General features: G+C 46.3%; 8 protein-coding genes across 26 annotated transcripts; 5 read left to right on the top strand and 3 right to left on the bottom strand.

The window, feature by feature from the left end:
- Positions 1-15809: 15809 nt before the first annotated feature.
- On the top strand, positions 15810-41925 carry SOAT1 (sterol O-acyltransferase 1). Of its 4 annotated transcripts, XM_050307536.1 has the most exons (17): positions 15857-15891; positions 18394-18518; positions 18895-19028; positions 26224-26282; positions 30704-30852; positions 30960-31019; positions 31334-31441; positions 32978-33260; positions 34323-34401; positions 35064-35145; positions 35826-35871; positions 36997-37126; positions 37537-37634; positions 38129-38227; positions 38714-38849; positions 39599-39744; positions 40510-41925. In XM_050307536.1, exons 3-17 carry the CDS (start codon positions 18905-18907, stop codon positions 40564-40566), a joined length of 1656 nt encoding a protein of 551 aa, XP_050163493.1. In that variant the 5' UTR covers positions 15857-15891; positions 18394-18518; positions 18895-18904; the 3' UTR covers positions 40567-41925. The 4 variants fall into 4 exon arrangements, with proteins under 4 accessions (XP_050163492.1, XP_050163493.1, XP_050163491.1 ...); XM_050307535.1 differs by lacking the exon at positions 18394-18518 and having other exon boundaries at positions 15810-15891; XM_050307534.1 differs by lacking the exon at positions 15857-15891 and having other exon boundaries at positions 16076-18518.
- A 16050-nt stretch (positions 41926-57975) lies between these two features.
- Positions 57976-63748, bottom strand: NPHS2 (NPHS2 stomatin family member, podocin). The gene is made up of 8 exons (XM_050307539.1): positions 63302-63748; positions 61753-61856; positions 60790-60862; positions 60416-60498; positions 59933-60136; positions 59525-59580; positions 58638-58716; positions 57976-58254 (listed from the first exon to the last, which is right to left on the bottom strand). Exons 1-8 carry the CDS (start codon positions 63576-63578, stop codon positions 57976-57978), a joined length of 1155 nt encoding a protein of 384 aa, XP_050163496.1. The 5' UTR covers positions 63579-63748.
- Positions 63749-67210: 3462 nt separating this feature from the next.
- On the top strand, positions 67211-78045 carry TDRD5 (tudor domain containing 5). The gene is given in 11 exon segments (XM_050306328.1): positions 67211-67442; positions 68340-68789; positions 69582-69707; positions 70263-70309; positions 70467-70687; positions 71372-71578; positions 72583-72649; positions 73612-73812; positions 76184-76345; positions 76835-77051; positions 77822-78045. Coding segments are annotated over 11 exon segments (2154 nt in total).
- Positions 78046-100468: 22423 nt separating this feature from the next.
- Positions 100469-101811, top strand: FAM163A (family with sequence similarity 163 member A). The gene is made up of 2 exons (XM_050307540.1): positions 100469-100561; positions 101404-101811. The coding sequence occupies exons 1-2, from the start codon at positions 100469-100471 to the stop codon at positions 101809-101811; spliced, it is 501 nt and encodes a 166-aa protein (XP_050163497.1).
- Positions 101812-104581: 2770 nt separating this feature from the next.
- LOC126635864 (ADAMTS-like protein 2) lies at positions 104582-124512 on the bottom strand. Of its 3 annotated transcripts, none has more exons than XM_050307531.1 (18): positions 124394-124512; positions 117967-118112; positions 116211-116286; positions 115616-115718; positions 114612-114757; positions 114258-114381; positions 112970-113050; positions 112488-112663; positions 111807-112233; positions 110814-111234; positions 109939-110045; positions 109621-109750; positions 109067-109280; positions 108308-108463; positions 107751-107921; positions 105936-106112; positions 105193-105337; positions 104582-105083 (listed from the first exon to the last, which is right to left on the bottom strand). In XM_050307531.1, exons 1-18 carry the CDS (start codon positions 124460-124462, stop codon positions 104965-104967), a joined length of 2988 nt encoding a protein of 995 aa, XP_050163488.1. In that variant the 5' UTR covers positions 124463-124512; the 3' UTR covers positions 104582-104964. The 3 variants fall into 3 exon arrangements, with proteins under 3 accessions (XP_050163488.1, XP_050163490.1, XP_050163489.1); XM_050307533.1 differs by having other exon boundaries at positions 104582-105080; XM_050307532.1 differs by having other exon boundaries at positions 109621-109747.
- A 3614-nt stretch (positions 124513-128126) lies between these two features.
- Positions 128127-137570, bottom strand: TOR1AIP2 (torsin 1A interacting protein 2). Of its 3 annotated transcripts, none has more exons than XM_050307188.1 (6): positions 137340-137570; positions 136271-136471; positions 133864-134160; positions 133396-133716; positions 132823-132987; positions 128127-132079 (listed from the first exon to the last, which is right to left on the bottom strand). In XM_050307188.1, exons 2-6 carry the CDS (start codon positions 136302-136304, stop codon positions 131316-131318), a joined length of 1581 nt encoding a protein of 526 aa, XP_050163145.1. In that variant the 5' UTR covers positions 136305-136471; positions 137340-137570; the 3' UTR covers positions 128127-131315. The 3 variants fall into 3 exon arrangements, with proteins under 3 accessions (XP_050163145.1, XP_050163147.1, XP_050163146.1); XM_050307190.1 differs by having other exon boundaries at positions 132889-132987; positions 137340-137566; XM_050307189.1 differs by lacking the exon at positions 137340-137570 and adding an exon at positions 136797-137240.
- Positions 137571-140476: 2906 nt separating this feature from the next.
- LOC126635289 (torsin-1A-interacting protein 1-like) lies at positions 140477-151831 on the top strand. Its single transcript, XM_050306327.1, has 6 exons — positions 140477-140867; positions 141156-141224; positions 144748-144858; positions 145920-145979; positions 148183-148242; positions 149314-151831. The coding sequence occupies exons 1-6, from the start codon at positions 140477-140479 to the stop codon at positions 150111-150113; spliced, it is 1491 nt and encodes a 496-aa protein (XP_050162284.1). The 3' UTR covers positions 150114-151831.
- Positions 151832-156219: 4388 nt separating this feature from the next.
- CEP350 (centrosomal protein 350) lies at positions 156220-224328 on the top strand. 12 transcript variants are annotated; one of them, XM_050306627.1, is made up of 39 exons: positions 156220-156352; positions 166168-166253; positions 167876-167919; positions 168853-168967; positions 169589-169721; positions 170661-171277; positions 171812-171922; positions 174343-174456; positions 177916-178059; positions 178663-179318; positions 179647-179768; positions 181004-182055; positions 182691-182844; positions 183642-183805; positions 184355-184544; positions 185868-186085; positions 186193-186356; positions 186847-187005; positions 187207-187338; positions 188778-188914; positions 189279-189398; positions 189863-190026; positions 190546-190742; positions 191272-191456; positions 192398-192485; positions 192824-192970; positions 193737-193894; positions 197496-197618; positions 201179-201378; positions 203099-203310; positions 204503-204647; positions 206434-206594; positions 207149-207288; positions 208035-208117; positions 208789-210824; positions 211814-212215; positions 212303-212449; positions 213618-213740; positions 220277-224328. In XM_050306627.1, the coding sequence occupies exons 2-39, from the start codon at positions 166181-166183 to the stop codon at positions 220439-220441; spliced, it is 9495 nt and encodes a 3164-aa protein (XP_050162584.1). In that variant the 5' UTR covers positions 156220-156352; positions 166168-166180; the 3' UTR covers positions 220442-224328. The 12 variants fall into 12 exon arrangements, with proteins under 12 accessions (XP_050162584.1, XP_050162589.1, XP_050162585.1 ...); XM_050306632.1 differs by lacking the exon at positions 156220-156352 and adding an exon at positions 156398-156541 and having other exon boundaries at positions 178666-179318; positions 186847-186957; XM_050306628.1 differs by lacking the exon at positions 156220-156352 and adding an exon at positions 156398-156541 and having other exon boundaries at positions 178666-179318.
- Positions 224329-229741: the final 5413 nt, after the last annotated feature.

Here is a 229741-nt window from a genome sequence, read left to right as displayed (position 1 = left end):
CAGAATGCCAGAATCCCAGAACTGTAAGGGTTGGAAGGGATCTCTGGAGAGGCAAGGCAGAGTCATCTAGAACAGGTGACAAAGGGACGCGGCCAGGTGGGTTTGGAACATCTCCAGGAGAGACTCCATGCCCTCCCTGGACAGCCTGTTCCAAGGCTCTGCCACCCTCAACGGAAAGAAATTCTTCCTCGTAGAATACCCTGAGTTGGGAGAGACCCATCAGGATCGCTGAATCCAACTCTTGCCCCTGAACAGGACATCCCCAGGATCCCACCATGAGCCTGAGAGCGTTGTCTCAAAGGCTTCTTGAACTCTGTCAGGCTAAGGCAGTGCCCGAGGTTGCCCCAGCCCAAGGAACATGCTCTCCCTGTAAGATACAGCCAGGCTGGTTCACCTACAAACTCAAGCGGTATGAGGGTGAAGACAGGGCCATGTGCTCCCAGGAGGGAGCGGTGCCGGCTCTGTCCATGTGCAAGGAGGTGGCTGTGGCCAAGTGGGGGTTGGTCTCTTCTCCCAGGTAAAAGGCGACGGGCCAAGAAGACATGGAGTTAAGCTGTGCCAGGGGAGGTCTAGGTTGGACATTAGGAGGAATTTCTTCACAGGAAGGATGATTAGACATTGGAATGGGATGACCAGGGAAGTGATGGAGTCACCGTCCTGTGAGGTGTTTAAGCAAAGACTGGATGTGGCACTGAGTGCTGAGGTCTAGTTGACATGGTGGTGTTTGGCCACAGGTTGGACTTGATCTCAGAGGTCTTTTCCAACATAAGTGATCCTATGATTCTGTGATCTCCATGGGTCACCAGACTCCAGGTTGACTCCTTGAGCTTCCACAGGGACCTGCCGTCCTGGCCAACGGCATGGAGGAGGAGGAAGGCACTGCTATGTGAATAATCTGATGCGTTGGTGGCCAGGTGTGGTTGGCAACAGGGTATTGTCATTGGGTGGTTGAACAGACACTAATTTCTGTAATTAGTAAACTGTCTTCTTTCAGCTTCTGTAATATCTACATAAGGCACTCCAAAGCAGAAGGGAGGAGGTTTCATCCCAAGAGATAATGGTGCTTGTCACAGTTTAGAGGACCCAAGGTCTTGGAGATATTTCACTCTCCATGCTAGCAACCATTTTAGCAATGCCTTGACAATGTTGCTTCATCCTGGACGAGCCACAGTGCTGCTCCCCTTGGATGCCTTCACCACTGAGAACTGATGTGACAGCGACAAATTGGCTTGGTAACACTTGGAGCCATCCAGCTTCCAACCTCTGCATGGCCATCCTGGGATGGGAAGGTGAGGAGACATTCCTCTCATTGCTCTGTGAAAGTCACCTTTCAGTGATAGGAATTCTGAGGTCATGTTCTACCTTCCCAGGTAGATGCCATCCGTACTGTTGCATGTACTCAAACTGCACCCTGCTGCAATGATAATTCTGCCTAAATTAGGGGTGGCTCATCCGACTGGGCTGGTGTGTACTCTGACACAGGCTGGAATGCCTTAACTCACTGAATTAATGGACTAAGAAAGTTGGGAAGATCGGGAATTACAGACAGACTTGCTAATAACACACAACAAAACAGTTCTTAAAATAGTGCTGGGAACATCTGTGGTGTTGCCAAGTCCAGGACCTTGTACAGGCACGGATATGTGGATATGAGCAGAGGGTGTTCCTGCAGGATGGACAGTCCCGGGCAGAACCGGCCCATGGGTAAACTCTGCAGTGGAGATATTTCCTGGTCTCGTTCCAGCCAGAATTTGCAGGGTTTGGCATTTATAAATGGTTTGCCTTGTAAACAAAATATATGTTCTCTGGAGACTGTAGAGACAACAAACACAGAACTCCCTCATGCCATTTGCAGTTGCCACGTAGGATAGAACCACTCGTTAAAAATCAAGACAAATACTATTTTTCTTTCCTAATGCCTTTTACTTGCTCATGAAGAACTATCCAGGGGAAGGCCATTAGCATTTTAAAAGAAGATGCCAGTGTCAAGAGACTGTTATATGTAAGTGCACCAAGGAGAATTGGATTTAAACACTGTTCTTATTCCTCAGATCTCATGAAATCCCTCATTCTCTCTCCCAGCAGCTTGTGCACATAAAGCAGCTCACTGAGGGTTACATTAATGCCCGACTGCAGGGAACCTGTCTGACACACAGAACCATCTTTCCTGGGGATGGGGTCAGGCAGGGGCTTTCTGAGAAGGCCTGTTGCAGGGAGAAGAGGGCTGCAGCATGGGGGTTTTGTTGTTTGTAATAGTATTTTAAGACTATGCTGTACCCTGTAAAAAAAGCTTCAAAGCCAGTGCCCCGGCCATTGCTGGTTCTGTGCTAAACAAGCCAGACCCTCAGACTGGCACCCCTCGGTCTCCTGGTGTGGTACAAACCCTGGTTGGTGACTGCCCTTGTAGAACCCCTGCTAGAACAGCAGAGGGGATAGAAACAAGAAACTCCCCAATCTGAAAATGTCTCTGTGCTGCTGAGTCACCGATGACACTGAGCCACATGTTCCTTGTTGCAACAGGAGCTAGGAAGTATTTACTGCAGTATCATGATTCTTAACCATGCAAAGACAAGAGGTAAAATCTGCACCAATGCTACCTATTATTATCAGCTGTGATGTTATCAGCATCAGTAAGCATCAGGAATAGGCTGTTTCTTAAAGGTAATTTCTTCTGAAGAGGTCTGGCACTGTGAGTTAATAAGGCATCAGTAACAGTTACTGTGCTGGCGAGTTTGGGCTTCCAGTTAATCTGCCATTCATGAGCTGTGCAAGTAAGGGATAAAAAGGACCAAGGAACAAAGGCAGCACTGAGGTTACAGTCATGTGTCTGACAAGAAATGTGGTATTTCTAGAAGCAGCTCTAAACTGACTTTAAATATTAATGGTATATCCATTTCTTGAAGCTTCTTATAAGCACTGACAATGCATTTGCTCCCCATCCACAGTGTGCTCCAAAAATCACAGTCAAAAAATTGCTGGCTGAGCAGTCTTATGTTCAGCACTATGTGTCATGAGAATGCTGCTGTCATCTGCCTGAAGTATGGCTTCTGTGCCAGAGGGAGCCTTTGGATAAACTGGAGACTCCTGAGCCTGAGCGTTGAGTCAACTGGGCAGTTCCTGTTTGTCGCTTAAGAAAAAATAGCTAACAGTGTGCTGCTGGTGGCTTGAAAATGAATTCTGGGAGTAATCACTGCTCTTCTTCCAGCTCATATTCCTTCTGTGTATCAAAGCTCCACAGAAAAACAGATTTGTGTCAAACCTTTGGCTGGTATTTAGGCCAGGGATGTATTAGTTATGGTATTTGTCAGGGATACCTGTGCGTCGCATGTCAGGATTTTTATGCTTTAACTGCAGTGCCAGAACAAACTGTGGAGCTCAGGACAGCTGTAGACCCCCTGAGATGTCCGCAGAGGGAGTGAGCACTGTCCAAGACACGGCCCAGGGCATTGCTGCTCTGTGTCCCTCTAACGCCCCAGGCTGTACCTGCCTGACACCAGGCAGCCACCGGGTTTCTGGGGTGCAGCTACCCAGGGCTCTTGGGGAAAGGCTTTGAAATGAAAAAGAAAGATTTAAAAATCTGATAAAAGCTTCATGACACAAGGTTAGTTGCTCTGCAGTAAGTGCTGAAAGCTTGTAAGTGCTGAGCCGTATCAAAGGAGGATGTCATTCCTTGGTGTAACACGTACAGGAGCTCACTCTTTCATCTCTGACTGACAGCTCTTAAAATGTCCTGCCTGCTCACGTCTGTCATGGCACAATAGGTACTGTTTCAGTGTTGTCTTAAAAGTTATTTCAAATCAGTACTGTGATTTAAATTAGAATTTGTGTACAGTGCATGCAGGATAGCTTGGGGTACCCTCATGCCTGTTCAGTGGGAGTCTGTGAAGATAAAAGCGTTCTGGGGAAGTAACAGATTTTGCCCACCAGCACAGGAGGGTTCACGTGCAGCCTTGACAGATGAAATTTCCTCTGTCAATAACTGTTCTTTCTTCCACCATAGATAAAATGAAAATTCTATACACACACGCTCCCACAAATACCGCATCCCACCACCCAGCTCATCCCTCTCCTGCAGGCAGCCAGCCTTTTGTTCTGTCTTTGCTGCTGCTTCAGCACTGTCCTCACCCAAACCACTCTTCTGCCACTGCCACTGGTCTAAACATCAGTGCCAACCACAAAGGGCTCCGTGAGGAGGGAGGAAAGGGCCTGGGCACACAGTGTTGTAGTGGAAAAGATGAGGGTGCCTGTGTGTCGAGACAGCCAGCTCACTACAGCATCTGAGGCATTCCCATTCTCCTTTTATTTGGCCCTGTGTTTTGGGTTAGATATGCTGAGTAACTAAGCACCCTCACGGGTCCCAGCTGGGGGGGATGGGCCTTGTGTGTCTATCAAGTGTCAACAGCAGCACGGTGACTGTGCTGAGGTTCTGCAGGAGCTGTGCCCATCCTGGTGTAACCCATCTCCTTTCACAGCCTCCATCACAGGAAAGCCAGAGATGGAATAAGGACATTATAGGACTTCTTCAGGAATTTTTTCCCGTTCAGTATATTTCTCTAAGTACTACAGCTGCACCTGGTGGTCTAGTGGTAAAGGCGCGGCGCTATCACCGCCGAGACCCGGGTTCGATTCCCGGTCAGGGCCACTCCCGGGCAGGTGGGGCTCGTTAGCCCTTAAAGGCAACCCACCTACGTCCTAAGGACCTCGCTGCCACCGTCCAAGCTCGCTTGGCCCCGGCAGATGAACCTTAGGATTAAAGGGTGGGCTCAGTTCCGCGCACACTGTGTCTCACCTAAAAAATCCAATGCGCAGGCTGGAAGGTGTAAAGACCTTCCCCGGATGTTCGCTCGCGAAGACTGGCCATTATACAGCTGCACCAAGCATCTGTTCCAGGCTCCAAAGGCTGAAGAAGGGTATGCTAAATAAGAACATTAAGAATGTTTTTTGTTTGCCTTTTTCTGTGGAAAATGTTGCCTCTACCAAATAAAAATGATGACAAGTCTCTGCATCTGCTGGGAATTGCAAATTAGTACTAAGCTTGCACAATTATCACTGATAAAGTACATTTGCTGAGGTAATATGAGGTCCCTCGACAGTGCTGGTGATGATTCAGGCTTTTAGGCATTCAGCTGCAGGTGGGTCAATAGGACTGTTTTGCCACCAGAGTTCCAGGATTGCCTTCATTTATCTTTAGAAGCCTAATTTTTTTGATTCCTAATTTGAAATCTTAGTAACTCATTGGATTATGAGAGGGTTCTCTCAGTTTGCAGATGGAAGCTTTTCTTCCTGTGTTTTCTGTTTGGTCTCCCTGAGAGGTTTGTATCCAGAGAGCTGACATTTAGTTAAGTGAGAGCAAATGCCTCAGAGCACAAAACTGTGCTGCAGTACCTCCATCAATGCCTCTGAGAGCAGCCTTGCCCCATCTTAGAGTTCTCTGATGATGACTGTACTGTGTTTGAATTAACATCACCACCACCACAATAGTTTAAAGCTAAATAAAGGTTACATTAGTCAGAGGAAAGAAAAATATCCTTCTCTTGTTTTTCTAAGATGTGCAGCTAAAATAAGATGGAGTTAGAATCATAGAGTCATTTAGGTAGGAAAAGACCATTAAGATTCTGGAATCAGCAGTGCTTCCTCTCCATGCTCTTTGCTTCATGTGCTAGTCTCTCCTCATACCTCCTTCCCTTCTACCTTGCCCAGCACCTTCATTTCCCTTTTCTAAATCATAAACCACATCTTCTGTAGCAAGTTTCCCTTGTTACAATAATGAATCCCTCTGTGATTGCACTCCTGGTATTGTTTTGAGCTGTACACACTTCTGGATGCAGTCTTTGATCTTGTGAGGAAGCCTGAGGATACAACTTCGTGCAGGATTGGTGCTCTGTGTTGTAAGTTTAGGATGGCAGGGATCCAGCCTTGCTCTGGACCACTTGTGCCCTGGCCATGAATGGTGTCATGCTCTGTGTAATATTCCTAAATAATTAAATCACTTTAGGAGTCAGGGTTTGGTCTAAAATATTGTTATTGTTCCATTCCACAGTGTCCAGATAGATTCTTTCTTGGCAGGATTTTTTATTTGATTTTGCAAGAATTGTAAGTGCTTACTTTATCTTTCAAATGACACTGTGTTCCTTCCTCACACAGTTATTAAATAGCCATGCTCTTCAGCTTCCAACTTTAATGTTATTCCATTAAAAAATGCTCAGAAGTGTGAAACTGCTCTAAAGAAAAATGTAATTGTACAATTGAAGCAGGAGAAAGCACCAGGGTTTTGTAAGATGTTCCTGTGAATGTAAATATGTGTGTGTGCACAGAATAGACTGGTACCCAAGAGAGCAGCATATACATTTGTAATCAAATCTCACTTATATTTAAAACTTGTTCCTTCTGTTAAACATGCAAATATTTCTGTTCTCTTTGCAAATTCTGCCTCTCTGCTCATTACCAAACCTTTTAGAAAAGGCATAAGCCCAAATCTTCCTCTGATCAGGCTCTTAATGTGTTCTGTGTGGTCTTTATTTAGACTGTAAACTTGCTGAAATAGGAAATGTCTTATAAAAAAAAAACAGCTACACTGTCTCATTTCACATCCAAATTCTTCTCCCATACCAGCTGTGTGTGTTTGCCTAGCAGCAAGTCTCCTGTTAATGAATGACTTGTTCTCATTAGCTTGTCAGGCTGGATGTGTAGCTCGTAGTTCCCACTCATACAGAGCAGTGCTCCTTCCCTTGTAGCTTCTGGTAAATCAAACAATGGGATACACAAAGCCTTGCGTCTCTGAGCCTGACCTTTGTACTTGGAATCATTAACTGCCACAGAATGCCAAAATAAAGTAACTGGCTGCTGGTTAAATGTATTTAATATAAGCAGAGGCCTATGGACTGCCTAGTGTGGGGATTGTTGCAGGTTTTACCACTGGCTGCCACTTGTAAACCTTCTCTAAAAGAGGGGAAAATTAATTCCCTGATCGGCAGAGCCACACGAGCTGTGCTCTGTTTGTTTTGTGAAGCTTAGGTCCAGAGTGGATTCCTGACACCTTGGAGGTTTCAAATTGAGGCCCTGAGCAGCTTCCTCTGACTTTGAAGCTGACTGTGCTTTGAGCAGGAGACTGGACTAGATGTAATCGCTGCCAACTTAAATTCTTATTCCAATAGAAGTTGAGTTCATGTGCAGTTTTGTTCCATTCAGGGCAGTAATTAAGACTGTCCTCTGAGTAGGCTGAATTTTTCACAAAACCTGTTGGAACTGAATATTTCTTGAACCTCTCCCTCTCCATCTCACTTGCATAAAATTGGCCATCAGGTTCAAAAGTTACTTGGAGGTGAAAGACAGCTGGAGCAGACAGACAGACACTCCCTTCCACACACACATAGGACAACTGCATAAGCCTTGTTTTGTTAAGAAAACCATTCGTCCCTTCATGTTTGTGCAGAAAACGTGTCAAGTGTGCATCTAATGAGGCCTGAAGTCATGCTACATGCTCCCAGCTGCAGCCAACCTGAAATAATTCCTCCCCAGAGCCAGCAGCACATCTCACACAGCCGAGGCATGTGCTGTGCAATCCGAGCTATGCAGAGAAGTTGAGACATTTAGGAGTGAAAGCCGGGCACCGTCTTGCTGATAGCAGAGATTACATGGCTGTGCTCACACGAGCGTGTGTTTGTCTGCCTGGTGCCTCTCTGCCAGCAGACAGGGGAGCGTGTCTGGTACCTCTCCCTCGTCCTCAACTTTCCTGGAGCCAGGAGTGACAGAAAGGGGAATTTGACCTCAGCGTGCGAGAGACCGCCTGGCTGTCTGCCTTTCCCTTTTTGTCTGCTCTCTCTGAGGATGCAGTCACACTACAAAATTACCTTGAGTCATCTGTCCTGCAAGTTTTTCCCATGTGTTGCTTGTGATAAAGGGCAGACGCACAAGGAGAATTATTAATCTGTGCTGCGAGGGGAGACACTGATATGGTGTCTGTGAATCCACTGTGGGTTGCAGGGGCTTCTGAGACTTCCGTCTACCTGAGCCTTCCCTCCCCAGCATCTCTTCTGCAAGGGAGCAGTTCCACAGCTTCAGCCCACACAGCTTGCTGATCAGCCATGAGCCTCCCTTAGCAGATTATTCTACTTCCCTCTCTTCCAGATTGCAGAGAACACACCTATCTTCCTCTGCTTTTGATGGCCCTGGAAAACGTTACTTCTGTGTTTCTGGGAAAGAGCTTCAGAGCATTTCTATTTTCTGCCTCACGGGGAAGCAGAAACTGTGAAATTATCAGCATCCTCTGGCTGTATGTTCCCTGGAGCTGTTACACTGCGCAGTCTGAAATAGAGATCCGGCCTCGGGGATTTGCTAATGATGCATTCAGTCTCAGCATGGCACATGCTCATTCCTGGGGAGTTACTGAGTTAGCATTTATAGTTCTACACTTTTCCTGTAAGTAGATGAAACCCTCTGATTTTCCCTCAGCACTGAGGTCTTGGGTGTTGGATTCTCTTCTCATGACAGCTTACTTGGAATGTCACCAGGAAGCTTTCAGCCTGGATCCTTCCTCCGAAAATCATAGACTACAGTAGCATCGTGCCAGAGATTCTCCCATAACTTGGTGTCTGATCAGCAGGCAACAGGAAAATGAGGTCTTGTTAGACACCGTTTCAAAATAAGAAACCCAAGACTTCTGCACTGAAAGTGGGTGATTGGTGTTGTAGGCACTGGAAGCCTTTTGCATCTTGGGCAATAAGCTCACAACTAGGAAGCAAGGAGTCAGCAGCCACTGAGGAAAGTTCAAGTGGAAAAGCTGCAGGGAGTGAGCACTGCTGGATGTTTTGATGGTGGTCCCTAACATGGGTCACTACTGTACAGAAAGGGCAGTGGTAAAGGATGAAGTGAATTCACTCAAGGTTTGCCTTGTTCTCTGGTTGCTTTGTCAATTTATGTTTCTCCAGCCACTTTATGCAATGAGGGATTTTTTTGTGTGGCAAGGGTTGAACTAACAGGAACTATATTTCATATTAACTTGCTGGTGAAGACAAGACCTCTCTTGCATGACCTACATGCCTGAACTCAGAATCCCTCTCCTGGGCCTGCCATCTTCAGATTTAAATTCTTTAAACAAGCTCAAGTTTTCATCTCCTCATCCATATTTCCAAAGCATGTAAGCCTCAAGGCACTAGGCCAACAACGGAATAGTGCTGAGCACAAAGATGTTTTTGTAACCACATCAACTCAGCCCAAGGCAGATCAACTGCAGCAAGCCCTGCAGATTGCTTCACCTCCCAGTGTAGTTCCATCAGAACCTCCCATTTTTGCTAGTCCTCAGCTGATAGCAAAAACACCTCTTTCAGCTTTGTACCTCTGGCTTCTACTTTTTTTTTCACTTTCAGTGAAATGCTGTTGAGAGCTGCCAGAGACTCAGCTGTGACACAGACCTATCTGAATTCAGTGGTTGGGAAGTGTTCCTTCATGCCTGTCATCCATCTCTTTCAATAAGCACTGCATTGTACCAAGGCTGTACATTCTTTACTGCTCTATTTGTTGCTATGGCCAGCGGTGCCAAGTTTCAGTCCAATTCTTTTGGGAGACAAGGCAAAACTCTGGATTTTCTTTCCTTCTGCTTTGTCTGTTCTCCTGCCCCCTACAGTGTTCTCCCTTACCATCACCCAAAACTTCTTTCCAAGGCAGGAAAGCACTGCCCTCTCCAGTCCCTGCACTTGTAGGACCAGCAGCAATCCCTCCTTGGCCTGAATCATTGCAGCAGAGAAGCAAACACACGGGTGGATTCCCTCTCTAGCCAGGTGTTTCCAAAATCGGGGAGAAGCAGGAAGGAACAGATGGGAATGGCCTTGAGCAGAGAAGAGGGAAGTTTTTGTCAGGGGAGCTCCACAGGCACGGTGTTGTCAGACCATATGAAGCTTGGGAAAGGTGCTCGCAGAAGGGAAAGCAGCGGGACACGCTGCCTCATCGCCATGGAAACAGCCAAAGAGCTGGCTGGGCACATTCAGAAATGTCTCCTGCTTGGGATGACTTTTGGTACATGTCATCTATCTTTGCAGGGATTAAAACAAGGTGGAAAAGAGGAAATGTCTGACACTGAAAGTGAAAAATCTCCTTTCTTAGTTTATAGTGGAGAGTAGTCAATCTTCTATGGCTTTATGAAGATATTTGTTCTCCTTGAGACATATGTCCTGGTTTGGATGAGGATTATTTTTTTCCCCATGTTCTCATATTTTTGGGGGTCTTCTATTACAAAGATCAATCACTTTTGGCATTATGATTCCAGCTGCCATTGAGACACTCCTGGACTTCTCCATGGTGTTCCCCATGTGCCCTCTGTGATATTTCTCAGCAAGACCTCTCCTTGGTGACCCTAAGGATCCCACACCCCCTCAAAGAGGTTGGTCTGTTCTCACCATAGCACCTCAGTGGGTTTTTTACCACATCTTTCAAGTCTTTCCCACACCTTTCCCACAGGCTCATAATGTTATTTTGGAAGACAGTCTAAAAGATTACTATATATATATATACACATATATATATTGCAGCTGTGTGTCAATGCCCTGCTTCTGTTTCCAGAGCTGGGGAGCAGAGAAGGCTGTGGAAATCTCCCACATTAGAAAAGTGAAAAAACTGATTATTCCACATAGAAAGTTATCAGTCCCCAGAACACGCACTTTGCAAAGTACAGAATAGGTAGGACTGCATGATTACCTACAAACAGCTGTCTTGGGAATCATCCTGGATCTGTCATTCCATAAGCACTAATTCTCTTCCACGTCCATCAGCACTCAGCATGTTTATACTGTAAAAAATAAGTGGGAGACAAGGAATTGGTAAAAATACTGGCTTACACTGTTTTCTCCACCTTAGCAGCTGTGGGGAGAGCAATAGCAAAGTGGAAAAAGAGAAGGAATTCACATGCTTATGAAATATGGAGAGGCAGAGATTACTACTACAGAGTAGTAAGCTGTCATTAAACTAGGAGCAAAATGCCTGCTCTCCCACCTCCTGTGTCTTACCTTCCCAAGGAAGGGTCCCAGCTGTGCAGCACAGCTGGCAGCCTGTGCAGTCACAAGGAACATGTACAGGGGCTACTGTAGGAGCGGGAAGGAGACGCTGGCCAAGTTCAGTGCTGCGTTTCCACACAAATATTTAGAAAGCCATTCTATGCAGGAGAGTCAATACCAGTAACTAGACCTGTTTGCTCTGGAACTTGTCCCTCTGAAGTCACTCTTCCAGGGCTGACTGCGCATTAAATTCTATGTATCCCCACTGAAACAACTTCAGAGACCCTCTCATTGAGGCAGTTCAGTATTTTCATGTATTTCTAATAAGCAGCAGAATAAGCTGCAAAATAAATGTGAGGTTGGTTTGAGCTGGTGTCATGAGGAGAATGATGATAATCTACAATGTGGTTGGGACCCAGATGAAATTGCTTCTGAGCCCAACAGAAGGAGAAAGCTGATTTGTCAGAAAGGGTAAAGAACAGCTTCAGAAAGCACAGTTCAGCTTAGCAGGGTGAGACAGAAGTTACACAGATTCAGTGCCTATCAGGATTTGATGTTTAGCCAGATAAGAGGGATCTCCTCCTTTTTTAAATATACTGAGGAAACAACCTCCTCAGCTTAAACAAATAAAACCCCAACTATTACACCAGCCCGGCTGGCAAGATTCATTCTATTGCCTAAAATGGTAGGGAGAGGAAAAATTTATTTGCCCCTCAAAAAAAAATGCAGGTTTGCCTTTCAGCAATGGAATCACAGCAGTTAAGTTGGCCGTTGCACCTCCTGCTTGGTCATGGCAAGAAGTTCATCACTTGAATTTCTGAGCTGGGAGAGGAAGCCAGAAACTTGCTGGCTGGCAGCAGGGCTTCACTTTGGGGGTTTTTTTAAGGATGATTTCAGCTCGGTAGCAAAATGTGATGTTTGAGTAAGGATACCACTGCCCTCTGCTGAGGGACGCGAGTGTTTCTCCCCGTGTGTTTCATCTGCCAGCAAAACCAGCAGCTTCATGGCTTGGAATGCAAGTGTAATTCCCACTGCCTCTGTCTTTCCTCCAAAGTTTGCTGATCTGAATCTCTTGCACCAAATATTTTGAAAACTCCACACCTCACACAGAGTAAAGAGGAGCAAGGGCAATTACACACAAAATCTTGACATGCTGATAGCAGAAACTGTGAAACTTGAGCCGGAGTTTTTAAAAAGCAATCTTTGTAATTTATAAACACTTCAGGCATCCTCAACAATGTGATATCTGCTGGAGCTAGTTTTCGGCTTTCCTGCCAAAATTCAGTCATGCATTATCAGATCAGGCTGAAGTCCTCCACAGTTTCTTAAATTGCTTTCTTTTTTAAGTGGAGCACTTGCCTGACTGAGTTTTGGCCTCTTAAATGCACACCATTATTTCTGGTTATGAAAAAATAGAAGCTCATTCAATGCTACATTTATGACTGGTTTTACATTCTAAAACTACCATTGCTGTAATTTTGTTAATATTGTTTTAAAAGGAAAACATTTAAGTGGAACGTGTAACATTTTTAACCACTTGAGGGAGCTCCTTCATTTATCCATCAGGATGTTCCCATTCTGCTTACACATTGCGAAATTCTAAACCACACTTTTAAACAGCTTATTATAGGATTTGCTGAAATACATGAAAGCACTGAGGCTCTCAAGTGACTGACTTTAAAGCCCAGATAGAAGCTTTAAAGGAATTAATCATTTTCGTCAATAAATGAGGGCATCAGAAACAGCCACAGCTACTCACTCCCTGGGCTGTCACCAAACATTTTAAAATAGAAAATAAATTAGAATTACACAGAATTAAAAGTAGGCAGCTTTAATCACATCTATTTTGCAACAGTGCCAAAAATAACTGGAAGGAACAGGACCAGGCACGGAAATAAAGAGAAGGAAATTAAAAATCATAAAATCATAGAATAGCCTGAGTTGGAAGGAACCTACGAGGATCATTGTGAAAACTCCTGGTCATCCACAAAAATCACAGCCTCAAAAATCACACAAAGATTGTGTGAAAAAGAGCATTTTCCAAAGAAAAAGAAGGAAAGAAAGAAAGGAGGGGATAAAAGCAGCACTCTCAAAGTCACATTGTTGCCTGGCACTGGGAAGATTGAAAGCCCAGTGAAGTTGAGACAAAAACTGGGGAGTCAGATTCCCACACATTCCCACGTCAACAATGGGAACGACCACGCGGTGATTCAGCCAGGAGTGCTCAGGAACAGCTGTGGTTGGGCAATCGTTGAGCAACACAACTCATAGGATTAATGTACAACACTCCAGAAAATCAAGATTACAAGCACCCTGGTGACAAGCAGGGTAAATGATGCAGCTGATGAAACAGGGAAGACAACAGCAGATGATGGGCATGAGTGACAGGAAGCAGAAGTGGCAGTGCCTTCTTCCAATTGCTTCTGTAAATATTGGGAAGGAAGGTAAGGAGAGCGGCCGCTTTGCTTTTCAGCCTCGGTGAGCTGCAAGGTAAACAGCCTCTAAACAGAAGGGAAGGTGGGCTGTGGAACAGCTCTGCCAGGGAAAAACCCAGAGGCCAGGGAGGGAGCTCAGTGCCCCGTCACACTGCGCTACTTTGGCCTGGAAGGTTTGTCAAAAGGTGTTGGTCAAATCTGGTGGCCCCTCTCCACAGCCTCCTTATGGCAAAATGAGCAAAGCAAACCAGCTCTGAAGGTTAGCTGCACTTGTCTTTCTCCTTTTCCTGCCACCCAGAGTTAGGCTTTTACTCACTGGATAAAAGTGTCATCAATTTGTTGAACTTCAGGAAAACTTTTGCACATGGGGATTTGGGGTTTTGGTTTGTTTTTTTTTTTTACTTTTCCACTTGCTCCCCAGCTGATGCTGGAACCCAAGGCACTTCACTGTAAATAGTTGGCATAGCATTTTCGTCATAAGGGCACCAGTAGTCACGTATAGCCTGACCCAATAGTATCTCTAAGCAGCACTGTGTTAAAGTTGACTTCTTAAGAACAGGGACAGGTTTATGTGAACATTCCTGCTGCTGCTACCCATGCAGCTATTTGCATTTCAGCAATTATAGGGTTCTTTTAATTTTTACAAGTTTTCCTATTAAGCAGCATGAAAGATGGGTGATGGGATAATAACGTGAACACACATTGCAAACTAAATCAGGTTCAGACTTTTTCATTCAGTGGCTCTACTCAGAATCCCAAGAGATAGTACAAAACAGCTTCTGAAAGTTCCAGCAGTTACAGATTTAAAAGTGTGTCTTGGGTGCATGTTGATCAAAACAAATTTTAATAACAGGTCTGATAAGTGAAATGCAACAGAAATGTTTTAATACCACATTGTAGCTTTGTACCTCAGTTTGGGATGACCTTTCAAGGTGCACCTGGGAACATATTGTGCACAGCACAGCCCTGAAATCATGAGGAGGAGGAGAGACGTGTACTTGGAGTAGGAGATTAGTGGCTTAGTTCTCCTGTCTTTAGGAAAACTTTCCCATTTGCAGCGTGAAATGCAGCTCCCGGGAGGTTACTAGAGTTTGTTTGCTGGTGACGTGTTCTGTGACTCACTGCCCGTCACGAGCCTGTGTCTGACTGAGGAGACAGAGAGAAGAGAGGTACAAACCCCAACCTTTCACACAGTTTTTGACCCTCCTGAGCACATCTGAGACTGGAGGGAGAACTGTCCAGCCAGGCCCCTGCTCGGCTCCCCCAAACGCACAAGCTGCAGCTCCCACTCCCCGGGGTAACCCTTGTGAGGGGGAGCGCTCCCTTGCCACAAATTCCCACTTCTTGGGGGACTGGGGGTGCTGTTGAAGTTGGGGGGCACTCCACTTCTACTTCCCTGTAAAAATACCAACCCTGGCTCCCATTTGGAAGAACCTCCCTGGGGAGGACATTTTGAGCCCGGGTGTTGCGGGGAGCACTTGTTGAGCAACCCTCGTGTTACTGCTGAAGGACAAGCACAGATAACACAGTCGGGCCCTGCTGGCCTTGGCTGAGGTGTCCTCCCAGGGCCTTGAAATATATTCTCCTTGTGCCAGGGTGTGGGGAGCAGGGGGGCCTGAGGGCAAGGGCAGACACTGCCTGTAGGGGTGACTGAGCCCAGCCTTGGGCTGGGTGGGCACGGCTGTCCCACATCCCAGTTGGTCCCAGCGGCTGGACTGACACAGCTGGATCGACAGCTGGAACCGGGACTGACATCCCATCAATTGGATTGACTCGCTGGAACTAGGACTGACTGACATTCTCTCAGCTGGATTGACACTGGAACCAGGACTGGTGATCTCTTTTTCTTTCCTTCCTTCTTTCCCTTCCTTCCTTCCTTTCCTTCCTTTTCTCCTCTCTTTCCTTCCTTTCCTCCCTTCCTTCCTTTCCCTTCTTCCTTCCTTTCCTTCCTCTTCAATTAATCTCTTCCTCTCTCTCTTACCTTTCACCCTACCCCTTTATCCAGAACCCACTGCCGTGTGCTTGCATAGCAGCTCAGGGGCCAACTGACCGATTTCCACGCCAAGTGTATAACTCACCAGTAAAACTTTCTGACTGTTTTCTGACTCTGACTCTTGTCGCTCCTTTTGAGCATCTGCCAGCCTTGGGTGCTGCCCTCCCTTGAGGGTGGGTCTCCACATTTCTTGGCATTATCCCCCGCCTCAGATCTCGGGGAGAAGGCGGCGATCTCTGAGGGGATGGGGGGGGGGTGAGGGGGTCGCTCCCCCACGTGCACCTCACGTGCCGCGCCCCCCGCCCCGCCCCTCCCACGCGAAGCCGCCTCCTCGGCCAATGGGCGGTGCCGCCGCTCGCCCCGCCCCCTGCGCCGTGACGTGCGCGGGCCCCGGGAAGAGGCCCCGGCGGAGGAGGCGGGAAGGGGGCCGGGAAGAGCGGAGCGGAGCAGGGAAGGCACCGGCCCCGCCGTCCCTGAGGTGATGCACCGCGGGGGGAGGGCGGCCCTGGCGGCGGCCACAGCACCGGCTCCGCGCCGTCCTTCCCCGCCCCCGGCGGCTCCCGGAGCTGTGCGGGGTTGGCGCTCGGGGGAGGCGGGTGTGTGCGGGGAGTTCGCGGGGCAGGAGCTGGCTCGGGGCCCGGGCAGCGCGTCAGGCGGGTCCCATCGATATCCGCAGGTTTAGGGTGGGTTTTTTCCTGTCGAGTGTTTTGCGGGCGAGCTGGGGGTGTCCTTAACTTTGCCCCGGTCCCTGCCTGGATCGCGGGCAGCTCTGCCGCGACCGAGGGTCTGCGAGTCAATGTTATACCCCAGGGTCAAGGGCCGAAGGAAAACTTTGTGGGTCTGAATGGTCTTTGGAATAAGGTTGTTATTGAGTGTGTTCGGTGTTGGAGGCAGAGCGTTGGAACTGGGTGATCTTTCAGGCCCCTTCCAGCCCAAACCATTCCGTGATTCTTGGCTGTTCCTCACCGAGCCTTTTGAAATGCAAAGATGAACTTCCCACAGGGTGTTGCTTTTCTCCCTAGGCATCTTATAATTAATTACCGTATTTCGAAAGGCAAGAATTAGAAGCTCAAGGTTTGAGAGCCCTTTCCGAGTACAGTAACGCAGTCGTGCCTGTAAAATCAGGGCATTCCTGGTGGGAAATCTGTTAATGGGTTTGTGGTTCTGGAAACCTACAGCTATAGTTGCGGTTGTGGATGTCCTACAAGTGCTCGGAGTGGGGTGGAGTGACTGTTAACTAATTGTGAGGAGCAATTTCCTCTTATTGAGGAGATGAACATCTGGAGTTATCCTGGCATTGTGTCATGAATGATTCAGTTCTAGCAGAGATTAGAGGAAAGGTCTGATGCCCTCTTTAGGATCTGATGTGCTGATAGTTGCTTAGGTACTATAAAGTTACACCTCCATTTATATGGGAAGTAGACTGGGAAACTGTCTGTTTTCATAGATTTTTCTCTAGCAGAGTTCTTGTTTTGGTGTGAAAAAGGCTTTGTTGTCGTCACTTAGCCTATCTGAATTAATAACTTCAAGTTGCTTAACTTTTTTCTTCCCCCCACGTGATTTTTCCTTCTCCTATCCTGAAATCTGTTATTTTTTTAACTCCTTTCTGTTAACCTTTCAGTGAAATACTGTAACCACCCTGTGCTTCCTCACCTCTTGAAGAAGACGAAAAGTGTGCTGAGAAAAGAATTAAAGTTGTGGTCCCCTGTTAGAGCTGGAAAACCTGCACCTGTAAGGATCAGGAGGCAGTGAGAGGCTCCGGGTGGCCCAAGGAGTAGCTTGTTGGTGCATGAATTTGGAAGGCAGCTCGATTGGCCCATCCACTACTCTGCAGATCCTGTTCCGTGATCAGAGTGATCCGTTCTTACCCTGCGATAGGGGTTTGGGCATCTCTGTTGTGTAAGAACACACAGCTTGGCATGTTCAGCTGCCTAGTTGTAAGTCCCAGGTGGGCAGAATGATTCTTTGCTCCAACATGATGCAGCTGTGTCTGTACTTGGAACCTTGTGGGAAGCCTGGGAAGTGTGAAGAGTCAGGTATTCCTGATGGGGACTGATTCACTTTTAAAAGCAGGGGGTTTGCAGCAGTAACTTGTAAAGAGCTGGTAGGAAGTGGGTATGACCTGGCAGCTGCCTTTTGGGGCTGGTGAAGACAGTTACTGTAGGAAGATTTGCCACATTCTTGTCTGGTTCTTTCTGTTCTTTGTGTAAACTGTTTGCATTATGTAAATGATGACAAGGTGAGCTCTCAGGTGGTGTGCAGAGCCAGCTCTGCAGCTTGTGGGCAGCTTGAGACCTCTTGAGACACAGCTGACAGGGGCAGTGCTGCAAGAAATGGTGATTGAATTAGTGACTTTGATTGGTGGTGGTGTTTCTCCCCTGTGTGCTGTGAGGCCTGCAAGGAGAATGGAAAGACTGTTCTACTAGAGGGACAAACACAGGAAGCCGAGTCCTGGAAACCTCTGATCATAGTCTTATTTCCTGTTTGCAGAAGTGCCATGCTCTGTATTCTGAGGAAATCCATGCTGAAACAATTCATTTTTTCACAAGTGCATGAGTTTTCCTTGCCTGCCTGTAACAGCTCCTCTGTACTGGTGCACGTACACTGTTCACCAGCAGCCAAACACATCTGCTGCAGAGTTTGTGCCAAGGTGAAAAAATGCATTGAGTTTGGAAATGTAGTCACATACATGCCTGTGTGGTTTTCTGGAAAAAAATCTGAACATTTCCCTACATCTCCAAGAGATTCTTGAGCTGAATTTTCATGTGGAGTGTCCTGGGATGTCACTTGGTAACCAAAGTAGAATCTCTTTGTGCCCTTCTTGTTAACTGATAATTTTGTTTTCATCCTGCTTGCAGTGCTTCAGGTGTTCCCTGCTGGCAGCTCTGTCCCCAGCAGTGACCTTTGTCATCCAATCTGGTGTAGTTCAAACCTGATTCTCTTCCCGTTTCCCTGTGGTTTGCGTTGTCTGTCCAAGCAGAGCGCAAGGATCCACTGAGGAAGCTGCTCTTGCAATAACAACTGAAAACTTCACAGGAAGGTGCTTGGCTCAGGCAAAATCTTGCTGGTGATTCGGCAAAGCAAACCTGCCAGATCTCTCAGAAGGCAAGTCTTGCTGTCCAGCTGACAGTCAGAAAGGATTTGCTTTTTGGTCTTTTAAAGGTTTTGCAAGGCTTAAGTTACTGTAAACACTTCTAAGGTCTGCAGGGAGAAGGGGAAGCTGTGGGGAGACGTTTAGGTAGAGGTGGGGGAACTTGCTTGGTTACTTTGTTCCTTTACTGCTTGTAGTAAGGCAGAGGAAGTGGGATCCACAGGCACTGACTCACACGAGTGTGCTGAATTTCCTCTATCTTTGCTCTGAATTTGTAGTGGAGGGAAGAAACTCAGTGTGCAAAAGGCTATATGAATTTACTACTGAACAATGTAAAGAGTTAATGAGTTTCTTCTGTCATTAATTATCTGCTCTCCTTTTCTGGCCTAGCTGGGTAACCATGGCAGGTGACGACTGTGTGAGGAAACGCCAGTCTGGCTCCACTGCACCCTGCAAGACCCTTGAGAGTGAAGAAACACAGAGGAGACCTGAGAGCGAGAGGCTGTTTCAAAACTCAAGCAATGGTGAGATCACTGCTTTGGGACCAGCTGGACCTCTGGCACATGATCTCTAAGGTGTCCTTCCTAGCTCATGGCTCTGGCCTCTTTGCTCCTTCATTTTGTTTTTTCCCTCTCTGGTGGAGCTCCCTGTGTAGCAGCTGCACCCCTTCAGCAGGTGTGGGTTGTTTGGAGTGCTGACCTGCAGAACTTTCCCTAGGGAGCTGTGCTGCAGTGCTTACTGAAAAAGTGATTAATTGTCAGAGGAGGAGGAGATGCATTAATGCTGTAAGTGGTGCAAATGTCTCTTGGCAGCACTTTTGAGTAATCCTGGTAAATGTTTTTTCTGGGACTTCATCTCACTTCCTTTACAAGCTTTAAGTACAAGACTTCTCAGGATTAAACATCATGGTGTTTAACATACCTGACAGACAGGTGGAGGTGGGATGGCACATGGAATGATTCTCTGCTCCTCTGGGGTTCTGGTGGTGTCAGGACTGCTCCCTTCTATCCAGTCTCAACCTGGGCTGCCAGAAAACAGAACAATAAATGGTTGGGTTTATATTCATTTGTTTTGTGGTCACCTTAAGAGTTATGTGGCTTGTAGCTGGCTTTGTGGAAGGGTCAGTGCTGCCATGCCCTGTCCCTTGGGTTGAAGGGACAATTGTGTGGCACAGTGAGTGGTTTTGCCTGTGGACTCTGTGACTGTCTGTAATTCCTGGTTTATGCTGTACCACATTCTGGCCCAGTGGTCAGCAATGAAACTGCATATTGTTTCCTTTCTCTTTGGGACACAGATTAAGCAAATAGCTAAAGTAGTTTATCACAATGTGCCATGTGAGTATAAGCTCCAAAACACTGATGCCACTAACTCAAGGAGATAATTCTTACTGATATGCTTCTGAATATTGTCACTATTTCATAGTACTCTTTTCAGCTGAAACGGGAATTGGAGCAAGTTTAAGTTTAGGACAAGTTAGATTTGTTTTTGCAAAAAATACATTGGAGAGACAGTCATCCCACAAACTGCTTGGAGAACTGGGATTTTAAGCTGATGGTAGTACAGTAATTTTAACTGGGTCTGTCAAATGGGACTGTCTTGGAAAATTGCAGGGAGTTGGTGGCTACTGAAAAACAGTCATGATGGGTTTAGGAGTAGACTAGTACCTTTTTAACCTCTTTTATGTATGGGAACTCCTTAACTGTTATGAATGAATTTGAGTTCTTGCAAGGTTTTGGATGAGCAATAAATATAGCAGTGATAATTAGTGCTTAATAGGTAGGTGTGCCTGTCTTTAAAGGTCTTTCCTTTCAGCACCTCTGAGATGTGGCAAAACATCACTGAAGGTGAGATGCTGTGAGTGTGGAGCAAGTAAACATCCTGGGGTGGATCTTCTGAAAGTGTACTGAGCCTTCCTGTGTGTCCCTGTGCCTGCTGGGTTGGCTTGGAACAGTACAGTGTGCATTTTTAATCCTGTACAAATTGTAGTGAAGGACAGCAGGGAGGAATCCTGGTTAGTTAAGACCAGGTGCATCTTGCCTGCCTACGTTGCTGCCGGTTGAGCAGAGGTGTCAAAAGTGCCAGTGGTTTCTGTAGACTCTTTGCTCAGCACAGTGATGGGGACAAACACAGGGAGGTAGGAGGCATGAGTCTGATACCTTGAGGCATGGGAGGAAGATGCATCCCTCTGGTCAGGAGTTCCTCTGTACCATGGGGTTAAATCAGCATCTCTGTGACCCAAACGTTGCAGCTTTATGAAGTTGAAGTGTTCACGTGTTGCATATAGTGGCCCTTTCTGTGAAAGCACAGCTGAGGTGGGAGGAATTTCTCCAAAGCAGCAGCCATAGATGTTTTTCCTCCTTCTTTTGTCCTGGCTCTTCAGTGTGAATGGCTGTTTCTAAGGCATTAGTGCTGATATGTACAAAGGCATTGTGAGGTTAATGATCTGCGAGTCTGGCAACAGCCTTTTTGTGCTGTAGCATCTTAACGCTGGGTGTTGAGGAGAATTTTACACAAGATGCATGTTGCAGTCAAGGGATTCCAACCAGGTCAAGAATCTATGCATGTGAATATTGGAGCATCTTTGTAGCAGTTACTTCTGTAGAAAAGCTAAATCACTGCCGTGATTACCCACCCTTGATCCTCTCTGATTATAGCAAGCACAATCTGCTTTTTAACTGAGGAGTTCATGTGTCAAGGGCCCATTGACTCGTTTCCAGAAGTGTGTGAACTTTCTACAGAAACTTCTGGACCTCTAACCCTTTCTTCATTAACTCAAATGCTTTGGCTGATACTAAATTGCTTAGAGGAATAATTTTAATGCATGTATTGGCTTTAGAGCTACGTTAGGTCTGACTCTCCATTGGTATAGTTGAGGTTACTTTTTCTCTTGCCTCATCATTCTGCAGGCTGTCTCCTTGCTTGGCTTCCAGGAGTGAAGAGTTTGCACTCAGGTACACCCAATTTTATAGCAGTATTGTTTCTATTTTGTAATTAGTCAGCCTGTAATTTCACTTCGACAGAGTAGCTGAATGTCAGTCTGATATATCACTTCTTGAATTGGCTCCAGTGTTGTAATTAAACAACTAATTTGGGCCTGGCATAGAGTCAGCAGATGATCTGGGTGGCAATAATCCCCTCTCAAAAGCCAGATCTCCTTAATAAGATTAGTCTTATATGTTTTCAGCTGGAGATACATAAATACAGAACTGTTCTGCCTAATGGGATATTGGTATCAGGCAGTACTGGTTGGACGAAAACTCACCTGGAAGGAGCAGAATAGAAACTGCATGGGTAGATTTAAAAGGTTAGAGAGGACAGGGATCCTAAGTGTGCGTCTGAGTTCTCTGAAAGGCTCAGATTAGTCATTCAGAACAGTAAAATGGTGGTTTTGGGGTCTGTCCTTGTTTCCCCAGAAATCAGGAAAGGATTAGAAGCGTCTCTGGGGGCTGACCTGCAAACAAGCAATGTGGCATATCTGTTTGGTGTGAGTAAGGCTTTTGGTAGTGCTGATCTTAGAAAGGGGTTATCTGCCAGTGGAGAGGTTACTGTCGATCATTCTCGGTGCAAAAGGTCATGGTGATGCACGAGTTGCATGTGGCCACTGATGGAGGAGGAGGAGGGAGCTCTCAGAGAGCAATTTGGAAAGCTTTAGGCTTTGCTGTCTGACTCACAGTAGTAAGTGTTCAGTGTATGAACAGGCTTTTTCTTGCAGGTTAATGGATTTGGGATTAAGCTGCTTGAATTGACCGTCTTGGATGTGTTTCTGAGATGGATCAAACAGAGCTGTTTTGTCTCACTGGGTTCTGGCAATTTTGTTCTCTTGTGTTTTGGAGCCTGTGGGTTAGGTGAAGGCTCAGCAGTTTTTTCTGAAGAGCCTGTGGACATGGTAGCATGATATAGAGAATGCAGGTGTTTCTTCCTGCTAGTGAAGAGGCTATTTGTGTCCCCTGTACCTTCAGAAGTGACTTTTAAAGCTCATTATCTCATCCAGCTGCAGTGCAGTGTCCTATGGCCTGTGCATTCTTTTAAACAGGTCAGCTGAGTCTAACATTAACTTGCCTCTATCTGCTGAGTGGCCAAATAAACTACCATAATTAAGAATAAGGCTCATTAGCATCAAATTATTAATCTGTGTTGTACCAGATATGGAACTCCTCCCCTCTTCACAGTAGCCTTGCACTAGGCTGGCTTTAACACTGCCTCGCTTCGGAAAACATCTTGAGTGTTTTTGGAGAGGGAGCCTTTTAGTCCAGGTGTCAGCAATGAAATCCTTCTGCCTATGTTGCTTGAACCTCTTGAATGGTCGGTTTCCTATCAAGAAATAAGTTGTTTTTTTGTTGGATCCCAAGCTGCTGTACCAGTAAATCATAGGAATGGTTTGCTGCTCTAGTCATCTCAGCTGTCACTTAGATCTGTAACGTGCAAGAGTGGGTTGGGGACAACGAGATCCTTTAGGAAAGGTAGTTAGTCAATCTTTTGTGAAACCTGAGTTGCTCAACTTCTCAACAATTAAGAAGCTTTCTCAATCTTCAGGTGATTTTTATTAGCCTGGTTTCCTATGGAAACAAAGTTTACATTCACATTGCTCATTTGTTTTTTCTTCTGACTTTTGAACCTACTTGAAATTTGGGCCGTACAGAGGAGTCAGTCCTACAAGCACTGGTTTCTAGAAGCCCAAGACAAGTGGTCAGCTAATAATCTTGTTAATGTCCTTGCTGGTGGGAAGGCAACAAAACTGCTGTTAGAGCTTCTCCCTGTGAGCAGAGCTCTTCCAAAGCAAACTCTGTTTCAGTGTCCTGTGAAATTGGCCGCGATTCTATACGAGTCTTCAAAGACAACATTTTTATCACTTTAAACATATTTCCTGTTTTCTTAAGGCACATCTCAACTTCAAATGCAGAGATGTGCTTGCTTGTATTGTGCAGCCTTGAGTCCATTTTTATAATGCTGTTGCAATCCCAAAGTGATACAGAGGGATCCAGTCTTTGTTTTCAGGGTCAAAAGAAAGTGAAGATGTAGATTCTTTAGCAGTGCACATTTCCTTTTAGACTCAAAATCATGTGATGAATCTCTTCTCCAGTGACCTCACAGAACATGAGTGGCAGCTTGCACAACAGGATGAGTAATTAAAGATGATGAGTTTGTATGTTCTCTGGTATCTGCCTTGTGACACAGTTGAGTTTATGGGGCAGTGCAACACAGCACAGTGAGTTGGTCTGGAGTTGGTTTTCTTCTATGGGAGATCTTATTCTGGAAAAGATGTGACAAGCTCATGAGGAATTTTTCCTTTGTTATATGAGATGCTTATACTGAAGACAGATTTTGATTTCAAAACCTTTTAAAAGATGCTGTGTTTCTAGTCTATTCTGTGGTTAAAATAAAGTGTCAGCAGGGACACTGCACACAGTTTAGCTGTTACAGCATCAGTAGGTCAGAGACTGGCCTTGTTTCCTGTGCAACCATTAAAGCTGTACATTTGATATAGGTAAAACTCCATCCATCTTTAAGGCCTTGTAAGTCAAAAAGGGTGTTTTATTAGCAAATACTATGCCTGGGTAATTATAATAACTGAGGCTTCAAATGCAAGATCTGACAGGAAATACATGGCCAAAGCAGTGGTTGTTTTATTTTTAGCTTAGCTTACAAAGGAAACAGTGCAATCCCCTAAGTCTCACATGTCCTCTTTGGCCATGTTGGGTGGCTTCAAGAAAACTTGGTAAGAGTCTTGAGAATTGGCAGCTGGATAAGAGACACAAATTCTTAAATTTTTACAGGGAAAGGTTCATTAAACTCAGCAGCTCTGTCTGATCTAGCAGGTCAGCAGGAGCTGGTTCTTCACACAGGAGTAATGGGAGGAGAGGACAATTGTGGAGTGATGTGGTGAGGGAGTAGAGTCACTGAGATGATATGGAGGGGATACAGTTCTGCTGCTCGTGGAATAACTTGATTTTTTTTAATTTTCTTTTTGTTTTTAAATTTATTGGGTGTGAATCCATTTAAGACCAGCAAAGTGCAGGAACTAAGTGGGTCAAGGGTATCTTAAATTTCTCTCTGTTTGTTTTCCAAACTGCTGTTGTTCAGTAAGTGTAACAGCATGATGAGTTTAAGTGCTGAGATAATTTTTTTTCTTTTGTCTGGAAGGTAGAGATGCTTAGCAACTGGGAATTCTATTTTTGGAAAAATATATCTTTACATGCAGCCAAAATTTGTGGTGTTAAGCAGTTTCCTTGTTTGTTGTTACATTAGAGGGCTGCTAAGTAATGGGCAGTTGTTGTTCTTTAGACTATATCTTGTGTAGTACTTTTTATAGAGAAAAAACAGTTTTCTTGCCTGATTACTGGGAAGGGGAATTAATGCTAACAATTGAGCACAGCTGCATGAGGGTAAAGCCTCTTGTTTTGTTTAACTCTTCTCCAGTATTGAAATTGGGGTCGTTTCTGAAGCAGGTCTACCTAAACCACTTACAAGCAGTTGCTCAAAACAGTTGCTCAGAAGAGCACCCTGAGAAGGGTGAGCATCACAGAAACACTTGTGTCAATGAAAATGGAACTGCATTTTGTGTGCAGGGGCTGTGCCCATGCCAGGAGGTCAAGACAAGGAGGCCACGTTTAGGCACTGTGATAGTGCATGAATCTGTCTCCCTGCCACACAGCAGCACAACTTCAGCACCCCTTCAGCAAATCTGTTAGCTCGGGCTTCCCTGGACTCTTATTAGGGAATCAGTTCAGTAACTTCTTTTTCTAGAAGTGGGAATGTTGTCTTAGAAACAAGCTGTAATCCCGGCTGTGTGTCCGTGTGAGGTGTTGCTGTAGCTATAATTGCCAAAGGATATGCACAAGGCAAGCTTTGTTGCAGTCTTTGCACCCTGAGTAGTATTTTAGGGGGTTGGAAACTGCTGCTTTAGTCTTGCTTTTCCTCCACATGCAAGACTCTGTTTTTAGTAACTTTATCTTCTGTGTTGTTCTTACTGGAGAAGGGAACCCCGACTAGTCCAAAATGTCTGATCTGTGGGAGTTGCTCCTCTTGATGTAATAGAGGCATCTCAGATGGGTAGAGTTCTTTATGCCAAAGAAAAGTGATATTTGAGGCTTTACCCATATTAGTAATGATAAAAGTCAGATGACACTGATGGCACGTTTGCTTAAGGGGTGAAACACTGAGGAATACAGTCATACTAATACCTAACACTTCTCCTGGGGGATGAAGGGCGTGGGAATAGCCAGAATAATCTTCTGACTTGCCATTCAGCCTGTTTTAGAGCTGATCACAGTATTTCACTGATAGCCATGCCTTGACTGCCTTGTCTGTTGGCAACGTAGAGACCTCCAGACAAACTAACCTTAGTCTGGTGTAAGATAAAGCTCTGATAAAAGATCAGCACACTTGGATATGACCTTCTAAGGGTTGCTCTGATTGCTGCTTCAAGGCTGAATGTGTTTAGAGACCTTGGGAAGATTTGCAGTGTTGCTGATGGAAAATAAAGCTTTCAAATACCCAGCATGTTATCAGCTGTTGACTGCCTGACAGTTCTGGGATCCTAAAACACTTGGTTGTAGCTTATGAAGTTCCTGCAGCTTTGATTTGAGCTTAGTGGGACCTTATTAGAAGTCAGAAATACTGTTGAAAAGTTGGTGTCTGAGCTACTATATGTTGTGCTTTCTGTGTTTTCAGACATGCAGCTAAAATTGCAAGTGTTAAATGTTTGCTTTCCTTCTTCAGGCCGTGTTGATGTCGACCACGTGATAACAAGGAAAATGCAGCTAATAGCAGAAGCTGAGGTAAATATAATCCTTGCTTGTGGGGTGGAGCAGCATGACTGACCCTCAGTGTCTTTTGGAGAGTCACTAACCCAGGAGCACAAATATCCCTGTACAGTCCTAGTTTGGGTGCAGTGACTTTTCCACAGTCCTCTTTCTCTCACCCACTTGGCACAGGAGGGGTAGTGTTTATCAGATGTGGTTCTGTCTTCCTTGACCCCAATAGGTTGAAGTCCAGAGATAAGAATGAACTTTGAGACCTGTAAATAAAATGAAACTTCCCTTACCTCGAACTTCTGGCAATGTGATTATTAGCCAGCCTGCCTGCATATTTGGAATGCTCTGTGTCCTGCTATCCACTGAATAAAGGGTAACAACACAGAGCCTGTATCCCACAACTTCTGTTGCCCTGGCTGTGGAGATGGCCTTCCTGAGCCTTGGAAGCTCTCACTTTTTGTGAGGGAACAATATCCTTAAAGAAAATAGCACCAGGTGTTTCTGACATCATCTGCATCTGTGTGAGCTGCCATTGTCTTAGATTATATTAAGGTGATTTATGCTCAAATTAAATGAAGTTGGCCAACAATGAGCTGCACCCTCCTTGTTAACCATTGTTTTGTGGCACCCGTGTTCCTCAGGGCGAATCGTCCTGCACTCTTGCATCATTTTATTGCAGAGAATTCCGTGGTAAAGATGAAGTAATCTCATTGTTCCAGCTTTTTCTGAATAGTAGGGAGTGGATACTTATAGAGAAAAACACCTTGCACCTTTGAGATGTTCTCCTGTCTTTTTTTTTTCTACCTCTGTGGGTGGTAATTTATAACAGGTGTAACAGGTAATTTATAACAGGTGTGAAGAGTATTTAAATGTCGTCTGCAAAGGGTGCTTTTTGTGCTGAAACTGCTAAAATCCAAGCCATCAGAGGGATAATCAGCTCGGAATTTTATTTTGTATGTTGTGCTCTCCTGTTTATCCTTACTGAGGACATGGGAGATCAAGCCTTACAACTTTTCTCTGCAGACAAAACAGCCAGTGTTAATCACCGTGCTGGCAATGGGTGTTTGCAGGAGAAAGCTTGCACTGTTAAGCACACGAAGCTTTGAAAGTTCCAGGGAGCAAGGGGACAACTTGATCTTGGATTTCTTTCTTCAGGAGTGTTCCTTATTTATTTATTCTTTTTTTCCTTTTTTTTTTTTTTTCCTGGCCACAAGTTTGGAGACACACTAGTTTGCAGACAGAGTGATCTCTTATTTGCAAAGAGAATCCTAAAAAAACAGTGGGTCAGTGGTGCTTTAATTAAAATATTTGATTGCTGAAGTTTGTCCCAAAACACGGGGAGTTCAGGTTTTAAGCCCTGACTTAGGCAGCTTGTAGATTTTATTTAAGGTGCCTCAAAGCTACAGTAATAGATAGAAGGCTGAGGAAAAAACCCACCTACTGCAAAATACCTGAGAATTGCTCGAGTGCCAGGCCCTTTTGTTGTGTGACAAAAGCTGGACAAGGGCTTGGATTGCAGTTCATCTGTTCTGTGATGGGTGTCTGAGGTCTAGGCAGGTGCTTGGCTTGTGAAAAGCCTGGGCACTGACAACTCCACAGATAGAAATAGGATTTGTAGGAGCTGGAACTCGTGCCTAAGGAGGCCTTCAGGCACCTTCAGTCCTGTCTGGAAGCTGTTGTCACGTCTCAGTGACCAAAATCACTAAACCTGTCAGAATGAGTAAAATGCTGGGGAACTGTTGCAACTTTAAACCACAGGGTTACTTCCCTCAACTTTCTCTGACTTCTCATCAACTATTGGCCAGCTTCTGCTTTTTATGGCATAGCATTCTTTTCGTGCTTGTTGGTTTGTAATTACAGTTACTGTCGGGTCTCTACTCTGGTTGTATTTTATTTAATCTATGGAGAACTCACGCCCTGCTCTCCCAGTCCAAATACCTGCACGTGTTGGTATCAGCCCTGGAGGAGGCAATCCCAGAGTGCCAGCTAAGGGGAAGAGGTTCTTCAGGGAAATACCACGTTAAACTCCCATTGAGAAGAGATTAGGCTGAAAAAAAAGTGGAGACACTGTAAAGAAAAAAAAAAAGACACTGTTTTGGTGGGAATGAATAGTGCTTTGTTTGGCATAGAAATTTGAGCCCTCCAAGAGGAGCAGGAATTTCGCTTTGGCGTTTTTGGTGGGGGTATGTGTGTGCATGCTGTAAAACTAGAGAGCACAAGTGGCTTCTGTTACAGGTTGTATTCCCAAGTACTCAATATTTGGGGTTTTTCCTCCTGTTTGTAAAGGAACAAGTCCATGTCTTTTGCAGAGACAACCCTCTGCCTCCCAGAAAAGCAATATCTAAGAGTAGCCAGATTCTAAGAGCTTCTGTTTTGTTAAGCACTGGTGAAACTTATTTATTCTATACTGGAAGTTGCCAAATAGGGGAAAAATGTTTTTTGAAGTTAAATATAAATCTGCTCCTTCTCCTACTGCAGCTTTTGTTTCAAGAGATCTCTCTGGATCTGACTACAATGGAACAGGAGGAATGTAGAGTTCTGATCCACCTTGACTTCAGGGTCTCCTGGTTTGATGTGGGCTTACTTCAGATTGTCCTGGGGTTTCTGTCAGGGAGTTAAACTTGCTTTCTTGGCTGTTGCATTAGGCAGGAGGATTTTGTAAGAATACATCAACTGTTCATGTATTTTATAGAATTATGGAATGGTTTGGGTTGGAAGGGACCTTAAAGACCATCTTGTTTCAGCCCCCCTGCCCCGGGCAGGGACACCTCCCACTATCCCAGGTTGCTCCAAGCCCCATCCAGCCTGGCCTTGAACACTTCCAGGGATGGGGCAGCCATAATCATTCTGTGCCAGTGTCTCAACACCCTCCCAGGGAAGAACTTCTTCCTACTGTCTAACCTAAATTTCCCTCCTTTCAATTTGTACCCATTCCCTGCTGTCCTGTCACTACAGTTCCTGAGGAAGATTCCCTCTCTGGCTTCCCTGTAGCTGCTTCAGATCCTGGAAGGTTGCCCTGAAGTCTCCCTAGAGCTTCTCTTTTCCAGAAACTTTACTTTTCAACCTTATGAGAGAGTAGATGGGAGTGGGGAGTTCTGAAGGTGATCAGAGAAACACAAGTGTTTCTTAAGGCAGCTTGAGCAGTGAGAAAATGAGATGAAATAATAAGTAGTTATCATGTAGGAAGACTTGGCCCTTGAATCTGGAGGCAAACTGGAAAAATCCCAGGCAAAGGATGGTCAGATAAATGTGGCTATTAGACACTTGTATAAAGGAAACCCCACACAATATGCAAATTATGTTTGAAATAAGTCATAAGAATAACTCTTAAACCACTTTGCAAATCTCAGGGTCCTCTCTGCATGTCATAAGAGAATTTGTATCACAACAAAGCAATCCAGAGCTCAGTGCAGCACTTTGTGTAGAAATAAGTAACTCGGAACATTTTATCCTTAAGTTTCTCTTAAATGCGTCAAGTTTTAAAAAAACTGCATGGGGTATGGGAGGTCAGGTCTTTAAAAGTACATGTTATGAGACTGAATAGCAGATTGGCCTATATTGCAGACAGGAATTAATTACACATACTAAATTCAGGCAGGACAAAAGGGATATGAAAACATCTTGGCATTTTTCAGTCTGCCTTTTGAAGAGAAATTATAGCCCTTGTCTGTATAACTTATTATTTGGAGGGTTAAATAATGTTTTTCTTTCTAGAAATGAAACTCTTTATCAGGTGAAGCAAGCAGGCTTTGACCAGAGTGGCCTGTGCTTTATCCACAGCTGATTAGCTCCCTTTTTTTTTTCTTTTTTTTTTTTTGCACTGTATCCATGCACTTTGCCAAAAAGTTGTTAAAGGAGATGCTTATCTATGGTTTTTCATGCACCTGAAGAAGCCAAAGTCTCTGGTGAACCAGATACTTCAGAAGTTGCCTTTGCCTGTTAAAATGAGAGATGAAGAATATGAATAGGCTATAAATGGTGCAGCTGTGACATAACTGGCTTTTAATAAACCTGTATAAAGCTGCAAGAAGAAAAGGGAGCGCAGGGGACTCAACTGGGATATTTCATCCCACAAATTCTTGAACTTGTTGGTTCCCAGTTTTGGACACTAAGGATGTGCCTGTGGTTAAAATTGAGGAATGTTTTCTGGGACTCAGGTTTTAAGTTGACGCTATAAAATAGGAGAAACACCTGCCACTGTAGACATATGTATGAAGATCAACATGTTTACTTTGTTTCTCTGTGGTGCATCTGACAGAGAAACAGAGATGTTATTCCAAGTCCTGAGGTGTGTGAACAGGCCAGGATGAGCCCCTGATCTGTTGGCAGGAATGTTTTCTTGATGCCTTGCTCTGTCCTGCTCCGGGATAAGTAGGAATGTAAATATTTTAGGAAAATGTATCCAGCAAGTTAAAGAATTTCATGCTCTATTTTCACTCTGGCAGCAACTGAAGCCAGCTTTCATGAAGGAGGTGGACAGTCACTTCACAGAGTTTGTGAACAGCTTGGTGGCAAAATCGGCGCTCCTGGATTCCTCATCTCCAGCCTCCCTCTTCCCAGCTTCCTGCTCAGAGAAGGAATTGCACAAAGCCAAGTAAGCTTTAAGTTTTAACTGTTCTATAACAAGGCTATGTTTCCTGGAAGCTTTATTTCCCTTTTTGTCTCAAATGTTCTTCTCTTTTTTTTTTTTTTTTTTTGCAGGAACTCGAGGGCCCCTCCAGAACATGGGAAGATCTTTACTGCCAGGAGGTCCCTCTTGGAGTGAGTAACTTAACTTCACATTTTCCATCAAATTGACTGAAAATACCCTTGATAGCAAATTAAAGAGCCTTTGCTTTGGGGTACTTTCCTCATCACCACCCACAGCCTTCCGTTCAATCCTGTGTGGATTAATCTGCTCAAGCCTCTCTGTTTCTTTTATAAAACATCTGTACTACAGCTTGCAGGCTTCCCCAAATGTAACCCTTAATTACAGCCCTCTCAGTCCCACTGGGATAATGGCTAATTATCCTTTGTCTGAGGATATACTGAGGGCTGGCACCCAATTTGTACGTTAATTTTCATCTCTCCCTCAGTGAGCTGTTTGAAGTGAGTCACATCAGGACAATCTACCACATGTTCATCGCTCTCCTCATCGTCTTCATCCTCAGTACACTTCTAGTAGACTTCATTGATGAAGGAAGGTAGGAGTGCTTTGGAGAGTACGTGAAGCTGCAGAATGGTGCAGAAAGAAGGGGGAATCAATCCTTCCTTGATTTCAACTTGACATAGAATGTATGCTGGAATTCCTGTTGAGGGGATAGGATCATTTCAAACTGGATAGCTGGATATTAGGAAAATATTACAAATTGGTGTCCTACATGAGAATTGTGGCCAGCACAGTTTGGCCTGACGTGCTTAGTTCATCACAAGGCTGGCAAAAGAGAACGTGGACTACTTTAGTTGAACATCTCTAATGAGAAGGTGGCTTTCAGCTGCTTGTGTTGCTTGAAGAAGCAACACTGTTTAGAAAAACTTTAAATACTTCAGCAGTCCTTCCTCTGTTGAAAAATGGCAGCTCTGGAACGCTGTTCTTGTGCTTAAATAAAAATAGAACTTTGTTTTTCCTGGGGAAAAATCTCAAGGATGTTGGCACAGCCTCTGCTAAGATAGTGCTTTGCAGGTAGCCAGTTGTGGAAAAAAAATTGTGAAAGACTGCTTTCCTCACACTTGCTTGTTGCTTAAATAATGTTTTGGCAAGCTGTATCTCATGTAAACAAGGAGGATTACATGTTTATCTTGCTGATTATCTACTCTTTGGTGTCTGGGTATAAGAACAGATTCGTGTGCCATTGAATATTTAGCTGATCCTAACTTACTAGTGTATGGACACTGGGGAGAATTGGTATTTACCTCTAAAATCAACCTCTAAAAGCCCTGATTACGTAAAAAAAAATAAATTTAAAAATAATTGCTGTGGCTTTGATCTGATCATTTGGATTCAGTTTGCAGTTGATCTTCCACGTGAGAACAAATACTTTTTGTTGGTGTATTCTGTGCTATCATCTCCTCTGATCTTAGTTTAGAAGAGCTGCTTACTGCAGGAGTAAGCTCTGGTCACTGTGGTAGCCAGTTAAGTTGAACAGCCTTTTCTTTATTGTTCTTATGTATCAAACTTGATTAAAGGACTCGAGTACCTGATGCACAACTGTTGGACATATTTGGACTGACCATCTAATGACCCTGAGCCTTTTGGGTGACTTCTAAACTGACTCCATATGGAATGCCCACGGATCTCACAAAGCAGGATTAAACTAGATTTGAATGGTGCATGTTAAAATACCCCATGCCTGTAGAGGTGGGGAAAAAGCCTCTTTAGGTGTTTAAACTCCTGGGAAGAACTGATTCTCAGTGACTACGTCCTGGGAGTGTTCCTCAAAAGCTCTTTTGGACCCTGGTTCAGCACTGGATCGTTTAGTCACGTGCTTGTTCTTAGCAGGGGTGAGCTTGAGCATATTCTTAAAGCACATGCTGATCTTAGAGTTGTGCTTAATTAAGCCCTGGGGGCTTAATTAATGGGGTTAAAGTGACCATGGCTTGCTATTGCCATGGTCTCTTCCATCCCAGCTGTCAAACAATTATGGTCTGGAAGCTTTGTGTTTGTAGCCACTTAGTGGACTGGGAGTATTTCTAATGAAACAATGGACACTGAATATTGTCTCTCTCCTTGTTCCTTCTAGGCTGGTCCTTGGATTTGATCTCCTGGTCTTTGTTTTTGGAAAGTTCCCAGTTGTCTTTTGTACTTGGCTGTGCATGTTCAGTGCCACAGTTGTCATTCCATACAACCTTTTTGTGTGGTGGGCCCAAGGCTACTGCAGTTCCTCCCGTCGTGGAATCCGCTCGTTCTTCTATGGGATGTTGTTCACGCTCTTCCAAATAGCTGGGCTTGGCTTTGGGCCAACCTATGTTGCTGTAGCCTATGCCCTGCCTCCAGCTTCCCGTTTCATTGTCATACTGGAGCAGGTAAGGCCCTACCCTGCATCTTTGGACATACTGAACTTCATTTTCACAATGGAAAGGGTCCTTCTCCCTAAAGGAGTCAAGTGTTAATTTAATGAATTGTCCTACGTTTGCCAATTAAGCCAGGGCTGTGGTTTGAGTTTGCCTGTGACTTGAGAAAGACTTCATTTTGACCTGGAAACCACTTGTGGGTTTTTACCCTCTATTTAACATTTTACTGTGTTTTTTTTTTTTTACTTCAGGGCTGAAATTCCATTTCTTTCTAGTTGTCTTGAGGATGCTAAATGCTTGAAACAAATTTTAAGAACACACTGTGCCATAGTTCACAAGGAAGCTGTAACACTCCTCTTTAAAAAGCAAACTCCCAAAAAAGCAAGAACACAGTTGTCAAGTGGTTCCTGTTTCCATTTCTGTTCCCAAGAAACAAGTGTCTTTGCTCTGCAGTCAGAACTTTATTGAAAGTGGAACTTTTTTTTTTGGGGGGGGTAGGGGGCAGGGGAAGCAGGGGAAGAGTACAGAAGTGGTCTGGTTAAAACAAGGATGGTCAGAGATGAGTGTAGCTTTCAGAATTAACCTTGGACTGGCCCTCCTTTTGGCTCTTCAGTGTTAAAGCAAAACAAAAAAAACCCTGCTCTGCAGCTGTGCACAATTTACATGTGGCACAACCTTATCTCCAGGTAGGGGTAATTGCTGTGCAACACATCTTCAAGGATTTATTTTCAAGACATTGAAACATCCTGGCCTACTGAAATGGGATAGGGGTGTTTCCCTTCAATTTAAAGTTAATATTAGCTGGTGTTATTCAGGGTCCTTGTGTATGTGGTGATCCTGTGAGTGTAAATGAGATGTTTTGACTCTCCCGAGCCATGATTGTTACTGCAAGTTTCACTTTGCAGAGTTTTAAATCCATATCAGTTAAACAGGCTTGTGGTGGGGGAAGTAACTCTACTCCTTCTAGAAGGAGCAAATTGGAGAAAAAGGCAGTGAAGGTATTGCTGTAAAATGTTTGATCCAATCTCTGTTGGAAAGTGAGAGTATTAAGCTGCTGATCTCTTGGCCTTGCAGGTCCGTCTTGTTATGAAGGCTTATTCCTTCATCCGGGAGAATGTGCCCAGAGTCCTGTCCTCTGTGAAGGACAAGTCCAGTGAGTAACTTGCCCTACCTCATTTTACAGCAGGGCACAGCCAGCTCTAATTTCCCCTCCATTACTTTGAGCTGCTCTCACGAGCTGGAGAGGTGGGATTTGAAGAGGTGACTTGGGGTGGGGAGGTCAAAGGGCTCTGCATCGTAATTTCAGCCTGAACCTTTTCATTTGGTGGTAGGCAATGAGCTTGACTGTTGTTCAGGTTTAAGTCATTTCTGGATCCGAAGTCTTTGTTCTGTAGATTCCCTATTCCTGCTTTTAGGGGCAAAAAGTGTTTGGAAGCTGCCAGCCCACCTCCAGCTCAGTGTTCCAGTTGAAATGGCAGCAGTTGTAGAATAGAAGCTCTTTAAGCAAGACATGCTAGAGCTGAACTGAACCTGTGTATTGATACAGGCCTTGCAGCTTCAAAGGCCATGTGATCCCAAGGTGTTAACAGCTACTTAATTACTCTCACTTATTAACTGGGCTTCACGGTGGGGAGACTCCATCTCAAAGATCTCCTTTGTTTTATTCTCTGTAAGTCCATCTCTTCAGTTCCAGACTATGGTTTCTCAGGTGATAGGGGTTTTGTGTTGGGAAAGGGTATTGGGCAAACTGAACTGTCAGTAGGCAAAAAGATTGCAGAATGTTCTTTTTGATTTTTATTTCCCCCCTCTGCCCAGGCACAGTACCTGTTCCCAGAATCTCTCAGTACCTGTACTTCCTCTTTGCTCCCACCCTCATCTACAGAGACAACTATCCCAGGTATTGTGAGCAACAACAGAACATGAAAGTAGTCTGAAAACTGAAGCCAACATTAAGCATCCCTGGGTGTGATCAATTAATGAGTGAGAGATTTCACAAAGATGTGGTAAAGCCAGTAATCTGGCAAGGGTGGTAACCTGGAAACTCACTCTAATGCTCACAGTATTTTGACTTTACAGTTCTGTTTTTATTTCCTTGGGAAACACGCTTGAAGTGAAGCAAATAAAGATCTTGCTACAGATTATCTAGTGATGGACAGTTCCTGCAACAGGCTTGTGTGTTTTATGTGGTGCTAATAAGCAGCCCTGACTCCAGTTTGAGGGGAGAGGCTGAAGCCTTTATAAGTGGGAACTCCCAAACTTTTCTGTACACTGCTGTTGCTCTTTGGCAGTGTGAAGTCAGCGGTCCTTTACGTGACTGTTGGGCAGATCCCCCCCCCTGCCACGTAACTGCACAGCACTGCCCTCCAGATACCTTTCCATTTATGGAATTGCTGGAATTGAAAGCGAGGAACCAGCAGTTTGGGCAGATATCCTCTTAGATGTCAGGAGACTAAGACTTCTGGAATTGAAAACCTGGTTTTTTTCAGACAGTAGGTCAGTAAAATCAGCAATTGAAGGGGAGGGGTTTACTGCTTTGAGCTCCTGTTTAGCTGTGGTATCATGTGTTCTTTTTCCCAGGAATCCCACGATAAGATGGGGCTACGTAGCCACCAAGTTTGCACAGGTGAGTAGTGCAGCTTTTTGCAGAGTGCACTCTTGGACATCATCTGAGCTGTGTGGCTCAACAGCTCTCCCTTTGGCACTAAATCACTCTTTACTTGGTGTGGGCTGACCAGAAAAGAATACCTTTTGGTGACTAAAAAAGAACCTGTGACCTTGGTGCACTAATGGTTGTGTCAAAGAAAGAAAAGAACTTAAAAGTCTTTAGTTAAACAAGCCTTTAGACTCCATTCCAGACAAAAAAAGTCTGGGTGTGTGTGTAGAGCAATACCCATGCACTGGCCTTCTTTCTTTACCCTGATTGTAGTGCACTGACACAGCTGCCTCCCTGCAGATACTCAGAGCAGTTTTGAAATAATGAGGCCTGGAGTCCAAATCTCCAGTGCTTATTTGAGCTTAAGGTTGACTGGCTCTTCCCATTTGTGGCCATGAGCTTCAAAAGCTTCTTGTGGATGTGTTTCCAAGCAATGGATTTGTGTGACTGAAACCTTTCCTGTCACACAATGTGTTCATGGTTTAAAAAGCAAAACAAAGTAGAAAAAAAAAAAAGGGCAACAGAGACAGGCCTTTGGCTGCTTTGCCCTTGGACTAAGGAGGGTGACAGAGCACACACCTATCTTCCAGCAGAGCAGTTAAACCCTGACTCACATTTTGACCTCAGCATCCAGAACGTGGGTTCGTGAGCCAGAGAAACCCTGAGGTGGTTTGCCCTGTAAACATGTCCTTTAGGATGAAAGAAAAGTAAGATTTAATATTAGATTTAAGTACAGTAAGTATTTTTCAGTTATTTCTGCCCTTGTCTTGGACCTAGATCACAGGCTACTTCCCCCACTCTGGCATTGGCACATATCTGTTGTGTCATAGCTCGTAGTTGATAGGACTGGGAGGAACTGACAACTGCTGGAGTAGAAAAAACAAGTTGATTTTGCTTCTGGCTGTCAGTGAGCTACTGGGATTGCTGTGGCTTACTTTGTGCCTGGATCCTTAGGGAGGTTTATTGGCAGCAATGTAAAATAAATTATTTTGGCTTGTGTTGGCAGCTGCTGTTCTTTCCTGGAGCTGGCGAGTGGTGATGTGTTAATTGTGTATTTCTCTTCTGAAGTCAGACTTTTGGGTATTTTTGTTCCAGGTGCTTGGTTCACTTTTCTATGCCTACTACATCTTTGTGAGACTCTGCATTCCTCAGTTTCGCAACAGTAGCCAAGAAACCTTCAATCTTCGAGGGCTGGTCCTGTGCATCTTCAACTCCATTCTGCCAGGTCAGGCCTGGATCCATGAGTGACTGTTACCTTTGTGGGAGAGGTGGGAGGGAGAAGTGCTTCATATGAGCTGTATTCATGGCAGGCAGAGATCAGCAAAGGAGGTCTTGTGGACAGATTTCAGCCTTACAGTGTTAAACTTCAGAATCAGCAGCGCAAAATAAATGCTGGGGTTTGAATTTAAATGTCTCCAAAGTGAAGTTGTAGGCTCTGAGGCAGCCCTGCTTTGCTCTCTGGGTTAAACTTGGCCTAGTGTGGTGAGAAACAGGAATGCTTTCATGCTACCTGTACAAACCAGTAAATCTTATGTGTGCCAGTGCCTGTAAGAACAGCCTTGACTGTGCTATGTGCTCTTGCTTGTAGCTGAGAGAAAACACTACAGAACCAGTCTGCATCTCCCTTGTTTCCAGGTGTACTGATTCTGTTCCTGGTGTTCTTTGCGTTCCTGCACTGTTGGCTCAACGCATTTGCCGAGATGCTGCGTTTTGCAGACAGGATGTTCTACAAGGTAAGAACCAGCAGTTAGAGCTTATAAAGCCACTAAAAGTCATTGTTCATTGTCCTGATGGAAAGGAAAGAGGAGGAAACTGAAGATTGTTTTAGCAAACAAAACATCCATGGGACTTGGCTTGTGTGCTGTTAAAGCTCAAGTTTGTTGCTGTGATGTAGAAGGGATTTGACTTCTGCTTGGCAGTCTGAGTTGTTTTAAGGTGATACACCCTGTGCACAAACAGAACCAGCCACTAGACCTACCCAGCAGCTCCACTAGCACTGTTTTTGTTCTTTTATCACATCAGCCACCTGCAGTTTGTGATAAAACCTAACTTTATTATACCAAGTAGAGTGTTGAAAGTGCGATGGAAAGTGGTTTTTTGTAGCCAAATTGATATGTTAGCTTGGTATTATTCTGTTCAGTATTTTTCAATTTGATGATATCCTAGAAAAGCCCTGTAGAATGGTTTATCCTTAATTAGATTTATAGTCTTTCAACTGTGCTTTCAGGACTGGTGGAATTCCACATCCTATGCAAACTACTACCGAACCTGGAACGTGGTAGTACATGACTGGCTCTATTACTATGCCTACAGGGACTTTCTTTGGGTGAGTAACAAGCAGATGTGTTCTTTTGTTAATTAAACATTTAACTACTGGGCAAAACAGTACCTTTGTCAAACTGCAGCATCCCTGTCCGTTTAGAAGCACAAAAATGTCTCACGTCAGCTGTTGTGGGTATTCACTGTGCTTTTTAGGGAGACAGATCCAAGTCCTTAGTGTGTGCAAACTGTGGGTCTGAGATGTAGGAATGCAGGCACTGACTCAGAGCTAGAACTCACATTGCACTGTTTTGATGAGCTGTGGTAGATATTTCATGAGTGGGCTCAACCTGAGAACCTGTGCAGGAGACCAGAAATATGCCTGAAGGAAAACACCTAAACCCCAAGGTGCTCTGTAAATCACCGAGTGTGTCATGTGTGCCTCTTGGCTGGAGGAGGCCCTTCTCAACTCAGGAAAAAAACATAAATGTTGCAACAAACAGCCATAACCCACATCAGAGTAGCTCCTAATTGGTATCCTCCTCTCTTCCAGTTTTTTGGTAAGAAGTTCAGAGCAGCAGCTATGCTGTCTGTCTTCACTGTGTCAGCTGTTGTGCATGAGTACGTTCTGAGCATCTGCTTTGGCTTCTTCTATCCAGTTCTCTTTTGCCTGTTTGCATGCTTTGGAGGTAAGTGACCAAGGAACAGAGGATGGGAGGGAGCTGTGGGGGTTTTTTTTAAAGCATGTTTTGCCCTTCTGATAGTGATCCAGTCATTCTTTAGGTACTACCACACAGGACTGTTTCTTGTCCCAGGGTTGGAACTGTGAGTCCAACTCTTGTGACTCTGGCTCAGTAGATATATATCTGTATACACACAGAGGATTCTGAAGTTTGGGAGTTAAAGGAACAAGATATTGGTGAAGAGGAAGAGAGCCCTATATGATATACTGCTGGTCCTGTGGGACTGCACACAGTTTAATAGCACTGCTTCCTCTTTGCCAAGCTGCAGCTGAGTTGCTGTGTCTCAGCAGGTTGTAGGTTGTCTTCTTCAAAGTCATAGTGTAAGACAAGTATTGCTCTGCTACTACATTGAGGAAGAGCCTCCTTAGAAGTTAGAGCTCTTGCATTTCATTTTGGGTTTTGAGTTGGAGGGCTCCAATAATCTCTAGGCCACCTCTGCCATGTCTTGTCACCAGGGTAGCAGAGATACTGATCCCCAGAGGCACAAGGTGGGACACCTTTTTTGGCAAACAATAGTAGTTGCTCTATTACCAAGCATAATCAGATTTTCTTGCACTACACTGACCTCATGGAGTGGCCTTGTTGCTCCAGAGGTGAAGTGAGAAGATGAAGGGAGAGGAAGGTGCAGTGAAATCGGTTGATCTTTGGTTTTGAGTTTGCCTCTAAACGATGTTTCTGGTTTCACCTCTTTCCAGTGGTCTTCAACTTCACCCTCAACGACCGTCGGAAAGGGCCCATCTGGAATGTGATCATGTGGACTTCCCTCTTCCTGGGCCAAGGTGTCATCATCTGCCTCTACAGCCAGGAGTGGTATGCGCGCCAGTACTGCCCCACGGAAAACGTGAGTGACTCCCCTTCCCTGGGGGATAACCAGGGGGCTGGCCCTGCCTTGCTGTGGGGAATGGCAGAAGTTCTATGGCACAAGGCTTTTTGGCAGTAGGAGCTATTCAGTCTGCAGGCTCCCTCACAGAAGTGCTTTCGGTATTGCTCCTTCTGTGCTGGTTGTATTTCACTGCTTGAAACTAAGGGTGGTTTTCCCACATTTCTGTGGATAGAAACCACTGTGCTAAACCTCATTTAGGCTGTGGGGATGGAGGTCGAAGAAACTTTCATGGAAGGCCCACAGAATCTGTGCCTGTTGTACCTCTGCCAGGCTGGAGTGGGTGGCAGTGAGAAATGGTTGCCTGTAAATGGTCAGTTTGGGGTTTTGTTGGGGTGTTTTCTCCGACTTCTAACTCCTTTTCTTGGGTACCAGACTCTGTTCTACATAAAACTTCCTGCTGTACTAGCTGATTTTCAGTTTTAACCAAAGGGATCCTCAGGCAACCGCTATTTTAAGTTTGATTCTCCTCATTTAAGAGTTTGCCATTGTAAATGACTTGGCTTCCTGATACAACGTGCTGCTGGGCACAGCATTTATCTGATGCACGAGGACTTCTGGCTGTGGCTGCACTTCCAGGCACTGCTTAGCGAGGGTTAGAACAGGGTTGCAGGGTGTTGAAATGGGGTTTGATCTTTCCTGCTAGGCAAGTTTGACTTCAGGGGCTCACACCACAGCTGGTGCTGTGGGCCTGTGACTAACTCACTGCCTCTCCATGTTTTGCAGCCCACATTCCTGGACTATTTAAAGCCACGCTCGTGGTCGTGTCACACGAAGATGTGAAGATGGTGTCCTCTGGCTGTGTCGTCACAGAAAAACAGAGTTGTCCTCCAAGTATTTGGACCAATGATTTAACTCACTACAGACTTTTTCTAAGGGAAGTTGTGCCTCCTGATTATTGGGGAGAAACTGTAATTTTTTTTAAGCGTTGCTGGAGCAAACCAGTTGACCTGGATTTGCAACAGACTTCATAGGCAGCATCTATTATGTGCTGTCCCACTTTGAGCCATTTCCATGCCAGTAAAACATTGAGCTGAAGGTGGAGACTACTGGAATCCTACTCATCCAGGGGTCCCCCCAAGTTGCTGCTTTTCTGGACAAGAGGCAAGCTAGTCAGATTTGCTGGTAGCTCATTGTTGGCATCCGTCCACCTTCCTTAGCCGTCCCTCTGCAGGTTTTTTTTTCTCCCTTTTGGTAACGGGATGTCTACAAACCTTCTGTTTTCTGTGTTCCTGCCTGGCACTGTGACCCAGGCAAGTGGCAGAGCAACAGGGTGTTTGCCTTCTTGCTCTGAAGATAGCCAAAGTATTCCTGGCTGGCTTTGAATTGTGTTCCATGTGCGTTGGCTGCCAACAGATATAAAATGGGCAGAGGGAGAGGGGATTGTCATTGTGCTTGTGGCTGCTTTGCAGAGTCAGGTTTGGAAGCAGGGCATGGTGTGTGCAGTCTTTATATGACTTTCTACACTGAAAATTTGTGTTTTATCTGCATTCATTTAGTTCCCAACTGTCTTACAGCATTTTTGTTCTCTGAAGGCCCTTGTGACTCAAGGAATAGTTTTTCTTCTTGCTCTTCCTTTCTCCTGCTCTAGATAATCAATTCTTTTAACATAATTAACTTGTAAAAGAGATTTTACTTCAATTTGGCAGGTGCTTTAAGGTATACACAGTTGTTAAGGGTATCTTTATTAAGAAAGACTTGAAATACTACAAGCCAACTGTAAGAAAATAGGATCAACATTACAGATACCTGGCACAATCTCGTTTACCACGTGCAGCTCAGCACCTTGGTGCCACTTGCCCACATGTGTTGCAGCAGCTTCTAATGCTGCTGGGGAATGAGGGTCAGCTGGTGGAGGTACCTTGACTTTGGTGAAGGGGGTCACCTGACAGAGATACCTTAACTTTGGTGTCAAAGATTTCAGAATTCCTCAAATGTTCTTTATTGGCGCTTTTTGGTGACAGTGTTTCTGTACTGACCTGCAGCTCTGGGTGTTTGACACCAGCAACTATCGGGACAGCTGATGGACTTGTCTCCCAAACCACTTCAGATGCTCCTTTGGGCTTCTGTTTTCATTGAGTCCACCTGAGTCAGAAGGAATTTCATGGGAGAAATTAAACTCTTCCAGGTGTTCAGTCTTCAGTAAGGAGTCCTACTCTTGAGAAAGGGTGTTGTGTCTGGGCAAATTTGCCAAATACAGTGTTTGTGTGTGTGGCTCTCCTTTGAAAATATCTCCTGCTAGAAATTGCTTGTTGAAATGATTGAGGTAATTTCAGAGGAAGACTTTCACATATATACTCAAATTTGGCAGTATTAGCTTATAAAATCCTGAGAATTACATGCATTACTTTACCCTCGTTCAGTTTGAGTAATCCTAAATCTTTCACTATACCTTCTGTGGGAGGAAAGAAGTTCTGGAACAACTAAGTTTCCTTATTGAAAAAAACAGACAAACCCCCACGCTTTGACCAAACAGCTTTGTCACCTCCTCGGCGTAGGATGAAACTCTGTCCAGTTCTTTTTCATTTGGTGCTCAAAACACTGACAGATGTAACTGCACTCAAAGGGGGTGTGATGGATTAGGGGCTTGGCTTGCTGTCTTCTTGCCTATGTCAGGTTTTGGTGTTGTCTCAGTGTTCTCAAAAGGAGACCAAACCCTGGTGGTGGCTCACTTTGTGCCCAGTTTTGGTGTTTCCCTCACGGCTGGCGCTGCTGAATGCCCAAAAAGAACACCAGCATTTACTGTGTCAGCATCCTCACTGTTTGAAGCCTCAGGGCTTGAGCATCTGGCAAGCAAAAGGCAGCCAGAAAGGGATGCTCAGCTGTTGGAACTAGTCTTAGTTTTTGACAAGTTGAGGTTTTTAGCCTTGTAGATCAAGGTATCTGGCAACTGTGCTGTCAGGGCATTAACAATTTGGATTACTTTCAATTCTGTGGGTTTTTATAATTGCTTCTGAATGTGGGCTTATTTTCATTTTTCTTAAGAGTGCTGGAGGGGAAATTCTAAGTCTTTTGCACGTGGCTCGTTTAATTAGAGTTGATGATACCACGTTGGAGTTTTCTTAGGCTGTGAGGGCCAGACCTAGCAGTGCAATGCTCTGGTCAGCAAGGAGGATGCGAAGGTTCCCACCTGCCCTTTACAAGTACTTCATATAAAAAATACTGTTTCCTGTGGTTCTTTCCAACACAAGGATTGTGCAGCTTGCTTCCATGGTAACTCAGTTACAAGGTGGGAAGTCTCCAGCTTTGGAATGGCAGCCAGTACAGCTGCAGCTCCTTGCTCAGTAACCTCACGAAAATCAGTATTAATACAGCACATGCGGTGTGGTTTTCATGCAGAAAACAGTTTCTTCTTGGGAAGACCGAACCTCTGTGGAGCCCTCAGGCCTAGCAGGTCCTTTCTGTCGGGGTGTTTGGCTTCCAGCCTCAAGGGGTGAGGCAGTCCTGCCTCTGAGCTGTGTGCTCTCCCGTGGCAGCCGTCCGAGTACAGCGTGTGCTGTGGTGTGAGCTGGGGCAAATTCTGATGGATTTCTTCAGGATGGAATGGCATGGATTGCTTGAACCTGCTAAGGGAAACTGAACTGTTGGAGCTTCCGCTGCCAGATGCAGATGGGCTGGAAGGAGGGCGGATTCAAGGAGTCCACATGCTCTGCGGCATCAGGATGATGAGCTTGGCTCCCTGTGGAACCTCTGAGCCAGCCTTGGCTCATCCCTTCTCCTGGTGCCTCCAGCCATGGTGCCCCTTCCCTGGTGGTGGCAGAGGACAGCCCAGCCTTGGCCCTGGCCCCAGCCATTCCATGATACAACCTGTACCATGTTCTGTCACGCACAAGAGCTGTTTATAATCTACTGTATTACAGCAGTTAAAATATATTTTGCTATTAGGGGAGGAAAAATAAATGCCTTTGCCTGTTTTTTCTCTGAGGGTCCTGGTTTGGTGGAAGGAGTTAGAGGAGGGCACAGGGGATGGGGACAGAGTAAGATATGTGGGGTTGCTCTCCTGGGAAGGTGGCTACTGTGGGGACAAAGAGAGGGAGGGAAGCCTGAAGCTGCCCATGCCCAGAGCTCCAGGGAATCCCTGGCACAGCCACCTCCTGGATGGGGCTGCAAGTGTCCTCTTGCTTTCCAAGGGAAGGCAGGGGATAGGGATGGAGCCAGTCATGCCGTGGCAGACCCAAGCCTGGAGGTTCCAGGCAGGATCATAGGATGGCAGCAGGGAGGAGACCTCCTTGGCTGGGTGCAGGGGGAGGAACTTTAACACAAGCCCTTCTTCAGGTTCTGGAAAGCAGCAGGAAACATCCAAGGTAAATACCAGGTGAGAAGGGCAGTTGGGGGTTCCTAAGCTGCCTCTCAGCCATCATGTCCCTGCAAGGGGAAAGGATGTCCTTGGAGTGTGGGAGAGGAGCACGGAGGAGGAGTCAAAGCTCCTGGAACAGACCTGAGTTTCTAACCTCTCTCAGTTCAATGCACATTAAACTGGAGCAGCTGCCAAATGTATATCATGTTGGTGACTTCTGCCTTTATTTTGGGCCTGAAGCGGGTTTGTGTGCCAAGAACTTAATGTGATTATTTTTCCAGCTGTGTACCACATGCTCTTAAGTCTTGTCTGTCCTTAAACTGTAACAGCTACAGAACAAGGCCATCAATCTTCCTGTTCTTTCTGGTGGGAATATCAAGGAATGCCAGAGAGCCATCGGAGGGAAAACAAAGCCTCTGTGACAAGTTTTTAGCAAATTTTTGTGTTTCCAAGAAGCCTTTTACTCAGCAAGACAAGAAACTACCTGCCAAGGTTACTCCTAGATTACACCCACACCCACAAAGTTGTATCTGAAGAAATGTAATTAACCTAATTAGAACCCACAGTACAAGGATAGAGCTGATAAGGAAGGTCAACAAGTCTTAATACTATTTATAAAGAATTGCACATTCTTGCAAGGCTGGTGGGGGAGAAAGGCTTCAGAAGAGAATTCATAAGGATTATGAGACTAATGGGAGTACCATATTTTTTTTTTTCATTAATAAGATACCTCCAAGAATAAAAAGTGGTAAGATTATTAATTGGTGACAAATATAATAAAATCTCTGCCCCAGTCCAGATGTATGAAAGGAACAGTTGTGCTTAATGCAGTTTGTAGGTGGAAACCAAGCATCTCTTTGGAGGATGTAGCAAAGCACTGGAGGCTTCTTTGGAAAGGATGCACCAAGTGTTGGGTGTAAGGGGAGTTTTCCCAATAAATAATAGCAAAAGTCAAAAAAAAAACCAAAAAAACCACCTTGACCCTGTGGGGTAAGTACAAATGTGGGTTTAATTCTGTTACTAGATCATTCATTACTGTAAAGTTTCCTTGGCTAAGCATTCAAATAAAATAAACACCATGCCCACAACTGGAATGCCTGTTCCTGGACCAAAAGCCCATGGAAGGAAGCTGAGAGGGGCCTCGTGGGCACCCTCAGGTGGTGAGGACTGGCCAGGTAGGGCTGGGCTGGAGGCTGGGGGGTTCTACATCCACCTCTCCATCCTTTCAGCTTCCCTCTAACCCAGGATGCTTCCCAGCATTACCCTTTGCCATTGTTTAGGCAATTGCTGGTGTTGTAGGGGTATTCCCAGCTCTGCAGAAAGCTGACTGTGGCAATCCACAAGAAGGGAAATGGCTTTATAAAGATCAACTGAAGTTCTTTATGGGCATCCCTTGGTGTCTCTGCACCTGACAGCTTGGCACAGTCATGTGGCTTGTGCTTTGTCTCCCACAGCTAGAAGATGACTTGTTCTAGGCTTCACTGAAGATCTAACAACCACTAAACATGGGATTAGCTGCCTGTGCTCTGGGGTAAGGAAGCAGGGATCTTGTCACAGTTTTGCTCAACCCCATACTTGTATCATTGGTTTCACTTTCTCTTTCACCAGCAGAATAACTGCTGTTGGAATGGTTCTCCCTGCTGCTCTCCAGAGATCCCCAAGCTGAAGGGATACCTCAAGGGTGCTTGACCTTCAGGCCTGTTTCTTCCTCCCTGCAGTGTAATTTTGTTCCAGAGGAGGTTTCCAAAGCCTGACCTGTTCCAATGCTTCTCTCTATAGCCCAGAGAACTTACAAACCACCAGAGCCCCATGGGACTTCAGGGTATGTTTCCATCTCCTGCCTCTTTCTGTCCCAAACTGCCTCTTCTCTGGGGGTGCCTGTTTGTTCCGTGGGCAAAAGAAAATTTTGCTGACCACATAAGATAAATTTGTCCTACATTGCATCACTTTCCTGACCACACCATTTGACGCAGATCCAAAGCACTGCCTTCCAGTCTCTGCAAACCTGCTCATGCCCTGGTGCCGCCGAGGCTGTTCTGTCCCCACTGGTTTCTTTAGCCCCCAGAAATAACGACAGGGAGCTTGTTCAGACGGTTACCCTGCTTTCTCCCACTCCTGGCCATGTTTCTCACTCAGTGGTGAGAGCCACGTGTGTGCCTTGTGTGCAGGGCTGCCCGCAGAGATCAGCTTTGGCATTATCCTGATCACTGGAGCAAGTTCAGACACCTGACAGACCCCCCTGTCAGTTTGTTGAGTGCTGGAAGGTAGGCAAAGAAGAGATAAGGAGCCCAGGAAAGACAGAACTGGGACCACAGAGACCTCTTCTGTGGTCTTATGGCAGGTGGCTTTGTTGCCTGACGTGGCTGGATGAATCAACGAGCTGGACTGTGGGAGTGTGAGCAGAGAGATTTTGAGGGAAAGATGTTTTGGGATTAATAAGAGAGTTGCTAAATGAGTGCTTCTTAGAAACATCCTTCCAAAGGATGCCAGGCTGGCAGGGATGCTCTGTGATCCACGATTAAGAAAAGAAGCTTCTCCTGGTTTTAATGGACTTAGCAGGGAGTAGCTTTGCACTTCTTTGTATATAAGCGTTGCTTAACAGCACTAGGAAGGGAGGAATATTTTGTTCTGGATCAGATGTCAGATATTTAGGCAATAGAGTATTGGCAGAAGACCTGAAAAATGGTCTTTGGCCAGCAACAAGCAATGTGAGATTAATCTGCCTAAAAAACATGATCTCATCTGTCTTTTTTGTCCCAGGGGAGGGAGCCCTGGCTGTAAGCCAGGCCTCAGGCTGAGCAGGACAGACCAGTGCAGGGTTTAGGCCAGAGTAAGGGAAGAGTGGGCTGTGTGGGGTGGTGGAAGAACAAGCTCCTCCCCTCCATTTCAGAGGCATCTCTTACTGTGTGACACTGTGACTGGCCAAGAAGCTGAGGATTTTCTTCCTCAGATTTCTTCCTTAGAGTTTCGGCCTTTTCTGGCTGGCAGAAGCTCTTTTTCTGAGGGTCACTGGGATCATAGAGGGAGCTGTGGTACAGTCCCAGCTGCTCCTGAGTGCCATCATTCCAGTGTTTCTCTGGGTGTTTCACTAGCTGGGAGAAAGGAGGTCCTCAGACACATCCTAAAACTCATCAGCTCCCCTGGCACAGTTTAGGGCTGGCTGTTTCCACCTGCTTTCAGATGTAGATTGTTTATGTTGTGCTCTAATCATGTAGAAGGAAAGGTAAAAGCAGTGTGAAAAGCTGCTATGTGAGCTCCCCTCTCCTGGCTGCCAAACCTGTGTCCTTTTTGGGAGGGAACCAGGAGTAGCTGCACATCTTCCATGTTTTTACAAGGGTGTGTAGTGACAGGACAAGGAGAAATGGCTTCAAACAGAAAGAGAGCATGTTTAGGTTTGATATTAGGAAGAAATTCTCCCCTGTGAGGGTGGTAAGGCCCTAACATGGGTTGCCCAGAGAAGCTGTGGCAACTGGAAGTGTTCAAGGCCAGGTTGGACTGGGCTCTGAGCAACCTGATCCAGTGGAAGATGTCCCTGCCCATGGCAGGGGGGTGGAACAAGATAATCTTTAAGGTCCCTTCCAACCCAAACCGTGATTCTGTGAAGATTAGAAAACTGAACAAAATCAATGCATTAAGCCTAGGGTAAGGAGATCATTTCTTAGGCAGGATTCAGACTTGGCCAGCTGTCCAACAGATTCTTTGAAGTAAAGTAACATGTTTGTCAACCAACCAATGTGCCATCATTTCCTATTTCCTCATAATTTTCCCTTTACCCCACATACCCTTTTCTCTACCTCAAACATTTTTGCCAGCTTCCCCTTACTTTTTTGTGTCTTTCCTCTCTCTCCTCATTTCTTCTCCATAAAATCAAAACATATCCAAGCTGGGGTAATTTTGGCCCCTTAGGGGTGAAGCTGCGGGGTCTCTTGGTAGCATACAACCAACCCAGAGTCAAGCACTCAGTTCCAGCAACCTCAAGGAGGGTGAGCCACCTTAGTCCTGTCTCAAAGGGTTTGTAAGGGCTGTGCAGTGGAATTGGAGGCATTTCCCAGATCTCTGATATACACATACCCCAAAAAAGCTGGGGAAAAGGGAGAATTCCTCTGAGTTGGATCAAAACAATCACAGCAGTCGCTTTTCCCACCCTCTTGCCCAATGCCTGCAGGACATGGGAGACCTGGCTGTTGTGCAGAAAGAAACTGAACAGTTCAGGGAGAGGTTGGGTCATGTTGGAGCAGAACCAGTGTTGGCTCCAGCCAGGAAAAACTGCAAACTGTTTGTAGCAGCCTCAGCAAGTGGCTTCAATATGTTCACAGCAGTGACAGGTGAGTGCCCCAGAGGGACCAGGGGGAGCAGCCACTCCCTCAGCCTCCTGTACCAGCAAAAGCTTGCACTGCCTCTCAGGTGCAGTGAGATTTGGTACAATCTGCAGTTTGCACGTTCCTCACAGCTCTGCTCTTCTGCTTGACATGTTTGTTTTGATAATCAGGTCCCTCACAGGAACTCCAAAGCATTGCTGTGGGTTTGTATTTAGGTTCAGTGCAGCAAGGATCGTGCCATCTGCTGTCAACCAGAGTGTCCTTTGTGCAGCTGTCATGGCTGTAACAGAACCCCTGCATTTAGTTTGGTTCATGTTAGCTGGAATGTGCAGGCATTAGAGCTCCAAAAGAGCATTCAACTCCCTCCTGTACAGATACCAGACTGAGACACGTGAGGTTTCAAACTCAATCTTTTTCTACGTTCAGGTGATTATATTTTGCAGGACTTTTGTTAGTTCACTGTGATATGTTAAATAAAACAAAGGATAAATGCAAGCACAAAATGCAGGAATATACACAGTGTGTGTAGTAACAAAATACATCAATCACAGGTTTCAGTCATGGAGTTAATAATGTCTGAATTTTCAATGTGTGCTTGAATTTGATTTCCATCTTTGCTGGAAGTAATATATTTTCTCAACTGACAGCCAGTGTTAGGGTGAATGAGAGAACAAAAATCCCTGGATGAGCAGGACCTTGTAGTTTTCACTTCTCTTTCAAATGACAATTGGTATTGCAAACTTGGTACATTTAGAATATATATCAATATATATTTGGGGTTGCCTTGGCCACTAAAGGAGTTTTTCCTCAGCTCTTATCCCTTCTTTCCCTCTGCTTTAGCTCCTCCCTGATGATGAAAAGGTACTGGATGAACTCCTACAGGACATCAAGGAGTTGATATATGTAAGGATCGGGTGGGTTGGACCTGTTATCAAGTTGTATCTGCTCAGGAAATTACTCTGTGTTAGCTGAGCCCCAGTGAGCATCTAAGTTCATCACAAGTGTGAACAAAACCACAGCAGCTCAAATCTTTTGTGCTGAAGCTCCAGTATACTCATGAGAAGTTCTGACTGCCCAGTGCCATAGTTCAGTGCATTAACCTCAGTAACACATTTGAGCACTATCTGACCAACAAACAGCTCACCAACATCAGTCACCAGACTGATGAATTATATTAATCCATAGAAATGCTTAGAACTGACACCAGTAAGTTTTCAGTTTATTTGCTGGCTACTCATTGTGACATATCTACGCACATGGACTCCTCACACTTCTCCTACCTGATTTACATCACCTTTCTGTCGCAACCAAAGGATGGTCCAACTTTTGGGGCACGTCAGACTTGCTGCTCTTCTTTCAGAGACTTAAAGCAGGCCCAGAACTGTGGCACTGCCCCCACAGCAGCCTTCCCTGAAAGAGATAAACCAAAGGGCACGTGAACTCCTGGGATTCCAGTACAAGGATAAGTGGGGAATGGAATGGACTGAACTTTGCAGTTCAGTCTTTCTGTCAGGGAAGCAGCAGATAATCAAGGACTGATCGGCATAACCTGTGCTGGCCTTTGCCAAAGCTGCAGTCTGACCCCTAGGTATGTGCTGGGAACCAAGAGCACTCAAGGGATAAACTCCAAGAAACTTGACTTGCAGTCACAGGTGAAAAGAATATCTGACATTTTGAATGTGATACAGTGCAAGGAACAGGCAGTGAAGATATGACACAGGGAAGTCATGTAATGTTCAGAGGGAGAGTGGGTGGCTTGTGATTATGTGGATAATTTATGGAAAAGAAAACAAAAGTAAAAGGAAAGGACAGATGTTTAAAATGTAAAATACAACATCACTTTGAAGATCATTAACCAGATAACACTGTCTCAGAGGGTAATACTTTTTTTTATATCTTATCACTTATGCCAAGTTATCTTCATCTAGATATTGAATTATCCTGATAATAAAGTATGTAAATAAATGTTTTCTTTGCTGATATAAACTTATCATCTCCCATGTAAGATAAGAAACAGTGTTGAGTAATTTGCAACTAACCTTCTCAACCTTTGCCTCTACAAGACCTTGACTCGTTCCTGATTTCAGAATCGTTTCATCTCTGATGGCTCTTTAATCATTTTATTTCATTTTTGCAGACTAAAACCAAACTGAACATGTGCTGTCAGGAACTGCTACTCATGTTCGCTAAGCTGCTTCTCATGCTGTCATCTTATTCTTTCACTCAGAATTATCCTGTTCTTTTCCCTACATTATCTTATCCATGCTGTATTTCAGCCTACAGAAGGAACTAAGACAGCAAAAGGAAATAAATAAATAAATATTTTTCATTATAAATAAAGAAGGAATGGGGTCAGAATTGGCCAGACACCAGCATGACAAAAAGTTAACAGCAGATTGTCATGGTGTGAGCACAGGGCTGAGCAGCACAGGGTGGATATCTGATCCAAAATTGCTTCAGCCAGTAAAGTCCAGAAAAAGAAATTTTAGCTTATTTTAATACAGACTTTGGGAACTGGGCCACGGGAAAGGTATTCTCCTGATCCATCCAAGGCAGCATGTTTTGAGTGGCTTGGATTCATTTTTGCATTGTAATGTAATGAATGGCCTCTCAGTAAAAAAAGACAAGGTATCCCTTCTCTTTACAGGGGCTCTTGGGTAAGAAACAGTGAAAATGAAAGAGATTATAAAGAATAGGTAGGAGACAATACTGAGAACATGGTAATTTTGTCCTGTAACGCAATGGCACTCAGTTACCTGAAGTGTTCATTATTTTCTGAGATCTAATTACCTGCTCTCAAGCAACATGTGCCAGAAATACAAAGGTTTTGATGACAAGGATGAGGGATGGAGAGAGAACAATGACATCTGAGATGTCAATGACTTCAGCCAGGAGATGTAAGAAAGGACTTATAGGAAATTTGTAAGGTTTGGTTGGAGGTCTTTGCTTGTATTCAGTCTTCCCTGATCACTGTATAAAGCCTTCATAGGGTACCTCCTTTGGGAGAATAAGGTCTTTCTTATTGGTCTGCACATCCCAACTTCACTACACTTCTTCCAGTGCGGAGGAGAAGTTAACTAGCTCTACCCCACAGCCATAAAGTGGGGAAGCCAAGCCATGCACCAAAATCACTGAAATATTAAATAAAAATTGTCATCACCATCATGTACTTAACATGTCAACTTTCCTACAGGACGTCACAGAGGCCAGGACCTCACCAGGATTTAAATGAAGTTCAAACATTGGCTATCAAGAGCGAGCACTTACATTTCAAGCATATTCCCCAACAAACAGGGAATATCCATCAGCGTGTGCCAGACAAGTGAATGAACAAGTAATTTACCAACTTGTCCAGGCACATCTGTGCTTACTGCATCACCTGGACCTTTGAAAAATGGGATTGTAACTGCAAAGCTGTTTTAAAAAGAATTCTATTAAGCCTTTATGCAATGAGGGAGCCAAATATTCCAAGACAAGAAGTCAGGGCTTCAAATTAAGCCCATTTTCTTTCAGCTTGAGTTTATTCAGTGTTTGCTAAATAGCTCCCTCTTAATCCTAAGTGTAGCCAGTTCCCATGTAGGCTGATCATCCCTCTTGGCATCCCCCACAGAATCCAGCTTTATTTTTGTTGGTTGAAAGAATTATAATTAAAGGTTGTATTTTCTTCCCCTGCAGGCCAGCTTAAGTTTTTGACAGCCTTGGTGAGAAGTATGGGAGATTGGTTATAAATGGTGCAGAAGCTGAAGTGAGGTCCTGGTATGCACAAAGCTGAGCTGCCTGCATTTTATCACCAGATTCCTTTGTGGCAGGCCCAGGTGGATGCAGTGATGAGCTTTATAGGCTCCAGCCACTTTCCATGGAGCTGAGTGACGATAAACCACATTTCCTGTAAGGACAGAGGTGTTCATTGGATCTGGGCTGGCCTGGCACAGAAAACTACACCTCCCTTTTGTGGAGTCCCTGGCACCGAAAACTGAAAGTGGGATAAACATGATCAACTGAAGTGTTAAAATGTTTGGTGACTGCCTTTCATCTGCTTTGATTTGGCAATATCTGTGGAAACAGTTGGTGGCTTTGGTATCATTCCTGGAACATCCCCGTCTCCCTCAGAACTGCCAAATGCTTTGGAAATCTTGACATTTAAAAAAAAAAAAAAAACAAACAACAAAATGAGTGATTCATTTACAGTCAGATTTCTGGGGGTATATTCCTCTTCATGGTGTGCTCCATTGTCTTTGATAAAATGTCATCCTGAAATAAATCATTTGCAGAGCATGTGCATAACATGCCTGTGGGAGATTTCCTTGCAAATGCCAGGTCTGCCCACAGCTACAGCCTTAGCAAAAACGCCTGGGTCAGGTTCCCAGCGTGTGGTGTTCTTAAATACGCTGGGTTTGCTGAGCTGGGGAGCAAAAGGGATCTTTGAGACAGGGGATCCCTGGCTCTGATGCACTAGAAGTCACTTTGTTTCTCCATTTGGGTTTTTTTTCCAGGGTGGTACCCAGAGAATTCTTTCAGATGATTCAGCAGTGGGTTCTCTCCATGAATAATGAGTTTCTTAACAAAAAAATTAAGTGCAGGTCTGCAACTGTTAAGGGTAAAGGCACTCTATCTAGTATTCAGCCTTTAATATCCTTCTGGCTGGAGCGCAGTTATGAGGAATGTTTGTTTCTCTTTCGATGCTTTCCTGTTTGAGTTGAGTTGTGGCTTTTGTCTGTCAGCCAAAGGACCAGAGGAGAACTCCTAAAAATAGCTGTAATGTCTCCTGTACAGTGCATTAACACAATTTTGTTTCACCTTTAACAAGCGTTTTTCTCTGGAATAACACTGATATTTCCTGCTCAGAGAGCTGTTGTGCCTGCTGGCTCTCTCTGGTTTTACTTCTTTCTCCCAGGGTTCTTCTAGATGGTGTGGTGTGTGATTTTTGGTTTGTGATTTGGCTGAATTCTGGACATGAGAATGCACCATGTGGTCGATCAGCAGCACATGATCCTAAATAAGAACTGGGAGAAGGATAGTAGGAAAAGATGTGTTTGTAATGAATATGGATATTCAAATGGTAAAAACAGGGCAGGGTTTCATTTCAGGTAGGTGCTGGTTCTGCTCTGTGGTAAGGTTCTCCTTCATCCAATATCTGATGGCTTAATTTTGGGTTTCCTTTCATTCTGAATAGCTTGGGCTATTTGTGAGGTGCTCATGATAGTTTTCTGCAGGAGTTCTAATTTTTCAGGTCCTGTCAGCACCTGCAGGGTGCTGTGTGAATGCAGCTGAGCTCTTCCAGGGCCTGCCAGTCCCCTGGAGTGTGGCAGGAACAGCCACACAACGTTGTTCCTCAGTGTGAGGAACACAATGAAGGTACACCCAAGTGTCTCCACACAGAATCACACCAAGGTTTGTGTTTGGTCATGACTTCTTCCATGCCTAAGCAGGCTTGGCCATTCTGAATTGCATTCCCTCACACTTGTTTTGTCTGTGAGCTTGAATTATCCAGGGAAAACCCATCTCATTAGCCTTTGCTAATAGAATTGACTGTGCTCTGTATTTATCCTCACACAATGAAGATCAGCATCTCACACTTTGCTAGCAAACACTGAATTTTAAAATTAATTAAATTTGCAGGGTTTACATAGATGAGCCATGAAATCCTTCACAGATCTTTTAAAAATGCCCTTCTTTGAAACCATAAACGTGTTTTGTAGAGTCAGTCAATCCCACCGGACACCTCAGCTCTCTAAATCTTTCCTTTGGGTATCCTGCCAGCAGCTCTTTAGATTTCAGGTTTTAGCATTAACTTTCCTTCTGCGTTTCAGAAAAACAGAGGTCCGTGCTCAGAATGCAGAGGAAAGATCTGAAGGTCTTGAAGAGAAGCTGGAAGCAGCTCTGCAGAGAACCAAAGAGCTAGAGTGTGATCTGCAGAAAGATGGGGAAGTCATCCCAGAAGCAACACACAAAGAAAGGCAAGGTCAGGAGAATCAATATTCTGAACCCCGTCACAGACTCAGAGATGAAGCCCTGCTTGAGGGCACCTCATTCACCTCCCGTTTAGTGCAGAACCCTCCCCTCCTGGGCATGTCCTAGGGTTTTGCCTTGACTCTTTGTCAGAGGTCAAGCAAGGAGGCTTTTAACATGACTCTTGATCAGGGCAGAAAAGAACTGCTGAATGTGGTCTGGTTTTGAGAGAAGCTAATTTTGTTTGATTTTGATATACAACACAGGGTCTACGTCTAGGAGAACACGTAACTGGCAGCATCTGCTTTGTAGGTGAGTGTTCCCTGTTACAGCCAAGAGGATTTGTTTAGGATCACTGATTTTGGAGAAGAAAACAAACAATGTTCCAGGTCCCTTCACTCTCAGAGGCCACAGACCTTTTGTGTTTACAGCACAGGACACTCTTGCTCCCTCCAAGAGGTATTTGAACACTGCTGACCCACTGATCTTGCCCATACGGTGTGGCAGTGAGTTCCTCAGGTCAAAAGTTTGTTGTGGGTGAAAGCACTTCCTTGTGTCTTTTCTCAGCTAGATCCACAAGATATAAAATGTGGAGAAAAAATGGGAATTAAAATTTCTTCCCTTATTCCTCCAGCATATCCTGTCTCTTTGACATCAAAGGCTGAGGAAAGGCTAATTTGTTTGTTAAAGATGTGATACCTTGGGCACATTTTAACTCTGTGGTATTTTTAATGGCTTTGGTTTGTTTCTCTTATTTCTCTTTCAGAAAGAGGTTTCCAAGAAAGCAACTCAGAAGTCAAGGCCTGCCCAAGTCCTAAAGCTTCTACCTCTGGCCAGCCCAAGGGAACCAGAAAAAGCAAATACTGAGGAACAGCAATGCCTGGGTAATGTCCTAGTGCCCATTTACTGTAGTGTTTCACCTCTGATCCACTGCCTTTACTCCTTACCTACTACCCCAGCACCTCTGTGCCATCTCAGCATTTATGCTGTTCTTCTACTTGCCTTCATCACTTCCATATCTGTCTTGTCCTCTGCGTCCTCCCACATTTCTCATATCTATGCAGTCATCCCTGTAATACAATTGCTACCTCAACTTTCTCCTCCCCACATCTCTCTTGCCTGTGCCCCTTCTGTTTGTGCTCATCAATCACTTCTTGCTGCTTTATCTGCTTCTGCCTCATCCCTGCTGGACCATGCAAGTAAGTTGTTTGCACCTCTTTCCTCTCCTATCAAGATTTCTTTTCCATCAGTGCCAGCATAGCCTGGTTGTCCATCTGGTAATGAGTACCTCCTTCACCTTCTGGATTTCAGATGATCCAAATACCAGCTGCCTGACAGGTTAGGAAGAAAATGCACAAAAATCGGGATGACTCTGCAATTTGACCCATTCTCAGCTTGGAAGAGCAGGCAGTGAAACTGTCAGGAATCACATCAGCTCAGACAATCCTTGCCAACTCCCTCAGAGTAAATTCTCTGTTGGAAACATATCACTAACCCTTAAGTACATTTTTAAATGATGTTCTGCAAGTTTTTTGAACATAGTATCTCCTGAAGGTAAAATGACAAGTTTCTGCTGGCTCTGTGTATGTAAAAGAGAGAAGATCCTGCTGGAACAAGACACACTTTTTGGAACTGAGGATGCTCTTAGCTATAATTTGCCTTTCCGTAACTGCAGAAAAGTTAAATGTTTGAAAAAAGCTATGCCTGGCTTCTGCAGATACAAGTGCCAGCAGGGTAATCCATGTGCCCTGACAAAGTACTGCGTGTGGCTTGACACTCAGTTCTCGGGCTAAGTGTGGTTCCTTTGAGACATTATCTGTAAAGCTGTTGGTCTTTGATGTGCTAAGAATCTTGGTCTGGACGGATCATTTTACATGGAGTTAGAAAAGCAGCCAGAGAAGTGTTCAGAGAAAGGATCAGCTGCAGCTCACTCTGTGTAGGATTATACCCTTTTGCCCGAGCACGCCCAGCATGAGAAATAACCAGAACCAGCTTTAGAGGAGTAACTGCACAACTCATGTTCCCCTAGTAGAAGACGACAGAGCTGTTTGACTTCCCAGAGCTAGTTTTCCATGAGCAGATCACTACTGAGATCTACTACAGGTACAGGAATCATCCTGCCACTGGCAGAGGGATGTAGATGTGAGGTTACACCTGGAGCTCAGCTGCTTGTGTGATCACCAAGAAATTCACAGGTGAATTTTTCCCACTTCCCAGCCACTTGTAAGAGGGCTGGTTGGCCAGGTGTCCTTGCTGTAAAAAGGCTGGCAAATACTTGTAGAATGAGTATTATGGGAGCTGAGAGTGTTACCAGCAGGCAAAGAGCTGTGGGTAAGGGAAAATTCAAGAGTGAGCAACTGGCTGGGTAACCCACGCTAGGCAAATGCATGATGGCAATAATTTGGGAGAAAGGCCACAGAGTGCTATCTTGGCCTATACCAGCAGCAGCACATTGGTGCTGGGAATGGCTGTGTAGGGAGGTCTGCTTTGAGGGCAGGTCCAGTAAAAAGGCAGGAGTAGAGCTGACACCCACCAAAGGGCATCAGGATCAGACAAACAGAGTGCAGGGGTATTTCATTTGACAGTGCTCCAGATCTTTGCCAAGGGGAAGGACTGCAATATCTTTAGGTCCCTGGTCATTTCTAATGGCTTTGGTCAGGAAAGATATATCAGAGTTTTGAGGCTTGTAGGAGTATTGAAAACTCCGTCCATTCTCTGTGCCTGTGTCTCTCAGGCTGCTGCACCAGGCAGAAGTGTTGCAGTTCCCAGGGCTCTCAGTTGGCTCTTCCCAGTGGTGCCGGATTCCCCCTTGTCAGCTCAGTGGGTGTTGGTTAAAGGGGTCACCTGAACGTTTTTAGGTGCCCACGAGCTCAGACGCTGTCCTGCCTCTCCACCCTGTGGAAGCAAGCAGCAGCACAGCCTGCCTTTCCTCTGCAGGAAGGGTAGGGAAGCACCAGCCAGGCAGGGAAGCACCAGCCTCAAAGGCTGCCCTTTCCTCCTTTTACTTTTCCTCCTACTTTAAAGTTAGGACTAAACATCTTGTTTGCCCGTGTGTGGATGTATTTCCGTGTGGATGGTGACTGAAATCCCAAATCCAGGAACAGCACCACAGACCCAGCTCGTTCCCAGCTCGCTCCCTCGTCACAGGACCACCAGGCTGGTGGCACCCACCATCCTGCCTGAGTGCTGAGCCCCTTCCTGTTCCCCCATGGATTGCCAGGCTCCCACTCCCACCCGCCCAGCTGTTCAGTTTGGGGCTGGGGAGCATTTAAGTACATAGGGGACAATCTGTCCTTTGTGCCAAGGTGATGGGACAAGATGGATCAGACCCTGGGGGCCAGGCTCTAAGGTGTCAGGAGGCATCTGACCCTGTGATGGGGAACAGATGACACCCCACTTCCCCCACCCCCTGCTCACACATCTCCAGGCCTGCTCCTTATTTTTAACTTTCCAAAACAAGTAGAGGCTTTTTCCATGTACAATCCACTTTATATTGCAGGCCTGGGCTGCCTCCCCTCCTGCCTCCAGACCAGGACCTGAGGGTGGGCTGCTAATAAGCCAACCTTCTTGCTCCTGTCTGAGCAGGACTGACCAGGAGAAGTGCGGGAGCCATTTGTGGGACAGCTCTCAGAGCATGGGGGAGTCCTTCTTGTCTTTCAGGCTTTCTGGGAGCTTTGTGGTGTCTGCGAGGAGGCTGCTCACGGCTGCAGGGCTGTGGGCAGCTGGAGAGCCCAGGTTCATGGCATCCAGAGGGAAGGGCAAGATGAAAGCAGCGGGTTTCTCTGCAGTGAGGGAGTGCAGTGCATGGAGGTAACGGAGCTGAGCAGCGGCAGGGGCGCTGGACAGGATCTCAGCTGCCATCCGCAGGGACTCGGAAGCTGCCTTTTCCCCCTCTGCAGCGATCACCTGCCAAGCAGGGGAAGAAAGGAGGTTTCTGTGAGACTGGGAGGGAGGTGGTACAGACTTTTACAGAGGGAGGTTGCCATAATGAAATTCCCAGAGCCAGTGTGATTATAACATTCCTGCTCTTTGAAGATCACAGCATGTACTAGACCTGTTGATGCTGCCAAAAGTTTGGAAGCTCACGTCTAACGTGTGTTCACTGGGCCCATTGGAGCCTCACACTTGGGCTCCCCTTGCTAGACCCAGCTCTTGAACAGGAATTAAAGGAATTGTATCTTTCCAGAGCCATGTGCTTGTGTGGCACGTCCCAGGGACCTCAAACCAGGGCTGGGAAAGGAAGGAGGAATGCTTTGGAAGGAGATGAGAAGTATTCAGAGCTGGCATACCCGCACTTTGGCCTGTCTCTGGGCCTCTGCTTCCACAGCCAGGGACTGCCGGAGCTCAGCAGGCAGCTGCACGTTGTTGCTGTGGCAGGAAAGGACAGGGATTAGCTGCGCTCTTGGCTCTCCTAGCAGCACTGGACAGTCAATCTGAAGCTTGGAATGGGCTCATCAGTCAGTCTCTGCAGAGCATTCGTTTATGTTCTTTGCTCCCTGGGTGTTCCTCTTTGCGTGCCTGACTTGAGCCTTCTACCTCCATTCCCATCCTTCTCTTTGAGCCTGGTTTTGTAGTGACCAAGACTTCATGATCACAGAGAGACATCTCCCTGTACCTCTGAGGCTCAAAGTTAAGACTCACTCTCTGAGACAGCAAAGACTCCACTGGGAGACTACTCTCAAGACAGGCACAGGAATGTTCTGTTCACAGATTTATTCGTTCACTGCTTGGCTCTCTGTTCCATGTCCCTGCACACAATGAGTGAGTCCCACCTTTGTGCACGGACTTCTGAGTGATGAGCCCATCCCTCTCAAAGGCCCTGGGGCCTTTGATCTAGAGTGGGACACGGAGGGTTCCGTGCCTGCTGCACCTCGGGGGCTACCAGAATTGGGTGCAAACTCTGCCTGCAGCAGCAGTGAAATGGTGATGAGATCCCAGGTAAAGATCCTGCCCCGGCTGTCAGTGCAGGAGCAAGAACAGTCTGACACATGGAAGTTTTACATGAGGCTGAAAGGGGCAGGGAAAATAGGAAGGTGAGAGGCGAGGCTCTACCTTCTGCAGAATAGCTACAGGGAGAGAGACAGAGGCAAAGCAGGAAGAGGAGAAGGCAGCAGTGAGTAGGATGGGTTCTTGCAAAGGGCCAGAGAATTCTCTTCTATCAGCATTTCCTACCTACATTTCTACTCTCTCCACTTTGATCCCCCAGCAGCCCGTAACTGCATCCAAAGCCACCTGTGAAGAGGAATATTTTTAGAGCATGGGGAGAACAGCAGCCCTGGCCTAGGCTCCTTACAGGGAGTAAGACAAGGTAGGGGCATTAATTGCAGGACTGTGAGGCAGATTTATCAGGTGTTGTATGCTGCTGTGCAAGACCCCTCAGAAATTAAATTACTGCCCTCACTTCCAATTTGTGTTTACCCCGGGGGTGGGTAGGATGATTTAACTGAAATCCACAGTCATTCCAAGTCTGGAATCCTTCTTCAAACCAGTGTCTGTGACTCTGAGGGACTGACCACCTGAGTCAGCTTCTTTGTGGAGCCTCAATTCCCCCCTCGCTCTGCTGTCCCCCTGCCCATGGAAGCACCTTGATCTCCTGGCTGATGTTTTTCCTCTCCAACAGAAGCTCAGAGAAGGCTTGATGTGCCAGGAGGCGCTTTGTGGTGGTCTGCACCAGCAGCTGGATGGCACTGGAGATGCTGGTCAGGGTGGTGAGGAGAAGAGAGGCATTCTCCAACCGGTAGTAGCAGACAGCATCTATCTCCAAAGTAACCATGTCTTTGGTCACCACCTAAGAAGAAGACACTGGGGGAGATGGAGCTGGTTCTGGCAATTCTAAGGCAGCACAGGAAAGCACACAATTTAGAGAATGATGAGGACTAACTGGAGGGTTAAGTCATCGCAGCTTCCACCTCTGATACTGACTGATCTTGGGCAAACCATCTCTGGATCTCAGAGATTACTTTGAGATGGTTTTTTCAAACTTTTCTTTGCAAGGATGAAGTTGGAAGCATAAAATCTAATGTTAAAGAGATACCAAAATTAATATAGAAAGGAGTAGCAGCCATACCTGATGGAAGGGGATCTCTAGGGTTTTGAGGCGGAGGTCTATCTTGTGATATGTGTCCAGACAGGGAAGGAAAAAGAAAAGGCCTGTGGGAGGAAGAGAAAGGTAGCTGATGATCATCAGAACCACAGAAATTACCTCTCCTGCTCTGGAAAACAGGGGAGGGTTTGGCATGCAGAACTACAATGGAATGGTAATATTTAGACTCAAATTCTGAGGCTGCTTCTGTGATGGGGAAAAACCCCTGAAAGGAAGGGAACAAAAACATCCTGTCTCCTGTCTGGCCATGTGTGCTTGGAGGGCACCAGCATGTGAGCTTTGGTAGAGCATGAAAAAGAGGAGCAACGTGGCTGGGGGGAGCTGAGTAAACACCTTACCAGGTCCTTTGGCTCTGCCAGGAAGGAGATGCCCAAGTCTGAAAACAATGGCTCTCTCATACTCCCGCACTACCTGCAGACAGAAACAAAAGGGAGGCTGGAGAGGAAGAAGTAGGACTGGGAAAAGCAGCTTCAGAGGCATGAGAGGAAGTCTGTTCTGGAAAAGCCCTGCAAAGGGAGGGTTTCAGCAGGTATGAACTAGGGGTATCACTTGTCACTGAGTCCCTTTGCCCAGCACTGCTAGCTGACCTTGTGTGTGATCATCCCTGCGACAGCCCAAGAACTGGTGAGAGCAGCCCATGCTAGACCCACCCAAGGTTTCGCAGGATGAGGCCAGCATCTTGCTTCCTTAAATTAAAGGAAATTAAAATTTTGCACATTGGTTGTTTCCCTCCATGGGAACCATGTGTGTGTGTATGTGCTCATGGGTGTGTAAGGGCTGAGCCATAATACTGAAATTCTTGTTGATAACAAGATGCACGTGAAATTTCCTGAGAAGTGGGAATCAAAATTTGCCTACTTGTAACCATGCCATAAATCTAACCAAAAATTAGAGGAAGAGGGAAAAACTGCTATTAGCTGTGAGATCAATCTCTCTTAAAAGTTTTAATTCAAAGCCCATTTACCTAGCTAGTGCAATGCAGCCCTCTCTGGCCTGAGTAGGCTGAGGATTATATTTGAAAGTTAATAGACTTGCAATTTGTTTTAAAAAAGAGAAACCTAAGCCCCTGTCTGCTGATACTGCAGCAGGAGTATTTGATAGGCAGTGGTTGGACCCCTGTGCAGCCTTGTGCTGTAGCAACATGTGATAAAATATAAACTAAAATTAATAATGAGTTGAAGAGGTGTAAATAGGGCCTTAGACCAAAAAAGCTTTATGTTCATGTCCGACTAATGCTCAGTCAGTGTGTGACATCCACATCAGACACCAGATACTGCGAGAGGCTCCATGGCTATTCTCACCTTCATGCAGAACCAGACAGAAATGGGGAAGGTCATTATGATGAACAGGAAAGACAAGATGGTCAGAAGCCACTCACAGATGCCCAGACCTGGAGACTTTACACCTAGGGAGAAATCCAACATGACTGTGTTAGGAGAGGACTGTTCCCAAAATACTGATACCTGACAAGTGCCTGCACACATAAGCTTCAGTGTTGTGGACTTGGTGGATGTGAATAACTTGTCACTCTCTGGAGGCGAGTTAAGGAACACTCCCTGCTCCAGGAGCTGTGAGGATGGAGGGGCAGATTTTGTCTCTGCTTTACTGACAAAAATTGAACCATGCTTCTCCACAGTTGCTTGACTAGAAAGCAGCCTTTCTCTTGAAGAGCTGGGGCTACCAAGCAGTGTTGAAAGGTTTGGAATGGCTGAGCTGGGAATCCTGAAACTAGTCTGGAAAGATGAGCTAAAGGTAATGAGGAAGATTGTAAATAAGAAAGAGCTTTCAACACGCACAGACTGAAGTGCCCCTCCCTATCAGGGTATTTCATGTTGTTTTGGACTATGGTTTTAGTTGCATCTCATCTCCCTAATGCAGCGGGATAAAACCACTGGTGCCACTGAACTCTCCCTGTGCTCTACAGCAGTGACACTGAGGTGCTGGGGCCTGACTGGGGTCAGCTCCAGATGAATACTACCTGCTACATCTCCCTAAAGGGAGAGCGGGTCATCTTGCTTTGGCTGTCCTTTGTTGTGCTCCTGTATGAAGTAAAATTCAGCAGGTGTGGCATGAAAATCGATATATTACTCCTAGATGTACTAAAAGCCAGAGAGTGGGCCATGATTTCCAGCAATGAAGTTGGCATCCCTCCCATTTTGTATCCCTGCTAGCCCTTCCATCCTCACATCTCTGCCTTTGGAGGTCTCTGCAGAACCACCAAGTCCTGAGAGAAGTTCAGATCCCAAGAACCTACACAATCACTAGAGCTCCACAGCACCACTCACTAGTTGTGATTCCTGTAACTGAGGCAGAAAGAGGTGGTTGTGAAAAACTAGTTCTCAGAGAGTCAGGAGCAAGTCTGAGTCTTTGTGTCACTCTAGGGCAGCAGAGCTGCTGGCATGGAAGTGCACAAGTGATGCTGGCTCCTGTAACACACATCTGCCATGCCCTGATGATGCTGGGTCCAAAGAGTCCCAGACACCTTGCCAAAAGATTCACGATGCTCCCTTCTATCGTGGCTGGGAATCTGCCTAACAAGCACGTGGAGAGGAACTGCTCTTAAAGATTATCCAGAAGGGGAGCTGCAAGTGTGGACCTTAAGGGTAGTTCTTCCCTGTAGTGAGGTCTTTTGGGCTGTGAACTGGCATTAAGGCTAATGCTGTCTACCTAAAGAAGGGCAAGTGAGAAAAGGAAGAGAACAGAGCTGAGAGGTTGGCTGGAGTCTCCCACATTCTGTCCTGAGGATAACCACATCTGTGATGACACCATGCAGAGAGCAGTCATACCGTGACCCACGCAGCATCAAAGATCCCACAGTTTTCCAAGCCCTTCCCTTCTTATAAGCCATACCTTCCTCCTGCTGCTCACTGTCCAGCAATGCCATTGCCTCCATTTCTTCCTCAGACACCACCTCATCCACGTCCACCACCGTGGAGGTGTGCACTCTGCCATCAGTGCCCGTAGTGCTCTTGGTCTCCTTCGCTTTCTCCTGCTTTACGTTTCCCCTTCCTTTGCCGCCTTCTCTGCTGCTCTCCCTCTTCTCCCGTTTGCTCTGTGTACCCAGGGACTCCCTACGTTTTCTATGAGACTCCCTGGAAGAGCTCCGAGCCCTCTTATCCATCCTCATCTGTGCCAAGGAGCCCACAGCTGCCTGTGGGAGCAGAATTTATTGCTGCAGGCAGGGGAGGAGAGAAGGGGAGGTGTCACATCAGGGAGGCTCGTTTCAAGTTCATCAGGGGCTTGTCAGCCGCAATGGACAGTGAAGTGAGCAAGTGTTTCCAGCCGCTCAGCTCTCATCACACTCTGCTGTGGAGATGGGAAGGAAGGTTAGGCCTGGACATGGTGGACTCCAGGAGGACATTCTGCTTGCATCTTGCTTTTGGGAATAAAATACAATTAGAAGCACTCAGATGGTTTTAGTAGATGGTTTCTGCAAAGCTGTTGAAAAGCAATCAAAAAGTAACTGTCAGGCATGCGGCCCCAAAGACCTCAAATGGTGAGAGTGGCCCAGAATTGACACCAGGGTGAAAAACCTTTGCTGGTGAGCCCAGTGGCTTACTCAGGAGTGTTTGGGGTGGGTGTTGCAGTGAATGTCTGGGTGAACAGCATCTCACACTGCTCTGCTCTCCAGAAGCCCTTTGGAGGGACACTGGCAGCAAACCCCTTCTCTCCAGGATCACCTCACATTCTAGCAGGGTGAGAAATTAACTGGTCCAGTTCAGCCATGAACTTTCCTGAAAGAATGCAAAGCATGGTGGCCATTCCTGGGATAGAGCTGTTGAATCTAGATTGCCAAAAGAGTTTGGGCCTAAATGCCTTCCTAGTTTTCCACAGAAGGAGCGTGGTAGAGCAAACATAGGAGCCTTCTCTTTTCATGCTGCTGAGCCTACATCTGCAGAAACCTCCGGAAGAAGGTTTAAAACATGTTTGAAGTGTTTAAAAGACTTCTGAAGTGTTTTAAAGTCACTGACTGTATTAAAGAAACCAGCACCTGGCTAGAAATCATACTACAGGCAAGACATAGCTGGGACATAAGGCAGGGCAGTGCTGAGCTTGGGGATTCCCGGTCTGTAGTGTGGAGGAGTAACTGGAGGGAGCTGGGAAGCTGGCTGGGGATGTGCTGCTCTTGTTTTTTCACAGATTCCTGTTTTATTGGAGACTTGTCAGCCCACGGGGAGCCAGGATATTGCAGGCAGGGAGGGCAGGAGCACCAGCTGCCTTTCTCTGTTCTGACATACTGGGTGCCTTGTCAGCAGGTCACCAGGGAAGTGATGGATGGAGAGGGCTAAAGGCAGGAGAAAAGTCAGGTGTAAATGGGGTGTAATTAATAAATTTAAGCAGTGTATATACTTTCGAAGTGCTACAGAAACCTTTTGCACTTGGTGTTTATCACTTGTTTATCACATGGGACTGGGGGAGATGGTCTCCAGCTGATGAAAGGGCATGTGGTGTTTTAAACAGCAGCTCAGGTCTGGTTTTGGATTCCTGTTGGCATCTTGTCAAAAGCACCGTGGCATATTTAACACCTCCAAACCTGCAACTTGCTGGTTTTGTCTTGTGGTTTTATTCCACCAGTGGGTCCTGACTCCACCATCCCTGGGGGATGTTTTTGGCTGTTCCTTTGGAACAGGGGGTATGCTCTGGGAGGACATGCTGACAGGTTTGCAACCTTTGCTGTCCCAAAATCTGCAACCACAGCTCCTGTTTTATTCTGAAATGTATTCCTGTGTGGAAATCAGCTGTGCTGTTGAAAGGGTTTCTTAGAAGTCTGTGAGCCCTTAGGAAACAGCCATTGCACCACACTTTACCACGCCCTGTGGCCTTGGGAAAGTCACTCAATGTCTCCACTATGGATTTTCCACTCAGAGGGGACTGAAAAATACAAGACTCCTCTTAATAACAGTGTTTGGGTTTAAATATTATCACTTTGAAGGAACTAGTCCTGTTTTGTGTGTGGCTCTTTCACAATGTGCTTTTTGCATCTCCACTATGGATTTTGCTCTCAGATGAGACAAAAAATACAAGACTCCTTACAATACAAAACTCCTCTTACAAAATACAAGACTCCTTTGAATAACAGTGGGACACTGAGGTGCTGGAATGAGTCCAGTGAAGGGCAGTGGAGCTGGGGAAGGGTCTGGAGCACCAGTCTGATGAGGAGCAGCTGAGGGAGCTGGGGGGGCTCAACCTGGGGAAAAGAAGGCTCAGGGGGGACCTTTTAAATCTCTACAACCACCTGAAAAGAGGTTGTAGCCAGGCAGGGGTTAGTGCTTTCCCCCAGGCAACCAGGGATAGGACAAAGGGACATAGCCCTAAGCTTGGTCAGTGTGAAAAATTGAGGAACTGATTTTATTCCAAGCAAATTAAAATGAACAGGGGGTACTAACAAAAGAACTATTTCTGTATATTTACTAACTTATAGGCGTACCGTGGAGACTGTAAGGTGAAGGGTCCTATCTGGACCTCTCACCAGGGAATCTTTTGCGACCGGGAACAGGGAACAAATTATGAATAAAAATGTATTCCTCTGTGCCATGTGGATACACAGAGAGACCCTCCATGCCTTGCAATGTGAGGATGATGCAAGACCCCCCTGTACGAGCCCAGGGGAGGTATGTTGCAACCAGCCAAAAGATAACACCCACTTCCAAGGCAGAGAAATTACCTTTTAAGGCAACAAGCGGACAGTAAAATGAATATTCAACAACTGATTTCAAAGGGTACAAAAAGCGCGGTTTTCAAACAGCGGTGTGCTCTTTGCATGATTCAAAGGTGCACCCAGTGCTGGAAATGGGTACCCAGCACTGCAATAAAAATCTCTTGCTATATTTCTTTGTCCTGCAGGTATTTTTGCCGTCTTCAAAATTCCAGAGAAAAAGTAACTTATAACAGTCAGGGGAGGTTTAGGTTGGACATTAGGAAGAATTTCTTCACAGAAAGGGTGATTAAACATTGGAGCAGGCTGCCCATGGGACGTAGTGGAGTCGTCATCCCTGGAGATGCTTAATCAAAGACGGGGGGTGTGGCACTCACTGCCATGGTCTGATCGACACGGTGGTGTTTGGCTATAGTTTTGGACCCGATGACCTCGTGAGGTCTTTTCCAACCCAATCAATCCTGCTGGTCCTGTGGCACCTCACGTGGTTTTTTTAGCTTGTTGTTGTTGTTGTTTTTGTTTTCAGAAGGCGGGGGCAGCGCCTCCGCGCAGGAGGAAGCCCCTCAGGGCCGAGGAGCAGCGGCCGCTCCCCCTCAGCCGATCCGCAATGGCGGCCGCGGGGGGGGAGGAGGCACCGCCCCGTCCTCGCGCCCTGTGAAGGCGGGAAAGGCGGCGCGCGTGCGCGCTGGGAGCAGGAGCAATGGCGTCGTGAGTGTGGGAGCGACCGGAGGGTGGGGGTGTCCCTGGATAGGGATCGGGGGGGACTGGGGGGACTTTGTGAGGATGAGGGGCGAACCCCCAGGCTGGGGGCCGCTATGAGGAGCACCGAGCCCCTCGGGTCGGTGGGGAGTTCCTCGGGCAGCAGTTTGAGGGCGCAGGGTCTCTGGAGTGGCAGGGATTGTGGGTAAAGTTTAGGGGTGCCCTGAACTCCAGGGGCGCTGGCGAGTGAATACAAGGGTTGTTAGGTAGTGGGTTGGTGAACCTGCTGCCCGCTAACCCCCTCCAGCTCTCACTGGGAGTGAGTTGGAATTCCACCGGCTTTTGAGCAGCTGTGGTTGTGCAGGTTGTCATCTGCTGGCTTGCGTTTCCCCTTCAGCGCAGACATGGCAAAGCAGGCGCAGCTCATGGAGCTGCTGAAGAAGGAGGTGAGAGCGATGCTGATAGCTGCCAAGGACGGCCTAACGCCAGCAGAGCTGGAGGAGCAGTACATGGCCATGGTCTGCAAACCTCTGCCCCTCCAAGACCTGGGCTTCCAGTCCACCTTGGAGCTGGTGACACACATGCCTGAAGTTGTTCGAGTCTTTTCTTGTAAGAATGGCACTGTTATCCTCAAAGGTGAGGTTTTGTTGGGTGGAGGAGTTGTTTGGAACCTCATAGTGGTGTGAAGTGATGCCTTATGTCATATGCTTGTTTCTTGTTTATTTCTGGTGAACTTCTTGTCTTTGATGTTTCATCCCTGTTTTTAACACTTCCATTCCTTCTGAGAAAATAACCCAGGCTTCTAGTTATTTTTGTACATTTTTGCATTCTGCACTTAGTTTAGAAACTGAGGTAACATTTCCTATGGGTACATTAGAGCTGGTAAGCATCACTTTTCCTATAACTGCAGACTAGAGCAGAAGCCAAAACCAGGGATGGGGCCTCTCTAAAGAAGCTATAAATGTTTCCCTACCTGACCCCATGAGAAGTTTAGTCTGTATCAAAGAACCTTTTTCATTTTCTTTGGAGAGGAGTTGTGGAAAGAAATGGTAGGTGCAAAGAATTGACTGGGAACGGTGAAATGTTTGGGGGCTTTTTGAGTGCTACAGTTAAGACCAGATAAAGTTGTATAGAAACATGGAAAAGATCTGGGCTGCTCTCCAGTGCTCCCTTGCTCTCCTGGCAACTCCCTTGCCTGAACAGGAAAGTGCTCTGTAGTGGGAGTTTACTGTGATTCTGCTTTCCTAGCAAAACTCTCAATAGGTTTTGTTTGTGACCCTGCATCCAAGAATTTGACCTGCCTTCCTACCTGGTGTGACTTTATAGGCATAAGGGTGCAGACTGGTTGCTGGCTTCTAAAAAGGGCTTAGTTAGTTTGCTGCTGGAAAATGTAGTTTGACTGCTTTTGAAGAAGACACCTGCTTCTGAAAAGGGTGGGAGAAGAGGAAAGAAAGGAATGAAGAGGAGCTTTGCCAGTGCAGAGCTTTTAGTAGTTCATTGTTTGAGTTGTATGTTTATTTCCTTCTGTTGTAGCCATTGCAGACGACACCACCAAAGGCATTGCCAAGCTGGTTGCCTGCCAGAAGGGAAGGACATGTGCTAAGACCTGGAAGAGAACTCCTCTGAAGGCAAACGCTGCTTCTCCCTTTAAGAACTCCAAGAATGCCCAGCATTCCCCTCTGAGAGCCAGGACTCCTGTCCTGCCCGTGACTGTGAAGGCTGAGCTGCAGGACCTGCTGAGCTCCTCCCCTCTTCTGCTCCAGGACCTGGACAAGGCCTTCCTCAGCTGCTTTGGCCGGGCATTCCCATACAGGCAGTGCGGGTTTTCTTCTGCGCTCGAAGCCCTCAGGAGCGTGTCTGATTTCATTGTGGTGGAGCAGACAAAGGCAGGGTCCTTGCTGGTCCTGAGACAGCACGTGGCAAAGGAGGCAGAGCAGGAAGAGGTGCCTCAAGGTGAGGCGCAGGACGAAGAGATGCTGCAAGGTGAGGGGGTGTATTTGAAAGCACAAAGTAGCCCTTACAAACTCTGTAGCCAAGCAACTACGTTTCAAGTGGCTCTTGCTGCGTTTCCAGCTGCTGTAGTAGTCCAGGTTCCCCTGGGTTTTAGCACAGAAGGGCTGTTGTATGCTGCAGAAGCAGCTGTCACAAGGCAGTTGTCTTGGTAGCAGAGAGTTTAACTGGCGTTTTTCAACATGTTACCACTGTTTTTTGATGTGAGGTAAAAGAAGGGATGTTTAGCCCATTCAGAGAATGAACTTTCTGAGTCTGTGTGTGTAGGACTGGAATTTCTAGTCATTCAATGCAGTAGGTAACGAAATGAGAAGGATCTTCTGAACATCTGTTCTGCAGGCTGGTGAAGCTTTTCTGACATTCTTTTTGAGACCACGTTTGACACTGGCCTGAAAGGCACAGCTGCAATGTTCCACAAAAGAGACAAGACTGCAGATGCTCTCTGTGTTCTCATAAAACCTACAGTAGAGGGTGGAAAAATCACATAGAGATACTAACACATTCATGACTTTTCTGGGGAAAATTAATTTTGGCATCATTCTAGTAGTGGATTTTAGCATTTGGCATGCTTGTAAGAGCAAGCAATTGTTTTGGTTTGTTTCGACTTATGAGTACAGTGAATCCTTATGAGTGTGGTGGCTGTGAATGCTACAAGAAATGAGGAAAACACCACCAGTGTTTTCAGGTGTTTTCTCCTTCTGCTTAATATGCTACACTGCATCAGTCCAATCAGTAAGAATAACAGCCAAAATGTCATCTTTGCAGCCGAGATGCCCCCTTTGGAACCTGTCTGTGAGACAGATGACTTCTACCAGGCAGCCCTTCTGATGAAGTGGGAGCCAGTGGAAACACAAGCAGTAGATTTGGGTGATCGCCTCAAACAAGTAAGTGGTGGACAAGTGACCTGTAGCTTTTTCATGTCTTATTCGAGTGGGTGATAACTCTTTTTACTGTCTTTGTTGAGTTTGGGGTATCGATGCACTGTTCTCATCTACACTAGTTCAAAGGAAATAATGTTTTCAGCAGTAAGAATAACACACAGTTGGCAGCTGTGCTAACAGCTCACTCACAATTCTGTCTGGAGTAAGAAAAGAACAAAGCTCATAGATTTTGTTTGGTTTTGTCCTAGTGTGAAAGTGGGATGCATTTATACCTCCTCTCACTTCTGAGTCATTTTCAGATAGTTTTGCTCATTCAGTCATGTACTTTTTCGTGGTCATGGAACATAGAGATAACATCATTTCAGTAAAATCTAGCAAAGAGGTGGGTATTTTTTGTTTGCTTTGTTTGGTTATGTGGAGTTTTTTGTTTTGTTTTGCTTTTTTAGCAACAGCCATTCACTACTTTTATCTAAATACGTGACATGACTTCAGTTCCTCTCCTTTATTCCTTGTAGGAATATGAGCAAGGTATTTTTGTTGCACCCCTCTTTACACTGGAGGGAAGGAAGAAAGAGAGTATGAAAAATTTCCACAGGGAAAGTTTGGGTCCAGGTTAATGCAATTTGTTGGGATTCTCTGATATTCAGTAATTCACAGGTCCCCACAGGGAAAGCAGAACTAATTTTTTTAACTTACTGGAAAGGCCAGTTATGTGTGATCAGTGTATGACAAGACATCTGAGTGCCACCTTCCTCTTATCCCTTTGTAGCCTCAAGATTTTCAGCAGTTGCTACCAAACAAGCTGACACTGTCTCTAGAAATCCCTCCGGATGCTGTTCAGGACAGAAGCCTTTGCAGTTTACCACCTCTGAAGAGAAAGTGCTTGGTGGGAGTCGTCGTGGAATTCATCGTCTCTCCTACCCAGTTCTACATCCACATCTGTGGCAGGGAAACATCCTACAAACTGCAGGATCTGATGTTTGAGATGAGGTGGGAGCACACTGTGCCAGTGCAGTGCTGCTGCTTCGGGCGTGTGTGTTTGTGGTGAGGGAACAGGGCACCAGCTGATGGTGATGGTCAGTGCTGGCTTCATTACTTGGTAATTGGATGCAGGTGCTGTACTGAAACACCTGCTCATTGTGCTTCTCCATTCCTCTTAACTCACAAGCAGTAAGTGTGGTCAACAACAAAATAGTCCTAGGCTGTTCTGGACTTTAAACGCCTGGAAAGGTTATGGAGTTGAGCTTGAAGGGTTCCTTTGCCTTGTCTGTGCTACAGTTGCTAATGTGCTCAGTTAAAGCTTCTATTTTCATCTCCAACACTTTCAGCCAGTACTCTGGAACCTGGTTCATAAGAAACACTGACATGTAAAGGTAATGTTAAAAAAATAATGTTTAGAATGACTGTATTTAGCCTCTGATTAATCCCCATTAATTAACTTTTTGTTGGACCCTGAGAATACCATTCAAGTGTTAAAAGTTCAGGTTTGAATTTTTTTGTTGCCATTGCAGTTCAGGTGTGGGAGAACAGAGATATAAAGGATCTGTTGAAACCCCTGAAAATTCATGTCATGGGGACTTTAAAAAATCAGGATTTTTTTGATACCCCGTGCATTTCTTCTTGTTCATCTTGTGCATCCGACTAAGCAGAGTTCCTCCCTATGATCTTTTCCAGACACCTTTACTCCCATAAACTTGTCTCTGATAAATACATCATGCCTGACTCTGCAGTGCGGCCCGGACAGCTCTGCTGTGTGATGGTCTCCAAATGGTGGTACCGTGTTATCATCCACCGTGTGGTCAGTGACCAAGAAGTGGAGGTGTTCTATGCAGATTATGGACAGCTCCAAATTGTCCAGAAGTCTTGGCTGAGATTCCTCAAGTAAGTAGATTACACGTGGGCGGCAGGACCACAGAACAGCTGAGGCTGGATTAGACTTCTGGAGGGCATCCTGCCCAAACTTCCTGACCAAGTGGGGCTGTCTGGAATAGGCTGCCCAGACTTTGTCAAGACAGTTTTTGAATGTTTCCAAGGATGGAGACTTCATGACCTCTTTGGGCAACCTGTTGCAGTGCTTGCTCGCTCTCATGGTTGAAAGGCCACTTTCCTGACAGCTGGCCCTGGGTGTGTGCTGGTGTGTGGTGGTGTTCCTGCCCAAGTGCAGGAACTTTGAGGTTCCTGCCTGCTCATTTCTATCCTGTCAAGATCCATCTGGATGGCAGCCTGAGCCTCTGGGGTATCAACCACTCCTGCCAGTTTTGTATCATGAGCAGACTGAGGGTAGACTTGCCCACATCAGTAATGAAGGTGCTGAACAATGCTGGACCCAGCATTGACCCCTGGGGTACACTGCTAAATCCTTTCCTGTTTCTGCCTTCACTCCTCAGTCTCTCTCCTTGCTGCTTTCTGTCACCTTGGGGCAAGCTCCCTAATCCCACTTCCTATGTTCCATGAGTGGACCTCAGTCCAAATGGGACACATTTGCGGTGCCAGAGGTACTTGTTCTCTGCAGTTCAGCACATTTTCCATATTTGCATCTTCCCCCTCATTTGCGTCTCTTCATGCCTGGCTGTTGGCATTCTTTGGTTCAAAAGTCATGGCTCTCTGTCCCTAACTTTGCCTCCACAAGGAGTTCTTGATGGGAAGGTGTTTGTGCCGGGGAATGTATAACGTACCAGTTGTTACTGCTGTGTCTGCTGTGCCCATTCTCTGAATGGGGAGTGTTTTCCAAAGCTGCTGTTAGGTTTTAGTCATAAGCACACAATCCATTGTATGCCTCTCTATTCCTAAGCTGACATTAAAACCCAGAAGAGGAGGGAGTTCTGCCCTGTTGCTGATTTTTCCCCTTTTTTTGCAGTAATGGCTTTACTTTCTTTGTATTTTAGGTGGCACTACTTGAAGCTCCCTGCTCAGGCCATCCCATGTTCCTTGGCATGGGTAAAACCTGTGGAGGTACATGTTCACGTGCAGTTTTGTTTATTGACTTATGTACAAGAGTTACCAAGTAGAGGTTGTCTTTTTCTCCTGCTAAGGGCAGGCATTTTGGATGAATTCAGGTCCTGTTGATATTTACAGCAGAATTGGTGCTGTTATGTTCAGCAGAGTGTGACTGGGTAAGTCTCTGCTCAGCAAGCAGTCACCCTTCCAATGCTTTCCTTACCATCAGAGCAGTCTTGCTTACATTCTTGCAGAAACTGTTAAACTACTGAGCAAACCTGTTTCTTCCCTTGCCAGTAGTTCCCCAGGGTCCTTCTGAAGCCTTGGTAGCTCCAGCCCTCTGTTTTTAAAAAACTCTTCTGTGACAGAGCTTTAAGTGCAGTCAGCACAGCCAAAGAGTTATAGAGGTCATAAAGTTCCTCTGTGGTGGGAAACCTCTTGGTCATGAAGCAGGAGAAGTACAATCTCTGAAGGAAAGCATGTGAGTGGAGTTGCTGCCTCTGTGTGTTTTAAAGATGCTACTTTTTAAAAGTTGTTTCCTCTGGGTTTTGAGACTTAATCACCATTTTCATTGCAATGAGGCTTAGCAATTTCTTCATAACTTTTGATACTTCTGACATCTGTAAAATCCCATGATTCCAGGAATTAAAAAAAAAAAAAAAACCAAACAAACAAAATAAACCCCAAACAACTGTATTTTAGGCAGTTTTGATAAAATCACTGGTGAATGCCATTGAACTGTGTTGGAAGTGGGTATTTAGGGTAAAAGGGCATTTCCAGTGTACCCAGCATTGCAGGCTTTGGGGTAGTTTGGTTTAGTTCTGTGCTGGGAAGCTGGTCTGCCTGACTTTCCTGTATTTGTCACTGGTCTGGCATAGCTCAATTGCCTTTTGACAAGTGCCCTCCACCAGGAAAAGTCTCAGGTGGTGGACATTGGTCTGTTTTTAGTAACTTTACATCCTGGTTTTCTCTCTTAGGGTACGTGGTCTCCTGCAGCAACTCTCGTGTTCAAGAATCTCTGTCGCTTCAAGGAGCTTGTGGGCATCGTGGATGAATATGTGGATGGTGTCCTGCACCTCTTCCTCTGTGACACATCCACCAAGGAGGATGTCTACTTCCACTATGTCTTGAGGGATATGGGATATGCTGATGTGTGTGGAGAGAACATTCCTTCCCAGGTCAGGAGGGAGGCGTGTGCTGCTGAAAGGAAGGGCAAGGAAAGGACCCCTGGCTGGGTGCCTGTAATGTGAAGATCTTTACCTTGAATCAAGTAGTTTTGTGAAGAGCAAAACTGGTATTCCCTGCTTTCCTGTAGCTTACCATTTGTGGCTGCAACCCACAGTGTGTAATTCTTTGGTGAGAGCTTGCTTTTTTGGTTAAGGTGGAGTCTGATGATACAGCAGAGATGTTCTTTTTTAGCAGAACATATTATTTCCACTGTCTTCTGGCAGTGGATTAGAAACTAATTAGTGGCAGTGTTGCAGATTCAGCTGACACGTGTCTTGTAGAGATAACAGGGAAAAGTAAAATCACTGCAGGTATTCTGAGCATAAGGCCAAACTGAGATGGAATTGGGAGGTTGTTAAGAGATGTGTTAATTGAGGTGCCTGACTCATCCAACCAGTTAATGAGAGCTCAAGTTCATTAGATTTTATTGTATGGCTTGAAGCAGTGCTGCATAGTGAGCAACAGAACACTCCCATCTTCAAAAGGGACAAGAAGGAGAACCCAGGAAACTCCTGGCTGGTCAGCCTCGCCTCCATCCCTGGAGAGGTGATGGAACAGGGCACTCTGGAGGTCATCACCAGGCGTGTAGAAGTGAAGGTCACCAGGAGTGGTCAGCATGGATTCACCAAGGGGAAACCCTTCTTGACCAATCTGATAGCTTTCTGTGACAACATGGCAGGATGGGTTGATGGGGGGAGAGCAGTGGGTGGGGTGTACCTCGACTTGAGCAAGGCTTTTGACAATGTCTCGCATGACACCGTCACAGGTAAGCTCAGGAAATGTGGGTTAGGTGAAGGGGCAGTGAGGTGGATCAACAACTGGCTGAATGGCAGAGCTCAGAGGGTCGTCATCAGCAGAGTAGAATCCAGTTGGAGGCCTGGAGTCTGTGGCTTTCCCCTGGGATCAGCAGTGGGTCCAGTCTTATTCAACTTCTTTATCAGTGACCTGGAAGAAGGGATAGAATGTACCTTCAGCAAGTTTGCTGATGGTGTACCATCAAAAAGTGGGGGAGTGGGTGATACACCTGAAGGGTGTGCTCCCATTCAGGGGGACCTTGACAGGCTGGAGAACTGGACAGAGAGAAACCTAAAAAGGTTCAACAAGGGCAGCTGTAGGGTCCTGCACCTGAGGGGGAATAACCCCAATACCAGCACAGGTTGGGGGCTGACCTGGAGATCAGCACTATGGAGAAGGACCTGGGAGTACTGGTGGATGACAAGTTATCCATGAGCCAGCAGTGTGCCCTGGAGCCAGGAGGGTCAGTGGGATCCTGGGGTGCATTGGGAAGAGTGTGACCAGCAGGTTGAGGGGAGGTGATCCTGCCCCTCTACTCAGCCCTAGTGAGGCCACATCTGCAGTGCTGTGTCCAGTTCTGGGCAGGTTCCAAGAGGATGGTGCCAGACTCTGTTTGGTGGTGCTTGGTAACAGGACGAGGAGTAATGGCCATAAACTAAAACACAAGAAGTTCTACCTCATCATGAGGAAGAACATCATGTTGAGGGTGGCAGAGCACTGGAACAGGCTGCCCAGGGAATGTCTCCCCCTCTGGAGACATTGCTAACCCAACTGGTTGTGTTCCTGCCACCTGTTCCAGGTGACCCTTTCTTGGGAGGGGGGTTGAATTGGATGATCTCCACAGGTCCCTTCCAACCCTGACAATTCTGTGATACTTAAATAAATTATCTTGGCCTTCTGTGCTCTAGGCACTGAAGGTTGGTTATGCCATTAGTAAACTGAGTTACAGAAATGGTCTTAGTTTAAAAACTCTTACTTTGCCAGTGAAAGGTGCTGTGTTGGACAGTGTAACCATGGTATATTGCCCGTTGTGCCTTGGACAGACATCCCAGTTGTGAGCCAGTGCAGAGGGCATTTGTGGTTTAGGTTCCTCTGTGTCATTATCTGCCTCTGTCAGCTCAGTTTCAGTAAGAACTGTGTGGATGATGAAAACCCTTGGAAAGGCACTGCTGTGATTTTATACCTCAGCAGAAAACTGGGCTTTACAACCTGGAGTGCTTCTGTCTGCTGCTTTCTTCAGTAGATGCAGAATGCATGTTTTGGCAGGATTAGATCCTATGATTGTATTTTTGCATGTGTAGGTCCAATTTTGATGGGGAGAGGGGCATTGCTGAGAAATCTTGATGCTGGCAGGGGAGGAGTTGATTTTCTTAGGAAGGCCATTTCTGCAAGAATTTTGAGCTCACTTGTGGGTGTTGTGCTGCTCCAGAAAACCTACTAGAGATTTACTGAATCCTTTTTATTCTTTGTGGTGGTTACAACATGGGTTTTTCTCCTGTCCTGGTGTGTTTTTGTATTTGTTCCTAGGAATTCAAGGAGCTGAATCCTTTGGCCTTGTATGTTCAGCCCAGTGGAAAGCAGGAGAATGATGAGCTGGTGGAGCCAGACCTTTGCTTGCAGCAGGAATCTCTAGTTGCAGATAGTGAAACAACAGCCTCAAAGCTGAATGGGACTGAGCTGTGTGACCAGGTAAGAGTTTGGCTGTGGCACAGCTATTGTTCCATGAAATCAGCTTCATGTGGCTGAGAGATGGGTGACCATCCCTGAAATGTAGGTTCAGTTTGAATTCTTAACCAAAAATGCAGAGGGGCTTCCTCTGAGTCAGTTCCTGCTTCCTTGCAGAAACTCCCTCTGTCATTGCCATCACTGCTTCTGTGTGGGGCTGCTGAGAGACGAGCCAGCTGTTGATTATTTGCTAAGACATGGTGCTTTGTATCTTGTAATCTGTCACTCTTTTCAGCTTGCTGTGCAGGAAGAGCTGCCCTTTGGCCAAGGGAACTAGGGGTTTGTTGTTGTGTAGTTTTGTTGGTGTGGTTTTTTAATCATCCAGTTGCTGACATGCCAGTTCTTTGTAAATTTTGAGAGGTAATAAAGATCAGGGCAGCTGATGAATTGGGTGTGCACTAATTGCACCCCCTCTTGATTTTTTTTTTATTTTTTTTTTATGTACATTTGCAGACACCTCATTCTCTTGGAGAGTCCTCCATGCCTGCTGTCCTGGTCAAGTCAGAGGAAGATCTTTACACCTCCTCTATTTACTCCAAGCAACCCGCAGAAATGAGGCAAGATGACCCTGATCAGACAGAAAGATTTTGCAGCAAGGCCCAGCTTTCTGAAGCTGTAAATCCTACTGTTTTACTCATGGCAATGCCATTCATGCTGGACAGCCCTAACAGTACGGGTAGATTTGTCAGTCAGAGTTCACACAGCAGAAAGCTGAGCAGTCTGCTGTGCCATGAGTTTTGCAGTCTCTGTTGGGTATCCTATGGCTGGTGCTGCTGGAACAGATGGAAATGTTGGTTTTTCTGTGGGCTGGAGATGCCACAGTAATAAGAGGCTGGATGCAGTGCATCGGTTTGGCCTTTGTGCAGCAAAATGGATTTCTAGTTGTTTAATGGGAAGAAATGAATTGAGGGTTAGTTCTTTCATTGCTGGGTTTTGTTGTCTTTTCTAGACTTTCTGCTGCTTTCATGCAGAAGTCTTCATTTCTCCACTCCATACTGTGTTCATTTCATACTGAGTCTCCCAGTCTCTCAACTGTAAGGGACAAAAGCATTTTGTAAATCCTGTGAGGTCCCCTGTGTGGGTGTTTGTCTTTCATCTTCCAAATGATGAAAGAATTTACAATACCCCTATGAGAGTGGCTCAATTTACGAGGTGGATTAAGTGCCTTGACAAAGGTGAGGGATTTTTGTGCCTTGGAACAGAGCTGTCTGCCTTCTCTTTGGAGTTCCCTAGACACAAGTTACTGATTTCCCACCTCTGGGGGACAGGAAGAGAGGTCCTTGGGTTATACCACGTCCAGCTCGTCAAATAGGTGTGCAGTAGCAAGTCCTCTTGCCATGATCTGGTAACGTCCAGCAAAGGGGATTTCAGTCTGACCTGGAGCTCCTGGATTTGCCAGCGTAGATCTGATCTTTCTTTTCTCTGTCCTTCCTTACGCAGGTGAAGAGAACATGAAGAATGAAGACCTTCCCAGGAGTTGGCCTCTGTGGTGCCAACCTCACAAACTCCATGTCCCTCCTGCCACACTCGCTGCAGTGTTGGCAGCTGCACGATTGGCCACTTCCAGTGGCTCTCCAGCCTGGGAAGGAAGGTGTGAGAAGAGGGGAGAAGCTGGAGCTGCTGCCGAGGAAGGCTGCTGTGAGCAGCGCAGGCTCTCTGGATGACCATGCTGTTGGATTTACTTTTGGGGGTTTTTTTTTTTGTTCACAAACATTTAATTCCTTGAAAAACTTTCTGGGTCTGACATCTCAGGTGTGCCATGTTAATTTTACTTTCAGGAAAATACTTTGGGTTTGTATTTTTACTTTCAGGGAAACGCTTTGGTTTTGTTGTACCGGTGGTGTACTGGGTTACTGCTCTTTAATGTAATGGTTCAGGAGAACATCTAAGTGTCACATTGTGTTATAAACCCTTTAAGTTTAGGAGAGGGAAACTGGCTCCCTGTCCCTTTCTCCCTCAGTGCATGAGCAGTTTTGACATTGTTTTTTAGCACAGGGGGTGCTCTACACACTCCTTGCTCTGAGGAGAGCTGAAAAAACCTTCCCCAAGAAGAAGGTGCTGTGATTTTATTGGATGCCATGTATACAAAGCATCAAGAATCTGATAAATAAAAATCTGCAAAGAATCCAGCAAGAGACAACTTGAAGCTTGACATTGGCCATGTTTATATAGCTTTGTGCCTGGGGCAAAAAGTGATGAGTGTGAGCCTGTTGATGCAAAGAAAAGCAGTGAAAACAGAAGTGCCCTGGTTAGGAATGCTGGCATTCAGCTGGTTTGCTGGTCCCTAGACTGTTCCTCAGGGCCTTCAAGGGTCTGATTGGACTAGGTGATCTTTAAAGGTCTTCCAACCCAAACCATTCTGTGATTCGGTTGTTTTAATTTCAGCATTTTGAGTTTGGTTTGGTATGTGAAAGGGCTAAAAAAGGAAACGTGGGACTTGTTAGAAAGCAACTGCTGGGAAAGCTAATGAAGGAGGTGAAAGCAGAATGGTGAGGAGCAGGGGCTGTCCAACCCAGTGCAGGGTTGCCTGACCTCTCTGGTGCCGTGTTTGGGCTGGGGGGCTCATTGCACATGTTTGTCATCCATCGACTGTAACGGAGCTGAGGTTGCTCAGGAGTCACCCCCTCTGCTGCAGGACCCTTGTTTGGTTTCAGGGAGGTGAGAACTGGGGCTAGGGTGGGGTGTCCCAAGGAGACCCCCACACCCTCCTCTCCCTCTCCTCAGTCTGCAGCAGGGGCTGGAACCCAGAGGAGCTGTGACCTTGCTGCTGCTGGATCACTGCTAGATGGCAGCCAAGGCCAGCACTCAGCTGTTCAGCTCCCTGCAGCCTAAAACTCCTCTCTGGGGGTCCAGGAGGGTGAGGGAGGTGAGGAGCTGAAGAAGACTCTCGTGAGTGAGCAGTGCCCCCATTCCTGGCTGGGACTGTCTCTGTCCCCACTCCTTGCCTGGGGTGTGGTGGGGGTGTAACAGGGAACCTTGGGGATGGGTCCCACTGCTGCTTGGTGAGGGCTGTCCCAAGGAATTGGAGATTAGGAGATGCTGTGGGGGGCTGGAAGGGGATGTGTGGACATGGGGAGCTTACATGTGTGCAGAAAGGGAGCAGCATTTCCCTTCCCAGAGCAGTTTGGCTCACATTCCTTGTGCCCAGCAGGCTCTTGTTTGTACATTTGTTGCCTAAGGCAGTGGAAAAAGAGAAAGACGCCTCAGGGACTGCAAAGTGATGCTGTATTCATGTCCCTGCTCCTGGGCATTGCTGTGCCAGTGCCAGGCGGTGGGGAGGGAGAGGTGGCTTTGCCAGGCATCAGGGTAAACCACGTTGTCAATTTTGGGGGAACTGAGCCCCACAGAGGTTCCTGATGGAAGGATTAAGGTGCTCTGCAGGTGTCATGTTTCTACTGGCGGGGTCAGGAGTGTCCCCACCCCCCATCCTCCCTGAACAGCATCTCCATGGAACACTGGGGGCCCTTTCACTGGAGTGGTGTGACCGGTGTGGGTGCCCCTCATCCCAAGGGAGTGTGTGTAAAGGGGTCCTGCCCCTCCAAAGGAGCTTAGGATGGAGCTGCTTCCCTCTCATTTGCCCCTGCTTTTCCCCTTTCCCCACAGCTGTGGGGCAGCTGTGCTGCCAGGAGAGGTTATCGACTGGGAGTGCCCAGGGCAAGGACCAAAATGTTTAGAGCAGATTAAAAATTGAAAGGCTTTGCAAGCTCTCCCTAAAAGCCGGGGTTAAGCAACACACCGGCGAGGTGTGTGCTCAGGGGACTCACTAATGGACTCGGGCAGCATCAGGGGCTGGGGTCAGCCCTGGCAGGTGGATGGAACTGGGGTGGGTGGCCCTGCTCCCCACTGGGATGGTAGGAAGCAGGTGATGGAAATGTGGTGTCCCCGCAGCTGGGGCCATGTATGTTAGAGCAGAGCCAGACCTGGACCAACTCAAGAAGGATCCTGGGGTGTGGGCGAGTCTGGAAAGGGTGAGGAGCGATGCTCTGGGCAGGGATTTTGTTTTGAGGGGTGTGTTTATGGAAGAGTTTCTCCTGGCACCGGCAAGCAGCTGCCTGGCCATGGTGGTAATCAGGTGCTTTGAGTTTTAAATGGGCTGTCAGGAAGTATTTGGCTGGTGAGGAGGATGGAAGGTGACAGATTGCTTTGGATGAGCACAGCGCTGCGGAGGTGGCCAAAAACCTCCTCACAGTGCTCTGGGTCGCAGGAGGGCTGGGCAGGAGCTTGGGGTACCCAGGCTGAATGCCAGGGACACAGGGGTACCCAGGCTGGCCCTGTGGTGGTCTCTGTGACAGATGTTATCTCACCAAGGCTGAAATTTTTCAGATTCACATATCAACCCATCCTTCCCCACCCCGCTGCACTTTTGAGTCAACCCATGCTCTGGAACATGGGGTTCAACTGAGCAAATCATTTGGACTTGAAAACCAAAATTGAGTGCTTCTGACCCTAAAAACATTTATCTTTTTATTTTTAGATGTGTTTGGGTTTTTTTCAGATGGAAATTGAATCCTTTCCTGGTTTGGGGAGAATAAAAGTGCACTCAACCCTGCATCAGATTGTTTCACTTGACCCACAAGTAAATGCTTTTCTTTCCTCTGACCTAGAAGGATTTCTTTCTCTTTTCCATTTGGCAAGAAAAACGTAAAAGCCAATTCTTGGTACAGGTCACTGCAAAATAAAGTCTGGAGCTGGAGCTTTTCAGCCTGAGTGCAGTGCCAAAACCCATCAGCTCTCCCCACTGGTCCCTCGAGTGTCTCCCTTTTTCTTGCAGTAAAAAGCCCTGTTTTTCCCTTGCATTTTGCTGGGAGCAAATGACTGCCAGGCAGGAGAGCAGCCTCTGGCTGCTGGGTTTTGGATGAGCAGAGATGGGGATGGTGCTTGTGCCTTGCTGGATTTTTGGAGGGTGACTTAGAGGCCACCCCTTGGATGGGTTGTGCAAGCTGACCGACACTTCATCTCTGCAAAGGCCCGTTTTGGAGGAAATGCTGAGAAACTCCTGCTGGCAGGAAGGAGTATGGAGACCTGGGGCAGCAGTACTGCTGGAGCATCCCAGGGTTGGGAAATGGGTCAGTGCTGCCATTTACCTGAAGCAGGGCTGTGCTCCTGGGCCTGATGCTGCCTGAAAGGGTCTGTGCACACCCCATCCCACAGAAATGGGGTCTGTGAGTGTCTTCCTGAGCACCCACTTGCATCCAAGTGAGTTCTTCCATCTCCTCTCCATCTTGGACCTACCTGTTCAGGTGTTGTTTCCAGCGTCAGTGGCACCACTCCAAGCAGAGCATGCAAAGGAGAGGGAGAAGAGGGGGTGTCCTTGTGGGTGCTGTGGGATGCTTTGAGCTCGCAGGCAGCAAGAGGAAGGGGCACATGGCATGGTCTGTTCTGCATTCAGAGTTTAGGACCAGTTGGAATTGGGGCTGTTACTGGAGAAACCCTTCACTGATTCTCCTGGGGGGGTTTGAAATTGGCTCCTTCCCATTGACAGTGAGTTGGTCAGGGCAAACACGGAGGGCTTGGGATGGATGAGGTTCCCCCCAGGCCCTGCTGCCCTTGCCCGGAGTGTGTGCAGGCTTGTCACCCCCTCCCTACTGCCAGGAGGTTTCTGTTCTGATTCAGCTCTTCCAGGGCAGAAGCTGATTGCAGAGGTGTTGTGATCTCACTTGTGCTTTTAATCCCACTGCTGTCAAGCTCCATTAGGAGGTTTGGCATCATCTCACTACCTCTGGGGCCGGGCCCAGCCTGAAATGAGGACAAGTCTGGGCTATGCTGGAGTGGGCAGGGGCCGGGCAGGCAGGGATGCTTTAGGGGCCGTACCTGCCCCCACTGCTCTCCCCAGCACTTCCAGACATCATGGGGACCACAAAGAGCAAGGACCAGCTCGTTTTGGTGGCCTGGCCACTTTGGGAGCAGGATGGAGAGGAGTTGGGATGGCGGCAAGTGCTGCTCCCCAGGCACTGAGGGTGCTCAAAAACCTTTCTCGGCGCTGCAGCCTCAGCCCACGCTCTGCTCCAGCTGCACTTTGGTAACCCACGGCTGACCTCCCCCTGCTGCCACAGCACGTGTGGCTGTGTCTGGGCTGCGTGAGGCCGGGCATCCCGCCCCGCGCTGCCGCATGTGGCTCCTGGTGCCTCCCAGATGGAGAAGGGGAGTGCGGGAAGGGGAACTAATGGACCAGAAACTGGGGCTGAACATCCTTCCCAGCCTCCCAGAGTGGGCTGCACAGCTCGGCAATGTGAGGGGAAGGTGCTGTCACTCATTCCTGTCCCAGCCACCGATGCCCTGTGAGCAACTCCCAGGATTTCCAGGCCTATGTGCTGCACAAAGGCTGGGGCTGCCTTGGGACCAGCCCGGCCCATCGTGGCTCTCCTGAGCTTGTTCATAGCAGCTTCATCTGCCCCTGGGCTTGGAGCTGCCTGGGAAGGAGCTGACATGTGATGAGCATGGAGAAGAGCAGGAAAGGTGGGAATAGAGAGATCTGGAACCCTACAGGTGCCGGGGGGGGCTGACTGGGCTGTCATCAGGGTAACTTCTCAATTTTCCCTGATCTCCCTCCCAGCTATGCCAGAGCTGGGCTCATCTGCCCACAGCCAGGAGCAGACAGTGAGAGGGTTTGGCAGGCGCTGCTGTGCTGATTATGGCTGGAACATGGCTTTGAAAGGCTCCTGTGCAGCCAGGGCGGTTGGGAAGGGATCTGCTTCTTAGAGAAAGAGAGGAGAAAACCTTCCAGGGGCTGTTACCACAGTGGGAGTTTCAGCCCTGCCCTGTGCTGGGGCTTAGGGGTGCTGGTTTGGGTTGGGGTAGCACCTCTGCAGCCCCTGCTCCTTGCTGGTGGCTCCTGACCTGTCTGTGGCCAGCACAAACCTGGCTTCAGCCCTGTAAATTTGTCCTGTGCTCCCCTGTCACGTGTGTGGCCTGTGGGTGATCCCTGGGAGGATGCTCCAACCAAACCACAGAGCTTGCATTACCATGAGCCTGGAGAAGTGGTCAGTGTACGCGTGGTAAGGTCACACGTGGCTGGAAGGAGTTAATTTTCTGCTCTGTCCTTCCCACTCCCCTGAGCATCACCCAAACCTTCTCTGGGGCCAGGGTGGGCTTTTCCCTGTGCCTGGTGTTGGCCCTGCTTAGAACCAAATCCCTCAAATCCCACAGGGCGTGTTTTCCCTCCCAGCCCTGCGCTGTGGCCGTGCCCACAGCAATGGATGGGCCTCTGCCAAGCCAGGCAGGGCTGTGGTTTGGCAGGCACAGAGACCCCTCAGCCGATCAATGCACCGAGGAAATCCCTGGCTCACACAAGAGCTGACTGGCATCACCTCCCCCCAGCCCCTCTCTCCTAACCAGGGGCTCTTCTTAGGGCACCAGAGCAGGGTGAAACACCAGAAGGGGTTTTTTTCCTTATTGGAAAGCCCCAGACTGCTCACATGGTGCAGCATTTCCTCCCCAGAGCCAGGAAAAGCTGTTCAGATCCATCAAATATTTAGGCTTTGTGTTTGTGGGAGGGCAAAGGGGAAGATGTGGCTCATGCCAGAGCTGCACCTGCTAGTGATGGAGAGAGCAGCGGTGCTTTCCCTGTGGCATCCCCGTGTTGGCTGGGAAAAACCCTGCCTCCTCAAGGGTGCTGGGCAAAGGGGATGAAAATCAACAGGTTTTCTTAATTTATCCAAGTTTTCTAGGGGCACTGCCATTCTAGAAGACATCCCCGTGGATACAGCTGGTCTTTTTGCCCCTGGTGTTACCCCTTCCTCCCTTTTTATCCCAAACTTGCCCAGATCCCATATGAGGAAGTCTGATCTCTTTGTTGGCTCATACTCTGTCTCGAGGGGAAGATGAGTCCAGAGGGATGTTTTTACCCAGCTCAGGACAAATGTCCTAGTTTTTGACTGAACAGTCCAAAATGTAACATGGGATGTTTTCCCCACACCTGGACTATCTCAAAGTAAGGTAAGTCCCTGACATGGTGCAGGAGCTCATGGATAAAGCACCCTGGATAAAGCTGCCTGGATTTCCCTTCTACAGCTTTAAGCCTTGTGCCGTGGTCCCCCTGGACTCCTGAGCTGATTCCCATGCCCCCAGGATGGGGAAGCTGACCCAGCTGAAGGAAGGAAAATGATCTTGCTCCCAGGCTGGTGCTCTGGGCGTGCGATGGGTTAATACAACACTGCTGCCTAATCGCAGCCCAAAGCTGCAGACCCCCACCCCGGGGGAACATCGCTGCAGCTCGGGATGTAAAATACTCAGGGGCTGAGCTTTAATGATATTTATCTTTGTTTGAGAAGGAGACAGCATAACTCCTGGCTAATGATATTACCCCAGCCTCGTTCTGTCTCTCCTCCAGCACAGAGGGATGCCACTGTCGCAGACAGCCCTGTGTGTCCCTGCTTGTCCCTGTGCAGAGTGGGCAGCCCTGGCCATGAACACCCAGCTTGAAGTTCCTAGATAGTTGTAGTGATGGAGGAAGATCTTTTTTTTTAAGGAATGCAGCCTCCCTTGACCAGTTCCTCGGGGACAACAACCATCTGCCTCATTAAAGAGATATACAGCAGGTCCCTTCCCCAGCCCAGCAGCACTGCGGGGTCTCTGCATTCCCCTGAACATACCAGATTTGTGGTTGTGCATCCCTGGGTTGCAGGATGAGCGTGTCCCTCAGACAATGGAGATGTCAGGGCTGCTGGTCAGCTCCTGCTGAATGTTCCTTGTGTGGCTGGGCTTGTTTTCCGTTCTTGTGCAGGCAACGGCGAACCCACCGAGGTGTGCAGTTCTGGCACGGGGAACGTGCTGTGCAGGGGGAAGCTGTGCATTAGCTCTGTGCTCCCCTGAGCCCTCCCCAGGGAGCAGGCAGGCTTGGGAGGCTGTGGCCATATGCTCTGGGCTGGGGATGAGAGGGATGAAGGTGTGTGGTGATGGGTATGGGTATCAAAGCATCATGCTGAGATTCTGTAACCAGCTCTGTGCATGATCTTACCCTCCAACCAGAAACACCCAAGGGCTGAGGGGTGCTCTGACTGGCTCCCAAGCTCCTTTCCATGTCCATTTACAGTGCAGTAGCCCTAATGTTGAGTGCACAAGGCAAGTGGAGAGCTCCAAACCTGCAAGGAGGAGGCTGGATGCTGGCTGGGATGGAATTTTGCATTGTCAGCCTTTTTCTGATTGATATAGTAGCCCTGGGCTCTGCTAAAAATGAAAATAAAAGCAAGATCTAGTGTAGAACAAAATAAATCCTCCTGCCAGCAGCTGCAGGTTCAGCTCCTGAGTGTCCTCCAGCATCAGCGTTTTGGGCTGGTGGAAATGCTGGCCTGAACAGGAAGGAAATGATGGATGTGCTGGAGTGAAGGGGTGTGAGGTGGCAAGGACACCCAGGAGGGCTCCAGCACGCTCTGCAGTGTGGCTGTGGCTGTGTAAGTACACACATGGAAGTCCTGGGGGCTCTGCATGTGCAGATACTATGAAAGAAGGACCCAAATGAGGATTCTTTGCATCATTTTGTTCATCCTAACGAATGAGGGAGTGAGGTATCAGTGAGCAGAAGTGAAGTCTGGGGGCTTAGATTTTTTTTTTTTTTTTTTTACGACAGAGGGAAACCAGAAGGAAGTATTTTATGGTTTTGCTGTAAAACTAGTCAGTGAAATAATTTTTAGTGCTGGAAAGGTGGAATTTCATTAAACTGACACGAACTTCCCAGGCTGATACAGTTTTAGCTGTGATACTTTTATGAGCTTTAAAGTGAATTGTACACGAGTACTGCAATATCTGAGGGCTGCAGAGGGTGACAGTATGGCAGGTTTCTGACCCCTGTACCTGTGTACCTGGGACTTGGGCAGGCTGAGCTGTGTGTGGTGCCCTGGCAGCAGCAGATCCCGAGATGCCAGCAAGGCAGGATGCTTTGCAGGTGCTTTGTGTTTCCCCTGCCCCAAAAGAAACCAAAACAAGAACTTGAAAAGTATTGTGTATCAAACTGCTCCTTGATTTGCTGGTAGTGTTAACCTCAAACACTCCAAACATGCCAGCTGAGCCTCCCAAACCATATGTTTTATTTAAAACCACATCGACTGAAAAGCAAAACTTTGGGTTTATTTTCCCTGTTGCAGAGCATCTGGTGCTCCTGTTTCCAAGCTTTTCCGAGCCACCACAAAGCGGGAATCCCACCTTTTCTCTTCTGTTTGGTCATCCATGCGTTGCTTTAAATAATAATGAAACAACAATGGGAAAGACGGCTTGAGGAGGGAAAAATGAGACCAGCACTGGAATGGGGCGAGCTGATAACCTGCTCGCTGGAGCGATGCTGTTTCACATTTGCTTTGTTGTGATCTCCTGCAGTGCCCGCTTGCCTTGGGCCAGAGCCACGGGGGGTCATGGAGGAGCGTGATCTGCATCTGGGCAAGCTCAGCTCTGTGTTAGCCAAGTGACTCCCTAATCCCAAAGAAACTCTTTTCCATGTCCATCCCTGGAAAGGGCAAAATGTCAGTTCCTGCATTACCTGTAACAATGCTTCCCGCGGCCCTGGCAGCGTTTGCCGAGGGGAGAAGTGGCTCTCCCAGCATCCTGGGCTGTCATCACCTCCTCGCATCCTGCCCAGTGCAGCCCAGGAAATTACTTTCTCACTTCTCTTGGCCTCCTCCTCCTCCTCCTCCTCTGTGCTCGCCTGGATGTCTCTAATTCCCATCCCTCCAGCAGCTCTGAAGCCCAGCAAAGAGGAAAATGCATCTCTACCACCCTCTGCAGAAATGCTCCGCGTGCTCGCTTTCCTGCCTCGATGCTTCTCTGTATTTGCCAGCCCCCTGATGTGCTGGAGTGGAAAACGTGGATTTTGCTATTGCAGGGGAATAGGGAGGCTCCCCCCAGCCTGGGCTGTGTGTGGGTGTTCCTGTGTGCCACGCAACCCTTCATCCCACAGCCAGCAGGCGCTCGGATCCTGCGGCACGGAGGGTAAGTGCTGTGACAGGATCCACTTATCTTGCCTTTGCATTTCATAATTCATCCTGCCCTTTTGCCAAAGGCACAGAGCCGTTTGCATCCAAACGAGCCTTTATTTCCTCCCAACTCAGCTCTGCTGCTGGATCCCAGGGAGAAATTAGCGGACTGGGCTTCTGGCACCGGCACTGAGGAGCTCTGAGGGTTGGGCTGGAAGAACGGAGAGAGAATCCATGGGACACGGGATGCCCTGACGGACAGGGAGGGTGGCAGAGGAGAAGGTGAGTGGTGTTTTCTGCCCAGCTTTAGAGCTTGCTTCACGAGGAGGAAAGTATTAATGGTGTCCCTTACTTAGAAACAGGGAAACTGAGGCAAGGGAAGGTTCGATGGCCTCGCTGTAGTGGAGGCTCTGCATTAATCCCCCCTCCGATGCCTTGCCATGGCTCTTGTGCCCCATAGAGACTGAAATCAGAGAGAAACAGGCAAACACATGTTCTGGCACAGTAATGCTCACACTCACAGCGGTCAGCTCGTGGTGCAAGGCATGAGATTCAATTATCGTTATCGTAGCTCGCAGCAGTGAGCAGCTCGCCAATTCCAAAGGCAGTGCCAGCTGCAAGCTGTACCTTCTCCAGCTTAAACTCTTGGTTTGGACCTCCAAAGCTTCCCAGCAGCTGGAAGTACTTACTGGTGGCAGCACCTTTCATGTATGTGTGCCTCCCTAGTGCCAACATGTGCTTGGGGCCATGCAGTGTTGGGCTGAGCTTGCAGCAGAGCCGGCAGCACTGCTGGCCTTGCGTTGGGACGCTGGTGCCAGCTAGCAAAGATGTGGTTTACAGGGAGTCATGGAAAGGGGGTCATCCTGTTTGAAAAATGGTGGATAGGCTTGGCCCCACCCCTGGCCCTGGCTCATCCCTCTGATAGTGGTGTGAGGGGTTTTTACTCCTGGCTGTTTGCAGGACCAGAGGTGTGTGGGTACCTGGACATAGTGAATGGATCAAGCCAGAGCCTCTGGACACCCAGCATGAGGCTGAGACAGTGCTGACAGCAGGGGACTGTCAGCAGTCAGGAGGGTGCTCGGGGGAGTGCAGGAGTGGTTTTGGGATGCCTGGGGGTGCGGCAGGTTTGACAGTGCCTGGGGTGCTGCAGGACTTGGCTTTGGGGGTACCCTGGAGGTACCAGAGAGTTTATAGGTGCTGCCAGCGTGTGCTCCCGCGGGAGAGGATTATGCTCCGTGTGTTGAGAGGATGTCCCCCGTTTCCCCCACCGTGGGCCGGGGGCGGTGCTGGGGGCGGCAACTCCGGCCCTGGCAAACTCCTCCCCCGCGGCCGGACCCGCCTGGGCGCTCCCGCTCCGCCGCTCCGGTGATTATTCCTCTTCCTATTATTTATTATTACCTCTGCTTTTATTGCCCTTCCCCTCCTCCTCTTCCTTATCCTCGTCCTCCTCCGGTCCGTCCTCGCCCCGGCAGCCTTCGCCGCGCTCCGGACCCGCCGCCGCCCGCTCCTGCCCGGCCCGGGCACCCAGGTACGGCTCGGGCATCCCACCGCCCGCCTCCACCGCTCCGCGGCTCTCCAGGGGGGTCGGGGCCAGGGAAAGGTTCTCGCATGGATTGGGGCTGCGGTGGGGAAGGCGGGAGCCCGGGTTGTTTGGGACGCCGGGCACGACCGGCTGGGATGCTCGGGGGCGATGCTCCCTGCATCATCCTGCTCCCAGCATCATCCTGCTCCCTGCATGATCCTGCTCCCTGTATCCCGGGGCTGAGTCGAGCCGCTGCACCGCAGCTTCGTCCGGGCGAAGCTCCGGGGTTGTGGTGCCCTGCAAGGTCCTGACTCATTTTCTCAGGGTTGTGTGGTTCGGCTTTGCGCTGCGCTGGGTTTGTTCAGTTCCCGTGAACATTTCCCGCGGCTCGGGTGGGTAGGACGGACTTTTCCCGTCTCTAAACCTACTTCTTTGCAGCCACTTGAAGTTTTGAAAGTCCCAAGCCTGGAGCTCAGCCTCCTGCTCCCTCTCTGGGAGCCCAAAGCTTTGCCATTCAGCAAGGACATGCCGGCCCATCAGATCCCCAACCTCGCTACCAAACCTCTCCACGGAAACAGAGGCCGCCTTTGCTGAAGTGGAGGAAATCAAATCCTTTTGTTTATTCCAAAGGATCTCTGTTTTATCTCTCACCGGGCTGTGGTAATTAAAGGAGACCTGTGCTTGAGTTATTTGCCTGGCTCTTGTTTTCTCCTAAGGTTATCCTTAAGGATTTTATTCCCTCCAAAAGGACACGTGGAAACATTTAGTGTTTTCAGCTGAATTTCATTTGTGTACTATTGATTGTCTCTCCAGCAGAGAGATTTTCTAAGGGGCGGTGGAATATTCCACGCTGACGGAGGCTTGTGTTTCTGGGGCTTTTTTTTCCACTCTCCCAGCCTTGCCCCTCACTTGCCTAAACCATGGAGTTCCTCCATGATGCCGTTTGAGGGTACTGGCTGTACTGGTGCTGCTGGTTGGTGTTGTCCCTGTAGGATCTGAAGGGCTCTAACCTGGACTTTGCCAGGGTGGGGGATAAAAGGCTTTTCCTAGGAAGAGCTTTTTCACCTGTTGAAAAGCCAAGAGGGGAGAGCATCAGTAGGCTGCTGTTCTCAGTGATGGTGAACATCAGACTGGTGAGTCTGATCCTATGCCGGCACCATTTCCTTTGGTATGTGAAATCCTCGTTCACCTCTTTCTGATGTGCTGGATCTCAGCCTGGTCACAGGCCTGAGGACAGCCAGCTCCAGAGCCCTGCTTAGGAGAGGCAGCCTGGCCCATAACTGCTCCAGCACAAAAGACCCTTTGCAGGGTGGAAATCAGGTGTGGAGGGTTTTTCCACCTGGCAGACTCTCCTCTCTGGAGAAAGACAGAGCATCCTCTGTCCATTTGGGGGGTATTTTGGGTGCATGGACCAACAGCAGAGACAGGAAGCTCTGTGTGTCTGCTGGGAAGCATTAGGATGGGGCTTTCAGAGGAGCTCAGCTCCCAGCTGGAGCAGGATCACCCCCTTTAGCCATGAGCATGAACAGGGACACAAGAGCTGATCCCATTTCAGGGAGTTGCTCTGTGGTGATGACTCAAATCCAATAGCCCCCAGGGCAAGCGGCAAACAGAAATAAGGTCAGGCTGTGGCGTTCCGTTGTTCCCTACCCCAGCTGCCTCCCCCTTCTCCCTCTCCAGCTTCCATCCCAACTGTCCCCCATCCCTCCTGGCATCTCTGCCTGCCTGACCTTCCCTGTTGCTGCTTTCCCACCAGGATGAAATATTCATTGTGGTTCCGTTACCCTTGTTTTCTTGAAAGCGAGTTTCACACTTCATTTGCGGGAGACATTTAGAGACTCCACGTTGGGTTTGCTTTTCCTTTTCACTGGGTGTGTGTTGCTGTGTGCGTGTGACCATCCCGACCAACCCTGATCGGCAGTATGAGATGGAGCATCCTGAGTGATGGATGAGTGTGTCCCTGCTGTGTGATAAATCAACGAGATTAAAAAAACAAACAAACAAACAACTGGTCTGAAATCCAGCAAAGAGTGTAGCTCTGCTGAGTCGACCCATCCGTGCCCAGTTGCACTGCACCTCCTTGTTCCGGCTGGGTGAAAGCAATGTGAGTGGTCTTGTAAAAAAACTGCAGGTGAGCTTTCCAATGGTTTTGTGGAAAAGTCAGTTGTGGACCTGATCCTTCAGTGACTCTGCTTGGATTAACTCTGAACAGCAGGGTTGGAATCGAGTGCTGTGCCCCTGCACTGGCCCAGAGCAGTGTGTGGCTCTGGCTTTCCCTGGTCTGTGCAGCCATTTGGCTGTGGTCAGGATCCTGATGGATGGGCCAGCTCTGAGAGATGAATTGCTGGTGACTGGGAAAGCAGAGCTCTGTCTGGGAAGCCCTGTCCATCCCGGGGGTGTCTGTCCCCAGGTGGGCTGTCCTCAGACAGCACACGGTCAGGATTGTTGTGGGCACAGCAGTGTGTCAATTGTGCAGCAGAAAGGGGACCCGTGGCTTTCCCATCTCTGCATGGGGCAGCTTTCTGGGAGGAGAGAGCTCTGAGTCAAAGACAATGGATTCATTCTGGCTGTGTCAGTGAGAAGCGCAGGATGGGCTTCCCAGTGTGTCTCCCAGGGATGGGGATACCTGGGTGTCAGAGCAGATGTAAGCTGCTGTCCCCATGGGTGGCGTGGCTGTCACTGGGTCTGCATCCGACTGGGAAGGATAAGGTACATGGACTCAGTACCTGAGGGTGGTGTCAGTAGCAAGGATTTCCTTGGATTGCCAGTGGTGGGGTTTGGGCTGTTTTCCCTCCAAACTGGATTTTAGCATGACCACTTGGTTCTCCCCCACCCCTTGGGGATGCCCTTGGGATGGGAGGAGCAGCTCATCCCTTCCCTGTGCTACGTTCGGCTCTCTGCTGGGGTGACCTGTGGTGGCTGCTGTGCAAATCCCACCCTGCTCCCATTATGGGGTCCTTAAAAGCCATGGGAAGTTACAAACACATGTCCCTCAGGCTAGAAGATGGTCACCCCCTGAAATAGCTGCTGTCCAGAGGCCCTGGAGTTGGGCATCCAAGCTCCGGGCAGGTTGCGTCTCCTCCCTGGAGCGAAGGGATAAGCAGCTGGTGGCAGCTGTCGCATCAGGCAGACAGAGGCAAATGAAGAGACTTTTCTGGGTTGTTTTTCGGATCCCAACCATGAAACCAGGCTGCTCCAGAGCCAGCAGCTGATCCCACTGTCTGGCCCCACCAAAAAGAGACAGTCTGTCTGCCTTGCGCTTTCGGGGAGGCTCCGGGAGCCCTCCTGACTGTAGTACTGGTGCACGTGGGAGGCTCCTCTCCCTGTTTTGCTGCCTGAATGCAATTAGGCTTTAATGAGTCATTAAAATAAATCTCTGTTTCTACTCCAAGTGAACATGCTGGGGGGATGCTGACAGTCAGAGCAGCAGGTCTTGCATCATGCGGAGGAAGAGGCTGCGCTTCCCTGCGCCCTCCTCCCCAGGGCTGGGCCACGGCACCCTCCATCTGCCTTTATCTTGGAAAAAAAGGATGTTTCCCAAGCACCATGCAGATTTGCAGCTACTCTGAAAGTGGGATTGAACTCTAACCAGCCCTGGGGTTGTTGTTTTTGTTGGAGAGGTAGTGATAGTCCAAAGGTTGTCTGTTCCCTGGTCCTGAAGGACACCTGCCTGGCTGGAAGTGGGCAGAGATGTATCCAGCCCCACTTTTCAGTTCCTAGTTTATTAGAGATGCTGATGCTTTTGTCCTGTTGAACCCATATCTGGATCTGATGGGCACATGGAGGAGATCTCAGCTGGCCCCATGGCTGAGGGAGAAGAAGATGAAATATGAAGGGGGAAAGTGTGGTGCATCACTGACACACATCCATGTAGTTTTCCTGGCTCTAAATCACTGACACACATCCATGTAGTTTTCCTGGGGTTTAAAGAGAGCTCATGGTCCAAGAGGGATGACATGGCCCCTCTCCTCGTGGGTAGACACAAGGCTTATCTCCCTTCGCTCCTCTTAAATGGTAAACAGTGCAATTACCCCTAATGATGTCTTTGCTAATTGAATCCCTGCACAGTGGCTGTTTCACTGACACAGGGAGGAGGGCAGATCCTGGCAGGACACGGGGGAACATCCCCTGCACATCCCTTAGGAGCAGCATCCCTCAAACATGCAGTTGCTGTCTCAGCCTCCAGCCCTCAGGCCACGGGAGGGCAAGGGTTAAACCCAGAGGTGAGCCAGGAAATTTGTTTTGTGTTTTATTTTAGCAAAACAAATAAATTGGGTGACGTCGAGGCGGGGCGGATCCGCCCCGGCACGACGGCCGCTGTGCCGTGTCAGGGGCGGCTGCAGCTGATGGGATTACAGAGGCTCCAGCCTCATCCAGAGCTTTTCCCCTGGGCTTTGCCTCTGGGAGCAGAGCTCGCTGCTACACGGAAAGGTTTTGCACAAGTTTTGTTCAGTACATCAGGCTGGGAGGAAACTGGGACAGGGAGGGTAAGAACTAGGAAACTGGGGAAAGAATTTTCGTGGGAGTAAGAGAAATGAGGTGGAAAGGGTGAGATGGCACTGATGTCCAGGGCAAGGAGGGAGATAATGAACTGGAGCCTTGGAGAAGAAGCTGTCCTGGGGATTGTTTCACAGACATCTGGTGGGAAACTGGATTAATGGAAAAAATCTTTAGTGGGGAACTCGCTGCTGTGGTCAGTTGGCTCTTGTTGGGGATGCTCTGCGGGGGTGCTCTGGACTGTGTGGCACAATGCATCTGCTAGGATTGATCCTCCTCTTCCACCGTGTGCCTGGGATGAAGTTGCATTTGGTGTCACTGAGCCCCCACTGGAGAGCAGTGCCTGCACATTTCTGTGACAGAGCAGAGAGAAAATCAAACTGGAGAGAAGATCGGATATCCACGGAGTGTGTTTGCAGCCCCCAGGGAACAGAGAGATTCCGCTGAGATCTTGATCTCCTTGCCCTAATGGTGTGAGGAGTTGAAGCCATCTTGGAGCAATGAGGGTGCTGGAGGGACCTGCCCAGGGCTGGGAATGGCAGCGGAGCATCCTTGGAGGGAGGCTGGCTCAATCTTGCTGCTGGGGAGAGTCTCCAGGCTTGCAGGATCAGTAGGATCTATTACCTGGAACTTTCTCCTCCCTGAGGCCTGGGTGTGAAATGGATGGAGGCTAAGAGCTTTCAAAGAGGTCCCTGCTGCCATGTTTTGCTTTGCTGGTGCCATCTCTCCTTTCCCTGGGCAAGTACTGGGAATGCTGGCTGATGCCAGGGGAATACCTGTGCTGTGTTGGTGCTTTACCAGGGGTTAAATCAGTCGTGGGACACCTGCGGCAGTGCTGTGTGAGAGCACCAAGGGTGACATCGGGTTGGAAGCAAATAACCCTCCCTGCTCCTTTCTGAGTTCACAAGGATCCACCTCTTGTGCTGGACATTGTAAGCACCCAGGCACCACTGTGTGACAGGGATGACATGGGCTTCAAATAAGACCTAAGTCCTTGCTCTCCAGGCCTGTGTCCTCAAGGGATCATACTCACATATGGCAAGATCCAGCCTGGGTTCTGGCTTCCTGCTGGCTGTGGCCACGGACAGGTCCCAAACCTTTAGCACACGTGTGTGGAAAAATTCTCTGGCTTTTTGGCAAGGGTCAGTCTCACCTGGGGCACACCCAGCATTCCGGCTCTCCACAGCCTCGCTCCACTCCCAGCACGGACGCTGCTGCTGCAGCTGCTCATCCCGGGGGATATGTGGGTGCTGGGAGGGACGGTGCCTGTGGCAGGGACACTGGTCAGGTGTTGGCTGGCTCCAGAGAGCCCGAGGGGATCTGACGTGCGGGATAATCCCAAAAGCTCCTCTCTGTGTGACTTGGCTTGATGCCGCCCGTTTTGTCCCTGGTTATTTTGGGACCACAGCGGAATGGCTCCCCGGCGCATGTTCCTGGCTTTTGCTGGGAGCTGGCCCGGGAGGAACCCTGGGTACAGTGGCAGGACATGAGCCATGTGGATCAGGCTGAGGATATTCCCACCTGCATCCCACTGTGGGCTGCCCACGCCTGACACCTTCCCTGTGTGCAGGGCTGCACATCACCCTTCCCGGGACTGCACCCACCCGCCGCGGCTCCCAAACTGGGCTGAGCAAACACAGCGGGTAGGAGATACCTGGGGTATGAGGAGGGAGGTGTCATTCCCCTGGGTTTTAAGGCACCCTGCAAAGAGGAGGGGCCACAAAGGAGGTGTAATTATGCCCAAGGTGTAGCTCAGGCTGAGTCACGGGCTTTGCTGGATGTGTGTGCTGAGTGGGACAGGATGGGGTGATGGTCCTGTCCCGTCCCTCTGTCGTACACATGGCTGCAGTTAATCCATGCAGGCAGGCGGGACGGGCTGAATAGTCACTTAAGGAGATAAAGGGCAGATGAGACACCCAAGTAACGAGATACCGGGATAATCCGCGCCTGAGACGTCCCAGGCTGCAGAGCCGCCCTTCCTCCAAAAGTGAAAGAGGCCGGGAGGTCTCCCTGGGAGAGGGATGTGGATGTGGCAGCTGGGGCTGGGGCTTCATGCACCTGAGAGATCTCAGGGGGATGCTTGGTCCTACGTGGCTGCAAAGGGAGGGAAGTTCTCCCAGGCGCCATCACGGTAGGATAAGGCCTGGTGTGGGAGACAGCAAACCTGGGCTGGCAAGAAGGTGGGTTTTGGCAGTTTGACAGCAAGAGGAGGGATCTTCTGGGCTCAGTGGATCAGGAGTGCAGCGTTAGCAGCAGGAGCACTTTCATGGGCCTTCACGCCCATCCAGGAGATGGGGTCTGGCTGGAGGCTTCCACCATTGAAGGGATTTGATTTTTGTTAATTGCAATTCATATCTTGCATTTTCCACAGAGCTTTTGCTAGAAAAGATCTGGTTTCAGATCCCTGTTGGTTATTTTGTCTTTCCCATCCCTTGTCCAGGAGGAGGTGGTGGGAGCCCCAAGGAGCTGGTGTGGATGGTGGAGGGAAACGCAGGACAGGCTTGCAGGCAGGGCATGTATTTTCTGTTTTGATGACTGACTGTAAATTGCTGGAGCCTCAGGCGGGGCACGGTCACCTCTGTGACCTGGCTGTCCTTGTGGTGGCCAGGAGCAGGGTGTTGGCTGCAGCAAAACTGCTGGGAAAACCCCATGTGGTTCAAGGCACCAAAGGCATCACAGCAGGAGAAAGCCTTGGGGAGGAAACGGGTCGCCCCTTTCTGCTGGGAAAAACCTTGTTTGGAGTTCTCTGTGGCAGACCGAAATCAAAGTTTTCCCAACCACCACTGTGACTTTTGTCTGCAGGCTGCTCCAGACTCCAGTATAACTCTTGCAGTACCAGCAGCATGTTCAGCTGATTAATTATTTAGAAGTTTTAAGGCTTCACAGTGACCCAGGGGTTTGGGACTGGGGCAAGAAGCCCAGGAGCAAGTCTGGGACCAGGTTGCTGAGGGGGCTGCCAGCTACGTGCAACGCCCTGCATCCTCTTGCATCCCACGTTGCCATCACTCTTTGGGTAAAACTTCATCTGGCTTGACTCCTTTTGGGGGTAGTGTCTCCTTGTTTCTGCTCCCCCACAGCTTGGCTTGTCCCCTTATGCAGCGCAGACTGTCTGACATGCAATGAGTTTACATGAGCTCAGCTTTCCCTGTGCACCCTTCCTGCCCCGTGGGTGGGGGTTTGCAGCCATGGGTTGATCCTCCTGAATCTCGCTGGGTTGGGGCTGTACAGGGGCAGGTCACAGCTGCCCAGGAGCTGCCCTGTTGTTTGCTGTCACAGTATGTTTTGAAAAGGCAGCCCCTGCTGCTGTTTGTTTCCAATTAGGCCCTGGGAGATGATTCTGGTGAGGCAGCGGCTGGGCTAATTTACCAGGCAGACATTTCATTGAATTATCCCGTGAGCTGCAGAGCAAAACCAGGAGAGCAGAGCCCAGGCTGGGGCAGGACTCGTGGCAAGGTTCGGCATGATGTTCATCGTGAATAACCGTGCTCTGCCCCGTCCTGAGCCTGCTCCTGAGCTCTGGTGGGAGGGTTTGGCCCTTGGCAGGTGATAGGGATGAGCTCAGGACTGGTGGGACGCGCAGGGTGAGGAAGGACAGGGGTGTCTCAGCTGGGCTGAGAGTGCTGGCGACTGGCAAAAACCTCGCCATCGACTTGCAAACCGTGCAAATGTGCTATGGACGTCATTGAAGGGGAATAAATATAGAAGCCCTGAGATGCCACTCGTTCCCAGAGTCACTTTTCAGGCCGTAACTTTGTGCTGCAAGGCAACATCAATTAAAGAAAATGTATCTTTGCAGCAAGCAGTTCTGCACGCCTGCCCGGAGGAGTTCGATATAGCCACGGACCCTCCCTCCACCCCCTCCCGGCCCTGCTGGGAACAGCGTGACACCGCTGCCGAGATCTCAGGTCCCTCCCCGAGGGGCAGGGAAGGAGGCAGCCCTGTTCCTATAAATCCTGAATTTATTCAGTGATGATCTGTGTGCCAGAATGTCCCCATAGCCACCCTTGGCTCGTCCCCTCTCCTGAGCTGCCCGGGAGAGGGTGAGCAGTGAATGTCAAGGCATTTGCTCAGCTTGGGATATTTGAATATTTAAATGACTCTCAGCTCCCTTTTTAAGCCAGAAGGAGAAACGGGACTGTGACCCGGGAGCTGGGCTTGTGCAATCCCCCGGGATGCCTCTGCATCCCATCCTGCTGTGGGAGCAGGAGCTGCAGGGCTCAGTTTGGCTCACAGTGCAGCCCAAGCTTTTACAGGATCCATAAAAATGTACAGGCTTTTGTTGGGATGGAGTGGTGGGGCTGTGTGGAGTTGAGGCAGTGGAGCCCAAAATGCTCCTTTCCCAGTGGCTTGGGATGTGTCTGGGGAGGGTGGATGGAAAATGGACGTGGGCTGATCCCCAGTGGCAGGGATGCAGCTTCTGGAGCTGTTGTGGAAAGTCTGCTGTAGTTGTCCTTCCCCTTTCTGGGCTTATTTATCTTATAATTCCCAAGACCCCAATTACTTCTGATACTGGGGCTCTTGCTCCTTCTGTGGGAGGTATTACATTCTCTCATGCATCCCTGCAAGAAAGAGCAGGTTATTTGATAGGCACAAACTATTTTATGGGCACAGGCTGGGTAGAAAATGAACTGCTGGGCTCCTGGTGGGGGAGGGTTTGGAGGGGAGGAGGGGAGGAAACTTTCTCTTTCCTGGAAACATCCCCTCCAAAGAGACGAGGAAAGGCAGCACTTCTCTTCTGGTTCATTTTGCCTTTCTCTAATACTCAGTATTTTAATAAAGGAGAGCCTGGCTTCTGAGTGGGGCAGGGGAAATGCTGATCCCAGCAACCCCAGAAAACAGGAATGCTGGAGATGGAACCTATAGAAATCCAGCCATCCTCGAGGAAGTACCAGTTGGACACTCAGCTCTCAGAGGTGACCAAAGGATCCCCAAGGCTGGTCCCTCCCTTCCCAGGGTCATCTCCGAGGCCGCCTGCTCAGTTCAAACCTCAGGCTAATTGGATGTTGCTCTCTGAGCTCTAAATCAAATCACAGCTCCCATGAAATTAAGTTTTCTGGATGTGAACGGCCGCCTGCATCATCCATCACCGCCCCGCTTGCAGCGCGTCCCTCTCAGGGTCATCGAAGGTCCAGCTTTTGCCTTTTCCAGCCACCCATGTCACCTTTTCCCTGTTAAGGAAGGCACCTGGGGAGGTGACCACACCCCCGATGGCTCTCTGTGTCCCCCCACGCTCCTGGCAGTGTTTCAGGGTGCGGTTTGGTAACAGGGAGCAGGAGCCGAGTGTGTTGGTCTCTATTATTAGCTCTGCACCGGGTCTGCTGATGGATGGAGATATTAGCTGGGTTATGGGCCTATTGATTTCTCCAGGGATTTTTTTTCACTTTGTTTCGTGTGCAAGAGAGGCTTGAGGAGGAAATCCAATGCGTGCCGGCCTTTTGGCTTCCTACAGGAACTCCCCAAGAGCTGAAAATCAATTTGTGGCAGGCAGGATCCTGCAAATCTCCCCAGGGCAGTGAGGAGGGTGGGTATTTTTGGGCGGAGGGGTTGTTCTGCACGGTGCCTCCTGGGACGTGCAGCCGTAAGGGGCCAGGGCAGAGGTGGGCACGTCTCTCCTGGAAACTGCCACCTCTCTCTGTTAATTAGGGCCGCGTGGCCAGCAGGTAATTAGATCTCCTCGGCTGCAGCGGGCTGGCACTTGGGCCCTATCAATTAGCCCTGCTCTGGCCGAGGCACCGAGGGACGCGGGGGCTGATGATGAAACGTGGCTGCACGAGGCATTGCTGGAGGTGGTGGGTGATGGGTGCACCCACTTCCTGGGTGCAAGTCATTCAGTTTTGCTGAAATGGCAGGTTTCAGGTGCGGGATTGTCCCTTCCTGGCAGTTTGCTTTGCCCACCTTTGCAGCACCCACCTCTTCTGCGCTCAAAAATTAATTAATTTAGCCCCACTGCGGCATCAGTGGGGATGGGGGCTCTGGGTAAACAAACCCCTTGGGCAGTGGGATGAGCTGACAGTAGTGGGTTTGTTCCCTTGTCCCTCTCAGGGCCGCTGTGTTTCCCTGTGGCCATGCAGAGCTGCCTGTCCTGGCCGGCCGCCCCAGGGCCAGCGTGACCAGGACATCCTGCCTGTCCTTTTCTGGGTAAGTGTTTGTGGGGTCATGGGGGAATGCAGGGGCTCACCTGCCCTGGGCAGGATGGAGGGGAGATCTGCTTTCCCAGCAGCACCTAAAACGTTGGCCGCTTGCAGTGGTGCATCCACCTTCCTGGTAATTAATTTTAAAGAGGAAAAGGCCAAGTACTGACTAAGCCAGGCCTGTGCCCTTCTCCTGTGGAACATTTCTGTGAGCTTGGGAAATGCCTCCTTTCCCTGCTTCAAGGTAAAGATGATGATGATGATGATAATAATAATAATAATAATAACCAGCAGCAGGATCCCAAATGCTTTTTGTCCCATGCAGCCTCCCAGGGGCACAGGCACATGCTGAGCCCCATCCCTGTGGGCAAAGCAGGGCTTCCTGCAGGTCCCGAATCAAGGCAAATTCTTGGAAAGCTGGGAAAGGCAGGTGGATGCAAGGGGTGCTGTCAGGCCATGACTAACCTCTCCCTCCACTTCTTCCAGGTCCAACGCCTCCGTCACTGAACGTAAGTATCCCTTGGGTCCCATGGCACAGGGATGGCAGTGGGGAGCTGCTTGGCTCAGCCAAGCCCCTATTAGACCCATTGGTGCCAGGCAGGCAGCCACGGTGTGATCTGTGGGCTCAGACTGCCAGGTTTGCAGGGTTCAAAGGCTATGCTTTGGATTTTCCTGGTGGAGACACAGGTTTGCTTCAGGGTTTTGATGAAGAAGGTGGATTTTGTGCTGGGAGGGTGGAAATCCTCATTAAAGGGCAAGGCACTGCCAGTGGCTCACAGGGTGTTTCCCAAAGATCCCAAGCCAGAGCAGTGATGGCAGCAAGAGGACGTGATGCTGCTGATCTCAGGTGTCCTCTCACCAAGAAAAGGAGGATGATATTAAGTGATGGTTTTCCAGCTGGGGAAAGGGGAATGGGGATGTGCTATTTTGGGATGCCTTGTGGGCATCATATCTGTGATGTGGTGACAAAACCATGGCAGGTGACTTTTGTGTCCCTGTGTCCCCACATTGCAGAGTTTGATGGAGAATCGGTCGGATGACAGCGGGAACTGTTGTTATCACCGGGGGAATCCTAGCGACGGTGATCCTACTGTGCATCATTGCCGTGCTCTGCTACTGTAGGCTACAGGTCAGTGTCCCCCACTTTGCCAACCCCACCTTGCACTGGAATGGGCTCCCCAAGCCTGCCAGAGCTCAGGAAGTGTTTGGATAATGCTCTCAGGCACACAGTGGGATTTTTGGGGTTGTTCTGTGCAGGGCCAGGAGTTGGACTCAATGATCTTTGTGGGTCCCTTGCAGCTCTAGATATGCTACAATTCTGTGTTCTTCATGCTGAGCTTCTGCTACAGGAAGGGTCTAAAAAGGCCTTTATTTGGTGTGATGACAGGGAGTTGAAAACCCCTACCTCCCCAGGTGCTGCAGAGTTATGTCCTTCCCTGCCCTCGGTGTAGGGGGACTCCCCTAAGGCTTTTGAGGCTCTGCAGCACTTGCTAACTGAGATGCAGGCTTGGCTGGGTTTGCAATACCAGATGGAGATTTTTATATAATTTTTTTTCCCCCTGTAAATTAAACGAGGAGGCTTTCAACAACAGCTAGCTACAACCTCCTGCTCTTTAAAAGTTAATGTGCAGTCTGTGCCATGCAGCAATGCCTGTGTGATGGAAAGCACAGTGCTTACTTGGAGCAGTTTCCAACTGGCAAGGTGAAATTCCTTCCCCTTGCAAACCTCACTCAGGGGTGAGGATGAGTTTCCTGGCAGCTGCCTTCTGCAGCTTGCTCAGGTCCAGGTTTTGTCTGGCTTCTGCTGCTTCACAGGACCCGTGAATGATGGAGCAGAGCAGCAAGAAGCTGCAGGGGGTTTCTCTGGCAGGGGGTTGAGGGGAGCAGGGAAGTGGCAGGGCTGGCTGAGAAGCTGAGTCTGTCCACCGGCTGCGTTACTTCCCCTCATAAAGCCCTTTCTCTTTCCTGCAGTACTACTGCTGCAAGAAAAATGACTCCGATGAGGAAGAGGAGGAGGATGAGGAGGAGGAGGAAGAGGAAGTGCCCGACCTCCCCACACACCCACACCTTGGCATGTGCAACGCCTGCAGCTCCCGCATGGTGGACGGCCAGGGCAGCCCCGCGCCCCCGCCCAGCGAGCTCAACCAGCACGGGGTTCACAACTACTGCCCCACCTGCTCCCCCTACGGATCCCCCTTTTACATCCGGACTGCCGACATGGTGCGCAACGGGGGTGACAGGGTCACCTACACCCCTGCGTGCTACAAGGAGATGGGGCCGCCCATCAACATGGCCACCCTGCAAGGCTACACGCTGAGCCGGCACGGCCTCCTCCGCGACAGCTTCCCGAACCCGCGGGCCATCAGCACGGAGGTGTAGTCACCATTGCCACTAGCACAGGGTGTCCACAGTGGATGCCCGCTCGAGGGAAGGGGCTTTTCACTTGTCTTTTGGGGGTGTTCCCAGCAGGGAGGACCTCACAGGCCCAGTCCCAGACCAGCACGGTCCTCCTGCTGACCCGCCTGGCACGGCAAAGTTCCCGGGCGGGAAGGCGAGCGAGACCTCAAAGGGCGACGTTGAACCGGCCACCTCCGAACCCATCATAAGTGTCATTATTATCTACTCTGTCTCCTAAAGGGACTTGTCTAACGAGGGCTATGTACAGTACAACCTAATTTAATTTAATTACCCTGGCTCCCTGAGCCCAGAGTGAGGCCTTGGGTGCCTGCTGCCTCCAGCACACGGTGCAGTGGGTGACCACCCACCAGCTGCTGCCCCTGGCAAATCCTGCTGCCGAGCTGGGCATGGCAGCGCTCCTCGGCGATGGGAAAGCAAGGAAGGGAGGATCCAGACCGCCCTGCTCCCCTCGTACCGCATCAGTTGTTGCTAGCAGTTACCTTTTCTGTTCGAGTGTAAGATAGGGCACCGCTTCCCACCTGCTTTGGTCTTCACACGTGCTGAAGAAGTTCAGGACATGAATTTAGGTCACTGCTGGGGGAGGCAAAGCTGCTCGCCAAAGCACTCACCCACGCAAACGGGCACAGGCTGGTCCTTCTGCAGCCAAAGTCCCCACCTCTTCTACTCTTCACAAGCTTTCTTAGGAGCAATTTTAACTTGGACCCATGAAAATGGTAAGATTTTACTTATGGGAAGAATTGTATCCCTAAATAACTGAAGTTTTGGTCACCTTCTACTTTCAGAGCCCTACCCAGCGCACCCTGACAGCTCCAACAGCTGGAGGAAGGTTGTTTTTAGGATGAATTTTGCTTTCAACAGCAACAGCAGAGCCCACCAGGTTGCATCTCCTCCTTTACAGGGCCCACAGCCTCCCACAGAAGAGTGATACTCAGGTGTTTGGGTCTCCCCTGTTTTTGTTTTTTGGAAGAAGAGGGTGCAAGTCCCAAATGTAGGTTCACTGGCACTGCGGCTGGCAATGACAGCCAGTGACTCTGCCTTTCTGCAAAAATGAATGTGGGAAAGTTTCTTCTTCCTCCATAAATCAAATTAGGTGAAAAATTACTAAAAGGACATCTCCATCATTCACAGGCACTTCCATAGCAACCAGTGCAGGACTGCTCGGCTGAGCGCTTCCCATTCACAGCAGGGAGGAGGGACCAGGACAGCAATGATCTCTGTGGATGCTGTTGGAGGCAATGGCAGGAAACACTTACCATGCCTTTGCAGTATGGGGTAGGACTGCTCAGAAATGTGAGCAGTGAGGTTGTTTTTTCTTCACCACTGCAATTTAGAAATCATCCTGCTGCACAGAAGGATTTGGACTCAACCTCCCCCTTCACACAGGGAAAAAGTAGGTCTCAGCATAGAGGGCACACGGTACATCAGCCTTGAACGTCCACATTATCAGGCAAAAGGCTGATGTACCCTTTGGACCTGCTCATGCCTTGGCACCTCTGCTCAAACAACCTGAAGAAAAGAGCCAGACAAATGCCACTGGTCATGGTCGTTGTAACCAAACACCTTGCCCCAGCCTGCATTACACACACTTCCGAGCAAATGTTATGCACCATCGCCCCCACCTCCGGCCCGAAAAGACATCGCATTTCCATTATCTGGAGACTCAGTCTGGCTGCGTCACTTTTAGAGTCTCTTTCCATTCTCCAAATAGTGATAGCTGGTTTTAATGTCCTCTCACATTAAGGGCAGGCAGGACAGAAGATGAAAGCAGCAGCAAAGCTCTCTGGATCCCTCTGGTCAGTAGTCAGTAGCTCCTACTGCTTCCCATCCAGGCAGTGCTCCTCCCTGAAAATACCGTCTGTAATGGGAAGAAAATCTTGGCTAACTCAGTAAATCCCATCCTTTCCCACTTGAGCATCTGCTCAGCTCGGGCTCACCCTGCTGGGAGCCGTGAGAAGTTAATGTGTCCCAGATCTCTGCCAGACTGCCCTGCCATGCCATCCCCTCAGCAGGCGCGGAGCCAGCGCGGACACAGCAGCTCCCGGCATACAACTCTACCTCTTGGCACACACAAAAAGGCTTCCCACCCCAATGGCTGTGACCTCTGGAGGGTGGGAAGAACACAGGGGCTTCTGCTTCCGTGGGTCACCCCTTTGGTGAAAGGAAGGCCATGGCATTGTCATCTTCATCACATGCAAATTAAGCATGACCTGTCGCTGGCTAATGAGGTGCCAAGGCTGGGGAAGCAGTTCCAGAGCAGCCAGGTGGCCAAGATGAGGCTTGGCCTTGAAGCCAACACACACCCTGGGTCTGGCAGGGCCACAGAGAAACGGGTGAGTCTGAAAGGGCTGAAAACATGGCGGATGCAGCTGAGGATTAGAAGGTTTGGGGGCTGGTGGAGGAACAGGATGGGGTAGGGGCAGGGATCCCAGATTTTTTCCACTTCAGATTCCCCCTGTTACTATTCTCTGTCTTTGTTGCTCAGCTCTGGGTCCAAATTCAACGTGAGAAATAAATGAGGACTTTGAAATACAAACCAGGAGTGGTTTTTGTTCTTTGGCAGGCAGCAGAAAATGGGCTTTATCCAGTGCTGCCTGGAAGCTCTACTGATGCAAAGATTTCTCCTCCCCATCCTTCCTGCCACTACTTTTACTCCTCTTGTGTCCCCCTTCCTCCCTTGCCTCTGGCCTATGTACATGGATACCAAACCCACAGGTTTATAGTTTATCTCTTTATTGTGACACAATTTTTTGGAGTGTTTTGGAAGTTGTCCTGCAGGGCAGACCAGAGATGGGTGCTGTTATCTCTGTCCTATCATGGGCCAGCCCCTGTGCCCCACTGTCTCCAACTTGTGATCCCCAGAGACACCGACAGCAGGGACAGGCTTTCCCAACTCACTCTCAGTAGCTTTCTAGGCACTGATGGTTTGTCTCATGTAAAACCCTCTTGATGGAGAGGGAACAGTGATTAAGTCCTAGGAATCCTTCCTTGCTCAGCAGGCTGGTCAACAGGGACTGGCTCCAAAGCCAAGCCAAGTGCGGTGGCTTCAAGTGGTAAAGTCTGGCTTGAGGGGGCTCTTGCCCCTGAGCTTGGAAGGGAAGTAGTGCCTGGCAGGACTCAGGATGACTTGAGCCGACAGGACCAGCAGCAAGCCTTCCTGTAGTACCAGTGAGAGCATAGCTTCACCTTCAGCACCAGCACACAGTTGGCCGTCGCTTTGTCCTCACAGGCATCTTCTGGGGAACAGAAGCACACATAGAAGGGGTTAAAAAGGAGTTGCGCTTCCCCAGCAGAGAGCAAAGAGCTCCCAAGGGCTCCTCTACCTCCCTGCCCTCCCAGACGTACCTGGTGCCTCTGTGGGGCATGGCTGGAGTTGGCAGGTCTGCCTGGCTTCTGGTTTGGAAGTGGGGTCACAGCCTTGAGCCAGCGCTTCCCCCTGGTAGCACTTCACCTCGCGCAGCCGCACACCAGCACCACACGTCTTGCTGCACTGTGGGGGTCGAGAAAGAGGAGATTGTGAGAGGCATTTTTCCTTTTCCTATAGCTCCCAACTTCTTTCTACTAGTGAGGTCTCCTGGTCTCTGCTTTGAAGACTGTTCTTGAGGAGGTTTGGATCAAATCGCACACTGATCTCAAACTTATGCTCTCTTCCTGTTACTGGAGGAGAGCATCTCTGAGTTGGGGTTGGGGCAGAGCAAGGGAGGAGTCTGCTTTCATTTTGCTTTCATCTCTTTAATGCAACTCAGATTTTTGTTTGGAGTGTTGATGCTGTGAGAGAAAATGGGTGCTGTGAGCCAGGCTCAGCTCCCCTGTCTTCTCATTCCCTAAATGTTCAGCAGCCACCATCAGAGGAAAGCAGGGGAAGACAGGACATGGACTCCTGGCAGAGGAGGGCATGGCTGTATTCTGTTTGCCTGCAGTGTGGTGCAAGCTCTTGCTTCAGGCAATAATCCACACGCTCCAAGGTTTTCTCCAGCCTGCATGTGCCAGTTCCTCAAGCTGTTGTCTGGTCTGCAGAAAGGCAGCACAGGTCCTCCTCCACCACCCAGGGCTCCGAGGCCTCCATACCCCTTCCCCACCGGCCCTACCTGAGACCAGGAGGTTGTGAACCACGTTGAACACGGCCTCCTGAAACAGGCAGCTTGTTCCTCGGGTTTCTGAGAGGCTTCACAGTGCTTCTCAGGGTACTCCCTGTACACACCGTTCTCCAGGCCCGCGCACAGCACGAGCCGGGTCTTCATCCCTCGCCCGCAGCTGGCATCGCACTGGGAAGGGAACAGAGTAGCCAGGTAACAAAGGGTGCTCAGCAGCTGCAGAGCTTCAGGTAAGCTCAGAAGCAAGGTGCTTAATGCCTGTGCTAACACCAGTGTAATGGAGGCAAGTGCTGCCCAGGTCACAGGAGCAATGGGTTTCTGCACATTTCCCAGGGAGGGGGGACAGATGCTGGTAATTAACGTTTAGCTGAGCTCACCTTGGCTGGCCTTGAGAGCAGCTACCACAGGGGACCTGGAGCAGCCAAGGTAAGACTACAAGAAGCTGGTTTTACCTTATTTTATGTGTTTCTATGTTCTCAAAAACCACGCAGTGTATGCATGTAGCAACCTACATCCTGGAGTACCAGCAAGCTTTGTGTGGGCCCAAGGGGACTGAAGTGGTGCACTGCAGGTGATGCACTGCAGGTGATGCACATGGACGAGTACTGCTGAGCCCACAGCTATGCAGGCTTAGCTGGGAGGTCTCTCTCCCTCAGGACACCACCAGAAGCAGTAGGAGGCAGGATCTACTCCCTGAGCCTCATGGAGGCAGTTGCCAGTTTGAGATTTCACTGTTTTGTGCCCTTTTTCGCCACTGCAGGGCCAGCACGGCTGGCTTTCATCCACTCTTAGTCATCCTGTGAACTCAGAGCTCCTCAGCTGAGGGAACACGGCAAAGAAGCTGGCACAGGCAAAGGTGGGGATCTCAGCTGGTCTTTCAGAGCTCTGCTGAGTTTGAAAGTCTGGACATAGCTGAAAATTGCATGGCAGGACTGTGTAGGACCCGCACTGAGGGCCAGAGCAGAGGAGGGGTATCAAACTGCCCTGGGTCCCCAGGTTTAACCAGTTTGTGCTCGTTACCAGTGCTGGGGGAGACTCAACTGAATGTAATCAGCAGCTATAAAGGGAGAAAAGTAAGAACAGAGGTTTAGCTATGGCTGGCAGGAAGAGGCCTTGGCTGCTTCCCTTTTTTCCTAGAAACTTTTTTCCTTAGTGCTTTATGAATCTGTATTTTGCTCAAGACTTCAGAGAAAGAGCCCAAGCCCCACAATTGACTCAGTGTGTCCTTCTGGACGCTCTGGGACTTGGATCAGCTTGTATGGGAAAACCTAAAGTCTTTAGGCCTTGAGCAACACAGAGCAGAAGGAGACAGGCAGAGACTGTTTGGTAGAATGGGGCACCAGGACTATGTTCACTGGACTTTAATTCCTGAGGCAAGTACACAGTCGTGGTGACTTCCAGGGTTCAGGTTTACCTACAGCTGTTATTTATCAAGGATGAGGCTGGTTTTTCTCTTTAGTGGCGGGACCAAAATCTTTTCGGGGGTGAGTGCAGGTTCTGAAAAAGCTCTGCTGAAGTGTCTGCAACTCCCAGGTGGGAGAAGAGGACAGTTTCCTTAGAACATTGCTGCCCTCCAATGGAGATCCCTGGGAAGGCAGCAAATACCACAAACCTTGGGGTGGCACAGCAGTGACAAGCTCGGGTATTCATTAGTCCTTCCCTCTTTCTATAAGGAGCTAGGACAAGGGTACAGCTCCATGGCTGGAGGTCACACTATACAACCTTGCTCTGCCAAGGGAACCGGGCTCCCACCACGTCCTGTGGGATACAGGGTAGAAAGGAGGGCTGGGGACATAGGCCTGGCTTTACCTGTTCCCACTCCTGCTCCACCCAGTGTGCAGGGCAGTTCTTGTCTCCACATGGATGGACAGCCAGGGGCTTGGTGGCTGGGTCACACTGGGAGTTGGAGATCACTTTCCCCTCCAGGTTGCGACACGCGATGAAGCGGCTCATGCGTCCCTCGCCACAAGAACCTGAGCACTTGGAGGAACAAAGGGCATTTAGACACATCAGAAAGCGGGGAAAGGGGAGAGGGTCAGTGGTGCCAGGACAGCTGAGTCCAGAGTCTAACCTTGCCACTGGGACTGTGGCACTGGATTCCAAAGTGCTTTAGAGCTACATGTAGTCAGGGGCTTCCATTCTCCAGGTGCCATGAGTTTCCCAGATTACTGAATGGAGCTCACCTCACAGTTAACCAAAATTTATAGCACAGAGAAGCAAAAATACAGATTGTTCTAGTTTCTTTTGCTTGGCAACTGCCAGAAGAAAGCCAAAGGAGAGCTGCAGGTGTCTGCCCACCTGCTCCCTCCTGCCAGCCCTGCCCCCCTGGCACTGGGAGCAAGGAGGAGCAGCCCCTCTGGACTCACCGGGCCCCAGTCCGAGGCGGTCCAGCGGCGGTCGCAGGGGGGGCCTGTGCACACCTTCTCACTGCTGGGCCTCCGGGCCTCGTCACACAGGGACACCTCCACGGAGCAGCGCACCTCCCGCCTCATCGTCCCCTGCGTGCCACACCGGGCCGAGCACTGCAAGGGGCACACCGAGTCAGCCCCGGCTCAGGGACAGAGAGAAAGGGTGGGAGGGAGCTCTGCCTCCTCCTACTGCTCTAGGAGAGAGGGGAAAGGCCCCAGCAGGGACAGAAAAAGGTGGGTCTGCCTCTGTCTTTGCTGCTCATTTATTTTGGGACCCAGAGTTCCAACACTCCAATGCTGAACTGTTGTTCAAAGTCTCTGGGCCACGACCCAAGCAGTCAAAAGTGGAAAGTCAATCAAAGGGACTTCAGTTAGGTTTTAGTTTCTCTGTATCTCCATGGTATTGTTTCCCCATTCACCCTCAGTCAGATAGAACCGTTTGGATCCTCTGGAAGAGGAAGGCAAAGCCTCTTGCTGGCAGGGCTTTCACTTGGTCAACACCCTGCTTGAGAAACGACCTTAGAAAAAATGTTTTACAATAGCCTTTGCTGAGCAGTGCTAGAACAGGGGACCTGTGGATAAAGGCAGCTCGTTTCCCAGGGATGCTGCTGGCCAGAGGCTCCCTCAGCACTCAGCATCTACCAGCCACCTTCTCCAGGGCCCATCCCAACCCCAGCTCCTCCTTATTTCTGGCAGCAAATCTCCCCTACTGCCTACCTCGGACCACTCAGAGAGCTCCCACTGGGGCCCACAGGCCTTGTTTTTGCAGGCTTTCCTCTCCATGGGCTTGGCCAGCCCCGCTGCCTCACAGAGGTCATCATAAACAGAGCTGTCAAAGCCCGGGGCCAGCATCTTCCAGCAGCGCACCGTGCGGTACTGAGAGCCCTCGCCGCAGGTCCGGGAGCACTCGCTCCATCGACTGGTCTCCCACCTCCACGAGCAGCCCCCGGGAGAGAAAGTACAGAGGAAAACACAGGTAAGTGGGACAAGAGATGTGGGGTGGCAGGGTTGTGCCTGCACATTTGGGACCCCCCTCAACCAGCAGCTGCTGCTATGAATCTGCTTATCACATATATGTCTGTGATGGTGATGGTGGTCTTGATGATGCTTTTCTCTTATCAGATCCCAAATTCCTTCCCTCTTTTTGCTTAGAAGGGGATAGAAGGGCTGTGTAAGTGCATATAGCCAAAAATGACAGTATGCTTTGAGCAGAAAGCGATCCTTACAAATATCTGTTGTCCCTCTGGACAGCTGATGCCTTTTCCACTCACCTGGGCTGGCAGTCTCTCCCTGTGCAAAATTCGTGGGTGGGTTCTGGTCGGGTCAGGGCATCGCAGTATGATTCATCCACTTCCACTCCATCGTACCTCACACACATTGCATAGGAGGTGCTGATACCTGCTGGGCAAGCAACACCCTCTCTTGGTCATGCTCAGATCAAAAAGCCTCCTCCCACCATCACTTAAATAACGGAGTGCTCACTGCATCTGAAACTCTACCTGCCACGTAAAAAATACCAGGATTCTCTCCATCAGTGCCCTAAAAGGACCTCACATGACTGATCATGTGAGACTGGAAGCCAAACCTACCTGAGGTGCAAGTGGAGCTGCAGGGGGCATAAGCTGAGACTTTCCACCGATACATGTCAGCCAAGCTGATGTCATCGTGGCCCACGGGGGTCACATCAAACTCATTGCTGTGGAAAAAGGAGGTGGCATGAGCTAAAACTGAAAAAAACTGCTGCAAACATAAAAGAGAGGAAAATTCCTCCTCTCCATTTTGGAAGATGGGAAGAAACCCAGTGCTTCTGCTCTACATCTCCCTCACCCTGGGCAAGGCAAACCACTGATGAACAGAGAGTGTAAAGCCTCGATCCACCTCCTGAATTCAACTAGCAAAGAGAAAGCATTGCTCGTGGTAAGTCTCATGTATATTATGGTCTTTCAGCCATGTGGGTGCCCTCACCCTCAGCTCACACTATCACCTTGAGAGGCATGATTGAGGTTGGAAAGGGGAGCTCAAGCAAGGTGCCTCTCATATCTTATAATGTGGCAGGGAGAGTTCCTATGTGGCTCGCCAGAAATATTTAAAAGTTGGCCCTCAGTCTTCTGCCAAAGGTTTACAGAAGTTTCACAAACTTATGTGCTCAGAGGAATGGGAATGGCAGGGCACGATGTGGTGGTAAATGTGTGTATGTGACATGCTACAGACTCCTGGCCTTCTTTACAACCACACCAGAATTGGCCTTGCAGGTTCTTCAGCAGGACCTGAAATATGTTCTGTGAGCTTTGTGTCAGGCCAGTTGTGACACTCAGTCTTTGAAGAAAGCATCTACAGCAGCTGCCATGGATAGACAGTGGTGAATGGGGACATCAAGGACAGCAGGGAGACCATCAGAGGACTGGCTTGACCCTCCCTCCCCATCTAACCATGCCCCTGTTTTGCCCAGGAGACCAAGTGCCACCTTTCAGTGCCAGGGGCTCGCAGAGGTTCTGCCTGGCTGATGTCCACGGTTGGGCTGGCACCTCGCAGAGGGCTCTCCACAGATGCCACCGTGCTGTAGTTGGCTGCTTCCCCCTGACTCCCAGCAAATGCCTCCACCTTCAAGTTCTCCAGTGAGTTCTTACGGGCCAGCCCCTTGTGGAGACCCTGTGGCCACTGGGCAGCTGCCCCAGACCATAGCCCTGCTGAGGAGTTCCTTGGGGCCATCCTGGCTGCCAGGTGCTGCAGCTCCCTACAAAAGGCAGTGTTGTGAGGGTCTCTGTGGCACAGCCTCCTGAAGAGACGTAGCCTGGAGGATGCTACGTGGCTGTTCTCCGAGAGCTCGGGTCTCCTCATGCTGTAGGGCACAGCCGTGCTGATGGAGATTTGGTTGAACCTGAGAGCTGGAAGAAAAATACAGGGATGCTTTAACTAGGCTGGATGGCTTATATTTCAGCATGTGATATTTAGCAAGGCCAAAAACATTCAGTATTTGGCCTCAAAATCATAAATTGCCACCAGAGAGCACCAACAGGCCTTACTTACTCTGACAACCTCTCTATCTGCTCTGGAGCTCCATTTAAGCTCAAGTCTGGGCCTCCAGTCCTGGGCTGAGGAATGTTGTAGATGTACATTTTTTCTTGAATTGCTTTTTGGCTCTCCAGGTTGACCTCAGATTTGACTTGCCACCTGATGGTCACTGTACTGTTGCTGGCCCTGTTGCTGTCACTGCCCTGCCTGCCAAGCTCAGGTGCTGAGGGATTGCCATGCCTGATCCCTATGGTGGCCACCCTCTCCCAGCTCCCCTTCCCCCACAGAGCTACTGGCCCTTGCTGGCTCCCCAACAGTCTCCACCCCACTCCATCATTCCCTCCTGTCCACCCTGATGGTAAAACCACCTCAGATTTCAAGAAGACCAGTGTAGACGCCTGCTTTCAATCAGAAAAACAGGAGAAGGGAAAACAAAGCAACCAACCCAACTCTGTTTCTCCACCAATTGCTGCTGCTTCCTCCTCCTCTTCCTCTCCTGCTGTGTTTGCGTGGTAAATCTGTTTGATCTGGAAGTCGTACTTCTCCTTCTCTTCACCTTGTTCCCAGCCCCAGTCCCGGGTCTGACTGGTGGAGTTGGTCTGGAAGAAGTGTGGGTGACCAAAGTCTAAATCTTCGTGCCCTTCTCTTAGAGGAAGCTGTTCACTGGTGTCATCTGGTGACAGGGAGAGCCATGTGGCGTTGAAGTCCTGGGCAGCTCTGGAGTTGGCTGGCATGGGGTGGTTCTGGCTGTTCTCTGGAAGGTGATGATAGAGGGGTCTGGCTAGAGCAGGGGCTGCGGTTTGGAGCGGCGGCATCCGTGGCACGGTGTAGTCATAAGTTATGTGTGGCATTTTCCCATTAAAGTTATAGTACTGGATGAAACAAAGAGAGAAGAAACTGCTTTCATTTTAGGGATGTGTGCTTTCCCAGAAACCTTTTCTAGCCACATCCATTTGGTGATGGATGTTGAGAGAAGACAGCATCCTCAGAAATCCAAATAGTCGCCAAGACTATCTGTCTTCCTCAGCCACCTACACATGCAGGTTTGGCTTGGTAACCAGGTTATATTCCTTTGTCTGAGAGAAGCAGGCAAGATAGGAAAGCCTAAAATTAGCTGTTCACATACCATGGTATTCAGAGACTGGTTAGTGGGCCCGTGAGCCATGATGTACTCCAGCCCATCCGAGTTCAGGCTTGAGGGCCGCCGGTACTTGAAGATGGTGCCAGCCACCCTGAAGTTCTGGGGGTTGTCAATGGCAGAGTTGCCATTGAAGAAGAAATGCCCAGATTCATCTGCAAGTGCTTTAAAGAGAGAAAAAACAGACAAATGTGACGTTCTGTGGAACAGTGGGGCTGCAGTGGCAATGAGGAGAGAAAACAGACCACCAACAAGGAAAGACCAGCAGAAAAAGAACACCAGGCCCTGCCCATAGCGAGCTTGGGTTCCAAATGTCTCTCCTGCTGCTGGAGAGACATTTGGTAGCCTTGGTTTATGGAGAGGTGAAGCACCCCTGTGGAAATGCTCACACGTGGGAATGCACAGAGCCTCCTCCCACCTCCCAGGCAGCTGAACTGGGATCTCCACATCCATCCGGCTCCTCTGCTTACCCAGGATGTTTTCTGTTTTCCTGCGCTCAATGATGAGGATGTCCATGGCACCAGCAGGGATGTTGGTGATGAACACGTAACCTGAGGAACAGAACAGAGCGTGAGGAGACCCTGAGGATGGAATAAAAAAGTCTGGGTGAGAAAATCAGCTCATGGGAAAAGTGTGTTTGTAGGGGGGCAGCGCTGCCTTTCAGGAGCAGGACGCCAAGGGCATAAATGCATGTTGCACCAGTCTGTGAGCTCTAATCCCAGGTCTGAGCACTGCTGGGTTTGGAGTCAGGAAGGAACTGCACAAGTGAAACAGTCTGGCTTTGGGTGTGTGGATGAATGTGCTTCTCACAGTCTTTCTGGCAAGAGCAGAGCAAAAAGCTTAGTAGCGATCAGGGCTGATGCAGAACAGAGGATGGAAAAAGACCATAGGTCCCCTAAGCTTCTGACTCCATGGAATTTGTCTCAGGAGTAACATAAAAATTGCCCTTTAAAGGGAGAGGAAATCAGAGGCTCCTAAAGTTGTGTGGTTTGGCAGTTTGTCTTTCTTGAAAGAAATGCAGGTCTTGTCTGTTCTGTAAGATATTAGGAGGGATGGAATGGGAGGCCAAATCTGCACCCATACTGGTAGAGGGGGTAGCACCATTTCCCCTGTTCTGGAAAGGGGCCCAAGTGCTTTTCTAGTCTGGTGTTTGTAGAGAGGGAGGCAGACTAGTGAAACAACAACAGTGTGAAATGTGAGATGTTCCAAAACATCCTCAAACCACAGTTGATTAATTACTAATGAGCATACCACAGTCTATTCCTTCTGTAGGTGGAGGACTGGGCCATCAGATTGCAAGGGGTGAATCCTCAGCCTGGTTTCAGAGGGGACTGTCCCTCAGTTGTGCCAGCCACAGGACTGGGGAAAGCAGGAGATTAAGTGCAGGCTGAAACAAAGGCTGCAACCCCCATCATAGCTTAAGCTTCAAACGAACACGTAGCACGAATAAAAGAAGATTCATTGATCCCTTTCTATTATCTGAGGTGGGCAAGATGCCAAAATCAATAGAAACAAATAGATCCCCAGATGCGTCCTATTGTAAAGAGGTGAAGGGAAACCTTACCAGCCTAATGTACAGCACATTAAACCAACCTCCTCTGATGGTTAAGTGAAAAGGACAAACCCAGGCATTTAAGCAGGGGTGGCACTCCTCAGCTCTTTCCACCAAGCAGCTGGGAAACTCCTACCCTTGTTTAAGCCAGTTGGTGGTAGGAAGTAGCAGGTGAAGTCTCTGGACTGGGTGGTAGCAGGGAGTACCTATCTGTGAGATTGCCTTTCGGAAGCTGCCCGAGACACGGTGGCAAGTGCTGCCGTCCCCTCCACACACCCTGCATCTGTCCATCGTCCGGGGTGAGTACAGGCTCCCATCGCACCCAACCGGCTGCAAAGAACAAAACAAGAGAGGGTTTCCTGGGGCCAGCTTTTCTCCACAGGGCAGGGTCTTTCCCAGGAAATGCTACTGTGCTTTTTTGGTGGGCTGAGTAATGAACAAATCTAACACCAGGCCTCAGTTTCAATTCCCTGCTTGGACCCCTTGGCCTTGCGATGAGCAGGAGGTCCAGTCATGCAATTACACTTCAAACTTTTCTACTCCTTCCTCCCAGGCCTCACCTCACACTTTCCATTGATGCAGACCCCTTGATAGGTCCTGTCCTTGCAGGAGGTACCATCCTGTGCTCGGGCCATCAGCTGCCTCTCTCCACTCCGGGTGGTGCACTGGAGGTCACAGGGCTTGTTGGAGATACTGGTGTAGTCATCTGAAGGGACAGAGGCACAGAGTCACCAGGCAGATCAAGGTGCTCAGAGACGTGGAGCAAGGAAGGGGACTTTCCCCTTATCCACACTGATAGTTTGATGTCACCTTGATGTTCTTGCTGACTGAGATGAGACCCAAAATCTACAGATTTTGTACTAGTGAAGGAGTCATGGTATGAGGCTGCAGCTGGAAACTGTGCCTAGCAGAAATAGTTCTTGCTGGCAAACCTTCTTCTTTGCCAAGAGGGCTATCGACTCTGTGGGGCATGGCCAGATACACCCCATTCAGCTGAGGAGCTGAAGCTGTAGGTGCAGATGCTCCAAGTCCTCTTAGCAGATAATTGAAAAACAGGTGAGTCCAGAAACAAGGTGATCTCAGTCTGGGCCTCAAGGGACAACTGGACACCCATGTGAAACCATCTGTCTTGACTGTGCTGGGAATGGATGAGTATCTTGTTCAGAACAACTCAGCACCAGCCTAGCGGGAAGCAGGCTGGGTGAGAGGCAGCCAAAGTGGTAGATGGCACAAGGAGCATGAACAGCCACTCTGCCAAGATGAATGCTAGTTAGCCAGGACAACCCAGAGAAGCCCGTGTCCTGTCTGCCCACCACTGCTTGCTGATGGAGGACCTGAACCAGGAGCAGTGTGGGGAGAGAGGAGGCCTGGCTGAGTGGAGGGGCTCTGTGAAGAGACAGAGAATGATTTCTCCAAAGCAGAGAGCACAGGGAAGCACTTTCAGACTAGTCAGGAGTATCTATCCCTTGTCCCCAGGACCTTCCGACCTTCCCCTTCTGTGCCTGAGGACATACTGTGGGTGTTTTCTCACCCTCATCCTTTGTGTGAAGCTGTGAAAACCCACCTGGATAGAGGGGCATCCAGTGGTAGTAGCGCTTCCCAAAGGCTTTGGCATTGAAACTGGAGCACTGCTGCTGTTTGAAGCTTGCTGTGTTGGCTGGGCAGGGCTATGGAGGGAATAAATACCATCAAAGCTCCCTATGTCACAGCCATGGTTGTGACAGCTGCTTGTCACTGCTGCATCCTTGGAGGATGAAAATGCCCTGTCCACCCTGGGAGGAATTAGCAAAGGACTTTGAGGTGTCCTAATACAGGCAGAAAGGCCAGGCCTTCGTTGCCAAGGGCCTCTCAGACAGCTGTATTTAACAGCCCTGCAAAAATTTCTTCCAGCAAAGGGAAAAGCATACAGGAAAAACTTCATCCCTCCCCTCAGCCCACAACAAATATATTTTTACGTTATTTTCCCCCATCTCCCAGTCCCAGAGAGTAAAGCCCCATTCCTGTGTCCTCAAAGGTACATCATCCACCACCCAGGAGCAGATCCTACCCCTTGTCTCTGTTCCTCTGTGGGACCAGTCCCACCCTGAGTGCTGGTGTTCTTGCAGCTCCAGGTGGGACCCCCAAAGTAAGGACCAGTCAGTACTGGAAGTGATTCTCACCTGCTGCTGGCACAGTTGGTAGTGCTTGGCTTGACCAACACACATGGTGCTGTTTGTTCCCTGGGGCATCTGGAGCCTGGAAAGCAGAAATTTTCAGACACGACCTGGGGATCTGTGAAGTACCAAGGTATTGAGGATGGCAGAGGAGTCAGGTCTGACTTAGAGGGGAGAAACAGGGCTGGCATTTTGTCAGAGCAAAGCTTTCTGGATCTAGACTGGCCAACATCTCCTCTGAAACACATTTTCAGTGCTTTTAGGTGGGCTGTGATTTTAGACTAGGTTGAGCAGACAGAGAGCAACTGCAGTATCACTGCATCTGTGTCCCTTCACCTCTGAGCTCCAAAAGGGTTGATGTGACTCAAGGGACAACAGACCCTGATGATCCATCACTTCCATGGAAGCACCCAGGATTTGCAATGGCCAGGGGAGTTGATTTCAGGATTCACTGTGCAGTAGGCAGGAAGATGGCACCTCTCATGAGGACTGGCCAGCTTAAAAGACTAACAGGAAAGGCTTGGTGCAGCTGATATACCAAAACCATGGGAATTTCAACACTTGCTGCTTTAGCTGATCCCTGGAGTTAAAAAAAATACATGAAGCCTCCCCACCCCAGCTGTGGAGTCAAGGATAGAGCCAGTGTCAAATGGAGAGAAAAATCCCTATTCTGGCAGGAGGCAAAGGGCAGAAGGGCTGCCGTGGCTGTGGGAGGTGTGGGACAGCCTCAGCCTCCATCCCTGTGCTCTGTTTCCCCCTGCTTTCCCATCATGGCCACTGGGTGCTGGGGAGGAGGAGGAGCAGCAGCAGAGACATCCAGGGAGGCCACTCCCAGAGGGAAGGTGCTGCAGCACATCTGAACCCTCACCATGCTGCCAACCAGCACACATAAAAGGAGCTTTCTGCTGCAGGAAGGAGGGCAGGCTGGGGCCCTAGTTTGAGTTTCCTCCACTCAGGAGTGCATTCATGCAGAAGGGAAAGCTTGCTGTGCTGCAGGATTCCAGCTCTCATTAACATCTCAGGAGCCTGGATCAGCAGGTTAGGGAGGTGCTGGAGGAAGAGGAGGATTTGGTGGCAAGGTAACCCAGAGGGGACAGCAGGAATTCAGGCAGCTGAAGCTCTCCAGTTCTCCCTGCTCCCTCAAATCCAGTTGACCGATACCACAACTGTAGCAGCTGTAGGGGACAAGTGGTTGTAGGGGACAAATAGAGATCCTGTCAGGTGACAGCCAGATAAATGACAGAAGGGAAAAAACTTGCCAGCTCTGCAGGGAATAAAGAGGATAAATTGCTGAGATGTGGCTGAGCTGGCTTCTGGCAGGAGTAAATCAAGTCCCCGTATGGTGTCTGGGAATACACAGCCACATCCTTAGCTGGCCACAAATCAGGGGTAGGTTGGTCAGAGCAGCCCTGGTAAGTGAGGGTTTGTGAAGGAAAGGGGAAGAAGAAAAGAGCCAGCCTTCTCCAGCCCATAGTTCTGTCATCTTTAAGTCTCCCACAGACGCCAGGAGGGGACCAACCCCTGTTCCCCGTCAGACAAGTCAAGCTGAGTGGGGGACATGTTCAGGGGTGTGCTTCTCCCCACCACTGCCTGCTCCCCCTCGCTGCATGGACAACAGCTGCCTTCCTTTCCCAGAGGCCACAGATGAGTGAATGGCCAACCCTGCAAAACAAGGAGGTTTGGCCCCAAAACGCAGGTCAGGGCACCCAATTTCTTTTCAGCCACTGACCTGGCCAAGAGCTCAGGCTGGGACAGGACTCACCTCTGTCTCAAACAGTGCCTTTCCCGGGACATCACGCCTCCTCCGCAGGACCGGGAGCAGGTGGACCAGGAGCTCCACTCTCCCCACCACTTGGTGACCTCTTCATCCCAGGGGCCATCTGCTCCCTCTGCTGCCTCACTACTGTCCTGACAGAAACAGAGCATAGTTAGCTGGAGAACCTGGCTCCTCATCATCAAAGGCAGCTGCCATGTCACCTGGATGCCTTCTGAAAGGGCAGCACCGGGACACATGTGCCAGGATCCGGGCCCTGTGGGTCACACCAGGCTCACACATCTCAAAATTCAAATTTCCTTCCAAGACTAAGTTTTGTGTGGGAAGCAGGATCTCATGATGTAGAGATGGGCTGTGGGACTGGACACAAGTGACAGCAACACCGGCTGCAGCCTGGCCCCACAGCATCACTGGGAGTACACAGGTGTCCCTCACTGGAGCTGTACTTCAATGAATAACCTTCCCTTTGTGACTAAATCAACTCAGATCCAAGCTCCTCATCCCCCAACCCTCATAGAAGTCATTTTCAAGAGTACTTCAGAGCCAGAACCTCCTGCAGGTGCTGTTGTCCCTCTTCCCCATGTACCCCACTATGCTCAGAGGGAGCAGTGTTCTCTCTCCCAGCACACCTCGCTGGGGCTGACCCTTTAAATCTGGCAAAGCTGAGCTCTCCTGGCCCCAGTGTGGTCATTGCAGCAGGCTGCTCTTGGCTGTGCCTCCACAATTCCCAGCAGGTAAGCAATTCTGTGCTTTAGCTGGATTTTTTTTCCTTGCAATAGTTCCCTGCTTAGTGTCCGATGGGCTAAAAGCTCCTGGAGATTTTGGCAAACTCGTCTGTGCAGGAATTAATCTGCTGTTTACTGAAACACAGCTGTGAGTAGTGTTAAATGCAGCCATGAGTTTAACACAGGACAGTGACTGGAAGGGATTTATCCAGCTGAAAATACTGAATGTTTCAATATTAATAGGTGAAAATTAATAATTAGCGTGCGCGTGAAGTCTGCTTTAAAGCAAGGGCTCAGGGAAGTTGTGTCAGTGCTACTGTTAGCAAAACAAGCTGGGTTTTGGTAGTGGCTCATAGCCCTGTTGCAAAAAACCCATCTGCACAGCATAACTGATGGATGTGACAGAAAACTCAGCAGGGTTTGTTCATCACTAAATGTGCTCTGCTCGCTATTTTAGTTGACTGTCTCTTGGCTTTATGCTCTTTCATGGTGTAACAAAGCCAATTGTGCTCTTCATCTTGTAGTGCAATTCCTGCCTGAGAACTTGTGTTTCCTCTGTCTGCCAACAGAGCAGCCTCTGGGCAGAGGAGATGCAGCTGGTTTATGCAAATGTTTTTAAGTTGTAACTTAAATGGTTGAAATGCCCACAGTGCCTCTTCCTGATAGCCAAAGCATGTTGGAAGAAACCTGCTCTGCTGCAAAAAAAGCATCGTGTCACCTGGTGCTTTGCTCTCTAGTGATTGCAGTAGTTGGTTTCAAAAACAATACAACAGAACTTCTCTCTGCACTTATATGTCTGGCTGCAGCTGACTTGCCTGACAGGGACCATATGCTGTGGCCGGCAGAGGAGTTGCTCAGGAGAAAAAGGAAATTTAAAAGGAACAGACATGTTTTCAAAAATACCTTTTTTTCTGTTCTTCCAAACAATCATCTCAACCTTCTTCCTGTGAGAACTTTTGTCTCACTGTTTATTATCAGACTACAAATGGAAATTCTGACTATATAGCTTCCACATTCACAAAGGAAAGAAACTGAAGGTCTCTTATTGTAAAGTGTTTTCAGTAAAATCTTTCCCTGACCCCTCCTATGCTTCTCTGTCATAAACATCTCAAGGCCTGAGGAGAAGGAGCTCTTCACAACTGTCAGGAAGGAGAATTCCAGTGATTTATCTGGTGTCAGTGCAAAAATGATTCTCCCACAGCTGGGGGAACAACCAGAGCTGGTGTCCTACCACTTCCCCGAAGAGTTACATGAAGCTCATGGACCACCTGGAGGGAAGGCATGTGGACTAAAAGCTGCAATATTTACATAGCTTTTCCCCAGGTGGCAATAAAAATAATCCTGCTCTGGGGATCTTGTGATCCAAATAGGTGAAACGAGGCAGAAGGGAAACGGGTGAAGGGAAGTGAAACAGCCTGTTCTACCCCCAGGATATAAAACAGGATTTGTGTATTTGGAGTAGTGCAAAGTTGCTGGCACCTTGTCAGGGTTACCGTTCCTGGGGTGTGTTGCCTGGATAGAGGGAGATCTGGTATGTGGTGGCAGAGCTGAGGTTTGGGGATGATCAGCATCCCTGCATTTGTGCACCTCTTTCTTATGGATAGAGTAGGATACATCTCCACACGGCACCTCTTGGGAATGACAGGAGCCCAAATGAAGATTTATTGAAGGATGCTAGTCAGAGGGACTTTTTCCTTTTAATAAAATGTGTTCCCCTGTATCCACTAGCCCTGTTCTTGCTTCCTCTCTGAGCTGGAGGAGTCAATCACTTTTTAAGTCGATTGATTTGGCTCTCAGCTTTTCCATGACCAAGCTCCCTTCTGAGTCCTTGACTAGGAGTGTTTATTTTCTAGTGTAAGCAAGGACAGTGCTGAGCTGTCCCCTTGGCCATGCCCCTTATGGCATGACTACATCAAGTCCTAGGCCTGGTGACAAGGAGGGGGAACTTCAGGTACTTAGAGCTGGGGCAGCTGGTTCCAACCTGCTGAATTCATCGTATTGTCAGAAATAAATATGCACTGACCATGAAACTCAAATGGTTCTTGTTTTTGATTGGAGATATTTGCATTTTCCAAATGTCCAGATAATAAATAAGGAATATGGGACAGACTCCAGATTAGATCAGCTCCTAGCTGTAGTTTCCCAAGCCCCCTCGACAAATCCCAAGAGTGGATTCTGGATGAGTGAATCCCCCTCCCCACCTCCTCCTCACAGAGGGAGAAGTCAAAGGGGCTTTACAACAACTCTTTTGTACTGTCCTGGTGTTATAGGAGATGCTGGAGCCGCTCTGATTTGCACTCTGCTGCAGAGTCACAGAGCAGAGTAGAAAAACCAGAGCAGCAGATACACACGAGTCCGGTCTTTGTAAGGCTGGCTCTGCCTGGGCTTGGCTGAGGTTCTGCCAAAAGCAGGTAAAAGGACCAGGTATGATTCCTTAGGTGATGAGGATTTCCATCCAGAAAAAAGAGAGACCATATTCTAGTTCAGGCAGGTGCTCTCCATGAGAATCTCTCCTGAGGTGCTTGTGGTTTGGCACCGGGTGGTTACAGAGCTGCAGCTCTTCCTCCCTTGGGCTAACCAAGGAATTCCTGTTTCTCCTCACCTTGGCTGGAAGTGAGGGCTGCCCTGCTGCCCTCTTGCTGGGGGGGAGGAGCAGAGCTTTGAACCCCATCCTGCGGGGAACTTTTCCAGGACAAAATGCCTGTCTCCAGATTTGCCAGCATCAAAGACAGGAACACCAGTCTCTAAGCCAGCATTACTGAGAGCTTTTTCTGTCTAAGCGAAGGTCGAGCAGCTGCTTCCCCTCTCCCCCCTGCCAGACAAAGGCTGCCACAAGCAAAATGCTTCAGCCCTGCACAGAAGGGTGGGCCTGGACTGACATCCTATCACATTTCCAGGCAGCCTTTCTGAAGAGTTGAAAGGGATGAAATAAATTCTCCACTGACTCTCTGTCATGCTCTGGATCAGCTCTGAGAAACCTGGGAATAACTGCAATTACCATGTCACTGGCCCAGTCTCCTGCATTGCTTATTGTTGTGCCTAATCTTGAGATTCATTAGAGCCTGACTCCTGGGAAAAAAAAAAAAAGCTGTCTGGGAAGAGAGACCACAAACATGCCTCTCTAGTTCCCTTAATAGAGGAGATGGGGGGAGGCTCTCCACTGCAGCCTGGTATGCCTTGAGGGCTGGCCCACCACTGATGGGCACAGTAGCTGTCGTAAAATGTTCTGCTCAGCCCTGTCTGAGCCTGTAAGACAACTAGAAACAGCAGCTGAAAATGAAATAAATTCTTCCCAGACCTTTTCTGAGGCCATTAACTGCATGTCCTCTACCAAAAATTTCCACGATCCCTTTACTTAAGGGCTTCTCTCTACAGCAAACCACACTACTTACTGAAATACTAAGTAGCTTCAGATGTCTGAATGCCTGGAATGAATGGCAGATTATTATCTGAGAATGAATGACCATGTTCAGCACCCCTGGTTTGGGTTCCTCCTCTCATTCTCTGACTAAAGCTGCGGTGATAGACTCTACCACAGCCATGGGGAAAAAACAATAGCATTTGCAATTATGCCCTGATGTTTTACAAAGGAATTGGTGTTTGTGCAAAGCTATTTCTCATCCTGTTATTGCTTTATCCTGCTTGGGCAGACTAGATAGTTTGCGTGCAAGATTCAATGTTGGAAGTGGACAGAAACACAAATTTTCCTTAGAAAAGTTGAAACGGTATTTGAGGAGTTTTTCATAGGGGAAGGTATCCTGAGGTAAAACAAGCAATGCAGAATAATTGCCAAGGGATGAGGAAGAACAACAATCTTCGGAAAAAACTGGCAGCTTGTTAACGATGTGAAATTGCAGCAGATAAGTAACAAAAATCCGGACATATAATGAGGCACAGATGAGAAGCAAATTAGAAAACCAGTGAACAGAAGACAGTGGAGAACTACCAAGTTCTGTTCATAAGACTGCCACGACAGAAAGCTCACAGGCAAGCGCTGCATGTCATTACAAAATACTTGATCCAAGTCAGTTGGGTCATTCCCTGCAAGTGGGACAATGCACTTATTCTGGGGCAAGCTAGTAGAAAGGATGGAAAACTGCGAAGGGGGAGAAGGGAATAACAGGCGCTGTACATGAGACATGTCTATCATCGGGATTTTCAGAGGCATTGAATGCAGCTAGGAAGGAGTCTGCTTGCCCAAATTATGGACTAAGGCTTTCTGAAACTCTTTGCATAACCATGTTTTATTTAGAAAATGGGAGAGCAAGAAGAACCTCAGGTTAATCCCCCAACCAGGACAACTTGAATCATGTAATCTGTGATCAGATTGCTCCACAAGCATCTCCTGGAGTAAGGAATTCCTCGGGGCAGACCTGGCAACAGTGCTATTGTGTGTTTGTCCTGGAGAGGGCTAAGGAGCCCTCCTCCCAACCCGGGGTACCCTCCTCTTAGGTGTTGTACAAACACAGCTGCTGGGGGCAGGGAGAACCATGAGCAGCCAAGGCTTGTGCACACATGTTGATGGAGGAGTCCATCCAGGTCAGTCCCAAATGAAGGACTTCACATTGGTTTATCCTGATCCAGTTTGCTCTGCTTGAAGTTTCTGACTTAGCCCTGCAGTTCAGGGGTAAACAGAACAGGCTGCAGATGTGTGTGGAGGTAAACACAAATTGGAAATAAGACACTCAAGCTTCGAAGTTAAGGCAAACCCCAGGACAGGAGACACTGCTGCTCCTCAAACCTGGGTTATCCAATGAAGCTGCAGTGTCTGGTCTTTTCTGTTTTTAAGATGGCTCATGTGAGCTTGCTTTGCCCCAGCCATGGGTCTGGGGGTTGGAAACACAACCCAACTCCTCTTCCTTCAGCAGAGCAGAATTCCTTAGGCAGCAAAGAAATCTGGATGTGCTCCCCTTGGGGGGCACAATGCACGCAGTGACCCGTGAGGGCAGGGGCACTGCTGGTGCCCCACAAAGCCGGGATTTCTGCCTGCTCTGCCACAGTAATGCTGGGGATTCTCCCAGGATGAGCCTGGAGAAGGAAAAGGGGACTGGCACAGGGGGTTTGGTGCTGCTGTGAAACAAGTGCCACGAGGAGGGCCAGGCTGAGGGGGTCCTTTGCGGAAGAGAGCAGGGAGTGTGGGGCTCTGATGCCTGGACATGCATCCCAGGGTTAGCGGGGAAAGCAGCTGCCTAAACCCATGCTGGGGTGGCAGGACGGACGGGGTAGGGGAAAACCTGTTGTTTCCAGTCCTAAACTGGAGCCAACCCTCTGCTAGAGATGAATGTGAAGGGACGAACGTGGGCGAAGCCCCTCCAGCTTTGGGCAAAGTCCCAAGTGGGGAAAGGCTCTGCTCCTCCATGGTCCTTCCGGAGATGCGGGACCCTCCTCCGGCATCCTCACACCCTTTTGTAAGTGCCAGGCACGGCACGAGGGCACAGCCTGGTCCTCGGGGTCAGTTCGCGGGAATGCGACAAAACCCCCCTTCTCAAGCAGCTCAGGAGTGCAGGAAGGACGCGGGGGGATCCGGAGGGCAGGAACCTGAAACCTGCGGGGAAGGGCGAGGGGCTGCGGGTCGGACCCCCGCTGCCTCCCTGCCCCGCCGCGGCTCCCCGAGGGGTGGGAAGGAAGGAGGGAAGGAGGGAGGGAAGGCAGGAAGGGGAGAAGGGGGAGGCTCTGCCGGCGCCGCTTACCTTATCGCCGAGGGGGGCGGCGGCGCGGAGGAGGAGGAGGAGGAGGAGAATGCGGGGAGCGGCGGCCATGCCGCGCTGCTGCTGCCGCTGCCGCGGAGGAGGAGGCGGCTCGGCGGCCCACCAGCGGCGGCGGCGGGCGCGGCGGGGCCCGGGGAGCGCGGCCCGGCATGGCTGGGGGAGTTAATGACTTTACAACCTGCCGGGTGGCGGGCGGCGACCCGCGGCGCGGCCGCTCGGCGGGGGAGGGACGGAGGGATGGGGATGGAGGGATGGGGATGGGACGGGGGGCCGGGCGCTCCTCGGGCCCCGCCGCGCCCCGCCTGGCCCTCGCACCGCCCTTGCTGCCGCCGCTCCCCGAGCTCCCAGGGCTCCCGCTCTCCTTCCTGCCGAGCCCCCGCTGCGGGCCCGGCACCGAGAGGTGTCTGCGGAGCCACCCATCCTCCCGAGCGGAGCCCTCCGCTCCTTTCCTCCCTCGCAAAACCCCGTTTGCCACCCGATTCTTCCTTCCTGCCCTCTTTAGGCGAGCTCTGCTTCTCAAGGCATCCCTCTGTCCGGGCTGGAGCAGCCTGTGTTCCACAGAGTGCAGCATCCCCCGGGACACGGGGAACTGCTCTTGTTGGGGTGGTGGGTGAATTACAGAATAGTCTGGTTTGGAAGGAACCTTAAAGCTCATCTCATCCGTGGGCAGGGACACCTTCCACTGTCCCAGGTTGCTCCAAGCCCCATCCAACCTGGCCTTGAACACTTCCAGGGATGGGGCAGCCACAGCTTCTCTGGGCAACCTGTGCCAGGGCCTCCCCACCCTCACAGGGAAGATTTTCTTCTTAATATCCAATCTAACCCTGCCCTCTGTCAGTGGGAAGCAATTCCCCTTTGTCCAAAGTCTCTCCCCAGGACTCTTGCAGCCTCTTTAGGCACTGGAAGGGGCTCTAAGGTCTTCCTGGAGCCTTCTCCAGGCTGAGCAACCCCAACTCCCAGCCTGTCTCCAGAGCAAAGGTGCTCCCGCCCTTAGAAGCATCTCTGTGGCCTCCTCTGGACTCACTCCAACAGGTTCATGTCCTTCTGCTATGTTGGGGGCCCCAGCAATGAGCATAGAACTCCAGGTAGAATCTTACCAGAGCAGAGTACAGGGGGAGAATCATGCTGCCTGCAACTTGAGATGAATGAATTTGCTTTCTGGTACTTTCTCTGCCCCTTTCTGGATCATCCCTTGCTGTTATTGTGATCGTGAGGCAGCTCCTGGCCAGGTGCTGCCAGTCTCCATGCTGGCACACTTTGGCCATCCCGGGAGTTGGCTGCTGTGATCTGTGGACACAGGCTGTGCAGAAATGGCATCAGGTGTCCCCAGCCTGGGGCGGGCAGCTGGGGAGCAGCGGCTTCTGCCTGCCAGATGTGCTGTAATTAGTGTGGGGAGGTGATTCCAGCACTCTGCACTGCAAGGGTTTCAGCCTCAAGGTGGAGGGAGGGGAGAGGAATGATGGAGTGTCAGCAGGGGGGGCAGGCCGGGGACTCCTGATCAAAGCTGTTTGCTGGCAGGCAGGGGTCAGGGGAGGAGGAGTTGATCCACTTCTGATCCACTCCAGGCAGAGAAAATGAGGGTGAGGAGCGCTGACAAAACACATGGTTGCACCATGAGCTGCCTTCTACAAAGGCAGGGAGGGGCAAAAAGCTTCTGAGTCAATTCCTGGCTTTCGTGCCCTGCTGCAGCCCTGTGTAATGTTCCTCTGGAGGCAGTTCCTGCCCCCCAGATAAGCAAAGCTGAGGAGAGACATGGAGGTGGGGGAGAGGCTGTGCCTAAGAAGAAAAGGGGGACCGGCTGGCTCCAGCTGGGCGAGTTTCAGTGCATCTGATCTTCTTCAGCCCCTCCCAAAACCAGTGTCAGAGCAGGAGCCCTGGCAGGCAGAAGCAGGCTACAGAGTGCAGCTCAGTACAGAGGTGTTTTGGAGAGAGAGATCTGCATGGGGTGCTCTAAGGGAGCGTGACAGGGCAAATGGCCTGTGATGCTCTCCCCTCCAGGCCCCTCTGTGCCTCCTCTCTCTCCTGACCCTTCTTACTAGTCCTGCTTTCATCCCCTTTCCTTACTCCTGAGCCTCTTGTGCTCACAAGGATTGATACAAGCGCAGTGTGGAAGGCAACAAGACAGTGTAAAATGCTGCTTCTCATTTCACATCCTGAATTTAAATAGTGCTGTTATTTCTCGAGGTGCAGTGGAGGTTTTGAATACTCTCTGTCAATGTGGGATGAAGGGCACGGGAGATGAATGTTCCCTTGTAGTCCTGAGACACCTCCCACACTAAGTGTATGGGAAGGTTTGATAGTGCCATGGATTAATTATTTTAAACCTTGCTAACAAAGCCACCACAACTTAATTCCAGTCTCATAATCATTTCCAATCCACCTCTCCCAATTCGGTTTTTTTTTCTCCTGTCTTTATTTAGACCATAAAGTAAAGCTGCCACTTTCTAACTGGGCCAGCTTATTCTGATGTGGGACATATTACATGTGAGCTTGGCAGCCCTTTGTGTTTTTGCATTCAGCCCTACCATTACAAGGGGCTTTTCCCCAGTTGCTTCCCAGTTCCATATGCCTTGTTAACAGGAAGCAGGTCTATATTACCACCAGGCAGCGTTTAAAGGGTTCACGAGGCTGAGCAGAGCACCCAAGAGCAGAGCCATGTGGTTTCATCCCAAGAATCTCTCAACAGCCAGTGTTTTCCTCTGTCAGTGCCAGCCACCTTCAGACATGTGGGCTGTTTGCAGGGGACTGATTCGTAGTCATTCCCTGCCTCCTGGAAGTTGCCTGAGATTATTTCAACCTCTTGTTTCATTGAATCCATCAGCCAGCTGTTTCTCAAATAAAGCTTCCAAACACAGTCAGGAAAGGAATCAAAGTGTGTTGTCTCTGGAAAGGAGAGGATCCTCAGCTCTCGAGTGCCCTCGTGAGGGATCTGCAGAGCCTCTCCTCCGCCTGAGCGTAACTGCACCGTCCAGCCACAGCGGGGAGAGCCCAGCGGGATGCCTGCCATGGCTTTCCCCCCTCCCTGTGTGGGGAACGCACTTGCAAGCTGAATTCTTCGAGCCTTTTCATCGCAGGCTCTCAGATCCTCATCCCACAGGCTGAGACCAAGATCCTTTGTGAGGTTCATTGTGCGGCGGCTCCCCCTGCAGAGTCGAAGGTGGGAGATGATGAAAACAGATTTAAGCCCTTACTATCTGCAAACCTCTCTTACAATGGAGGTTTTGTTGGCCTCAGAGTGACCCCCGAGGGAGCAGCCCTGTGGCAGCAGAGCCTGTGCACGGAGCTGCAGGAGGGTTAAGCTGCAGACGAGCTCACAGGGGTTAAATTAAACTCAACAAGAGAGACGTGGCTGAGCTGGGTTCATTCCTTCTCTCTGCATCCTGCCTCTGCCAGCTTCAGCCCATGCTGGTGTTAAGGGGTAAGAAGAGATGTGGCACGATGTGCCTGTCACTGGGACAGGGTTGGGGGTGGCAAGGTAAGGTCACCTCGCAGGGCAGCAGTGGAGTTACATGGATAATCAGCCCTAGTTTTGTGGTCGAGCAGTCCAGACTGGCCTTCCAAACTGGTTTTGCCCCTCAGTTGAGCTACTGTGTTATTTTCAAGGTGGTTTTTAAGGTTGTTGAGCACCTTGTGGCAGTACCTCCTTCCCTGCAGAATTGGGACTACAAAAAGGGGAGAGAGTTGGGGGTGATGATGCGTTGTTTAATAGGACAAGTAAAAAGAAAAAGAATTTTTTTTAATTTCTCTTTTTTGGTACATAAGGACGTGAGAAGGAATTTTGTTTTAGCATTGACATAAAAGCAGGCAGCTGAGAAACCCCAGCCCAACCCATGGCCTTGCTCTGCTAGGGTGAGGTGTGTGTGTGAGCAGAGGTAGATGCAGAGAGGTTATGAGCTGTGGGGTGATGGATTGGTGCCTGGGAGGAATAATTACCTGTGAGGCTGCAAAGCTGGACCGTGTCCTACTCCATCCTGGCCTTGTGCTGACCTGTCACAGCCATCAGAGAACTGACGGGAAGGAGGAACTATAGTTCCTCCGGAGCTGCTGTGGGTTTATCTGCTCTTGGCTGTGACATCTCTGTGTCACCTGCTGATCTCCCCTGCCAGGGGCTCTGCAGCTGCTGTGCCTGTGCCCCAGGGAAGCCGTGCTGGAGCACAGGGCGTGGTGGAAACCTTGCTGGGGGTCCTATTCCCCCCCCTGAAGGGACCGCAGGACCAGCACTGGTGGCATCCAGTGGTGACACCAGATTTTCATCTGAATCTTTGGGCTAGGACCAAATCTTGTCCTCTGGCATCAGACAAGAGATGAGTGATGTTTACCTCTGGCAATTGATCACATAAACATCTATGTGAAAGCAGATGCCAATATGATGACTATTTAGGTTGTCAGGGCCTGGACAGGGACTGAAGAATATCCAGAATAACAGGGTAAATCCTCCTTTTTTTTGCTTTCCCCAACTCCCCCCAGCCTTCTCTCTGTTTAGGCCAGAGCTGGGCAAAGTATTTCACCACAAAAGTAAAACTTAGTGTGTGCTGAGGTTGTGGGACATCAACTGGAATCGATCTGTTAAAATGAGAAATGTTTGCTTTCTGTATTTCTAAAACATTTCAGTTGTTGGTGGATTTCAGTTTCATTATTATCACTGAGTATTACGCAAACCCCCCATGTGTTTCAGCCTGGGTTGAATTCAGCAAGTCTTTGGGGGTTTGTTTTTAATTATGGCTTAGTTGGAAAAGCTGTAAATATTTGTCCCAAACAACTGAGAAAAATGTTATTTGGAGTTTTTCCAGGAAAAGCCAAATATTCACTTCGTTTGCACAACTACAGCCCTGACCTAAATAGAACTTTGTCCAATATGACGATCTCTTTTGCTTAATGAAAATAGCTAGGAAAAGAAGAACAGAATAAGGTAAGACTTCAATCTCACTTGGCTGGTTTCTTTCACAATTTCATCATTTATTTTTAAATAGAAGTCCTGTTTAGGAAGCAAGAAGATATTCTGTCTTTCAAAGGCCATAAAAATATTTCTGTATTGGAAGAGCTCAGGTGGGTGATGCAGTGATGTGCCCAGGCAGAGTGGAGTTGCCTTTGCATCCCTTGGCAAGGCACTGCAAACACAGTATGTGAAACTGGGAGCGAGATAACATTAAAATAGAGATTTCCACCAAAATATCGGCAGACCATGATTAATGCTCTGCTGGTTCTTACATCAACACCCACACTGAACCATGCAGAGCAGGATACAGTGTTTTCTGTTACCATAGTAGTGTATAGCAGTAGAAAGGAGGGAGGGGAGGAAGCAACCTGTATGTTGTGCAGAACCATCCCCTGGGCTGCCCTGCTGATGTTGGGCTCCAGCAGGGAACTCTCACATCTAGCCCAGTGTTTGTCACGGTTAAAACCCCCATGGCCTCGTCTTCATGTCTCCAACCAACCAAAAAGTCTGTTCTTTGGTCAGAACGCGAACAAATAACTCTCCCTCTTCCTTTGTTTTGTCCCCTCCTCCATGTTAATGGCCACAAATCTCCTGAGACAGGTCAAGGCATGCGGTGGGAGGGAAAGGAGACAGACTGTGGTTTTAGGGTGCAGGGCTGTGCCTCAGCCCAGCCACTGATGGGGCAGATCAGCAAGGCACTGTTGGCAGGAGACCCATCCAAGGCCAGTGCTGTGAGGAGCACTTCAGAGAAAGACCATTGTGTCCTCGATTTGTTCTCGTTCAGATACAGACCCAGCTCTGCAAGGCCTCAGTCTGTGCTGCACTCTGGAAATGAGCCATGATCTGCTACAGCTGCTCCTTCTCCACAGGCACATGGGGCTGACACCAGGGCTGCCTGTTGGGTTATAATAAATGCTGTAACCAGCACCTATCCCCCAGGTGTTCCCTGAGCTGGCTGCTCTGCCCCACAGTGTCTCTAGGACTTGGATTTCTCTTCCTAGGATGCAGAAGAGGAGGCACAGTAAGAAAGCAACCTGCTTTGTTAAGGATTTGTAGTGTTAATGGTAGAGATTTTCTCTTTATCAGCTCTTCTAGTTGCTTTACTGTATTCCAGAGCTCCATCCGCCTGGCAGGGAGGCAGATGTAACTCTGGAGGGCAAGGACTTGGTGTGCTACGTTACGTGGTTTGAATTATCAATGTTAACATCTACATTCATTAGGAAAAGTCCCCTGGGGAGAGGCTGGCAGAGGCTCCCACCCTGCACACAGATCAGAGATCTGGGTGAAGAGCAATCTGTCCTGTAGGACCAAAGCTGATGCACCAGCCCAAGGAAAGAGTCACAAACTTTGTGTGGCAAAGGGATTGAGTGGAATTCTTTAAAAAAAGAGGTAGCATTAAGTTGCACTGTATTTCTTATTCTTTTAGCTGTGTAATCCTTTGAGGCTTCACTCTATCCAAGCAACAGCAAAATGTTTCATTGCTCTCTGGTTTTGGAGTTTGTTCTCTGGCATATGGGATGCCCTCTGTTAGTGCAGTGTCTTAAGTGCTGAAAACCTGACATTTCTTGTGGTTGATCTTGTGGTTTAGGGAATCTCTGAATGAAAGAGCTACTGAATTGCAGTATCTTTCTGTCCATTGTTGTGTACGTTATTCGTGTATTTCCTGATAGAAACACTACCTGCAAAGTCCTGTTTTTCCCTCCTGCCTCTCCACACATTGATGTTCCCCTGTGCAACTAGCAGCCTAAATTTCTCACTCTTCCCACCTGCCAGAAGGAAGTGTGTGATCTATCACCTCCAAGCATCAGCTGCCCAAACGACGTGGATCAACTTGTACCTGTCAAACTCTTCCCAGGATGATACGAGAAACAAAGTGAAGAGAAATAACACTGGTTGTGCCTCTGCCTGCACCAGAGCCAGCCAAGGCCATCTTTCCAACCCTCTCCAGGGCTGTGGCTGCCTTTGTGCCTAGGGTTTGGCGTGGGCATGGCAGCCCCCCTTCTCAATGCTCTGCTCCGGGTGGATGGGTAGGACCAGGTGGGCGATGCGGCTCCACAGCCCACTCAGCTTGTCAGAGTCCATGTGGTCATAGGAGCTGGGGGTCTTGGTGGTGACGAACTTATCCCAGAGGAAGTCATGGACCCTCTCTTCCAGCTGTGGGAGGCTGATGTGGGTCTCCAGCACCTCCTCCTCCAGCAGCACAGTCAGCAGCAGGGCCACGTCCTTGAATGCCGCGCTCTCGTGGTCACAGTACTTGTAGAAGATGAGGGTGGCCCCTGCCGGCAGCAGCTCGAAGCGATGAATCACCGCGGCACGGCCCCCAGCCTGGAATGCTGAGCTCAGCTCCAAGTCCACCTCCCGCTTGGCCCGGTCACTGTGGAGCCCAGATTTATTCCTGCCATCGATCTGCACCGTGCTGGCACGCAGGGCAGCTGCGTAGGAGTTGGCCACATGGGTGCTAAGGCATCGCAAGGTCCGCTCTCCCGCGCGGGCGGCTGTCAGGATGATGATGGCTGGCTGTGTGGGGTGGGATGAGTTCAGGTGCTTCTTCAGGACCTTGCGCCCACGATTCCACAGGTGAGAGCTCTGCCCTGGAAACCTTTTCTCCAGCTGGTCGAACTGGAACAGGAATGCCTCCGTGGCGTTCTTGAGGGCTTGCTGGGAACTGGAGGTTGGGTTGCCAAAGCAGAATATGCAGAAGCCGAGCAATATGAGGCCCATGATGCCAAGCCCTGTTCAAGAGGGAAGAGACACAGGAAGGGGAACAGAAGTCTGTCACAAGTGACCTGCAGTGACATGCTGGAAAGTAGCTATTTTCTTTTTCCCCTTTAAGACTTGCCCCCCTGCTCTGGGGAAGTGGATCAGATTGGCCAGGAGTGGTGAAGGCACTGTTGTGAAACCCATGCTCCTACACACCAGGCGAGGGGGCTGCAGCTCCAGGGATGGAATCAAGGCTACAGCTTGGTGCAAAATTTCCTGAGGAAACTGCAGCTGGCCACAAGCTTCCTTCTCCTTCCCCCTCCTCTGTTTTTTTTAAGGTTTGTGGCCATTCAGAACACCACGTGGGGGTGCCTGACCCAGCTAAAGTGCTGTGACCACCGCCCTCCTCTGAACCTTGTGGTGTGAACAAAGGCCATCGTGGTTCTGCACAGAAAACAGAGGACAGTAAGGTCCAGGCAACAGCTTGTGTCCCTCTCCATGCCAAAGCAGGGTCCCTTTTTAACAGGAGACGTGTGGTGTCCCGCTTAGAGCCCCATGACACAGAGCAGGACTGGTGGACTGTCAGTGTAGGAGCCCCAGACCTCCCAGAACATTCCAGCACTCTGAACATGATGTGTGCCTTCTTTTGAGGCTGGAGAGATGGAGGGAAAGCTGCTGAAACTGGGCCTGTATTTAAGGGGATGGTTTTTCCCTCAAACCCTCAGAAAAGGCTTTGAAAGGTCCCAAGAGAGAAGAATTAAATGTGCTTCATTACTTGTTCCTGGTAGATCAGTGCCTTCTGGTCGGTGAGTAACATGCAAGGGAAGCTTCTTTTCCTCACCTTTCAGCACGAGGGACTTTTTGGGCTTCTCCTGGTCTATGTTTTGGGTGGTGACGGTCTGCAGGCAGGACTGAGACTCTGGGTTTGGGGCTGTGTGCCCTGCAGTAAGAGAAAGAAATGTGACACTCACTGTTGAGGGAACAGGTAAAATGAGCTGTAGTAAGAAAGGCAAATGCTGCCAGGAGCTCCCAGCTGAGGGAAGAGTTAGAAGTCAATACTGCTTTGGGTTAATACTGCTCTCAGCCTTGGCTCTGTGTTTTGGGGGCTGGGCAAGGAGAAAGACCGTGCAGAGTGCAGTGTGGTTTCATGCCTTTCAAAGAAAGAAAAGGGGGAGTGAAAGGAGAGAGAAAGAGAGAAGCCAGTTAATTTCTTATACCTTCTTTCCTGCTTCACTCTGGAAAACTGACAATGGGCAGTAGGGATCTCACCATACCATGGCTCTGATGCCCACGGGAAGTGCAGGCATGTGCACAGTGGAAGAGCATCAGTATGCAGCCACAAGCTCACCTTTGGTCCCCTGTCTTTTCCTTAATATGCCTTGGGATCTGATCTCCCATGTTTCTTGCTTTATGTGCTCCTCTGGCTCCTGCACTGGGAGAGGGGCACTGGTGGTGCTCTCTGCCAAGAGGCCCTTGGTGACATCTTCCGTGGCAGCTACATCCAAATGTGTCACTTCACTGTCAGAGCTCACTGACTTGCTTGCTGATGAAGCATCTTCCTCTGCTTTGCATGAGCTTTCACACTGACTGGTTGTCTCCTGGTTCTCCCGTGTTTCCTGGTGGACAGGGTTGTCTCCTTTGCTGTCCATTTTACCATGGGCCAGCCCAGCTGTGGGGAATAAAATTTGCAGACCTACACTTAGTTTCTTTCAGCCCAAGAACCAACAACTCTTCTTCCTGCTCTGCCTCCTGTAAGCAAAGGCTCAGGTTATCAGCATTTTGGAAATGCTGTACACGGGGGTGGGGAGAGACTCACCTTCATCCAAGTCCTTTTCTTCCTGGGATCTTTCTGAGACACCATCTTTTGTCTTTCCAGGTTCTTCCAGCAATACTTCAGTTTCCAGGGGAGCCTCCTCCTCCAGTGTGGGGCCAGCTAAACCCAGCAGTGTCTTCTCTTCTCCACCAGCAGTTGGTTCACGCACTGAAGAGTCCTCCTCTGGTTTGCAGGAAGTCTGAGACGTCCCTGTCACTTGCTGCTCCAGTGTTTCCTGGGTGGGCTCTTGGAGCACAGGATGCTCTGCTGTGCTTCCCACCTCACCTTGGGCTGGCCCAGCTGTTGGGATCAGAGTTCACAAGCCCAGTGAGCCACACAGGAGTCAGGAATGCCCAGTGCTTTACCACCAAACTTAAAACTCCCAGCTCTGGTACTGCAGAAACATCTACCCCCAGTGAGACGGGGGAAGGAGTAGTGACCAGAAGTGACCAGAAGAGAAAACTCATGGGTTGAGATCCAAACAGCTGAATGAGTGAAGGGAAGGGTGAGGAATCAGGACAGATTGAAAGGCAAGCACTCACCACCTCCTACAATGATGCCAGGATAGTCTCCCAGCAATGGCCACCTTGGAAGAAGCCATCCCCCTTTCTCCCTGTGCCCATTTTTGCTGCTGAGCATGATGCTACACTGTATTCAACAACCTTTTGCCTACCTTGGGTCCCTGCCCAATAAACCCACCCCAGGTTATTTCCTTGGCAAGGGAAGGGTGGGGAGAAGAGAAAGCCTTGATGCTGTGCCAGCACTTTTCAGTAATAGCCAAAACACTTCTGTGTTATCAGCATCTTCTTCCATAAACCCACAAATCCAAACCACAGCACTGTACAGGCTGCTGTGTTAAAGTTAACTAAATCCCAGCCTATGTCCTCAGTGGGGTGGGCAGGCAACTCCTTCACTAAGTGGTGGGATATGTTACTACATCTTCCACAGATAAGGGGTTTTCACAGATAGCGATGGATTTTAAGAATTTCTAAGGCTGATGTTGAGTACAGATAAGCCAATTCACTTCAAGCATCTGTCTGAATGTAAATGATAATTCTGCTTGTGCTCCTTCTCTGCTCCTGTCCTGCAGCTCTCCTTAAGAGCTATGGCAACATGTAACTAAAAGCAAACATTGGAGCATAATTCAGTAGAGAAATCTGGAGGCTGAACATGAGCATTTGTGACATATTCTAGATCTTAAAGAATCAAACAGTGCAGCTCAAATTTCAGCCGCTATTTGTGAAAAATTGCTTATGAATGATCAAGCATTATAATAACAGAAGTGACTATGCTAAAATTAGAATAAAGACTGATGAAAGCGGCAAGGAACTTCCATCTAATTTGAAAAGAGATAAAAAGGTGCACTTGGCATGTGTCAGGATACGATTTTTACATTCTTTGTTGCTGATTATTACAGGAACACTTCTGACTGCCTAGGACAGACCTGAGCTGGTGATGGCATCACGGTATCACTGACATACTGGTACGTATGTATATTGTCATAACAAAGCTCCAGAATGTAACTACACAGCAGAAACTGAAACATGAGCAACCTGTGCTGCCCGTAATGAGAACACAAACTAACAGAGTGTCAGTTTATGCGGTGCTTTATTCAGGGCCCGGGGTCCCTGTGGACTCCTGTCCCAAGACAGGTACCCGAAGACCCACATTTTGAACGCATCTTTTATACTATTTTCCAAGCAAGGTTACATGATTGGTTTTACATTTCACAGGAGACATAGCAGTTAAACATAAACTTACATATCACTTTGATTATATTCAAGTATTAATCCATTTACCTAACTGTAAACATCGTATAATTAAATCCCACCACCAGATTACATCCTATCTCTAGTTGCAAATTTTTCTTGTCTCGGTTCTACTTGACTTATTGTTTCTTTTTGGTCAGCACAGCCTTAATGTCTAAGCAGTCCCAACTTAGCTCTGACATGCCCTGACTTGTTTCTGGCAGGGGTCTTTTCAGGCCTATGCTCCACACTGCAACACCTGGAGATATCCTGCTATTCAAGCTGGACACAAACTATCCTTGCCCTGTCTCCTTCAGAGGTTTCTCATCCATAGGTGGTGGAAAACTGGCTTATTATTTAGGCATCTGTAGATGGGAAGCATTGGGGTGCATGGAGGAAAGCTCTCCGAGCCTGGATCTTTAGCCTTCCTTGTGCTGCCATCCTGGACACAGAGTCTAAACCTGTTGCAGATGGGAATCTAAAACTGAAAGTAACTTGTTCATCTCTCACCCTATTAAAAAAACATAGCATCTTGCTTTTCTTGGCCTGCAAAAGACAGGATTATTATATTTTTATTTTGCTTCAGTTTCCCATGTCACTGTTAAAAATTTCTGGCAAAGGAATCTTCCTAGTGGATGGAGTAAGCATAGGGATTCCCTTACCTACAGACAGATCCTCCCTTGGATTCTCTTCCATTTTCTTTTTCCCCCGGAGCTCTGGCTTCTGCACCGTTTCGTTTCACTTTCTCCTCCGGTCACACGGAGCTGTTTCTCCCCGCTGTTCGAGTGGCTGACCAAGTCCTGCCCCCCTCACAGACACCATCCCGTCCCGGTCTCGGGAATTCCAACTAAACGCCCATAAACCTGATAAGCAGAAACACAGGAGCGGTGATTCACGGTGGAGGAGAAAGCTCCTCCCTCCATGATTCCCAAGGTGAAAAGGGGTGGGCGTCACCCATAACCACGAACCTTCAGCCCAAGGACTGTCAGCTATTTTGCTTCCCATCAAACTACAATTAGTTCAGGAGTTAATGCAAACCGCGTTTGTCTCGGGACGCGCCAGTGGGGTGAGGCACCGGTTTCTCATCCGGGTGGACTCCGAGATGGCAGGCCCGGAGCCTGGGGTTTGGCAGGGCACCTGGAATCTCACAGTCAGGTCCACACAGAGCAATGACCCTGCTCTCCTTACCTTCCTGCCTCCAGCACGTTGGATCAGGAGGCAGTGGTGCCGAAGGTGAGGCCGCTGGCCCAAACACCCCCTGGGCTCAGCAGAGCCCTGCCCGGGTGTTGTGAGCCCGAACCCCGCAGCCTGGCTCTCCTGCACCCCTCCAGAGATCCTTCCCACTCTGCTAAAGCGCTTTTTTGGGACAGGACGGAGCCAGGCTCGCTGGTGTAACCCGAGAAAGCTGGTGGCTTTCAGAAGCGCAGCCAGGCGGCTCGGAAAACTCCCGAAGAACTTTCCCCGAGGTTCGCGCGGATTTCTGTACAAAAATCCCAGCCCAGGAGCGTCCTCAGCAGCTCTTCCAGCACAGGGGGGCACTTCACCCCCCCTGCACTGCCCCTACAGCGGACTTTTCTCGCTTAGAGACGCGATTTGGAGGGCTGGGGGGTACAATCGCTGCTCTGCCGCCCGGCTCCCGTCCCTCCCTTCCCCGCGCTGTTCCCGCTGGTGACGCTCCGGCAGGAGAAGGAAGTCAAGGAAACAAAGTGTCCCGTGGAGTCGGACGCTTACCCGGGCAGGCTAGGAGCCGGTCAGGGCGGTGAAGAAAAGCAGAGTTGGCTTTTCCGCTCGCCCTTCCCAGAGGCCCTTTGGCTCTGGTGGTGGCAGGACACCAACACCCTCCCGAATCCTTCGCTGGAAACGTGACGGTGAACTCTGCCCTTCCCCGGCTCCCGGCAGCCTGATGGGAGCCGTAGTTTTCCTTCCCACAGGCGTTCTCCGGAGCGCTCAGGAAACAATAATTTCTCCTTTTTTTGGCTGTATTTCTACGACTCTGTGGTTGTGCCCTTTCCTCCAGGCACACTGGATGAGCGGCAGCTTCCTGCGTTAGGTAATGGCGCTGCGGATTGAAACAAGGAAATGAGAGCGAGGAGGAAACCGGTTTGAGAGTTGATTTATGAAAAGTACCACAAGAAAAACAATGCAAACACGTAGGTAGCAAAGCCCAGACTCTGGAAATGTCACACTATGCCAGTGCAGGGAGGCTGGGGGACTGAAGGATGTGAAATGGAGGGGTTTTAGCATCAGCCTGGAGGGAAAAGGATGGGGAGCCCCCCCCAGTGTCCCCTTTCAGTGTGGTCCAAAGACTGCAACCAGGGGGAAGGTCTGAGAGTGTGTTTATCTGCCTCTGGCCTCATTTGGGCAATGTTTTCCCGAAAAAAAGTGTTTTAAATTGCAGTGCTAGCACAGGAGACAGGTTGGTTCCAACTGTTTCCCTATTTCCCCTTGCCCAGGACATGTATCATGGAAAGCAGCAGCACAGAGCATGACAGGGGCAAGGCATCAGCACAAGGAGCAGTAGCACAGAGACAGCATTTAACTTAAATAGGGATAACATTTTCTCTCAATCTGTAGAAGAATCAATGGTGAGTAGGTGAAATACAAAGGAGATGCTATGGAAATATTTACTCAAGGTAATACTTTGGTAACTTTCTTTGGAAACTTGAAAATAAAGTGATACTGTAGGTGGAGTTCCCCTGATCTGGAATCATGAGCTGACTGGTCTTTTTTCTACTTCATTTGAACTGCATGGATGGCTCAGCTGTACTTCAAAACCTACTGATATGGTATTTGTTACATCCTCTTTTATTTTTGCTTTGGAAAACATTGCTCAATGTGTGTGTTCTGCTTTTAAGTATGAAAAGAATGACAGTATTTCCTGCTGGTACAGTAGGAAGTATGCATAACATCTCAAAAATATTAATTTCTGGGTAAATATGGAACATTTACGGTGTGTTAGTAAAGCATTAAAATAGTTTTTATTTTGAAATGAATGTACAGAGAAGACAGTCACAGAAGGGAAGGCTGAGTGGCACTTCCCTCACCCAGCTTTCTGCTGGGGTGCAAAGAACACACACACACCTACCACACTTACAACCCTGCAAAACAAGTAACATCCCAAATGTGAGCACACATATTCTGGAACATTGTAGATGAAGTTACTGCAATTACAGGGGTCAGCATCATCTTCCTCAATCCTGACTTTTTCAGTGTGTAGAAATCCTTCAGTACCAGTACGGGTTGGGGGCTGACCTGCCAGAGAGCAGCTCTGCTGAGCAGGACCTGGGAGTGCTGGTGGATGACAAGTTGTCCGTAAGCCAGCAGTGTGCCCTGGGGCCAGGAGGGTCAGTGGGATCCTGGGGTGCATTGGGAAGAGTGTGGCCAGCAGGTCGAAGGAGGTGATCCTGCCCCTCTACTTGACCCTAGAGAAGCCACATCTGCAGTGCTGTGTCCAGTTCTGGGCTCCTCAGTACGAGGAAGAAAGGAGGTGCTGGAGAGGGTCCAGTGGAGGCCACAAAGACGATTTGGGGTCTGCAGCACCTCTGTTATGAGGAGACTGTGGGAGCTGGGCCTGTTGAGTCTGGAGGAGAAAAGACTGAGAGGGGATGTCATCAAAGCATGTAAATATCTCAAAGGCAGGTTCCAAGCAGATGGTGCCAGACTCTGTTCACTGGTGCACGGGAACAGGATGAGGAGTAAAAACTAAAACACAAGAAGCTCCACCTCAGTAGGAGGAAGAACTTTATGTTGAGGATGGCAAAGCACTAGAACAGGCTGCCCAGGGAGTTGGTGGAATTTTCCTCTCTGGAGACATTCCAAATCCACCTGGATGCATTCCCATGTCACCTGTTCCAGGTGACCCTGCTTTGGGTGGGTTGGACTGGATGATCTCTGGAAGTTCCTTCCAACCCTAACTATACTGGGATTCTGTGAATTTGTAAAAGGGGCCCAATTTGCTTAGCAACTCATTTCCAGACTGATCCTGAACTGCTCACTGGCCCAGTGAGCATCTGTGTGGTGGTTCAGAAAATGTGTGTTTGTGAAATAAGAAAGTTGCTATTTCTTTGCTTAGTGGCATCACAGAAACATAGGACAGCTCAGGTTGGAAGGAAGTTCAGAAGGTGATCCGGTCCAAACTTTCATTAGAAAAGTAGTCTAGAGACGATGTCCAATTGCATCTTGAAAACCTCCAGTCATAGGAACTCTACCACATCCCTGGGTAAAAATGGTTTATCAAGAATGCATTCAAATGGTTGAGCACTGGAACAGGCTCCCCAGGGCAGTGGTCAAGAGGTGTTTTAACAATGCTCTCAGGGACAAGGTGGGATTGTTGGGGTTGTCCTGTGCAGGGCCAGGAGCTGGACTTGATGATCCTTGTGGGTCCCTTCCAACTCAGTACATTCTGTGATTCCATGATTTGTAAAATCCCCGTTTACCAGTAATGCACCTGAACAAAAGGGGAAAGAGAAATGTCTAGTGAGACTTTCTGGATCCCATTAACCATAACCACCCCCACACTGGGCAACAGATGTTTAGTGCAGCATGTTAACAGCGACAGAGGATTTTATCTCCCTCAAAACCCCTCTGGGCATTTTTTAGTTCACACTTGTGCTTATTCGACATGGTTTTACGCCTCCGAGGAAGGCCGCAGCGCCCCGCTCGCTCGGGTGCGACAGCGGCACACGGAACGGCCCGCGGCGGGAGCGAGGCCGCCCGAGCTGCCCCCGCGGGGCCGGGGGAGCCGCGGCCGGCCCGCATTTTTTTCACTGGGGGGCGGCAGCGCGGGCCGGCCGCTGCCGGGGCTCCTCCCGCCGGTGCCGCTCCCGATCCCGGTGCCGCTCCCGGTGTGTCCCGGTCGGTCCCGGGCCATGTCGGACCGGCCGCTGTATCACGTGACGCCGCGGCGGGCGCTCCGCGCGCGGGCGGAAGCGGAGGGGGCCGGCCCCGGTCCCGCCCCGCGGGAAGGGAGCCCCGCGGAGCCGCCCCCGCCGCCGCGGGAGGGCGGCAGCAGCAGCGGCACCGGGCGGGGCCGGCCGCGGGGCCGGGGACGAGGCCGGGGCAGGGGCCGGCGGCGCGGCGCGACGGCGGGCGGGATGTTGGGCGGCGGCGAGGATGAGGCGGCCCCGGTGGACGGCCCCGGCGTGTCCCCGGCGGACGAGGCCGGGCTGAAGCGGCGGCGGAAGAGTCCCCGGGTGGCGGCGCGGCCCGACGGGCCCCAGGATGAGGTGGATGGCGCGGCCCGGCCCGACGCGCTGGACGGTGAGCGGCGCGGGCGGGCGCAGCGCCGCGCGGTGAATCCTGCGGTTGAGGGCGTGGCGGGAGGCGCGGAGCGGCGCGGGCGGGCGGGCTGGCCGGCCCTGTGGTTCCCCACCGGGGCACTGGGGACGGGAGGGGGGCATTGGGACGGGGTTGCCCCGCTGGAAACCCCGCGGGGTCCCGGCGAGTCTGAACACGCGGCTGGTGCGCTGGGAAGGCGGTCAGGCCCGAGCCTCGAGCGGGCTTCAGCTGAGCTGCGCGGCCGCGCCCCTCACTCGTTTCTCGTTTCAGGGGACGAGCTTCACTTCGGGACCCCAGACTCCCTGACACGACCCCCTATAAAAGCGTATAGATCGCCAGGTAGGCTTTAACTCCCAGAGGGTACTGTCCGCGCCGCTGGAAAAGGGGCTGCGATGCCCAAAACTTGAGGAAATGGAGTTTATTGGGTTTTATGTTTTACCGTGGCTCTGGCATACACATGAGGAAATCCCGCTGCGGCTTCTATGCCGTACACAAGGGGCGGGAGGAAAAGCCCTCCTCAAAAGGAGCGGTGGGTGCAGAGCACGCCGAAGCCCTCAGGTGGCTGTTTTTCCTAGTGTTTTATCCACAGCGTTACAATGGGGAATAACTGATTTTACTAACGGTGCTTGGGTTTGAAAGTCTGGATTTTAATGAGGTATCCTGAGCTGCAGAAATAAATCCCTCAAAGGCTGTGCTCTGTAGAGGGAGCGGCAGTGCTTATGAGGAACTGCATAATTGGGGCTTGGCTGTCCTTCCTTTGAAGCACCATGGTCTGGTACTTGCTGCTGGACTGGGCTGGACAAGCTGTTGTGTTAGCACTGTGTGGCACCTTCTTGGTGCTTTAATTGATGAAATCTGTGTCCTCAAACTGGAGAGAGTTACTAACTGTGCAGTGCGCAGTCATGTGGCTTTAGCCTGTCATTCCATCAGAAACCTATGAGTAAATTGTACTTCCTTCCCTTTTGCTCTGTTTTGGAGCATGTACGTTATCAGTGTGTGGCAGTGCTCATGGATGAATTGGGCTAGTCTGGGACTGTTCTCCATTCCCAACTGAGTTTTTGTCCCCATGCTCTTGCTACAGTTCCAGTGCATGGCCTTGATTATGTGGCACTGCACTTCAGAAGAACTGCCAGTATCCTGCTTCAGAAGTAGGATCTAGGAGGCATGGAAAAATCTTATCTTGAGGGAGAAAAAGCAAGGTTATAAGGATTTCTTTGGAAAAGTACAAAGGTTTATCTGCGAAATAAAGCTGTGGCAAGCTGTTGCTCCCACGTGGTGGCTGACAGGCTACTAAGAGGCTTAGTGTTTTAAAGGTGGCTGGGCTGCTCTAGGGGAGCTGCAGCTGATTGTTGATTTTTTAAATTAGATTTGTCTAAAAATGAGGCTGGGGGGAGATGTCCTACCCCTGCCTCTCTGAGCTCTTAGCAGCTGTATTGGATTATAGTCACAACAGGTGTAAAAGTATGATAAGAGACCCTAGTTGTTTATGTAGAAGCAGAGAAGTTCTCCCCCTCCCCAGTCCTCCCACCTGTTGTGGTATTATGTTTTTCCTGCAGAGTTCAGGGGTTAGTCTGTGAGGCAGAGGGACAAACAGGGTGGGTTTTTATGGGAACGTAATTTTCCCATTTCCATGAGAACAGAATGGTAGCAAAACCACAACTTGAGAAACTGGTTTCTGGCTTCTGTGTAGACGTTTTAAATATAGATCAGGCAACTTGCTTGTAGAGCTGAAAAGCTTCAAGAACCTACAAGCCCTGCCTTGGATCAGGCAGCTTCTAGATCAGTGGGCTGAAGAAACGTGCTTGCAATCGGTGTGTAAGTTGTCTTAAAATATGGAAATAGGGCATATGAGTTAAAGGCAGGCTCTGGGTGTTTTTGGCACTGGAGTTTGTGCTCTCTGTCATTGTTGTGGAACATGGCAGCAAGTGCATCTCAGGCTTATCTCTGTTGGAAAATATTGTGAGCCTACAGGGATAGATTGGCACTGAACTTAAAGAGCAACTTCCACTGTGTTAAAATAGTGGCTTTATACTTTGGTCTATACACCTGTAGTTTGTGAACTCACAGATTTCTAATGCCTTTGATGAAGCTGGGTTATAAATTGGAGAGAATAAGAAGATCAATCTCCTGGCAGGTGGCTGGCTAGCAGATTTATGGTGGGTTGAAAAAACCCTGACTAACTGCCTGGGAGGCAGGAATGAGCCTTTGGGTTGGAGACTTAGGCACTGTAAGGAAAGAACAGGCATGTCTGGATTGGAATGACATATTTCTAGGAAAGTTAAACTTCATAAAGGGGAGTTCACTTGCTGTTGGTGATACTTACTGGTACGGAAGGTGCTGGTTTACAAGCTGCCTTCATGAGAGAAATGAAGTTGTATGTATATAAACCTTTCTTTTGTACAAGAACTTTGAGACAGAGAGTACTGCTAGATGCAAAGAAGAGGAGAGGAATTAAAGAGTAGGAACTGCATTGAGTAGCCCTCTTTAGACTCAGATCTGTCTGGTCTTCTGGTCACCACTACTAGCGAGATTTTCTTGCAAAGCCTCGGTACATAGCGAAATATTAACGAATCTCTTCATTCCTAGCTTTGTGGGAAATCAATCACTTACCAGCTTCTTAGGATGGATTTGAAAATACAGTGTCCCAGTCACTATGTGCAGATACTTTACTATTGCACCTGCAACTTAGTTGAAAACATACAGTTTTCTCCCAGTTTTGTGATTTGGGTGGGATTGGTGGTTTTGTTTTTTTCTCCTTTGTGTGTCTCATGTACACTGGCTTGCTAAAGCTGCCAGAACACATTAGGAAAAAGTCTGTTTTCTTTCTTGAAATAAAATTACTAAACACTAGGTGGCAAGCTGTACGTTGCCCTTGGCGTGTGGTAAAAGAGCTGCAGAAACACATTAAACCCGGTGTTTAAAGAGTAACAGGGCCAAGTGTGAATGTTACAAAATGTTTAATCAATTGTATTTTTCTCTTTGCTGTTTTCTCTGCTGATGCCCTTCAGCTTGATCATTGTACTATGGTCTCTGCTCCATAACTGTGCTACAGCTTTTATTCCGTACATGAACTTCCTTTTTCAACCCCTTGAATTTTGGAAACCACGTGGTTGCAGTTTATCCTTTCAAATCTCTTTTGCTGGTGTTCTGCTTTTGACTGGCTTCCCAGCCCTGACCTTTGCTCTGTGACTCCTGCCATCTTATAGGGGTATACAAGTTAGTTGCATTAACTAAGTTGGATGTCACAGCTGAATGACTGTAATTTGGGAAACAACCTAAAGGTGTTGGTTTAGGTTGTTCCCAGCTACGTAAGGGGGTTAAATTAGGAGCAGGGGTGCCCTAGGTTGCCCTTGTGGTTAATGAAAGAGAGAAAGAGACCCACCTAAAGGATGGCTTGGATTACATAAAAAGGGGAATTATGTTCTATATTTGCTTCTCTCTCTTTTTCTCTTTGCCTAATGCTACGTAAGACAGCACAACTGTTTGTAAGTTGTGAGCCCAAAGATGGGGGAGGAACTCTGTATTTCCATGGTGTGTATTTACTAGTTTACACTGAATCCCTTTTAATGTAGGGCATTTTGTGGCTCTTAGCACTCGTGTTTTTAAGCCAAGGATTCCTAAAAATAAAAATTTGAAAAGGAAGTGTGGTGATGTAGGCAGGTATATTTGTAGTGAACTCAAATTTACTATAAGCTTTTCAAGTCTTACTTGCTTTTGGTTACATTGTAAGAAAGTAACTCTTGGGAGGTTCCAATTTGGAAAATTACTGCTTTAGATCAGGGATGTTCTGAAACTATGTCTTGGTCCTTCGGATTTATGATGTTACCAATCCTCTTTTTGTTCTTTTTTTGCTTCCTGACAGATGGTTCTACAGTTTACTTTGAAGAGACTCCAGTAAAGGAAAAAGCAAAGGTTTATGACAGTAATGAAATCGAGAAACTGGCAGGGCGACCAAACATTTATACACCAAGAGGTAACACGTTTTGCCAGTACCTTTTCCAAGATGTAACAAATGATTGCTGCTGTTAGAAAAGGGGGAGCTGTCGAGCTAAAACCTGAATGGATGAAAAAGGTTTTTCAAAAAAATAACTTTTCAGTGTGTACTCCTGCCTGAGTCAAAGGAAAATTGATTGTGGTGTAATGGTCATCTGCTTGGGTGTAAAACCTTAATGTTCAAGAGAATGCAGATTTCAGCTTTGATAAATACACAGCTGTCTGGTTTTGAAAATTAAAAACATGAGTAATATCGTACCTTCTTCAAAAACTGTGGTGAGAGTGGATCTTTAATTGCCTCAGGCAAAGAAAACCAAAACTTTTTTCTAAGATGACTTACTTTTGAATTAAGCAGGGGAAGGCTGACTGACCAAGGGATTTCCAAGTGAGGGAGCACTTTGCTCATTGCTCAGAGATTGCTCTTGATGTTTTACAGAAGCAGTGGGGAGATACAATGAGGAAAAAAAAAAAGGGATCATTTTTAGCCGAGCAGAAGGTTACTACAGGTATCCCACTGGATACACTGGGTGAGGGAGGTTTTTAGGAGTTGGCTCAGGCAGCCAAGGACATGTTTGCCAGGGTCCCCACAGGTTTGATCACAGGGTTGTTAAGGTAATAGCTTTGCTCTGTTTATTTTATCTCCCTTCTGTTAAACAGTTTTGGTTTCAGAAGTGACAGATACAGTACCCTGCATTAGCAATTGGTTAATGCTGCTGATTTCCCATCCTTTGCCCTGTACTATTAGTGCATCAATACTTAAAAAAAAAAATAAGAAGGATGATTTTGTGTCATGTTGGGAAAAGCAGGGTGAAGGCCAAATTATTAAGGCCTTGCTAAGCTTTCTCTGTCTACAGAGGAGATGAAAAGGGGTCCAGGAGGCTGTCATATGGTGCAGGCTCAGTTTGGCAGCACAGCATATACTCCTGCTATAATAATCTTTGTGGATTTCATAGAAAGAGCTAAAAGTCTGGGTGGCTGGTCTATCTGATTCTGACCTCTGATGTGGTGACTTAAGTTTGTCCATTTGTGCTTTGGTTTCAGAAATAAAGGCTGACTTTCTTGGGAAAAATCAAAAGCACTTCTCAACTTCTACACCACAGAGTAAGTCTTTCCCTGTAATTAAGTGAAAAGTATAGAATTATTTTCCTTTCCTCTGCTTCTGGTTTTTCTTGTGCCCTGGGACACTGTCTGGGAAGATGGAAAGGGACCTAAGAGGCAGATTCAAATGGAAGCTGGAGAAGGCAGCACACTCCGAGTCAGAGCCCTTCTATGAGGTTATTCAACTTGCTGACCGCAGAAAATGCCCTATTCTTCTTTTCTTTTCCTTTTTGGCTGGGTTAGAAAATGGAGTTGACTCATGGAACTGTAAGTGTAGAGCATGGACTAGTGGCATTGTGGTGATGAGCTGAGAAAGGGAACAAAACCTTCACCTTTTGGTGGCAGTGAATGTTAGTTTGTACTCAACACCTTACCTTTTATCCTTTCTTTGAGAAAGGGTGGTTGAATTAGTTGTCATATACTTCTGGAAAGGAGCAGCATTTTTCTTTGCTGGCAAAATCCAGTCTGGTCATCTAATGACTAACTCTTTGTGCAGACTTTTGGTTGGTTTTGTGGGATTATTGTTTCTGGGGTTTTGTTGTGTTGTTTTTTTGGTTTTTTTTTGTCCTATTGGAGAAAGTACTTGAAAAAAGAAGAAAAATAATGTAAATAATATTCTGACTTCCTAATAATGTCTTGGCGCTTGTTTCTGTCAACAGGTATAGATGAACAAAGTCTTGTAAGTCAGAATTCAATCTGGAGAACCTGGGGGGGATTGTTCAGGTGTTTTTGGTTTTTTTGAAAACCATGGTGCCTTCTGGAAGAGCAGCTTGTCTTGTGGTAGCTGCAGATCTGTGAATGCCTTTGAAGAATGAATTGAAGCAGGGAGTTTTTGCTAGTCTGGTACTTTTTCCTTCCTGTGCCAGAGGTAAAATAGGTGCTGCAGGAGTGAGTAGTTGTGTGTTGGGTGAAGAGCTTGGGAAGATCACTTGAAACTCTGAAAGCTCTGAGGTTACTGCAGAATTTGCACTTTTTGAGTTAGGCAACACGAATAATTTGCTTCCAGACTTGCTATTTGCTCTGTGCAAACTGTGTTGTAAATAAGGCAAGATTCTTAGGCAGGGTAGGATTTGGTTTTAGACTGTTTATTGAATTACTTTTTCCTTTAGCGTATGAGTTAGAGGTGTCTCCTAAATATGAAACTTAGTCTCTGCAAACAGGGCTTGATTGTGAAGTGTTACAGAACCGAGGTGATTTTGATCTGTTAACTATTAGAAGACTGAGATAAGCTTAGCCAGTGAGAAACTCTGTGGCTGTGCCCTTTTGGGGCAGGGGGTTGAAATTACAGAATAGTGTAGTTGATTAAGCCAGTTAAGCTCCAGCTTAAACCAGAGCTGCTTTTAGCACCTTCTACGATTACATCCATACATAAACAAGGTTACAGAATTTATTTCAGTGCCTTTAAATAACTACTCTGGGGTGTGTTTTGTTCAATTTATTCTCAATAGTGCCATTGAAAGTATACTGATTTGATTATATATAATTAAAGAGCCCTCAGCTTTGAACCAGTTGCTGTTGTTCACAACGAGCCAGAAATTCTCATGTCTTTTTAATTAACTGACTAAATGCAGAAAACATGCTGACCAATAATTGCACTGTATATATTCATACCAGCCTCATGGGAAAGTTGTTCATAACTTTTATGGATAATGCCTCTTGTACATTGCTGTCTGAGCCCATTTAAATAAATAAACCAAAAGTATATTTTGAAGTTGAAAGCTTCCATTTTGCTTTAAAAGCACAATTCATCCCTAGAAACTGACTGCTGATGAAGCAGGCCTCCAACCCAAGCTGCATGGAGAGGGAAAATAAGACTGTGCATTTAACAGATTGCTTTGGTTTTGCTACTTATATCTTGTATTATGTTGATTTCCATTAACTGAGTTTCCATTTTCACGTCCTTCAAATTCTTAAGCAAAATCGGGAAACTTGACTGGGACATGGGACTCTCGTGCAGAGAATTACAGGATGTTAAATCTCTGCCATTTTGTCACCTTGTGATTGAAATCTGGTTTTATTTGAGTAATTTTTCAAGAGTTAAAAGTCTTTGGGGGCAATTTGTGGTAGTTTGGGGACTTGAGGTTTTTATGCAAGATTGTCAGGATGGTTTGAGAATTGGCATTTGGTAAATAGATGGAGAGTTGGTTATAATTGTTGTCTTTGGTTGTTTTTTTTTTCTCATGTTCCTTTCTTAATCTCTCAACAGGCAGAAGTAAATCTCGGTATAAGTCCAGTGTAGGGAAGCACTCACAGCCTTTGACCAAAAGTAAGACTTCTGCTTTCATTTCTGTTTTTGGCTTGTGTTACATTTAACCATTTTTATGCCTTTCCAGTTACTGCAATTCCTGGTAACTGGTGTTAAACCGAGGGTCCTTGCCAGAACAATGACTTGCTTGCTAGGGCACGTGTTAAAAGCACGAAGGAAGGAAGAGTGTTGTATAATAAGTAACATTTTCACCTGAATTTAAGGTTTTTCCCTCTGTAATGTTTACAGGATTAGAGCCGAGGCAGACCTAGTGGTGGTGTTATTTAATAATTGTTGCGTTGCTGTCCTGATCAAAGTTAGGGTATGAAAAGGTATCACAAGGAACACAGTTCTTTCTGTTTCCAGGAAGATTGGTGTATTTTGTCACTAATTTTTTCTGGGAACAGAATCAAGCTCATAGTGCATGAAACGGTGATTAATTTAACTGTTTAAATACAAAACCAAATCGAAGTAGCTTCCTGTGCACTGTTTGCTGTGTGTACTCTTTGTACAGAAGCTCAATGATCCAGAGACCACAAGTGTTTTCTGATAGTGCTGACCACCAGTGTTTGAGATGCAAATATTGCTGCAGGAACAATTTTTATCCTTATAGGACTGAGGAAAGAGAAATAACACAGAAACGTTCTGGTGCTGCCAGGTTTTGTATAGGGCATTTTCTGCAGAGCCTAACTGTAGGACAAATCGTGAGCTTCTTCAGGACCATTTTTAAGCTCTTAGTTTGGATTTGATTGAATAGAACGAAGTATTGATAAACTTGAAGAAGAAATACTTTTTCATAAGAATGTCCAGTTTCTTAGTCAATCCAGAAATGTGTAAAAATGTTCTTTTTTTTATAATGCTGTTGCTTTACTAAGTTTCTTAAGAAGTTCAAATTTGTGTTTTGTGGGTTTGTTTGCTTTTTTTCTTTAAGCTAAAACATCATCTCTCTGCTCTTCAACTACTGTACAAGTCGTTTAAGAATAAGATGATTTCACTGAATTCTACTGTTTCCTCCTTATTTTCTTCTCACTTGTTGACTTCTGACGCCTTTTAAAACATTGTTTTCTTCTTGTTTGCTCCCTCTTTCTATAGGTGATGGTGAATCGCAGAGTGGGTTTCACAAGGGCCAGACTTTGTTACTGGTTCTGTTAATTAGTGTCCCATTGCTTTATGTCTTCTGGAGTGGAATTCCAAGTCTTCCATCTGGGACTTCAAGTAGAGATGCTGAAATTCTGCAAATGTTTCGGGCCCGAATGAAGGAACTGAAAAATACTTACCAAAGTCAGGACGCCAATCTGTGGACAAGAGCCCGCGTGTCCCTTGAGAAACGTCTTAACACTTCCCATCTGCACCTGGAGCCGGCTATCCTGCTATTCACAGCTGGCCGGGAAGCTGAGAAGGCACTGAGGTGCCTGAGTAACGAGATTGCTGATGCTTTCGCCTTCTCCCAGAACGCCACCACCATCCAGATCAACGGGGTGGACAAGGCCCTGCTGGACAGTGACGATGTCAAGCTGGAGGTGGACAAAGAGCTCAGCTCTGGGTTCAGCAAAGGCAAGAAGGTGGCAGTGGTGCATCGATTCGAGTTGCTGCCTGCGGGCTCCACCCTGATCTTTTACAAGTACTGTGACCACGAAAATGCAGCGTTTAAGGACGTGGCCCTTCTGCTGACGGTTCTCCTGGACGAGCAGTCCCTGCGAAAGAGCCTCACCTTTCAAGAAGTGGAGGAGAAAGTCCGGGATTTCCTCCAGGCAAAGTTCATCAGCTCGGATGTTCCTAGTTCTTATAATGGCATGGACACAGATAAGCTGAGTGGACTGTGGAGCCGGATATCTCATCTTGTGCTGCCTGTTCGGCCAGAAAAGGGCCTCCCTCTGGAGGGATGCACATAAGAGTTACCGGAGAGGACTCGGGAAAGGAGGAAGACACAAAATGTATGTTGCAGTGCCTGAACAGGGAAGAACTTGCTGCTGCTGAGCTCAGGGAGCAGTGTAAAAGTCCTTTCTGTGCAGACATTTCACCAGCTGGTGGGGTTGTTTCTGCTAAAGTAACTGGGACTTCTCTAAATAAACTACAGAGAGTAAGCAAGGAACTTGCTGGCTGTTGGTAAGTTGTGTTCAATGACGTGTTCGGCCTTGGTGTCCTGGAGCTGGGCATAAGTGTCCATCAGTGCAGAATCACTCACCTGCCTGTGGAGCTGACTTGATTGCATTGTTGGCTTTGCTGTGAGGATCCTTTTCTGGTGGTGCATAAAGCTGGTGTTGCATTTGGCAAGGTAACGGGATGCAAAAACATCACCTTCATCTGCCAGAGTTGCTGAAAATGATGATAAAGTGATGTGAGTGTAAGCACAAGCTTTTTTCTTGATCCATCTGATCGCAACATAGATGTCAGCTGTTTCTGGCCATTTCTAGAAATGGCAAAATTGCATGAAAGATATGTGACTTGTAGAGAACCTTTCAGCAAGCATTTTTCCCTTAAATTGAGCCTTCCCTAAACAGTTCTGGAGAGTGAGAAAAGCTGAGGTACAAAGTAGTACTGACATCAGTTAAATAATCCCTCAGCACTCTTTGCCTGGCTCCTTCCAGGAATTCTCTACTCTTTGTCAAAGTTCTGCAAGTCTTAAAATTTGGAGGAAAATGATGAAATGTCAGCCCTGTGTGTGTACCATCTCCTTTCCAAACAAAATTTTAGGAAGACATAGGTTATTTCTCAGTTTACTAAGATCATTATTTTTGCATCCAGAGAATTTATTTATTTGTGGTACTGGTACCCCAGAAAAATAACCATTCTTCTTATATCTGTGTATAACCTGCAGCTTGCTGTATAACCTAGCAAAGAACAGATTTGCAATGCGTGTTTTTAAGATTTTTTTTTTTTTTAGTATCTCATGTCAAGAATTCCTCACACCAGATTAAAAACAAAAACATGTACCTGTTCCTATTGTAAGTACTTTGTGTAAAAAAACACAAAAAAAAAAAAAAAAGAGAGAATTGCAGCACTTCCATTTCATTGACGTTACTTTATGCTCTCAGCTATTGGTCTGTGTACATTTGGTTTTTTTGAGTATGAAAGAACATGTGAAGATCCTCTCAAATTACTAGGATGTTTTCTTGTAACAGCTGAGAGATTGGGCCCCTTGGGCTGTCCCGTTGCAAAAAAGTCCTTTTTTAATCAGGAAAAACCTATTGAGGAGCTGGAGCTTCTGGCTTCTTTGTTCAAGGAAAGGTTGGGGGTGTTAAGTGAATGGACCAAAATCACCCGAAGCATATAAAAGAACACAGTTTGAGACACAGAGCTGTGGTCACTTAAATCAGAGGTGGATTTGTTCTAACCATTTGGAGCCAGCAATGGATAGGGTTTCCTATTTTAATGGGAGAAATAAAACCAGTAAAAAGACTTGGAAGTGCTGTTGTTCTGGATGTTTAAGAATAGCTCAGGAAGGAAAAGATGGCATTTACATTTTGAACCTCTCACTGGACAAATGTTTTTTTAAAAAAAGCAACAACTGTGATATATTCCCAAATGTGTCCTGATAGCATATTCGTTTGTATATTATGGAAACTATTTTAGTAATGATTCCAAATAAATATACTTGTTTGTTTTATAAGCTGTTTTAAGATTTGTCCATTGAATTTTAAGTGGTCAGACTTTTTTTTGACATGTTTAAGTCGTTCATTTTACCTTTGGCCAAATACAGATGCCTGAAATACAACCTTTTGCAAAATTTAGAACTTTTAAGAAACTTGAGTGGATATGAGTGGAAACTTGGTAGATACTGGGATGCAGATGTGTGTATTCCATAATATCAGGCCTTCTCTCTGACAGGGAATGTTTCAGGAAATAGTTGTGTAATGTTTTTTACTTGGTGTTCTTGTACTAATTCCCCAGTTCTGATTTCAGCTGGAACTAATGATAAGATATGGTTCACTTGTTTCATTAGCCCAATACAAGAGTCAGCAGCTGACAAAAGGGATGACTTCATTCTTGTTCCACTCCTGGCTGCATGTTCTGTACTTTTGCTGTTGCAAACGAGTGCACTGTGAACTGATTGAAAAGTAACTTAGGAAAAAATTATCAGAACTGGTAACCACAAAAAAGATGAAGTTATGACATGAGGGCAGGAGATTCCATGCCATTTTATACAACCCCCCCATATTTAATTCAGGTTATATTCTGTTTCTAAAACTTCCCTCCCCCACTTATGGGTATTAAAGAGCTATGTTCCTGTTTCAAGAGAAAATAGGAAACTAAACACTTAATGTTATATATAGTGTTGTGCCAGTCAAAGGAGAATCACTTGTTAACTGTAGGGAAAGTGAGGTGTATTTCCAAATATATGGTGGGCTGCTTAGTCTGGAAAAATAAATGAAAAACAAGATGTTGCAGGCAGTGACCCCTTCTGTAGGAGGGGAAAGGCTCAGGATTAGAAGACCTTTGCAGGTCCTTTTGTAGCTGTTTGTGGTTTTGTCCTTAAAAGGTTCTCATTAAATATCCACAGGTACTTAATGCCGATCTCATTAAGCAACTCCTACTCAGCCAGAGGTGAAGAGTAATGTCTGTCTGTGTTGCTCACAGGCAGCTGATTGCTATCCTCCTTGTATAATTATTTCATTGCCTGCAGCAAACAGAGCCATTTGATGTTTTCCAAACTGTAAAATACTTCGGCTTCTTCTAGGGAAATCTCAGTTATGAAGTTAGAAGTGTCCCTGACTGTCAGCAGATCAGGAAATTAAATAGTTTCTGACAGCAAAAATCTGCTTATGCAGAGCAAAGACATCAGAGCTGGCCTTGCGGCCAAGAAGGGGATGTTTCTTCTTCTGTGGCCTTCAGCATACAGACTTTGGGCAGAACACAATCCCTGGTGGGGGCTGAACCAGCTCCCTAATCAAGCTGCAGACAAAGTTTCCAGCACTTTGCAAATCGGAGTGGAAAACACAGTCAAACTGCTCCTTGGGTTTCAAGCAGACAGACCTGCAGCTGGTAGGACGTGAAAGATGGAGTGTGGCCCCTCATCTGCTCCTCCTGCTGTCGCTTTGGGCACCTGGAGCATGGGAATACCCTTATGATTGCCTTCAGCAGTGCATGTTGTTAAAGGGACCCAGAACAGTGCACTGCCCCATCTGTTGCTACCTTGTCTCTCACACCTTGCTCTGAGTCATGCGCTGTGCTGAGCAGAGTTAGGAGCATGCTAAGCAGGTTTGGTAAAAAGAATAAGTTTCCCCCCTCTCCCCCCCATTTTTTTCCACAGCAACAAGAACATATTCTCATTTTTTTGCAAATTAACAAAGAGTTATGGTTTTCATATCCGTATTTTTTAAAAGTGTATTTGTTTTGAATTAATAGTTCAGCTCAAACTGAATGCAAAAGGCAAGGCAAGAGCTCCACGTTAAAGTAGGCATAAAAGTATATGCTGTACAGGACCCAGCTATATGAGCCATCTGCAGTGTGATTGCTGTATTTAGGAAAAACAGTCTGGTTTTGGAGGGCGTACTATATGGACAACTTGCCAGATTCTGTACCAGGACCCTGTGGCACAGCTGGAAAACTAAAAGAAATCTGAAGTGATGCCTTTGTTTTGTAAGAGAATGATTTTTCATGCATTGTTTCTCTGTCAGATTAACTGCAAAACTGTAGGAGTATAGGGAGGGTGTCCTGTGGTCTTCACAGCTGTCCTGTGTCCCGTTTTATTGTCAGCTCCTGACAGTTGGATTTATAATTGAATGCCTGGAAAATCTCATTCCATGTCCAACAGGTGGAAGCACCCTTCCCCAGATTCCTCCATGGCTCTTGGGAGCCACGTCAATCAAGGAAAGGGGGGAGGGAGTCTGGGGGGCTCGCACTGATCTTTCAGTTGCAGTAGCCAGCTGCCCCTTTCTAATTTTAGAAGGGGTGTGCAAGAGTAGTGTGGAGTGGAAAACTTTCCAAACCTCTCTTAAAGCTGCAATAACTGCGTTAGTGAAAGATGAGAATGTGGCTCTTTACTTTTAACTTTGTCTCCATCCACCACTTCCAGTGCTCAGGCAGCACTGTCTGTGGTTACCTCTGTTACTCTGCTCTTTAGCAAGCTCATCAAGCTGGATGTGTTCGATTCCTCCTCTCAGCTGTGGGTGTTTGCAGGTAAAAGGTTTCTTTATTTCTAATTTTAGAGAATTTCACAAGACTGCATTTTCTGTAAGAATGTCTTTCTCCTGTGATGGTTGCCCAGTCAGAGCTTTCCGCTCATTGCTAGGGAATCTTTGAAAAAGTAGCCTAAAGTCTTACAATTAAGCTCCACTGGCAGATACAGAGAATAAACAGAAGCAAAACCAGTATACAAACATTCCCTTTTAATTTTGACTGAACTGAAATTATTTCCATGTCTGAGAAAATCCTAATGTGATGCCTTGCTTGCCTGAAGATGAGGAGGAGCGTGAAACTAGACTAACTGCTTCCAAGCAGAAAAGAGAAACTATGTTTAAAAGCATAATTAAAGAGGCAGTGCATTACGAAAGTGCTGAATAATTTAAATGGGCTGCCAGTCCAGCAATATTAAGCAGTAAATTTAAGCAAACACTATGTGATGATGGGGAATGTAACAATTTAATTTGCCCTAGTCTGCAATCAGGGCTTCCATACATTGCAGTAATATTGTTTTCATTGACTGAAATTGTCATTATTATTACATACTGTCTCCTGCATTTGGGAGTTGCAGGTTTGCTCTTTGAGGACTTAGGAGGGAATTTTGCACTACCTACCACTTTTTCCCGTTGGAGCTGTGCTTGTCTTTCGGTGTTCAGGAGTCTTTTTCCCATCACCTGGCAAAACAAAACCGTTTTCAAAGGTTTAACCACTGACATCTTGAGCTTACCTCTTGTTTCAAAGGAGGAGGTATGCTTATGCTTGAAAAGGTACTCTGTTATTAGTTTGTGTATGTAAAAGAGCCAAATTAAGATTAAATGAGTATCCTGTAATTGTGACATGATTAAGTTCTGCATTGCCTAAGCTTCATAGCTGTAATCTCTTAGTGTTTAGGGTGTTTTCCTATGGGGTTCCCATACTGAAATAACTTACTTACACCCAAACTGTTGACTCTTCACCAAAGGAGAGGCTATGTAAAAATAGTTTAATCCCTTTTTGTGAAGGGGGAAAAAAAAGGGAAATAAAAAGCTCCAGTAGTTTTGGTGATCCTTTGGAGGCTGGGGCAGATAACTCTCCACCCCCGTGTTCCCCCAAGAAATTTGGCATCAAACAATCACACTAATGACTGAAAACCAGACTGGGGAAGTTGTAGACAGGCCCTAAAGGGAACATTCCCAAAATAACTGTAGGAAGAAAATTTTTTTTCCTATTCTAATAACTTTCCTTCTTTGGTGGAAATAATTTTGTTATAGCTGGATAACATCTTAGACCTGTTTTTGAAACATGGGTGGTTTTAATGCATCTTTGGGGCAGAATCTATGCAATAGAAGTCAGTATACTAATTTTTTTCTAGGTTTATAATGACTGTTAAAAGTTAAATTAAACCGGTGATAGTCATCTCTGTGAAGTTTCGCAAATGTTTATTTAAAGTTGGCAACTGGCAGGCTGTAATCCGAGCCGCTTTCATTTGGGAAAAAAAAATTGAATTATTTTTCCAAAGGTGACTTAGCTATGAACACAAATGACTTAAAAGCGGTGCCCTAGTTTCGGCTGGAGCCGCTTCAGTAATGCCAGCATCAGCGCTGGGTTTAATTAACATTGCCAAGTCCTGGGTTTGCATCAACACCCAGGGCTCCGCAAACAAAATGCGAGAAGACTGCGCCGGCAGGTCAGACTTGCACAGCTGCGAGGGCAAAACAAAAGCTTACGGGGAGACATCGGGGAGCGGCCCTGAGGGAGGGCAAGGGCCGCGCCGCGCCCAACATGGCGGCCGGCGCTGAGGGAGGGACCGGCGGCACAGCGCCATGTTGGGGAGGTCGGCGGCGGGCCGGTTCTCGCGAGAGTTGCCGGTGCGGCGCCGCCGCCGCCGCTCCGTGTCAGTTGCGGGCCGGTAATGGCGGCGCTGAGCGGCCGCTGAGGGGCCGCGCTCCGGGCCCGGGCCGCGCTGCCCCCGCGGGATGTGCCGCCCCCCGCACCGCCCCCCGCCGCCGGCGCAGCAGGCGGCCGCCAGGTGAGGAGGAGGAAGAGGCGGGAGGGGCCCGCGCCACAGCCCCAGGCCGCGCTCGGCCGGCGGTGCCGCCCCGCCGGGCCGGGGCGTCCGGCGAGGTGTGGCAAGGGCGGGCCCGGCCCGGGAAGCTGCGGCTGTCACTCGGCTCGGCCGCTCCGCCGGCACCGGCGTCCCCGCGCCACCCGCCGCACCGTTAAGTCTCTTTTCTTCTTCTAGTTTTGATTTGTTTTCCGCTGCTTGTCGTGCCGGGGAGTGACGGAGTCGGGGAGAGGGTCGGGGGGCTCCGTTTTGCGTTGTCTTTGCGCCTTATGTGTGTGGGAACCGGCGACCCTGGGTGTTCCAGCGGAGGAGCAGCAGCAGAGCCCGGCGGCCGCGCTGCCCTCGGAGCTGCCCCGAGCACAGGGACGGCGCTTTTAAAGTTTAAATGTGCGCTGTGCCGGTGCCGAGGCTGTACCAGGCGTCCTACCCGGCACTGCGGCACCGCCCGCCCGCTCCCAGCGCTCTGACATCCCCGGAGCATCTGCCCCGAGCGGTCCCGGCCGTCAGTGCCAGTCATTTTGGCTGTTGGTAGCATAAAGGGTTTTATACTAGTATGACTAGTGGCTTTCCTTTTTTTCTTTTTTTCTCTCCTTTTTTTTTTTTTTTTTTTTTCCCTCCCCGTGGATGCAGTTTGCTGTGGTGTAATGCCTGCTGGGGGTGTGGTTTTTGCGGAATAGTTCGGGTGGTCCGGCGTTGGAATGGGCTGCCCGGGGAAGTGGTGGAGTCACTGTCCCTCGAGGTTTTGAAGAGGCGCCTGGATCTGGCGCCGGGCAATGTGTTCTGCTGGTTTAAGGGGTACAGTGGCAGTGTTGGGTGGATGGTTGGACTGCATGGTCTTAAAGGTCTCTTCTACCCTTGAGGATTTTGTGATTCTATGATTTTCTGTTTCTGGATGTGAGCTGTAGCCCAGCACCCAATCCTGGCGCACTGTGTGAGTTCGAGTGTAGAGGGGTTTGGGTCAAATAGCTTCATTATGTAGGTGAATGATCCAATGTCTTGAAATTGAAAATTTAACGCTTGACTGGTGAGTTCTACTTTGCTGTTTTGTTTTGGGTTGGGTTTTTTTTTGTCATCTTAAACTACTTCAACTGTTGTACTGCCTTGAAAACTCAAAACTGCGGTGACAAGAAGTGCAGTATTTGTGGAACAAACGTGTGGAGCTGTAAATGATTAGTTGTTTTGCATGTAAGCTCCGAATGTTCTGTCAAACTGTGTGCACCGACAGGCAAAGTTTTACTGTCTCTTTGCCGTAGTTCTGGTTGCTGCAACAGTTTCATTAGGTAATGCTTCAGATAATTAAATGCAAGTGAGGGTGTGGCCAGGTGAACACTGTAAACTGTGGAAGACTTCAGTTTCTGTGAGTGACGCTACTTTAAATAAAGGTATCCTTCCCCCTCCAAACAGAGCAACTTAACTTACACGGTAATGGCACATTTCTACAGCGAGCCGGGGTGCTGTGGAAATTCTGTGCATCCAGAGCAGAGTAAGCAGCAGGTCCAGGGAGGTGATTCCGCCTCTTCTCTCGTGAGACACCACTTGAAATGTTGCATCCAGCTCTGGTGGCCCCAGCATAAAAAGGACATGGAGCTGCTGAAACAAGTCCAGAGGCGGCCACAAAGTTGATAAAGGGACTGGAGCACTTCTGCTGTGAAGACAGGCCGAGAAAGTTGGGGCTGTTCAGCCTGGAGAAGAGAAGGTTGCATGGAGATCTCACAGTACCTTCTAGTGTCTGAAGAGACTACAGGGAAACTGGAGAGGGAATCTTCATCAGGAACTGTAGCGATAGGACAAGGGGGAATGGCTTTAAACTGAGAGTAGGTTTGGATTAGATATTAGAAAGAAATTTCTCCCTATGAGGCTGGTGAGGCCCTGGCACTGGTTGCCCAGAGAAGCTGTGGCTGCCTCATCTCTGGAAGTGTTCAAGTCCAGGTTCTACAGGGCTTGGAGCAACCTGGGATAGTGGGAGGTGTCTCTGCCCATGGCAGGGGTTTGGAACTGGGTGATCTTGGCTGGATATCCCTTCCAGCCCAAACCATTCTAGGATTCTGTGTTGCTGATTGGTGTAGATCATCTTGTAGGCTGCCTAGTCTGGGTGTGGTGGTAACTGAAACAACATGATTTTAAAACTATAAAAGATCTTGTTTGCATGAATTTAGTTTACTGAGCTTCGGTGCAGAGCTCAAGTTTGACACGGTGACACTGGGAAGACTTGACAGATACAACAGTCCCAATGTGGATGGTGACTTTCATGTCTGGAAATAACTTTATCGGCAGTTTGTGCCACCACAGTAAAAGCATCCCTTAAATAGATAAGCATCTAATCTTGGTGTTGCTACATCTGTACTTAAGGTTTTGTTGACATGGTGCAATGAGCTTTTTGTGCCTCCGTACACCCCTCTCCTAGAGATACAGATGCTTTCTGCTCAGAAAGTTTTGTTGTATCAAACAGTCCCATGGATAAAGTCATCTGTGTGGTTAGTCTCATTGACTTTGGAGTGCCCAGATGAGGCTGCAGTCTTGTTACTGTCTTTACAGTTAGGCCTGTGTTTGGAATCAGGAGTCAGTGCTCACAGCACTGGATCTGTTCCACATTACCGTGTCCATGGCAGGTTGGTGAAGCTGCACCATGTGAGAGTGATGAGCTGCTGCTGTTTCTCTTACCCCACTCTGGCAGCAACCTGATTCAGTTTGATCAACTGGTAGAAAACTAACCCCACAAAAGAAAAATGATTGATTTTCTGCTGGGTTGGTTTAGTTGACCTGGCTTGTGATGCAGTAAGGTGAGCACTGAGGAGTGACACGATTGCTAGGGAATAGATGTAAGTGCTTGGAAGGCAGATGTGTATCCTGGTGCTAATGGTATAATAGGCTTTAATGGAATGCTCCGTTGAGAATAAAATTACTTGTATGCATAAGTCTGAATCCTTTGTCAGTATACTAGAGAAAGAATAGAGCAAAGAAATGAACTAATCAGTTATACCAGGTCAGTTGAAACTTTGTGAATGGGAACAGAAATTCTGGCTGTGTTTTGGCTTCCTAAGAACACTCCTCACTGACAGCAGATTTTCACACCAAGTCAAATCCATGGCAATGCACCAGGTGGAATGGTCATACTGAAACAGAGAAGCTTTTAATGGGATGGAATTATTTAGCTAGATCAAGAAATATGTCCCAAGAAGAGTCCTGATATCTGTCTTTGTCTTACCAGGTCAGAGACAGAGCTGGTGGTCACTGTTCAGCTTGTCATGGGATTTTTGTGGGGTTTTTTTGACATCACATGCTGTTGTTGAGACACTTATTAGATGCTACTTCTGAATGCAGTTCAGAGCAAAGGCATTAAATGTGAGAAAGTAAAGACTGGAACATTTTCCCTGCAGTTTTCATGCACTTTATTCTGCTTTGAGAGAAAATAACTATCTGCTTGCAGTTGACACAGTTGAAGGTGAAGGTGCTGCTCTGCTTGTATTTATTTGGTAGTGTTGAGAGGTTGAGAGCTGTTGTCTTGGACTCTCAAAATTACCAGGTCTGGTTCTTGTACTTGGCTGAGAGGATTGCCCCTAAGTTCTAAGAAGACTCCCTCACAGTGGAGTGTTCCTTGTGAGATGAGACAGGAGTTGGGGAAGAATTTGAGCATATTCTGCTGAATGGATTTATTATGGGCTGCAAGAATTGAAATCTTCTAAAATGCAGTTTCTGGTAGCTGGAGGTGGAAAGAGTGAACTCTTATTTTGAAGGCCAAGGAGACAAATGCAGGAGAAATTGGGGTATCTTCTTTTCTGTCATAAATGCAAAGACCATTGAAGTCAAAGAAAATACAGAACTTGTGAATGGATAGGCAAACCCTTGTGTGCATCTCCTTAATAAATGGATGCATTCTCTATGCCTTTGTACTCTGATTTCTTCATGAACAATGAATCAAGTTACATGAGCTGTCACAACATTCATTTCAATAGATTTCCTCAGAGCACCTCCTGGCACGTGGTGCAGCAGAGGAAGACATTCAGTGCATTTTACTTTCAGTACAATCACTAATCCCTTTTTAGGACCAGTATTTTTTTTTTAATTGCTTTTACATCACTTGTGAGGAAGCAGAGACACTTTGCAAGTTGCCATGCCTTTTCATAGCAAAGGGTGTTGTGTATGTCCATACTCATACAGTTGGGGAGAATCACATTCAGAAATGTTTCATTTATAGAAAAGCCTTCAGTAGAGATTAGATGCAAATTTAATAGCTGACTGATGCCAGTGATTTAATCTTAGAACTCATGAAACATATTCATATTTTTCTACTACATTTTGTGACATTTGATGGATATATGACTGCTCATGTGATTTATCTTCCTGGTTCACAGCTAGAGGTAGTGACACATGTTTGGAGGTTCTTTACTGCTTTTCTATCTGCAAGTGTGTGGTGTATCTTGATTGCTCTTTTTTTTTTTTTTTTTTGACTACCTTAGTATCCTTAAAAGCTTTTTTATGTTTTCTAGCTGCAGACAAATCACATTTTATTGGTACATTTCTTTTACTGCTGAAACTTTTTTGGTTTTAATTATAATTTTACAAAGCTTAATGATTGGAATGCGAGTTCTTCTGGGATATTTACTGCTTGTGTTACAAGACAAAATCCTGAATATTATCTAAAATTTTAGAGCAGCAAATGTTCACGAGCTCCTTGGGCATTGCCAGTGTTTGTTACTTCCAACTTTTTGTTGCATCAGCTTTCCATAATTGTGTCCATTGTCATTACATACACCCTGGCTCTTGGGCGCGGTGCAAGTGGGACTGGTAAAATACTGCTAAGACAAATAGTATTAGCAGAGAGACAAAATGCCAGGAAAACTCCTCAATAGCTTGAACCCTCCAACTTTTTAGCTTAGCACCACTTAAAAATAGTGAGACGAAAACCCCCCAGTTTTGCAGCAGAAATAATTTTGAAGCAGCAAAATGAAGTTTACAGGCTTGAGACAACACGGTGGAGAGATGTTCAGGTGAAGTTTGTGTCCATGGAACATCGTGCAGTTGGGAGTTTTCCTTGAATTTTGAATATTCACTTCCTTTCTGAAGCTTTGTCCCTGAAATGCATTTTTTTTGAAGGCTTATTATATAAATGAGCAATGGAAGAAGGTGGGGGGAAGACCCATCTCATTCTGCAGAGTCAGCTGTAGATTCTGGAGATGTGGAGCTTTTTGGACAAACACGTCATGCATTTGTTTGTTATGCTGGAACTTGTCCTCAGTCCTGGGGAAGGTCAGTACCTCTCATAGTGTTGAAAGACAAAGTTTTCTCAAAATATGCTCAGGCAAAAAAAAAAAAAAAACCACAAAAAAACCCCAAAAAAAACCCCACAAAAAACAAACATTTTAAAAGCTCATAAACATAACCAAACAAGTCTTAAAGCACTGTATTATGGATATTTTTAGCTCTCTTTTAAATGGGATAATGCAGTATGGTCAAGAGCTTGAATTTCAGAAAAATGAGTAGGTAAAGGTATTTTTATTCCAGACTCAAGCATGTCATAATGAATTGTATTCTGTGGTATTTGAGAAGACATGGAAAGTGTTTCTGGCATCTTTAAATATAATTTCCATCACTTCCAGTGGGCTGGCTCAGAAAAACAGTTTGCCTGATTGGTCTGATGGTGCCTGTCCACCCTGTGTGTGTGTGTTGCTGCCAGCAGTGGAGAGCTGTACCTGCACAGACAGGAGCTCCAGAGGGTCTTTAGGATTCAGAACCCACATTTCAGTTAACTGTACACAGAAACTTAAAATATTTTTATAGACAGGGAAAAACATCCCTAAAACTGATTATTTGTTTCTGTGCCCACTTCCTCCACAGACAAGTTGTGTGCGCTGTGTGGGGTGTGGGTGGAGGCTCCCATGGTGCCCTTGAGCTCCAGCGGTGTCTCTGCTGGTAAGAAGAAGGTTGCATTGGCACTGCTGCCTTATTGTAGCTTGAACTGTGAAACATTGTCCTCATGCACTGCACCCCCAGTTTGTAGCAAAACCTGCCACTGTGTGGATGAAACATTAAGGATATCTCCTAGAAGCCCATGTTAATAATTTGTTTTGTTCCATATCCTTAGCAAGGCTTTGGCTTTTGTTTTGTGGTATCCCTTTTGTTTGGTATCACTTGTGTTTTTATAAGAAACAAAGTCTTGAGGAATACTGTTCCCTTTGCATACTGGGCTTTTTTTGCATAACCACTAAATGTTAGTGAAAATAAGTGGATGGTCTCTTGCTCTCTACCTTCTCTGAATCTGTACAATTCAGTTTCCTGTTTCCTTGTTCCAGTGCCATGACTTCTGAGTTTCCTCTTTCCTTTTCTTACCAAGTAAGAAAAAAACCATACTTGAGGATAAATGAAAAAACTTCACAGTTGGACCAATACACCTAGTTTCTTTTCTTCCCTTTTACTGCTCTCTGTACCAGTTCTTCAAAAGTTCATTGCATTTTTCTCTCCTTCCTGTCTTTTTCATTCTCTTCCTTGTTCCATCCTACTTCTTTCTCTTTTTCCCAGCCTTGTTTTTAATCTCTTCACATTTTTGTGTATCTTTGCTAAGCATGTTCTACTTTCATATCTCCCATTCCTTTTAAAATGTTGTCCTCTTAACCCTGTTGACTTGTTATTTTGTTATCTGTTGTACCTTTCAATGACATCCTTGGTGTATTTAGTTTTAAATGTAGTGCTAGTTTCTCATCTTCCTATTTTATCTGGCACTGGTTTTCTCTTTGTTTCCATTCCCTCCTTTCTGGAGCTTCCTCATGCGTTTTCTGACCTGTCAGTTCTCCTCAGTGTCTTCTTGTAGGAACAGTGTTCGTAAAAGAGAGTGCTTGTCGTGCCTGTGTCCATCCTCCCCCACAGTTTCTCCCAGGAGCTGGGAGTATATCCTTTCCTTGCTTGCTTCCTCTTAGGTCCTCATCTGCAGCAATTCTGCTGTGCCTTCTCTGTGTACTTTCTTTTCTGTCTTGGACAGGTGAGTAAAGAATGAGATGGGCACTTGGTGCGGGATTGAAATGTCAGAACACAATGGTGTTTGTATCCTAATCCCTGACCCAGGGAGAGGCTTGGCAGACCAGCCTTGAATGGACCTGTGTGGGATGTCTGTGTCTTCCAGTGAGCAATCCAATTACCAAGAGACCAGTTCTGTTGATTTTACAGTCTTCCACCTCTTTTCAACAAACTTAAGATCCTCATAACCTTATCCACCCTGCAGATAACCTTTTGCCATCACTGCTGTCTCCTTAGAAGTCCTTTGGCGTTTTGTCTGTGGAGCTCAGTCTCTTTGTTTAAACTCAACATTAGAGATGGACTATTTAGTTTAGCAAAAATCTTTTTGAAACAATAATTTCAGAATGTAGGTTTTATGTATTTCGTCTTATTCATGAGACTTTGAGCCAACTTTTGTAATGATGTAAAACGTATTTTAAAAATAATTTAAATTTCCTTAACGTAATTTTTAAGTTGATCAGAGAATAATACTAATTTCGGTGTATTTTGGTGTTTAACTGGTCTGCTACCCTGCATGCAAGTCCTGTAAACAGACATGGCAACTGTTTCTTTTCTCTCTCTTTTCTCCACCACCCCTTTTTCTGTACTCTTTATAGCATTAAAGTCTTTTCTGTCTGATTTAATTTCTTGCAGGATAATGAATTATACAAGTACTTGGGTTTTTTGTTATCTTTTTGTTTTGTTTTGGGGTTTTCTTTGGTTTTTTTTTATTTTGTATAATGCTGCTTATTCGTGTAGACTATAGCAATAGAAAGAAGCTATTTTATTAAAATGTAGACATTCAGAAGTTGATGAGAATCAACATCATTTTTTTGGTAGGTTTTGAAAAGCTGCTAAATTTCTCCCACCCTTCCAAAGGAGAGGGAGAAGGACACCTAAAACCCAAACTCTTAGAGTTCCTGGGATTGCACCACGACTGAAAACGACTGCAGTGCTGCCTTCCTGAAACTGTAGACAGCTCCAGAATGCTCAGTTCTTACATATCTTCTTTTACAAGCAGCAGCAACCTGAGTTAAGCAAAACTGCTCAGTGGGTCTCAGCCGAGTTGGATGGTACACTTGGAGCTGGCACTGTGGGTATTTCTTAGGATAAATACAGCAGGATGCTTTGGGATTTCTTCCCAACTTACACAGAACAGAGAAGAGATTGAGTGGCCTTTTATAGAGAGGCCTTAACAGACTTTTGAAGGAGTTGAGATGGAGTAACTGCCCATTAGTGATCATCAGCACACACCTGTGAGAATAACTCACAGTTTGATCACTAAATAGAGTGTTCACTGTATAAGATGTTCTCTGAAGTGTGTTCACTCTGTGTCTGAATGTGTTCTGTTCAGCTCAGGTGAAGGACTGACAGTTTTTAGTGTCAGGATGAAATAAGCAATTTCAAACTTCTTTAATCTGGTACTTTCCGTATTAAAGTTGGGGAAAGCATAGAGTATGTTACAATTCTACATTCGCAAGACATCTAAAATAAACCATATAGATTTGTGTGTGTATAATAACAACTTTAGTCCCCAGCTAAGTTTTTCTGCCTATTCTAGTAATCCTGGTGATAAGAATAAATCCCAGGCAATTAAATGAAGATGAATACTTAAACCCTCAAGAAATTTTTGCTTGTCCAAAAGTTCTCCTATGCTAAATTGGCATATTAGGTAGGTTTGTTGTATTTGTGTTTGGCCAAGAAACCGATACTGGTCTGATACAATATTTTAAGCAACTCCCAAAATCAGTTCTTTATGGAAAATTCCTTCACTTTCATTAATATTTATTTTCTGCATTTCCAACTCAACAGCTCTTTGCTGCAGTGATGGAGAGGTTCAGTTGAATGATTTCCCAGGCAGGGCAACTTTATGATTTACAGCATTAATGATGTGAGGCACAAAGCTGCTGCTCTGCATGAATGAGCTCTGCAGCACCTGTCCTAGAAGCAGAATTTTCTAACTCCACTTGGCTAATGGCCCAAAACTATTGGATACTTAAAAAAACCCCAAACACCTACCCCTTCTTTCCAGAATTTCTGTGTTATTGTGGGCTTCACTACTGTGTGTCTGTACCTACATAAATAATCTTGCATACATCTCCCACACTCTTTCAAACATTTTTTGGATTCTTTAAAGAAAGTCTCAGCCAAAGATTTTTTGAAGTCCTATGTTCTTCTTATTGATAGTTTTTCTTGGGGCATAAGAACTGCTTTGTGGGATAACTTACTGCCCTAAATATATGACTGAATGTGAGGACCAAACTTCACTGTTGGTCACTGTGAGTATTCTTAAAACTATATATGATAAAAACTATTGTCACAAAATATCCAGGCAATGATCTGTTCCAGTAGCAACACACAGTGTTAATTTTGTGGGATGTTTGGTCTCCTTTTATCAGAAAAATGATCTTTATATTTGAATGCCCTTTTGTGTGGCACACTGTGTGGGGAAGTGAGAGCAAAGGAAGTTTTCAGAAATTAAAAAGTAAGAAGAAATACATCTGGGAGTGCATGAGAGAAGAGAGAGGAAATTGTGGCTTTATGACTCTGTCAGAGGTCTAGAACTTCCTTTTGGAATTCTGTGGTCGCCTAAGTTTTTATTTCCATACCAGAAATGTTGTCAGTGTGTTATGAGGACAGCTCAGTAAGCACATGTTGGGATTTCTTTTGTTTTGTTTTTTTCTTTTTTCCATTATAAAAATCCTCTGGAGGTAGTGGCTGGGAGTTCACACCTTTTTAGATCCACTTACTTTATACCTCTTCGGTTCTTACCTGACTTCTTTTTGTTGTAGGTAAATTGACACGATGTGGAGCAACACGTCGAATGAGGTGCCTCTACAAAATCCGAGGCACAACCAAAGCAAGGACTCTACCAGAGGTATGGGTTTTCTCTGTTCTGTTGCCTTGTTTTGGGAGATGTTTTACCATGAGTTGTTTGAACTGTGGGGAGTTGTTGCAGAAAGCTCTCTCCTGCCTCACTTTGGAAGCTAAACCCATGTGTTACACAGTTCCCTTTTTGCAGATGACAGTTTTGTACTCTGATCTGTGGAGTATTTGCTGATCTGCATTAGCAATTGCCAGCCTGGAATATGGTTGCCAAGATGGCACAGAGACAGGGTTTTTTGAGTGCTGTAGAGGAGGAGCAGTGCAGGAACAGAAACTGGAACTGTTGGCTCTTGAAAGGAGTGAGGAAGAGCCTGTGTCGCAGTTGCTCCCGACTCGCTCAGTTCCAAAGTGGTGAAGACACTTGAATCGCAGCAGTACATCACCACTAAGATGACTTTTACAGCAGTGTCATCTCCCTGAACTGGAGAAATCCACTTAGCTTTTTACTGTCATAATTACTCTGTAATTTAGGAAAGGAGGGGCCAAAAAAAAACCCCCTACAGTAGATCCCTGAAAGGAAGAAAGGCCTGGTCTGTAGAGCAGCCGAGTCCCGTGTTAGGTCTGGGGTTCGGGATCATATGATCTCCAGTGTGGCAAAACTGGACTTCAGAAGTGATTTTGAAAGTAGAGAAAGATTGTTATTTTGTCTGTAAGAGGACATTATTGCTGATTATTTCTTGTCATATAATCAGTTTCTTTTAAAGTTACCTACCTTGTGAAAATGAAGTGTTCTGTGGACGTGAAACACTGTCTCTTGAAGGCAAAGAAAGTTGGGTTTGCTTTACTTCCCTAACCCTCTTCCTTCCTCTTACTGCATCTTACCTGAAATGCAATTGGCAGCTTTTTTACTATGTGGAAAAGATTATTTTTCTAACACTCCAGTACTGCTACTCTCCATGGTTCTGACACAGGGATGGTGTGTTTATAAAAACAGATTATTTAAGAAAACCATTATAAATCAAAAGAAGAGGGGAGCTGAGGAAGTAAATATTTATAGAGGAAAACACTACTGCATCCTTCTGAGCTGGATTGCTCATAGAGCACGTGCTGTCTGTTTAGATTATAAGGCTGATGTTGATTAGTGCCTCCTGCTTGTTCACAAACATTGTTTCTGTTTTGTTTGTAGGGTGTACAGCTCAGAAAGCTTGCTATTCAAAATTCTTCTGTTCAAAGCTTGGGTTTTGAGTTGGGTCTTTCAGTGACCATGTATTCGTGCTTAGTTTACCAAATAGAAAGGAAGGGGGAAAAGAAGTAGCTAAACTGCAGTGTAATGGAAACATGTAAGATATTTATGTTGGGGTAGATAACTAGCTTTATTTTATCTTCTGAACATCTAAGCAGCTTCTGTTACGTGTTCTGGATTTGATTTCAAGTGTAATCATGCATTCAACCTAACTTAGTGAACTCATTAAATATTACATTAAATACTTTATTGCTCTGTTAAGATGAGCCTTGACTGATAACAGCCTTTCACTGAGGATATTTACAGACTGGAACTGGGTCATGAAAAGAGCTTGATTAAGGAACCCACGAAAAGTGTTTTGAAGCAACATTTTATTTCATTGTTTTCCATGTACTAATGAGAAATTCCTTTCTTTGTTTCTGCCCTGGAAGATCTAACTGCGGCATGGGCTTCTTTTTCTCAGACTAAGGCTGCTGTAAGTACTGATTTTTTTTTCTTTATTTTCCCTTTCTCATTTTCCGATCAGGTAATGGCTACAAAAGTTTTAACCAAGGTATTATTTTGCTCAGTGATTGTCTCTTAAGCAAGTTGAAAATAGGACAAACACTTGGAGTACACAAATGTTGAACATCTTGGGAAAAGTTTTCTGCACACAGTAGGAGAAAGTTTTGCCACAGCAAGCTTGGTCTTGAGTATCATAATACATGCTAAACCTGGAGTGTAATATTACCTTTTGATTTAAGAAAGTGGTGACTTCTCATGTTTCTGAGAACTTGAAAAAACAGCTCTCCCCTCTCTGACCCAAACCAGTCAGAAACTGGGACACCACCACTGGTGTATTTAATGATTTTCTATCTCTGAGTATGGGAATTGGTGTCTTTTTGTTGGAATTCAATTTAGGTGCTTAAGATATCATAGTAATTTCTAAAACCTGGCTTCAGTTAGGCCAAACAGTTTGATTTTTCTGGGAATACAGCTCTTTCCCACAGCCTTGTCCCTCGCTTTTCTCTACAGCTGAGCATCAGTGTGGGGTTTGACATGTGGAATCTTGTATCATGCTCCATTTTGAAGGGAGTATTACAGAGTTTTTTTCAAGTGGAATTAATATTTTATTCAGGCCAAGCATTAAGTCTGTGAATGGCATGTTATTATTAATTTTTTTCACAACAGCCTACTTATGGGAACAAAACTATGCATAAAACCTAATTTAGATAATCTTACTAAACAAAACATTATAGTAGTTTCTGACCATAATACCATACAGTTTGGCAACATCAGCCTTGTGAAGTTGCTTTTGCCTGCAGTTTTATTCTTCATGAAAAAGGAAAAATTTGTCATGCTGGGGGGAGAAAAATGTAACTTAAAAATGGAAAACAATATTCTTATTTACTTTATCTTCAAACTTTAGCTACGTCATATAGAGAACAAATTGGAAATAGCCCCCACCGGCACAGCTGTGTTTGACTCAGTCATGGATGTCAAGAAGCCCTCTGCCAGTGGCAGCAGGAAAGCCAGCAGGAAGGGTATGTATTCTTGAGGACACAAGGTGTGAGGCAACCTAGAGCCACTGCATTCTGGGAAATGATTTCTCCTCCCTGCCCCCAAGTTGTCTCCTGCCAGTGATCTTTATTCAGGACACTCTAATTGACCAGGAGAAACTAATGTTTCCTTCCCTTGGGTTAGGAAGGAGTTTTCTGCCCTAGTCACTTGGACTTTCCCCACGCTGTGAGTGAGCAGTGCTTATCCCATTCTGAGAACAAGTTTGCTAAATCTAGTGCTTCCTTTATTTCATTTAAGGACAGCCTTTGCTTTGAAGAAATAAGCCCTCCTTTTATATACCAAGAGTATTCTGGTAGTGTGCACTGGAGAAGAACAGACAGATCGACCTCTAGTGGCAACACAGTCAGCTTTACAGATTTAATTACTTATAATGAATCTTTAAGCATTATCTCTTTTTAAATATGATCATTGTTTCAAGCACTTACTGCTTTGCTCCTAGTTTTTGAAAGCAGCTTGTTGAAAAAGAGAGGGAGTACTTTCAGTGCTGCTCAAACCCAAGAAAAACTGTATTAATTGTTCAGCCCCATGAGCTTTTTCTTTCTGGAGAGATGGGTCCCTAGAGGATTCTTTGGTTTCTGCTTCAGCTTCCCGGTCCTCCAGCCAAAATAAATCGAGCAAGGAGAAGTCCTCGCGCAGCCCCCTTCGAGCAACCACTCTGGAAAGCAATGTGAAAAAATGCAACCGTGTGGAATTCCGTGAACCGTTGGCTTCATACAGGTCAGTGCTGGGACAGCTGACCGTTAAAGGCGGACGTGCTGAGATTAGATTTTAACAACTCCTCAGAAGTTGATTTGCTTCCTCCCATCACCCAGCCACCTGAGCAGCATGTGGGGTTGGACTTTTTAGTAAATACTACAAATATGTTTTTTGCTCAGTGAATACGAGTTTTAAGTAAATGTGTTGAAATGGGACCAGACATCAACTTGATACGGCTGTGGCCTTGGTGACCTGATGGGTTTGATAGGTATTTAATTTCAGTAATAAGGACCAAAAATAGTATTTCCTCATGCTTTTCCAACTTCATTTCATTAAGTCTTCAGCACATGTTCCCAAGTGTGTTACCACAAGGCAGTGTAGAGCAAGAACATCTAGTACTAAAGATGCATTACGCTTTTGTGTGTGTGAGAAACCTGAATAAAAACAGTTTTTCATACACAAAACATGGCACAGAACAGGCCACAGAACGTGATTTTTATCCTGACTTCTAAATTTTAGTCCTTTTTTCCAGTACTTATGTCAACTGTGAGGTGGTTCTCCTTTCTTGTTGCACATGAGACTGATTTGGGTCAATGTTGTTAATTGAGCAGCTCATATATTAATTGTGCTTCTAAGTTCTACACCTATTTAAAGCTTTTTTTTTAAAAAATTGAAGGGTGACATTACTGCTTGCTGATTTTTCTATTTTTCAACTTTATATATAGTCGTGTTCAGACAGAGAGTGCAGCAAATGAAATTTTGAACAGAAGTCTCTTTCAGTTCCATCAGCCTTGCACTGTTTAATGTGAAGTGATCAGACTTTAAAAGAACTTGCCTTTAAGTGGAGACAAGGTAGAGGAAGTCATTCATTTAGTCGATGAATGTGCTGATTGCTGTGGGTTGGAAGGTCCTACAGTTGTGTTTCTGATGGTGACTTTTTTTTCCCTTCTGTTGCATCAGGGATATATCTAGTTCTCTGTCTTATCACAGTTCTAGCCAACTTGAGGCCAAGCAACTGCTCTCTGGCTTGGAGCTGAGCGAAGCAGAGGGGAAGGCTGAGCTCCCAGGCCACCTGACACACGACTGTGAGGAGCGGGATCGGCGCAGCAGAGACTTTGAAAGCCCCTGTTCTTCTGCTGCAGACGAGACTGTTGTTAGGTATTTGAATGACCGGCCAACAATTGATGCCTTGCACAATAATGAGACGTTTCTTAGGGTTACAGCATCTCCAAGGTTGGAAGAGGAAAAAGCCAGTGGCTCCAGAGGAGATGAGAGTAACACTAAAGCTTCTCAGAGTAACACGTCCCAGGACAGTGAATTGAAAGTGTCTTCCCCTTCTGCCACGAGTATCTGTAGTGCTCACAGGCTGGAAATCCTGAAACAGCGGCAGCACGATGCCAAGTTGGAGAAGCTGAAAGAGCGGATCCGAAAGCAGTGGGAGAATTCTGAAGAGCCCAGTGGCAGAGGGCAGCACTTGGGATGTGCTGAGCAACCTGTGGTGATCGGTAACGTGGAGAACACGGTGACTCCCAAAGTCAGGAAGGTGACAGCTGTGCCTGCTGCTCCATCATACAAAGGTACAGAGGTGCAGATCCCCTCCCTGTGGGTTGCACGGGGTGAGGAGTGGAATTCAATTCACTGACCAACATGTCAAAGCATGGACCTGTCTCACAACTGTATTTGGGCAATGGGGGGTGGATAACATGGTTTGATCACAGATCTGGACAAGAAAGAAAAGAAATTCTTGCCAATTTATGGAAGTGTGGATTCCTTTGAAATTCTTCCTGTCTCTTCTTACAATTATTATAAAAAGAAACTCAATGTATTGGTGTTTTGGGTTTATTTCAATAATGTTTTTATGGTCTCAGAGCTTGGTCACATTGTATTGATTGAAAAAGCCTTTCGTATTGCTAATAGTCTTTTCATCAGCCAGTCTGGTGTTTTTCAACTCTTGAGCAAGTGGCAGACTGGTATATTGCTTCCTTCTAATTCAGCATTAGAAATTCAAGTAGTTCTTTTCTTACTTGGCAGATTCCCATCCCTTCCATCCTGAAAAGGCTGTATTTAGATTTTACACAGTTACTTTAAACTCTTGAATTGTTCACATCCAGGTTTCAATCCTGCTGAAACAAAGATTCGCACTCCAGATGGAAAGATCTGGCACGCGGACGAGTTTCGTATTAGTCGGCAGCTTTACAGAGATATAGCACACCAGTTAAAAGGTGAGCCGTAGCCAGGACTGATTGAGCCACACAACCTTCTCTGAGAGGCAGAGAAATGTATTTTGTGCAACTCTACCATGTCACGGAAACCAAAAATGGGAGCAGTGGGTGTTAAATGTATTGTACTACTCTCCACAGGAAGAGTAATTTACTAAACAGTAAAACAACCAAAAAAGTCCTTCTCCCCATTCTCTCATTCAAATACTTTCAGCAGAAAACCATATTAGAAAGAATCAAATGATGGCTTTTCTTTGAAACAGGAAAAAAAAAAAAGTCCCCATTCAAATGACTTTAGTTTTGTAACTTCTTTACACATTTGCATGAATGAATGCAATTTCGTGTTTAAAAAGACAAACCCCACTTTTGGTTTCTGTTTTCAAGTGTACTGCTGCAAGACATAATCTATGAATTTTTCACTCTGGACAGCTGCAGTACCATTGGCAGCTCTTCTCTCTGGGTGAGCTAGAGTAGGATGCCCAAGTGTGCTTTTTTATTTGCTAGGCTGGTTATAGTGTAGTGCTGTAGGATTGAATTGCTTCTGACTGACTGCGTTGGGGGAGGGGAAGGAGATCAAGTGAATAAAAAGGAAGGGAATGGAAAATAAAATCTCCAGAGAACTTGTCCTTTTGCAGCTGAAGAGTCTGCTTATTAAGAATTACCTTTCTCTGGTCAAAACATTTAAGATTGGAGGAAAATGCATAGAGATTTAAACCTGTAGGTGTCTGTGTATATTGACAGTGTAGTGGCTGGTACTTGTACAGTGTGATAAGTTATTGAGGACTTTTCCTGGAGTCACTCATAAAAAATGTTCAGAAAGGAGAGATGCTCCTTTTCAGTAAAATTGCTTTGCAAATATTCTGTTCAAGATCAGTCTGTGAAATTAATGCCAAATTTCCACAGACTTTTCATCTACATTAGTGTTTATTTTTTTAGTTTTGACAAGCATAATATAAATGATTATGAGTTGTTTATTGAAATTAATTTTTTTAAAAAAGCTTCATTGAAGAGGTCCAGTTAAAAAGGCATTTGGATCATGTGTCTAGTGCCAGCAAAAGGAAGAATCTGTGTGTGTGTTAATCCACACTCCTGTCCTGATCCCCTGCACAGAACAGCTGTTGTGGAATGTGTCTCCTTTCTGACCTGAAAAGATTATCCTACATAGCTGATTTCTGGTAATCAAATGCTGGTGCTGCACATAGTATATACTGTAAATGTATTTTTAGGTTGTTGGATTATCCATCCACGTGTTACCTCTGTGTTAAAGTTACAGCATGTGGTGTTTTGAGTGTGTGCAGTTGGTTGTATCAGAACTGATCTGTGCTCTGTAGTGCTAAAATGAGCTATAAGGGCTCTGATATCAACAGCAGCATTGTTCCTTACAGCAGAAAGATTTGATTTTTACATGTAAGCATAGACCATACAGCATGTCGTCTTCTTTGTTTAGCAGTTAGGCTAAAGGATATTGTATGGACTCCAAACTTCCAGTAATTTTGTCTTAAAGATGTTCAGGAGTTTCCATACTAGAACAAAATTGCTATAATGTGAACAGAGTGGGAAGCAACCTGCAGTTTCCTGGTATCTGGAAGGAACTGTTTGTTGCTGGAAGAGGTGAGAAGACAAGGTGAACTTCTGCAAATGCAGTCACTGAGGCTTTTGGTGCTCGGTGTATTGATTCTGTCCTCCCTGAGCTTGTTGGCAGCCTCAAAGACGACTGGAAAATTTGTAAGGAAATGATATTAAGGGTGAGAAAGACTCCTAAAGTTCTATTCCCACATCTTTTAATCTAACCTGTTGTTCTGTCTCTGATGCTTCCTGTGGGCATCCATCGGAGAGTGGATTCAGCTGAAATGAGGGACTGTAAAAGTTAGAATTGGCATCTAAATAATCTTCAGATCTGTCCATAGAGAGGGTTGCATTCTGGTTGTTTCAGGTTGTCTGATCACATTCTTTAGGGAAGAGGAACAAGAAAACAGTGGTAATAGTGGCCCCAGAGTTCCTTTTATGTTGAATGTGCTGTTGTGTTAATGTGGAAGGAGGAGCCCGTGTGTTTCAGGAGTGAAGGAACTATGTGTTCTTGTGGAACATTAATGCTGTAAAATGTAATATCTGCAGCAGGAGAGAACCAACAATTGTTCATGTGAAACTGTCAGCATTTCTTTTAAAATGAAATGAACTTAAACAACGTATTGTGGTGTTGCTGTGGCTTTACTGTTTTCCAGTGTGTAGGTAAACAGCCCTTGATTCAAAGTTCCTGGGCTGTGAGGATTTTAAAGTGCTGGATTGGAAATAATTGATCCAGGTATATCATCTGGGATAGTCAGTGAATTCTACTGGGTTCCTCTGAGTTCTGGTTTTTCAAATGCTGAAGCAAGCTTGTTATCCCTCGGGGATATCACTTAACAGCTTTTGTTTCTTTTTAGAGGATTCAACAGTGAAAGGAAAACCCGGTGAGAGAAACAGAGAGAAAAAAACAACCAGACCAGTTCGGAAAGTGCAAAAACTGACACGGTTGTCAAGTCCAGAGTCCAGACAAGGTGACTATTTCTGCTGTAGAGGGAAGACTGTCACACGTCCTTTAGAGAAAAGTTTTGTCTCAAGAAAGAAAAATGAAAGCATGTTGCTTTAAAAGTCAGAATTCTCACATGTGCAACAGTGCTGTTGTAGTGAGTTTGTGCACTATGGTGCATTGGGGGTGTGTATGGTTTTGCTGTTGGTTGGTGGATGTGTGTACTTTTTTTGTAGTTTATTTTCATTTTCTGCCTTTCCACTTAACTGTGTGCACCTTGTGGAAACTACTGAGGAGCGTGTGTTTCTTGGGGGGAGGTATCCTTGGGTATCTGTCAGGCCAGTGCAGACAAAAAGTAGCAATAGCTCTGTTCTGGATCCTGGTTCTGCTTTGCTTGTGTTGAAGCTGTTTAGAGCCTGACCTACAGCTGAGTCAGCAATGCTGAGAGATGATTAAAGGCAGTGCCAGTGGGCATTGCTGATTTGCCCCCCTGTGAGGTGAGGAGGGGCTACAGTGAAAGCTGTTCTCTTGTATGATTCCTCAGTGGGAAAGCAGAGAACAGGATATTCTCCTGGCTCTTCTCTGGCTGTTGTTCTTCCATGTCCTGTTTCAGGTTGTTGCTGTCTTGCACCTTCAGTTCTGGCTTGACCCATTCCTGGCTTTCTCAGTTGATGAAAGAATGTAAAAACACATTCACTGACAAGTCTTCCAAACCTTGATGTTTATAAAGGCATGCTTATTTCTTTTACCAACTAAGAACTCTTTTTTCCTATTAGAACACTATTGTCTGAGAATTCCACTGACTACTAAATAAAATTAAAGTATTTAGAGCAGATGATATGAGCAAGTTACTGTGGAGCACTGCCTTATAGTAGAAAATAAAATAAACCACATGTGAAATTTTGTCAATGCTGCTTAGTTTTCCAGTAATGTTAATCTTTGATGTTGGTAGCAAAAGAGTTAGGAAGACTTCCACATCTGCTTCATATTTGGTTATAATTTCCATACAAAGTAAGTAGTTATGGCTGCAATCACACACAGAGCCATTTCTTTAAATACATAAGAGCTTCAGCACGTCTTAAGGTTTTGTATTTCTCCTTGTGTACAATGACCCATGATTGGTAAACACTTTGAAGAAAAAAAAAACCACTTTAAAAATCATTTGAAAGGGTATTTTAGAGAGTGAATATGTGCTTCTGCATCCTGTAAATCTTGAAGCTGCTTGTGAATATTTTGAGCTAATGAATGCTAATACTTTTAAGTGATAAGCATGGATTTGCTCCTTCCTATGCTGATCAATTCCTACTTAAGGAATTATACTCAGCTATCTTACATATTTGTGACAGTTCCAAGTGAGGGAGGAGCACAGTGCACAGGACACCCCAAGAATAACGCCATGTGCCTGAGAGCATTGTCCAAACACTTCTTGAACTCTGTCAGGTTTGTTGCTGTGATCACTGCCCTGGGGAGCCTGTTCCACTGCCCAGCAACCCTCTGGGGGAAGAACCTTTTCCTAATATCCAGCCTAAACCTCCCCTGACACAGCTTCAGGCCATTCCCTTGGGTCCTGTCACTGGTCATGAGAGTGAAGAGATCAGTTCTCAGCCCAGCTCTATATCCAGGGTTGCCCTGCCCCAGGTGAGGGACAATTAACTTTCCAGTTGACATCTGGCAGGTTGAAGCTCCCCGTAAATACAAGGACTGTTGATTTAGAGGTGTCCCTGAGTTCCTTAAAGGATAATTTATGGGTGTTGTCTTCCTGATCTGTAGTAGACTCCCACACCAACATTCCTGTATTTGTTTGTCCCTTGAAGGCTCCCAACCAAGCCATTGCCAACTGCAAGCTCCAGCCCCTCCATTACATGCAAAGCCACCTGCTGCTGTAATGGGTTAAATGTGTTGAAAGTGGTGGCCTGGGATCCCTGGCAGATAAGAGCCAGCTCTAAGTGGCACATCCTTGCTGCTCCATCCCCCTGCAGTGGTTGCAGAAAGGAACTGCTTGCCATAGGCAGGGCTGTAAATAGCCACGGCTCGTGTTCTGCCCCGTTAGCGTGTTTGGGTTAAACAGCTGACAAAAATGGAAGATGACACTCAACACTGGCTTTTGAAATGCACTCAGAAGCAACTGAGAACAGCGAGTTCTGCAGGAGAACCCCTGTGGTCGATACCTCTGTTTCAAAGAGGGCTTGTAGCGACATGTTTCAAGTGACAGCTTTATAAAATACTTGGATAATTTACAACACAAGCGAGGAGTGCTGTTAGCAAAGGGATGAAGAGTGGACTGCAGGCTTCTGGGTTAAAATAACAGCAAGAGAAGAAAGAGGGTTGGGAGCTAGGGACTGGGATTGCCAAAACAATTGTTCAGCTGTCCTAGATTTCACTTGACATCGTTGGTACCATGTCTTCAAAGTGCTGGTGGGCCCATTACAGTCCCTTTTTTGTTTGGCTGTGGTGATCTCATTTTGCAGTGATTGGGTTTCTTTAGGCAGAGCTCTTGCAGGTAGAACCTGAAATGGAATTGCTAAAAATCAACTGCAGATTGTGTATTCAAGTTAGGCAGTTTTCTAGCAATAAAGTACTGCTAAATGGTCTGAATTAGGTTATTAATTTTTTTTTTTTTAATGGTGTTTCTCTCCAAAGCTCTTAAGGGTCATTATTTAAAAAAAAAATATTACTAATATTGGAAGTTAGTGGGTTGAAAGGTGATTTGAGTAAATGTAGCATTTAATGTACCCAATATTAGGTAAAGGTGCCACCATACCCAGTTTTTATCATTTAATTATTTGTAGGATGAAAAAATAATTCTAATAACATTTGGATTGGGTTCTGTCACCTGCAAGGTACTCTGTCCTTAAATTAAGTTCAACTACTAGGGTTATCTTAACTATTTTCAGTACTTGAACAGAAATCCCAGCTAAAGCACAGTGAGTTAGCATTGCTCCTCACAGGACACCTATTTCAATAATTAATTATCTGTAAAAATCTTAAGTGGTTTTGGTTTTTTTCCTAGAATATTAGTTAATTGTCTTTTAATAGGAAGGTGAAGTGTTTTTTGTATCTCACCTTTATTTTTGTTCCTCTTTTTACAACAATTTAGGTACTTTTGTGGGTTTTTTTCTTATTTTCCTTATTTGAGTGGTTTATTTGAACTCTATAAATATTTCTCCTCTCCCTAGTAAGGTTTGTTTATATATTTGAGACCTGTACAACCTTTTCTTGTTTTTTAAATCAGTTTTTATAGGGCTTCAGTGTACTACAGTATGTTTTGGATGTTACACTGTGTGTTTGGTGAAGCTCTGGTGGATGTTTGAGACAGCTGTGGGGTGTTTTCATGGTGCATCAATGTTTTATGAGTGTTTTGTGTAACTGAGTCTGTACCACCTAGGCAGAATGAAATGGCACAGAAATGATGAATGGCTGCAATAAATCCTTATTTTTGATACCATGGAAAATCCACCTAGTGCTTGACATATTGCTTATTATGCAGGTGGAAACTATGTGATAAGTGCATCCTCCTGGCGGGAGGGACAAAAGCTGGTCAAAAAGATACTGGGTCCAGCTCCCAGAATAGAACAGGAGAGAAGAGCTGTATCCAGTGACAGAACAGGACGAGAGAGAGCTGCCAAGTCTGGTAAGTTGTTCTTTTATCACTGGACGTATTTTACTTAATTTATTATATAACACTGCACATCTGCAGAATGGTACAGACTTCTGAGATAGAATGGGATCAGTATCTGGAAAAGATGGGTTGCAGGTTGCAGTCTCTTTGCCACCTGAAGCTAGTGGGGAAAGGAATGCCTAGCAGTGGCCCACGAGTCAGGTGAATTTTCCAGGTGTGCTGCTTATAATATATAAACTGTGATTGAGCATCCCTCTTTAACAGGAATTGTGGTGCTTAGAAATACAGTATAATGTCATTTATGTGCATCATAAATATTCAGTGAGTCCTCCACCAACCCTTTTCAGAATTTATCCAGAATGTCAGATGGGGCAAATAAGGGACTGTGACATCTGCTGTGCTGCTTATGCCTGTGAGATGGTGAGGCTGTTAAGAGTGGGCTGAGTCTAAGCAAAGGCTGCTGCATTCAGACCATGACACTGAATGAAGCAAAAGCACATTTACAGCGAGATGCTACACTCCTCTCTCATCCTCACTTTTGCAGTTGTTTCAGTAATGGCATGTATTTTCCCAAATTTGGCTGTTACTTGAAATATTTGATGTCTCATTCTTTAGCAGGCTGCATTGGAAGGACAGGGTCGGATTCTAGACTGGATGTCACCCATAAAAACTCTTCAAGAAGCTCCGAAAGGTCAAGAAGTAAAGTACAGTCTGAGTCTAACCTGAAAAAACTGGAAGCTGCTCTTCCAGATGATAACAGGGATGATCATGCCTCTGTAAATAAGGATTTCCTGCCCGTGGAGATACGTGGAATTCTCGATGACTTGCAGTTGGATTCCCTGAGTACAAAGCAAGAGAAAGATGCGGAAAAGCAGAATCAAAAATCTGTTTTGCCTGCTCAAAACACCAGGAGCCACAGTCCAACTAAAAGGAAACCGGACAAGGTGGCTGCCAGTGAGGAGCCTCAGGTGATCTCTAAGAAACGCCACTATGACAGCGATGAGGTTCGTCAGTACATCATCAGGCAGCAAGAGGAGAGGAAGAGGAAGCAGCATGAAGAGAAGAAAGCACAAAAGGAGGCAACTGAACAGAAGAACAAAAGGCTCCAAGAGCTCTACAGAAAGCAGAAGGAGGCTGTTGCTAAAGCGAAACATGTGCCTCCTCCTGAGCCTTCAGCAGCCAAACGGTTACAGGAAACCTACTCTAAACTATTGCTGGAGCGAACACTTTTAGAAGAGCCACCTCAGCTGCCAACAGTGCAGGAAGCACAGGTACAGCTGATTCACTAACTTAGTGTGTTGCAGTTGTTTGCAGGAATAGGAGGTCATATGTTTAGGAAGGTCGTGGCTTATCTTGGTCAGTTAAGAATAAAGAACAAAGAGAAACGTGTAGCTGTTGCTTAAATGCAGTGATTTCAGCGTGCAGCCTCCTTGCTGGCAGCTGCTTTTGGGCACAACAGGGCCTACTAGAAAGATGAACAAAATTCATCTTTCTATTACAAGCAGAAGCTGAATTCTGAATATTAGCCTTTGCAATTTTAATGAGGCAAGAGCTTCTGAACTACGACAACCTTTTTTTTCTACTTGTCTTCATCTCTAGCCCAGACCTGGTTATCAGCCATCCGGGGAATCTGATAAAGAGAACAAGGCTCAGGAGCGTCCTCCGAGTGCATCCTCCAGCAGTGACATGTCGCTCTCGGAGCCGCAGCAGCCGCTGCTGAGGTGAGGAACTGGGGGCCTTTGGGGAGAGAGGAAAATACTCCTGCTCTCATCTCCGAGAGGTGAAAATAGACCCGGCTCTTGAGTTCATGTTCCAGTGAGAGTAATTGTCTTTATGGCAATTAAAACATGTCCTTGCAGTAAAGAGGAAGCTGATGCAGGAAAGCTTTGGCCGTGGCTGGTTTATGAGTCTGTAAATAAATAAATAAATGAGTGGTTGTTGCTGGTAATCTTTTGGTGGCATCAGTGGGATGTGTATTTCATATTGGGACACTGTTTCCTCTGCCATTGGCATCAGGCAAGAGAAGCTGATTGTATGAATACATGTGTTGAGTTTTCTTATTTGATTTTCTTAATGTTTGTATTTCATCTACTGTCTTTGATTCAACCTTTAGTTACTGTCTCTAAAGTACCAAAACCCTCTGCTTCTGCTTAGAACTAACCTTTCCCTATTTCTTTTCATGCTACTTTCCCAGTTTTCAATTGTTCATTGTGTTACCAAAGTTTTTTGTACTGTAAGTCAAGGTGCATGACCAGACAGTTAAAAATAAGGAACTAAAAATCCTGAAGTTTCTTGAATATCCTTAATTATTCCTGTTGTGCAAGTGTGTCTTCATTTTTTAACTACATAATGAATGTCTGCTTCCTGAATATATACTAGCTTCAATATCTGTACACTGATTTTGTAAATTCAACAAGACCTGCTTACCTTCTGGCGAAGTTCAAGGAAGCACAAGGAATGCCACATGCTACTGTGTGTACAATAAACTGCTAAACCATATAGATTGTTAGTGTAACTCAAAAGGAAAAAATATAATTGCTGACGGGGGAGGAGAGGAGAGTTACTCAGAGACCCTCATAGTAATCTGGGACGCAGCTTTTTGTGAGGGACTTTCCAGGTTTCCTAGAATTCTGAACGTGGACCAGTGATAAGGAATAAAAAAGTTTTCTCCCTTTTGGAAAAGTCTTAGTGCTGCTGCTGAAAAACCTTGGCTTGTTACAACTCCAAAACAAACAGTACACCATAAATGGCATTTCAAATTTGGAAGGTGCTTTGTTGTTCGGTTTGTTGATTTTTTTTTATTAAATAACATTGTGTAACTGTTTACTGTCCCATTCTCTGCCCCTCTGATTCCACCAAAAAGTGTTTCATCCTGAAAATTAAATTTGTGACAATGATACATTAGTCTAAAACAGCAGCGTAAGTCCTCAATGTGGATGTTGATTTTTCATTTCAGGAACGAGTTGATGGAGCCTCCGTGGGTACAACCAGACAGGCTGAGCCCAAGAGTCCAACTCTCTCATCCACAGGTTCTCTTGGGCTCAAGTGGAGGCCCCTGTTCCCAGCACTGGAGTCTGGAGCAGGTGGACCTTTTGTCCAAGGAGTGTGATGCGATATTGGTGGGGAGGAGGAACCATTCTGCGCCTGTGGGACCACTGGGGCCTCAACCATACCTGAATTCATCTGTTGCACAGCAAAATCTCTTAGCAAAACCTCCTGCTGGCCAGTATAAGAGCAAATTAGATCGCATTGAAGCTTTGAAAGCTACAGCTGCTTCCCTTTCCAGCAAGATTGAAAGCGAAGCCAAAAAGTTGGCTGGCGCTGGTATCAACTATGGTACCATTTGGAACTCAGAATTTATGCAGGAAAACCAGGATGATGGGCGGTGGGCAAAGGCTGTGAGTCCTCCTGTGAGAGAGGAAAACGAAGATGCTTTTTCAGCCAGAATTCAAAAAATGTTGGGTGCCTGCGTGTCTCATACAGCCTTTGATGACAACCTTCCTGGGGTGGGCAACCTTAGTGAATTTAAAAAGCTCCCTGAGACCATCAGGCCTCTTACTGATGTAGTCAGCCTTGGATTGAGATCTCCTGCTGCTAACAGGCATGAGGGGATCCTGGGACATTTATCCAAGAGACAGACTGACTCCCCGGGCCGTGAGAACCAGGGCTATGCTCTGAATAAAGCTGTCGTTCCTCACGAGTCCAGCATCGACTCCATCAGCGAAGGGCCTCTCCTGAGCGATGGGAACCTCTCTGAAGAGGAAGGAGGCCAGCACAAAGAGTTGCCACTGAAAATGCTGGAGACGTTAAAAGTGAAGGATTTCTGCATCCGGGAGAGAAACGCTTTTGAGCCCATAAAGGAGTTTCAGAAAGCAGCTGAGAAGTACCCACTGCTTTTCCCTCAGACAAGTGACACGCACAGCAAGGGGCCCTGGGAGGAACTGGCCAAGGGAAGTCCCCACAGCGTCATCAACATCTTTGCAAAAAATTATCAGCTTCATGGAAAAGGTAAAAATGGAAAAATTTCTCAACATTTCTCACAGTTCTCTCGTGAATTGGTATGTTCCTAGCCTTATTGCTCCTTGCACTTTATGCTTCACAGGTAAAGAATGTGCTTTTGAGGTCTCAAACATGAATTTGTGTAAGGCATGATTTACAGTTGTCTCATGTAGGATGCTTTATTTCATTTTCATTTTTTGTACAAATTTATCCCTCATTTTATGAGTACTGTTACTCTTGCCTGGAACTCCTTATTTTGAGGAGGAATGTTTTCCGAGTTGATTTTTGTCTTGTGGTTTTTGGATCTTTTTCTCTTCATTTTATTTCCTTTAAAGATGATTGCATTAAAGTTCCTGCAAATGGTTCTACTCCTAAGCACTGTGCTCGTCAAGAATGTTTTAGTTGGAGTGTGTTAACAAAGTAAAGCATTCAGTAATTTTACAAAAAGAGGAAGGCTGTGCTTGTTACTTTGTGTTAAACTGCCATGGAATGGCTGTACTGCTGTTCTCCTGATGGTTTTGTGTTTGAAAGGAAGTCATTATAACTCATGAGTGGGAGCATTTTTTAGTTCCTACAGTTTTATTACCTATTTGATGCACATTTGGGATAACTTTTGTCCTCTGCTTTCTTTGTCCACGCTTCAGTGTTTGATGAAAGGCTGAACGGAGGGTCTGCTCTTCTGCGCCCTTTGCTTCCCACCATGAGCCCTCCAGAGAGCGTGGCTTCTTATGAAGATGATTTTGTCTCATCGCAGGGAAGTAGCACTTTAACAGACAAGAAGATTGCACGTGACCTCAGGTAGCTGTGTTGGAGACTTCTTGTAAAAATAAAAATGCAGGATTTGACAGGAAATAGTTGATACAGAATTAGTTTCATAAAGTGCTGCATATCTTCTGCTGTGCTGTACTGTAATACTGGTCAAAGTGATGAAAGCAGTTCCTTAAGACTGGCAGTTAATATAGCAGTTAATATATGGTGAAGACATAAAGATTAGATTCCTGTTCTCTGTCTAATTTTTGTTCTTCAGGCCAGACAGGTAGCTTCAGGCAAGGTTTTTATCCTTTGTAGTCTGGGGAAAATTAGTTCTCCAGCTTGTGTGGCTGCTGTAATGCTCAGTTGGTTAGTGTTTGTAATATATAAAAAATAGAAAAGATATTTCAAAGTGTTAAAATACCTTCAGTACCTCAAAATTTTGTAAAAAATCCCTGTAATTGCTTTCAGTAAGGATTTGGGAATGCTTAGTAATGGATGTGTAAGTTGTCTGTAAGAACTTTATCTGAAATGCAGTCACATTTGGAGTTGTTCTTATGTTGTTCCAGTCTGGAGTCAAATAGCTCTTTAGAGTTAGCACTGGGTGGTTGTTATTCATCTTTTAGTCTTTCCTATTATTGGAAGCATGCTTCAATATGTTCAATATCATGCCAAACTTCCCAGTGTCTTGGCTGTCATAGTTTTAAGTCTGAAAATCAATGCTTTTCTAGATGGGCTAATCTGTGCAGTTTAGTCCTCTTAATTCCAAATGTGGTGGTTTTCTTGTGCATGGTGTAATGTGGGAGCTGGAAGTCCTTGATCACTGACAGTGTGCTCCTTTTTAGTGTTGCTGGCAGCAGTAATTCAAGCATTCAGGAAGAAATTCCAAGCAGGAAATCTCCCCATGAGCCTAGATCTGTGGAACTTGCTTCTCAGCATTCATCTGGACCACGGTCTGCAGCATCTTCTCGCTCCTCTGCTTCCTCAAGAAAGAGAGGGAAAAAGGAAAGTAAGTGCAATACTTGACTCTAGAGTTGTTTGGTTTATTTGAGGGAGGTTTTAGGGTTTTCCTGTTGTGAAAATTGCAATAATTCTTCATATCTGGAAACTGTAATCTAATGCTGATAGAATGATTTACTTTTTCCTCTAATGATTCCTTCCTAATTCTTTTTGACTCTGATTATTCTGACCTTCAAATATAGTCATCTAAATTTAAAAGCATTGAAAAGTTCTCCTTTCTTAAACCAGCCCTCTAATAAGTCATTTAATGGGAACTATCCTTAGATTCTGCATGCCAATGGGCTGCTGAGAAATCAGAATTACAACCACATTTATGAAGGCAACAACAAATTTGCCTGAATGCTTTGTCTTCGGGTCACAGACATTTTCCATAGGTGCACAAATTAATAAATACATCACTTCCTGTGGTAACCTGTAAGTTACAAAAGCATGAAGAAACTCAAGGTTTGGTTTCTCAGTGTATTGTTTTGGGGCTCATGGTGGCAAGGTATTCACATGTAGAACCAAACAAACTTTTGGCACTGTTGTTGCTTCTTAGGGTTGGACTCTTTCAATGGAAGTGCTCACCACTTTTCTGTGGAAGAAGATAAAATCCTGTCTGAATTAGAGTGGGGATCCCAACAGGCAAAGAAATCCTTATCGAGTAGCAGAGTTTCTAGTAAAGACCACGAGCAGAACCCAGATACAGACAGCACCCTGGAAAACTTGTCTGGACACTCCCTGCTGAGGTAACAGGACTGTTATAAGACTTTATGCAAATATAACTAAGTTAGGTAGTGTTATTGGCTGATTCTTTGGATATGCAAAAGGGAAGTAACAGAAATGATCAAATGTTATTAACATGGGCATTTTTTCCCATATTTTAAATATGAAACCTGATGTCCTGTCCAGGATGAATGTCTGATGTCCTGATGTTCAGTACCTTTAGCATTGACAAAACGTCTGCAAGAAGTGTGTCAGGAGGGAAATAGCCAGTCAACCTGTGCAGTCATCTTACTCTTTTCAGTAGACGTACAGACATTTTTTGCTATTTTTTGGTTCAACTAATATTCACAAGCCTATCCAGCTCTGTGAGTTGATGATTTTTGAGAGGTGAACCAATCCTTGTAAAAGAGCATATTAAAAATGGAAGAAACATCAATTTTCTGTTGCATCCTCTTTATGCCTGCCTAAAAATGCAATTTTTATGCTAATTGTGCAATTAATATGGTTACGAAATACTCAATTTTCACTGCATTTTTTTTCTAAAGAGCATCAAATAATAGGAATGATCTCTTGTTCTGTGTCCGTGTAAAGCAGTTCTGAGGTACTGAATTGTATTGGTGACTTTTGCTGACATCCAGTATTGGGTTTCAAAGGTCCTGTGACCTCCTAAGATGTACCAGGTAAAGCAGAATGTCTTCCTAAAGGATTTAGCCAGCTAATGTTAATCTGCTTTGATTTAATAAAGTCAGAATAGTAAATTTAAGAAGTGTTTGCACAATTTTCTGTATGTTTAAAAAAAGAGGTGTCTTTCATTTTCTTCTGGGAAGTGTTACTCTGTAGTATTTTATGAACTGTTCAAGTCAATTTTTTTTACCTCAGGCATTTTATTGCATTTTGACGGTAGAAATCAAGACTCAGAGCAGTGGTTTATCACAATGAGTTCCATATGCTGGTAGCAACCTGTTTACTTTTTTAAATGCACATCCAGATGACTACATCCTGACTTTCTCATGCCAAGTTCCTGACAGGAGGCACTGAAACTGCTTGTCTGGCCATGTAAAACATGTAGATACTGTGTTAAGTTGGGGTTTTTTGACTGTTAACTAGGTTTAATACTTGGGAGAATACTCTAGAAACTTAAGCCCAAACTGGGATATAGGGACAAACCCCATCTCGTGAGGGCATTTCCTAAAGGCAGACTGGGCCTGTGCAAACCATACCAGGCTGTGCCCTTTGTGATCTGTTTGGTGTACAGAAATGGAAGAACGAGGTTATTGCATTACTGTCTTATCAAAAGGCTGCACTTGGGACAATATTGACTCCTTTTGTTTTCATTTCACTGTCAGTTTCTCAGACAAGGGAAGATCCCAGAAGACACCGACTTCTTCCCCATCTCCCAGTTCCCAAAAAATGTTGCCGTTGGATTCTGTGGGCAGTGCAGCAGAAAGAGTCAAGTCACCTGGCTTTTCTGGAGGTTCAGCCCCAGGGCTGAAGGCTAACACAGCCTTCCACGACTTGAGCCTGGGAACCAGTCGCTCTGTAGCAGGGGCAGCCTCAGCGAGTGGTGAGTTTTTGGTTACTAATCCCAGAGCAACTGCAGTGTTTTTGCTTTGGTTTTTGATGTGGGACAATAAAGTCTGTGGAGGTTGACCAGTCAGTGTTGTCCTGCAGGGTGTATGCGCTTCTCCCCCGCTGGGCTCCAGCATCGCTTGTCAGCAGAGCTGAACTACCTTAGTGCCATTGAGGAGTCTGTGCGACAGCTCTCGGATTTGGAACGAGTGCGAGGCATATCCCTCGCCCAGCAGGAGAGTGTTTCCTTGGCTCAGATTCTAAAGGTAACGGGAAAGTACTTCCTTGTCTCAAACTTCTTTTTTCTTTTTAGTTTTGCAAGAAAATTATCAAATGAGAGCAAGTTAAGCTTTTGTTAGGAGTGCAGAGAAATCGTGATGGGCATGGTGGAACATCTCTGGTAATGTCAATTTCTCAGGATTAACCTGTGTTACCTTTCTTATTTTAAGTTGACACCAAGGAACTAGTGACTCTGGAATATCTGTCATTAATGTACTGTTAGCTGGAATCACTGCTCTGGTTGTGTTCCTCAGTCAAATCAGAACATGATTATTTACTGGTTTGATGTTGGGTCCCAATCCCATGCAGTGGAGCTGTTCAGGCTGGATCATTTGTCTTATTCCATGAAAAGGATATTTTTGGTTGAAGTTTCCTTATGTTGAGAGGATGGTTTATTCTAGTTTGATGAATTAATTGATCACAAACCAAATCTTTATATTTACTTGCATTACTAAAATTTGTTTTCCCAACCTGTAGGCACAGCAGCAGCGCCATGAACGGGACTTGGCTCTTTTGAAAATCAAGGCTGAACAAGAAGCTCTAGAAAGTCAGAGACAACTAGATGAGACAAGGCAGAAGGCAGCTCAGGTAATGCTGCCCTTCAACAAATGTGGAGTGTGTAACAGGCAAAATGCTGTAAGTAAATCTGTGCCTACAAGTGCCTTCTTAATTTGAAACTGTGAACATATGGAAGTGCTGAAATACTTCAGTGTAGCGAAGAGAACCCTGTTAGGGGCCAATTTCAAACTTTTTTCTCCCACATTTTGAGAAATAAATCTGTAGTTACTATAGCCAGAACATTTTGAAGGGCTGAACTGGCTGTGTTTCCCTGCATAGGTCCATGCAGAGTCACTGCAGCAGCTGGTGCAGTCCCGGCAGGAGGCTGGGCAGGAGCCCCCGTGCAAGGCTGCAGCCAAACAGGCAGAACCTGCACTGCTCCCCACAGATGCACCTCACCAGCTCCGGGAGGTGAGGCCCTCAGGGAAAGGGAAAAGCTGTTCTCATTTCAATATTGTGAACACTTTTTGCCTTTTAAGTTATTTTCTGTTCAGTGTCATTCTCAGTACAACCTCACTTTCATAACGTGACAAACGATAGGACTTCAAAGGAGCTGCTCCTACATCATTCTTAGAAGTCAGTGAGCAACCTTAAATCCTTGTTCACTTGTTCTTATGATCTTCCAGTTAATGAACTGATAAGAAGTTTGTTCTTCTGCTATAGATGGATGATAGTGAACACAGCATCTTTAATTTGTAAAAGTTGCACTCCACCAGGGATTGATCTGTTTCCTAGGGTAGTTAAATTAGAAAAGCAGAGAAATTGCAATTTTGCTTATTTCTGAAGGCACGAGAACAATAAATAAAATGAATAAAAAGGAGAGGAGAGGATATTCAGCAAAGCTCTTAACTTGATACACAGTTTGAAGTTCTCTTTTTTTGAGTCTTTGTTCTTCTTGTGGCATACAGAACAATTACTTTTTTTCAGTTTTATATATCAGTTTATCAGTTTTTATATTACTTGTTCCCAGCATGTAGCAGCTACTTCACACATAGATAAGAACAAGGTAACCAGAAAATGCTTTTACTCCATTATAGTTTCATAAGTGCAGTGGCTGCGGGTTTAGGGTTATGGAATGGAGTGCAGAAGGCTGATGAGTGTGAACAGAACTGTTTCTTCATAGCTTATGCACATGTTGGTACTCACTGAGGCTGTTTTTTATGATGAGTAATGGTATTGTAGAATAATACTGATATATTCTGGGCTCTGCCAAATATGTGAAGTTTAAATAATTTTTGAGTAGAAAAGAATGGGTTGAAGGACTAGAAAAACTCAGGGCATCTCAAGTACCTGCAGTGTATTGGTCATTGGCAGTAGGTAGTGAAGTCGAAAAACATTTGTACTTTGTAGTGATGAAGTGGATGAAACCAACTAAGAAACAAGGCAGAAGAAACAGAGACAACTTTTATTTGTTGTAGGGTTTTAAAGTCTTGCTGTAAGTGTGAAATCTGAGCAAAGAGATGCTAGTGGAGAGAGCATGACCTGGTCAGTGATGGTGGGCCAGCAGAGTAGCTTTTCCATCCCTGTTCACAAGTGACTCCTGCTGAACAGCCATTTATTGTAACTGAAATGCAACAATGGAAATGCCTCTGACCAGTGTGCTGGGAATATTTTTGGATGTACACTGTTATTTATTATTTATAAAGGAATAGAGTATGGAGGAATATGCATCCACAGAGCCACAACCACAAGTGACACACATGTAACGACGAACCATCCTAAACCCATGTCTTACACAGTTGTTCAGTAAATCACTAAATTGCCTGCCAGAATTACTATTTTCTCTTTCAGAAACATTTTGGTGCTGTGATAAACTCATTGTATATTGCCTTGTTCTTCATTGTGCTCAGATGACAGAGTTAGCACGGAGCCAGACCTCGGATCCTGTCAGTGCCCCAGCTGCTCCAGTTGCCACCTTGTTTGACCACCAGCGGCAGCATCACTCAGAGTTCATGAAACAGCTGAGGGCCCGAGCTGATACAAACAGGTTTTGCTTAATGTTTCATATCTTGGGAAGGGGGAAGTAAGATTTGTTACGTTTTGTTTTGCCTATTCTTGCATCAAATTCTAAGGTGTCATGATGAGTGAGCGTTGAAGAAGAACTTGGATTCCTTCTTTATGCCCTTAATAGCATACACCAAAGGTGACATTACTGGTTCTGTGAAGCTCTGTATAAAAGAGTAGAAAAAGATGATCTAAATGTTTTGTGGGAGGGTTTAACTAGTTTAAACTTTAAGTGATCTTTTAGTAGAAATTTTAGCTACTACTTCTAGTAAACTGAAAAGCTTGGGAAACTGTAATAACTGGTTTAAGGCAATGCAGATTTACCCAAAAATACTTCCCTTTCTTAGGAAATGTGAGTCTGGTGCCATATCACAAGGTAAAGAGGAGACAAGTGACTCAAAACAGATGTACTCAGCAATGTTTGATAGTTATTCAGAGTCCTCAAGATCAAAGGTTCATGATCAGAGGTAAGAAACTCCTTATTTCCTGTTTATTTACCTGATCCAGTTGGGTCTCAAAAAATTTCTCAAAGCCCTTCTCTGGTCCTGACCAACTGTAGCAATTTTGGTCTCTGTAGTCCTTTTGACTTCTAAACCAGTATTGCTATCTTGCTCATCCTTACGAAAACTGTAAGGAGAGATGTTTGCAATCACTTATCATCAGTACTCACTGATGAGCAGGGGTTGTGCATACCTTCAAACCATTTGGATTTTAAGGTAGAATAAGAATAACAAATCCCACTGTCAATCAGCAGCTTGATGATGCCTGGAATTTTAAAGCAGCCAAGCTGCATTTTGAAAACAAACCCAAACCCACTGTATATTGATTATTGCTAGAATTTTAATCATGGTATGTACAGTAGCGATGTAATAAAATATTCTGAAATGTGCAAAGTAATTTTTAAAAGAATTCTCCTTTGATAACACGGTAGTACCAGCAGCCGCCAGGAGAACCCTTCAGCTCCATCTTCTAAGGAGGTTGAGAAGAAGCTTTCCCACCGTGAGAAGATAACCAGCAGCATTGAAGACCAGGCTCACACTGGTGCAGATGATTCCTTGCCCAGTGACAGTGTTTTATCCCTGCTGGATGAAAAAGGTTGGTTGTACTGTTTGTGTGTGATGGGTCTGAAGGGGGAAGGAGGGAGGGAGGTGCTGTTTCAGAATCAATGTCTGAAATAAATGAGGGAATGTGTGTCAAGAAAGCTGAACACCAGATGAATTGTAGTCTCTTAAGAGGTAACAGAGGGTGACACGCTGAGATGGGAATCTTGGAGATTCTGCATGTGAGAGTGATCCTACATTCTGCAGTGCTAGCTGAGCTGGATGTTCGCTTGCTGAACCTGCAGGCTGAATGCCAAATGTTTCAGCACCCCCAGAAATGTGTTTATACCTGTGTTCAGAAGTCTGTTAGGTCTTTTGAAGCTGGATGACAGTATTTCGTGATGATGTCCTGTAATTCAAAAATCACTGTTTTCTAAACACGTTTTTCTGCACTGAAGTAGTTATCTCCCTTGCTTTCCTGCCCCCTTAACTTGACTGAGGTGAGACAGAGTTAAAACTGCATTCATGGTACATACCTGTGTATGTGAAGACAATTCCCTGATTTCTTCCTCAGATTCTGCTTCTGTTGCAACAGAGTATTCCCTGAAATTTGATGAGTCCATGACAGAAGATGAGATTGAAGAAAAATCTTTTCGGTCTTTGCTGCCCTCTGAGAGTCATCGCAGGAATAACTTGGAGAAGAAGCGGGGTAGTCGAGATGATTCTGACGAGGAAGTATCCCCAGAAAAAACAGCTCTGTCATCTATCAAGGTAGGTCAAGCAACCACAGTTAAATTAAATAAACTGAGCTGAAATGGTTGAGCTGATGAGCTTCAAGTGAGCTGTTCTTAGTTGTGTTTGCAAGCTTTAGGGTTCTTTTCCTCCCTGTGGTTCTTTGGGCATCCCAAAACAGAGAGACATATGTCACTGTTGTACAAGTGTGATGACTTATGGAATAGTCCATCCAGGCCTCTACCTTGTGGCTTTGGAGAAGAGGAGTGACTTTTTGAGATGGGTTATAAAAGCCCAGTGGATTAAGTCCTCCTCCTATGCCAACACACAGCTAGGAAATACAAGAGGATGGCTCATCTCTGTGGTCGAAGCAGGGACGTCCCAGAAGTGTCACACAGTCCAGGGCAGAAAGAGCTGGTCTGCACAAAGCTTCGAGGAAAAGCAGCTTCCCTTCCTACATCTGGTTTTGTGTGTGTCTGTATCTGTATATACACACACGCTTTGTAATTGAAAAAAGCCTTGGCATTTCTGTCTTACAAAATCATGCCAAATTTGTCTTGCCTTCTAGGAGCTAAGCATGCCATTCTCAGGGGGGCAAGACAGTTTCTCTAAGTTTACCATGGAGATGGTGAGGCAGTACATGAAGGAGGAGGAAATGCGAGCAGCTCATCAGTCCTCTCTGCTTCGGCTCCGGGAGAAGGCTCTGAAAGAGAAGACCAAGGCTGAACTAGCCTGGCTGGAACACCAGAAGAAGTAAGACAACTCTGAATATATATTATTGCTGACTGATCATTTCCTTGTACTTTTGAAGGTTTTGCTTCCACCTCACTCCTCCCTTACTAAGTATCAATGGTTGAATTAGTCTTCTGACATCGATATCTATAGAAGTGTTATTGGGACTTGGAAAGAGCAGGGCCCAGTTTATAAGTGTGCTTTGATGTTTACATTGCATGTGGTTTGTATAAAAGAGTGTTTCACCTAAACAGTAGAATATCTGATGTGTATTGTCAGTCAGAGAAGGTAGTTGCCAACAATTAATTTACAAATCTTAGTCCAGGAAGGTGTAAAACTGTCCAAAAGTTCAGCCTTTCTTTGCTTGATGGTTATCTGAAGTAATTTTAGTTGACTCAGGCTACATTTTGGGAATCAGGATACGTGTTGTAATTAATGATTTGCTTCCAGTCTAACATATGCTTTGTTCTGGAATACCAGTTGAAGTACCTAGTGACACTTTTAATCAGTGGTGGCCAGATTTAATTGGTAATACTTTTCTGTGTTTACTCTCTGCATGAGAGTACCATTGTGCATCAGACATCATCTTCCAATCTCTTGTCATTGTGGGTTTGACAAAGGATTGTGAGGTAGTGTCCTTCTGTTTGCCTTTCTCAAATGGTGAGCCTGCTGCCTCTCAGAGCTTCTGCCCTGAGCTTCATGTGAGATCTCCTGTGACCTGCACTGGCCCTTTAACTGTGTCTGTCCAACTAAATGGTACAAATTATTTCACTACAGAGCATATCACGGATTAAGCACAGCTCTATACCCTTCTGCAGGTTAGGAAAAGGAAACTTTTTTCTTTCACTTATAAGAGTAAAAGGCCCTTTGTGCACTTTTTTCTTATTACTTAAGATTACTTTATAATAATAAAGAATAATAATTTATTTATAACTTTATTCTTTCTTCCAATCTGTTTGCAGGCACCTGCGAGACAAGGGAGAGGATGATAAGATGCCTCCTATTCGAAAGAGGCAGCGTGGTCTGCTGTTGAGATTACAGCAGGAAAAGGTAATTGCCTTCTCCTGTTGAAACTCCTATATATCCATTAAATGTTTCAGACACTGTAAAAGCTAAGAATTCAGAAAACTCCATACCAGCTTTTGGTTAGGAAGCTGGCCATATTTGTTACCTGTGAGTTTTATTTGCATTTGTTCATATTCAACAGGCCCTTCTGTGTCTGTAATCTCACTGGTTGAGACTTGGGGGTGTTAATTTATTAATTAATCTCCATTACAAACATTACATTTGTCATTACAAACCCCCAGCAAGGGCACTGTGGCCATTTTGAGTGTGTTCTTGAGAGGGGTCTGCCACAGTTCTTACACTTAATCTTTTCCATCTAAAAGGCAGAAATTAAGCGTCTCCAAGAGGCTAACAAGGCTGCTCGGAAGGAGAGACAGCTGATCCTCAAACAGCAGGCAGAAATAGAGAGGATCCGCCAGACTACCATGAAACTGCAGGAAAAACTGAAGTCTGCAGGAGAAAACAAGCTGGTGAGTGTCCAGCACAGAAACTGCAGTCTTCCCTCTTCAGCCATGCACTTTCAGGAGTGGAAAGCTGCAGTATTGGACCTGTCACCTGGAAGTTTTGTCTGCCTCAAATGGTCTCACCTTCTTTATCTCAGTGTTTAGTTTCTTTAGAGCATTGTTTAAGGAAATGCCTTTGGAGAAGTTACAAAATGTTTTAACTGGGCAATAGATGGTTTTGTTAATTCTCAAGCTGAATTAGTGACTTTGGGAATTACAGGTTTTTGATGCTCAGGTCCCTCAGACTTTTATTTTTGTTTGATAACTTGTCAGACCCCAAAGTACTAAATATAGGCAATAAACCCAAAACTTGCTGCTTTGTGTGTGTATGAGTGTCATTACACTTAAGTTTCTTGTATCTGCTTTACAGGGCAGCAAGATGGGATTTTGGTTACTGGCTGCCTCCTCACAATATGTTGAGGAGACATAAGTTTAATGGGAGTAATATAGAAAGGATTAATTTCCTGTTTGGGTAACTGAATCCTTGTGGGTTTTTTTGTTCTCGATACCATCAGGAGAGAACTTAAATGATGAAGACAAAGGGTGTACTAAAAAGCTTTGTGTCAAATAAAAATGAGGCGGGAAACTGAAGTTAAATCTGCAGGTAGACAGACTTACTTGAGGCAGTTTTTGATGTATCTGGGGAGAAGTAAGATAAATTAACACAATTTTAACAAGATTTTGGGATATTCTTACTTTTAAAGTTGGATTTTTTTTTAACACTTAATTGCAGGAGCTCCACAGTGAGGATGACATCAAGCAGAGCAATGGTTCCAGTCCACTTCCAACTGATGCAGAGACACGCAGCCCTTCCCCAATCTCAATCTCCAGCAGTGAGACCAGCAGCATCATGCAGAAGCTCAAAAAGATGCGCAGCAGAATGGATGAAAAGTAACTATATTTCTTTTTTCTTTCACAAACCTTTGCTATTTTAATAGAACAAGTTGGTTTGGCCCACATCTGCACTAAAAATGGCCATTAATCAGAGAAATTACTGGCATTGCTATCACATACACTTTGATCTGAATTGCCTGCAAAATAGCTGATAAGAAGCATGAATAAAACTATATTAGTCTTTGAATATAATACTTTAAAGGCTACAGCTCTTGCATGAACACTGACATTTAAGCATTGTTAGCTGGCAGACCATGTGGTCAAGGTTTTATTGTAGATTACTGGTTTTAATATTCTTTGACTTGATAGAGTTGGTAAAAGCACATCAGTTTAAGAGCTTCTGATGTTTGTACGTACAAGGAACATGGACGGGCTCCAGCTTCATGGTACATCTTGTCAGAGTTTCTCTTGCAATAAGAAACCTGAAGGCAAATGGTCAAAATGGTGCCTGTATTTTATATCTTGTCTTTTATTTTAAGGGGGAAGACCACTGAGTGAGAATCTGGAATTACAGCATCAATTTTATTTTGAGTTGAACCGTGTTACAATAGCAGTACTCTTATGCAAAAACCAGTAACTGAGTTTGAGATCTGACTGAAAGACACTGAGCTTGTCAGACATGAGATTTCTATCTTATTATTCAGCTGATGAATTTTAATTTTGATTGCATTAAAATCAGCTAGGCATGAATTCTCTAGGTTTTTCTTTATGAATGGAGGTGCTATGTATGTGACTGAGAGGACAGGCAGTTAATAAGAGCTTGCTTTCCCTTCTATGTGGTTCACAGATTGAAAAAATGTTGAAAATGGTTGTTAGATGTCAGAGGAAATAATGAAGTATATGTACAGTCCCTGGGTCTGAAAACCAAGAATAAATCTCTTGATTTCACCTGTTAAATTGTTTTAGATAAAAATTGTTTCTACATCAAAGAATTATTTTGTCTGTACTACGCATTACAAATGCTTTATTGGCCTGTGCTCATTAGTTTGAAGCCTTAAATTCTTATTTGAGACTAATCCATTAAAAGTATGGCCTCTGCCAGTTACTACAAGAAATAGTCTTTACTTAAACAATTTTTTTTTTAGTTTATAACCAAGATAAGTCACTGTGTTTTAGTCCGTGTGGGTGATCTTTGTAATGCCTTTTCCCCTGGGACTCCAAACAGAGCTGGATAAAACATCACAAAGCAAGCAGGGCCATTTAAAGGCAAGCTGTCCTTGACTCCTTAGCACCCTCTTGGCGTGTAATCATTTGAGAAGCACCTTTCCCACACTCTCTTGTATTTGTATATGATGAAAATAAAACCCAGTAAGCAGTAGGTGAGTGAGGGTTTGGTGTAAGCAGGAAAAACCCAAACCATGTTCTGATTTCACGGTCTTTGTGTTCTAGCCTTGAGTGCTAGTCAGACTCTTCTGGCAGCACCTGGTAAATAGATCAGCCAAAATCACAAATTATTTCAAGTTTCTGAAGTGTCATATTTCTCAAACAAAACTCCCAGCATTCCAAGTCATGTGACAACCACCCCATCGTTACAGTGGCAAATTCTCAAAGTATCTTTTGAGGCTGGTAAATGGCTTAGATGGGGACTTGAAAAGCATGTGTGCCGTAGGCCATGCTGAATTCTAGGGTTTCAAGAAAGCAAGTTTTACCTTCTGATCCTATTTTAGTGTTAAAGGAGGGTCTTTATCCTAATTTTTTCCACTCAGGATTCAACAAATTTCAAGTGGTAGTAAAAAGCCATGCTGCAGCTTATGAATTTTGAAATATAGTATTAGTACTAAAAGAGATGACAAATACACTTGTAGATTCAAGACTTTCTTTGCTACTTTTTATCAGGTAGTGGTCTTGTCAATGCTGTTTTTGAAATCCTTTTTTCCCAAGTACCTTCATTTCTAAGTAACACTTTATGATTGCAGAAGGAATCACATATTGATAATTGTTACTCTTACAAGGGATAGTAATAGACATAAAGTATGATCTACCCTTAAAGATATTTTCATCATCAGTTGAATATTATCTTCTGTGTTTGAAAAATAATTGCTCACCTGGAGAATACTTTTCAAAGCTGAATAGCAGGATTTGAACTGAAACAATTGCTTGAGGCAGAACAAGTGGAAATTGTGTGAGATGTGATGTATGTAGTCATGTATTTTTGTTTTTATGGGTTTGTCTTGTGTTGTTGTATACATTCAAAGAAAGAATTATTTTGTGTAAGCATAAATGATTCTCTGAAACTTGATCTTCCTCATTGTATGGCTTTTTGCACCCCATTGGCAGGTGTTTTGACTGAAAAACAGTGCCAACTTTGTATCTTTTTCAGTGTCCTTATTTGTAAAACACATTAATAGAGTAAGGCACTTGCTTTGGGACATAATGGTAGGAAGCTGCCATTTGAGGGGAATCCATCAGGGTGTGAAATAAGGCAAAAGGAAAAAGCTGAGTGATGAATACTAAGGAAGTAGAGGAAGGAATTGGGAAAGCCTGCTATGCTGGATTTTCTGTGCTCCGCAGCAAGGTGGAAATCCTTTGGCTTCCTTACTTAGGAGGCAGCTTTAATAATTTGTCTTCTACTAAAAGGGGAATAAAAGAATAGTTCTGTTTTACTTTTAACCCATGAGTCTGTGTAGCCTGCATGTGAACAGGAGCATGCTCTGTCAAAGACAATTAACCACTTTCCCCTGGCTTTCCCTGCATATGCAACTTCAGTGAGGATCTGTGCAATAACTAACTAAATGCTCATTTTCTTTTGCTTTTCCTTAGTATGCTTCTTAGCTTGCATTGTAGTTGGTAGAGCTAAATGGAGCATGGTATTTTTCTATAAATTTGATAATTCATTAAGAATTAGCTTAAAATGGTAATACTTTTAAGAAATACCATTTTAAGCCCAGCTGTAAGTTTATGTAGATTTTGTTACAAACAATAGGCCTTACCTTTCTGCAGTTAGTACTTCAAAATAAAATATATGAGTATTCTGAGACCAACTCTGTTGGAAAATACCCCAATTAGCAGCTAGAATGTGAATTACACTTATATCTCAGACTTTTCCTGGAACTGCTCATGATTTGAAAATTATTTAATTTCCTTTATTATTTATCCATTATTTAACCTCCTTTTTTTTTTTGGCTCTTTCACTGGTGCTTACCTTTGTAGAAGTAATTTTTCTGAGGTTTCGCCAGGTGAATGAAAACGTGTTTAAAGTTTCAGACCAGCAAAGTTGTTGATATTGCAAACCCAGCATGTTATTTAATACTAATGCCCTCTATCAACAGAATAGTAGGAGAAAGATTGGGTTGAGATGTGTTAACTGGTGCATGTGGAATTTTGCATCAAAGTAATAAAACTCCTTCCAAAATTTAAAGAAAAATACAACAGTGTGAAAAAAGCTTGCCTTTCATTAACAGAAAACAAAGTGTTACAAATGTATGTTCTATAACCTTCTGCATAACAGTGTATAGTTTTTCTACTGCAGATGTTGGGTGTTAACTATACAATGTTAAATGCAATTAATTTTGAAGTTCTTTGCTAGATGCTATCCTTTTCTCATTCTTTCTGGCTTTATTGCTATCTTAGTTTTAAACTCTTCCTCCTTATTTTGTAGACACTGCTCTCCTGTTCACTACTTCTTCTCTGTCTTTACGTCTCACCACTGGGCCTCTCTCAGTGTCTGTTTTCCCAACCTCCACCCCAAATTCCAGCTGTATATCTACAACCAATTGGTCAGGTAACTGTATATTTCTCAAGTGATAGACTCTTTGATAGAGCATGCTCTGTTCAATCCTAGAGAGTCCAGAGGTTCTTCAGCAGAGGACGTGTTTGACACTGGCCTCACTGTTTCCAGAGTTTATCAGACATGGACAGGCGAATGAGTCCACCCTCAGCAGCTTTGCACAAAGCTGAGTGTGCAGTTGATTCGCTGCAGGGAAGGGATCCCATCTAGAGGGACCTGGACAGGCTTGAGGAGTGGGCCAGTGTGACTTTCATGAAGGTCAACAAGGCCAGGTGCAAGGTCAGGGCAATCAGTCCAGGCTGGAGGATGAATGGATTGAGAGCAGTTCTTCAGAGAGGGACCTTGGGGATGCTGGTGGACCAAAAACTTGGATATGACCCAGCAATGTGCACTTGCAGCCTGGAAAAACAGCTGTATTCTGTGCTGCATGGAAAGGTGTGGCAGTAGGTCAACTGCTCCGCTCTGCCCTGGTGGGACCCCACCTGGAGTCCTGTGTCCAGCTCGGGGATCCCCAGTGCTGTAAAGACGTGGACCTGTTGGAGCAGGTCTGGATGAGGCCACCAAAAAATCAGAGATGGAACACCTTTCCTAGAGGAAAGGCTGAGAAAGTGGGAGTTGTTCAGTCTGGAGAAGAGGAGCTCCAGGGAGACCTTATTGTGCCTGTTCGATATATAAAATGGGGCTATAAGAAAAATTGAGAGAGACTTTTTACCAAGGCCTGTAGTGACAGGCTTTGGCTTTAGAGTGAGAGGGCAGATCTAGATTAAATAGAAGGAAGAAATTCTTCCCTATGAGGGTGGTGAGACTCTGGCACAGGTTGCCCAGAGAAGCTGTGGCTGCCCCATCCCTGGAATTGTTGAAGACCAGGTTTATGGGGCTCTGAGCAACCTGGGATAGTAAAGAAGTCCCATGGTAGAGGGGTAGAACAAGGTGATCTTTAAGATCCCTTTTAACCCAAGCCATTCTAGGATTCTAATCTGTTACTCCCACTGTGTTCTGAGTGGCACACAGACAATTCACTTTGCTCCCACTGTCTGGTTGCCACTTCAGAACAGCTGCTGAAACCAAACAGTTTGAGCTTAAAGCCTCTATACCTTGGATGAAAATATACAAGTACAGGTTAGAGCAGCAGGTTAATGTTTCCAAGTTAATATTTGAAATGCATGGATAAAATGTGTGATGTTAGCACAGAGAAATAGTGAGACTTTGAAATCACGCTGCTGTAATCTGAGTGCTGCTGCTGCTTCTTTGCTCCCCCACATTTCCAGCTGCATAGATGCCACATGTGCTTTTGCCTTTTTTTTTTCTGCTTTTGAGGATGAGTGTGTACCCTTGGTGTTGGAACTGGAACCCTCTAAACTGTAGTAAATATTAAGGCAGTGTATGTGCCACCTTATGGGTCTGTCCTTTTAAACCCCAGGGTTATAAAAGGGTCTGCATCTTTGGCCAAGCTGCTTTGATACTCCTCTTCTTGTAGGTTTTTTTGTTGGAATCTTTCTCTCCCATCACTTCTGTTGATTTATCTTTCTTATTCAGTAGTCCTTGTGTGGTAATTCTTTTCATGGTAATTTCATTAATTCTCCTCCTGTTTATGATGGTCTAGGTTAATTCATTTGACATCTGCTTTTAAGGAGTCCTGCTCCTTTCAATCCATTTATTTCAGCCTTTCTCTTGCATTTTATTTCAACTGGATTTGCCTCCCTCAAGATCCAGTGTGAAGATCCAAACTTTCAGATCAAATCAAACAGTGGGTGAAGGAAGAAGACGAAGTTGCCTTTTGCATTGAGATCATTGTGATAATGACCTCCTTAATGAGTTCCAAAATACATGATCTGCTGGGCTGATTGGAACTGATGTGTGTCTGAGAGTAAAAGTGGATAAATATGATAGAGCTGGTGAAAGACACAAGATAATCATGACTGTCCCTGTCATGTTTGTAATGCAATTACTGTTGGTAGTCTACATTCTTAATGATACCAACCTGTTAGTTTTACCTAAGAGTGAACTATGTTTGATGTTTGTCTGTAGGAAGTGATGAAATAATGCACAAACTCATGGAATCTGCCAGCTTGAAGGTGGCAGATGTTCCAGACACTCTGACGTTGCTTCTGTTTTTCACCTGCTCTTGTTTTGACCATCAGAAAGAAGATTGTGAGCAAATCTTACTGGCTTCTGCAACTTTTATCTTCACATCATCTCTTGTTCTCTTTGTCTGAATCTGTTTTAGAGAAAGATGGCTCTGAATCTTAACCTGTCTGATCAACTGCCAGCTCACTTTTCCAGGGAACAGAACAGAGCAAACAAGAAATATCCCTTAGGAGACAAGACCTGTAGATTAGCCAGTTGATCATTCCAGTCTCTGTAAATAAAAGAGTTTTTTGAAACATGAGGGATTAAAAAGCACAAATGAGATGATCTGCTTTGCAGCTTAAAAACTTTGATGCTAAATGTGTGGGATGGCTTGAAAACTACAAATTATAAAGGCATTTACAAATCAAAGTATCCCAGGTCTTTGAAGATTGCCTTTTATGGCACCACACCTTCTGTACTAGTGACAAACACTCTCTAGCTGGAAAAACATGTATTTTCTACAGAGTGATTCTATGACATCTTAAAACTGTCAGTGTAGGAGATGAGTGGATTGATAGACGCACTTCTCACATAGCACGTCAGAGGAAGTGTGTGCAGGTTGTGTTGAACTTGCTTCCATTCAAATACTGTGGTCTTTGGTTACTTCCATGTTCAGAAATAAGACAAGAGCTATCAAAGAGAACTGGTGTGTGCACACAAACCTATTCATAGCTACAGAGTTCCGAGAGACTTTCCTCATTTCTAAGGTTTCACGGATCACCTAAGAACTTGTCAGAAAGAAAGTATCTGCTAACTTTCAGCAAGAGCTTTACTTTTTATCTGTTCTTAAACTAGCAGCCAGGGATGTTAGTAGCTGGGAAGAAACAGTCCTGCATCCTTACTCTCTTGATGCTGTCAGCTCACAACATTCCAAGTGTGGCAATCCATAGAGATGATGTTGAAAGGAAGAAGGATTAAAGCTCTAGTAATTCAGGAGAACTACTAATAAAGAATCACCTTCTCTTATAATTACGTATTTGGAAAGAACTGTGGGGCAGATGAGGTTAAAATTTGTTTGTCATTGGGGTCAGTAAAAAGGTTCATTTTTCAAACAGTCAGTGCTTTTTAGAGGGTTCCAGTTTAATACCACCGGTACTTTTCATGTCCTGAAATTGGGAGCTCTCTCTGTTAATTTTAGTGAATAGCTTGTAGCACTTTTAATGATTTTGAAGATTTTTAAAGTGTAAACAGGGTGTTTGCAGTATGATGCAGACTTTGCTTACTGCAGAGGAAAAAATCTCTTGTCTACTCATGGGGTTTGTTCAGCAGCACATCAGAAGTCTGTGAGATAGTGTGGATATTATCCTAGAAAACAAACTGAACAACTACAATTCTGGGCATGGTGGCCATAGAGCATCTATCTGGGTATTGGGATCTTTGAGTGTGGCTGGCTCTTTTCCCATTGTCTTCCCTCTGCCTGCCAGGTTCCTAACGAAGCGGGAACAGAAGCTGATGCAGCGTCGACAACACGCGGAAGAGTTGCTGGAGTGGAAGCGCCGCCTGGATGCAGAGGAAGCAGAAATACGGCGGATAGAAAAGCAGGCTCTGGCTGCCTGGGACAAAGAGCTGCTCAAAACCAAAATAGCCAAAAAGGAGTTGGGGGATCAGAGAACTGAGCCCAAAGGTAATGGGAAGCAGGGAGAAGTGATGCAAACGACCAGGAGTGAAGCATAATTTGACACAGCGTTTGCACTTTCTTCTCTCCTGATGTTTTAGTGGTGATTGTTCTCTGGACACTCTTAGAATCTCAGTTTTTGCACTCTTTACTGCCTTCTGTTGCCTTGTTTTTTTAGCCCTATTTTGCACCATAATGAAAGATGTATTTCTCCTTTGCTGTGTATCTTCTCAAGTGAACAGTGCAGCATTAGCCCACCGGTCATTTCTACATATAATTTAAACTATATTTATGTCGTTAAAGCAGAAATGCTGCAATATGGCATGACTCTTTTTCCAGATAGTCTTCTGAACTTATATTAAAACCATTTTCCCCAATAATGAGCAGTGTCTCCCCTTGTCAGCCTTAGTACTGTTGGTGAGGATGGCTCCTATTAGGGGCTACTTTACCCTTGTCTTTTGTTTGCAAAAAGTTGAAAGCATATTTTTCTTCCCTCTATTGTTAATGCAACATAACTGTGTGAAATATGCAGCTGTGCTAAAGTGTGCTAGGATGTAATTAGTATGAATTATGCAATTCCCAGATGTTGGGAGATACAGCTTTACTGTTCTGTCTTAGTGGACCATACTTTCAGCATGAACCACAGGGAACTGGATTGCAGTGAGAGAAAATAATCAAACTTCAGGGATTCTTCTCAAAACAGTCGATTTTCCCTTTTTCCCCTCCTTTCTGAAAGCAGGCAGCACATCCTTTGGATGTGCAAAGGGAATTCAGAATTATGCCCTATTACACTTGTCACTGAAAAGAGTCATGTGGATTTCAGGCATTGTAAGGCATTTTAAAGATGATTTATGTATGAGTCAGTAAGTTCCAGTGAACAAAAATTCAGCATGAATGCTGAATTCTCATCAATATTTGAGAAAATACACCCACTTTCTATTAATTGTATCTACTAGTAAGCATTGAAGTCCAGACCTGCTTCAGAAGTTGTTCCTTTTCCCAGCCTTTGCCCAAACATTGAATAGTTCTCCATGGCTGCCTCAGTAATGCTGTGACTCCTGCGGAATTTCGTAAACAGGAATATTGAAACCCCAACTTATTATTTTACTTGTTGCCATTTGAGAGACTCATGATGAAATCATAACATTAAAATGTTTTCTGCAGCTACTGTAAAGGAAGCAATCAATTCTAAATTCAAGATCTGGCTTGCAGATTATATGCTCCTCCATGACTTCTTCAGACTAATAGTGACTCTTGCTGGTATACACCAGCAACTGGAAGGACTGGTTTCCCTAATACTCTTTTTGGAGTATGTTGTCTGTAAAATGGTAGAATATCCTGAAAACCTCTTCATCCTCGATATTCAGCAATCACTGAGAATGTGAGGCAGTTATCACAGAATCATTTGGGTCAGAAAAGACTTTTGAGATCAAGTCCAGCCTCTGATCACCACCTTGTCAACTAGAGCATGGTACTAAGTGCCCGGTCCAGTCGTTTCTCCAACACAAATCATAGTTTTAACTTGCTGTTAAACATGCTTATTCTTTCTAAATATTCCAATATCAGTGTCTAGGTGAGTGAAATAATGCTTATTTGACATGGATTGCTAGCAGTTAATACTTTATATGCAGGCAGCATATAAAGTATGCCTTCAGTCTTATGCCTTCAGCCACTGCCTACAAAATGGTGCAAGTTCTTACGTGCTTTGTTTTTTCTCATTAACCCTCAGAAACTGCTAGTGAAGAAGAGTCTCCAGTGCCTTCTTGCTCTCATCGGAACAGTGAAAGCTCTATCCCAGAAGATCTTGGCAGTCTGCCTGCTGAGTCTGTCCCATCAGAGGCCATGGGCCATAGACAGCTAGAAAGCCCAGATCAGAGTACAGTTAATGAAGAAATGGTTTATTCTGAGGAGTTCAAGTCCTCTACTTCGCCTGGCAAACTTGTGAGTGAGCTTTTCTGTTGTGTGTACTCCTGCACTTGGGAAAGGATGTCAGAGGAGTAGTCAGTACAGCCATCCCAGCTGCAAAGCAGAGATGACTAACTAAATCTATTTTTTGGGTTTGTGATAACATTTCGCATTACTGTGAGGAATCATTGTGATCAGACACATCCTTTGAAGTCTTGAGGAAAAATTGCTTCCGCACAGTTTAGGTATTTTTTTAACTTGTGGGTGCTCTTGCAAAATGTTTTGCATACGTCCCATAGGTATGCAGTGTTGAGTGGTGGAACACTGACCCAGTTTGCCAGTGTGGATTAGCTGTAGGGGAGCTTGTTGCCATTTTATAAATTCTTTGAGGCCATGGAAACCATGCTCTGTATTTCTGCTTTGCCTTATTTGCTTATTTGTATCCCAAAGTATAGCTACAGGATGAAGAACTGTGCTGTAACATCATGCACAGTCCTTTAGGTTTCATTTTATGTCTGCTTGCTGCTGAATTCTGCCTTCTTGTTCCATTCCAAATGTTACTTATACTTGGATGATAATTTTGATGAATTTCCTCCTGATAACTTTGCTCAGTGCTCAATAAGACAGAAAATGCAATGTCTGTGGGGTAAAAAAACCCTCTCATCTGGACTTATTCCAAATACTTTCTTGGGAAATTTGATGAGGAGATAGGGAGGTAAAATGTCTGATACGTGCCAGAAGGTTATGTTCAGGGTGTGTGAGAGGTTTGTGGGATAATTGAACCATTAAGCAGCATTTTGGAAGAATATTTGAATTTTTTTTGCCTGGCCTCAGGGAAATGTTGTTTCACTGATTTTAAAGTGATGTCTTGCACCCCTTACATGAAATGGTCCTTTTGATTTAATTAATGTATTTCCTAGGAGTTCCTATTGCCCTGTTTGTTACCAAATGAGATGACACCAATGTATTGAACACCTGTGAGTCAGAGCCTTGTCAGGTGGTAATGGAATAACCTAAATTCAGAGTAAGCAGTCAGCTACTGCTGCTCTTGGTATTTTTGTTTTATTGTCTAGCAAAGATTAAATTCTTCCTAAGATTGTTGTGTAAGTCCCACTGTTTATGAGATTTTCTCTTGCCATGCTGTTCTTTCCTTGTAAGTGGCTCCTGATGACAGCGATCTCCTATTTTCAAACTACAATTACTTATTTATCCTTTTCTTCTCTCCCAGTCTCCTCCCAGAAGCAGTGCACCTGTATCAAAGCAAGACTCCAGCAAAGGCAGCCACAGAACTGGAGGACAGCCACGTTCCCCCGTGAGGTCTCACCAGACATCTCACAACTGGTCTGATGAATCCTTATCTATGACACAGTCAGGTAAGTGTGATGTCCACTTGGGTTTAAATTGCTGTTTCAGAGCTTTTGCTTTTAACAAGTAAACTTGAAATGCAGATGTAGATGTAGAGAAGCAGGCAGACGATCCTAGAAGGTGTCAGGGTTTGGGGTTTGTGGGAGTATTTTCCCATTACAATTTTCATAGCTACAGCTTAAGAAGATCCTAATGTAAGAAGTTCTATACATCATCTCTTCTTTTAGAAGGCAGTGCAGGTTCCTGCAAACAGGTGTGAAGAAGGCAAGAGTTAAACAGTTAAGGTGGTCCTAGAATTTAAAACCACCTCCTTCTTCTGAGCACAGCCTGGCTCCAGGAGCAGTACAGCTCTGTTACATGCCAGTATGGGTGAGCCCCTTGGACCTGCACTGCCTTGTGCACAATCAGGACCTATCTTTTTATTTTTGGAGGAGTGTTTGATCTGTGTGCAGTAAAATAGGATCCAAGATTGCATTTTGAGCTAGAAAGACCCACCATACAGACTCCCTATGCTCTTTTACCCAGTATCCCAGCTGGCTGCCAGTAAATGCTGAGGGAGAGAATACTGGAAGTGAAGTGGTACAGGGCAGCCCTTTCCCTGGTGTGCTTCCAGTCTGTTAGTCATGTGGGTTGCAGGACTTCCTGAGCCACCATCATGCACTCTGTTCAGCTGTGAAGTCTGTTCTGACCCTTTCCATGCTTTTAGTCTCTAAAACATCTTGTTTTCCACAGTGCATTTGATACAGCATCACAAAATACTTATTAGCAAGTAGGTTGGCATATTTTTGCTTTTTTTGCTTATTTTAATCGGTAAGTCTTTGGTGGAGAAAGAATTAGGAGGGTCTGTTGTGTGTACTGACTGTTGTTTATGACAACTGGTTAACTTACTGTGAGAACTGAGTATGTAACACCTAGGTATTGACACTAAATAACTTGTGTTGGGATTCTGCCTGGAGAGAGTTTGCAACACAGTGAAGCTTTTCAGCACCTTGAAAAAGTTATTTTCAAGCTCTGACTCAGCAGCCATACAAGGAAGCCATTACGAAATGTAGAGCGAGCAACAGTGATCGTGAAAATAAACTTCTGTAAAGTGAAGTCTCTGCAGTCTTTGATTTCAAGCACTGAAGAAAGGTATAAGAGGTGGGAAGGCGATCAGGCTGGTGCTGGTTTCACAATAAATCATTCCATTGTAAAGAGACAAATGTTCTGAGCTGAGTAGTAATGAGGTCACTGCCCTGTCAGTCTGATGCACGCGTAGACAAGGTCGTCACAGATGAAAGCATGTGCAGATCTTTCCCTTACAAGTTGATCAAGAAATGCTATAATTACATAGTGGTCACTTACTGTTTGGGAGGAGCTGTTAATTACAGTGACATCACAAAGTGCTCCTGATTAGCAAGTGAGATTCCATTCTTTTTGTTTGTTTTTTTTTCATTCTTTAAATGGTTAACAATAGTTGTTAATGGAAAAAGAATACAGTAGTTTGACTGCATTTGCTCGCTGTTGATGGTGGAATCCTTCATTATGGGGGTTTGTTACATTCAGAAATGAAGTGGATTAGCAAAATGTCCAGCTGTTCCTGCTAGCTGACCAAAACACACTGGTGATTTACTTTCCAGAATATTCAGTAAAGTAATTTGGATTTTTGAGCATATTTTGTATTTATTACTAAATTACTAAATTGTAATTTAGTAAAAAATTACTAAAGCATATTACTAAATGTGTGTTTGTTGCTTTGCACAGAACTGTTTTGTGAGATGCAAGTTTATAAAGACTGAAACTGAACTTTTTCAGAAACCACCTCTGATCAAAGTGACATTGAAGGACGCATCAGGGCCCTGAAGGATGAGCTACGGAAAAGGAAGTCTGTGGTTTACCAGCTGAAAAAGGAGCAGAAAAAGAGACAAAAGGAGAGATTGAAGGCCCAGGAAGCCAGTTTGATCAAACAACTGGAGGTTAGGAACAGTAGGAAAAAGGGTGAAGTAAAGGATTGCTAGCCTTGGATAAATATCAACATTTGTGAAAGACACATTATTGTGATTGAAATGTGACTGTTATATAGAAACAGAATAATTTGGGTTGGAAGGAACCTTAAAGATCATCTCCTTCCAGCAGCCCTGCCACCTTCCTCTAGACCAGATTGCTTAAAGCCCCATCCATCCTGGCCTTGTGGCTATTTAACTGTTTTCAATAATGAACCAGAGCCTTGAGGCAAAAATGCTCTTCCGTTTTAAAATGTCTTTAATGGGTTACTGGCAGTGTTCAGGGGGTTTATGTATGTTTATACACAATAGTATCCTAGATTGGATTAAAGAATGGTTGATACACTTGTACCTTGTTTTTGCAAGTATTGAAATTTCTAGGATTTGTAACTGTGGAGCTTTAGAAAGTTAAATGGATTGTTTTACAGAGAAACCAAGTGCATTCTTCATTAATTTAATAGGTTTTGATTGTTGAACTCTAGTTATGGTGTAGCAGATTAACAGCTGTGATTGTTGTCCATGTGCAGTCGTATGATGAGTTTATCAAGAAGACTGAAGCAGAGCTGAGCCAGGATCTGGAGGCATCACCGACAGCCAAACCTCAGATTAAAACTCTGTCCTCAGCTGCTGCTGAAAAACCCAAGATCAAGGCACCACCACTGCATAGGTAACTGGGATTTCTCCTTCTTTTTGAGATTTTTCTGGAATGGTGAGTATTGCTGCTTTAGTGCAAGGAAAGCTGGTAACTGCTCTTCCTTAAAACACTGGATATTGGCAGTATTCTGTTGACCTATTTGCTGCTCTCACTAGACCCAAAACGGATGTCTACTGTCCCTGTAATCATATGCATCTCACTTTTGTCCTGCCCAGCCTTTCAGATCTTACTTGCAAGTTTTTTTCTGAACAATAGTTTCTGGTTGTGCAAGAATTGAGCCAGATGGTTTGTGTGGATTAGAGACCTGAAGGAATTTTTTCACCATTTTGATCACTCATTATGCCCATTGCACTGTGTGAGGCAACCATTCATTCATCTTTGCAACTTAAATTTGGGTTTCATTTTCTCCAGCAGATGGTGCAATTTTAGTGCATTCAAGTAAAAAAAAAAAAGAAACAACAGAATTTATTTTCTTTTTCTCTCTCTTTTTTTTTTTTTTTTTTGTCTGGGGAAAAAGACTGAGGTTTGATTAGTCTTTCCAAAAAAAAAATGCTTTCCAGGACTTGCCAGACTCTGCTCTCTGCCCCCATTTCTGCTTTTTAAGGTCACAGTATGTTGACCAAGCAAACTGCCTATGTTATCATTGGTGTGGTATTATAATTATAGATGCTCGTATTTCCATTTTTATTTATTAAAGAAAAAAAACAACACACTCTGGTGTAACTGTAATTCATGCAATTTCATTTTTTCAAATTCAGGCCTGAGACAGCTAAAAACTGGAAATCACTGACTGAATCGGAGAGATCCAGAGCATCTTTGGAATCCATTTCAGAACACACAGGTATGTGACCGGAAGAATCCAAACTACAGATGAAGAACTTGAAGACTGACTGTTTTAAAATTATTTAACCTTTTTTTTCTTGTCTCAAGAAGAGGTTGTAAGAGAGGATACAGTCTTTATAAAACCATAAGGATCAAGCTGGGTTTTTCACAGTTTTTATTTAGCAGGACTGTATTTTTGCTGTTTCCTGAATATTCAGTATTTAGCTTGCTCCTGCTGAGGTTTGTATGAAACCATAATTAAGTGACAACCTTTTTCCTTCCTTCCTGTTCCTTTATCACTTAAAGAAAGTAAGGAAACGAAAAATAATGAAGAACTCATGAATAGGGTTTTCTTATGATACTTTTCAGTGTTTTGCTGTTTATCATTATCAATTCATTATCTCCTGTTCTAATCCTGGTTGTATTTGTGGCTTGCAAACAAATAACTGAGCCCTTACCTTGGGATACTGGTACAAGGAACAGAATCAGAAGGAAAACATTAGAACCTGGAACTGAATGAAAGTTCCTCATGTTCATAGGGCAGCCAGAAATAAAATATATGTTCCCAGGCACCAGTTTGTATCTTTAGCACAGAAACCTTGATGTTAATTGAGTTGCCTATGATTGCCGTTTTCAGTAAAACTGTGGGTTATACAATCTGCTGAAATTCACTTTTTATTTTCCTTCAAGATACTGTGTCATCAAGATCTGAGAGACCTGTGTCTGTGCACACCAAGGAGGTGGCTGTGACAGATGTTCCTGCGGGAGAACCTTCTGGAACAGCTTCCTCAGTTGTAATGATACCAAGGAGTTCCAGAGCAGGATCTGGTGATTCCTTACACAGTGTCCCCTCATCAGCTCTTCTGAAAGACATAAAAAGCAGTAGCAGGGTATCCTCTGAGTCAGTGAACAAGGTGGTAAACACATCCAATGCTGTCATGAGTCATAAATCTGAGATTACAGAAGATGTGGAGTCCATAAAGTCAGAGGAACACCAGAGTGAAGGTTCTCATGATAAGCCTCTGGAGAGTTCTGATGTCTTGTTGATGTTAGATAAAGAACAGCAGAGCTCACTGAACCTCTGCTCTGAGAACAAACACTCTCAGAAGGAATTGTTTGATTTGGGGGTGGAAAGTCTTCATGCTGCAGAAGAAATCCTAGAACAGAGACTGGCAGATAAAGAGGCTGTAAGTGGCCCAAGTTCTAACAAGCTCAGCAAATCTGCAGAGGACAAAGGTGATCTGCCTTCAGAGCAGCTTTTTAGTCAAAAAGAGCCATCATACCTTGATGACTTTGAAGGATCCTCCTCCAGAAAACAAGCATCAGCTGAAGAAACACCTCCTGGGGAGCGTTACCAAGACGACTTTCAGGGATCCCTCCTCTCCGCTAACGCGGAGTCGCTGAGGGAGCAGTCTCAGCACACACAGGCCAGCAGGAGCAGATCCACCAGCCTGGGCAGCGATGGTGAGATCAGCGAGTGCCTCAGTGACAGGTCTCTCTCTGGCAGCATGCACTCAGAGAGGCTCCTGGAACTCAGGTCCCCAACGGAACTTATGAAAAACACCGAACGCAGAGATGTGGAGACAGAACGGTCTCCTACCGGGTCACCCCTGTGGGCCCCTGTTGCAATCACAGAAGAAACAGATAGTTTGTCAAATTTCAACATTGGTGACAGAGTACTCGTGAGTAAAGTCCAGCCTGGAACACTGCGATTCAAAGGGCTGACTAAATTTGCCAAAGGGTTTTGGGCTGGCGTGGAGTTGGATAAACCTGAAGGGAACAATAATGGAACTTATGATGGTGTTAAATACTTTGATTGCAAAGAGAAACATGGTATCTTTGCTCCTCCTCAAAAAATCTCTCACATTACAGAAAGTGTCGATAGCCAGTTAGACTCAAATAAGGATGAAGACTCATTCTTTGATGATAGACTGGAGAAGCAACACAAAGCTGAACAGAAAGACAGAGGAATTCCCAAACCTGGCAAAGAGGATGAAGGCCAGAGCAGAAATGCAACAGAGAACTATTCCCAGGATAAAGCTCCTGCAGACAGAGCTGTCTCAGAAGCTTCAGCTGAGGAAAGGGTTGATGAGCAGTTGCCATCTAAAGCAAACATCATAAAGGAGATTTCTGTAGCTACTGGTTCATTTGCCCAAGAACAGTCAGTGGTGGATTATCTGAAGGATGCTGTAAAGGAGGAGGCCACGCACACTCCTCTTGTTTCTAGTCTTGAGGATGAGATTTCCTCTGTTCAGGTGGATGACATCTCAGATTTCCTTTCTGAAAAACTGGAGAGGCAGAAGACACTGGGAGAAGAATGTGCTGAAAAGTTAGATGATCTCTCTCCTGGTGTTGTGGAGAAGTGTGCAACTCCACTTCTGGATTTGCTGACAAAAGAAAAGAACCAGTTAGAAGCACAGCTCAAACTACCACTCAGAGAAGAAGAAAAGTCAAAAGACCAACTCGAAAAGGTCAGTTTGCTGACAGACAGTCTACTTAGAGATTTTGTGAAAGACACAGTCAATCAGTTACAGCAAATAAAGAAGGTCAGGAATGAGAAAATACAGCTCAGCAACCAGGAGCTCTGTGATGTGAAGGAGGAATCCAGTAGCCCATCCCAGCAGGTTGAAAAGCAGATTCCAGATGGACTGAATAACTTCTTCCTAAGTTCTGATTTGGAAGATGACAGAGAAGAACTTTCCTCTCCAGACATGTGTCCCAGACCAGTGAGTAACAGATACCTTGCACTGATTTTAAGAGCTGTTTGTTCCTTTGACTGGTGATGATTGAATCTGAGGAATGTTGTGTGGCACCAGTTTTTCTCCCAAGTTCTACTGGCTGATGTGGAGATTCCCTGTATGTATGTGTCTTACAAGTTCCTGTGTATCCCAGTGCATGGCTTGTTTTGGTAGCCACACAGGCTGAAAGACACAGTTTGGCACATGAAAGTGAAAAATATTTCCTATAAGTTGCATTCTGCTTCCACATTCAATTTGTCTTTAATCTTTACCCTCGGTTTTTATTCTAAAAATGGCAAAATAGACCCTAAACTTACTTCTGTCTGTTCTTGATATGAAATAGTCATCCTCAAACATAATTAATTGCTGTTGAGGTCATTTCGGTGTCAGCCTGCCCTATCCACTGAACTAATATATGATGAGTAGTGGAAGTTTAGGCTTCCCCAGAATAACCATTAATGATACAGATACAGGACTTGTCCTTTCTGCTGGAGCTCCCAGCAAACTTGTCTGCTTTGCCAAGGTTCTTAATACTTGGTCGCCACTGAAAGCTTCAGCCTGTTTCACCAGTGTGGGCACTGCTTGGCCACTGAAACAGCCAGCACCTCCTAAAAGATTTTATGCTGTTGATTTAGATCTGAGACTGCTGGTAAGTGAAATGAAAAGTTGTGTGTCCCATTATCAGTCTTTAAACCACTCAGTCTTTCATAAAGAGGTAAACATTAGGACAGACAGTGAGCATGATGCTCAGCCTTTTAAGCTCTGTAGGAACCCTCTGAAATCATTCATCAGGAGTGGTAGGAACCCCAGGTATTTGAGTCAAAGCATTCCTGATTTTACTGCGAGCTATTTCTTAATTTGCCTGAGTATTTGTGCATGTAATGCCATCTACATCAGTAAAGCATTTAAAAACATAAGCTGAGTTAGACAATGGTGAGACACCCTTTCATATTTATTCCGTGGATCTTAATTCACAGGAGAGCCCAGTGTTCGGTGCCAGTGGTCAGGAGGAGCTTGCCAAGAGACTGGCAGAGCTGGAGCTCAGCCGTGAGTTCCTGAGTGTGCTGGGAGATGATCAGGACTGGTTTGATGAGGACTATGGCCTGAGTTCCCGTAAGCTCCAGCAGAAGGAAGCCGAGGAGCCGCCAGTGCTGCCCCAGGTGGAACTGCAGAAGGTGCCGACAAAGCCATGTGAGGAGCCTCTGGCAGTCCCTCACACTGCAGTGGAGGTGGAAGGGATGGTCCATGCAGCAGCTGAGGAACTCTGGAAGCTCAAGGAGCTGGGCCACGATCTTCAAAGCTGCAGCCTTCATACAGACCTTAGTGGTGCCCTCCAGGAGCAGGACACGGACACGATAAACAAACAGGTTTATAAAAAGGTACAGCCTTCAGGCATCTTGGTCTTGCCCTTTGAATGTTTACCATGGACAATGCAACCCATAACTTTTACTTCTTTCTTTGTTAAGGTGGTATTTGATTTAACAAAGGAGATCTTTGGGGAAATCTTTGCTGAGGATCCTAATCTAAATCAGCCTATTTGGATGAAACCGTGTAGGATCGCATCTGCGTACTTTCGCCGAGTCAAAGATCCAAACGACCTGGATGAAATCAAGGTAGGAAGAAATCTTTGTTGTGCATAGACAATGATGTGAAAAACATTGTACTAGCACTTACCTGAAGTCTTAGATCATAACAGAAGAATCCAGCAGGAGATGCATTTAGAAAAGAAAGGAGATTGCAAACCTGAAAGGGTATTTGTCAAAATGGTCCTTTTTCACTCAACAGATTTGCCTTCCTGTCCTTTTGGCTGTTATTGGTTGCTTTTAATCCTTAGTCCTCTGTGTAGGACTGCCAGGATGACCTTGATCTTATAAAATTGGTGTGCTGACAGGCTGCTGCTTTAGCAGATTTCCATGGAACTCTGTATGGCTAAATTGGAATGGATCCAGTGGTAGGGTTGGGCCAAATGGGATGAGATGGAGTTTTCACTGACACACCCACACACCTGTGCCAGCCTCGCTGAGGACAGCAGGAGTTGCCCAGAGGGACCCAAAATCTGAGTACTGAAGGCACTGTATTTAGCAAACCAGAGGAGTTCTCCTGTTAATGGTAATTAACAGGACAAAACCTTAAGAAAGGACAAAACCCCAAAAAGCTAAAGCATGACAGAATCTAGGTTAAATTTTTAGGGCTGGACATTTGGAAAAAAAAATTGTCTCCCTGAAAGTACTTAAGTGAGAACCTACCATGTGGCTCATCAGGACACAAATGAAGACTTCTACCTGTACTGTTTCTTCTGAAATTGATGGGGGGTTGACAATTTGATTAATCTGCTGAAGATACAGTATGTTAACTGTCTAGAAAAGACAGAAATAGTATCTAGATCACTCTGATAGTGGAGAAGACTTTTAAAAGTGTGTAGCAGGGCCACAGGACAAGGACACCAAATTGCCACCCTCATTTTCTTAAATATTCTCCCATAAAGGGATCTGTCAAAACCTTCTGTTTGTGTGCTGTTAAATTGGAAGTTTCTGTTCTCATGATTGCTACAGCCATCAGTGCCTTTTTTTTTTTCCCTCAACTTCTGAGTTTAATAATTGTCCTGCCTGTGTAATGCTGCCAGAGAGACTTCCAGTGGAACTTTGATGCATACACTGTGTCTCTTAGCTAAACAGAAAGGTGTTCTCCATTTTGTAAAGTGACCTTTTAGGGGAGGTTCTTTGTGCATACCTTTCATTTCTTAGCTCAGATGTGATAAATCTCACCTTTACTGTTCTGTAGAGCTTCATTGCAGCTGAAGTGCTCAAGTTGTTCAGCCTGAGGAAGGAGCCTAATCACAAAACAGACTGGCAGAAGATGATGAAATTTGGGCGGAAGAAACGCGACCGAGTGGATCATATACTGGTAAGTGGATGAAAATAGGCAATCATGTCAGGTACTTCCACCAGGCTGAAGTGTGGCATGAGTGTATTTTCAGTCTTCAGTCATGCTGTTTAAAGGATACAAAGTGTGCATGAGGTATTACTGAAGGTGAGTCCTGTGCCAGGGAGGTGACTTGAGTGAATTCTGCCTACTGGTTTGACTGAAGTATAAATTTGTTCACTCACAGAAGTTAAAAGCATGAATTTACAGAGGGAAACACTGAGATATTTGACTGAAAGGAGACTAAACTTTTTCTTTACAAAGAGAATATGTTTTTTTTCTTTTACTTTAATTTAAAATACTTTTATTTTGAAGTAATATTGTTTAATTGGAGACAGTGGTACAAGGAACTTAATTGAACTAGTGGATGCAGCTGCCACTGGGGCAGAGACAGTTCAGTGTTAAAACTGCCTAGGATGGAGCATGTCTGGTTGTGTACTAGTTTTTGAAAGTTACTTGTTGGGTTGTATTGTAGGATGATTAACGTCTTTATTGGCTATAATGATAGTGAAGGTTCTGCTTGGGAATATGAGTCATCATTAACACTGTGCTTCACTTAATTGTACCTGGAATTGATTCCATACACGCACATATAAGTAACTTGGAGTCATGGGTCGTGTGGTCTTTTAATTGGCCATCACTGGGAGGTTTCCAACACAAGGTTTTTCCCAGGGTTTAACTGTATGTAAATAGAATTCTTACGTCTAGGTCCCAATACGTCCTGGTACACTTGATTCTAGGATATGGAGGTTGTGAAAGTATGCACAAAAAAGATCTGTGTTTAGATCCCCAGGAGACCTAATAATAGAGCTACTGTGCTTGTATACTAACTACCTAATTTCTTTGCAACACACTGAGAAAGATTCCTGACTGGAAAAGTTTTTTCTAGTTGAAGGCATCCAAAGTGCTTCAGGTGAAATAAGTTTGAAGTTCAGAATCCAGTCTGTGATTTAGATGCAGACCCAGACATCAAAGATTAATGGAGCTCTGACAAGTTTGGCTTAATGAATGATGTGCTTAATTTTATTTTGTTCTCACAAGAATATGGTAATGAAATTTTAGCTGAAGACTGGGAATAACACTGTGAAGGTTGCAGAATGCCATGCTTTAGGAAATAAGGCAGTCTCAGTGGCATTGCTGACAAATTTATACTGTAATGTGAGACACTATCAAAGAAACTCCTAACTGAAAACCTAAGGAAATAGTATTCAGTTTCCCTTGCCTTATTTTATTAAAAGTCTCTGTAAAACATGGACAGCTTTCTCTGTCTCCTGATCAGCCCCCAACTTGTACTTAAGGTCGTGAGTTCTGTGGTAACAAAAATCCGAAGCCAGAAGTGGATATACAGGTCAGTGCAAGACCTGTTGCCTATCCTCTAGTAACTCAGAGTGTAGCCCTAAACCAAGAGGGCAGTTTTAGAGTTTTCCAAAATCCTGAAAGGGAAATTGAGACTTTTTCTTGTAGGTTTAGGTGCTGTCGAAGCTTCTTTAAAAATCACAATTGAAAATGTTTTATTCAAGTTTTTCTGGGTATTTAGGCCAGCACACACCTCCTGCAGTGTGCAGGGGATGTCATATGAGTACATAAATGAGCTGATTGATTCTCCACATTACTTTGCTGCTTGTAAAGACAAGACATGATCTTTTTAAAGCAGAAATTAACATTTTTATGCTTCTATTATTTGCATTTAAACTTTGAGCACAGTTTCTTCCCAGTTTCTTCACTTCCCCTTTAAGTAAAATTAACCTTAAAATGAAAACATCCCTTGACAATTTTCTGTGGAGGCAACCTGTGTATTTTAGTGACTTTGAGAGGATTAAACACACTGACTGTCCAGTATTGTCTGACCCAGGAGCTAGGCATGACTTTTATTTCTTCTTTAGGCACAGAAACAAATGCCAGGCTATTTTACCCAACTTACTGTCTGTCTGCCTGATTATCCCTGGGTGTGTCCTTTTGGGTTTATCTTACTAAACCCAACTCCCAGTGGAAGGTTCAGCCTTGTGGGGAAGGGGCATGCTGGGAGCTGTGGGTGACCACAGTCAGCTGTCACACCTGCTGGGAACTAAGGGGGAACAGGATGTCCTTTGTATCCTTGCTCTGCCTTTAGCTTTGCTGCTTCCTCCAATCTCTGCATCTTTAGTTGCATTTTCACTTTTGTCTGCACTTTCCCAGCATTGACACCAGTGTGGTGTCACCAATATGCAACCATGTTTTAGTGCCAGTGACAAAAAGAACATTTTCCTCTTGTCCTTTTCGCAGCAGCTTTGATCAGTCAGCTCTGTCTTCAGAAAGCATTTGTACTGGAATGCCTTCAAGGATCTCTCTGATCTGCTGGGTAGTTGTTCCAGTTACTAACATTTACTGCTGCAAATCTTGGCTTTCAGTAAACAAATATGGGATGTTCACATTTATGAAAAACTACTTTGTTTAAAATCAAGTGAAGGTGATGTCCAGGTGTTTGCTTTTCTCCTCTTATGTCCCTTCATGTTGCTCCTTTATCACGTGTGTGCTCTCTGTGCTGTGTGGAGAATGTTAAATATACACAACAGGCTGAGGTGCTGCATTTCTGTACATCAGGGCTGCCTTCACCTTCCAAAACACGTTTTTAAACTACAGCAAAGCCCCTCAGATTTCCTTCTTTAAGTTCAGGTACTAACAACAGGTTGTTTCCACTCCTTTTCTTCCCCCGCTTGGGTCTTCAGCCAAAACTCCCTGTGCTGATCTATTTTTGTGGAGCTAAAACAAACTGTGGCATTGCTTTCCCTGCCAGCCCCCCTTCCCTTTTATCTGGAACTTGAGAAGGCACAGCTCACACAATACTGCCAAATCTGTGTGTTTAGTTTTCACACCCGAGGAGCTGCCAACAGAGTGCTGAAAAGTGCTTGATCTTCTGACCTGTTGACTTAAGACCCAGAACATTTCTTTCCCTGCAGAAACTCTGCAGCAAAGCAGGGCTGTTCGTTCCAAGATGGCTTACTCGGAAATCCCGCTTCTGCAGCACCCCAGATCTAAATCCAGGGGGAGTGCACAGTGAGAAGAGTCTCAAAGCCTACCTGTGTGTCTTAAGATTTCTAGAATGCACCTGCCTGCCTTCCTGCTGCTGGCATTCTTCCAAGGCTCTAGTTTATATCTGGGTTTTTATTCTTTTCAGTCTTCCAAATGGTCTAATGACTCCTTAAATGTCATTTATTTTGGAGATATTCATGTTTTTGAACACAAACCTCCAGAAAACAAACCATGCCAACTCACTCTCCAAAGTCCCTTCTGATTGTAATACTTTAAGTGGGGTTTTTTTGGTTGCTGTGACATTTATCAGATGGCCAGCAGGATCGTGTGACCGTATTATCTCCTGATTTTTATTTTCCATGTATACCTCCTTCTTTCATTTTGTTTTAAAACAAAAAGTGTGCATACAAAAGAAAGCCCACAGAAAAAAAGAGCCACAGAGCCTTCTGCATTGCATCACTACTAATCTTTTCCTGTAGGATGGAATTCAGCTTCATTAAAACTGTAGTTCTCCTGACTTTGCCCAAACGCAGTGTCTCTCTGGTATACAGATCTTACTCCCTGGTGCTGTTTTACTTTTGTCATGACAGTATGCAGGAACTTAAATGCTGGGCATGTGCTGAACACAAGGCAGAGCCCATTTCCATGAAAGCCATGATAGTTGTCAAACATTAAGCAAACTGTCTCCGTTCCTTAGGAGCACTTTGTGGCATCACAAGGAATGGATCAAACATTTCCCAGACAAAGGAGTCGCAACTGCCCTGGTTCAGACGGCTGCAGGCAGCGCTGCAAAGCAGCATGACAGCGTCCACACGTGTTCTGAATACACTATAAACAAGACATGCCTGCAGCTCTGAATTGCACATTCTCTCAGTTTCCAAAAGTATGCTCGAGGAAGTCCTCCTAATGCCAAAGGAAATTGTGCACTGTGCCTCTGAGAGAGAGGGGGATGACAGAGGCAAGAGAAAATTAATCATGATACTGTTTTTTTGCCTTCATTGTTCTCCTGCTGTTAAACATCCAGCCTTTCTCTGCCTGGATCAAGTACCTTCTCTAGGTCTTGGCTTCATGTGAGTAGATAGGGTCTGGCAATCGGAAGATTTCGGTTTGTTACGGAAAGATAGGGACCGACCCCCCACCAGGGACCACCCCCTCCCATACCTGGCAGCCAATAATAGATTAGGTGACTTCACAAGCAGACGGAAATGACGGTGTAACTTAGCATTATAAAAGACTGTGTTACAAGGTAATAAACGCCATTTGCCGTCCACCACATTGGTGTCTATGAGTTCATGGCCCGAGTGACTGAAAGATAGTCACCGTGCTTTCCCTGAACCAGGTCGTCACGCAACAGCTTCACTTTTTAGCGGTGAGGTGGCTGCTGGCCTGGGAGGGTCAGGCAGAAAATCACATCAGTCAGAACTGTGCAGCTGCTCCCAGTTTACCAGCCTTGGACGTCATCGGTCAAAGTCCTTGGGCATCCCCCAGCATTTGTCTCCACCCACCTCCTTCATCTTCGGGATCTTCCCCATTTCCAGGATCTTTCCTGCAGCAATGATCTTCACCTTTTCACTTTGGGCCCCCTGGTTTCTTTCCCAAACCACTTCTGCTTTTAGGGAACCATTCTTACTGGCACCACCTCTTCTTTTTGTGACCCCTATCCTCTTGCTTTTCCTTATCTGAATAGTCTGTGGTGCAGACACACCACAAATGATCAGTCTGCGAATTTTCTGTCTTATGCCTCTTTATTGATGGGAGGACCTGGGACATGCTGCTGCTGTTTATTTGATAAAAATTTACAACTAGCACATACAGGTTGCAGGCAGCACATTTCTTTGGGAGAGTTCAGCAGTGTTTCAGATATTCACCTCCACACAAACCTTCACCCAATTATCTGCCGCTTGTTAGACTACCGTTTACATTATTTTTTCACCTGCAACTCATTGAAAGTTTGATTGCCAATAATGTTGCTTCTTCCTTATTAGTAAGAAGCCTAATGAAGCCATTAATGCCTTGTCTTTGACAGCTGTGTGGGACAAAGGCGCTGGCTGTGCTGGCACAGATTTGTAAGCAGATAGCATGACTCTTCCAAAGCTGTATGCAGGAAATCCCTGCCCCTCTCCCCAGACTCTTAAGAGAGGAAAGGAGCTGTCACACTGACATCCCATTTATAACTGAGACCTCATGAATGGCTGCAAGCCCTGCAGCAGTGCCTGTTCCCCGGGGTTCCCATAGCAGCCTGTTCCTGGGCTTCCCACCATGCTTGGGGTATTGAATCATCATTATGCTACAGCAGCTGTCAGCTTCAAACCAGACCAGTTTCTGGGAGGTTTAGCTTCAGGCAGAAGGAAGAGAGGGTGTTTGGGCTGTAGTTCATGTCCTCTCTTTCGAAAACAACACTATTACATATCGATCCTGGATTAGTGGATTTTTCAGATTTTTAACTTTCTTTCAGATTTTTAACCTTGGTTTGGCAATGTTTAGGTGTCTGCCCCACTCATACCATGTAAATGTATTTTGAGTTCAGAGTGTAAGATTTATGGCCAGAGGAGCTTTCTGCTGAAGCTGAGCAGAGAAAGCGCTTTCAACAGGTTTTTTTGTCATTTTAAATGCAAGTGACCTTTGCATCCATTCCTTCTTTTCTAAAAAGTTTGAGCTTTGTTAGGGTGTCTCTGCAATACTGAAACAGTCACTAAGACAAATTTTTAGTAAGTATAATTGGAGATGTCCAGTTTTGGAGACTTTTGATAAGATTTGATTTGCTGAATGAAATTAAATATTTCAGTCTGGTACTAAACCACCTATTTGTCAGTGACCAGTAAAAGAGGGTTTTCCTTGTCAACCATTTAGGAATAGAAGAAGATAAGTATTCTTTGAATGTAATGATTCAAAATTCCATTTGTGATAATGCTGTCAAATCCAATGAAGCATGGAGTATTCTGTGCAAATCCAACAGAGCATGGAGTGTTCTATGCAAATGAGTTGTAATACTGTCTTAAAACATATGCCAGCACTTTTTCTTCCTGTACAGAAGAATTGGAGAAGTTAGTTGTTTCCTTGAAGTTCCTTAAACTGAACTGCAGTAAAGTCTTTTCTTTTTCTCCTTCAAGGCCTTTGCTTCCTTTCTTAGCATTTTAAGCCTCATCGAATCAGCTTCTTGCAAATAAAATAAAATAAAATAATTAGGGACTTTTTTAACAGAGCTTCTGCTGCTGGCCAACAATATCCCATTATCTGAGTTCTTTCAAGTGAATAACTTGTGCGGGAATATGAAATCCTTTAAAATGGATACTACAGTGAAAGGTAGAAAACGTTCATACGGTGAAATAGCCTGGTTCACATGGAGCTGTGTTCATTTTGCTATTCCAAGTGTTTCCTGTAATCTCTTACAAAGACAGATATGTTGTTGGCAGATACACACTGTTTTGGACTCTTTCTGGAACTTTGCAGGGGATGTTATTCTAGAGCAACAGAATTGTAATGTTTCTATTGCCTTTCTACCCTCCAAGGTGCAGGAGCTCCACGAGGAGGAAGCACAGTGGGTGAACTACGACGAGGATGAGCTGTGTGTAAAGATGCAGTTGGCAGACGGGATCTTTGAGGCCTTAATCAGAGACACTGTTGATGTGCTGAACCAGATAAACGAGAAACAGCGGAGGCTACTGCTTGTCTGACAGTGCTGGAGTGAGCTCAGAGCTGCAGAACCATGGAGTCAGAGCCTCCCTGGCCCCTGATCTGCTCTGCCCCTGCTCATGCTGCAGCTGAACTTCCACGCACAGGGTCTCAAGGCAGTTGAGATGCAATGAAAGGAACCTGAACTTGCATCCGCTGCCACTTGAGACCTCACACCAGATTTATTGTTTGGAACAAGCTGATCCCTCACTCAAGGCTGCTTTGTGGAGTGCTCAAGACTGTTCGTGTGCCAATGCATTTATAGCACAGAACTGTCAGCAGCTGTCTGGGGCCTCAACCTGGGGCTTTGACATGTTCAGCTTGTTCCCTGAAAGGGTTGGGTTGAGTTGGGATATTGGCTGTTTTGCTGGAATGGCTGTCAGCCATCAGTACTCAATGTGAGTAATTTGGAGAAGCAACAGTTTGGTCAGGTTTTTTTGGTCTCATAAACAGAAACCGTGCTGAACAGTGTTATAATCTTAACACCTCTTCTCCTGCAGCCCTAACAATGTGCATCAGTTCCTTCTGCTCCAGAGCCCATTTAATTCACTTCTCTGTGAAGCTGGTTTTCATCTTTCTTCTGTGATGTGGTACCAAGCATGGTGTCAGCCCAGTCCAGGGAAATTAGATGATGTTGCTTCCTGCATACAAGTACAGAGTTCTTGCTGCTTTGCCGATGTAACTTGCTTCAGTCCCGAGGCGGAGCAAGACGACGGCCACCTAATGTCGAGTGTGAAAGTTGAGCCCCTGGACAACTTTCCTCCTACCGTGTAGCACTTCTCTTCCTGGAGCACCAGCTGCTCCCAGATAATGGATACTCAGGATTTTCTCAGGCACGTGACATGCAGGAGTGGAAAATGTTTCCTCACAAAAAATTTGGCCTTCAATCCCTCAGCTTCCTCCCTCACTGTCACCTAATAAGTCGGAGAAGCTGTTACTTGAACAATTTAAAGAACAGAGAGTATTCACCAAAGAAAGTGGTGTCTGGTGCTTGACTGTCTGCATGTTTTGTGCCTGTGTTTTTTTTATTTATTTTCAGATAATTTATTAAGTGGGTTATAGGAGAGTGTCCTGTGCAGTTGGCTGCACTGTCTTGTGTTTTGGGACAGACAAACTTGAGAGAGCATCTGGTTTGGAAACTTCCAAAGTCCCATATTCTTCGCACAAAACCTCCAGCTTCTCGAGGCAGATACGAGGGGGGTGAAGGTGAGAAGAACCAAACCTCAGTGACTAAGGACTAGGAGTGGAGCTTCGCCGCACCTGGTTCAGAGACAATGGAGGATTGAGGGCACTGAGCTAAAAAATGATGTGAAAATTCCCAGGTCCATCTGTTTCCTTCCTTTCCCAGAACTTCTGCACCATGGGCAGCTGTTACATGGTTGGTTTGGTGCTGGATTCAACTACGGTGTCCTTCTGCTGAGTGCTTGTTCCTAACCTGTTCCTCCCATCCCTGTGTTTTTCTTGGGGGAACACGGAAAATCTGGGGTCGAACTCTGATGCCTTAATAGTGGATGTCCCTGTTTGCTAACCTGGGACAAGACCCAGAGGAAAGTCAGATTCTCCAGACATCCTGGAGTGCAGAAGGACATTGAAGCCTCAGAGGTGCCTCAGAGATGCTGTGGCCCACAACAGACGTGGAGGGGAGATCTCAACCGTTTTGTTCACTGGCTTGGTTCTTGGGCTTCCCACCGTGCACGCCTCTGCTACTGCTCCAGTTTGGTTTCTCTTTTCCACCTTTTTTTTTTGGTTGGATTGTTCAATGTTTGGGGGATTTTTTTTGAAAGCTATCATTGGAATATTTGCATTTTGCACAATGACACACAGCTGGTAATTCTTCAGGGACAGCACTGGGAAATGTTGGATTTGCCAGAGGTCCATGCAGATTCTCAGGTGTAGTATTGCCAGCACCTCACTTGTGAGTTAATGGGGAGCCATATCCATGGGAGCTTAGTGAGTGGAAGGAGAAGGAGGAGGTAGAAGTGGATAGGGACACATCTAATGGGCATATGCATGTCTGTCCCGCAGTGGTGGCCCTTCTGGCTGGCTGCAAGTCTTGGTGGAGCATAGCTCAGCTTTTTTTCTTAAGTGATTCATTTGTCCATGTAAAATGTCATGATGCTGAACCAGGAAGCTCTTAAAACAGAAGCAAACTAAAGCTGCTAGACTTAACCAGCATGGTGTCACTGATTGGGTCACCACCTCAGATTCCCTTTCCTGGGCGTATCTTTTCAGTAGCAAGGATTGCTATTTTTATAGGTAGCAATTAAGGAAATAGGGCAGAAACCTGCAGTGTAGGTTTGTACCTGGAGCATCAGGTTAGGTTCTGTTCTGCAGATACCATGGTCAGCGTTGAGAAGGTTGCCCTGCTTGCCCAAGGCTTTTTGGCCATTCTGAGGGATTTGTGGGTGTTTCTGGTCTGTCCAGCAACAGGGAGGAGGTTGTACAGTTGGGCCTGACCAAGTACGACCGTCTATTTGAGATAGTATACCTGTTTATACTGGTATAAACTGCTGGCTTTAGAACCCTCAACAGAAGCAGTAACTGTTTTTACAGCAGTTTGGACAGAAGGAAACTGTGTTTAACTAATGGCTTTATTCCTTTGCAGACATCACTGTTTATTTTTGGTAGCAATCCTTGCTAGGAGCAACCCTAAAAAGACTTGAACGTACGTGAATTACCTTCTCAGTACCCCAAGAGTGTTGAGTTGCTTTGAGTTGAATGTATGTTCAAAACCTCGAGTGGGTTGAGTACTCGTGGATCATTGTAGTGGTTGGGCTGGTAATGAGGAGATGTGGGGAAGCCTGGGGTCCCACAAACAGGCTGAACTCTCTACTCTCTCCCCAACTTTCCCTTTGTAAGAACAAGATGATATTTCTGGGTCTGGTTATCTCAGTGAAACCACATTAGAATATTCAAGGTTTGAGACATTTTGCTGAGACCCACGAGCTGTTGAAGGGCAGTGGCTGCCATCATTGGGGAGATGCTGCTCCGTTTTGGGAAGGATCCCAGAGCCAGGTGGGAAAGCCCAGGCTTGTGAGGACACGGAGCACGAGTACCTCTCTCATAGCAGGACGCTCTGTGAGCCAAGCTGTGGGATATCAGTACTTCTGCCTTTCAGAAAAGGCTTGTTGCTCATAAGGTGGAATGAGGGATTGAAAAATCCCATCTTGTTCCCTTTCCTTTCTTGAAAAAGTGGCCTTAGCTTTTTGCAATACTTGAATAAGTGTGTACCTGCAGAAGACCTTCAGTAGCACAGCGATAGAGATCTTTTGAGTGACTATTCTGCAAGGAACTGTGTGCAGTTCCCACTTTCCTATCCCTTTGCTACCTTCAGAATATTAGGAAAATACAGTACTTTTCAGCAGAGAAACAGTTGGATCTTTATAAGGTATTTAGTGCATCTGAAGTGTTTACAAACCAACTAAAATGGAGAAAAGCAAACTCAAACTTATTTGTAATTTAAGTGTTAAATGCAAGATTATATACAGATGAAAGAGGAATACTGTAATTAACCTGCATTTACTAGGTTTTTTTCCCTTGACTTTGCAGAGCCTTTTAATACACATTTGCAAAGCCGCCTTTCAGGAGGCTCTGTCTCCCCGTGTACTGTGTTGTGGAGATGCTGAAAAGAAACCTGTTTACTGTGTCTGTGTAAATAACCTGGTAACTTGGGGTTTGGACCAGTTTCAGCTCATGTTCACATCCACAGCAGCTTTGCACAGTAGACAGATCTGAGGATGTGGAGGGGTTGGGGGTTTCTTTTTTTTTTTGTAATTAAGAATTGTAAAATAACCAGGGTGGTCCCTGTGTACACCAGTGTAAATATCTTTGGTAACTGAAATGTACTTTAAGAGAACAAAATCTGTAAATAAACTGATTTATAAATTAATCTTGTTTCCTGGTTTTTATAAAATGGAGCTTTATAATTGCCCAAATATGGTTGCTAATTCTGAAGGTGTCCTGGAGATTTGTCCCTTGTACATTCCCCTTTCTGCCTGATGCTGTACTTGGGATGCCAATCACAGTCCACAAAATCCCATTAGAGTTGCCTTAATTATAATCACAACGTTATTAGAATTTCCTTATTGTTAAAGCTGAGTGTTGATAGAAACAGAAAATAGCATTAAGCAATCATTGCAGGAGTGCACTGGAGGAGAAAAACTACTCCTTGTATATGTTTGTTTAAATTGGGGTTTAAAAACTCATGGTTTAAAACATTTTTTGGGGGAAGCTATTTTTAATGCTAACCAAAACAATCTGGGAATTAAATTCTGCAGAGAGTCTTGTTTTGGATCCCTTAATTAGGCTCCTAGATTGCTACAGCTCCACAGAGCTGCTGCTACCAAGCACCAATCCCTTCTTCACTGACAGGGCAAACGTTGCTTCATGGAAACTTTATATATTGCTGGAACTTTCCTAAATATTTGCTGTTTTCTTTCTAGCACAAAACAAGCTCAAGCCACTTTAGCACGAGAGGTCCTAGAGGCCTGTAAGAGGATGGCTGAGCACTTGCAGTGCCAAACCACAGGCATGCGGGCACGTGGCAATGGAGTGGCAGGGTGAGGTGTGTTAGCCCAGCAGCCCAGGTGTTTATTGAGCCTGTAGCTGCTGCTGACCCGGTACCTCTGCTGTGTTGTGGTGCCTAAAACCCAGCAGAAAAGCTTTGCTTTTCATTTGCTGCAGGTCTGTACAAAACCCAGCGTTGGTCATTGCAGCTTGGAGGACACTGTGTGACGGTCTACTCCTCACCACCCTCCTCTACCTGGGAGGGGTGTATGCATGATGGGGGGGACCTGTATAAACTAAACCGTTGCCAAGGCATTGCTCTGTGCTGAGTAGTGATTTGTTATTTGTTCTTTGCTTTTCCTTAAAGAGGTACCTCATCCTGGATGAGGAGGACTCACTGCATTAATTGTGGAAGCAGCTTTGCTACAGTCCCATAGTGCCAGTGTGCAGTAGGACTGGTCCTCAGTGGAGCGTGCCGGGAACACCATCCACAGCCCTTGTGCAGACAGAAGCACGTCACAGCCCTCTGAGCTCAGCGGGTTGAACCAGCCAAACACAGCGGTTGGTCGTTCATGTCCAAAGGGCCGAGACAAAGTGGTGCTGCAGCCTCTGTGCGCTCATTAGCAAGCAGCAGGAGAGCATCCGTGTTGCGGCTTTCCTCGTTGCCCCGCAGCGATCTTGCTCCATGAGTCCTGTGTTTTTGGGCAGTGATCTACTTGCAGCCATTAGCATCCGTCCCTGGAAGTGGCTTATACTGCATTTCACATTGAAAAAAAAAAAAAAAAAAAAAAATTGATCTGTGCTTCCCTGTCTGAAGAACTGACTTACTTTAAAATAGGTGCTCTGGCGGGTGACACAGCAAACTACTGCCTTGCTGCTGCTGCCCTTCCCCACCATGCCCTGTAATCCGCGTGATGAAGGCTCTCATTTCCTCATTTGCAAGTCTACGTTGCTTCACTTTGGCGCTTTCTACCCCTTGTGTTTGTGCAACTCTTCCCGGCACCCTCGGAGCGCGGTTGCCTTTGACAGCCGTTTCACCTGCGGACCTGGTGCAGCTCCTGGGTTGGGCAATGGCAGGCAGCCGCCTTCCCGAAGGCACGCTGGATTGAGTGGGATTGTTTTGGGTACCACCCGCTCGCAGGAGGCGTGGTGCCAGCTGCTGTCATCCCACGTCCTGAAATGCCTGGCAGAGCGCTGGAGCACTTGGAAGTGTTTACTCTCCTCCAGCCGCCGCCGCTGTGCCCTGCCTGGCACAAGGGCTTCTGTAATGTCCGGGCTCTCATTAACACGGCCCTCGGAAGAAAAGTTGCTGGTGAGGAGCTGCTGAACACCAGCAGATTTAAGAGTGCAGGAAAAAGAGGAGGGGGGCTGCCCAGCTGCTGGCACCCAGCCCGGAGCATGGGCCATTGCCTGGCAGGAATGCAGATGAGATGTAATGGAGTTTGAAAGCACAGAGAACTCTCTGGGATATGGGTCCTGGGGGGGAGGGAAAGACACCCTGTGAGACCTGGAAACTAGAGCAAACAAAACATGTAGCCCCAGCCCTGCACTTTCCTGCCTGTTCCTGAATAAGATCCTGCAACAATTTGGGGAAAAGGAGAATAGAGCAGCTCTGTTTGGGAGGGTGAGAGTTGGGCAGGACCCGGGGCATGGTGGAGGGACACTTGGAGCATAGATAGCTTTGTTTGCTTTTCAAGTGTGCTGTGTGAAGATGGCCTGGAGCAGGTCTGGTTGGTTCCTGCTCTGAATGTTTCTCTTGGCCCCAGTTTTCCAGTCCTTTGCTCCACCTGTACAAGACCTTCCATGTCCCTTGGGCTGTGTTCTGTCCCCACTGTTGTTTCCTGGTGGCTTCCTCTTGCAGGCTGGCCTGTCTCTCACCACCCAGTGAAATCTAGGCTGACTTGAACTAGGATTTTGTCTGAGAATTTGCTGGAGATGGAATTAACACTGATTCTGGGGGTGTCCCATGGATTTTATTTTCTTTTATTCTAGCAAAATAAAGGAGGTTGCAGGGGATCCCACCCTTCATGTTGCTTGCCTTGAGTTGCTCAGCAAGGAGCCTGATCCAGTGTCCATGTCCAGCTGTGTTGCTCTGAAGAGGTGATGGAGTTAGTGCTGCTCACTGAGCCTGTGATTGGCACAGCAGTCCTTGATAGGTGAGGCCTTGCTTATGTTGCAGGACTACTGTCATAGCAAGAGAGGAGTGCTCCATTGTCATCCCTGTGGTATTCTCAGTTTCATGCGCTGCAATTAAACCACCTGCCAAATAATGATGTGGCAAATCTGGGCGGTGTGGCCTCCTCCGATCTGCTCCTGGAAACTGGGAAGATGAGCAGAGGTGGAAAACATCTGCTCTGTGCAGCCTGGGCCACGGTGATCCTTTATGACTGTTGGTAGATCTTCAGTCTGCAGGGAAAATGTTCCCTTCCCAGGCATACCAATGACCAGTTCCTCTGAAAAGAGCAAGGGCAGTGTTGCTGCCATCCTTTGGAGCAGGGATGAATCAGCAGGGAGGCTGGAACTGCTATAGTCTCTCTGCAGACACAAACTACGTGAACACATTCATCACATCCTGAGAATGCACCCCGGATTTGCTTTTACGCCTCTCATTATTACAGGATGGTTGGACTTGAAAGGTAGAAATCAACTGTTTCTGACCAAGCCTATCTCATGGAGTCAGCAATTCCCAGCTACTACTGGGGGCTACAAAAGGGCTTTCCTGGTATTCATAGGTGTCAGCCCGGCAGAGCCAATGCAGGGGGTGGGAAGCACTCGGGGTTCACGTCCACTGCATGTGTTATTCCCTGTCTTGGCAAAGCTGGCAGGTTTGTGGCGCAGACTCTTCCAAAAGTCTCGTCTGAAGCCATGTCTCAGCGGAGGTGTGACTCGTGCCACTGGTGGAGAAGTGCCACCTGGATTGGAATGTCAGGGAGATGGCAGGTGGCACAATTTTTGCTCACCCTCTGAGGCTGTTTGGAGACATTAACTGGAGAAACGAGGCTTTTTCTCTTATTTACAGAAGGACCACACTTGAAGCGGTGCTGTGCTGCAGATCAAGGAGGGCTCCACTGAGTTCATCTCTCCCATCTTGTGAAGCTGGAGAGGAAAACTGTCAAGCCTTCTCTGCAACCGGTATTTCCTAGGAGCTGATGGAGCAGTTGGATGCAAACTTCTCTGAACTCCAAAATGCCAGTGCAGGGTGACAGAGTTGCCGTGATTCTATCATGAGTCTTGCATTGGTTGCATGTTTTCCATGGAGTCAGTTCCTGGAATCACACAATTAGGTAGGAACGTATTCTTTAATTTTCAAGGAAGAAAGTCCATTTCAGGATCTCCCTTGCCCCAAACCTTCTCAACCAAAGAGAAGCGAGAAGGTCCAGGGTTGGCTGTCCTGGTCATTTTGAGCCATTGGTGTTTTGCAGGCAGATTCATGCTTTTAAAAATGGATGGTAAAAGCCTTTATCCATTCTCTGAAACATAGTCCTTTCCATCACTTCAAGGGCTGAATACATAAAACCCAACTACTTTTTCCCCGTGTCCTCTCTAACTCAGCACAGAGGCAACCTGAGTAGCTTTATGTCTGTGAAAACGATCCATTTTGGGTGCATGAAACAAGTTCTGCAGGGCTGAAGTGATTTTGGTGAGATCGTGGCAGCCTTTGAGGCTCTCAGCCTGTTGATGTCCACGCCTCGTTGACTTCAAGGCGATTCCTGCTGGGTGTTAGTCTGGGAAAGGAGATTTTAGAGCTGATGAGCTTAATGAACTAAAGCCACTGCTCGGCTGCTGCACTGAGACTTGCGCAGCATGGGAACCTCTGTGGTCATCCTTAGTCCATGGCCTTGCTACGCAGGAGTGAAGCACAACTCTTCCCAAAGTTAAGGATGCCGAGCTGGGCGCTGAAAATTTGGTTGTGAAAACCAAGCAGGTTCCTAAATGTGCCATGGGAGCCTAAAGCTGGGCTTCACGGCTGGCTGGGGCTCAGCAGCCAGGCATCCACGGTCACCCAGAACCCATCCCATGACTTTGCTGCCTGCAGGCTCTACTGGCAGCCAGAGAGGACAAAGAGGCAGACGGTGCTGGAAGGGTGTTTCTAAAGCCTCCCCAGACTTCTACAGCTCCTTGATTGCTTTTAATTCATCTTAGTTATTCTCAAATCCATCTTAAAAAGGGTTGTTTCAAAATCTCTGCTTCATCTTTGACTTTCCATGCCCTGTCTCAGGATGTTCTGCAATGAAAATCTGTCTCTTCCCAGTTTGAGGAAGCATACAAAGGAAAAAAAAAAAAAGACTTTTTAGGCAAGTCTGTGCCTGGAAAATTCCAGGCCCTGCCGCTGAAGGAGGCTATTGCCTGGGGAGCCTTGGGGATGGGACGTGCCAGCTGGACAGTAGGGTCGGCAGTCCCCTCTGTTCCTAGGGCAGCAGGAAGCAGGAGCATCCCCACCCCAGGGCTTCGGCAGATGAGCAATGGTGTGGCTCACCTCAAAAGGAGCTGGAGCCCTGGGGTGTGGGCTCTTGCCCCTGCACTTTTGGGGTTCATGCTGCTTTTGCATCTAAAAGAGGATTCAAGGAATTTGGGCTGCCTTGGAGGAAGGAGTGAGCTGGACAGGGAGGGTGCTGTCAATCACACTGGTGCTGAGCATCTCTCCTTCCCCTTGATAACCTAATCAAGTTGATGAGCCCTGAATACAAAGGCTTTGACTCAGGGTAAGATAACGGTGATGACACCCATAAACATGGGGACTTTTGTCTTTTAATCACCAGCTGGATGAAGACAAGTCCTGGCAAGGTCTCTGTCAG

This window comes from Myiozetetes cayanensis, unplaced genomic scaffold (assembly GCF_022539395.1).
Source record: "Myiozetetes cayanensis isolate MyiCay16 unplaced genomic scaffold, myiCay2020 scf12, whole genome shotgun sequence".
In the NCBI taxonomy this organism is placed as follows: Eukaryota; Metazoa; Chordata; class Aves; order Passeriformes; family Tyrannidae; genus Myiozetetes; species Myiozetetes cayanensis.
This window is presented reverse-complemented; position numbering and strand designations above follow the sequence as displayed.

Bases quoted from the DNA above. Each gene is read 5' to 3' on its own strand.
- LOC126635289 (XM_050306327.1), top strand. From the start codon at position 140,477: ATGTCGGACCGGCCGCTGTATCACGTGACGCCGCGGCGGGCGCTCCGC. The intron at 140,868-141,155 runs GTGAGCGGCGCG...TTCTCGTTTCAG, and splicing joins CCGGCCCGACGCGCTGGACG to GGGACGAGCTTCACTTCGGG. The intron at 144,859-145,919 runs GTAACACGTTTT...CTTTGGTTTCAG, and splicing joins AAACATTTATACACCAAGAG to AAATAAAGGCTGACTTTCTT.
- FAM163A (XM_050307540.1), top strand. From the start codon at position 100,469: ATGACAGCGGGAACTGTTGTTATCACCGGGGGAATCCTAGCGACGGTG. The intron at 100,562-101,403 runs GTCAGTGTCCCC...TCTTTCCTGCAG, and splicing joins TCTGCTACTGTAGGCTACAG to TACTACTGCTGCAAGAAAAA.
- NPHS2 (XM_050307539.1), bottom strand. From the start codon at position 63,578: ATGAGGATGGATAAGAGGGCTCGGAGCTCTTCCAGGGAGTCTCATAGA. The intron at 58,717-59,524 runs GTAGGTAGGAAA...TTCCTGCCACAG, and splicing joins AAAGTGGAGAGAGTAGAAAT to CAACAACGTGCAGCTGCCTG. The intron at 58,255-58,637 runs GTATGCCAGCTC...CCTGCTTGGCAG, and splicing joins AGAGACAGGCCAAAGTGCGG to GTGATCGCTGCAGAGGGGGA.
- CEP350 (XM_050306627.1), top strand. From the start codon at position 166,181: ATGTGGAGCAACACGTCGAATGAGGTGCCTCTACAAAATCCGAGGCAC. The intron at 183,806-184,354 runs GTAAGTGCAATA...GTTGCTTCTTAG, and splicing joins AAAGAGAGGGAAAAAGGAAA to GGTTGGACTCTTTCAATGGA. The intron at 188,915-189,278 runs GTTTTGCTTAAT...TCCCTTTCTTAG, and splicing joins GCCCGAGCTGATACAAACAG to GAAATGTGAGTCTGGTGCCA.
- SOAT1 (XM_050307535.1), top strand. From the start codon at position 18,905: ATGGCAGGTGACGACTGTGTGAGGAAACGCCAGTCTGGCTCCACTGCA. The intron at 26,283-30,703 runs GTAAATATAATC...TCACTCTGGCAG, and splicing joins AGCTAATAGCAGAAGCTGAG to CAACTGAAGCCAGCTTTCAT. The intron at 34,402-35,063 runs GTGAGTAACTTG...CCCTCTGCCCAG, and splicing joins CTCTGTGAAGGACAAGTCCA to GCACAGTACCTGTTCCCAGA.
- TOR1AIP2 (XM_050307188.1), bottom strand. From the start codon at position 136,304: ATGGAAGAGAATCCAAGGGAGGATCTGTCTGTAG. The intron at 134,161-136,270 runs GTAAGGGAATCC...TGATCCCAACAG, and splicing joins AAGGGAGGATCTGTCTGTAG to CTGGGCCAGCCCAAGGTGAG. The intron at 133,717-133,863 runs GTGAGTCTCTCC...TATTCCCCACAG, and splicing joins AGAAAAGGACTTGGATGAAG to CTGGGCTGGCCCATGGTAAA.
- LOC126635864 (XM_050307531.1), bottom strand. From the start codon at position 124,462: ATGGCCGCCGCTCCCCGCATTCTCCTCCTCCTCCTCCTCCTCCGCGCC. The intron at 116,287-117,966 runs GTGAGTCCTGTC...TCTGCTTTCCAG, and splicing joins AGGCACTGTTTGAGACAGAG to GCTCCAGATGCCCCAGGGAA. The intron at 107,922-108,307 runs GTGAGTCCAGAG...TGTTCCTCCAAG, and splicing joins CCGCCTCGGACTGGGGCCCG to TGCTCAGGTTCTTGTGGCGA.